The sequence below is a fragment of the Carcharhinus amblyrhynchos genome, chromosome 24, assembly GCF_965287045.1.
Source record: "Carcharhinus amblyrhynchos chromosome 24, sCarAmb.v2.hapA, whole genome shotgun sequence".
In the NCBI taxonomy this organism is placed as follows: Eukaryota; Metazoa; Chordata; class Chondrichthyes; order Carcharhiniformes; family Carcharhinidae; genus Carcharhinus; species Carcharhinus amblyrhynchos.
In genome coordinates this window covers 37,022,019-37,236,970 of record NC_137347.1, presented here as the reverse complement: position 1 = coordinate 37,236,970, position 214,952 = coordinate 37,022,019, and the positions used below count along the sequence as shown (strand labels likewise).

Sequence of the window (214,952 nt, the reverse complement as noted above, 5' to 3'; positions counted from 1 at the left end):
TGGTTTTAACATATGGAATGAGGGACCGTTTCTTTTGTTTCCCCGGTGAGTTATTCAGCACCAACTTGCAAAATGGAATGCACCGATTTTAAAACGTGCGCACATATCTTCTCGCCCACCTGACGAAGGAACAGCCAGTTCCAAAAGCTAGCGGTATTTGCTACAAATAAACCTGTTGGACTTTAACCTGGTGTTGTGAGACTTCTTACTGTGTTTACCCTAGTCTAACGCCAGCATCCCCGTAACATGTATTGGGTTACAGTGAAAAGTATTGTTTCCTGTGTGCTATACACACAAAGCATACCATTCATGGAGAAGGAAAGGAGAGAGTGCAGAATGTAGTGCTACAGTCATAGCTAGGGTGTAGAGAAAGATCAACTTCATATAAGGTAGGTCCACTCAAAAGTCTGATGGTTGAATGGACTATGTTTTTCAGTTCATTTTAAAGACAGCTGGCAAAATGGCATTTGTGCAATTGTCAGCATTAAAGTTTATACATTTATGTGACTATTTATTCCATTTTTTTAATGCAGAAGCTTATACCAGTGACCACTATTCAAATAATAACTTATTCTAATGCTGACTACAGAACCCCAATTCAGTTCCCAAATACATAGAAAATCAGTAAAGAACATTGAAGGTTTATTGAGGTGATAAAAGACTTAAGAACTGACTTATTTCCACTTCTAGTCCAATGTATTCTAGCAAATCAAATTTCAGAGGAAGACAAAAACTTGTGCTCATATAGTACCTTACAGGAAATTCCTCAAAGCTCTTCACATTTAATGAACATTTTGAAGTGAGCAGGAAAACACAGCACCTAATGTGCAGGTGGTAAGATTTCAGAAACAGCAGTCAAACAAATGACCAGTAAATCTCTTCTTGATAGAGTTCCCTGAGGAAAGAATGGTGGCCAGCACACAAGAGGATTTCCTGTTCAGCACGATGGGCCAAATGGCCTCCTTCCACATTGTAGGGGTTCTGTGATTCTATGAATAGCACCACTGGGCTCTGAATGCCCACCTGAACCTCAAGGCTTTAAATGTGGAGGGTTTCTACCTTGTGTGTGGAGAGCATTCATATGCTTGCACAAATGATAATTTATATAAGAATGAATGCACTGAATTCTGGTACATTTATAGAGGATTATAGAGAAAATTCCTGTTAATGCTCTCTCCATTCACATTGTCTGTACCTTTAAGACTTGATTAGCTGTAAAGACTCACATTCCAATCATTATTCTGTAAATTGGGTTTGTGTCTTTATATGCCCTGTTTGAGAACAGAACTCCCACTCACCTGAGCTCTAAAAGCTGGTGGCGTTTGCTACCAAATAAACCTGTTGGACTTTAACCTGGTGTTCTTACAACATTTACAGAGTACAGGCATTAGGCAATTTACAGGTAAATTTGAAACATAGTGAGTCGATTTTACTTTGTGGCTTCAAGTTAGGGATTTGCATTTTGACCTCTTGTTCTGGGAACAGTGGGTTATGATTGTGGAAAATTATTAGAAGCAAAGAAAGAAAACCTGGGTCAGATGGAGAGAAACTATTTTCTTGGAAAATTCCTGTTAGTTAAGATAAAGAAGTTAAGAATTCTTCTGGTTCCCCTGATGAGTACCTTGTCTGATTATTAATCCCAGTGGTCTTATTTGTAATACAATCCAAGAACTATGGTTCAAATTTGTGCACAGTTATCCCATCAGTAAAGAATTTCTTTACATCTTACTGCAGGATATAATTTATTTCAATAGATGTAAATGACTACAAAATTCTAACACGTTGAGGGCAAACAAACCATTTATTGGCATCTTGTGTTAATATGGTAACCAACTCTCATGACTTTTCTATAAGCCTCAAAGATCTGATTTACATTTCACAGCACTGTTTAAATGTGCTCTTGGCAATGAACACTATTTTGTCTAACATTGCACCAGAGGATTTTATCACAGTGCATTCTCAACAGCTCTCTGATGCAGGATTTTGTGCTCTACACATTGTACCCAGGAGCTCACAGTGGGATCAACACCATCTGAGGGTGGAGGATCATCAATTTGGTGACTGACACTCTTTAATCTGACAAAACTTGCTGGTCTTCCACTGGAAAGAGTGAGTGTTGCAGGCTGATACATTTCAAAACCCAGGATTATATACTGAAACTAAAGCTTGGAACAGCAAAGGTGCAATGGGTTCAGGTTGGTTTCTAAGACTTTTCAGTCATTGTGCACATGAGTCTGGAACATTTGTATAACTCCTTGGGCTGTGTGTCTGACATGGAATTTATGCAAGTCAGGAGTTTGCTGGAAATGCACTCCTCATGCCTGGATGAGTGCTGCACCAACAACATTCAAGAAGCTCATTACCATCCAGGAAAACTTAATTGCCAGCCCATCGACAAACATTCACTCCCTCCAAAGCACCAATGCTGTGTGCAGCATCTACACGATGCAAAGCAGAAACTCATCTAAGTGACTTAGACAGCCCTTTCCACACCCACAACCACTATCAGTTAGAAGGATAAAAGCAGTATTTGCGTGGGAACACCAGCACTTGGAAGTTCACCTCCGAGCAACTCATCATCCCGATTTGGAAATATTATGCCATTCCTTCATTGTCACTGGGTCAAAACCTTGAATCTCCCTCCCTGACAGTACTATGTGTGCATTTACACCACATGGACTGCAACGGTTCAAGAAGGCAACTCACCACCACCTCCTCAAAGGCAATTAAGAATAGACACCTACATCCCATGAGTGAATTAAAAAAAAATTAAGAGTATTGAAACTGTACTGAAGCACCTCAGAGTTGAACCCTCTGAATGGAGAAAAATTGGACTCAGCTGCACTTTCCGTAATTTGTCAATTTGAAATGTTTTGCATTCATGTTGTACACCTGACAGGGGGACATATATCGTGAATGTCAAGGGTATTACTGTTGTATAGAGGCACCTCAGAGTGGAACAAGCTGATTGAGACAAGTTAAATTTTATTGCACTTTCTGTAATTTTCAAATTGAGATGTTTCAGAATGTATTTTTATAAATGTTATGAAGTATATTTTTGGGAAAAATGATCAGGCTAAATTGAACTCTTTCTAAGCAATTGAACATTTGAAATGATTGGCAGAAGTCACATCTTAGATAACATTCACCAGTCTTGACATTCAAGGAAGGTGGTCTTTCTACTACCACTTTGGGTTGAATCCACACAAGTGGAAACATATTTTCTTTTTTGAGGTTCACTGCAGAACCAAGCAGCAACAATGAGGTGGTTTTTATGCGTCACTCACTGTGTACACTTTGGTTTTTCTAAATTAATATTCTGAAATCTGACATTTAAAGTTCAATCTATCAGCAAGTGAGCAAAATTTGTTTTGTGTGTGGGACTTTCTCCCCTGATGAATGAGCCTAGTGAATGATGTAATTTTAGTGTTTCTCATTTATTCCAAGTGCATATAAATACCAAGCTCTTGAATCTGTATCAATATTTCAAATATGGATGAAAATTGGAAATGAAGGCTATAATATGTTTAAAAAAAGTTGCATTCCCATATTCCAAACTTTCTCCCCATAACAAATCATTTTAGAGATTGACATTTGAAATTATATTGCATCTTAAAGTGGAAAGATGAAATGCTGAGCTTGCTGCTGGATTTATACTTTGTGTGTTCAGTGAATAAAGTGATAAACATTCATGGACCTAGATTGAGAAAAATATACCACCTGCATTTCATCTTTAAAAAAATGTCAGGGAAGCATGTCCACATTATTATCTTGTACAAAGCTGGGTGGCATGGTGGCCCAGTGGTTAGTTAGCACTGCTGCCTCACAGCACCAGGGACCCGGGTTTGATTCCCAACTTGGGTCATTGCCTGTGCGGAGTCTGCCCGTGTCTGCACGGGTTTCCTCCGGGTGCTCCAGTTTCCTTCCACAGTCCAAAAGATGTACTGGTTAGGTATGTTGGCCATGCTAAATTCTCCCTCAGTGTACCCGAGCAGGTGCTGGAGTGTGGCGACTAGTGCATTTTTCACCACAACTTCATTGCAGTGTTAATGTAATTGTGACACTAATAAATAAACTTAAAGCTATTCCTTTTGACTCTAAAATTGCTTAAAATCCAACAGTTGCCAGGTGCTCCAGCTTCAATAGGTCCCTAAATCATTGTAAATTTTGAACAGGCTATCTCACTTAATGATTGACAACTTTTTTATAAATCAATGCAAAAGTTTTGGGCACCATTGCAAAAATATTGGAGACTATAGATTCTGTGATAAAGAATTCAGGTGGTCTTGTAACATATTGGGTAGCATCCTGCTGCTGAGCCTGAAGCTCTGGGTTCCAGTTCCACACTCGATGGCCAAGGAAGATGAGATCATAATGTGGCCAAACAGGTTGAGTGTCAACTGGTGAATCCTTCCAACACATGCCAAGAGTGGGAGAGATCAGCCACAATGGGGAAAGAAACTGGAGCCTCTACCATCACAATCCAAAGCTCCAAGTGCAACATGCATGGAAAAGTATATGTTGTCACGGCAACTTGGACTCCTTGGTGGGGTGGGATGGTGGGGGCAGGGGTAGTGGGTGGGTATGGCGATGGTAGCAGTTGGTTGGACAGATGGTGTGGATCAGATTGGTGCCAACAATGCAAAATGCATTCCCTATTCCAAATGGGTTAGATTTGGAATCTGCCTCCTTGCCCTACCTGTGGCAAAGGTTGTGGCACTGTGGGTGGGGCAGAGAGCTAAAGAAGGAGGTAGAGAATCCACTTAATCGTGGAACAAAATATTAAATCAACAGGATTGGTACATATGCAGACTTCCCCTTGTAACTAGTTACGTAGGCACTTTCAGTGCTAAATATTGACATAAGAACTATGACTAAAATTAGTGATAACAGCATATAAACTTCCAGACAAGAAACGTGTATTTGTAAGACTTGCACCAGAGGTATAGAAAGAAAAGAAGGTAGGGTATAATTGGATCAAGGTGCACAATATAATTTGATCACCATTTAAAGTTACACCTGCTAGCCTTGTTTTTATAATTCCTTTACAAATTCTAAAATGAAAACATTTCGAGTCTGAATGAATTCTGATGAAGAGTCATCTAGACTCAAGGTGCTTGCTCTATTCTCTCCCCACAGATGCTTTCAGACCTGATGAGATTTTCCAGCATTTTCCGTTTTTGTTTCAGATACCACTATCTGCAGTATTTTGCTTTTACAAATTCTCCAATGTTCAATTCTAAAAAGTTAACTTTGCAAGTGTCCATTTGTTTTGGACTCGTCTACCCCAGGAAATGGCTTCGCTCTATCATCCCTATCAAGTATTTTAATCATTTTAAATATTTTAATTCGATCCCCCCTTAATCTTCTATGTTCAAGGCATGAATTATAAGAATAAAGGAGTCTGATTTTCCATGGAGCTACTCAATTTGTATAATATTGACTGGCAAACGGTGCTGGAACAGTAGAATCCCTACAGTGCAGAAGGAGGCCATTGACTTATCAAGTCTGCACTGACTCTCCGAAAGAGCACCTTAACCAAGCTCACCCTCTACCCTATCCCTGCAACCCCGGCTAATCTACCTAATCTACACATCTATGCACACTAAGAGCAGAATTTCCCCATCTCGCCAGCCACAGGAAACATAGTGGGTGGGACATGGACCATGCAAAGTCCATTGACCTCAGATGGGATTTTCTGATCTTAGGGGGGCAAATGCAGCTGGAAAATCTTGCCCTAAGGGTCAATTTAGCATGGCTAATCCATCTAACCTGCACAACTTTGGACACAGTGATGTTAACCATTGTGCCATTGTGGCACTGTAGGTAAATGGTAAATTACTTCACAACAACTTCAATACATAATGTTCCTCTTAACAAGACAGAAACAATCCATGCCAGAGAATTGCATCTTTTTTATTGGTAACAGAGAAAGTAAAATTGGTGATGTGATATTATGGATTAGTTAGAATTAGGAATCTTACACAATTGGTGTTGCTTGTCATATTATGTACATGACAAAACAATGTTGTTCCAAATATTACCCTTCTTATCTTTAACAGAACCAGCAACTGGACATTACTAACATTTAGTACCTTCATCCACTGTTTAGATGTTTGCATTCATTTCCCATTTTCCACCATGCAGAGTTTGTGGATACATCTGCTGACTCCCCCTTCCTGACACCAGGGCATCTCAGGGGCAGTAAGATGTAGAGGGTGTCATGGAAACATCCCTGACACCTGGAAGCTGGCCATGGTCCTCAAGGTCCACGGCCTTCAGAGAATGATCGCCAAGGGCATCACAGGCCACGGGGCACGGTAGACAGCTGGCCACCTCCACCTCCAATGTACATCCTGGGGAGACACTGAAACATAGCAGTTGGCCATGTAAAGTTAGGAAGTTGGAGTGGCACTGAGATGGCACTGGTGAAAGGCAACAAAAGGTAGACAGAATAGTTATGCACTTTAAATTCTCATGTTCAAATGTTATTAAAATATTATTACTTTTTTTGATTTTGATTTGAATTATTATTGTCACATGTATTAACATACCGTGAAAAGTATTGTTTCTTGTGCGCTACTGTTCATAGAGAAGGAAACTAGAGAGTGCTGAATGTAGTGTTACAGTCATAGCTATGGTGCAGAGAAAGATCAACTTAATGCAAGGTAAGCCCATTCAAAAATCTGACAGCTGTTTTTGAGTCGGTTGGTACATGACCTCAGACTTCTGTATCTTTGTCCCGATGGAAGAAGGTGGAAGAGAGAATGTCCGGGGTACATGGTTTCCTTAGTTATGCTGGCTGCTTTGTCGAGGCAACAGGAAGTGTTGACAGAGTTAATGGATGGGAGGCTGGTTATCATTAAGACACTTTTATTGGTTCAAATAAATGTCATTTCACCTCCCAACTGTGACTAATTTGTCTCAGATTTGTCTCCCACAGGAACGAACTTCCCAGCATGACCCTGCATGTTGATGTCAGGAGGGTAGCCCCCTGAACGTCTGTCACTGAGAAAATGAAGGCGCTTTAAGAAATTGCTGGCTACAGTGAGTGGCATGCATTGGCAGCAACTAGCACCATCTGCCATGGCATCCCCAGAACCCGCGAGATTCCCTCCCTTCTCCCACCCTACACCCTGCACGGGGGTTTAGTGCTCCCTCGCCCACTACCGAGAAGTGGGCCCAGGTGCCAGCGTGCATAGGGAGCACCGGTAAAAATCAAACTAGTTTGCACCAGGGCATTGTTGCAACTGTGCATAGTGAGTCGTCATCACCGTCCTGCCTGCCACAGAAACTCACTCATACAGTGTACACAGGACAACTACTCCAGTCTTACAATGTTGCTGGAGATTGTAGAACTCTGTGGGGTTGGGGGCGTGGGGATGGAATCCACATGTGGCAAACAGGCTCCTAGTGGCCAAACCGCGTGTTAATCAAGGCCGTCCTTGCTGCCACCAGCCCTCCAGCATCTGGGTGTGTTGCTCTTCATTGTCATCCTCCTCCACCTGCTGGGTGACCTCCTCCCCAGCAATACCAGCTGGTTGGCCTCCATGTCCTCCTCCTCCTTCAAAGTGTCTCCTCACTGCTGCGCCAGGTTACATAGATCACAACATGTCACCACAATGGGAGACGATATCAGGGGCCATATTAGAAGGCAGCTCCAGAATGGGTCAGGCACCTGAAACACATTTTGAGGGGCCCTATGCATCGTTCCACTATTGAAAGTGTGGCAATGTGGGCCTTGTTATATTGGGTCGCCGCCTCAGTCTCAGGCCTCCACACAGGTGCCATCAGTCAACTCTGAAGCAGATACCCCATGAGCCATCCCTGCACCCTGGGATCCTCCTCAAAGACCTCCGGGACATTGGAACTCCTCAATATGAAGCTGTCATGCAGGCTGCCAGGGTGTCTGGCACAGATGTGCACAAGTTGTTAGTAATGAGGCAAAAACAACATTGATAAATACTTTCAAAAGCAGGATACAATGTTGCATTGGCAACTTCTGGGGAAGCACAGATAGTCACAAGATTAAATAAAAAGTTGTACTTTGGAGATTTGGCACTATATAGCTGGTACATTAGTTAAAACCTGTAATAGATCGAGGGCGACTAAATGTATTATGAAACTACAAGGCTTTATTGCCAACAGAGTATTTATAAGCAGGACAAACAAGGTACAAATAAACTACAAGTGTGACTGCTTCTCTGGAACCCCAGGCTCCAACTCCCAATCATTCCTCAACCCGTGGTCTGCACCGTCCTATTGATGTGCTCAACTTCCCGCTGGAGTGATCCAAAGGGTCCTCACCAACGAATGGCCCGAGGAACTCAGCCCCCCTTCTAGGACCATGCTGCTATACTGCTTCCCCCCAAAACCTGAAGAACTCCTATGGAGAAACAAGCAATAACAATTTTTCTATTGGCACATCACAAACTCCCATGTGAAAAGGTTATCCAGAAAATCCTCTGGAAAACTCATCGAGGCTACAGGTACAGCAAGTGATGAGGAAAGCAAATTGAATGTTGACATTTATTGCAGGAAGAATGGAATGTATAAAATATAGTCAGAGGCTTTTTCCCAGGGTTGAAATGCTTGCCACAGGTCTAAGGTGCTGGGGAGTAGGCGCCGAGGAGATGTCGGGGGTAAGTTTTTCACTCGGAGAGTGGTGGGTGTGTGGAATGGGCTGCTGGCAATGGTGGTGGAGGCGGATACGATAGGGTCTTTTAAGAGACTTTTTGGTAAGTACATGGAACTTAGTAAGATAGAGAGGTATAGGTAAGCCTAGTAATCGCTAAGGTAGGGACATGATCTTATTGAATGGCGGGGCAGGCTCGAAGGGCTAGATGGCCTACTCCTGCTCCTATTTCTTATGTTCTTATGTTCAGCACAACTTTGTGGGCCGAAGGGCCTGTATTGTGCTGTAGTTTTTCTATGTTTCGATATAAAAGTAGGAAAAGTTTTACTACAACTGCACTTGAGTTTGGCGTGACTACATGTGAAGTACTCTGTGCAGCTTTGGTCTCTTTATTTGAAGATAAGAAGATATAATTTCAAGGAAAACGGTAAAGTTTTCTATAGGTATGTCAGGAATAAAAGAATGCCTAAGGTAAGATCAGGGCCAGTCAAGGACAATAGTGGAAAGTTGTACATGGTGTCTGAAGAGATAGGAGAGGCGCTAAATGAATATTTTTCATCAATATTCACACAGGAAAAAGACAATGTTGTTGAGAAGAATACTGACATACAGGCTATTAGACTAGATGGGATTAAGGTTCATAAGGAAGTGGTGTTAGCAATTCTGGAAAGTATGAAAATAGGTAAGTCCCCTGGGCCAGATGAAATTTATCCTAGGATTCTCTGGGAGGCTAGAGAGGAGATTACAGAGTCTCTGGCTTTGATCTTTAGGTCGTCATTGTCTACAGGAATAGTGCCAGAATAGCAAATGTTGTCCCTTTGTTCAAGAAGCTTATGGGGAGAGATTAAATAGACTGGGTCTGTACTTGTTGGAGTTTAGAAGGCTGAGGGGGTATATTATAGAGACTTACAAGATAATGAAGGGGCTAGATAGGGTAGAGGTAGAGAGATTCTTTCCGCTTAGAAAGGAAACCAGGACGAGAGGGCACAGCCTCAAAATAAAAGGGGGGGGACAGTTTAGAACAGAGTTGAGGAGGAACTTCTTCACTCAAAGGGTGGTGAATCTCTGGAATCCTCTGCCCATTGAAGTGGTGGAAGCTACCTCGTTGAATATATTTAAGTCACGGGTAGATAGATTTCTGATAGACAAGGGAATTAAGGGTTATGGGGAGAAAGCGGGAAAGTGGAACTGATCCACTTCAGATCAGCTATAATCTTATTGAATGGCGGGGCAGGCTCAAAGAACTAGATGGCCTACTCCTGCTCCTATTTCTTATGTCCTTAAGAAGGGGAGTAGAGACAACCCTGGTAATTATAGACCAGTGAGTCTTACTTCTGTTGTGGGCAAAGATTTGGAAAGGATTATGAGAGACAGAATTTATAATCATATAGAAAGGAATAATTTAATTAGGGATAGTCAGCATGGTTTTGTGAAGGGTAGGTGGTGCCTCACAAACCTTATTCAGTTCTTTGAGAAAGTGACCAAAGAAGTGGATGAGGGTAAAGCGGTTGATGTAGTGTACACGGATTTCAGTAAAGCATTTGATAATGTTCCCCATGGTAAGCTATTGCAGAAGATACGGAGGATTGGAATTGAGGGTGATTTAGCAGTTTGGATCAGAAATTGGCAAGCTGCGAGAAGACAGAGGGTGGTGGTCGATGGGAAATGTTCATCCAGGAGTTCAGTTACTAGTGGTGTACCGCAAGGATCTGTTTTGGGGCCACTGCTGTTGGTCATTTTTATAAATGACTTGGATGAGGATGTAGAAGGATGGGTTAGTAAATTTTGCAGATGACACTAATGTCAGTGAAGTTGTCGACAGTGTGGAAGGATGTTGCAGGTTACAGAGGGACATAGATAAGCTGCAGAGCTGGGCTGAGAGGTGGCAAATGGAGTTTAATGTGGAAAAGTGTGAAGTGATTCACTTTGGAAAGAGTAACAGGAATACAGAATACTGGTCTAATGGTAAGTTAGTTGGTAGTGTTGTTGAGCAGAGAGATCTTGGTGTCCATATACATAGACCCCTGAAAGTTGGCACCCAGGTTGATACAGTTGTTAAGAAGGCGTACGGTGTGTTAGCTTTAGGAGCCATGAGGTCATGTTGCAGCTGTACAAAACTCTGGTGTGGCTGCAGTTGGAGTATTACATACAGTTCTGGTCACCACATTATAGGAAGGATGTGGAAGCATTGGAAAGGGTGCAGAGATTTACCAGGATGTTGCCTGGTATGGTGGGAAGGTCTTATGGGGAAAGGCTGAGGGACTTGATGCTGTTTTTGTTAGAGAGAAGAAGGTTAAGAGGTGACTTAATAGAGGCATATAAGATGATCAGAGCATTAGGTAGGGTAGACAGTGTGAACATTTTTCCTCAGATGGAGATGGCTAGCACGAGGAGACATAGCTTTAAATTGACGGGTAACAGATATAGGACAGACGTTAGAGGTAGGTTCTTTACCCAGAGAGTAGTAAAGGTGTGGAATGCTCTGCCTGCAGCAGTAGTGGATTCACCAACATTAAGGGCATTTAAATGGTCATTGGATAAACTTATGGATGATATTGGAATAGTGTAGGTTAGAGGGGCTTTAGATTGGTTTCACAGGTCAGTGCAACATCGAGGGCCAAAGGGCCTGTACTGTAATGTTCTACGTTCTTACAAGCAATTCAGAGAAGGTTCACTGGACTCATTCATGGGATGAAAGGATAGTTTAATAAAGAAAGTTTGAACATGTTAGGCTTATGCTCATTGGAGTTTAGAAGAATGAGAAGTGATATAATTGAAACATTAAGATTCTGAGGGTTCTTGAGAGGCTGGATATGTGGAGGATGTTTCCTAAACTAGGGGACAAATATGTAAAAATAAGAGTTCTCCATTTTTAGACAGAGATGAGGAGAACTTATTCACCCAAAAGTTTCATGATGTGTGAAATTCTGTTCCCCAGAACATCTGGGAAAGACGTCACCAGCATTGCAGTGAGGCAGTCTGGGAAGAGTGTCCTCACAGTCAGCATTTCAATGAAGCAGTCATGATTTTTAGAAGTGTTTTTTTGGAAGAAGGAATCAACGCAAATAAGTGAACGTCAGGGTCATTATAATAGAGTAATATCAGTAAATAAAGTAGGATTAGGGAAGTAAAGTTAACATGAGAGGCAAGCATTTTTTGTTACAAAAGGGGCTTAAGATTAGTCATGGCAGGAGAGCTCACACCTGCCATATGCTCCTCCAATGTGGTAAATCATGGAAGTTTCTTTCAGTTGTCCCTGTGGCTATATGTGCAAGAAGTGTATCCAGCTGCAGTTATTTGGCTCCAGCTGAGGGTGGATTCACTGAGCAGCATCTGCCAAGCAGAACAAGGTGTGGATAGCATGTTCAGTGAGGTGGTCACATCACAAGTGAAGATTGAACCGGCAGAAAGGGCATGTGTGACCACCAGGCAGAGTAGAGAAAGGCAGGTAATGCAGGAGTCTCCTGTGGCCATTCCCCTTTCTAACAAGTATACCATTTGGGATATGTGGTGGAGCTGAATGTGCAGAGGAAATAGTGGCAGCCAACTTCATGGCACAAGAGAGGAGGAAGAAAAATGACAGGGCTATAGTTGTCAGAGATCCAACTGCAAGGGGAACAGCAGGCGTTCCTGCACCCCCAAAAGAGACTATAGGATAGTATGTTATCTCCTTGCTGCCAAGGTCAGGGATGTCACTGATCGGCTGCAGGTCATTCTGAAGGGGGAGGGCAGACAGATAAAGATTGTGGTACATTTTAGTACCAACAATCTAGATGGAAAAAGGGGTGAGGTTCTGTAAGCAGAATTGAGGGAGATAAGAAGTAGATTAAAAACCAGGACCCAGAAGGCAAGTAATAGAACATAGATCACTAAAGCACAAACAGGCCCTTCGGCCCACAAGTTGCGCTGATCATATCCATACTATCAAATAAATAGGTTGGACTAAAACCTGGTGTTGTCAGACTTTTTACCATATCCATACCTACCAGGCCATAGAACTATCTATAACTCCCAATCCCATTAGATCCCATGTACTCATCTTTGGATTACATCTGGTGCCACATGCTAGTGAGTGTAGAACTAGGTTAGCCTAGATGAATATGTAGCTGGAGATATGGGGCAGGAGGGAGGGCTTTTGACTTGTGGGGCATTGGGACTGTTTTTGGGGATGGTGGGACCTGAACAGGGCAGACAGGGTTGCACCTGAACCAAAATGGCTTCAGCATCCGAGCATGGAGGTTTGCGAGTGCTGTTATTGAGGGTTTAAACTAACTTGGCAGGGGAATGTGATCCCGAGAGAAGGTTCAGCCAAGGAAATGCACAAACAAAATTAAAGGAGACCACAAATAAGTCAGAAAGGCATCAAGATTATAGGCCAGTTAATGTATAAGGGAGTTTGGCAAGATTACATGGTATTTATTTTCATGCAAGGAGTCTGATGAATATGTTAGATGAGTTGAGGGCACAAGTTAAAACATTGAGGTTTGATGTCACTGAGACATTGCTGAGAGAGGGGCAGGATTGGCAGCTCAATACTCTAGGATATAGGATATTCAGGTAAGAGAGGGAAGGAGGTAAAAGAGGAGGGAGCATCATGGTTGTGATCAGGGAATCAATTAAGGGAGTAAGGAGGGGGCACATCTTAGAAGGCTCTTCAAATGATGCCATATGGTAGAGCTTAAAGAGCAAAAAGGAGCAATCACATTACTGGGAGTGTTCTATAGGACTCTAACAATCTGAGTGAAATAGAAAAGCAAATATCAAGGCAGATTGCAGAAAAATGTTAGAAGTAATAGGGTAGTGATAGTGGGGGATTTCAACTACCCAACAACAACTTGGGTAGTCGTAGTGTGAAATATTTAGCGGGAGCAGAATTCTTAAAATTTACCCAGGAGAACTTTTTAAACCATTAAAAGAGAGGCGACAGTCCTGGACATAATTTTAGGTAACAAAGTCGGGCAAGGGATAATATTCTATAGGGAATATTAGGGAGGGCTTCTTCACACAGAGTGGTGGGAGTGTGGAATGAGCTGCCTGCTGAGGTGGTGAATGTGGGCTCACTTTCAACATTTAAGAAAAACTTGGACAGGTACGTGGATGAGAGGGGTGTGGAGGGATATGGTCCAGGTGCAGGTCAGTGGGACTAGGCAGAAAAATGGTTTGGCACAGCCAAGAAGGGTCAAAAGGTCTGTTTCTGTGCTGTAAGACTCTATGGTTCCATGGTTCTAAGCGGTTGAAGTATCAGTGAGGAGCATTTTATAGACAGCAATCATAACTCTGTTAGACTCAAGATTGTTATGGAAAAGGACAAGAATGAGCCAGAAATCAAAGTGCTAAACTGGGGGAAGTTTGGCAATTTGGCAAAGGAAATTTTCAAATTGGATCTAGAATTGGCTGAGTGGCAGGAAGCAGACGGTGATGGTCAAGGAGTGTTTTTTGGGTGAGAAGACTGTGTCCAGTGAGGTCCTAGGGATCGGTGTTGGGGCTCTTTCTGTTCGTGGTTTATATAAATGATTTAGAGTTCAATGTAGGAGGGTTGATCAATAAATTCACGAATGATACGAAAATTGGTGGGTTGATAAATAGTGAGGAGGATAGCCTTAGATTACAGCGGGATATAGATGGACTGGTCAGGGGGGGCTAATCAGTGGCAAATAGAATTTAATCCTCCACTAAGTTTCAACCTGTACATCTCAGTTAACTCTAGAACTTGTTTTCAAATCCGGCTGTTACTTCTATTATTTTCTTAAGTATGTTTGTAGCTCAAAGCCTGCCCTCCTTATTTGGAATGGGTGAACAGACCTTACAATTAAGTCCTAATTTGATGTCAATTATTCAAAAGAGTTCACTGACATATAAAGGTGCTACTGGTGGCACTGGGTGTCGGTGGAGAATTGTGCGTGGAGTTGGATCAGAGAAATAAAGGTATTTTATGAAGAAGCAGAACTCACGTCTCCTTTACAGAACTACCACTGAGAGGCTCAAACAATGATACAAAAGATGGTTGTTAGTTCCAAGTAAAGAGCTGCAACTTACAGCTTTTTGGGGGAAAAAAAGGAAGACTTCACACAAATTCTCAATCAACAAAGAAGTGAGTAGGGGACAACAAAATAGCTGAACCCAGAGTCAAAGTGTCAGGATATGACTATCCACCATTATTCTCAGAAATTGAACCATATGACCATTGGAAAAGTGAAGTCAACATGTGGACTGTGGTAATTGCTTTGGGGAAAAAGAAATAAGGTTTGGCCTTGACTCTTTCTTTTTCAGATAAAGTAAAATGAGATACAAAGTGTTTTCTGAATTGGAATTGGAACATTTGAACTTGGGAGAAGGTCTTGATAATTTATTAAATTTCATTGATAAGCTTTATCAAAAGGATGGCTTATTAAGTGCGTATGAAGCCTTAATCAGAATTTGATAGCTTTTGGAAATCCGAGGATATTTCTATTGAAGAGTATGTGATGGAATTTAGTAGACTAAATAAAAGGCTGCAAAAACACTGCCTGGAATTTCCATAGTCCATACTGGCATTTAAATTACTGGACTGTGCCAGAGTGACCAATGTAGATAGGCTCCTGGTTTTGACAGGAGTTAAGTTGACAGATAATACCTTATTCGATCCAATGTCAGGGGCCTTAAACATTTTTTTAGGGAAACATTCTATTCCCGTGGCTTTTATCGCACAAATGGGTCAGTCAGCGATAAAACCAAATGTGGGAGATACACTGTTAACAGGATGGCAAGATTTTGAGAGCACAAGCAGGCTATGAGAGTTTGGCAGAAGATTGGGACAGAAATTACGAGTGCAGAAACCCCTTTAATACCTATAGCATGATGTGGAGTTGCTGGGTGTTGTGGGACTACATTCTATATCTATAGTAGGAGGAAGGATATGGAGAATGGTAATGAAAAATGAACCCCAGAAATGCCCAGAGTATGGTAAATCGGTGTTTTCTAAACTTCATTATGCTTTCAACTGTCCAAAAAGACCTAATAGAGAATTTGAAGCTACACTTGACTCAGAAGAGGAAAAAGATAGTGACCAAAGAAGCTGTTGTCCTATCAATAAGAAGTTTTACTCCTGTAATGAGAGTTTTGGTTGCAGAGTCCTTTAATTGTGTTGTATTGGACAGTGGTTATATATGTCTGCTGTGTGTGAAATTGACTAGTTGAAATGTTATCTGCGCTCTTTAAATGCTGAAAATCAGAACAAGGTTCAAGAATTTGAAAGTTCCACAAGTTTCAGGTTTGAGGATGATAATACTCTGACGTCACTGAAAAGAGTGGCGATCCCTTGCAATATTGCCCGAGTGAATCATTTCATTAGCACAGGTGTTGTGTCAAGTGAGATACCTTTGCCTCTGAGTAGACCGTAGATGAAGAAAGCACACATGAAATTGGATATAGAAAATGATAAGGCAACAGTTTTTGGAAAAACAGTGGACTTACAATTTGTACAGCTGGGATACTATTATATTCTGTTAATAAAAAATAAATTTTGGGTAAAGAGGTGACGGAAGTGTTATTAGCATCTGGAAATGGGACTTTAGATGATAAAAAGCTCATTGTGTTGAAGTTGCATCGGCAATTTGCGCATCCATCATCTTGGAGGCTGAAAAACTTATTAAAGGAGGCAAGGGTAAGAGTTGAAGCTGATAGAACAGGTCAGTGACCGGTGTGAGGTTTGTAGGAAGTACAGAAGGGCACCAATAGTAACTCTACCTTTGGCCAGAAATTTTAACCATGTGTGGCCATGGACCTTAAGATCAGGGATAAAGTAAACAATATATTTATACTTGAGCGACCAGATTTACTCAATCAACCATTGCACATAGTAAATAAGAGTAATTCTGGATCAGATCATGGAAAAATGGATAGGGGCAGAATAGGCTGGTAGGGTCACCAGCAAAAGTTCCTTACGGACAAGTGAGGGGAGAGGGGGGGAATTTACTAATGATCAGTTTAGGGATATGTGTGAAAACGTGAATATCATTGTCATGAATACGACCGTGGAAGGTCCATTGAGTAATGGGGTCCCTGAGAGCTATCATGCAGTAATAGATTGACGCACTCTGGGAAATTTTGGCAGTTAGACAAATTGCAAGTTAAGTTCAGCCTGGGCATGAGTGGAACATGCAAAGAATTTGTTGCAGATGGTTGGTGGCTTATAGTCCATTTCAATTAGTATTTGGTAGAAATTGTAAAATTCCGTCCATTTTGAATTTCAGCAGGGAAGGTCACTGGAAAGTATAAACACTGGCTGAATGTATAGAATACAGGGGAGGCTGTCAGGACCATAGATTAGGAACATGAAGTTCAAAAATGGAGGGCACAGAGACAAAGGGCCCAATTTTACCATTTTGATTCTAAGTGCTGGGTGTTCTTGAAACTGGGAATGTTTCAGATCCGACTTTTAGACCCATTCTCAAGCACCCCCATACATACTCTGCCTGAAAAAATATCAGTGATTCCGAATCGCACTGTAGAAGCCTGTGGGTGGGGCTTAACATGCCCGAAATCCTGCAGCTCCAATTGGAGCCTCCAACAGCGCATGCACAAAAAAAAATGATAGAATGCTGCTATCCTTCTGAGCTGGATATTACCTCTCCCTGGTCCCCACAGACATTTCCTCACCCCCACAGCATTACTGACCCCCTTATCCCCTGCCACCAGACCAATCGCAGGCCCCTCCCCACTGATCTCAGGCAGTATGATCCACCCCCCCCTCAGGATGTAAACCCAGGGGTTCTGATGGCAATGTGGCCTGGGAGGCAGTTGCCACCTCAGTCAGAGCCAGGGCTCTGGCCTCCAGAACAGGGAAGTAGTGCCACATGAAGGTCAATGATCTCATTCGGGCAGCGAGGGTGAATGCTTAACCCCATCAAGTATCTTCCCCCAAATCGCTTCCAGATTCTCCCATCCCCAGCACCCTGCATGCTTCCAGCCCCTGACCCCCAGGCACCTCCTTCCTCTCCCCCCTCTCCCCTCCCCCCATCCCCGCAAAAGTAGCACTGTGCTTGGCCTCTAAGGGCCACCACCTGATACCCTGCAGGAGTTATGCCATCATTTCTTTCATGGCTCCTTCCATCTCCACAGGAGGACCGACGATAACACCAGAGAGAGGGCGAAGGTGGGGTGGTGAGTCAGACATTCGGGTCCTCACTGCCTTTGAGGAGTGGGCGTTTGGGCTGCCCAGGGAAGAGGAGATGTGGGCTATCAGCAACAGTATGGTCAGGATGGGGTCAAGAAGTGAGTACCTGCCGATCCTCCAGTCAGTTTGAGGTAACTTCTCGGGGGCGTGAGTTTAGGGTGCAAAGGGCAAGGTTTAAAAGAATGTACAAGGATGTTTGTTTACGCAGAGCGTGATGGGTGCCTGGAACCCGTTGTCGGGTCACATCATGGAGGCAGATACGAGAATGATCTTTAAGGGGTGTCTTTACAGCTATGTGAATGGGCTGGGAATAGAGGCATATGGTCCCCAGGAGGGTAGGGGGTTTTAGTCAGGCAGCATGGTCGGTGCAAACCTGGAGGGCAAAAGGGCCTGTTTCTGTGATGCAATCTTTTTTGTGCTTTGTTATATATTCAGTGGAGAAATGTGAATGAAGTTTTTTGCATCACCGATTCCTCTCCCTCCCTTGCACTTAACTTTGTGTCCCCTGTTAAAGGGATGGATCTGGCATCATGACCCCCGCTGCAGCTCCCACCAATCCTGCTCCAGACAGCTTGGATGAGTCCTTGAAGGATATGGGTGAAAGGACCTCTGAGTGTGGCACCATTTTGGCGTCACCTTTTAAAATACTAATTTCTCTCATTCCATGAAAGTCACTTGGCTTTTAAGGCTGGTCTTCACCAGGACATGTACTTAATGGGCTTGAATTCAAATCCCAGGGTGCTTGTCACGAATTGCAATATGCTATCCTCAGCTAATTATGCACTCAGCCTGGATCTTAAATGAACAGTGGATAGAAATGGAGATGCCAGCTCAGAAAAAACACTGAAACATTGCCAGAAGCCAAAGAGCTCAAAAGGAGTTAATTATGGGGATCACATTTTTACTCATCATTTTACTCGTTGAGGCACATTGGCCAATTGTTCAATAAAATAAGAATTCCATGTTTCTTTTCTTCCCTTTGGATAAAACCGAGGTGAATTTCCTCACCATTTTCAGCAAATTGATATAACACAAGAAATTATTTGGGGGGCAAATTTGGGAGGGGTGGATGTTGGTGGTAGTGCTAAATAGAAAAGGGACTCAAGTGTTTCAGAAATGAACCTCTTTTGCAATCCAACAGTCTTCACCACCCCACGTTCCTCTTTTTAGTTCCCTGATTCTTTGCTACATCTGGGGAGATTTATCTGCATTGAAATATATCTACTAAACAAGCTTCTTTGCTAACACATTCAACTCTTTCTCAATCTGAATTCAGTGTTCCTAATTGTGCCTCCTGTTACTGAAGGGTGAGATTTAAGCATCGAATTGCTTTGCGTGACTCCTGTTGGTGTCAGCACAATGTACACAGGACTGAACAATAGAACTATTGGCAATTCAATTCTCAAACACTTTTGAATTAAGTGCATAAAAATGACAGAGGCTTGATGGACCTTTCATTTGATTACATAAAGCTTCATTTCTTTACCAGCCATGCAAAGGACCATAAATAAGGGAGTCAGGGGTTAATGGCTCTGATAATGAGTGGTTGATATATTTAAATGTGTTATTAATCATTCCTGGGCACTTGCATATCCTTACCATCCAATTTCGGTGTTGCAACTAGAGATAAAAAGAGCAGAGAAGTTATCCCTGGCGCCCTGGTCAGTATTTATTTCTCAGTAAACATCGTAAAAGCAGATTATCTGGTTATCGTCAGGCTGCTGTTTGTGGAGGTTTGCCATGCTTAAATTTCCTCCTGTGTTTTCTATATTATAACAGTGCTACAGCTGTTTCTAAAGCACTTTGTGACATCTTGTGATCACAAAAAGCACTATATAAATGTAAATCTGTCTTTCTTTTTAAATCCTGCTCCCTTATCACTTTGCCCTTGCCTACTTTATGGGTTTCTCATCATCCAATGCATTAATTTTGGTATCCTTGCCTTAATTTATAAGTTCACTGGCTCCTCATAACACTGTAGTGTGTGTTATATATTGGATGTTTTGACGAGACAGAAGATAATGAGATGCCACACTGGATTTTGAACCAACTCAATGGAGATTTATTTAAGAGCTGTTGCTAGATTGTGAAGTCCAACATGGAAGGAAGATAAAAACCGCAAATGCCTCTGGTGATGTTATAGCACATCATGTGACTAATCACAACAGATGCGTTGCTTTACAATACATAACATCCCTCCCCCTTTACTTCAGGTAGTATGAAAACAAATTTTTAAACTTGGATGATTACCCACTATGAACGTCATTTACATTGTCAAGTATTACTTACATGTACAATTAATATAAGAGCCTTTTTGGTAAGAGTAGCTTCCACTTTGATAAGAAACGCCATTTTGGAGTCTGATCTTTGATACCCTCACTAGCCTGTTCCTCACAAATATCAGATACTTCGTCTTGTGAAGCTGCTTTGTTGTCAGCTTCCAGAGAGGTTGATTGTTTTACTGGATTGGAATCTGAACTTGAATCGGCATTAATCCTTTGTTCAGGGGTTTCACAATCTTGGTGTCTGATGTAAGCCGTTCAGATATTATCTCTTCTAATTCACTTCTTGAGGTGAAGATTTGATCCGTGTGTCTCAGTCATATTCTCTCATCATCAGGTTGCACTGTATAAGACATCAGGCCTGTCTTAGCTAGAATGCTGGCAGGTACCCACTTGTAAAGTAGTTTCGTGCTAAAACTTTCTCCCTGCTTAAAATTCCTCAGTTTCAGTGTTTGTTCATGGTGAGTAACTTGTACTTGTTGTTGTTGCTCTCCTGTTGTAGTAATGTCAAGTGATGTGAGTAGATTGAATTTAGTTCTCAGTTTTCTTCTGAGGAACAACATTGCTGATACATTCTGATTTAATTTATTATTGTCACATGTATTAGTATAGTTGATTAACTAAATCTGGTCGCTAAATCTACAAAGAGCAAAATAAATATATCATTTGCTTTATCCCAGATCTTAAAGTCCATGGCCACAATGTTTTAAAATCTCTGGCCAAAGGGAGAGTTACTATCAGTTGCGATGGTGTCCTTTTGTACTTCCTACAAACCTCATACTGATCACTGACTTGTTCTATCAGCTTAGTGTAGTCTTCAACTCTTACCCCTGCCTCCTTTAATAAATTTTTCATCCTCCAAGGAGATGGACGTGCAAATTGCCAATGAGCTTTTTATCAGCTAAAGTCCCATTTCCAGATGCTAATAACACTTCCTTCATCTCTTTACCCAAAAAATTATTTTTCATTAATAGAATACAATAGTATTCCAACTGTGTAAATTGTAAGTCCACCGTTTTTCCAAAAACTGTTGCCTTATTTGCCATATCCAGTTTCATGTGTGCTTTCTTCATCAATGATCTATTCAGAAGGAAAGGTATCTCACTTGACACAATATCTGTGCTAATGAATATTGACAATATTGCAAGGGATCGCCACTCTGTTCAATGACTTCAGGGTATTATCATCCCCAAACCTGAAACTTGTGAAACTTGCAAGTTCTTTAACCATACTCCGATTTTCAGCATTTAAAGAGTCCAGGTAACATCTTGACCAGTCAATTCCACACACAGCAGACAAATAACTATCCAATCCGGCACATTTAAGGGACTTTGCAACCAAAACTCCCATTATGGGAGTAAAACTACTCATTAATAGGGCAATAGCTTCTTTTTGGTCACTACCTTTTCTCTCTTCCAATTTTTCCATCATTTGTGGCTTCAAACTCTCTATTAAATATTTTTGGACAGTTGAAAGCTTAACGAAATTTAGAGTCACACCAAAAACATCGATTTATTATACCCTGGGCATTTCTGGGGTTCATTTTCCTATTACTATTCTCTATATCCTTCCTCCTGTTATAGATATTAAAAGAGATCTGTCCTCGTAATTTCTGGGTCCTAATCTTCTGCCATACTCTCATAGCCTGCTTGTGCATGTGCAATCTCGCCTGTTAGCACTGTATCTTCCACATTCTGCTTTATCACTGACTGACCCATCTACATCAGTAGGGATATAATGTTTCCCTAAAAAAGTTCTGAAGGCCTCTGATATTTTAATCAAATTATGGACGGCACAGTGGTTAGCACTGCTGCCTCACTGCGCCAGGGACCAGGGTTCGATTCCCGGCTTGGGTCACTGTCTGTGTGGAGTTTGCACATTCTGTCCGTGTCTGCATAGGTTTTCTCTGGGTGCTCTGGTTTCCTCAACACAGGTCCAAAGGTTGTGGATTAGGTGAATTGGCCACGCTAAATTGACCCTTAATGTCAGGGGGACTCGCTATGATAAATCCATGGAGGTATGGGGATAGGGCCTGAGTGGGATTGTAGTCAGAGCAGACTCGATGGGCTAAACGGCCTCCTTCTACATTGTAGGATTTTATTATTCTAAGGTATTTTTATCTGTAAACTTAACCTTGGCCTTTATCACGAGGGGGCTAGAATATAAAAGCAAGGAGGTCTTGCTGCAACTGTACAAGGCACTGGTGAGGCAGCAACTGGAGTACTGTGTGCAGTTTTGGTCCCCTTGTTTGCGTAAGGATATATTGGCCTTGGAGGGAGTACCGAGAAGGTTCACCGAGAGGGGGTTAGCTTATGAGGAGAGATTGAATAGACTGGGCCTGTACTCATTAGAGTTTAGAAGGCTGAGGGGGGATGTTATAGAGACTTACAAGATAATGAAGGGGCTAGATAGGGTAGAGGTAGAGAGATTCTTTCCGCTTAGAAAGGAAAGCAGAACTAGAGGGCTGAGCCTCAAAATAAGAGGGGGGGGGCGCAGTTTAGAGTGGAGTTGAGGAAGAACTTCTTCACTCAAAGGGTGGTGAATCTCTGGAATTCTCTGCCCATTGAAGTGTGGAAGCTACCTTGTTGAATATAACTGTTTACCATTTACATAGATGATCTGGAGGAGGGGGTTGAGTTTAGGGTGATGAAATTTGCTGATGACACGAAGATGACTGGAAAAGGAAATTGCGTGGAGGGTGTGGAAAGTCTGCAGAGAGATCTGGATAGGCTGAGCAAGTGGGCGAGGACCTGGCAGATGGAGTATAATGTTAGCAAGTGTGAGGTTATCCACTTTGGTAGAAATAATAGTAGGAGGGATTATTATTTAAAACACAAAAAGCTGCAGCATGCTACGGTGCAGAGGGACCTGGGGGTCCTTGTGCACGATGCGCAAAAACCCAGTCTGCAGGTGCAGCAGGTGATCAAGAAGGCAAATGGAATGTTGGCCTTTATAGCGAGGGGGATAGAATATAAAAGCAGGGAGGTCTTGCTGCAACTGTAAAGGGTACTGGTGAGGCCGCAGCTGGAGTACTGTGTGCAGTTTTGGTTGCCACACTTGCGGAAGGATATATTGGCCTTGGAGGGAGTGCAGAGAAGGTTCACTAGCCTGATACCGGAGATGAGGGTGTTAGCCTATGAAGAGAGACTGAATAGACTGGGTCAGTACTCGATGGAGTTTAGAAGGGTGAGGGGGGACCTTATAGAGACATATAAGATAATGAAGGGGATGGATAGGGTAGAGGTAGAGAGATTCTTCCTGCTTAGAAAGGATAGCAGGACTAGAGGGCTCAGACTCAAGATAACGGGGGGAGTGGGGGGGGGTGCAGTTTAGATTGGAGTTGAGGAGGAACTTCTTCACTCAAAGGGTGGTGAATCTCTGGAATTCTCTGCCCGTTGAAGTGGTGGAGGCTACCTCACTGAATATATTTAAGTCACGGGTAGATAGGTTTCTGATAGACAGGGGAATTAAGGGTTATGGGGAGAAAGCGGGAAAGTGGAACTGATCCATTTCAGATCAGCCATGATCTTATTGTATGGCGGGGCAGGCTCGAAGGGCTAGATGGCCTACTCCTGCTCCTATTTCTTATGTTCTTAACTCCTGTCAAAACCAGGAGCTTATTCATATTTGTAACTTTACCACACTTTAGTAACTTAAATGCCAACACGGACTGTGAAAATTCCAGGCAGTGTTTTTGCAGCCTTTTATATAGTCTACTAAATTCCATCACATATTCTTCAATAGAAATATCTTCTGATTTTGCAAATCTGTCAAATTCTGACCAGGCTTCATATGCACTTAAGTCATCCTTTTGATAAACCTTATCCATGAAATTTAATAAATTATCCAGCGTTTTTTCCGAGTTCAAATGTTCCAATTCAGAAAATATTTTGCATTGGATTTTACTTCTATATGATAAAGAAAGAGCCAAGGCCATTCCTTGTTTCCTTTTCCCCAAAGCAGTTACCATAGTCCACATGATGACTTCACTTTTCCATTGGTCGTAAGGTTCAGTTTCTGAGAATAATGATTGATAATCATATCCTGACACTTTTGCTCTGGGTTCAGCCATTTTGTTGTCTCCTACTCACTCCATTGTTGATTTAGTATTTGAGTGAAGACTTCCTTCTTTGAAAATGTCATAACTTGCAGCTCTTTACTTGGAACCAACAACCATCCTTTGTATCATTGTTTGAGCCTCTTGGTTCAAGTTATGTTTCTTCATAAACCGCCTTTATTTCTTTGATCCAACTCCACACACAATTCTTCACCAGCACCCAGTGACATCTGTAGTACCTTTACATGTCAGTGACTTCTATTGAACAACTGACATCAAGTTACGACTGAACTAGAAGTTCTGTTAACCCATTCCTAACAGAAGAGAGACTATCTGGGGTGTGTGGGGTCTTTTATTATGCTGGCTGCTTTTCTGAAGTAACAGGAAGTCTGGACAGAGCCAATGGATGGGAGACTTGTTTACAGGATGGAGTGAGTTTTATCACAACCTTTGTAGTTTTTTTGCGGTCTTGGACAGTGCAGGAGCCATACCAAGCAGTTATACAACCAGGAAGAATGCTTTCCATCGTGCATCTGTAAAAGTTAGTAATACTTGTAGAGGGCATGCCAAATTTCCTTAGCCTCCTGAGAAAGTAGATGCGCTTTTGGGCTTTCTCAACAATAGCATCAGCATGGAGGGACCAGGACAGGATGTTGGTGATCCAGACACCTCAAAAGTTGAAGCTCCTGACCACTTCCACTTCATCCCTGTGGATGTAGATAGGATGTGGAGATGCCGGCGTTGGACTGGGTAAACACAGTAAGAAGTCTCACAACACCAGGTTAAAGTCCAACAGGTTTATTAGCCCTGTTTCTGATCAGAACTCTCCACTCACCTGATGAAGGAACAGCATTCCGAAAGCTTGTTGCTTTTACTATCAAATAAACCTGCTGGACTTTAACCTGGTGTTGTGAGACTTCTTACAATGTAGATAGGGGCATGCTGTCCAGCACGCTTGAATTCAATGACTATTTTCTTTGTTTTGTTGACATTGACGGAGAGATTATTGTTGTCGCATCAGTTTACCAGACTCTCTATCTCATTCCTGCACTCTGTCTCATCGTTGTTTGAGATCTCACCCACTGTGGTGGCGTCATCAAGTTGGAAGAGAATTTGTATAAGGAATCAGAGTTGTATTACGAGTATGGTAAGGGGCTGAGGACACAGTCTTGTTGGGCACCGGTGTTGACGATTTTCGTGGAGGAGGTGTTATGTCCTATCCTGACAAATTTAGTGCAGTGGCATGAGCCATGTTCTGATAGGACATGATAAAGTTGGTTACTCTCCCAGATAGTGAACCTTTATTTTCTAACATGCCAGCCAGTGTGAAATTGTGCTCTGGAGTCAACCATAGCTGAGAATGTGTTTCACTCCCACTTCCTGATCCATTGAGCGTGCACATCTGACGAGCGAAAAATTCAGGCCATGGAATCATATGGATAGGATGGGTCATTCAACCTCTCAAGCCTGTGTTACTACTAAATTAGAAAATTGTTGACCTGTATCTCACCACTTTGGTTACACAACCCTTAATCCCTTTGCCCAACAAAATCTATCAATTCCGGTTCTGAAACTTTCAATTGACCCCTGTGGCAGCCCTACATGAATTACATGAAACAGACCAGCAGAATGTTGGCCAATACACCACAGCATGCTGGGAACTCTCCAATATGAAGACATAAGGCACAGAATCAGTCCTACCCCCAATAGCCACTGTAGTGACTTGATAAAACAAAAGAAGCTGATGTCACAAAGATTGGCCAGGTGGTTAATAGTGAGGTTGAGTGCCTTGGGTTACAGAAAGATATAGACAAGACAGTCAAATGGGTGGATAAGTGGCAGATGGAATTTAACCCTGAATAATGTGAGGTGATACACTTGCAAAGGGTAATTTGACAAGGAAGTAAACAATGAAAGGTCTGACACTGGGAAGTTCCAAAGAACAAAGAGATCTTGGCATGTTTGTCCAGAAAGCTCTGAAGGCAGGTCAGGGCATTTCATGCATCGGTACAGACTCAATGGGCCGAAGAGCCTGTTCTGCATTGTAGTATTCTCTAATTAGCATTTGTTGTTTCAGGTAGGAAATGAAATGCACAGAGGGACGTGTATGCTGTATGTAAGAAATGATTTGCTCTTTCATACAAATTAATTAGTTCTCATTATTGAACTTTGCATCTAAATGCAAACTCAGTGAAATTAATTCCATTTGACAGAAACAGTAAATATCAGGCTTTGAGAATTAGCAAATCCCTGTTACAATGGATGAACTTGCAGAAGGTTAAATCTAATGAGTTTAATGGCGCTGACGTAATTTGTTCCTTTTTTATCCATGCTTTTATGCTTGTGATGTTCTTCATTCATTATATCAATTTGGCAATGATTGAACTTCCCTGGTTTTGTAAGAGGTCCTGTAATTTCTCTGTCTTTCTCCAGATGATTAAACGGCAAGTTGAATTCTGATTTGAAGATTCTCTTCTTCCATTTTTTACTTCTGTTTCTTTTCACACGACTTTCCCAAGCTCAGGTATAATTTTAGGAATCTAAATTTACTTTATTTTCTTCTATATAATTGGCATAATGACATTCCATTATTTGAGATAAAACCCCAGCTTTATGCCCAGCTTTTACATCTTTTCACCTGACTTTATTCTCTCTGGAAATGGCTTTACAATTGATGATTCATTTTAAAAAAGCTCTTTTTGGCTGAATTTTGAAATGATGTATAACTAAGTTTAACTCAACTAGTGTTATTTTACACTTTAAAATACAACAGAAAATATGGAAAAAATCTTAAAGTCTCAAACTTGACAACTGAGAAGTCATAAAATGTGAAATTTATATAAAGGAAGATGCAGCCATTTTACCCTGGATGAACTTTATATTAATTGTCGTAGAAAATTTGAAAAGCTGACCTACAGCTCAAAGTTTACATGCACCTGACAATCTACAAGTCTGTTTCACTAATTACAGCTGGCCTTTCATATTAGTATTTTGTGGCCTGAAAAGGCTAGATTAAGCCAACATCAGAATAATATTGAATCAGGAATGTCTGAGGTCTTTAGCCACTTTTTGTGAATGAGCATTTTAACTCAGGGGTTCTCAAACTGTGGGTCATGATCTTCAGTGGGATCATGGAATGAGCAATTGGGGCTGTGAGCTCTAAGGCAACAATGCCCTGGGATTGGTTGTGAGACCAATCCAATGAGCTCGACCATTGACACCAACAAAGTATAGCAACAAAGGAAATAAGGGTAGGAGTGGGCCATTTGGCCCTTCGAATCTGCTTCACCATTCAATAAGATCTTGGCTGATCTGGTTATGATCTCAGTTCCACTTTTATGTTTGCGCCCATATCACTTGATTCCCTTGCCTAACAAAAATCTGTCCAACTATGAATAAATTCAAATACATTGCCTAGTTTACTCAATCTCAACTCATAGCTAATACCCTCCACTCCAGGCAACATCCTGGTAAGCCTTTTCTGCACTCTCTCCAAAGCCTCCACGTCTTTCCGGTAGTGTGGTGATCAGAACAGGATGCAGTATTCCACATGTGGAAATACAAATACAAGGTTCTGTGTGGAACCTTCCACACACCTGACGAAGGAACACCGTTTCCAAAAGCTTGTGAGATTACTATCAGATAAACTGGTTGGACTCTAACCTGGTGTTGTGAGACTTCTTACTGTGTTGGCCATAGAAGACAGAGGTAGCAGTGGAGGGATCTTTTTCTGATTGGAGGTCTGTGACTAGTGGCATTCCACAGGGCTCTTTACCGGGACCTCTGCTGTTTGGGATATATACAAATTATTTGAAAGATGTAGCTGGTCTGATTAGTAAGTTTACGGATGACACAAAGATTGCTGGAGTTGCGGAGAGGTTTAAATATCAACAAAGCATGACGAAGAAGTTGATAAATAAGGGTGGGATAAACTATGAAGCTGGGCTAGCGCTAAATATGAAAAAGGATAGTAAGAGTTTTATAAATATATAAAAAGGAAGAGGCTGACTAGGGTGAACGTTGGACCCTTAGAGGATGAGAGGGGGGACTTAGTGGTAGGGGATGGGGAAATGGCTGAGGCCTTGAATAACTTTTTTGTTTCGGTCTTCATGGAGGAGGACGTGAATAGCTTGCCGGGTGTTAGCGATGGAAAGATGGTAGGAGTGGAGGGCCTAAATGACATTATTGTTACTAGAGAGGCAGTGCTCGACAGACTGGAGGGACTGATTGTGGACAAGTCCCCAGGACCGGATGGAATGCATCCAAGGGTTCTGAAAGAAATGGCGGAGGTGATAGTGGATGCCTTGATATTTATTTTCCAAACCTCGCTGGATTCCGGGGAAGTGCCGGAAGATTGGAAAACGGCTAATGTTACGCCGTTGTTTAAGAAGGGTAGCAGGCAAAAGGCAGGGAATTATAGGCCGGTTAGTTTAACGTCAGTTGTAGGTAAAATGCTCGAATCCGTAATCAAGGAGAAAATAGCGAGGCATCTTGAGGAGAATTATTTGATAGAGCAGACGCAGCACAGTTTCGTTAAAGGGGAGTCGTGTCTGACGAATTTATTGGAGTTCTATGAGGATGTGTTTACGGCAGTGGATAGAGGGGAGCCGGTAGATGTGGTGTTTCTTGATTTTCAGAAGGTGTTTGATAAGGTGCCGCACAAGAGGTTGTTACAGAAGGTTAGGGGGCATGGAGTTGGGGGTAGGGTGTTAGCGTGGATAGGGGATTGGCTGTCAAATAGGAGGCAGAGAGTGGGGGTCAATGGGTGCTATTCAGATTGGTGGTTGGTGACTAGTGGAGTGCCCCAGGGATCGGTGCTGGGGCCTCAGCTATTTACCATTTATATAGATGATCTGGAGGAGGGAACCGAGTGTATGGTGTTGAAATTTGCTGATGACACCAAGATTGGTGGAACGGCAAATTGTGCGGAGGGTGTGGAAAGTCTGCAGAGGGATCTAGATAGGCTGGGCAAATGGGCCAGGAACTGGCAAATGGAATTTAATGCTGACAAGTATGAGGTTGTCCACTTTGGTAGGAATAATGGTGGGAAGGACTATTACTTACATGGCAAAAAACTGCAGCATGCTACGGTGCAGAGGGACCTCGGGGCCCTTGTGCATGAGTCGCAAAAACCCAGCTTGCAGGTGCAGCAGGTGGTCAGGAAGGCGAATGGGATGCTGGCCTTCATAGCGAGGGGGATTGAATATAAAAGTAGGGAGGTCTTGCTGCAACTGTACAGGGCACTGGTGAGGCCACAGCTGGAGTACTGTGTGCAGTTTTGGTCGCCGCACTTACGCAAGGATATTTTTGGCCTTGGAGGGAGTGCAGAGGAGGTTTACTAGGCTGATACCGGAGTTGAGGGGGTTGAACTATGAGGAGAGGCTGAATAAACTAGGCTTGTACTTGTTAGAGTTTAGAAGAATGAGGGGAGATCTCATTGAGACGTATAAGATGATGAATGGGATGGATAGGATAGAGGTAGAGAGGCTCTTCCCGCTCAGAAAGGACAGTAGGACTAGAGGGCACAGCCTCAAGATAAAGGGGGGGGCAGTTTAGAACGGAGTTGAGGAGGAACTTCTTCACTCAAAGGGTGGTGAATCTCTGGAATTCTCTGCCCGTTGAAGTGGTGGAGGCTGCCTCGCTAAATATATTTAAGACGCGGGTAGATAGGTTTTTGATAGGCAAGGGGATTAAGGGTTATGGGGAGAAGGCAGGAAAGTAGAACTGAGCCACGACAGATCAGCCATGATCTTATTGAATGGCGGGGCAGGCTTGAAGGGCTGGATGGCCTACTCCTGCTCCTATTTCTTATGTTCTTATAGTGATGAACATTGTCAGAGAATACAGCAGGATATAGATAGGCTGGAAAATTGGGCAATGAAATGGCAGATGGAATTTAATCCAGATAAATGTGAAGTGATGCATTTTGGTAGCTCTAACGCAGGGGAGGAGCTGTACAATAAATGGCAGAACCATCAGGAGTATAGACACACAGAGGGATCTGGGTGTGCAAGTCCACAGATCCTTAAAGGTGGCAGCACAGGTGGAAAAGGTGGTGAAGAAGGCATATGACATGCTTACCTTTATTGGACAGGGCATAGAGTATAAAAGTTGGCATGTGATGTTGCAGTTATATAGAATGTTAGTTAGGCCACATCTGGAATACTGCATCCAGTTCTTGTCGCCACACTACGGGAAAGACATGGAGGTTTTGGACAGAGTGCAGAAAAGGCTTACCAGGATGTTGCCTGGTATGGAGGGTCTTAGCTATGAGGTGAGATTGAGTAAACTAGGGTTGTTCTCCCTGGAAAGATGGAAGTTGAGGAGCGACCTAATAGAAGTTTATAAAATCATGATGAAGGGCATAGATAGGGTGAACAGCTGGAAGTTTTTCCCACGTCAGAAGGGGCCACAAGTTCAAGGTTCAATACGGATATGCGGGGCACGTATTTTATACAGAGGGCGGTGGGGGCCTGGAATGCACTACCAAGCAAGGTGGTTGAAGCAGACACACTAGGATAATTTAAGACTTATCTAGATAGTCACATGAACAGACTGGGAATAGAGGGATACAAATGGATGGTCTGGTTGGGAACACATGGTCGGTGCAGGCTTGGGGGGCTGAAGGACCTGTTCCTGTGCTGTATTGTTCTTTGTTCTTCATAGAACATAACAGTGCAGTATAGGCCCTTCGGCCCTCGATATTGCACCGACCTGTGAAACCAATCTAAAGCCCCTCTAACCTACACTATTCCAAAATCATCCATATGTTTATCCAATGACCATTTAAATGCCTTTAATGTTGGCGAATCCACTACTGTTGCAGGCAGGGCATTCTACACTCTTACTACTCTCTGAGTAAAGAACCTACCTCTGACATCTGTTCTATATCTATCAACCCTCAACTTAAAGCTATGTCCCCTTGTTCTAGCCATCTCCATCTGAGGGAAAAGGTTCACACTGTCCACCCTATCTAATCCTCTGATCATCTTATATGCCTCTATTAAGTCACCTCTTAACCTTCTTCTCTCTAACAAAAACAGCCTCAAGTCCCTCAGCCTTTCCTCATAAGACCTTCCCACCATACCAGGCAACATCTGGTCAATCTCCTCTGCACCCTTTCCAATACTTCCACATCCTTCCTATAATGTGGCGACCAGAACTGTACCCAATACCCCAAGTGCAGCTGCACCAGAGTTTTGTACAACTGCAACATGACCTCATGGCTCCTAAACTCAATCCCACTACCAATAAAAGTTAACACACTATACGGCTTCTTAACCACCCTATCAACCTGGGTGCCAACTTTCTGGGATCTATGCACATGGACACTGAGATCTCTCTGCTCAGCCACACTATCAAGTAAATTACCATTAGCCCAGTACTCTGTGTTCCTGTCACTTCTTTCAAAGTGAATCACTTCGCACATTTTCACATTAAACTCCATTTGCCACCTCTCAGCCCAGTTCTGCAGCTGATCTATGTCCCTCTGTAACCTGTAACATCCTTCCGCATTGTCCACAACTCCACTGACTTTAGTGTCATCTGCAAATTTACTAACCCATCCTGCTCCGCCTTCATCCAGGTCATTTATAAAAATGACCAACAGCAGTGGCCCCAAAACAGATCCTTGCGGTACACCACTAGTAACTGAACTCCAGGATGAACATTGCCGATCAACCACCACCCTCTGTCTTCTTGCAGCTAGCCAATTTCTGATCCAAACTGCTAAATCACCCTCAGTCCCATGCCTCCATATCTTCCGCAATAGCTTACCGTGGGGAACCTTATCAAACGCTTTACTAAAATCCATGTACAACACATCAACTGCTTTACCCTCATCCAACTCTTTGGTCACCTTCTCAAAGAACTCAATAAGGTTTGTGAGACACAACCTACCCTTCACAAAACCATGCTGACTATCCCTAATCAAATTATTCCTTTCTAAATGATTATAAAGCCCATCTCTTATAATCCTTTCCAAAACTTTGCCCACAACAGAAGTAAGACTCACTGGTCTATAATTACCAGGGTTGTCTCTACTCCCCTGCTTGAACAAGTGGACAACATTTGCTATGCTCCAGTCTTCTAGCACTATCAATGATTGTTTTACTGACATTGAGGGAGAGATTATTGTCATCGCACCAGTTCACCAGATTCTGTCTCTCATTCCTGTATTCTGTCTCATCATTGTTTAGATCCGACCCACTATGGTGGCGTCTTCAGCAAACTCGAAAATTGCATTGGAGGGGAATTTGGCCATGTGGTCATAGGTGTATAAGTAGTATAGTCAGTGGCTGAGAGCACAGCTTTGTGGGGCACCGGTGTTGAGGATAATCATGGAGGAGATGTTGTTGCCTACCCTTATTGATTATGGTCCATGGATTAGGAAGTTCAGGATCCAGTCACAGAGGGAGGAGTCGAGGCCCAGGACATGGAGTTTGGAGATGAGTTTTGTAGGAATAACGGTGTTGAAAGCCGAGCAGTAGTCAATAAATAGGAGTCTGACATAGCTGTTATTGTTGTCTATGCATTCTAGGGTTGAGCATAGGGCCAGGTAAATGGCGTCTGCTGTGAACCTGTGTGGCGGTAGGAGAACTGTTGTGGATCTAGGCAATCTGGGAGGCCAGAATTGATCCATGACATGACTAACCTTTCAAAGAACTTTGTAATGATAGATGTCAGAGCCATCGGATTATAGTCATTAAGGCACACTGCCTGGCTTTTCTTTGGTACTGGGATGATGATCAGAAGGTCTGAAGTGGGGAGCTTCGCTAATGATTGCACAATATTCAGCACCATTCACAACTCCTCAGATTCTGAAGTAGTCCTTGTCCAAATGCAGCAAGACCTAGACAGCATTCAGGTTTGGCTGATAAGTGGCAAGTAACATTCACGCCACCAAAGTGCCACCAATGACTATCTTCAACAAGCAAAAAATTCACCATTTTCCCTGGACATTCAGTGGCATTACCATCTCCATTATCAACATTCTAGGTATTATCAGGAAACAGTTGTGTTGACCAGAAACAGAAATTGAATAGCCATATAAACATTGTGGTTACAAGAGCAGGTCAGACACTGTGGTGAGTAACTCATCTCCTGACTCCCCAAAGCCTGTCCGCCATCTACAGGTGAGAAGTGTAATGGACTATTCTTAATGGACTTGCTTGAATGAGCGCAGCTCCCATAATGCTCAAGAGGTTTGACACCATTCAGAACAAATCATCCCCCTTAATTAATACCCCATGCACCACCTTAAATATTTATTCCGTCCACCATACAGTTGGAAAAATGCTTGAATCCGTCATCAAAGAAGAAATAGCGAGGCACCTAGAAAAGAATGGTTTGAAAGAGCAGACGCAGTACGGATTCGTTAAGGGGAAGTTGTGTTTGACGAATTTATTGGATTTCTATGAGGATGTGACTAGTGCAGTAGACAGAGGGGAACCAGTGGATGTGGTGTTTCTCGATTTTCAAAAGGCGTTTGATAAGGTGCCGCACAAAAGGTTGCTTCAGAAGGTTAGGGTGCATGGAGTTGGGGGTAAGGTGTTAGCGTGGATAGAGGATTGGTTGTCTAATAGGAAGCCAAGAGTTGGTATCAGTGGGTGCTATTCTGGTTGGCGGTTGGTGACTAGTGGAGTGCCGCAGGGATCAGTGCTGGGGCCTCAGCTATTTACCATTTGTATAGATGATCTGGAGGAGGGGGCTGAGTGTAGGGTAACGAAATTTGTTGATGACACGAAGATGAGTGGAAAAGCAAATTGTGCGGAGGGTGTGGAAAGTCTGCAGAGGGATCTGGACAGGCTGAGCGAGTGGGCGAGGACCCGGCAGATGGAGTACAATGTTAGCAAGTGCGAGGTTATCCACTGTGGCAGAAATAATAGTAGGAGGGATTACTATTTAAAGGGCAAAAAGCTGCAGCATGCTATGGTGCAGAGGGACCTGGGGGTCCTTGTGCATGAGTCGCAAAAACCCAGTCTGCAGGTGCAGCAGGTGATCAAGAAGGCGAATGGAATGCTGGCATTTATAGCGAGGGGGATAGAATATAAAAGCAGGGAGGTCTTGCTGCAACTGTACAGGGCACTGGTGAGGCCGCAGCTGGAGTACTGTGTGCAGTTTTGGTCGCCGCACTTGCGCAAGGATATTTTGGCCTTGGAGGGAGTGCAGAGGAGGTTCACTAGGCTGACACCGGAGATGAGGGGGTTGGACTATGAAGAGAGACTAAATAGACTGGGTCTGTACTCGTTGGAGTTTAGAAGATGAGGGGGGATCTTATAGAGACGTACAAGATAATGAAAGGGATGGATAGGGTAGAGGTAGAGAGATTCTTCCCGCTCAGAAAGGACAGCAGGACTAGAGGGCACAGCCTCAAGATAAGGGGGGTGCAGTTTAGAACGGAGTTGAGGAGTAACTTCTTCACTCAAAGGGTGGTGAGTCTCTGGAATTCTCTGCCCGTTGAAGTGGTGGAGGCTGCCTCGCTAAATATATTTAAGTCACGGGTGGATAGGTTTTTGACAGACAAGGGAATTAAGGGTTATGGGGAGAAAGCGGGAAAGTGGAACTGATCCACTTCAGATCAGCCATGATCTTAATGAATGGCAGGGTAGGCTCGAAGGGCTAGATGGCCTACTCCTGCTCCTATTTCTTATGTTCTCATCAACAAATAGTGGCAGGGGTGTCTACCATCTACAAGATGCACTGCAACACATCACCAAGGCTCCTTCAACGGCACCTTCCAAAGCTATGACAAGGACCATCTAGAATTTGATTTTGATTCGATTTATTATTGTCACATGTATTCGTATACAGTAGAAAGTATTGTTTCTTGCATGCTGTATAGACAAAGCATACCATTCATAGAGAAGGAGCGAGTGCAGAATGTAGTGCTAGTCATAGCTAGGGTGTAATGAAAGATCAACTTAGTGTGAGGTAGGTCCACTCAAAAGTTTGACGGCAGAAGGGACAAAGGTGATCTTGAGTCGGTTGGTACATGACCACAGACTTTGGTATCTTTTCCCCGATGGAAGAAGGTGGACGAGAGAATGTTTGGATTGCGTCTGGTCCTCAATTATGCTGGCTGCTTTCTCGAAGCAGAGGGAAGTGTAGGGAGTCAATGGATGGGAGGCTGGTTTATGTGAGGGCAAAACTCAGCCGACGCTAGAGAACACCACCACCTGGAAGTTCTTCAAGCCACCCACCATCTTCATTGGGAAATGTATCGAAGTTCCTTCACTGCCACAGGACTAATGTACCTACATCACATGGACTGCAGCGATTCAAGAAGGCAACTCACCACCACCTTCTCACAGAGAATTAGGGATAGACAATAAATGCTGACACCGACATTCCATGAAAGAATAAAAATAAATAAATCCTACCTCCTATTAAAGAGATATTCTGAGAGCTGCAGTTTTTCCTTGGAATAACAACTGCATATGGCAATTGAACCATTTGCAATTAGATTAAATATTATGCAATATATTTGAACCATCAATTGTATAAATGATGTAAATAGCAATTCACGTCAAAAATAATAACATTTCCTTTGTATTAAATTAACTTAAGTATCTATTTACAACTCCAAACAGACTCACTCATTTGAACATCAAGTTACTGCTGTATCATTATAGCCCACATAATAAGGGTCTGCACATCAAAATGTAATTCATTGTATGAAGCTCTTTAAGGTAATAATTAGGCATTGTATATTTGCAAGTCTATTTTTATTAGACTGTAAAATGGATTATATGGCTTGGTTTTAGTTGCTCAACACAAACTGTGACAAGAGCTAGTGTGAGAATTGTGCTGGTTCAGAAATGGAGCTAAATTCTTCCCAAAATTGTTTCTCAGACTCTCCAACAGCCTGCACATTTGTGAAAGTCTTCCTATAGCCTTCCTAAAATTGCCTTTTATCCTCTTGTTCTTTGACAAGTTTTTGCCTGAAGTAGCATTCCAGGTTTACTGTATTTTTGACTAATGTGGCATCCCAACTTAAACCCTTCCCCTCCTTTGACTAACAGCATTCCAGCCTTCTCATAGTTCAGAAGAAGAGGGACAATGAGCTATGGTTAGACACACAGAGTGAAGGGCAAAGAAAATGCTGGTATGGAGGGTTTTTTCATCTCATTAAATACGCATGAATAGGAAGCATATTAGATCTCCAGGCAAAGTGGGTTATGATTCGTCTGCTTTGCTTTTTTTAAATTCATTTATGGGGCATGGGTGTCGCTGGCAGGCCATCATTTATTACTCATCCATAGTTTCCCTTGAAGAGAAGTTGATAATTAACCACACTGATCTTTGATTTGAATTGTTATTGTCACATATATTAACATACAGTGAAAGTATTGTATTTTGCATGCTATACAGACAAAGCATACCGTTCATTGAGAAGGAAGCAAGAGAGTGCAGAATGTACTGTTACAGTCATAGCTAGGGTGTGGAAAAAGATCAACTTAATGCAAGATAAGTCCATTCAAAAGTCTGACAGCAGCAGGGAAGAAGTTGCTCTTGAGTTGGTTGGTATGTGACCTCAGACTTTTGCATCTTTTTCCCAAAGGTGTAATAGAAAATGTCCAGGGTGCATGGGGTCCTTAATTATACTGGCTACTTTGCTGAGGCAGCGGGAAGTGTAGACAATGCTCTGGAGTCACATGTAGGCCAAACTAGGTAAGGACTGCAGATTTCCTTCCTTAGAGGACATTAGTAAACCAGATTGGTTTTTCTGACAATTGACAATGGATTCATGATCATCAGTAGATTCTTAATTCCAGATATTTTTTATTGAATTCAAATTCCACCATCTGCCATGGCAGGATTCGAACCTGGGTTCCCAGAACATCAGCTGAGTTTCTCGATTAATAGTCCAGCAATAATACCGCTAGGCCATCTGTCACAAATGTTATGACCTCATTGGACCATCTATTCAAGTGCCATATTTAAATGGAACCCACACATATCATTCATTGTCTACAGCCCAGGGATTGTGGAAGAGAGCAATAGTCCCCAAAGGAAAGAGATCAAGTGCCCCCAAGTTCAATGACGATGCAATATTGTGACTTTTAGATAAGGTGGAAGTGCACCGGCATATCCTTTTCCCCAGTGAAGGGAGGGGGGGGTCTACCAAACTGGGTAGCACAATGGTTAGCACCTTCTTCACAGCTCCAGGGACCTGGGTTCGATTCCCGGCTTGGGTCATGGTCTGTGTAGTTTGCACATTCTCCTCGTGTTTGTATGGGTTTCCTCTGGGTGCTCTGGTTTCCTCCCACGGTCCAAAGATGTGAGGGTTAGGTTAATTGGCTATGCTAAATTGACCATAGATGCATAGGTTAGTGGATTAGTGGGTACAATATGTACGGATATGGGGGTAGGGCTTGGGTGGGATTGTGGTTGGTGCACGCTCAATGGGTCGAATGGCCTCTTTCTGTACTGTGGGGTTTCTATGAGTAAACTCACCACTCCAGCTTGGGAGGAGATGGTCATTGTGGTCAATGCCAAATCTACATAGAACAGGTCTGCCATTCAGTGCAGAAAATTGAGGATAATCTCATTCATACAACCAGGGTACATTAGACTTCTCACTTTCAACTCTCCCATAAGCCCATCAGGCATTGGCAGTTTTACATTCCACAGGGTTCTCACACAATACCAGCACAAGAGACTGTCAATTTGACATCTTCATCTCTTCTCACGTCCTGAGTAGCCCATGCCCTTAGCCCTTCCACAGGTCTCCACAGCACCCACAGAAGGCAGGCTTGCTTGTCATCTACCGTGGCATGTATCCCGCTCAGTCTGTCCATGTATCTTTATGCAGTAGTAGCTTGCCCACAAAATGTTTCAGACCAGACAGCTCAGGCCCTTCACTCAGTTTGAAGAGTGTGGGACAGAGTGAGCTGGCAAGGATCAGGACCACGCCTGAACCAAAGGTGAGACTGGGTTCTCCAGAGCAGCTGAGGACCATCGCCAGCTCATTGTTCCCCCACAATTTGTAAGTAATTTGTAAATGTCAGCTACTGTGCAGCAAACACCAAATATTTCTTCTCTTCGACACAAGCAGAAAACCAACTGAGGTCGTTGTGCCTACATGCTGACACCCTGAGTTCAACAATGGTAGGATGGCAACTGCCATGGAGGTCTTGGTCCAGGACAGGGGGTGTGATGTGAGCCAGGAGTAGCACTCCATCAATGTAGGCAAAGGAAGCAACCATTAGTGGCCTTGACTCCATTCCAGGTATACCTTCTCCTCAATGAATCTGCCAGGGACGCTCAGGCACTCATACAATGAGGGCCAGCAACTGGACACCCAGGTGGCTCCAGCTGATTCCAATCCCTCCTGCCTGGAATCCATCAGCTGCAACTTCACAGGGTGAGGAAGATGCACCTGCCCAGGACATCCAAAGCAGGTTGGGGCCACCCAGTTCTTGGTACTTCAAAGGATGCCATCCACAGCTAATGGCCTCCACATTGGTTGTGGATGTCGCTAATGCATAAAGACATAGCATTAGGGTTAGAAAAATTAAGAAATACCCAGGGTACCAAGGATGCCCAGATGTTCACAGTTTGTATGGAGGCTGCACTGATGTAAATAGATTTCCATTTATCATATCGTATATGCCTCTTCTATGTGATATACTTATGTGGTCATTCAAGTGCAGCAGATTCCACCATGCGCCCTCCTCGCCAATGTCCTAAGGTGTGTAAAACCATCCCCTAACGGTCTCGGTCTGTTGTGTGCTCTGTACCAACATTTGTGGAATGTTAGTCTCAAAGAATTTTGTTAGGCAAGGGCTTCTGACCTCTCTGACACAAGCATCATAGGTTCATTGATGTTAACTCATGAGTTGAGAACATGAGACCATTATAGTCTCTGTATTGTAGAGTGCTCGATGTACCCTCAATGGTGAAATGTTGAGGTGCATGGAGGCACATCTTCCATTGTCCTGCATGTACTTTCCATCTGCCTTCAGGTTGTGGGGGAATTTTTTGGCCTCTGCATGGTGGGTTTCTCATGACGGGAAGCAGTGCGCCATTTGCCAGCAGCAGCATCTTCTGGACCCAGCTGACTCTACTCCACACTGCTGAGAAACTTATGGCATGGGTACGCCACTGGCAGGACCAGAAGGACCAAAGTGCTCCTGTCCTTCAGTGTTAATGTCCACATGTACATCTGTATATTACCCAAAGATTATGGAGCCCACTTTCTCATCTCCATGTTTGAGCTTTCAACCTCAAGACACATGTTGGTCCTTGTGTTTCTTGTCAGATGGTTAAATGTGTGCAATCAGGGATATGTGCGCAAAAGCCCCAGAGATAGCTGACAGACATGAGACGATGGTGCACTGGGCCATTAGAACTGACTAGTGCTCCTGATATTATCATTTTGAAAAGCCACCTGAAAACTGACAGAGGGCTAATGCGCAACTAACAATGGCATCGGTGAACCTGGTTCCTGTGCGAATATGTCAAATTGTTGGGGTGAAAATGTATAATCTTGAAATGGGATCAGAGCGAGGCTGCAATGCATCTGATGTGTTCTCTTTATTACTGATGATGTGATCCCTTAAGGGCTAGATAGAATGTCAGCATTTACAGGAGCACAAATGCCATGGTTAGACATCAGGGTAAATTGGGAAACTCCAGAGGCATGTTCATGACTGGCAGGCAGACATCAGAATATGCTGCTCATGAGATGTTTGAGGTCCATTGAAAAAAGTGAACTGAACTGCACTGCAGCCCTGCATCCTAGAGTAAGAGTTTCAAATGACTTATATCCTGAGTATGAAGAGGCATTAACACTTGCTTTGTATGAACAATGACTGTGCAAGAAAACCACACTGCAGAATCAGAATCATCTTCACAAATAAAGGAGATAGCCACTGACTGAAGATTGACTACCATGAGGCACCTTGTCACAATGCAGACATACTACCACAAATGCACTTAGGTTTGCAGTGCTGCCTCAGCCCCTTGTAGGAAGCATCTCAACTGCATTCACAAAATACTGTGTTGTGGTTATTCTCACTACATAAAGACCACGTTTCCGAGGCTGCCTTACCTTCCTGTTTTGAAGACAGTGTGATGCTAGAGTGTAGCTTACTAATTAAGAGCTTGAAGTGGTGCATGGGGATGAGAACAAAGGTGGACTGACAATGGAGGACACTGGCAAAAAGATCTTAGTGAGTCATCACCATTCTCCTGGAACCTGGTTGCTATTTGCATATCACATACACACTAGTGTTGCCTGACCTGTGCTATGGCCTCTTGTCTATGACTCTGTTCAACTTTGTCCATTTTTTTCCCAAACTGATTCCAGGTTTTTATACTGTGATCTGGTTTTGCTGAAGTGTTACATATTCAAGTGTATCTGTAAAATGTTAGTGAAACAAATACATTTAAATTGGTAGGCTGTTTACAAGGTGTTATGTCACCTTTTCTGGAATTTAAGCAGTTTATTTATACAGTCACCCATCTTGCTGCATCTACTCACCCAAAGACAATGAATCATGCCAACAATGGATTCCAGGCATTCATTTATTTGCATTTTATTGAACCAAACAAAAAAAAGCAACGCACGTTAGCCAGCTGAAAAAAATAAAAAGAGCAGAAACTCAGGCAAAGAGCTATATCTCTCTTCTCACAATGGAGGGAAAAATCTCTCTACATTCTGATTACACTGTATTGGCAAAACTTTACAATTTGCTTTATGTTTTGGCTATGAAGTCCACAACATCAGAAACGGATTTTTTTTTAATGATCAATACAGATGAATGTATTTTAAGACTTCATTATACATATCTGAAAACATCAGCACTGATGGGCACCATTACTCTGCACACAGCATACCTACCTAAGAGTCCTCCTGACAGTACAAGCCCATCATAAAATTTTAATTTAGCACTAAATACATCTTTTCTATTGTGAAAAATGTACAGCATTTCAGTATCTATTGTTTGGATTATCTGTGATACGGCTAACAACAGACCTGCCAGAAAAAAAAAATCCGTTAAAGTTTTCATAGAAAATGTAGAGAGAGGAAATTTAGGACTTTGAGCGCGACCTGGACCTGGAACGAGACACAGATCTCGACACCGACTGAGAAGGTGAACCTGACTTTGAACGTGATCTGGCTTTGGTGATTGATTTGGACCTGGAACGGGATTTAGATTTGGCCTTCGATCTGGACCTTGACCTAGAACGAGATGCAGGACTTGATTTTGACTGTTCATTAGAGATCGATTCCCCATCCACTTCTTCACCTTCATCCTTAGATTCTTTCTCAACATTTGTTTTCCTACCCTCTTCCTCCTTTTCTTTTGATTCTGACCTTGACCTAGATCTAGATTGTTCCTTCTCACCTTTTCTCTTCCTGCTCTTACTGGTACTTTTAGTCTTGCTTTCACGTTTGCTACACTTTTTGTTCTTCTCATTTTTGCTCCGACTCCTGCTCCGGCTTCTGCTTTCACTCCTGCTCCTCTTCCTGCCTTTTCTTTTTTCCTTGCTCTTGCTCCGACTTCTACTCTTACTCTTCTCTTTGCTCCTGCTCCTACTTTTGCTCTTATCTAACTCTTTGCTTCTACTTCTGCTAACACTTTTTTCTGCATCTTTACTCTTACTCCGACTTCTACTCTTTTCTTTACTAACACTCCTTTCTTTCTCCCCATTTTCATTTCTGTTCTCAGCTCTTTCTTCTCCATTGTTGTCTTTAATCTGTTCAACACTCCTGCTCCTACTTTTCCCCTCACTTCCACTTCTACTACTTGCTCTGATTTTCTTCTCTTTACTTCTGCTCCTGCTCTTGTTTTTGTTCTTGCTCTTGCTCACACTGCGACTTTTGCTTCTGCTTCCACTTTTGCTCCTAGAGTGTGTACCAGACCTGAAAAAAAAATGAATGAAAATGTTAATCATTTATCTGAAGAAATGCTCAAAAGACAAGTATGCACTGTAGTTAGAAACTAATGATCTACATAATGGATTTGTGGCATGATTTATCTGCCCTAGCAGGTGACTTTCCAAAAAGGTTTATTTGATAAAACGTACTTTACTCTTTCTCAGTCTCTGTATTTTTGATCAAGCTGCTCATATGATCTACATATATGATCAATGAAATGTTAAAACACCAGACCGATGCAAGGTCTTAGTAGGAGTCAAAACAGAAATAGCCATTCCACAATTTCAGTAGCTTAGACACACCATATAAATATAACTTACCATTTCAGCTTTCATATCTTATATTAATTTTTGAAAATTATGAATTTCCCCATCATCCTTACAACTGCCCTGTAATTTTCCACACTTTTGTAACAGTAAATCATTTGTTGTACACAATTTTTAAGAACATTTTTAAAATGTTGAGACTTTAGAAGTTGAAATGATCTAAAATTGTCAAATGCCTTTTTCCAAAATTATCTATTTACCCTTCTGCAGAAATTTCACATCCCTATCTCAAGTCAGTTTCAACAGCAAGATATTTTCTCCTTCCATGCCAAATGAAAAATCAAGATTGGTTCCTCAATCTCAAGTAAAGACAGCTCTGAAACAAGAAATTCTAACCCAATACTTTTGTCAGTATGTAAATTGAAATGGTTCCAAATGATTGAAGTGGTTTATACGCACCGGGATTGAGACTGGCTGCTCTTACTGCTTCCACTGTGGCTTCGACTCTTGTTACGAGAACGGGAACGATTTCTGCTTGGGGAACGAGACCTAGTTTGTTTCAAAAAAAAGGCAAAGAAGAAAAAGCATGTAACTGAAATTTACTAATACAATAACCTCCACTTACATAGCATCTTTGATGTGGTAACGTTTTCCATGATGCTTCATCAGACAAAAACAGATTCTGAGTCAAACAAGATATTAGAAGGGATCACTAAAAGCCTTGTCAAGGAGGCAGGCATTAAGGGTTGCCTTAGAGAGTGAGGAGTGTGTGGAAAAATTCTAAAACTTAGGACCAAGTTAATTGAAGACATTGCCACGAATGGTGGTGGGGCATGGCAGAGGCCAGAGAATAGCTAAACTCTTCAACCTGCATTTATATGGCGTCTTTAATGTAGCAAAATGTTGAGCGATCCTTCACAGAAATGCAATCAGAGAAAAGAAACTGACATCAAGCAAATGGAAGAATATTAGTATAAATACTGAAGGTATGCTCACCAATGATAGAGGAAAGGTACAGGGAGACACAAAAGCTAAAGTTGGTAGAATGTTTGGAAGGTCAAAGGCTGGGAAAAATTAGATACACAGGGGCAAACCCATTGAAGAATAAGAAGAATGAATTAAAACCTTAAAATTGAAGAGTCAATGTGAATCAGTGAGAACAGAGGTGATATGTGAACAGGACTTGATACAAATTAGGGAGGACATGGGCAGCAAAGTTTAGGATGAGCTCAGATTTATGGAGGTTGGAAGAAAATGGGAGACTGGCCAGACAACTATCAACATTTCAGTTTGCGTTGAGGTGGGGTGGAGACAGAAGGAAACCCACTCAGACGTGGAGAGAACGTGTAGGCTCCACATGGACAGAGACCCAAGCCAGGAATTGAACCCAGGTTCTTGGCACTGTGAGGAAGCAGTGCTAATCACTGTGCCACCATAAATTCCAAAACTAATGACAAGGCAATCAAAGCTTAATTAAAAATTAACAATGGTTAACCAAAGTGAGCAATAATTGTGAATGTTTGCTGCATTGTTCTTGGAATGTGTTTTAATTAATTAATCTATTTAAAAAAAAACCAAATAGAACTTGGGATAGTTTTGATATTTCAGTGGGAGATTTTTTCTTTAGAAGTTGAGCTTTTAATAAGACCAACAAACCAACGCCTCCCTCTGCAAAATTTGTCAACTTTGACAAATTATCTGCTGACCTTTAATGTCAATTTTAAATCACAGAATTACCGTGAGCGGCTTCGACTCCTTGAGTATGAGCGTCGTCGCCGTGATGAAGGCCTGTCTTCAACCAATCTGATTTTCCTGCCATTAACCTCTGTGCCATCCAGTTTTTCAAGCGCTCTTTTCATATCAGAGTAGGACTTAAATTCAATAACACCTTCATTCTTTCTTCCTTTGTGTGCATCTGCATATGTAACTTCACCTGCTTGACGCATATAATCCTAAAAAAGCACAGTGCAATTTCATGTTTTCTTTTACTTTTCATTCAACATTTCTTATTTCATTATGTTCAATAAATAGAACCATTGAGATTTACAACTATAAGCAACGCAGCTGAACATATTGCATACAAATATCTGAATTTTAGAATTACTAGTCAGCTGTATAAAAATAATCATTTGGTATACTGTACTTGTACTAATCATTCTGAACTAAGCCAAGCTTATTCACATAATACCCTCATAACAAAGCGCCAAATTTTCAAATATATTTTCTCATAATGCCAAGTCTCTGTGAAATGGCATGTGAACAAAAAAAAATGTGTATTGTCTTGCATTTACAGTATGGACGAGAAGTCTAATCCAATGTAATGGATTGCGATGTGAATATTGATTGTACCTATTTCAGAAGACGCACCCGGCTAAAAATTTAATTGCATGCCATAATTGCTCAAGTTGCATATTACTTTATCTGTTTTTAGTATTTCATATTTCTCATTAGAACCAGGAAGTAATCATATTTGAACCAGATTATAATACTCTTATCAAGATTTTTTGCCAGTTTGTATTCCGTCGGGCAGTGTATGCTTTTGCTTACTGCCTTCTGCCCTCCAGCAATCATCATCCCAGCTAAAACTGATGATCAATACTAAAAATATCAATACACACCTAAAATTTATAAACCATGTTCAATATTTTAAATGGCAAATTTATGTGCATCCGGCATTAATCCTGCTTCTAAACTTGAACCTTATAAACTATTCCAGTGGTTCTTATGTAGGCACTTTACCTTCAGAAAGGAAATCCACCTGATGTTCCACTGTCTACTTTTATGGCACCATCACCACAAGGATTGCAGTGGTTCAAGAAGGCAGCCACCCATCACCACCTCAAGGCAACTAGGAATGGGCAATAAATGAGGTCGTGCCATCATCACCAACATCCCGAGAACAAATAAAAATATTTTGGGTACTACAATTTCCATTTTTGCCACCCCCTTCAACTTCCTTAAATCTAGTGTAATTTTCATGTTAGTGCTTATATTATTCACATTTATTAATCATTTCAAACATAGCTTTAATTGTGTGCAGCCAACACTCAATCATCAACCTCAGTTCTACTTGATAGAGCTAAAAACGCGAATTGCAAACTTATGTTTAAATATTAGGATGTCATATGTTATTGTTGCAACCATAGATGATGCATTATAAATCAGGCATCCACATAAAACTACTTTTGCAAAACAATTAACTGAAATATTTAGCAAGGCATGGTTAATGTCGAAGTATTTAAAAAACCCAATTACCTCCCTATCCCTTTAAAAGGCATTAACTTTTCCAGGGATATGTTTGAAGGCAACCTGGCACTCTCTCAAATCTATCTCTTCACATGAGAACCTCAATGGCCAACACAACCGAACAGGACCCAGTTCTCATCCAAATACCACATGGGGGCACTTGACTGATCACTTAATAGTGATCAGAAGAAATCTGGATAATTGAACACTACCAAGTCCAATTATGTTTATGCCAATTCCAATATACTCATGTCACTGTTGCTGAGTTAGATAACACAACAGTGACTGGCATCAAACATGGGAATTTATGGTCTACATGGTTCAACTGCACACTTGTTATTTGCTTATTTAAATCAATTTCCAATATTCTATTCTTCAAGAATGAAGAGATAAAGTAATTATATTGTTAGGTTACACTTTACATTTTGAGCACCTAGATCATGTCTTGCTACATTGGAATGTTTTAAAACTAAATTAAACTAAATGTTACCTTTTTAACCATCCACAACTAAACTTTGACTCAGAACATTTACTTGCTTTATCTACAGCTATAAACTACTTAAAAATCTAAACCCAGATTACACGTGAAACTTTGAAAGCATCCTAACCCCAAAAGGAATCTTCACAATATATATTTTTGACAAATCTTTCAGTCATACAGATACAGAACAAACCTTTAAATCTTGCCAGCTGCACCGACTAGATAAATTTTCGACAATAAGTCTATATTCTGTACGAGTTGGAGGTCCATATCGGTCTCTTCCAGATCTTCTATAACCATAACCACCTTTAAGGTGACAGGTAAATACAACAAGAATATTTTAGTCACTGTATATGCATAGATTTTAATTCCCCACTAAAAATAGATTACATTGATAAAATTACAAATACATCTAAATATTAATACCTCGATCCAGTAATTTAAACTAAACTATCATCCCATTACAGCATAAAAATTAACATAACATTTCACCTTAAATTTCATAAATTAAAACTATTGAATTAGAGAATTAAACATTACAGAATTAATTTTATAGATACTGTATTACTTTTATAGATACTAAATACTATTTAAATTGAATCAGAAATATTTACACAAGCATGCATAATAAATTACATGAAAATGATAATGATTTGATAAAGTAACCAAACCACTAAACCAGTTACCATCTATACTTACGGTGAAATATGGTTTTCAGAATATCTGACATGAAAAAGATTTCAGGCACCTATTTTCAGTTTTATCACATCTGCCTCTAACCCTTGGGGTCCTCACCACCCAGGTCTAATGGCAAGAGTAGCAGTCGTCACATGGCTTCCTTAAGGTCAGCCAAAGGTCAATGGTCTTAGGTCTTAGAGCCACTCATGGAAAGGTAACCCAAGGCCAGCAAATGGAACAGGCAGTCATCTTAGCCTCAAAGGACTCTTTTAATTAAAACATTGAGGTCTTTGTTAAGACTATGGTATCAACAATCACAATGAAAACATCGATTCAATTATAATTTTAAATGACTTACTATAATAACTTGAGCAAAAATTGTCAAATAATGAACATTAAGTAAATGCGAATATTAAATACAAATTCCAATAACACAGATTTTAACATGCAAGTGCTTAAAGTTATTACAAATGTACATTGTTGCTAGTTATTCTATATCACCAATTCAGATTTTGTAGTTTGACTTATTTCATTGAATTACATTAAATATTTTCAAATTATAACTAAAAAAGTGAAAATGCTTACTACGCTGAGAGGTATAACCACCATCCCTTCGAGGACCTCTAGCATGTTCAACGATTACTCGTTCCCCACAAAGTTCTTTACCATTCAGCTCATAAACAGCATCATCTGCATCTCGAGGGTCATCAAATTCAACAAATCCATACCTATAAATGGAGAAACAAAAATTTAAAACATTTTTCACTACAGCCAACACTTTACAAGCATATACAAATAAACATAGTCCTAGAGTAGAAGCAGATAGTGGTAGCTAGCTCTCGTAGTCAAATTGCAGAAAAACAGAGCAAGCTACAGCATCGGCACAAACAGAACTAAAAGACTCCACACTAATTTAAAATGCCTGCGGTTATGATACAAGAAAATTCAAAATGATTTCTTCTGGACCCAAGGTCTTGCAGAAACTGAGCACAGCACATGGGAATCTGAAAGTTTCAGGATACTAGAGTATGAACATTTAGTTCACCTGTCAGAAATCCTTGTTTTAGCAAAGGAGTTAACCACTTGAATTAAATAGCTTAATTTTCAATAATAGCAGGAAGAGGACTTTCTGATGAATGCAGTTACTAGAGTTGCAAGCAATAACTAGATTTATGTTTTCAACAGTTTCATGAGATAAATAAAGTTTGACTTCCATTATTTCCTTTGGTATTTTTAATGCACTGTAAACATTCCATCGTAACCCAATACAACACATTCACAAATGATGTGACAGAGAAATGAAGGTAGTGAAGTAGATGATGTACACTTTGAAAGTATCTTGTACAGACTTATTCACAAAATAGCACAATTTATTAAGGCGACAGTGCTAACTTGAATTTGTATTGGAAAAAGGGATGGACTGCAGAAAACAGTTGTAAACAAACGTTATTCTGATTGAAGAGAAGTATGAAATACCTATCCTCTTAGGAGACAGTACTACCATTATTTTACACATTATACGCAGACTTGGGTATTGAGCATCCATCATTCAGTGAGTAACCATTGTGTTTCTATTCTATGATAGAAAACTAGACAACACAGTAAACTGAGCAAGAATGTTGCAGACTGCAGAAGGACATGGGTAGACTGATGAAATGGCAATTGCAGTATATTGATAAGATTATGTGAATGGGCAAAAATTTGGCAAATAGATTTCAATGTGGGATTTCAACCACTAAAGGTAATTTCTACATGATGAAAAATCAGAAATATTGGTGATTCAATGAGATTGGGGGGGGTGGGGGGGGGGCAAGTAAATACATTAAGATAGCATGTACATATACAGAAAAATCTAAAAGACTAATGGAATGCCGGTCTTGGTACCTACAGAACTAAAATAAAAATGGGGAGAAGTTATGCTAGAGTTATACAAAGTGCTGGTTAGGCATCTCGAGTGCAGTGAGTAGTTCTGGGTACCACACATTAGGAAGGGTATATTAACATAGGTATTCCAGAACGATATTTGTACTTCAAGGATTGAATTATGAAGCAAGACCATAAAGCTAGGGTGCTTTTCCTGGAATTTAGATTAAACATGATTTGATTGAAGTCTTCAAGAGGTTAAGGGGAACAGAGAGTTCATTCCGAGAAACTAATTCCACCAATTGGAAAATCTAGCACGAGGGGACATTGTTTTGTGTCTAACCAAATAAACAAAATCAAATTAACTAAGGCAGTCTAAAATTGAACCAGAAGTGAAATTAGAAAACACTGCTTCATATGTAGGGTGGTGGAATTTTGGAACTCTCTGCCCCAAAAAATGATTGATGTTAGATCAAACGCAAGGTATCAAGGAATTATGGAGTTAGATCACAGGATTAGCTATAATCTCATTGAATAGTGGAACGAGTCAGCCTTCCTTCTTTACCTGAATTGTGAAATGATGGATTTTTGAAGCAACAATATGGAAATGCTAAATAATCTAAGATATATCTTGAGGGTGTGCAAAAGCAGAGAGGCACAAGGATGCATTTTAGAATCTTAGAGGTTTACAGCACGGAAACACGCCTTTCGGCCCTACTTGTCCATGCTGCCCTGTTTTTAACCCCTAAGCTAGTCCCAATTGCCCGCATTTGGCATATCCCTCTGTACCCATCTTACCCATATAATAGTCTATACACTTTTTAAAAGACAAAATTGTACAGCTACCTCTATCAGCTTGTTCACCAAACTCTGTGTGAAAAACAATCGCCCGTCTGGACACTTTTGTATCTCTTCCCTCTCACCTTAAACTTATGCCCTCTAGTTTCAGACTCCCCTACCTTTGGAAAATGATATTGACTATCTAGCTAATCTACGTCCCTCATTATTTTATAGGCCTCTATAAAATCAGCCCAAAGCCTCCTATGCTCCAGGGAAGAGTACCTGTCTATCCAGCCTCTCCTTATAATACAAACCATCAAGTCCTGGTAGCTTCCTAGTAAATCTTTTCTGCACTTTCTAGTTTAATAATGTCCTTTCTATAACAGGGTGACGAGAACCGTCCAAAGTATTCCAAGTGTGGCCTTACCAATGTCTTGTACAACTTCAACAAGACATCCCAACTCCTGTATTCAATGTTCTGACCAATGAGACAAGCATGCTGAATGCCTTCTTCACCACCTATGGCTCCACTTTCAAGGAGTGATGAACCTGTACCCCTAGATCTCTTTGTTCTATTACTCTCCCCAACACCCTACGATTAGCTGAGTAAGTCCTGCTCTGGTTCGATCGACCGAAGTGCATCACCTCGCATTTATCCAAACTAAATTCCACTGCCATTTGTCAGCCCACTGGCCAATTGATCAAGATCCCTTTGTGATCCTAGATAATCTTCTTCACTGTCCTCTGTGACCAATCTTGATGTCATCTGTAAACTTACTAACCATGCCTCCTATATTCTCATCCAAATTATTAATATAAAATGATAAATAACAGTGGACCTAGCAACGATCCCTGAAACACACCACTGGTCACCGGCCTCCAGTTTGGAAAAACAATTCTCTACAAAACCCTGTCTTCTGTCATCAAGCCAATTTTGTATCCATTTGGCTACCTCACCCTGGATCCCATGAGATTAACCTTATGTAACAACCTAACATGTGGTACCTTGTCAATGGCCTTACTAAAGTCCACGTAGCCATCAACTGCACTACCCTCATCTACCTTCTTGATTACCCCTTCAAATTTTCTCAAATCCTGAACAAAGGAACACAAGTAGACTCAAGTCTGTTCGGCATCCACATCACTGCAGCGATTTAACTCCTTCAGGGCAGCAGACCAAGGTAAAGCATTTAAGAAAGTTCACAGCATAGTCAATTTCATAAATGGGGCACTTTTAATTTTAGTGATCAAAGGCGATTCAAAACCTTGGAAGTTTTTATGCTGTAATGCAGGATTCTGAACAATTATTCTGCATGTCTGTTTTGTCAGTAATGAGACACAAATAAAGTTACAGCTTAGATTGTTTCACATAAATGTATCAATAGGGAACGGTTGCGTTACTTGTCCAATATCCAGTGCTGGATGAGCAGAAGCTTTCTGCAATTTAATATTGAGACCGAAGTCACTGTATTTTGGCCTGAACCACTAACTCTATTCTGTTTGATCTAAGGCTGACTCACAACCTTGGCATTTGTTTGATCCCAGATGAGCTTATCACCAAACTTTGCACAATTACCAAGACTGTCTACTTCCATTTCTGTAACTGTGCCCATCTCCCACCCATGCCTCAGTTAACTTAGAGAAACCTTATACCATGGCTTTATTGACTATATATCTTACTATTCCAACATTCTCTAGTCAATGTTTTGTCCTCTATAAACTTAAGCTCATTCCAAACTTTGCTGTTCATGTCCGAACCTGCACCAAGTTTCATACTGCCACTACCTCTGTGGTAACAAGTTTAGCAAGATCTCAACTTTAAATATCTGATCCTTGCTTTGACAGTCTCTCCCCTCTCTATCTCCACAACATTTAGTCCTACAAGTCTCCAATTCTGGCCTTATGCACTTCCCCAATTTTAATCACTTCATTACTGGTGACTGTAATTCTAAATACCTGAGCCTCAAGACCCCTCCCTAAGACTCTTCTCCTCTCACTTTGTCCCCTCCTTTAAAAAAACTCTTCAACTTTTCCTTCTGTGCTAACATCTCATATGGCTTGATATTGAATTTCATTTGATAACCTTCCTGTGAACCATCATTTGAATGTCAGTTGTTAGGTTTCTGCTGTCTACCCATAGTTTGAATCATTTTAACGGTTTCCTGTTTGAGATCAATTTTATTTCATTAAAATAAAGAACTATTAGAGCATTACATTTCAATTTTCTCAAAGATTATATTAAGAGTTTGCCAGGAGTTGCAATCTTTGCTGTTCTATGTATTTCTCAGATGTGTAGGAGCCTGGATAAAGCAAGAAGCTGGGAGAGAAAGAGGTTATGATTAGTGTACAGTTACTTTAATATCTGATGCAGAATGAAGAGCACAATCAGAAACCTGATAAGTTTCTAATAAGTGAAGGGATGGGTTACGATGGCTGTGCTTCACTGCTTATTTAATTGTGAAAAAAAAAGTATGGATTCTGTTTCAGGACTTTCTTTTATGCAGAAAAACAATAAAAATAATACAAGTCCTTCAATGGATTAGATGGTACAAATCCCAGACAACTGGTAGGGAATAGTTGACTGCATTTAGTTTAGGCAAAAATAAAACTTTGTAGTTCCACAAACAAAAAGAAAAATCAGAGCAAGTTTAACCAAGTTCACAACAAGCTCATGGAATTTAAGAGATGTATGTGTACATTACACATGTAAAAACAATTATAACATATGCACTAGGTAGGCATACATCTACTCTTCGCAACAATTTTTATTAACGTTTATTTATTAGTTATACGTAAGTTTACATTCACACTATAATGAAGTTATTGTGAAAATTCCCTAGTCACTACACTCCAGCACTTGGTTGGGTACACTGAGGGAGAATTTAGCACAGCCAATCCACCTAACCAGCACGTCTTTCGGACTGTGGGAGGAAACTGGAGTACCCAAAAGAAACCCACGCAGACACAGTGAGAACTTGCAGACTCCACACAGACAGTGACCCAAGCCTAGAATTGAATCCGGGTTCCTGGCGCTGTGAGACAGCAGCCCTAATCACTATGCCATCTTGTCAATTGACTGCAAACAAGTTGGATGTCCGTTTTCTTTTTTTTAAAATTCATTTGTGGGACATGGGTGGCGCTGGCTGGCCAGCATTTATTGCCCATCCCTAGTTGCCCTTGAGAAGGTGATGATGAGCTGCCTTCTTGAAACGCTGCCGTCCACGTGCTGTGAGTTAATCCTCAATGCTGTTAGGGAGGGAATTCCAGGGTTTTGACGCAGTAACCACAAAGGAATGGCGATATATTTTCTACTCGTGATGATGAGTGGTTTGGAAGAGAACTTGCAGGTGGTGGCATTCTCAAGTATCTGCTGCCCTTGTCCTTCTAGGTGGAAATGGTCATGGGTTTGGAAGGTGCTGTCTAAGGATCTTTGGTGAATTGCTGCAGTGCATCTTTTAGATGGTACACACAGCTGCTACTGAATGTCTGAGGTAGAGGGAGTGGATGTTAGTGAGTGTGGTGCCAATCAAATGGGCTGCTTTGTTCTGGATGGTATCAAGCTTCAAGGGTTGGAGCTGTACCCATCCAGGCAAGTGGGGAGTATTCCATTACACTTCTGACTTGTGCCTTGTACATGGTTTGGGAAGTCAGGAGGTGAGCTACTCACTACGGTATTCCTATCCTCTGACCTGGTCTTGTTTATGTGGTGAGTCCGAGAGAGTTTCTGGTCGATGGTAACCCCTAGGATGTTGACATTATGCTATTGTGAAATATGTATCCCACAACAGTTGTACAAGAGTTCTGGGGCAATTAAGTCCTGGCATATATAGGAATATCCAGCTGGTTATCTGCATTTAACATATTCAGAATCTGCACTGAAATTTAACAATACAATATTGCCAGTCATTTCATAGAAATGAAAGGAATGGAGGTAAAAGAGCATGAAAGCAAATAGCAGCAAAGTAGTTAAAAGTCTTCAAGCTAAAACCAGCAACATATTTTTTTAAGATGCTGATCAACCTGCTTGTAATTGGCAACGTTTATTTCAGAAGTTTCCAGCATTGGTAATTTTGAACTTTCCCATTCTTATTAAAAATAGTGCCAGGGATCTTGTGTATCCACCTGAAAAGGCAGACGAAGCCCTGATTCCATCCAAAGGATGGCAACAGCATACACTCACTTATAACACTCTAACACGCTTGACTGGAGTGCAATTGAAGCCCATGACTTTTGACTCAAGGGGCAAAAGTGCTACGCACTGAGCAAGAGTAAAATACCAGAGTCCTTGGATGAGAGGATTGTCCAAAGAAAGTCTGAGTGGGTTAAGCTTATATTTCTTGGTATTTATAAGAATGGGAGATGTTATCACTGAGACATGTAGCCAAAAATTCAAGGACTTGAAGGGCGATACAGTGGCAAGTACTGCTGCCTCTCAGTGCCAGGGACCCAAGTTCAATTCCAGCCTTGTGTGTTTATGTGGAGTTTGCGCATTCTCCCTATGTCTGCATGGGTTTCCTCCAGATGCTCTGGTTTCCTCCCACAGTCCAAAGTTGTGTGAGTTAGATTGATTGGTGGTGGTAAATTGCCCTTTAGTGTCCGAAGATGGATTAGCCATGGTGAATGTTAATGTTAATTGTTGTGGGAATAGGGCAAGGGTAAGATGATCTTTCAGCGTCAATGCAGAATTGATGGGCTGAATAGCCTCCTTCTACACTGCAGGGATTCTATGATCCTAAATCACAACTTCAGAATATGGGGTCGTCCATTTAAGGCTAAGACTCCAAATGCCTTCACTTAAAGGACGCTTCATATTAGATTTCAGTTGCAAACCAAACATAATTAAAGGTTAATCAGTAATGGGGTGGGTAGAGACAAAAAGTGCCGCTTCTTATCCTCTAATGGGCAATCCAAGCCACAAACCTACCACGTTGCCAAGTCCCCCGCACAAAGGGCTGCAAGGCGCGTGCACGCGACTTGATCGAGCTCGGCGCAGTGCGCGCGGCGCGGGGACGCGCTGTCGTTGTTTTGGCGCGCGCGGGCGTGACGCAGCTGCAGCCCCAACAAAGAGCAGCAACGAGGAGAATGAAAATACACGAGGCCTCCTCCGGCACCAGGCTCGGGAAAATGCGGGTGCAGCTTCCCCACTCCGCGGGTAGTTTTGAGGAGGGAATGGGGATAATGAGCCCTTACGCGCGGCCCCCGGGAGGGAAACCCGGCGGCCCCGGAGGAGGGGGAGCACTCGCCGCTCGGGCGCCATTTTCTTTCTAACTGGTGTCTGACCGGCTCACCCATTCTTTATGTCCACCTCCAAGATCTTTCCGTAGCCCTTGAAGAAGCGCTCCACATCCCGCTCCCGGGCCTGGTAACTGAGCCTGCCGATGTAAACCCGCGGCATCTCTTTTCTGTCTCACACACGCTGTTAGGCCGCTGGCGCGCTTTCACAAAGTCACCGTTGCTCCAGCTCCCTCGCTGGCTACCGCCGCCGCCGTGCGTGAGCGCGGAGCCCCGCCCCCTCTCCCGTGCGTGATCGTAGCCCCGCCCACTCATCCATCGTGAGCGAGGCGGCGCCACGCCCCCACACTGTACGTGAGAGCGGAACCCCGCCCCCTCCACGGTGCGTGAGCACGGAGCCCTGCCCCCTTACGTCGCGGTTGTCAGGTACGTCGAGGCCCTCTCGCCAAAGAGGTTCAAAGGAAAGGATTTAAGCACGTTTTGCAAAACATCTTTCAGGACCGAGCACATGCCAAAGCTCTTTACGTGCAATGGATAGTCTTCAAAGCTTACAGCAATTATACATCCCTTCACGGTGCAAACCCACCCGAAAAAGAGCCAGCCGACGACGGCTGGCAAAGGAAGTTAAGGATTGTGTAAGAATCAGTTAAAGATGATAATAAAAATCTCAGCCTCACACTGCAGTGACTCCAGCTCACTCTCCAAAACCTGGAGCCAAAAGAAAAAAACATCTCAGCAGGTCTGACAGCATCTGCAAGGAGAGAGAAGAGTTGACGTTTCGGGTCCAGATGACCTTTTGTCAAAAAATGTCTTTTCCCTCCTTACAGATGCTGCCAGACCTGCTGAGATTTTCCAGCGTTTTCTCTTCTGGTTTATGATTCCAGCATCTGTAGTAATTTGCTTTTATCCAAAATTTGGCGCTTGAGATGCTGCAGATGATCACATTTGCTATACCCGTGCACGAGAGAAGTGCCTGGATAATATGGAGCAGGCCATGAAGTCCATGTGTCTGAGATATGCTGCCACGCCTCTATTTATTAGATAACTTATCTTGGCAACTTAAATAACTAAAGACTCACCAACTGCTTAACAATAAGCTGCTTCTCTTGCACTGATGTCATTTTATTTTGCAGATTTTAATTTTCTGAAAAGCCCAGAATTCTTTACTATACCTACCTATTTAATGTTAATTTTATTCCATTGGTTTGATTAAATAATTGAATACTGATTGCCAATGTTAAATTTGGTGTTAGTTGACTGCTAATCAATTGATAAAGTACTACAGTTATTAATGAAATATAATAATAAAAATTCAAATCTCACCTGTATGCTCACTACACATATATTCAAGGACTGTAACGTAGGATTGTTGGACAAATCTGGGAGATCTCCTGTTCTTTAAAATAGTGCTGTCAGATCATCTGTCATGTGAGTGTACCTTTAAGAAAGATTTTGTTTAAATCATGCAGTGTACAGCTTCAGTGATGTCATTTGGGGTGGAGCTAAGCTATAGTAGTCAGGTGATAGTGCTTTCAGTTTTGTTTGTGGCAGTCAGGTGATAGTGGTTTTTTTTTACTTTGGGCTTTCAGTCTTTTGGGAAGTGTGTTAGAAGCAGCTTAGTAACAAGCTAAAAAGCAGTCCCCCCACCCTGAAACTGGTATCAGGTAGTTGAAGGAGAGGCTTATTGCCAGCCTGCTTTAAAGAAACAGTGCTTTGGAAACACATTCAATTACAACCTCTTCTGAGTTCACAAGGGATTTTCAACATTTAACTCAGGAGGCTGGATTCCTGCAACAATTGGGTATTAACCTATGCTGTATTGCGCTTATTTAGAGGGTTTTGTATATTGGCTGTTGGCTTTGGTTGGAACACATTGGAGATATTTAAGAGTTATACATTATTGTGGTTGTTGTGTTCCTTGTTTGTAATTGTTAATACTTCTTGCTAATTATCTTACATACATGTCAACAATATTCTTAAACTTTGTTTTTGATAAAAGCTCCTTGTGGGTCAGTTGAATCACAACTGAAGTGAAACCTCTCTTGCTCATTCTAGCTAAATTCAACGTAAAATATTACAGTGAGGTGAGCTTCATAGAACACCTTTAAGTATCCAACCTTGACTTGTAACACACCTAACAGGGCAGACAAGGGTTCACTTTAGCATATTTGAAAGGCAGTACCTCTGATAGTGCAGCAAACCCTCAGTACCACATTGGAATGTTTACATTGTTATGGTTATGTCATGTGCCTGTAAAGCTTATTGGATGATGGAATGTGGACACTATCTTCACAAGTGGACTCCAAAAAGTCAAGGGACTTCTTTTATGGTTTCTGTACAAAGACATTAAACAGAAACTGGAATTGTCTTTGAGTGGATGTAAAGGATCCTACGGCACCATCTTGAAGAACAGCAGTGAAGTTCTCCTGTTATATGGCCCATTCTCACATTGCTGTCTGTGGGAGTTTGCTGTGTGAAAGTTGGCTGTCGTGTTTCCTACATTGCAACATTGACAACACTTCAAAAGTATTTCATTGGCTGTGAAGTGTTTTGAGATATCAGGTGGTCATGAAAATGCCAGTCTTTTAATTATTTTTCAAAAATTACATTGTTTTTAATTTCATGGGACTTGAGTGTCACTGGCTGGCTAGCATCTGTTGTCCATCCCAAATTACCTGAGGACAATTGAGGGTTAATCACTTTGATGTGGCTCTGGAGTCACATCTGGGCTGAACCAGGTAAGAACAGCAGATTTCCTTCCCCAAAGGGTATTAGTGAACCAGCTGGGTTTTTCCTGATAATTTCATGACCATCAGATTCTTAATACCAGATATTTTTTATTCCACCATCTGCCATAGTGGGATTTGAACCTAGGTCCCCAGGACATTAGCTGAGTTTTTGGATTAATAGTCTAGTGATTATGCCACTAGGCCATCTCCTCCCCAAACTACGAATATTTGTAGTTTCCTGACGAAATGTAATCTCTCTACTATGTTTCATTTATGTTCAGACTCACTGAATAATATTGCATTCTCATGGGTGATAGGTTTACCATCCATGTCCTGTGGAGAGCCTAGATTTTGAGGGCCTTAACCTGCTTCCAGGTGTCAGAGATGTACCCTCTTCATCCCGCAGTCCCTAGGATACCCCGGTGTCAAGAAAGGGGAGTGTAGCCACAGTTGCTGTCTCCTGACTGGAAGGCCCTGGCATAGGCTCAAGCCCTTCCTCCTCCCTGGGAGTTCCACTCCATGGGATGGCAGTGCTTCTGCAGTGAGCTCTGGCATCATCTGGCTTTGCCAGTCCTGGAGGACCACCTGTGTTTTTGCCATGTTGGTTGAGCCCTCTGCAATGTCTCTGAGTTGGGGGCCACCCGTCAATGGCAGCAGCCAGTGAGACTGGGCCACGCCCTGCAGCCCCCAGCCATGACCCTCTGTGGCTAGGTCACATTCTCAAAGGCTGCTACCGTAGCCCGCTGTGTCTCGGCATTGTCCCACTGGATCTCCTGCAAGTTCTGCAGCCTCTCAGCCATGGCTTTCTGTGATTCAGCCAAATTCTCAAGTGCTGCAGCCATAGCTTACTCTGTCTCAGCACTGTCCTGTTGGATCTCCTGCAAACTCTGGAGCCTCTCAAGCCATGACCTTCTGTGAGTGGGCCACATTCTCAAGGGCTTCAGCCATAACCTGCTGTGCCTTGGCACTGTTCCATTGGATCTCTTGCAAGCTCCAGAACCTTTCGATCATGGGCTTCAGAATCTGGAGAAGCCTGTTGAAGCCCTCTGCTGTGACTTGGCCATCACTTGGAGCCTGCCACTCATGGTGAGGATTCCCTGCCCCAGGCTTTCTACCATCGATGCCACCCTTGCAGTGTTGGCCTGGGAACCACGCAAGACAAGCAATAGCTGGTCCACCTGAAAGCTTTGGGACTCCTCTCAACAGCCTCGCAGTCAGTCCAGTGTGGGCGTCAGCCTCTCCTGTATTCCCTGGCCTTGTTGCTGCATCTCCAGCAGCTGGGGGAGAAGTAATCCCAGAAGCCCAGCATGTAGCCTGGGGCCAGCAGATTCCTCAGCTCCAACAGGCCCCCATATGCCAGAGGTCTCTGACGTCTCCGCCTTCATCCGATGTACATTAGCAGATGTGTGATGCACACCAGAGAGTGACGCAGATCTCTCATTACTAGCTTGACCCACTGATAGGAGAGGTTGTGAGATGGAAGCTGACACAAAACTGGTGCCGGCTTCGGTCCCTTTGTCCAGTTCCTCAGAGGAGCCATTCGAGCTACCAGGGGCAGGATGGGTGGAAGCAGCAGGGTGACCTGCGATGCCAGATGGCCCAGGCACATCAGGGTCCCTTCCTGCAACACAGGACACAAGGTTAAGTGCAAAAGAGGGAGCAAAATCTGGGCTGCGTGCAACTTACTGCAGATATCTCCAACAAGTGGAGGATTGGCAGTTGTTCACTTTTATGCTCCAGCCAGATCATGGTGTGGATCCCCTCCTCTCCCGCAAGTTCCTGTGCCTGCTGCTCAAAGGGGGTGAGGACCCAGATCTTAGGCACATCACCACCTGTCTTCACCCTCTCCTGGCAATTATAAGTATTCTTCAGCTGTGGGGATAGAAGGAGCCATGTAAAATCTGATGGCATGAGACATGGTGGCCCTCAGAGGGCAAGAGTTGTGACCTCCTTGGGGGGAGGAAGGGAGGGGCTGGAAGTATGCAGGGTGCTGTGGCTGGGGGTCATTTAGGGGTAAGATGCTAGAAAACACAGCCTTGCTGCCCCGAAGAGGTCATTCAGTTTCTTGCAGCACTGCTTCCCGATTCTCCTGGCCTATACCCTGGCACAAAAGCACGCTGCCACCACCTCCTAGACTGTATTTCCATCCTTTCCCCTGGAACAGTGTCCTGCTTGGGGAAGAGGGTGTTCTGCCTTGCCTCCACTGCCTCCAGCAACTTGGCAAGATCTGCATCTGAAAATCTGTCTCCCTGGAGGCCATTTCTTCCTGCACTGCCTGCCTGTCTATCTATCCTTGGGGGTTTTTATGGAGCTTTCCCTTGTTAGGGCAGGTCAGCTGCAGACAGTGTGGACAGGCCACACAGCCACTAGAGCATTCTAGTGAGTTTAATACAGTTTGCCTTGTTACCATGAAGGGGAAGCCAAGTCAGCACTTGCAGATGTGCTGATGGTGGGAAAGGAGGATTTGTGCCTCAGTGACGATCGGGAGCAGGGGAGAGACAGGGCCCTGTCACTCAGCAAATGGGGCCGGTGGAGGGGGGTGGGTGATGAGGGGCTATTTGCAAGGGGGAACCTGGGGATGGTGGTGTAGGGGGTCGGGAATGTCTGTGGAAGAAGGGGGTAGGCTGTATCTGGCCCAGGGCGTTTTGTCAGGAGAGCTGCTTTTTTTGTGTGTGATCTGTCTGCACATGTGCAGTTTGCAGCTACAATCTGCTGCAGGCATGCTGGAGAATAAAGCCCCGCCCACTGCCTCTAGTGGCTAGAAACCATCTAGCCCATGTTTTCAATGAATGAGTGCATAAGCTTGGGCATGAAACTCGCCCTAAAGACAGATCAGGAACTTTCACGCCAGCTGGATACTTAGAAAAACTCTCGTAAAATTCCACTCATTAAGTCTGAGCAGCATCTGCAGTGAGAGAAACAATCTGTTAAGTTTATCCAGCATTTTCTCTTTTTATGTCAAATAGTTTGATCAGATTTTGTCGCAGACACTATTTTCGATCAGATTCAGTGGCCAGAACTCTACCACCTCACCCGCCACAGAGTCAGAGTAGGCAAAAGTCCAACAATGGAAATCTCTGCTGACTCAGGTACTGACTCCAGCAAGGCTGTAAAATCCTGCCCGGTGTATACAATAGCTGCCTTATTATTATTTGCCTTGAGTTGACACATTTCTGATTTATATGCTTGCACATTTATAGAACAATGAGCAAGGATTTATAGGAGGGGATTTTCCAGTCGTATCTGCCCCGAAACCAGAATTTTAATAATTCTTCAAATTTTCTGTCCCATCCATGACAATTCCTGCAGCAGGCGCGACTGGAGAATTTACCCCATAACCTTGCGCTTTAATTAAATTGTCTCTTCAATCCAGGAGGAAACAGCCATTAAGACCCAGGCCAGAAACTCCAAGGCATTTTGTGAAGTTAGCTTAGACCCTAAGTTTTACATTTAATTTTGACATTGGTGTTTCACTCTCAGTATGATTCAAATGACCCATGAGAAAGCTTTTATCAAACAAAGTTTATTTAAGAACAGTTAGAATATAACAAAAAGAATTAGCATAACTTTTACCAAGATTTAAACATGCTACAATAAAACTCTTAACAGCTAGTTATCTCTGTTGTTTCAATGTAAAGAAATATCCCACAAACATATGCCATTCTATTCTGTTAGTTAATGCAAAAACAAGTATGATAATATGATGCCGGCTCACATGATGGTGGATTTCCAGCTTTTTTAACACTTTTGGACAGCTGTCCTCAGAGAAGGATATATCGTCCAAAAGGCACAACTTCAGAGAGGTAAACTCAGTCTCTGGTAGCTTCCAACACAGCAACACCTAAACAAAAACACCAACTCCAGAGAGAGGGGCAAAACACTGCTCTTTCTCTTAACTTCAAGCAGCTTCTGAAAGCAAAATTAAAACTAGAATGGTCTGTGAAAAATAGCTGTTCCTCAGTCACATGACATGACTGTCAATCACCCCCCCCCAATCAAATTCCATGCAGCAGTCCCAGGGAATGTTAAAACCACAGAACACTCCGTTAGTTCAGATTAAAATCAACATATTATCAATTATACTGCTTCAGTAACAATGAAGCTACAGTCAACAGTACCGATGAAACATGATTAAATTACATGTCTTAAAGGTACTGTGCCATTATACAGGATGAAACATTCTTTAAAATTGTTATTAGATGGACAGTGACTTTGGCAATTGAACTGTTATGAGAGTGCAAGCTCTTGCCACACAATCCTATGCTAATAGGATTGTCAAGATTTAATACCCAGTCCTGATTATAAGCTTCAGACACATGATTGTCATTCAGTATTATTCATTGGCTACAAAAGCTGATTTAATTTCAAAGCCACTGGTTATGATTTCAATTGATCCATTTTCCCCCTCATAGTTAACTCTGAAGATATATTTAATTTGTTTTCCAGTTCACACTTGCTTCACACTTTGTATCCTCTGACTAGAGTTCACACTTTTGTATGGTTCAGAACTGCGAATGTGTTAATTTGTCTGCAGTCATTAACTTAGTCTCAATTCTGCAAGATAGCAGAAGAAGCCAGCAGTTTACATTTGGAATCAGTAAAGTGGCTTTCTGGAGAGCTGAAAATTAGAAACAGTTTTCTGATCTATTGATAAAATGAATTACTCTGACTGCATCATAAGTGGACATTATAGGTTATTGTGACATCATGCTAGACCATTCTAAGCCTGTGTATTGTACCCTCATTACATGGCACACAATGAAGACAAAGGTATTTGAACTTGTTGAGTTTGTGAACTGAAAAGGGAAATGGAAATAATCAGCTTATTAGAGGCATGAGCAGAATCTCCTACAATTGAACTGAATTTGCAAGCAAGGGAGGATTTCACAGTAACCTAAGATACTGGAACATAGGTTTATAATTATTCAGAATTCTGGGAATGGAAGTATAAACTTTTACTTATTTTAATTACTTAGAAGAGAGGCACCAATGACGGGAGAAGACTCGGGTTGGGTGACCAAAGATAAGGACAAAGAAGCAGGTTTTAGGAGGCTTTTCTCGGAGGGGAGAGAGGCAGTGAGATAAAGAGGGTATTAACAATAGTATCTTGCATTTGTATAGCACTTTGGTGATAGACAAACATTCCTAAATGATGATGTGGAGATGCTGGTGTTGGACTGGAGTGAGCACAGTAAGAATTCTCACACCAGGTTAAAGTCTAAAAGGTTTATTTGGTAGCACGAGTCTTTAGAGTGTTGCTCCTTCACCAGGTGAGATTGCCTACTCCATCTGTGCCTCTCAGAATTCTACACATCTCAAATCGTGTCCTCTCTCAATCTCCTCTGCTCCAAGGAAAACAACCCCAATCTATTCAATCTTCATAACTAAAACTCTCCAGGCCAGGCAACACCCTGGCAAATCTCCTCTGTATCATTTCTAGTGCTATCACATCCCTCCTATAATGTTGACTCTGTAAAAATATTGCAAACAAAATGTTTAAGTTTATAGATGAGACTATTGAGTAGAAAAGGTCTTACAAGGAGATGCACAAGAACTTACAGCAACAGGACAGGCTCAAGGGAACAGGTGGCTTATTCCTGTTTCTTTGTTCCTGTGGAAAAATAAGTGGCGCATTACTTTTTTTAAAGTGGAAAATGTAAGGTGTCCAAGTAACAAAAGTAGATTCAGATCAGTGGGTAGATCATTCAGTAAGATGGAGCAATGGGAAGTGCCTTGGTTATGATAATTCATCAAATGTTGAATCATAACATTGTGTGTCAATTATTGCCAGGTTAAACTGAAAACAGAGATAGAATCACAGAGTCACAGTCCAAGGTAATGATATTGGCACTCTGTAAGACAAAGAATTCAGACGTGCAGCATCATACTATATTTTATCCACTGGGCTTACAAAAAAAAACACATTTGCTTTGTGATAAATTTGACAGGCGACAGAAACAAAACCAGACCTTAGAACAATGATGAGTAAAAATAAACAATGTTAACAGCATTTCTTGTAGTAAAAAGACTAAAATGACACAAGTTAGTGAACATTTTTTTAAAAAATCATAAAATGAATAGAGTCGCACCAACACAGAAGGAAGTAATTCAATCACTGAGCCCATGTAAAATGCATAAGTAATGTGAGCTTGTGTGGAAATGGGATTTGGACCCAGCCTGAGGGGAGAGAATTGGGAGCTATGATGATGTTTGGTTTGTTTCTTCCTCTCAGCAGAATATTTAAGGTTTATTAATTTGTGGATATGACTCATATCAAGTAGTTGGTTTTTCTTCATGTTTGGTACTTTTATAAGCTGCAGTACCCATGGAGCAGGGCATGCCAGGGCTGTATGAGGCATACCTAAAAACAGTGTTAACCTGGTGCAGTCAAACAACAGAAGAAGCATGCAGTAGAGCTAAATAATCCCATGACAAATAGATCAGAGCAAAACTCTGCAATCCTGCCACATCCAGTCATGAATGGTGGTAGAAAATTAAACAACTAACAGGAGGAAAATGCTCCACAAATATAATATGCCTGTTCTCAGTGATGGCGGAGCTCAGCACATCAGGGTAAAACATAAGGCTGAAGCATTTGCAACAATCTTCAGCCAGAATGTCGATTGGATGATCCATCTTGGCCTCCTCTTGAGGTCCCCAGCACTACAGGTGATAATTTTCAGCCAATTTGATTCACTCCATGTGACACCAAGAAACAGCTGAAGATACTGGATACTAGGTCTAGGCAACATACCGGCAATCATCCTGAAGACTTGCGCTTCAGAAGTAGCTCTTCCAGTGCAACTAAGGCACTGGATCTACACGGCAATATGGAAAATTGCCTTGGCATATTCTGTGTGCAAGAAGCATGACAAATGAAACCTGGCCAACTACTGCTCCATCAGTCAACTCTCATCAGTAAAGTGCTGGAAAGGGGTCATGCTTTCAAACAGCACTGACACAGCAATAACCTATTCATGGATGTTCATTTTGGATTCTGCCAGGATCACTCAGCTCCTGACCTCGGTACAGCCTTGATCCTAACATGGACAAAAGAGCTGAAATCCAAAGGTGAGGTGAGAGTGATTGCCCTTGGCATCAAGGCAGCAGTTGACCGATTGTGGCATCAAGGAGCCCCAGCAAAACTGGAGTCACTGGGAATCAGTTGGAAACTCTCCAATGGTTGAATTCATATCTTGCGTAAAGGAAGATGATTGTGATAGTTGGAGGCCAATCATCTCAGTGCAAGGACATTGTTGCAGGAGTTCCTCAGGTTAGTGTCCTAGGCTCAACCATCTTCAGCTGCTTCAGCAATGACCTTCCCTCCGTCATAGGATCAAAAGTGGGGATATTTTCTGATGATCACACAGTGTTCAATATCATTCCCTGCTTACGTACAGAAGTAGTCCCATATTCATAGGCAGAAAGATGTGGACAATATTTAGGGTTGAATTAATAAGTGGGGAGTCACATTTACAAGTGCCAGACAGTGACCATCACCAAGAAGAGAGAATTAAATCGTCTTCCCTTAACATTCAATGGCATTACCACCACTGAATCCCCAATTATTAACGTCCTGGAGGTTACCATTGACCAGAAATGACCAGAAACTGGTCTAGCCATATAAATATTGTGGGGACAAGAACAAGTCAAAGGCTAGGAATCCTGCAGTGAATAACTCAGCTCCTGACTCTCCAAAGCCTGTCTGCCATCTATAAGGCACAAGTCAGGAACGTGGTAGAATACTCTCCAGTTGTTTGGTTGAGTGCAGCTCCAAAAGCACTCTAGAAGCTTGACAGGGCAGGGTTTGCCATTGTTGTTTCCAGTGCTTATGTTGATCCTTGGTGGTCTGTCCAGTGTCATTTCTGTTTTTAGACTTTGTAGCAGTTTGATATGACAAAAGTAGCTTCCTAGAGCATTTCAAAGAGTGTTTAAGAGGCAACCAATCAGTTATGTTTGGAGTCACATGTAGACCAGACCAGATGAAATCACATTAATGAACCAGATGGGTTTTCAGGATAGTCTCAGGATAAAGGATTAGGACTGGGATGAAGAGAAATTTCTTCATTAAGGAACCTTTTGAATTTTCTATGGAGTTGTTGACTATGGTCAAGTCTGAGATTGGTAGAATTTTTGGACAGCGATAGAATCAATAGACAGAGTTTCTAGCCCTTCACACCAGTGGGATCTTCCAGTCCTGCTAATGTGAATGGAGATTTCAATGGCTCAATGGCCCCACTCTAGGTTTCTCTTGTGGCGGGGGTGCCTCGAAATTTCAAGCTAGTGTATTTATAAGATAAGCAAAGAAGATGGAGTTGATGTAGAAGATAACACAAGTTCTAACTGAATGGTGGAACACTCTTACGGGCCCACGTGGCTTACTCTAGCTACGGTGGCACAGTAGTTAGCACTGCTGCCTCACAGTGCCAGGGACCCTTGTTCAATTCTCGGCTTGGATCAATGTCTGTGTGGAGTCTACATGTTCTCACCGTGTCTGCATGGGTTTCCTCCGGGTGCTCCGGTTTCCTCCCACAGTTGGACAGACGTGCTGATTAGATGCCTTGATCATGCTAAATTCTCCCTCATTGAACCCAAAGTGTGGCGACTAGGGAATTTTCACAGTAACTTCATTGCTGTGTTAATGTGAGATTAGATGCAACACTAATGAATAAACTTAAACTTCCTCCGAGGTGTTGGTGGGGGTCCGGGAGTGGGTGGTCACTGGTTCCTGAGGACCCGGCCTCATTTGGTGCTGCTGTTGCTAGAGTAATCACATGGTTCAGTGCAAAGGAGGGACAAATATCTGGGCAGCTGGGAATTTACTTAAGAACATCTGAAGATTATGGATCCTCACTTCTGTGGCGCACGCTGACCTCAGTCACTCCGAGCTCCATCATGCACTCCTTGATGGCGATCAGGAGATGCATTTCGAGAATGTCCCCGCTGTCTTCTCCCACTCCCTTCTGTTATGGGCCATCCTCTCCTCTGAGGTCAAAAAGGAGGTGATTGGAAGACTGATAGCTGGCAGAATTGTAAAGCTATCAAATGAATATTGGTTATAATACAAAAGTTTATTTAGTTATTAGTCACAAGTAAGGCTTACATTTAACACTGCAATGAAGTGACTATGAAATGCCCCAGTCGCCATACTCCAGCCCCTGTTTGGGTCAGTGCACCTAATCAGCATGCCTTTTAGATTGTGGGAGGAAACCGGAGCACCCAGAGGAAACATACGCGCAGAACGGGGACAATGTGTAAACTCCACATAGACAGTGACCCAAGTCAACAAACAAACCCAAGTTCCTGGTGCTGTGAGACAGCAATGCTAACCACTGTGCCATCTCAAAAAAACATTTTTAAAAGCTTGTATGTGCCACAGTATTTGAACTATACTTATCTTTCATTAGCACTCAATGTCTCACCATGGTAGATGTTAGCTGCCCATTACTTCTGATTCCATTAAAATAAAAGCAATAAAAAATGGAACAAACTTAACTTTTCCATAGCATCAGAGTGTTTTTAAAGTCACATTTTAAACAATGGTTACCTTAGCAAAAGCAGCAATTGATTTTCTTGGGAAAGAGCAAAGAATAAAGGATTTGTTCATCTGGCTAGATGAGATTAATTGAGAATTTGTCTCTTTACAAGTTAATTCAGACCAAAATAATAAAAAAACAGCATCTCTGGTACCAGTGCCACAGCAGTCCCATTTTAGAATTAACAAAACTAATTCAGCACATGAAAACCTGAAAATGGAAAAACATGGCAGCCAGAATTTTACCGTCCCAACCACCACGGGAATCGGAGCAGGCGAGAGGCAGAGCATGGGAAGGTCTGTTGACCTCGGGCAGAATTTTATGGTTTTGGGACGAGTGAGGCTGTAAAATCCCACCCAGCAGGTCTGACATCAACTGTGTAAAAAGAAAACAAGAGTTGATGCTTTAAAATAATAAGTCTTTATTGGACTCAAAATATTGACCAGAATTTTCCAGCCTTTCACACCAGTGGGATCTTCTAGAACTTGCTTTTGGAGGCAAATACTGACTTGTCATTCTCATTGAGAAATCTTACTTAAACAACAAGTAATTAGGTAAGTCATGTTATGCTTGATTTCAGGGTTATTCCACCATACTCCAGTTGTGGTCTCACCTAGGTTCTGCACAATTCCAACAAGATTCCTTTACTCCTGAACTCAAATCATCTTGTAATAAGGGCCATTTGCTTTCCTAATTGCTCTTTTCTCCTGTATGTTAGATTTCAGTGATTTATGATGAAGGACACCAAGCTCCCTTTGGATATCTAAACTTCCCAATCTATCACCATTTAAGAAACACTCTGCAAATCTCTTCCTTTTACCAAAGTGGATAACTTTGTCCACATTATATTTCTTCTGCCGTGTTCTTACCCACTCGTTTAGCCTGTCTAAATCTCTTTGAAGCCTCTTTGTATCCTCCTCACAACTCACATTCACACCAGGTTTTGTGTCATTGGTAAATATTAGAAATATCACATTTGATTCCCACATCCACATCATTGATGTAGATTGTGAACAACTGGAGGCCAAGCACTGATCTTTGCAGTACCCCGCTAGTCACAGCCTACCAAACCAAGAATGATCGATTTATTCCTGCTTGCTGTTTTTTGTCATTAACCAACCCTAAATCAAAGTCAGTATATTGCCCCCAATTCTCAGAGCTCTAATTTTGCTCATTAATCTCCTGTGTGGGACTTTATCAAAAATCTAAAGAACCATATTAATATGAATCTGCCTTTTTTTTACGTGCTCACATTGATTCCCCCACAATTTTCGTATTCAGAATGATGGCCAAAATGGGAATTGGAGTGGACAAGGGGTGGACCATGGAAAGATCCATTGGTTTTGGGCGGGATTTTACAGCTTCAGTATGAGGGTGGCTGTAAAATCCTGCTGGATATATCCTCAGTCAAAACAGACAGCTAAATGAACAGAAGAACATGAGTCATGTGGACTTGAAACATTTTAACTCTGTTTCTGTCCACAGATGTTGCCAAAGCTGCTGGGTTTATCTAGCTTTTTCTGCTTTTCCTGGATGTCTATGATGTTAAACGAGGAATGGGATGAGATGGTTTTAGAAATGAGGTCCCTTTTCTTTTTGATCTGTGGTGGGCGCTGTTTTCCTCTTTGAGTTGAGCACATCCGTGGCAGACACACAGGAATCTGGAAGCAAAATGGAAAAGAATAACTGTGGGAAAGAATGATCCTGGGAGGAACGACCTAGGCTCTCCTAAATTAATATATACATTTACATGGCCTTTAAGGGCAGAATCGCTGGAACTCAGGTATGCATTTGGGATACGGATTATTTGCTGTTCAGGAGATCAGGATGAAGGGTGAAGCATAGACACTGATCCTATCTGTGGCGGAAGTAAATGTTTCACATTTCCTTGTCGGAACAAAACAGCTGAACAAATGCATAACCCGATTTCTCCCCACTGTGTGTCAGAGACACAGTTAACAACAATCACATCTTTAACAATCCCTACAATTTACGAAAATACAAGCAATATTATTTCCTAAATATATTGAGAGAAAGACGGCGTTGCAACACACTGCGTTAAATTCGCATGGTATAAACACCAAATACAGGGTTTTCGAACCAGTATTTGCCTCCTGAGATATTAACTAGAATTAATATTTTACATTAGTCACCCAGCACCCAGAAACAAAACAGTAGATGTTTGCAAAATCTAATTTTTATATTTCAAACGTGTAGAATTGCCTAGGCAGTAGGTTAAGATAATGTTCTGAGTAATAATGTGAGTTTGTGTCATTGTATTATTAACGTCAATATGTGCTCCAAGAGTTTCTTTACTAACTTTCTAGGGAGTCTAAACATTATTTCTCATTTCCATTGAAATTACAAACAGAGGAAATCTTCACTAAAGCATTCACAAAAACCTATAAAACCTAAATTAAAGAAAGAGAGAGTTTATTAATAGTTAACTTGCAAATGTAGTACAACTTCATTAGATGGTATATAAAGATATGCAAAAATATAGTGTGCCCAGAGAGGCTGTTGATATTTAACTTTTGGGGACAGTATGGGTGGTCAAGGGCATTCAGTTGCAACTCTGGTTAGTCCATAGAATCCCTACAGTGCAGAACGTGGCCATTCAGCCCATTGAACCTGCACCTACAACAATCCCACCCAAATCTTTTCCCTGTAACCTCACCTACTGACCTTGCTAATCCCCCTGACACTGAGGGGTAATTTAGCATGGCCAATCCACCTAACCCGCACATCTCACATTTATAAAATTTTAATGTAAGAAACAGACTATTTGAACCAATAGACCCAAGGTTGGCATGGTGGCACAGTGGTTAGTACTGCTGCCTCACAGTGCCAGGGTCCTGGATTCGATTCCTGGCTGGAGTCACTGTCGGTGTGGAGTTTGCATGTTCTCCCCATGTCCGCATGGGTTTCCTCTGGGTGCTCTGCTTTCCTCCCAAAGATATGCAGGTTAGGTGGATTGGCCATGCTAACTTGCCCCTTAGTGTCAGGGGAACTAGCTAGGATAAATGCATGTGGTTACAGGCATAGGGTCTGGGTGGGATTGTAGTCGGTGCAGACTCCAGTGGGCTGAATGGCCTCCTTCTGCAGTGTAGGGGTTCTATGATTCTACACCTGTGTTTATTCTCCTCACCCCAGTCTCCTCCTAACTCTTTTCATCGAATCCCATCAGCATATAACAACAGTGATTACACTTCAAAACTAAAATACTGTAGCTCAATGGCTGTAAAGCACTTTAAATTCTCCCAAGATTCTGAAAGGCACTTTGTACATGTAAATCCTTATTTTCCTGCCTTTGCCACATACTTATCTGGCTTTTCTTTAAATATTTCTGTTATTCACCTCAACTTCTCCTTGTGATAGCCTGTTACACACTGTAAAATCACCCTGAGTAAGTAAGTTTCTCCTGAATTCCTCATTAGATTTATTAGTGATTATCTTATTTTTAAGGTGTCTTGTTCTGGTTTCCTTCACAAGTCAAAAACATTTTTTCTTCATCTACCCTATCAAACGTTTCATAATCTTAAAGACTGCTATCAGTTCACTCTTTCCTAGCGATCCACCTCGGAAACTGAACATTTGTGTTGTTGGAGTATACCTATTTTAATTGACAGACTGTTCGCAATAGAATCACAATATTAGTTTAGTATTAATAATGCCAAATTATAGGATGTACGGTTTATCGTTCCTTCCCATTACTTGAACTCTGTGCAATTTTCCCAGTGAGGTACTGCCTCATTTTTCCTGTCAGGTGAAATTAAAACAGGTAGATAGCTGCTTGCACCCTGATTATTGCAGTATGTTCTTGGACTAAGATATCAGTTGTAGCTCAGTGTCAGTACTCTCTCTGAGTCAGGAGGTAAGATTTGAGCCCCACTGCAGAAACTTGAGTGCAGAACCTATTGTGATACTCTCAATACTGAGGGAGTGCTGCACTGGTTAAGGTACCATCTTGCAGATAAAACGTTCAATCAAGGCCATGTCTGCCCACTAAGGCAGATATAAAAGATCCCACGACACAATTCTGAAGAAGAGATGAGGAGTTCTTCCTGGTATCCTGGCCAGACTGAATTCTCCAGCCAACATTTAAAACTAATGATCTGGTTCTTTCTTTCACCACTGTTTGTGGGATCTTGCTATATAAAATTTGAGCTGTTATGCTTCCTACTTTATAAAATTGTCGGCCAAGGCCTGAAGTAGTGACAGGTGCTGCATAAATGCAAGATTTTTCATTCTGCTTGCCAGAAAGTGCATAGGAATGGTCTGATGGAGACTCTCTTCCTAGGTTTTCTTCCCTTCTTCCCAGGACCGTATTTAAGGGAAGTCAGTGTTAAACCCAATTTCCCTGAGCCTTTGTTCCAACATGCGGCAGTGCCTCACGATGCACATAAAGATATTATAATCATTCATCTGTCTCTCCATTCAAAATGTGGAGATGCTGGCATTGGACTGGCGTAAGCACAGTAAGAAGTCTCAAACACCAGGTTAAAGTCCAACAGGTTTATTTGGTAGCACAAGCTTTCAGAGTGTTGCTCCTTCTTCAGGTGAGTGAGGAGTTGTGTTCACAAACAGGTCATATATAGACACAAACTCAATTCCTCTCCCACCTGAAGGAGCGACACTCCAAAAGCTTGTGCTAACAAATAAACCTGTTGGGCTTTAACCTGGTGTTGTGAGACTTCTTATTCTGCTCTCCACTCAAACTCAGACAACACATGGTAAGGACAGTTTTGTTACTTTAGGTTACAAAAGAAAATGAAATGTCTCAGTGAGATAAAGTTATGCCAATATTGGTTACTATCATGTTTACTTATCCATGGAATTATGCTACAACATTTTCTGAGAGTGTTTCTTCATAGAATTAAACTAGACATTACAAATTGTTTACCCTGGCATTGTGATTCTATGCTTTCATTTTAACATTGCAAGATGAAATCTTACAAATTGCTTAAGGAAACAATTTGGTCCATTACTGGTGTTGTTTCTTTAACTGGAGCAGAGTGTTCTCGGCTCACTTTTCTGTTCTTCCCCGTATCCTCTTTGATTTTTGAACTATAAATAATTAAAGGTGGACATCTCGGATATTAAGGGGCAATTTAGCATGGCCAATCTACCTAACCTGCATGTTTTTGAACTCTGGGAGGAAACCAGAGCACCTGGAGGAAACCCACGCAGACATGGGGAGAACATGCAGACTCCGCACAGAGTCATAGAGGTGAAGAGGGCACTTGATGAAACTCATACCTCCACCATGCTGTGTTAGCTTATTGTTAATATAATTACAATTTTTTGAGCTTTTCCTCGCCTGGTTGATGCTGTGTAAAAAGATACATTTTTACTAAGAGCACTCAGGCGGGCATCAGGCCAATCCACATCCAAAACCTAATCTGAAAACCCTGATGATGTTTTGGCAACTGTGACGATTTGCACCACAACAGCTGAGACAATCCACAACATTCTAAAACAATCCACAAAACAATGCGCAGCTTTCTAAAAGGAAATGTCAATTTGCCCTACCTGCCAATGTTAACTGACCTTTTTAAAAAAAGTAGAGTAATAAGTCTCACAACACCAGGTTAAAGTCCAACAGGTTTATTTGGTAGCACAAGCCACAAGCTTTCAGGGCACTGCTCCTTCATCAGGTGAGCGGGAGTTCTATTCACAAACAGGGCATATATAGATACGAACTCAATTTACAAGATAATGGCTGGAATGTGAGACTTTACAGGTAATCAAGTCTTAAAGGTACAGACAATGTGAATAGTGTTGAGGAATGTTGATGACATTTTCTTTGGACTCACGGTGAACAATCTCTGAAACAACTATATGATGACATCAACAAGTTCCATCCCACCATCTGACTCACCATAGACTACTCTCCGGAATTGGTTGCATTCTTGGACACACGCACCTCCATCAAGGCGGTCACCTCAGCACTTCATTGTACCAAAGCCCATTGATAACCTCACAATGCTCCACTTCTCCAGCTTCCACCCTAAACACGTTAAAGAAGCCATCTTCTATGGACAAGCCCTTCGTATACACAGGATCTGCTCAGTTGAGGAGGATTGTAATAGACACCTCCAGATGTTGAAAGATGCCCTCATAAGAACAAGATATGGCGCTTGACTCATCGATCGACAGTTCCGATGCGCCACAGCGAGAAACCGCACCAATTGCTCAGAAAACAAACATGGGACACGGTGGACAGAGTACACTTTGTCGTCCAGTACTTCCTCAGAGCGGAGAAGGTACGACATCTTCTCCAGAGCCTTCAACATGTCATCGATGAAGAGGAGCATCTCGCCAAGGCCATCCCCACACCCCCACTTCTTGCCTTCAAACAATCGTACAACCTCAAACAGACCTTTGTCCGCAGCAAACTACCCAGCCTTCAGGAGAACAATAATCACAACATCACACAACCCTGCTACAGCAACTTCTGCAAGACATGCCGGATGATCGACACAGATGCCATGATCGCACCAGGTACACGGTACATACACTTGCAACTTGGCCAACATTGTCTACCTGATACGTTGCAGGAAAAGATGCCCCGAGGCATGGTACACTGGGGAGACCATGTAGAGGCTACAACAACGGATGAATGAACACCGTTGGACAATCACCCGGCAGGAATGTTCTCTTCCTGTTGGGGAACACTTCAGCGGTCTTGGGCATTCAGGAACGATCGCATGTCAAAATCACTAATGAGATCACAAACTGGGTGGCACCGGTTGCAAAACCGATTTTTAGGCCTGCACACTATTTTCCAGGATCGGTGTGACCTGAGCCAGGTACGGCGAGGTGGGAAAATCGCCTCACATTAGACAAAGCTGTCCATACATCACTAACGCAATGACGTTGTGCTTGGAAGTTAGCACTGCTGTCTCACAGTGCCAGGGACTTTGGTTCGATTCCCAGCTTGGGCCATTTTGTGGAATCTACATGCATATTCTCCCCATGTCTGCGTGGGTTTCCTCCAGGTACTCTGGTTTCTTCCCACAGTCTAAAAAGCGTGCAGGTTAGGTGCATTAGCCATGCTAAGTTCTCCTTCACTGTACCCGAACAAGCGCTAGAGTGTGGCGACTAGGAGATTTTCATAGTAACTTCATTGCAGTGTTAATGTAAGCCTACTTGTGACACTAATAAATAACCTTAAACTTAATCCTAATTCACTCAATCTCTCCTCTGTCCTACCATCCCAGGAATCAGTCTGGTAAACCTTCGCTGCACTCCCTCTGGAGCAAGAGCACTCTTCCACAGATAAGGAGATCAAATTGCACACAATATTCCAGATGTGGCCTCACCAAGGCCTGTATAATTGCATCAAGACATCCCTACTCCTGTACTCAATTCCTCTCACTATGAAGGCCAATGTACCATTTGTTTTTTTCTACTGCCTGCTGCACTTTGCATACTTATTTTCACTGACTGGTGTACGAGGGCACCCAGATCTCATTGCACGTTCCCCTCTCCTAATTTATGGCCATTCAGATGGTAATCTGCTTTCCCAAAGTAGATAACCTCACATTATCCAAATTACATTGCATCTGCCATTCATTTACTCACTCACTCAACTTGTCCAAATCCCATTAAAGGATCTCTGAATCCTCCTCGCAGCTCCTCCTCCAAGCCAATTTTTGTGCCATCCACAAATTTGGAGATATTACATTTAGTTCTCTCATGTAAATCACTAATATATATAGCGAATAGCTGGAGTCCCAGCACTGATCCCTGAGGTACCCCACTAGTCACTGCCTGCCATTTGGAAAAAAGACCCGTTTATTGCTACTCTTTGTTTTCTGTCTGCCAACCACTTTTCTAGCCACCTCAATACACTACCCCAATCCCCTGCTCTCTCCTTTGACACGCCAACCGTTTTTGTGGAACTTTGTCTTAAGCCTTCTGAAAGTCCAAATAAACCATATCCGCTGGCTCCCCCTCATCAACTCTACTAGTTATATCCTCAAAGAATTCCAGTAGATTTGTCAAGCATGATTTCCCTTTTATAAATCCATGCTGACTCTGTCCCATCCTGCACTGATTTCCAATTGTTTTGCTATAAAATTTTTGATAATGGAATCTAGAATTTTCCCCCCGACCGACATCAGGCTTATTGGTCTATAATTCCCTGTTTATTCTCTACAACCCTTTTTAAATACTGGGCTTACATTAGGTACCCTCCAATCTGTAGGAACTGTTTCACAGTCTAAGGAATCTTGGAAGATGACCTCCAATGCATTCACTATTTCTTGGGCCACTTTCTTAAGGTCTGTGTGATCTAGGTTATTAGGTCCAAGGGACTTATCGGACCTTCAATCCCATCAGTTTCCCCAGATCAATTTCTCTACTAATACCGATCCCCTTCAGTTCCTCCCTCTCTCTAAACCCTGTGTTCCCCAACATTCCTGGTATTTTATTTGTGTCCTTCTTTGTGAAGGCGGAACCAAAGTATATATTCAGTTTGTCAGCCTTTTCTTTGTTCCCCATCATAAATTCTTCTGTTTCTCACTAAGTTATATTCGCCAATCTTTGTCGCCTCACATTCCTTTGGAAACTTCTATAGTCAGTTTTTATGTTCGCGGCAAGCTTACTCACGTACTCGCTTTTCCCCTTCTTAATCAGTCCCTTGGACCTCCTTTGCTGAATTTTAAACTGCTCCCAATCCTTAGGTCTGTTGCTTTTCTTGGCCAATTGTATCCCCCTCCTTTGGATCTAAATCTGACGCTAATTTCCCTTGTAAGCATGGTTTGGCCACCTTTCCAGTTTTACTTTTGTGTCAGACAGGAATAAACAATTGTTGCAGTTCACCATGAGCTCCTTGAATGTTTGCCATTGCCTATCCACTTCCATCCCTTCATGTAACATTTCCCAATCTATCATAGTCAACTCGTGTCTCATATTGTAATTTCCTTTCCTTGTCTCAAAATCAGTTATGTTACTCTCCACCCTGATAAAAGATGCTTTCATGTTCTGGTTGCTCATCCCCAAGGGGTCTTGAATTGCCTGCTGTCTGGTTGGTTCCTCAATGTATTGGTCCAGAAAACCATACCATTCCAGAAATTCCTCCTCTACATGACTGATTTGATTTGCCTGGTCTATATGCAGATTAAAATCACCTTTAGCACATGCATGTCTAATTTCCTGTTTAATGTCATTCGCAATATCACCACTACAGCTTAGGGGTCTATATAAGAATCTCTGCTAAAGGTTTTTGCCCTTTGGTGTTTCTCAGGATCGGCTGAATGTATCTGGTGGCCTAACATGTAACTCCCTCTCTGTGATTATGGTGTAATACTCACCCGTTTGCAAGACACATTCGACCTTTGGTGTCCGATGACCCGTCCAGCCCCGTCATCAAATTAAAGTGGGGATTTTTCAAATGATGGACTGATTCCTTAGAAAAACGAAGTATTTTGAAAATTAAATCTCGCAGAGGCAAAGCCTTTCAATTTTTAAAGGCTACCAAGATTTATTTAAAAACATATAGAACTTACATAGACAGACAAGAACGTAAAACAACGGCCGAAGGGAGGTCCTCAGATTGCCAAGCAGCACAGAGTACCATTAAGCCTTCCAAAGATCTCAACTTTGTGCCAAAATTCAATACAACTATACCTTTTTTCTTATCTCAGTCTTTCCTACTAATTCGATTTCATTGCATATTGAATTATCAGTCTATATCATGTTAAATGTCTCAGTCAATTGCAATACGCCACCCAATATAGTGAAATTTTTACTGATGCATCCCAATACCTGATTTCCTACCTATTTGGCACAATCTGAAGATGCCGTTCCTTTCTTGTACTATCTGTGGCAATATCAAAGTATCTTGATAGCATAAAATTTCAAGCCTAGAGATTTGACACTTCCTCATGCTTTGTCAATGAATCCTATTGTACTCTATTATAATGTTACATTATTTGTTCTTTACGTGAAACATTTGTGTTACTGCTGATCAAGTCATGATCTATATTTGCAATGTTTGCATATTTGACTGAAATACAAAGATTTTAAAGTGTTTAAAATACATTACATTCTTTGTAATTTAAGAACATAAGAACATAAGAAATAGGAGCAGGAGTAGGCCATCTAGCCCTTCAAGCCTGCTCCGCCATTCAGTAAGATCATGGCTGATCTGAAGTGGCTCAGTTCCACTTTCCCGCTTTCTCCCCATAACCCTTAATTCCCTTGTCTGTCAAAAACCTATCTACCCATGACTTAAATATTTTTAGTGAGGTAGCCTCCACCACTTCAACGGGCAGACAATTCCAGAGATTTACCACCCTTTGAGTGAAGAAGTTCCTCCTCAACTCTGATCTAAACTGCAGCACCCCCCCCCCCCCCCCCCCAACTTACCTTGAGGCTGTGCCCTCTAGTCCTGCTATCCTTTCTAAGCGGGAAGAATCTCTCTACCTCTACCCTATCCATCCCTTTCATTATCTTATACGTCTCTATAAGATCCCCCCTCATCCTTCTAAACTCCAATAAGTACAGACCCAGTCTATTTAGTCTCTCTTCATAGTCCAACCCCCTCATCTCCGGTATCAGCCTAGTGAACCTCCTGTGCACTCCCTCCAAGGCCAAAATATCCTTGCGCAAGTGCGGTGACCAAAACTGCACACAGTACTCCAGCTGCGGCCTCACCAGTACCCTGTACAGTTGCAGCAAGACCCCCCTCGCTATAAAGGCCAGCAATCCATTTGCCTCCTTGATCACCTGCTGCACCTACAGACTGGGTTTTTGCGACTCATGCACAAGGACCCCCATGTCCCTCTGCACCGTAGCATGCTGCAGCTTTTCGCCCTTTAATAAGTAATCCCTCCAACTATCATTTCTGCCAAAGTGGATAACCTCACAGTTGTTAACATTATACTCCATCTGCCAGGTCCTTGCCCACTCGCTTAGCCTATCCAGATCCCTCTGCAGACTTTCCACACCCTCCATGCAATTTGCTTTACCACTCATCTTCATGTCATCAGCAAATTTCGTCACCCTACACTCAGCCCCCTCCTCCAGATCATCTATATAAATGGTAGACAGTTGAGGCCCTAGCACCGATCCCTGCGGCACTCCACTAGTCACCAACCGCCAACCAAAATAGCACCCATTGATACCAACTCTCTGCTTCCTATTAGACAACCAATCCTCTATCCATGCTAACATCTTACCCCCAACTCAGTGTACCCTAACCTTCTGTAGTGACCTTTTATGAGGCACCTTATCAAACGCCTTTTGAAAATCTAAAAACGCCACATCCACCAGTTCCCCTCTGTCTACCGCACTAGTCACATCCTCATAGAAATCCAATAAATTCGTCAAACACGACTTCCCCTTCATGAATCCGTGCTGTATCTGCTCTGTCAAACCATTCTTTTCATTCTTTAAACATAAAACCTTCCACATTTAAAATCATGATTCATTTAAAAATATTAAAACACATTATTATATTCCATAAAACTTTTCATTATCAGTTAATAGCATCCACACAAGATCAAAACCATTCAACACTTCTCTGTTGGGTAAAAATCATCTTAACCCTTTACTTACTATCCTGGCTAATTTCAAATCCCCCTCCACAACTGCCTTTTCGTTTTTGTTTGTCATTCCTAAATATTGAATACATCTGCATGCTTTGATGATGCTCATTTCCACCCTTTGGTCACCCTGCAGCCAGGTCTCCATAATCCCAACTATATCATACCCATTTACATCCATTTGTGTGATTTAATTCATCCACTTTATTCTGAATGTTCTGCACTTTAAGACACAGCATTTAGTCTCATCTTTCTAACATTACTGGTCCATTCCCACTATTTTCCACTGAGGCTTTGTTTGATTCTGGCTCTTGGTTTCTCTGCCTATCACTTTCCTTATTCCCCTTTCCATATTTTGATCATCTACTTGATCCTCCCTCCTCTAACTTCTTGCATAGGTTCCCATCCCCAACCATTTTAATTTAAACCCTTCCCAACCACTCTAGCAAATACACCCCCAGGACATCAGTTTCAGTCCTGCCCAGGCGTAACCTGTACAGTTTGTACTGGTCCCGCCTCCTCCAATGCGCCATGAATCTGAAACCCTTTCCCTCACACCACCTCTTCAGCCGCATGTTCATCCAATATATCCTGCTATTTCTACTCTGACTAATGTAGCACTGGTAACAATCCTGAGATGACTAACTTTTGAGGTCTGACCACTTAACTTTCTTTCTAACTCCCTATATTCTGCTTTTAGGACCTCATCCCTTTATTTTACCTATGTCATTGGTACAGATGCATACCTCCGCCTCTAGAATGTTCTGTAACTGCTCTGAGACATCCTTAACCCTAACACCAGGGAGTCAACATTCCATCCTGGAATCTCATTTGTGGCCACAGAAAAGCTTATCTGTTCTCCTTACAGTTGCATCCCCAATAACTATTGCATTCCCACATTTTTTACTCCTCCCCTCTGCAGCAGAGCCAACTGCGGTGCAAAAAATTTGGCTGTTGCTACTTACCCAGAGAAGTCATTCCTCTCAACAGTATCCAAAGCAGTATATCTGTTTTTCGGAGGAATAGGCACAGCAGATTCCTCACTGCTTGCCTTGCCTCTTGTGCTACCTGGTGGTCAACCATTCCCTTCCTGCCTGGGAATCTTAGCCTGAAGTGTGACCACCTTTCTATATGTGCTATCCATGATAATCACCTCGCAAAGAAATCAGCCTTGTTGGTTTTCTTGAAGAAGTTAGTTTCTTCTAATTTCTTTTTGATCCACATGGCCTGTTTATTGCACTGGAAAGGCTACATTCCAAATTGGCACCAATCACCCTGCTTCACACCCCATGGAGTACTACGTGTAGAATCATAGGATGGTGGTGGAACAGAAGGAGGCCATTTAGTCCACTATGTCACCTTTCTGCAAATAGCAACTCACCAGTCCTTCTTCCCCGCTGTTTCTCCGTAGCCCTATTTTTTTTCCTTCAGACAAACCCCCAGTACCATTTTGAAAGTCACAATTGACTCCACCTCCATACTCACAGACACTGTCTTTCAGATTCTAATCACACGTGGCATGAAAAAGGTTTTCCTCATGTTGCTTTTGGTTCCTTTGCCATTCACCTTAAATTAGTGTCCTCTGATTTTCATTCCTTAAGCCAATAGAAATGGTTTCTTCCTATCTACTCTATCCAGATCACTTTAGATTTTGAACATCTGCACCCTCTCCTTTCCTTCTTTATGAATGGTATTGCTTTGTCTGTATAGTGTGAAGGAAACAATACTTTTCACTGTATACCATTACAAGTGACAATAATAAATCAGATCAAATCAAATATCATTATCAAATCTCCTTTCAAATTTCTGTTCTTTAAATAGAACAACCACTGCTTCTCCAATTTACCCATGTAACTGAAGTTCCTTAGCCCTGTAACCATTCTTGTACATCTTTGTCCACCCTCTCCAATGACCTCACATTCTTCTCTAAAAAGAACTGGACAGAGTAGAACATTGAGACCAAACCGATATTTGATAAGGCTTAGCCACAACTTCACTTAATTTCTGCTGGCTTCAAAGTCAAGCATCATGTAAAATATCATTACATCTAAATCCATCCGTTCTCTGCCAGATTGGTGAGCACAGTAAAAAGTCTCATAACACCAGGTTAAAGTCTAACAGGTTAATTTGGCAGCGCAAGCTTTCGGAGTCCCAGGCTCCTTCAGGTGAGTGAGGAGTTGTGATCACAAACAGGGTGTATACAGACACAAACTCAATTCACAAGATAATGGTTGGAATGAGAGTCTTTACAGGTAATCAAGTCTTAAAGGTACAGACAGTGTGAGTAGAGAGAGGGTTAAGCACAGGTTAAAGTGGTGTGTATTGTCTCCAGCCAGGACAGTTCGTGAGATTTTGCAAGCTCAGGCAAGTCGTGGGGGTTACAGATAGTGTGACATGAACCCAAGATCCCGGTTGAGGCCGTCCTCGTGTGCGGAACTTGGCTATCAGTTTCTGCTCAGCGATTCTGCGTTATTATGTGTTGTGAAGGCCGTCTTGGAGAACACTTACCTGAGGATCAGAGGCTGAATGCCCATGACTGCTGAAGTGTTCCCCGACTGGGAGGGAATACTTCTGCCTGGAAGGGAAAACTCCTGGTTTAGATTAACATTGCTGCCACAGCCAAACACCAAACAAATCATAACAAACCTAATCAATCTGGATTTACATTATTTTTTTCAGACTGTCCTCTTAAATTTGCTGCAATGTTTATTGGTGTTCTACGCCCTGTACTACATGATTGGAAGCATCTGCTTTGGAGCATTCAGGTAAGATATACAAGAGAAGGTTTCATCTGGATCACTAATCCGACTGGAAAAGTGTCTGAAAATAATGTTTTAAAGTCGAGTATAAATCATTCAATGGAATCTGTTCTGATACATTTTAATAATTATGTTTGTGAGATGCATCAATGGGAAAAATTTCACATCATTATGAAACCATTTATGTTACGGGGCTAATGTTCTAACTTCTCATCTTGTATATGGAGCTGTGCAATGCTCAGTAAATCAAACACTGGGGTAAGGGTCCCAGTTGGACATGCAATGTCACAATGTACTCTTCAGTTATACACAGGAGTTTGGGACAAGATTTTCGGAATGTCCTAACTGTGCTAGGATTTATGGGTTTTAATAATAAAGACATGGGTGGGGAACTTCCCTGGGCTTGTTAGCCCTGATCGTGAATCACAATTGCCCGGAGAATTGGGAGTCGATGGGAAAGCAGGTTTTGTATCGGTTGCCAAACCCATTACGACCCTCCCAGGCTGCACTGCCAGCACCAATCAGATGCCCTGTCAGGGTGGGTATCCTGATGCATATTCAAATCCACACATTTAAATGTAATTAGTGGCCATGCAGCCTGGATCCAATAGCCCTCACTATTCACTGGCCTCTCCTGTAGTAGGTGAGCTTTCAAACAGGTCCTCACAAGCAAGCACCTGGAGTGTTGGAGCCTGAGGATTGAGGAAGCACCACCTACCCCTCAGCAATAAGGGGCATCCTCCCCCCAACATCATGCAGACATGAGGCTTATTCACTCACACCCCCTTTCCTCTCAGGCCCCCTTCGCTCTCAGACTCCCCACTCAGGCCCCTTCCCCCTCAGACACCACACTCAGACCCCTTCCCCCTCAGATCTTCCACTCAACCTGACTTCAGGCCAAGCACCTTGGCACTGACATCCTGGCACTGACACCCTGGCCTGGCACTTTGAGCCCCAAGAGGAGTTGGGAAGGTTGGCCCAGTGGCCATTTGCCCCTCTGCTGAGTGAAGGCGATGTGGCCGGACTGCCCCTGAAATGTATTTCAAAAAAGGAAGTGAAAGCACAGACTGTCCATCAGGATTACAGATGGACACCATAGAAAGCATTCTTTCTGGTTGTACCATAGCTTGGTATGGGCTCCTGCTCTGCCCACGACCACAAGGAACTGCAAAAAGTCGTGAATGTAGCCCAATCCAACACGCAAACCAGCCTCCCATCCATTGACTCTGCCTACACTTCCTGTTGCCTCGGAAAAGCAGTCAACATAATCAAGGACTCCAAACACCCTGGACATTTTCTCTTCCACCTTCTTCTGTCAGGAAAAAGATACCAAAGCCTGAGGTCACGTACAACTGACTCAAGAACAGCTTCTTCCCTGCTGCTGTCAGACTTTTTAATTGACCTACCTTACATTGAGTTCATCTTTCTCTACATCCTAGCTATGACTGTAACCCTTCATTCTGCCCTTTCTCCTGTCTTTCTCTATGAACGGTATGCTTGTTTGTATAGTGCAAAGAAACAATACTTTTCACTGTATGTTAATGCATGTGACAATAATAAATCAAATCAAAGATTACACTGAAATTGACATCTCCAGCCTGTCTGAGCACTTCAAAGAGCTCTGCTCACACCTACAGCTTCTGACAGGAAGAAAGGAAATCTCTGCTTCAGAATGGAGTAATGGAGTGCTGCAATGATTTAAAATCATGCCATGTGAGGGGAGGGGGTGTGATGACTGGCTGGAGATTAAAGTGACCTGGCCCCTTCAGGATTTGCAGGAAAATTATCACAAAGCTACCTGAAATCACCATGCCAACCCCCTGGACCCCTGAGAGGCTCTTTCTCTAGAGCCTGGCAGCAGCAGAGGGGCAAATGGTCGAGGCCTAAAGTGCCAGGCCCAGGGTGTCATTGCCAGGGACAGGGCACTGTTCGCAGCCAAGGTGCTTGTTCCGAAGGGAGGCTGAATTGGAGCTCTGAGAGGGGAGCTGGCCTCACTGGGGCAGGGGTGTGGTCAGGGGGTCATTCTCATGACTATGTGGTGTGAGGAAGGGTTATCTGGATGGGGGGACAGGCTGCCCCTCTTTGGTGAAGGGTTGCTGGTTCTCCCTGGTCAATTGGAGGGGGTACCACTTTCTTTTGGGGGAGGGGGACAATAAACAAGTGCGGAGATTGAGTCGTCTTTTAAACAGTGGGGCTGGCCCGCGATTGTTGTCGGGGTGAGAATCCCACTCAATAGATGCTGCTAATGCCAGCGGGACAGCACTTAGTTCCAATTCTAGAGAATTGTGGCTGTCGTTTTGCATACGTAGATTCAAAGTAACAATGCAATTAATTGAAGGAGCTGTTGCCTATATGGAGAACAAACTGAAACTAAAACAGAAACCTGTGCAACACCCTAGTGACATCAGCTTCAAATCATGTGATCAACTCTTAAAGGAATCATGCAACCAGTTAAATATATAACAATTTTTATCTCATAAGCTATTCATACATTAATTTAAGGAGAGCTCATACCTCATAAAGCGAGCGGAACATAAATGTTAGTGGCACATGTGCGATGTACTGACATAAGATGGTAGCCAATGCAATGTTAGCAACTCTCTTGATTTAATTACTGATTCACTAATTTTGCACAATCATTTTATCATATGCAATACATCAAGATAGAAAATAGAAGCAGAGGAGATCTTTATCTTGTTATCTTCTATTTTAAGTGGAATGCCAACCCTTCAGGATTGCCCTGGTATCTCTAGGAATTGACAACCAATTTCCAGAACTGTGTTATAAGCAACAGGCAAGAGACACACCTTGGGTGCATTAAAGATTGTGGGTTTCTTTGGTGGTTTTCTTTGAACACTTTTGTTTAATAATGGGAAAAACATTGAACTGAAGATGAGAGGCCCTTTGGCAATCAAAAATTATCCAATCAGGTGATGAAATGTCAGTTCATTTTCCAATTGGCTGGATACGATGAACATGGACATGATGGGCGGCCAATGGAAGGAGGGTGGGGATGGACCGACTGGACACAGGATGTCATGTGATGACACCTCCAAGTTTAGGACCAACTCTATTCCAATGAATCTTGTTCATTGGAATAGAGTTATATAGCCTGACAGTACAGCCATGGAAAGTTTAAATTTTCCAACATTGTTAATGTGTTTTCTAGTACATAAGTGGATCGTAAATTCCAGGAGTGAGGTGAAAAGGGTGTATAAGAGGTTACATTGCTATTGAAGGACGAGGATGGTGAGGAGAAGCGCTCAATGTAATGAGACTATACAGGACAGTGTTGATGGACCAGCTGGTCTTTTCTAATCCATCATTTTCATAGGTTCATATGTAATTTTAAACAGAACTTGTTGTTTGGAAAAACTTGCTAGGGGATAGGCTGTGTCTATTTGTTTACTTAGTTGTTGAAAACGCTGGTTTCTATCTTTTTTTTGCAGACTTGATTCATTCGATGGGTTGATTCCGTTTGACTTTAAAACACCAGCCGCAACGTCTAGCTCTAAGTACCTGGGTAAGTACCAAAGTAGATGCTGGAAATCTGAAACGAAAACTGAAAATGCCTGAAAATCTTAGCAGGTCAGTGTCCACGCAGAGAGCTTTTCAAACTGCGGACCTTTTAGTTAGAACTGTCTGCTTAAAGGTCATTGATCTGAAACATTGGCGTGGCTTTTCCAATGACAACGTGTTGAGACGTTCACCCGTATTGCCCATCAGGACCCTGGGGAAGTCCTGACCTGCACACGTGTGATGTTTACCCGGGATGGGCAGAATTCTGAAGCCAGAGCCCCTCCTAAAGTGCCTCTCACACTGACCTTGCCATCAGGTGTTTGAGCTTGATGCTGGTGATGATCAAGAAATTGACCCTAGGCTCTCCTGTTGTTGTTAATCACAATGTGGATATGCCGGCGTTGGACCTGACGAAGGGGCTAACCCGAAAGCTAGTGAATTTACTATCAAATAAATTGGTTGGACTGAAACCTGGTGTTGTCAGACTTTTTACTGTTGTTAATCACAGACATAGACCTGGATTAACAGTGATTTCTTCCCCCAAAATATTTTTAAAACTATATCTGAACGAGTATCCTCCACCCTGCCAACCCACAACTATTCCCCCATTAAATGCAGGAATACATTTACCTCTGTTCCATTTAAACTCTGTACTGTAGTTATTTTGAGGCTGATGGGTTAAATATTGAGGAATGAAAAAGTTGCGATTTTGTGATGGCAACTATTTACTTGCCGATGACTCTTATGGTGTTGCCATTGTTCACCCTGCCTTGTATGAATAATTTGTCCGTTTCAACAACAGAAAAATGCGCAGAAACATTTGTTTTGATAAATTATAGCACATTAAATGCTGTAGTTATTTTGAGACTGGTGGGTTAAGTACTGAGAATTGATTTTGTGTTAGCAACTATTTACCTGCTGACAGCTTTTATGTTCATCCTGCCCTGTATGAATAATTTGTCCATTTCAAGTACAGGAAAATGTCCTAGCCCACGACAACTCTAACAGCTTTTCTGAAAGTGTCGATTTAGGACCATTTTATCCTGTGATCTCATGATGATTTCGCAGCTGGATTTTTCACTTAGCTCGGAGAGGTCATGGTATAATTATTTAGGACGATGCTGAATAATTCTGTCCCACTGTGAGATGGGGAATAAGGGCTGGTTTAACCAGTGAGACTCACATCCCCACAATTGAATAAAAAATAATTGTGAACATTGCAAAATATTTTAAGCTTGATTTAACAATTTTTAAATTGGAAACAAGAAGAAAAATATCAGAAATAATAAAACAAAACTAGAAAATGTTGAAAACAGAGGTGGGTCCAATTATTAGCATCGGGAAAACGCTAGATGTAGATCCTTGTGAAATCTGGACACAATTTTCAAACTAGCCACTGGAAATGCTCAAACCACTAACTTTTCCATTTGAAAATGCTGACGGTATTGAGCATTAACAACAGTTTCTGTTCCTTTTTATGTTTGTACATGTAACTTTCTGTTTTGTTATCTCACAACAATGATGTGGAGATGCCGGTGTTGGACTGGGGTGGGCACAGTAAGAAATCTCACAACACCAGGTTAAAGTCCAACAGGTTTGTTTAGTAGCATGAGCTTCTGGAGCGTTGCCTGAAACACTATCCACCAGGTACACGGTACATATTCTTGTGACTCGGCCAACTTTGTCTACTTGATACGCTACAAGAAAGGATGTCCCAAGGCATGGTACATTGGTGAGACCATGCAGACGTTATGACAACTGATGAATGGACACCATGGATTATACAGAGCTTTCAGACATGGAGAGGGGAATATAGAGAACTTCAAGCGGGGAAGAAAGGACTGGGAGAGGTTCAAATAAAAGTCCAAGTAAGGGACAGAGTAAGGAGACAGAAGCAGATCCCAGTTAAGTTTAGTTAAAAGTTGGTGGTATTGGGGTTCTTGAGAAATATTAAGGTAGACATCTCCCCAGGGCCTGATGGGATGTACTCTAGAATACTGAGAGAGAGGCAAGGGAGGAAATTGCTGAGACCTTAAGAGAAATCTTTGTATCCTCATTGGCTACAGGGGAGTTATGATGTAGAGATGCCGGCATTGGACTTGGGTAAACACAGTTAGAAGTCTCTCAACACCAAGTTAGAGTCCAACCAGCTTATCTGATAGCAAACCCACAAGTTTGTGGGATTCAGAATAGCCAATGTTATTCCTTTGTTTAAGGAGGGTAGCAAGAATAATCCAGGTAATTACAGGCCAGTGAAATTATTGGAGAGGATTCTTTGAAACAGGATTTCCTCCCACTTGGAAATAAGTGGACATATTAGCAAGAGGCAACATGGTTTTGTGAAGGGATGGTCTTGTCTCACATGGGCTTCAGCAAGGTCTACAACCAAAGAATGTAAAGCTGCAGAACTGTGCATCTGCAGTCTGCTCCCTCCCTGCACGTGCATAGAAAGTCTGAGGTCTGTCCGCTGTTTTATGGAAGGAAGCATTCTTTCCAGTTATATTGCAGTTTGGTATGGCTCCTGCTCTGCCCAAGTCTGCAAGGAACTACAAAAGGTCATGAATGTAGCCCAATCCATCACGCAAACCAGCCTCTCATTCATTGATTCTGTCTACACTTCCCGCTGCCTCAGCAAAACAGCCAGCATAATTAAGGACTCCACGCACTCCGGACATTCTCTTTCACCTTCTTCCTTCATGAAAAAGATACAGAAGTCTGAGGTCACATATCAACCGACTCAAGAACAGCTTCTTCCCTGCTGCTATCAGACTTTTGAATGGACTTACCTTGCATTAAGTTGATCTTTCTCTACACCCTAGCTATGACTCTAACACTACATTCTGCACCCCCTCATTTCCTACTCTATGAACGGTATGTTTTGTCTGTATAGTGCGCAAGAAACAGTACTTTTCACTATATTAATTAATACATGTGACAATAATAAATCAAATAAAAAAAATCAAAATCAGTTGAAGTTCTTGGTCTCAAACCCAAAACAAGTTTGGGTTTTGTAGGATTTGTTGGGACTGACACTGCCGAGTATTTAACAGAAAATAAAATAAAGTGCAATGTAAGTTGAGAGGTGCAATGTGGGACACCAGTATTTCAACACTATCTGCATATCAGAACCGCAAAGTATCCAACTGTACAGTGTCGCATCTGTAGATACCCAACGCCAGCACTTTCAAAGCATGAAAATATTTCATTCCATAGCATTGCATTGACACAACAGCAACAACTTGCATTTTGTAGCACCTTTAATGTAGCCAGGAGTATTATCAAACAAATTTGACACTGGACTAGATAAAGAGATAGTAAGACAGTTTGGTCAAAGAGATAAGTTCCAAGGAGTGTCTTAAAGGAGGAGAGAAAGTAACAGAGCAAAGAATTTTAGGCAGGAAATTCCAGAGTCTCTGGTCTAGGCAGCTAAAGGCATGACCATCAGTGTAGGAGCACTTAAAATTGGGGATGTGCCTACAGCCAGAATTGGAGGAGTGGAATTGGAGATTGTCAAGTTGGAGGAGATTGCAGAGACAGGGAGCGAAGAGGCTAGGGAGGAAGTTGGAAAAATAAGGATGTGAATTTTAAAATTGAAATGTTGCAATCTCCGTCAGCAGGGAAGGACTGATGGAAGAACGGCACTTGTTAGAATGTGGCAGGAGAACTCTGCATGAGCTGAAATGTATGGAGACTGGGTTGGGAGGTGTCAGGGAGAGTGTTGGTTTAGTCAAGTCAACGGGTAACAAAGGCGTGGACGGAGCTTTCAGTATCAGTGAGCTGAGGACTTAAGTAAGTCTTTTTAAGAATTAAAATGTAAAAATATTGTAATGCATCCTGAGTTTCCACATTAGGAAAATAGGATATGTAAGAGTTTACTTATTTTGTTACATGCTAAATAGATTTAAGTATTAAGGTCTATATTTTTTGTCTGTTCTGATTCTTCTAGTGAATCTGCTGTCTATGGAACTTACATATTTTACCAATGGCTTGCTATTTGCAGCAATTGTTAAGAAGTGGGTATGGGATTATGCAATCACAGTCACACTCATCCACATCATGCTGAGCTCAGCAGGTAAGTGCTCTAACACCCTAGAGAGGTTTTCTTGATTAAAGTTACAGCTAACTGGAGTGCGCCAGTATACTTAGTCATGTCTAATAAGTTTTTATTTCTGAGTACATGTTACTGTTTCCTCACTTTCCTATTTGGTATCCCTGGACCACCAAGAAGGTAAGCAACAAACTTGTAGGCCTCCACACATGTCATTCAGGCATGGCTACAAAAGATATAGAGGATTGGGGAGACATGCACCAAAAACTCCAACGTTGTCTGTGGCTGGGATTCGCCGGTGCCAACGCAGTGAATGGAGTTTTGGCTGAGCGCCAAATTCTTCATTCTCGCTGGGAATGGGGTGGAAATGAACAAGATTGGAGAACCCTTCCATAATGCCAGGGTTTTGCCACTGGACTAATAATGCTTGGTCTATTTAGGCTCAAATCCCACTTTGGTAATTTCAGAACATGAAACCACTTTAAAAATATGAATGAAAATGTACATAAGAACATAAGAAATAGGAGCAGGAGTAGGCCATCTAGCCCTTCGAGCCTGCCCTGCCATTCAATAAGATCATGGCTGATCTGTCGTGGCTCAGTTAAACATTCCCGCCCTCTCCCCATAACTCTTAATCCCCTCTCTTATCAAAAACCCATCAACCCGCGTCTTAAAAATATTTAGTGAGGCAGCCTCCACCACTTCAACGGGCAGAGAATTCCAGAGATTCACCACCCTTTGAGTGAAGAAGTTCTTCCTCAACTCCGTTCTAAACCGCCCCCCCTTTATCTTGAGGCTGTGCCCCCTAGTCCTATTGTCCTTTCTGAGCGGGAAGAGTCTCTCCACCTCTATCCTATCCATCCCATTCATCATCTTATACATCTCAATGAGGTCTCCCCTCATTCTTCTAAACTCTAATGAATACAAGCCTAGTTTATTCAGCCTCTCCTCATAGCTCAACCCCTTTAATTCTGGCATCAGCCTAGTAAACCTCCTCTGCACTCCCTCCAAGGCCAAAATATCCTTGCATAAGTACGGCGCCCAAAACTGCACACAGTACTCCAGCTGCGGCCTCACCAATGCCCTATACAGCTGCAGCAAGACCTCCCTACTTTTATATTCAATCCCCCTCGCTATGAAGGCCAGCATCCCATTCGCCTTCCTGACCACCTGCTGCACCTGCAAGCTGGGTTTTTGCGACTCATGCACAAGGACCCCGAGGTCCCTCTGCACCGTCGCCTGCTGCAGTTTTTCGCCACATAAGTAATAATCCTTCCTACCATTATTCCTACCAAAGTGGACCACCTTGCACTTGCCAACATTAAATTCCATTTGCCAGTTCCTGGCCCATTCGCCCAGCCTATCTAGATCCTTCTGTAGACTCTCCACACCCTCCGTGCAATTTGCCGGATACTTTGGGATAGTTGGCTTGTTGTAAAAACCCAAATGGTTCGCTGATGTCTTTCAGAGAAGGAAACCAGCCATTCTTACCCATTGTTGCCTCCCTGCTTTTGGTTCTATCTACACGTGAACTCAAGTACCATGGAACTCAACATGTTTAACTCTTTCTTGTCCTCTTAAACTTCAAACAGGTTGTTGTATTGATGTGGAGATGCCAGCGATGGACTGGGGTGGGCATAGTAAGAAGTCTCACAACACAGGTGAAAGTCCAACAGGTTTATTTGGAATCACAAGCTTTCAGAACACTGCCTCTTCCTCATTTGGTATCCTAATCTGGTGTTGTGAGACTTCTTACAGTTCATACAGGTTAATAACTCAGACCAGCCTGCATTAGTAATTCTGTGATTTTTCTATATTACGTCCAGATCTGATGCCTATTGGATCTATTTTACACATTGGAAAGTTCCATCTTTTCAATAAATTCCAAATTTTATTTCATTTACAGTGATGGCTGACTTTCCTTTAATGTGGCAGTGGTGGTTGGCTTTGGGTAAGTCTAAGCAGATTTTTCTTAAAAACTTTACAAATATGTGGTGGATTCTAGCCAGATTTCCAACAGCTAAATCAGTCTCCTTGGGCCAAACAGTGGAGAGGATGTTTCCACTAGTAGAAAAAAAACTAGAACCAGAGGGCACAACCTCAGGCTAAGAGGATGATCCTTTAAAACAGAGATGAGGAGGAATTTCTTCAGCCAGAGAGTGGTGACTTTGTGGAACTCTATGCCGCAGAAGGCTGTGGAGGCCAGGTCACTGAGTGTCTTTAAGACAGAGATAGATAGATAGGTTCTTGATTAAAGGGATCAGGGATTATGGGGAAAAGGGAGGAGAATGGGGATGAGAAAAAAATCAGCCATGATTGAATGGTGGAGCAGACTTGATGGGCCAAGTGGCCTAATTCTGCTCCTATGTCTTATGGTCTTATGGAATACGCATCTAATTTCTCTTACAGCTTTAAAATGAACATTTTCCAATTGACCTGATGCTTTTTATAGTAAAAGTTTAAACAAAGTATGTTTAGAATAAGTTGTGTCAGGAATCGGCTTTTGGGGTGTCCAATTTTACCAATAATTCCACAGCAAACTTGAGTTAGGTGTAGCTTAAAAGTTTAGTTTATTTCATACATTCAAAACCCACAAAAAGGAGTGTTCACAACTTCCCACTCCACATTCATACAACAAAGGGAGGGATAAGCAAATGAGGTTTTATAGTACAAGCACCGCAAAAAAATTGCATATTGGTTCTCATGAGTTCCAGATTTGAAGGTCAGAGTCCAACATGGAAGGCTTTCACATAGGCATTCGGTGGTCAGTTGGCTGGAGATCGTTGTTCTAAGGTTCACTTTTTCAGGTTGATTCACAAGGTGAAAAAGGCATGCAGAGGTTGTGTCAGTTCTGTTGGCGATGATAATGACATCTTCCAGTAGACTCAGGTGAGATGGGCTGGTGGCTGAACACGGTCAAAGCTTGCTTCCACTGTGGCCTGCCAGTTGGATGTTAAACCACAGGCTGGCTACACAGCTTAGAAAGGAAATATTAAACTGTGTAAAAGGCCAGAGTCTTGGATCATGCAACTTTTATTCTCCACAGTGACTTCAACAAAGTATGTTTATTCAGCACAGGGAATTTCTTTTGTTTTTACAACTGACTATGTCTCAGCCATTATGGTTTGAAAAGAGTGCCACTTATGTTGATGGTTTGATATTTGAGAAGCCATTGTCCCAACATACACACCTAGCGAGGTTGACTTACCAAATGCAAGTTGCAAAGTTGTAGCTCATTTTGAAATTGGCCTATACAGTCCCAGGTTAGAAATTTTTTAGGCATAATGAGGTGTGACATTCCTGAAATTGAGAACTCCTTTTTGTTTTGGCAACTGTTTGGCCGGGGTGGCGGGGGGGGCGCATGCGTGGGCGGTACGGAGATTTTATTTCCAAACGGAGGGTCGACTATTTAATTGTTTTTATTCAGCAGACAAGTTCAATTTAAAAGTAAGAATTAGCATTAAGGATAAAGTTTTAAAACATGTACAAGATTGGGTTTCTGTTCCACAGTAGAAGGAACCAACACTAGCCAATAGCAATTTTCCCTCCCTCTTCACATAGGAATCAGTTTGCACTGATTATCAAGAATATGCCCTTCAGAATAATTGGTTTTGTGAGGTGTGACCATGAAATGTACTGAACTTGTAACTCGGTAATACCAAACTATTTGTGAATTAGTAAGATCGAACTTCTATAAAGAGAGCAGTGACAAGATTAAGTGCTTTAATAACTTTTTTTTGTTTATATCGATTCTGTCCAATCAAGGTCCAATTCAAAGTCTCAGCAAGTGAGACATTCCCGATCCTAGCTGAAAAGACAAGCTCACCACTTTCTGTCTTGGGTTTGATCTACATGAGCCAAGCTGATTGGAGCATATAACTCGTCAAACTTAAAGAACCATTTGAGAATGAAGGATTTCTTTAAAGATAATTTGGAAGACAAATTTTCTTTCTGCAAAAAATTGAAATTATGTGGATTGCAAATAATAAAAGGGTTTAAAAGTAACCTCCAAAATATCACCCAAGAATGTTAATTCACAGTATTCATAAAGTACAAAACTACAATCTGGTCATATTTTTCCACCAATACAGAAATATACTGTCCTCAAAAAGTTAACTTTTTTATTTGAGATGTTTAGCAAGGCTTGATCTCATTTGCATCTTAGCCAAAAGGCCTAGATGCCACTTTAAAGAATTGTTTCAAATGAAGCCTCAGTGTAACCTCATGACTTCAACCAAGTGCAGGACACAAAACTACACTTGATCTTGGCCAAAAGGCCGAGAAGCTTTAATGACTGTTATTTTTTGCTTGTTTTACAGGTGGTGGCTTATTGATGATGATCTGTAACGGTCAGCTAGTTGCACACTTCATTTGCCAGAATCATCATGGTTACCCTTCAAACAACCTCTGAGAGACAATAGATCAAACGTGGCAGAAGAGCTCAGAGTCAGGGGCACTCTCCTGGCTGCGCAGCCTGATAACAAATTGGCATTAATTATAGTGGGAAAAGAGATTGCACCCTTCAGAAATAATCAGTGTTGAATGCTTAAAATGCACAGCCTGCATTTTATAAGTGAGATGATTTACCAGAGAGTCTATTTTAGTACAAACGGTCAGTGAATCATGAGCAGCTGAGAAGAGAGACCAATACAATTCGAGAACCCAACCCTTCTTCATTTCCACAGCATCTTTTGAATTTTGATTGTTGTTGCTTTGCAAACACGGAAAGTGACAGGCAGGGAAATCATTTTGATTTTATCTCATTCTATGTGCAGTAGGTCTGGGGCTTGGAAAATGTGGCATCTAAGCTGCCCTGCACATTATCAGAATTGCCATAGCAGTATTAAGGGAGAAATTGAGACCCAACCTGTGCTCTGATCCAGTCTTTATATGTATGGTGTACAATATTATAGTAAAAGATATATATAACTTGTCAAACTTAAAGAACCATTTGAGAATGAAGGATTTCTTTAAAGATAATTCAGACGATAAATTTTCTTTCTGCAAAAAATTGAAATTATGTGGATAGCAAATAATAAAAGGATTTAAAAGTAGCCTCCAAGATATCACCCAAGAATGTTAATTCACAGTATTCATATAAATTATGAAACCACAATCTGGTCATACTTTTCCGCCAATGCAGAAATATACTGTCCTCAAAGTTAACTTTTTTATTTGAGATGTTTAACATTTGCCTTGGAAAAAGGCCATACATTTCAGCATTTATTATTTCTTTAGTTGTATTTGTTATATAAGTTAAGTTAGTCACTTAAGATTTCCTTCCATTTTAAAAATGTGTTATATAATGTTTTACTTGTCTGTTGGAACTCAAATTAATTCAGTTTTAATGCATAAAATTCCTCTTAAAACCAAAAAAATTATTAAATTAATCTTCAGTAAATCCCATTAGGTTTAATATGGTTGATTTATTGACTGTCAGAGATCTGCAAATCCACTGAGGTTTTCTATCTCATCAACATTGTACTTGGACTGATAATCTTACTTTTATCCATCCCAAAGAGAATTTTTTTGTTGACTTACACTCAAATATTGGAGAGCCACGGTGTTGTGGCAGGGGTTTGGGAGGGAAGGAGTGGAGGGGGAGGCTGTTGAACTAACGCTTAACAATTAGATAACTCTGTGCTTTACTGTTGGCATTTTTATAACAGAATTTCTAATGCAGACATACAGCACTCAAGACTGGACAATCAGCTTATTCACTGCTGAATTTCAGAGACATGTTGTAGCACAATCTATATGTATTAATGCAAATTAAAGAGGTCTTGAATTGCATAGCTCTTTTATTTCCTTTTGATCTTTGATTTAAATTACAAGTTTCCAGATTTATCAAAGAAGTAAAAATGGAAAATCTTAAAACTGCACAGCAGGTCAGTTCATATCTGAGTACAGGGTAACTATTTTCACAGTGTTCTACTATGTCAATTAGTCCTTGTTCATGTGGTTTCCAGAATGTTCTAAGGTATTTCAAGCTGTGATTGTGATCGAAATGTTATATTGCAGCCACATAAATCATTTTGGATTTAAAATACTGCTAAATAATAATTCTGAATTGTGCCCTTGACTTTTATGCAAGCTGATTGGAAACAATGTGCAATTAGGATCCCTCATTGGTTCCCAATGTGGCACAGTGGTTTAGTACTGCTGCCTCACAGCGCCAGAGACCTGGCTTCGATTCTCAGCTTGGGTCATTGTCTGTGTGGAGTTTGCACATTCTCCCCATGTCTGTGTGGGTTTCCTCTGGGTTCCTTCCACAGTCTGAAAGATGTGCTGGTTAGGTGCATTGACCTGAACAGCTGCCGGATTGTGGCGACTGGGGGAATTTCACAGTAACTTCATTACAGTGTTAATGTAAGCCTTACTTGTGAATAAACTTTAACATTTCAATTAGGAGAATATGTAGCTGCTTCCCCTGTGAGTTTAAACTCTAGATACAGAAAACTACTCACTTCTTAGCTCCAGTTGTCTTTGAAATTTAGTGAGCTGGCAGCTTTTGTTGCAGATTGGCAGTTCTCAAATTGGTACTCTGATGTGGTGGACATTAGAAATCCCAAGTTCTTATGGTCATTAACTTGACCCTATTCCGGCTACCTTTATTCTGTCCAATGCAAAAAAACCTAATTCCATAGCTAAGCTTGTACTTCCTGTGAACTGAAAACTTATACTTACTGGGTATAGCAGGTCAAAGATGAATAAACACTAGAGCTTTGAAAACACTTGAAAATTGCAAGTATTATTGATTTCACTATAGGGGCAAGTTTGCAGATGGCACCAAGATTGGTAGGGCGGTTAATAGTGAAAAAGAAGGCTGTAGATTACACAAAGATATAGATGGGTTGGTCAGATGGACGGAGCAGTGGCAGATGGTATTTAACCCTGATAAATGTGAGGTAATGCACTTTGGAAGAAGTAACAACACAAGGGAGTATTTAATGAATGGCAGGACACTAGGAAGCTCAGAGAAACAGCTGGATCTTGGGGGTACTTATTCACAGGTACTTGAAGGAGGCCGAGTAGGTGAATTGGACAGTTAAAAAGGCATATGGGACACTTGCTTTTTCAGTCATGGTATAGAGTATAACAGCAAGGAAATAAGGTTGCAGCTGTACCGAACATTGGGATTACTGTGTGCAGTTCTGGTCACCTCACTATCAGAAGAATATGCACTAGAGGGGGGTACAGAGGAGATTCACCAGGATGTTGCCTGGGATGGAGCATTTGAGCTATACTGAGAGAATGGATAGGCTTGGATTGTTTTCTGCTGAGCAGAGAAGGCTGAGGGGGACATGATTGAGGTGTATTAGATTATGAGGATTATGGTCAGGGTGAGTAGGAAACAGTTGTTTCTCTTGGTTGAGGGGTCAATCACAAGGGAAAATAGCTTTAGCGCAGGAGATTCGGAGGGGATTTGAGAAAAAAAAATTATCTGAGGGTGGTGGCAATTTGGAATACACTGGGAAAGTAGTGGAGGCCGGAAAACTTACAACCTTTTAAAAGTATTTGGATGAACACTTGAAACATGATAATATTCAAGGATATGGGACAAGTGCAGGAAAATGGGATTAGTGTGACTTTAGTGGAAGTTACTGTTGATGCAGGCTTGATGGGCCGAAGAGACTTTTCAGCGCTGTTTAATTGTACATAAATACCGTGTCTACCAGAGCAGGTCAAAGGCTAGGAACTCACCTCCTGACACCCTAAAGTCTGTCCACCGTCTACAAGGCACAAGTCAGGAGCGTAGTAGAATACTCTCCACTTGCCCGGATGAGTGGAGTTCCAACACCATTCAGGAAGTTTGACCATCCTGGAAAATGCAACCCTTTATTCCAACCCTTCTGGAAACGCTCAATTCCTCCATCACCATTGAACAGTAGCAGCAGTGTATACCATCTGCAAGATGCAGTGCAGGACCTCAGCAAGGTTCCTTAGGCTACACCTTCCAAACGCACGACTACTACCTTCTAGAAGGACAAGAGCAGCAGATACTTGGGAACACCACCACCTGGAGGTTCCCTCCAGATCACTCACCATCCTGACTAGCAGATATACCCCTGATCCTTCACTGCCAATGAGTCACAATCATGGAACCCCCATCCTAACAACACCTCACGGACTACAGCGGTTCAAGAAGGCAGCTCGCCACCACCTTCTCAAGCGCAACAAGGGATAGCTAATAAATGATGGGGGAGCCAGCAACCCCCAAATCCCATAAATAAATAAAATAATAAGTGGCAAATGGAATTCCACCTTGAGAATTGTGAGGTAGTTCATTTGAGGAGGAGAAACAAGCAACCCCAATAAATGGCAGGGTTCTGAGAAGTGTAGGGGAACAGTGGGAGCTTGGAGTGTATGTCTATAGATCTTTGAATGTAGCTGTAGAGTAGGAAGATATTTGAGATAGTTTCTTTTATTGGTCAATGCCCATACTGTAAAAGTAGGAAGATTATATTAGAACTGTGAAGCACTGTGAAGTTCGACTGCAGCCAGGTTGCTGCATTACAGGAAAGATGTGATCACATTAGAAGAGATTATAGACAAGACTTTCAAGGACGTTGGCAGCAATGGAGAATTTTAGCTGTTAGGGAAGATTGGTGGATAAGTCTCAGTTGTTTTGAACAGAGGAGATTGAGGGGAGATTTAACTGAACTATATAAAATCATGAGGGGTGAAGGAAGATCGGATCTATTTCCATAGAGGTCAATAACCAAAGGGCAGAAATTTACAGTACTCAGTGAAAAGAATAGACTGGAGTTCAGCAGTATTTTGTCACCCAGAAGGTGGTGAAAGTTTGGATCTTATTGCTTGAAAGGCTGGAAGCAGCAAACACCCCAATCAGATACAAAATATTTAGGCAAAGCACCTGAGGCAATATTCTCAAGTCACCTCTGGTTCTTTCAATAATCATCCTCTGTAAGCTATAAAACATATCTAAGTGTTTCAACAGTTCACCACCATCACTCCACGGGACGCAACATTTCTGTATTGTGAATCTTTTCATTTTATGTTTGCAAGACATTTAACTTTTTTTTGCAGAAATTAATAGTTGCCTCCAAGAGTTGTTAAATAGTCCAATGGTTGTGAGATTTTCAAATCAAGAGTTACATGTGAACACAGATAAAAATAAAAATGCCGGCAATAAACAACAGCAGCTGTGAACAGAACGTATACATTCATGTTCGGAGTCTTTTCCAAATACCACTGGAGCATTTTGTCACGTGTTAACAAAGAATCTGCATCTTACGTTAGCCAACTATTCAACAAGTGCTGATGTTCAGATCCATCATGTGAGCTTTATCCCAATTTTTACAATCAGGGTTAAGTTCAAACTGACAATTATTAAGCCGAAATACAAAGAACACAAATGGCACTATAACATCCTGAAAATTACATAGTTAGAAACCAAGCACTTTCATAACAAACCGCACTTACCGGTCCACTTCGAGGCACTTAAGCGCTTGTCACTCGTGTTTTGAGTCAAACTAAATCAACCCAAAAAAGGCAAGCTCTGTTTAAAGTTACCAACTAACTTAGAAGAATGACAGAGTGGAAAAGGTCAGATTGTCCATTCAGCCTATAGACTTTTTTTTAACTGTAGTGGGTACTTTTAACTGTTGATCAACCAGTCTTTGACCTATTCTTCAATACTTTTACCATTAATAAACAATAACGTTCAAGGAAAACTACTAAAAAGACCAGAACATTTAACACACGTAATTTTGCTGCTTATTTATACCCCAGATACTGCTTTCTCGTCTTTCACTGCGATATATATGTATATATATATATAAAGTTCTTGTAATGACTACTAAAGTTTATTTATTAGTCACAAGTAAGGCTTACATTAACAGAGCAATGAAGTTACAGTGAAATTCCCCTAGTCGCCACAGTCTGGTGCCTGTTTGGGACAAATGCACTTAACTGGCACATCTTTCAGACTGTGGGAGGAAACCGGAGTAACCGAGGAAACCCATGCAGACACGAGGAGAACGTGCAAACTCCACACAGCTAGTGACCCAAGCTGGGAATGGAACCCGGGTCCCTGGCGCTGTAAAGCAGCAGCGCTAACCACTGTGCCGCCGTGCTGCCCCCATGCAGGAGTAGGCTGTGCGCATAATTTCCCCCTAAACTATATATATTTAAAGAGTGAATTTGTGGCTCAAATGGGGAACCTTGTCTATCCAAATCGCAATTTCAGAATTCGATTGTATGACCCCCACAGACACTGGGCTGGAGTTTGCACAAAGTTCGCTCCGCTCCAGGGACAGAAAGCGGATCCTGAACGCGCAGCGGCACTCGGGGGAGGGGCATTCTTCCCGCTCCTGCCCTAACCATGGAGCTGGCAACACACCAGCCTCAACCATGGAGCTGGCAACACACCAGCCTCAATAATAATGACAGGAAAGACTTCTAAAAAAAATGAATGCCAGACAGGCGTCAGCAATCCGAGGGGAGAAGCTTCCAGTGTCAGAGCCGCGGGGGTTGGGCATCCGGAAAGGTCCCTCCATCCTGGGAAGCTGCCTCGATATACACGACAATCTCACTGCTTACACATCGAGAGGCAGATTCACGATGGGAAAGTGCTGGCGGGAGCAGAGATAGTTCATTGCTTTCCGCCGGCTGCCACTCCCTCTGTTGGCAATAGTCTGATGTGGAGATGCCGGTGTTGGACTGGGGTAAACACAGAAGTCTCACAACACCAGGTTAAATCCAACAGGTTTGGGCTTTAACCTGGTGTTGTGAGACTTCTTCCTGCGGCAATAGTCTGTGTCAGCGGGAAGATATCTGAATCCCTCCACTACCTCCCAGCTCGTCTCCACTACACAAGTAGTTATTAATGATGGAACTTACTCTGTTGCTGCAAATGGACAGTGAAAAACAAAGGCTGGAAGTCCCAGGCTACTTAGTTGCAGTTTTGAGACTATGTTGCATTATTGGATGTGCTGATTTCGTTAAAGCTTCATCCACACAATAATGGTAATTATTTAACAAAGAAGGGAGTAGGAGTTTTGGAGCAATTTTTATTGGTCGGAAAGGGTTAAATCCGATTCACTTTCCACAGCTGCCAGCTAAATTCTGCTCAGTTTATTTCCCAGTACTTTATTTAATTATTATAACGGGGAATTCTATCCAGAACATCTCTCTCTATAAACATCACCAGATGATCAGGACACCTGATTCTTAATCCTGTTGCTTTTTGTGAGTTTTTTTGTCACAAAAGCTTTATTTCTAAAGCACCCACAGCGGGAGGAAATACTGTCTGGGGAATGTAAGAACAGTAAAAAGTCTGACAACACCAGGTTTTAGTCCAACCTATTTATTTGATAATATAGTCACAAGCTTTCGAGGGACACCCTCTTCGTCAGCTTTCACCTGACGAAGAGGGTGTCCCTCGAAAGCTTGTGAGTATATTATCAAATAAATAGGTTGGACTAAAACCTGGTGTTGTCAGACTTTTTACTGTGTTTACGCCAGTCCAACGCCGGCATACCCACATCATGAATGTAAGAACGCCACGTCAATGCAACTTTTAAAAACACCTGAGTTTTAGGCGTGCTTCTTCTGTTAAGTAATCAAATTCATTTTATATTTTAAATTCTGCACTTGCCATTATAAATAAGAGCTCTCAGCTTTCAGTGCACTTAACTAAATTCAGCTTATAAAACACGACAAAACTCTGATTATGTTAGAAATAGCGCACGATTATAAAAATATTTGATTTGATTTATTACTGTCACGTATTAACATATAGTGAAAAGTATTGTTTCTTGAGTGCTTTTCAAAGCATATAGTTCATAGATAATGATAGCTATGTTCATAACATAGCTAGTTAATTACAAATTAAATGCAGTTACATCTAATTAATAAACGGAAGGAGGAGGAAGGTAATACTGAATAAAAGCACACTCTGCAATCCTGTTTCCCAGAATTGTAATGCGGTTTATGTAAAACAGGCGCAGTGCTCCTTCCTTTCATTCTGACATTACCTTATGGAGGTTGCAATGTCAGTGGATAGTTGATGCTGTCTATATTTGAAGACAATGCGAATTAGTGTTGAACTTATTGATCCTACTAGTTTAATTAGTGGCTTCTCCATGAAGAGGAGTGGTCAGATGCTGTGAGAAAGAAAAACAACAGGAAGAAAGAATCATCCTATCTGTTCTTCAGGATGTTGGGTGAGGGATAGATATTGGCCAGGAATGAATGCTCTCGCTCTTCTCTGAATAATGCCATGGGATTTTAAAAGGTTTAATCCTTCATTAGGGCGGAATTTACCGCACTACCCGCCGAGCGTTTTATGGCAGCGGGAGACAGCCCATCATTGCCGGCGGTGGAATCTTCTGGCCCCCGTCCTTGTCAACGGGTTTTTTTTTAACCATTGAACGTACCCACCTGCTGTCGGCAGGACCAGAAGATCCAGCTGGTATGAACAGCTGGAAAAGTTCCGGCTGATCACTGGCAGTGCAACACTGAAATACAATCTAGATTTTGTGCCTAGGTCACTACACTATCAAGGTAAAAATTCAGCAAGGGGAGTACAGCAAAATATAAGAAAGCATTTGGAACTGGGGTGTCTATATACAGCGCAGGTGGACAGTTCTGCTACTGCTGATGTGGCCCTGGTGTGTTTGCTGATATTCTACAGGGGGAAGGCAAAGAGTGAGAAGTTTTTGTCCATCAACAACACGGAAGAAAAGGATTGACTTCAAAAGAGAAAATGTGCAATATTAGGAGAAAGAGCTGACGTTTCGAGTCCAGATGACCCTTTGTCAGCTGTTTTCTCTTCTTACAGATTATGCCACACCTGCTGAGGTTTTCTAGCATTTTGTTTTGGTTTCAGATTCCAGCATCCGCAGTAATTTGCTTTGAAAAGGATTGTGTTATTGCAGTTAGAGTTTAAGCAACTAGGGAGGAAGTGAAAATGCAGGACTTAATAATAATGTCCTTAGTAATAACGTGGAGATTACTGCGAGTGCTATCCACTAGAATCATAGTATCATAGAATCCTACAATGCAGAAAGAGGCCATTTGGCCCATCGAGTCTGCACCAACTATAATCCCACCCAAGTCCTATCCCCATAGCCCCATGCATTTACCCTAGTTAGACCCCCGAAACCAATTTAGCATAGCCAATCAACCTAACCCGCACATCTTTGGACTGTGGGAGGAAACCGGAGAACACGGAGGAAACTCCACGCAGACACAGGGAGATCATGCAAACTCCACACAGACAGTGACCCAAGCCGGGAATCGAACCTGGGTCCCTGGTGTTGTGAGGCAACAGCGCTGACCACTGTGCCACCCTAAACTACTGAGAGTAGGCACAGGAAGCCATGGCAGGCTGACGTGTGATTAGAGACATGGTGCTGAAGGAAAGGATTCAGATTTCTGGGACATCGGGATCAATTCTGGGACCAGGAGAAACTTGTTTGAGATGATCAGGTTGCACCCGGCCAATCTCCTCATGGGCAGGATAATTCATGCTGGGAGGATTTGAACTCATATAGCACTGGGTAACAAAGGTGTATTAAAAAGTTAAAACAAGGTGCAAAAAGGACTGGGAGACACAATAAGAGTTAGAATTAATATATAATTAGATGGCAATCATAGAAAACACAAAGAGAACAAAGTTAATTTTGGAGTGTGTGTTTAAGTGTGTGTGATGCACAAAATGTGGTTAATAAGCTTGCTGAGCTGAAGGTGCAAGTAGCCACGTGAGAATATGATAATCTTGCAAAAAGAGAAATCTGGCTAAAAAAGGGGAGGAATGAATGTTTAATATTCCTGGGTACGAGGTAAATAATAATGATGGAGAAGGTAAAAATGGAGGGCAAACAGTTTTGATTAGGAAAAATATTACGGTTGTAATGAGAATGTTCCCAAAGGATCAAGCGCTGGAGTGATGGATACAGATTCAATCAGTCTTCAGAAAGGAATAAGATAAATAAGGGAAAAAAAATTGTAGGTATATGGAAGAAAGAATGGTTCTATAATAAAATGAATATAATGCAGACGCTGGAGACCTGAAATAAAAACAAAGGCCGGGATTCTCCCAAAGTAATCCTAACTCTAGCACTCCAGAGTGTTGGGCTGCCAGCTCCCATCAGTGGGGAGCCGTTGTAAATCTTGCCAGAATGAACAACTCTGTGCCAGTGGGGGGAGCGGCTAGCAAGCCTGGAAACTTCACTCCCAGGCCCGTTAATGACATTGAAATCAACTTCATGCCCAGAGCTGATAATTCCAGAAATCTGGGCCTCGGAGACATGCGGAGGCCATGCTGCCCAATGGGGAACCAGGTAGAGCAGTGGAGTGGGCTGGGAGAATCCTCCTCAGACAATGTTGATCGTACCTTTCCTGGGCCTTGAAAGGTATTATCAATGTGGATTGATTCACCTTGCCATGGCAGAGAGGCTTGAGCATCCCATTGACTCCAAGAGTGATGCCGACGGGAGTCTGAACTCCTGGCAGGATCATCCGTGATAGATGGAAGGGAGGAACTAGACAAAGTGCAATCCAAAACAAGTCCTCAATAGCTTATCAGGCGGAACATACTCATGCAACATCAATGGCTACAATGTGGATAAAGGCTTCAATAAGAAGATCTCCAGATGTTGGTGTTCTTTCTTTTGCTACTGGAATTGGACCCACCTTCTCTGAAGTATTGTGCAACAACGATCACACATTAAAAAGAAGTCCCGCACAAGGGGAGGCAATGGCATTATGGTATTGTCCGTGGACTAGTAATCCAGAGACCCAGGACAATGCTCAGGGGACCCAGGTTTAAATCACCATGACAGGTGGTAAAATTTGAATTCAATAAAAAAACTGGAATTAAAAAAGTGTCACGACGATAATTGTCGTAAAAACCCATCTGGTTCACTAATGTTCTTTTGGGAAGGAAATCTGCCGTCTTTACCTGGTCTGGCCCATATGTGACTGCAGATCCACAGCAATGTAGGTGACTCTTAAATACCCTCATGGATGGGCAATAAATGCTGGACCAACCCCCAACACCTCATCCCATGAACAAATAATGAAAAAAGTTGTCTACCTACAGGAAACCAATTAATTATTCTATAACTGAACAAACACCAATTTCAAACTCAAAACCATTCCATCTTTATTTTTGTTTTCAACTTATAGATTTATTTTTGAACACAAGATTTTAAAAAATTGATGGTGGTGGATTTAGTGCATTCTCCTCACACCCTCCCAGTAGCAAAGCTATTCCCCTAGATGTTTGTCACTGAGCTGTTGCCTCATGATAATTCCAAGAAAAGGAAGTGATGCAATTTGTACGTTAGTCACAATGTTTTAACATACCTGTTCACAGAGCTCCAGTTCATTTCAAACAATTAACAAAACACTTCCAGAGGTCTTTATGAAAACAAGATAGAGTGGGCAGGCCTTAATATTTTCACAAACTAGACTGGATAGAGATGCTGGAGAAAAGCTGTCTCTGTCTTTCTGAAGAGAGTATCATGATTTCAAATATTTTTAGTAGACTAATCACAGTTTTGAAAAAGTCACATGATTAAAATCTGCTTGCTGGATATAAATGGTGTTGCAGCTGCTGTGAGAGCAGTTTGATAATCCTGTAATTTAACCTTGCTGCAAACTGGCGCTGTTAGCACCCCTGCTTGAATGAAGTCACACAGCTTGGAAATCATTTCCTGCAACAAGTCTGACAAAATAAAAACAGATTTTAAAATCAAATAGAAGATAGTAGTTTTCTATACTTTGTTGGTTATTACATCAAGAAATAAGGATTGGAAGGCCATTTTTCTCATTACACTGGGAACACTTGGTTACAGCTGTGTTATGTAGAAGAGATGGAAACCCACCACAGTCACAACTCCCTCTGGACTTCTTCAGGAACTGGAACTCATCTTGTGAATATACTATATCCTAAGTTTCCACAGAATGAAGTGTTGATAGCTCTCCAGCCACATTTTATGCCCAATATACGAATGGGACACACTGAAATAGTGATGGACTCTTATCAGAGCAGTGATACGGTGGAAATGAGAAATGAGGTGGAATTTAATGAAAAAAATTAAATCTGCTGAAAGAGGGTGGAAGCAGAGAGTTTCAAACCCATTTTTCTGGCAAGTTTAGAAATTTGATCTTATGGCACTTTTTTAAAAAAAAGAGAAAAAAGAGACAGGACGCGATTGTCACCAGCAGGGAGAGAAGGCAGAGCCTGATTTCACCGGGGAAACCAACTGGTGGGCTCAAGTGGCATCACTACACATGCGCCCAATGTCCCAGTGTACTGGGCGACCACCCGCCAACAGCTATCTCCCCTATTGACATCGCCACACCCCCACAATGGACGTTAGCCTGCACCATTGGCATTGCACCCCTCCGCCGCCACTGACATTGTTCCCCCCCACAGACATTTATCTCCCCCTGCCCCACAGCCACTGACATTGCCCACCACCCCACCCCCACAGATATTGGCCATGGAGTCTAATGTGGATAAGTACGAGGAAATCCATTTTGGTAAGGAAAATAGAAAAGCAATTTATTATTTAAATGGAAAGAAATCTCAGAGTGCTTCAATGTTTGGGGTGTCCTCATGCATGAGTAGCAGAAAACTAGTATGCAGATGCAGTAGGTTATAAGGAAAATGCATGGAATTTTGGCATTTATTGCTAAAGGGATGGAGTATAAAAGTAGGGACTTGATGCTGCAACTGTACAAGGCAATTGTGAGACTGCAACTGGAGTATTGTGACAGTTTTGGTCCCCTTATGCAAGAAGGGATGTTGTTACATTAGAGGTAGTTCAGGGGATGTTCACTAAATTGATTCCAGAAATGAGGGATTTGTCTAATGGAGAGTGATTGAGCAGTTCAAGCCAATACTCTCTGGAAAGTCCAAAAGAAGCGCTGGTTAGCTGCATTGGCCATGTTAAAATTCTCCCTTAGTGTACCCGAACAGGTGCCAAAGTGTGTTGACTCGGGGATTTTTACAGTAACTTCACTGCAGTGTTAATGTAAGTCTACTTATGACACTAATAAATAAACCTAAACTTAAGAGTTTAGAAGAATGAGTGGAGATTTAATTAAGATATACAAGATGATAAAGGGGATTTACAGGTTAGACTTAGAGAAGATGTTTCCTCTTGTGTGGCAATCTAGAATGAGAGGTCATATTTTTATGATAATGGGTCGCAGATTTGAAACAGAGGTGAGGAGAAATTACTTCTCTCAAAGGATCATGAATCTGTGAACTTCACTACCCCAGAGCGCAATGGATGACGGGACATTTAGCAAATCTGACAAGATTTTGAATGAGTAATAGGTTGAAGGATAATGGAGAATGCACAAGAATGTAGAGGTTGCAGCTGAGATGAGATCAGCCATGATTGTTTTGAATGGCAAAGCAGGATCGAGGGATAAATGGCTACTCCTACTCATAGATTTTATGTTATTAGAAGAAAAGACAGATACACAATGAAAAGGACTAGAATTCTCTAAGACACTTAAGCACGTGAATAATTAAACACCAATACAGTTTGTGCAGAAATTACTTCTTGTTCCAAAATATATCTACAATCCCTGAACTTACTAAGACTTCCAAACAAATTACAAATTAAAAAGTCTATCAGTTAAATCCAGTTTATAACTACCACACAATGCACAGATAATGAACAAATCTGGGAAACATCCTTTCTTGTCCAGTGAAGTAAGATAAATTGCCTTTTGTTGCAAAAGATGCAAATGTTGCAAATAAAATGTTAGGATTTTATAGATGATATGTCATCAGGGGTATAAAAGACAGGGGGCACAAACTGGGAGAGCACTTGCCACCTGACACTGTTCCAACTCTGAGACAGAGAGAACTGCTGGCTCTCATAGCTTCATTTATGTCTTAAAAGAAAGCGTAATCTTGATAGTGAAGGTAGCAAAGAAGAAAGTAGACAGAATATTCTGGAAGACACCAAACTTGGTTGTAATTTAGAGAGTGACTAAAAATTCTATTTTTTTGATTAATAAATGGGAATTGTATTTATCTAAACAGCATTCCATTGGAATAGCGTTTTATTCAGTTTGTTAAGTGTTCATTGTTAGTTAAATAAATGAAGTGTTACTTGTTGATTTTACAGCGTCTCAGGCAGTTATTTTGATTTAACCACAAAAAGTTGCTGAAGAGCAGATCGTACTACTTCTCGCACATTTTTAACAGATTATGAGGTGGGGTACTTCTCTTACTTCTCAGAAATGGAGTCAACCTTGCCTGTCATAAAGACTGGGGGTTTGTCCGGGATTTGAACAATCCTAGATCTTTAAATAAACCTTAAGCGAGACGTGGACGATCTGTTAACCAACAACAAGCCGGTTAAATCAAAAGTGGGGAAATGGTTTTTTACATTGCTAAAGAGGTTCTGGGGGTTGAAGATGCTTCCCAAATTTGCCAAGGAAGCTTAGAAAGAAAGAAGAAGGTGACACTTGTAGAATTGGCAAACATGCTAAAATTGGGTTTAACCAGGGATAATAGGAAAGCTGAAATTGTAATGGAGATCACAAGTATTTAAGTATATCAGAGAAACAGTCAAGTGCAATGGAGTCAGAAAAAATTAAATTACAAATGAAGCAATTGGAGTTGGAAAGTGAACTTAAAAGGGTGGAGTTAGAAAAAGAGAGAGAAGAACGAGAGAGGAAGGCCCTAGCAGAAGAAAGGGAAATGAAAGTTTGGGGGCGTTTAAGAGATCCGTGGATAGGTTTATGGACGAAAAGGGATTGGTTTAGGTTAGTGGGTCATTGTTTTGTAACTGGTTGGTGCAACATCGTGGGCCGAAGGGCCTGTTCTGCGCTGTAATGTTCTATGTTCTATAAAGGGAAAGATTGTTTGAGTTGAAAAAGATGAAGTTGGAAGTTGAAGCAAAAAGACTTCAATGACAGAAGCAAAAGTACAAGATGGGAGTGATGGTGAGCAGGATCAGTGTAACCAACCACCTGATAAGGGTATAAATATGTCCAAACATTAACAAAATCTGATGAAAAAGATGCAGAAGCCTTTTTTCATTTCCTTTGAGAAACTGGCTACACAGATGAAATGGCCAGAGGAGATGTGGGTAATGTTAATTCAGGCCAAGTTGGTAGGCAGGGCTACTGAGGTGTTTACAGTGCTGTCAGTGGAGATGTCAGGAAAATATGAAAAAGGCGGCTGTTTTGAGTGCTTACGAATTGGTACCAGAAGCGTATAGACAGTGGTTCGGAAATGTAAGGAAGGACCCAGGTCAGACATATATCAAGTTTGAAAGAATTAAGCACAGCAACTTCGATAGATGAGAGGATTAAAAATAGAAAAGACATGGAGACGTATAAGATGATGAATGGGATGGATAGGATAGAGGTGGAGAGGCTCTTCCCGCTCAGAAAGGACAGTAGGACTAGGGGGCACAGCCTCAAGATAAAGGGGGGGCGGTTTAGAACGGAGTTGAGGAGGAACTTCTTCACTCAAAGGGTGGTGAATCTCTGGAATTCTCTGCCCGTTGAGGTGGTGGAGGCTGCCTCGCTAAATATTTTTAAGATGCGGGTTGATGGGTTTTTGATAAGAGAGGGGATTAAGGGTTATGGGGAGAGGGCGGGAATGTGGAACTGAGTCACAACAGATCAGCCATGATCTTATTGAATGGTGGGGCAGGCTCGAGGGGCCAGATGGCCTACTCCTGCTCCTACTTCTTATGTTCTTATGTTCTTATATGAAGCTATTACAGATATTATTCAGCTGGAGGAGTTTAAAAACTTCACTTCCAGAAGTGATAAGAACTCAAGTTGAGGAACAGAAAGAAGAGCTGTAGAGATGTCAGGTGAATACACATTTATGCATAAATTGAAATCTAGCTTCCGACAGCAATTTCATTCCATGTGGGATAGAAATTGGGAAAGGGGGAGATCCTTCAATGAAAAACCAAAAGTAGATCACACTGGGGACAGTTTACCACATGTGAAAAAAGACATCAAGAGGGTGGGAAAGAGGTGAAAGACCTCAGGTGTTTTCACTGTCATAAGGTGGGATACACAAATGCTTAAGAAAGGCACTGGGAAAAAGGATGTGGTAAAAGAGACTCATCCAATGGGGTGAGTTAAGGCAGTGAAAGTAATCCCGTGAGAAGTTGAGGAGCTGAAGGAGAATGCACAGCCTAATACAGGCTGGATGATAAGATAGTGCCCGATCTTTTCAAAGACTTCACCTGTGCAGGTAAGGCTTACTCAAGTAGAGCAGGGGGTGTAGATAGAGTCATAGAGGTTTACAGCATGGAAACAGGCCCCTCGGCTCAACTTGTCCATGCCGCTCTTTTTTTTGAAACGTCTAAACTAATCCCAACTGCCCGCATTTGGCCCATATCCATCTATACCCATCATACCCATCTAACTATCTAAATGCTTTTTAAAAGATAAAGTTGTACCTGCCTCTACTACTACCTCTGGCAGCTTGTTCCAGACACTCACCACCCTCTGTGTGAAAAAATTGCCCCTCTGGACACTCTTGTATGTCTTCCCTCTATACGTTAAACCTAAGCCCTCTAGTTTTAGACTCCCCTATCTTTGGGAAGATATTGACTATCTACCTTGTTCTATGCCCCTCATTATTTTATAGACCTCTTTAAGGTCACCCCTCGTTCTCTTACGCTCCCGAGAAAAAAGTCCTAGTCTAATCAGCCTTTCCTTATAACTCAATCCATCAAGTCCTGGTATATTCTAGTAAATCTTTTCTGCACTCTTTCTAGTTTAATAATATTCTTTCTATAATAGGGTGACCAGAATTCACAAGTATTCCAAGTGTGGCCTTACCAACGTCTTGTCCCAACTCCTGTATTCAATGTTCTGACCAATGAAATCAAGCGTGCCAAATGCCTTCTTCACCACTCTGTCCACCTGTGACTCCACTTTCAAGGTGCAATGGACATATACCCCTAGATCTCTTTGTTCTATATATTTGTAAGACTAATATTATTTCAGAATTAAAGATTTGAACTGTTCTTTGAGTTTTGAATTAGAAGCAACTTGATCCATATAAGCAAAATGCCTGAGAGAGTATTATCATTTTATATTCGTACTTGGACTTGCAACACAAACAGATGCAGCACAGTGTCAGGCATTATTGCTGCTTGTTTTTATGTTTGGTACTTTCCAGTTCTCTGGCACCACTCCTGAATGAAGCCTGAAAAATTAAGGCTAGCCCCTCTGCAATTTCCACTCTCTCTTCCCTCAGTATCACTGGGTGCATTTCATCCAGTCCTGTTTCCTTATCAACTCTAAGTACATATAGCCTATCCAATACTTCCTCCTTATCGATTGTAAACCCTTAGTATCTGTGTAACTTCCTCGTTCATCATGGCCTTAGCAGTACCTTCTTCCCTGGTAAAGACAGATGCAAAGTATTAACTTAAAACCTCAGCTATTCAGCCACCTCTATCTGTAAATCTCTTTTTTTTGGTGCCTAATTGGCTCCACTCCTCCTTTAACCACCTTTTTCCTATTTATATGCTTACAGAAGATTTGCTTTTCCTTTCATGTTTGCTGTCTGTTTCTTTTCATACTCCCCGTTTGGTCCTCTTATTTGCTTTTCACCTTTCCTATAAACTGAGTCTGGTTCTCAACTGTATTTTCTACCTGACATCTGTCATCCGCACACTTTTTCTTCTTTATTTTAATTTCTATCTCTTTTGTCATCGAGGAAGCTCTGGATTTGTTTGCCCTACCTATCCATTTGAGGGACATTACCTTAACTGTGTCTGATACATTTCTCTTTTGAAGGTGGCCCATTGTTCAGTTACAGTTTTTCCTACCAATCTTTCATTCCAGTCTATCACCCCAGTTCCATTCTTGCCCCATATAAGGCACCTCCCCCTCGTCAATTTTTCTTACTTTGGATTGCCTTATATCTTTTTCTACCATCATCATAAACATTACGATACAATGATTACTGTCTCCTAAATGTTTTTCCACTGACACTTGATCTACCTGGTTCATCTCACTCCTTGTTGAACTGGACACATTCTGTCATTGAAAATTCTCCTGAACACAATCTAGGAATGCTTGGCCTCTCTGCTCTTCACACTACCATTATCCCAATCTACATTCGGTCAGTTAAAACCATTATAATTGCTGTATAATATTTGCATCTCTCTGTATTTTCCCATTTTTTCCTCTTCACCCTTCTCAATACTCGGTGATCTACAGATTATGTTGAGCAATGCAATTACACCTTGTGGATGATGAGGGAGTGTGCGCAGGTGCACATGAAATCACACTATCCAGCTCATATAACAAATGGTGATATAAATAGTGTACAGAGAGATATTGATAGGTTAAGTGAGTGGGCAGAAAATTGGCAAATGGAATTTAATGTGGGAAAATGTAAGATTATTCATTATTCACAATGAAAAGGTGGATTATCATTTGAATGGAGAGGGGTTGCAGGAAGCTGTAGCACAAAGAGACTTGAGGGTCCTTGTTCATAAAGTCCAGAAAGCTAGCATGCAGGTGCAGAAGGTAATAGGGAAGGTAAATGAAATGCAGCATTTAATTTCAAAGGAACTGAATATAAAATAAAGAGGCGTTGCTGCAACTGTACAAGGCACTAGTGAGGCCACACTTAGACTGTCCTCTTATTTAAGGAAAGATATATCATTGGAGATAGTACAAAGGAGGTTTATTAGGATGATCCTGGGTATGGAGGAACTTTCATATGAAGTTTAAACAGGTTGGGTTTGTACTCCTTGAAGTTCAGAAGAATGAAAGCTGATATGATTAATACATAAGATTCTTAGGGGGTTAAAGCAGATTTGGTGGCACAGTGATTAGCACTGCTGTCTCACAGTACCAGGGACAGTCTTGGGTGACTGCCTGTGCAGAGTTTACACGTTGTCCCTGTGTCTGTGTGGGTTTCCTCCGGGTGCACCGGTTTCCTCCCACAGTCCAAAGATGTGCGGGTTAGGCTAATTGGCCATGATGAATTGCCCCTTAATGTCAGGGGAATTGACAGAGTAAGTACGTGGGGTTATGGGGATAGTGCCTGGGTGAGGATGTTGTGAATGCAGGCTTAATGCGTTGAATAGCCTCCTTCTGCATTATAGGGATTCAATGAAACGTTGGGAGGATGTTTCCACTCATGGGACAATGTAGAACCAGACATAATTGCAGAATAGAGGGATGCTCACTTAAGATGGATTTGGAAAAAAATTTATTCTCCCAAAGTATGGCAAATCTTTGGAATTTTTTACCGCAGAAAGCTGTGGAGGTCGGGTCCTTGAACATTTCCAAGGCTGACATTGCAAGGTTTTTAATCAGTAATCAGTAGGGGAATTAAGAGTTATGAAGCTAAGGAAGGAAAGTGAACTCTTGAGCGTTAGACCATGATTGCTTATTAAATGGTGGAGCAGGATTGAAGGGCTAAACGGGCTATTCCTTTTCCTGTTTCTTATGGTTATCACTGTTACAATTCCCTAACAACTTTACTATACAACTAGACACTGGGCAGTAAAACTAAACTCTCATTGTTAAGATACATGATCTACTTACAAAACTTGAGGGATATTTTGTTCAAATCTGAAATTTGCAACAGGCACAAAGACCCAAAGGTCCCAATCTTAATTCCCAATTTACACTGTTGACTCTACAGTGGAATAAAGCATTTGACTCATCTTGATTAGAACAGCAGATGACAGAGCTGCAGCTTATTACTGTTTAGAACTTCAGTCTTACTGCGTTTGTATGATGCTGGCATTACATATGTTTAAAATTAACTGCCGACCTCCATTGCACGAGGATTCCCTGATTGCTCTCAATTCTGCCCAGTAATCAAACCTGTGATCTCTAACTGCCATGCAGAAAACATGAAATTAGCTGGGGATCAGGAAAAAGGAACCTGGTTGTTTTCTTTCCCCATCTCCTTACCATTACAATACACTGGTTGTATTTTTCCTCTTTTAGAATAGCATTCGGGTGCCATGGATCCTTGCAATATTCCATCAGAATTTAAGACACCAACCTGCACAAAATCCTTAATACACATTTCAGCTTCAAAGTTACACTTACCACGTCCATGCTGTCGCTTCCACTGTGTTATCCAGAATCCACGGATCTTAACATTGTTAAAAATAAGTGCACTCTAGGAAAAAAAATAAGAAAAGTTAAAACTTAAATGTCAGGATGCTAACCATAGGAAGTTCTGATCAAACTAAATATGTTCTCTTGTAATGATGATATGGAATGAAGAATTTTGAACTGAGCACAGATGCAATAACTTGTCGGACAATGCAGTGGATTTTTACATTTTCATTCATGGAATGTGGGCATTGGAGGCATGGTCAACATTCATTGCCACTTTCTAATGGCACTAGAGAAAAGCTGATGGTGTTGGCCCAACACAGCGCTGTTAGGGAGGGAATTTCAGGATTATGGGGAAATGATCAAGAGGCAGTGTTATAATTCCAGGTTGACATGATGTATGACTGGGAAGGAAACTTGCAGGTCATGATGTTCTCAAGCTGCCTTTGTTTTCTGCATAGCAGTTAGAAATCACAAGTTGGATACTGGGCAGGATTGAGAACGATCAGGGAATTCTCATGCAATGGAAGTCGGCAGTTAATTTTAAACAAACCAGTAAGACTGAAGTTCTGAAATCTAAATCCTATTTGTGCTGAGTTGAGGTAAGAGTTGGTACATCACTTAGACGCTAGTGTCTCAGCTTGTGTTGGGCAAGAGCCTTGTTTCTACCAGTATCTACTGACCCCTGCTGGTGTGAGTAAGGAGATCGGGTGTAGGGCGCAATCTTAGGACCTTGTCTGCCCTTCGATCAGCATGGCGAGATGGTAAGATAGCATATTAAGCCGAAAATTAGTTTCACGCTGGTTCTGATCTTACCAACCACATTTTCCAGGCGTGAACAGCTTTGTGTCCATAACGGTGAGATGCACATTAGTATACATTTAAATGCGCTTCAATAGCTTTAGCAAGCGTGGCACGCAATCGTTCCATCTCACGTTAACCACCTTGTTCTTCAGATGTCTTGACAGTGAGAATTACAGCTCATAATCACAATCAAAGGGCAGAAATTACAGGCAGTGGACTAGTTCACTTATCTTGGCAGCACCCTATCCCAAGCAGTGACTATTGATGCAGAAGTTAACTGCAGAATAGCGAAGGCAAGTTCTGCTTTGGTAGACTGCGCTCCACTGTATGGGAACGTCGAGGAATCAACCATACATCCAATGAGGGGAAGAACATTTCAGCACTCTTTTTATATGAAACTGTTAAGTATAAATCCTTCCCCAATGCTGCTCAGTCTTTATTGTTCAAAGCAATGCTCTTGACGGTTCAGACATTGTAAAATGTTCTTCCCCTCATTGGATGTATGAAACATACGCTGCCTCAATTAAATTCACTCTGAAACAAATTCAGAGAATGTACCATAGAATCAAAGATCGATATAAGTCAATTACCGGAATGTCTTAATGCAATTTGGTGTCAAATGTTTTATAATATTCCTGTGAAGGACCCTGGAATGTTTCACTACCTTAAAGGCAGGAGATAAATACAAGAAACGTGATTACATTTGATGTTATAATTGGCCTTATTGCACCTTATCAGTTAGTTCAGAGTGGCACTGATGGAGGTCAGGAATCAGGTACTTGTTCTTTTCGCAAGAATGCTGCTTGATCTGAGGAGACTGGTTGGGATGATTTTTGTCTTGTGCTCCTGCAAACAATGGCTGGTACTTTGAGCAAAATCACCAAAAGAAAACCACGTTCGTTGTTTCACTGGTGAACAGAAGTCCTCCTGCATTTGTCAACCAAGTTCCAGCACAGAGACCAGAGGGACTTTATTCCTGATAACAAAAACTAGAAACTTACACTTAAAACAAATAAACTTCCTTACCACTGGAATTGTGACAGGTTGTTTTGCCATTCCACCATATGTTACTAGAGTCCCTCCTTTCCTAGATGAGAAAGACACAAAAGACAGTGCCTCCTGGTAACAAAGGTTATAGAAAAATATCTTTCAAAATCACCTTGTATTTAGAGTGTGGAGAACAATATTATGATTGATTCGTATGGAATTTACAATGTTTTCTGTCATTTATGAAATCCATTAGTACATTTTGTACCTTGCGCTCCACAAAGGTAACTTACATTTGAACAACGTAGAGCAATTCTAAGGGACAAAATTTGCTTCAATGGAGTTTCACAAATATCTGGATCAGTACCATTTGTACTGCCTCTTGCCACATAACCAGACACATCAACATGAGATGTTGAAAATAAAATCCATCAAGTAAATCCATTTGGGATTGGAGTCAAAGAGGGAAGTCTCTGCAGAGATTACAACATAACAAAGAGCTTCAGTCTCTTTGATTGTTTTGACTCATGAACATTATCTAGTATGACAAGATCATAGGCCAGATTTTACAGTTTGTTTCAGTGTACTTCATATTAAGACACAGCTTACTGATTATGGAATCATTTTAAATGCCAACAATTCTATAATGTTCTTGTGGAGCTGAATTCAACTAGGTTTTAGTCCAGAGTTAATTAAGTGTAACAAATGATGCATGCATTTTTTACAGATTCCCATTTACAATTTTATGAATGCGTCTTTTGACTTTCATTGTTTGTTGGGAAAAGGACCTTTGTGCTGACATCAAAACCTGATGTCAAAATTTTTAAGCCTTCTGCAGGCGCTGGCTGTTTGTCCTGCTGCTCCTACCCTGTCCTTGGAGATTCATTATTTCTATAAACACACTATGCCATTAGAGTACCTCTTTCATTGAAAGCCTCCTGCTAGGTAAATTAGATATTAGTCTTCAACACGTGATATAGGTATACTGTTAAATTCAGTTCACCAGTGGTCTGACCAAGTATAGCACTTTTGCTGCAATGTGTGATTAGCGACAGGCAATTGCTCTAACTAGTTTGTGAATCTGCAGCTTGACTGGATTACTAGAGGGGAGACTGGATTATTAGAGAGGAAAGAGTCCTATGTAAAGCAAAATGTGAGCATGAGAAACCACCAGAATGGGGAGGGAAGCTGTAAATTATGACTGTAGTAAGACAACCACAAACAATGAAACAAACAATACAAAGTTAAACTTCAATCAGTGTGGGCCAGTGAATACAAGATTCAATACAAAAAACTGTCAGGGTCACTGCTAGGATCCCATTCACAAATGCATGAGTAACTCTCCCCTTGTGCATTCCTATCAGGCTCATTCAAAAAGTACAGCCTTCAGATGAACCCATAGGTAATCCTTTTTGCTAAAACGCACAGCATTAATTTGATTTGGCAATGCCGTCTTACTGCAGTGCTGTCACTCACTCTAAATGCCGCAGCATCTCTGTAGCACTTTTGCCTCCAACACCATTTAGAGCGAGACGTGGTTTTGGGATTTCCTATTTGTAGGAAAAGCATAAAAAAATTACTTGTAATTTAATCAAGAAATTTTCTATGACAGTTCAACAGTCCAATTTAAATTTGTACATTGTTAATAGAAACATCTTTTTCCTACACACTAGCTGGTTCATGTTTAGATATGCACTTGAGTTCCTCCACACTACGAAAAGATGAAAACAAGAAGGGCAAACACAGTCAAGCGCTACATTAAATATAATTTGGCTTTGTAAATTATAATATTGCCGATCCTTCAAAATAAACTAATTCTATGTATTTTTTATGGCTGAACTCATCCACAAATATCAAAATCAGTTTGTTACAAATTGCTCTGATCAATGAAAATAACACCCCTTTTACAAGATAAAGGCCAAATACTGCAGATGCTGAAGCCTGAAATAAAAACAAAAAATGTTGTAAAATCTCAGCAGGTCTGACAGCATCCATGGCGGGAGAACAGAACCAACGTTTCAAGCTCTGATGGAGGGTCATCCATTCTCGAAATGTTAGCTCTATTCTCTCTCTCCACAGATGCTGTCAGACCTGCTGAGATGTTCCAGTATTTTCTGTTTTTGATTCTTTTGAAAAGGTTTAATGTGCTAAACGACAGGCACCTCTCCAGCAAATGGGACGTGTACTGAAATTGCTATCTACTACAAGGAAATTTAGACAAAAGTAGCGAACAAGAGTAGCCCTTCTCAGCCTCTGAGGGTACAAGTTCCTTCTTACATTCATATGCCAGTAATATTTGTCTAACCAGCTGGCAAACATCATTTATCCCTCACCACTCTCAGCTGTGCTCACTCTCCAAGTCAGGATTAGAGTTGAATCCTTAACTGTCAGGAGTTGAATGTTGGGTGCCAGGCATTTGCTAGTGCCTGACAGCAACAACCACCCAACTGCACAGGGGGCACCAGGGTTCCTCAAGGTTCACATGGGTGTCCATGTGCCACAACACATGATGGACCTCACTGCTACTGATATGAAGGGCCTGGGTTGGCAATGTCAGCGAGCCCCTTATCGAGGCAGGAGAGAAGTGATGAGGCACTGTGTGGAAACTGTGCTAGTTTTCAGGTTCTGCTCATGTCTGACTCCAATTTGTTTGCTGACTGCACACTGACTCCCAGACTCAGGTCTGAGTGAGGGGCAAGGACATATTTCTTTGTCCCGCTGCTCCAAAGGTGGAAAAAGGGCAAGACCAAGGGTTCAGTGAAAGATGAAACAGTCATTCCAGGATGTCTGTGGGTGTCATGGGGTTGAACTATTGGGATTGGATGGGGAGGTAAACCCCATGGGGGATACGGGTCAAACTCAGAGATGTTGCAGCTTTGAGGTGTGCAATTCTTTAATGTGATGAATTGTTACTGTACTACATTATCTACTCCCTGACTAATGGTGTCTGATTTCACCTGTGCCCTTAAAACCTTGTAATCTAATGAGGCCTACTGCTACATCTCGCTGTCGCCCCAGAATGCAGGTCAGAAGTGGATCCTGCACATGCTGTCTTCTGTCACCTGTAACCCAGGTGCCCACTTTGGGGTGTCACTGGTGTTGCCATGTCACCACGTTGTGCCCACTGCCCCTGAAATGCGCCTGTGTGAGGGGGGGAATTCAAAAAGGCTGCAGGCTGCCAGAGTCTCCTTGGTGGAAGACCACAGGGTGGGCCCCAGTGCTTCCTCCTCCCTCAGGTGCTTATGAGTCCTGGGTTATTCCATGGGTTGGAGGAGCAGCTGGAGTGAGCTCTAGAAACCTCCACATCACATGGCATTGCTAATATTGGAGGCCTGCCATTGTCTGCACTATGGTGTTGAAGCCCTCAACAATTGCCCTCTGCATCTGGACCATGCTCCTCCCTGGGCCATGCTTTTGAGGCCCTCAGCCATGGTCCTCAGACATTGCTCCATGCCTTGAGCTATCAGGAATAATTGCTCAGACAAAACCATTGTCAAAACCTTTTGACATTATCCAAACATACAACCATTGATTGGTTAGTAACAAAGAAATAAAAATTGAAATGTCTCCAAAAACTACCTTAAATAATTCCTTCATCTCTGGTTTCCTGAGCTCCTCCTCTGTGATTACATAGTCTGCTCCCATTGACATTAGGCTGTCTGTCAACTGCTGCAAGTCTGGTCTGGAAAGAAACAGCAAGAAATGAAAAAAGACTAAGAATTTACATCAGTAAAACTTTCAATTTTGTAATGCTTTTTGTAGGGATTAGCAAAATTAAACTTTTCAAATTAAATCTTGTTTCTAAATACTATTGCCCTAAGAAATGAAAACTCAATATGAGGACCGTGCATGTGATAAAGATCCAATAAAATGATTGGTAGCTTTAAACATAACACTCGTTCACAAATAGTGTATATTGAAAAATACACTAATGACATACACACTTTTAATATCCCTTCCTTGATTTAAATTCAAAGGCCCTATAGTGCTGAGGGCTGTAGGGGTCAGTCGGGGGTCGGGGGGGGGGTGTGTGTCAGCGGTCGAAGGATCAGGGAATGGGTGTGTGAGTCATGAGTGGCAGGGAAGTACTGGTGTGTAGTGGGAGATGAAATCGGAAAGGAGTCAGTGAATAGAAGGGAAGTGAGGGGGGTGTGTTGAGGAGTGGGGGATGAGTTGGGGAGAGTTGGTGAGTGTTCTGGCAGGGGGCAGATTGGATTGGCAGGGGGTAATCAGGTAGTATGGACATGAAACAAGAGATTTGGAGAGTGGTCAGGTGGTCGGGATTTGGAGGTAGTCGGGCTGTCACACAGGGATAGTTGGGGAGTGTGGGGATAATTGGGGTGATAGTCGGGGTGGGGATTGTTGGTAATCGGGTGGTAGTCAGGCGAGGTGGGATTGGGGTGGTGCAGTAAAATGGGTACCAAGAAGTTAGAACTGATTTTAATCCTTCTAACATTTTCTGGATAAATATTTTGCTAAGTGAATTCATTTGAAGTTTGACTTTAAATCTGAGTTTCAGAGTGTTCCGGACGCAGGTACCTGCCCAAGTGAAGATGCTGGGGCATTTTCCAGCACATCTTCTGGAATACCTCTGGGGTATGACCCTCAGTGGAAAGAAATACATAGATCATAGTAGTTTATTTTTCTCTGTGCTAAAGTGCCCTTGTCCCTCATCTGCTGATTCCATTCAGTTTCCCTAGAAATCTTCTTTGTTTTAGCATACGGGCAGCATGGTGGCACAGTGGTTAACACTGCCGCCTCAGTGCCAGGGACCTAGGTTTGATTCCCAGCTTAGGTCGCTGTCTGTGTGAAATTTGCACGTTCTTCTTGTGCCTGGGTTTCCTCCAGGTGCTCCAGTTTCCTCTCAGTCCGAAAGACGTGCTGGTTAGGTGTACTGGCCACGCTAAATTCTCCCTCAAAGGTACCTGAACAGGCAATGGAGTATGGCAAATAGAGGATTTTTACAGTAACTTCATTGCAGTATTAATGTAAACTTACTAATAAATACTGATAAATAAACTTAAAACAATATTTGGCAAGATATTTTCAATATCATTTCTCTTGCAGTTGTAGTGATTCAGCCAAGTGCCACTTTCCCATCACCAACACCTTTTATTGTGCACCAGAGGAAAGGACCGTGTCTGTGGCTTACAGAAAGGTAGGCTTCACCTCAGGATCTACAACAACGGTCCAGGTGGGGTAACAGGTTTAAAAACCCCTGCTGACCACTTCCCATTGGGTGAGCCTCCACTCACTCAATGAGGCAGCTCATGTGTAATGACTCTGAATTTTTTGGAGATCTTGCCAGTGTCACCAAGATAGAATAAAGCCTGAACCCAAAAAGATCCTGCCTTATCCACAATAAGGCAGCTTGTATTCCACGATGCCCACAGGGAGATCTATTGAAGATTCCCCCCTGGCCTCCATGGCCATCAAAACATCCCTCCCCCATTAGGTTTGTGTCTCTCCCATCACCCCCACTGCCAAGATATCCTTTCCTTTGCTTGATGCCTGTTGGAGGTCCATCGAAGGCGGGCTGGGTCAGGCAGTGCAGCCTTATCTTCCAGAAGCAGTATCGCAGAGTTACTGATGTGCATTCCTCCTCAATTCCGCTTCAGCCTCAAGGCCCACTTCTTCAACCTTCATCGTCCTTGAAATCCATCATATAGCATCACGTGCCTTATTGTGGATGAGGCTGGATCTTTTTGGGTTCAGCTTTAATTTACCTTGCTGACACTGGCAAGGTCTCCAAAAAATCCAGAGGCATTACAACATCCTCTTCCAATGATGGTAGAGGAGCCAGATTTGTGGGTAATGGAAGGCAACTCAGTGCATCAACATTAACTATCTGGGTTCCAGTATTCCAGAAGATTTCATAGGGCATCAATAACAAGGTCCAGTATTGTATCCAAATGGAGGTGATGAGAGGAACTGCCATGTCCTCTTTCAAGAGGCCCAATGTGAATTTATGATCAGAAACTATAAAAAAAACCTACAACCATATACATATTAATAGAACTTCTTTGCACCAAGTATGATCGCCAACCCTAATTAATTCCCCTAACCTACACATTTTGAGATACTAAGTAGCGATTTAACATGGTCAGTGCACCTCATCTGCACTCCTTTGGACTATGGGAGGAAATCGGAGCATCCGGAGGAAACCCACACAGACATGGGGAGAATGTGCAAACTCCACACAGACAGTAACCCAAGGCTGGAATCGAACCCAGGTCCCTGGCGCTGTGAGGCAGCAGTGCTAACCACTGTGCCATTATGCCACCCCAGTCCCAGGGATGATTTTAATTCTGAGGTGTTCATTGGGGTTACTGCTTTCTTGATAGTTTTCACTTTATCCTCTATTGGATGTAACCCATTGGAATCTACTTGGTAGCTTAAATAGATACTTTGGCCGCTTGGAAAACACATTTCTCCCTCTTCAAGCATCTTTTAAGTTGACTAGGTGTTCCTGGTCCCTCAACTGTACCTTGGTTGAGACAAAGCCTTGAAGAGGCGCTAGCAGCCCCGTGCATTTCCTCAGAGTGATGTTCACTGGCTTCAGGGGCAGATGACTCAACGTTTCCTTATATATTGATTCTGGGATCAATGACACTGTCACCCCCATGTCTACCTCCATCTTCACTAGTTTTCTTTCCACTTTGGGTATCACCCAGAATCGGTCTGCTTCATTCTGCACAGACAAAATGTTTAAATTGTGTCTGTTCAGTCTGCAGACTGTTTCATCTGCAGATCCCATAGACATCTTGTCCTCATCTAGAACAAAGAACAGCACAGGAACAGACAGGCCCTTTGGCCCTCGCCGATCATGATTTTTAGCAAGATAAAAATACAATTGTGGACAAAATTATGACTTATTGGATTGGAACAGGATTGCAGGCACTGTCTAAATTGTTGGTAGACAACGAGGTGGGTGGGTGGGGGTGAACTTGCAAATGATGAGTTCCAAGGTATGTGTGAAAAGTTAAATATTGTGGGGGTGCACACTGTAGCTGAAAGCCCATTCAACAATAGTCTCTGTGAATGGAATCATGCAGTAATAGATGACATGCTGCAAGAAGTTTTGGCCAATCAACAAAGCTGTAAATTGCAGATTGCATCAGTGTTGACAGTGTATGTGAAAATTCATGACAAATGGTAGGGGGCTATAGTCAATACCTATTGGTATACGAGAGGAATACAAAGTTACCATCAGTATTGACGGCCACTCCTCTGGCATTAGAAGGGACAAGGATTAGTTCCATTTTTTCCACCCATGTGAACGCCATTCATGCAGGGGTAAAGACATTCATTAAGGTTGAGGTTTCAGAAAGGATGTGACAAGCCCCAAGGCATTGCATAAAACCTTCGGGGTACATTTCTAAAAAAGGGGATATGGTAACTATAAAATAGAGGGCCTAACAGAGTGAAAAGGGCCTGGTATATTGGTAGGGATGGATGGCATGGTAGTTATACTACAATACGGTAACCAGACAGTGCGAATCCACTCTTCAAGAGTAATGGGAATTGATAATGAATTTGGAGCATCTGAATAAGATGTAGAAATGCAAAAATCACCCTGTATCTCATACGCATAATTGAGTAACTATGATGATCAGACAACTATAGACGAGGGGAATGTGATGACCAGCTAATCAGGCAGGAGATGAAACCATTATTTCAAAGACTCAGTTACCCAAAATGGGCACAATCATATTGTATATAACTGAAGTGTCAAGTGAATGAAGGGATGCCACTATAATCAGAAGAGCAGGAAAAGCCTCAGGAAAATATAAACACTGGCTCAACTTTCAAGAGCAAGGGCAAAAATGAAAGCTATAGATTGGAAAAATGGGATGGAAAGATGGAAGCCAAAAAAGTGTAACTTAAGTTCTGATGATGAGTCAGTGAGCACTTGTGAACAGTCTGCTTTGTCCCATTGGTGGGTTTGCACAAAGAAAGTTTTGCGAGATGAGGCTTATAAAGCAAAGACCAAATCAGTAGCACGTGGGTATGAGAGATACTTGGAGGCAAGAGACATTGGGGTTGATTCATCCACAATGGGGAAAGTGACACTGAAAATCTTTTTCGCTGTCCTAACTTTTTTGCTGTCTAATAATCGGAAATGTAAATTGACAGACATCAAAGAAGCATTTCTCCAGGACGAAGTATTTCAAAGAAAAGTTTTTCTGAAGCCACCCTAAGAAACAGATAATACACAGGGACAGTTGTGGAAACTAATGTGTATACAGATTGAGTGACACATCAAGGGTTTAGTATTTTTCTGTATGCTGTATTGCTGAAAACTGGCTGTGTCCAGCTAAAAGTGATCTTGCAATATTCTATTGGAAATCTGAAGTAAAATTGGCAGGCTTTCCATGATGCATGACGATGACTTCCTAAGGGATGGCATAGAAGAATTTGAAAAGAGGCTAATTAATAGGTCAAAGATGGAATTTAAAGTAGGGAGTCAAGTGGCTAGGGCTTTTCGATATCTTGTCTTGATGTACGACAAAACAAATCTGGGATAACAATGAATCAACAGGGACATCTAGACAGCATTGATCCTATTTCCATAACCAGGGAAAGGTCGATGAGAAAAAGAGGAATTGACCAATGAAAACGAACTGACTTGTTGAAGAGTATGACAGGACACTTAAATTGGCTATGCATGCAGACAAGACCTGATGGGATGTCCTAGAGCTAAGTAATATGTTGAGATGTACTTCAGTCAGAGAGATCTTGAAGTCAAATAAAATTTTAAAAAGCTGAAACCAGAGGAACGAGTAATTAAATTCCTGACATTGGGAGAACTGGAAGATATGAAGTCAGTTGTAATGTTTCACATGCCAATATACCAGATAGACATTTGAGCAGTGCCAGTTTCATAATATTCTTGGTAGGTAAGGAAGGAAAATGTTGTCCCTTGCCTGGGAAACAAAGAAAATAAAAAGGGTGGTCAAAAGTACATTGGCAGCCAAAACCCTAGCGTTAATGGAGGCAGTAGATATGGGGAGATGTCTGTCTAATACATTAACTGAATTATTTTTCAAGGGAATATCACAAAAGAAGGTACCAAATGAGTGTTATGTGGACAATGTTCACTCTACAAAAGTGTAACAGAAAAGTGACTGAGAATTGATTTAGCGAGCATTAAACAAGCGCTGAAAAATAAAGAGGTTTTGAAGCTAAACTGGATTGGTGCAAATCTACAACTATCCAATTGCCTTACTAAAAGGGGTGCAGGTACCAGTAAATTGTTAAGAATACTGGAAGATGGTTACCTAAATCTGTTACAATGTAACCAATGGAAACATGTGCTGGTGGTCAGCTGACCCAACAGACAATGTAACCAATGGCAATGTGCTGTGGTGATCAGCTGACCAGGTATAACTAGAAAGCAGTGGGAACTGGGGAGAGCACTTGTAGCTCAAGTGGTGTAATGAAGTTTCTTTATTAAACAATTACTTTGTAAAGTTGGCTTTTTTTATTGCTTTCTACTTGGGTATTCTTACTGCCAGATAAACACCTAATACCAGATACCAAGCTATCTCCTAACACTTTATTAAGAAGTGGTCCAAATTTGCAATATTCTGCTAATTTCTGCATTCTAGCCAAGAACTCAGTGATATATTCTCTGAGAATTCCCAGTCACGTTGAAATGATATCGCTGGGGAAATACAGGGAGCTTTGGATTGCAATGGTTTTTTACCAGGTCTATTAGCTCATTAAAAGTTTATAAGTTAGGGACATCAGACAGGTCAACCTTCTTATCACACTAAAAGCATGCTGTCAACAATATTTCTTTACTCATTTCTCATCTCCTTCAATGTTAGCATGGAAAAACTCAGGTATGTGCTCAGTATATTGGACCCAGTTGGTGTCACGGGGCTCAAGTCTCTCGAAAAGAGGCAAAAGGGCCTTTTCATACCAGAGAAGATTCTTGACTTACAGGAGTTGTCTGGAGGGAAAGATGGGGGTAAATAAATTTTCCTTGTCACCAATGTCGTAATTCAACCAAATGCCAGCCTCCTCTCACCAACTCTCTTTATTGTGCACCAAAGGTAAGGGCCGCACCTGTGACTTACAGAGAAGTAGCTTTCACCTCAGGATCTACAACAACAATCTGAATGGAGCAACAGGTTTTAAAATTCCTGCTGACCGCATCCCACTTCCCACTGGCCGAGCCTCTGCTCGTTCAATCAGGCAGTTTGTACTCTATGAAGCCCATGGGGAGATCCCTCCCCCCACCCACTGTGGCCTTCATAACAGAGGTTATGCTTCATTGGTACAGGATAATGGTGAGGTCACATCTGGTGTACTGTGTACAGTATTGCTTAAGGAAGGATGCAAATGCTTTAGAAGCAGTTCAGAGAAGATTTACTAAACTAATGCCAGGAATGGATGGGTTGTCTTATGAGGAAAGGGTTGACAGGCCAGGCTTCTATTCATTGGCATTTAGAACACTAATGTGTAACTTGATTGAAATATTATGACCCGGAGGAGTCGTGACAGGATGGATGTGGAGAGGATGTTTCCTCTTGTGACAGAACCTAGAATTAGGGATAAATGTTTAAAAATAACGGCGTCACTCATTTATGATAGAGATAAGGAGATTTTTTTCTTCTCAAAGGGCAGTGAGTCTTTGGAATCCTCTCAAAAGAAGTTTGAATATTTATAAGGCAGAGGTAGAGTGATTCTTGATTAGTAAAGGGGTGAAAGGTTATTGGAAAGAGGCAGGCAGTTGCAATCAGAGCAGCCATGATCTTATTGAATGGGAAGCAGGCTCAAGGGGGTGATGATCTGCTCCTGCTCCAAATTGATATAATTGTATGATACTAATCCATTTTGTAATCTTATCTGATTTGATGGGGGGGCGGGCGCGGAAATGTCTATAGAGTATGCGTTTAAAAACGCAATCTCATTTCTTCAAGTCCTTCTCACTAATGCAACAGATGCTGATTCTGGAGGAGGCAAATAAATTAAAATGCACTTAACGCTCAGTACTGAAATACCTGCATCTAGCTTCTGACCTACTAATACCACTATAACTTGGTGAGATGATGCTAAATAGACTGTTGTTTCCAACTGTAACTCCACTTGAGCAATCAGTCCAGTTTTCAGAGAATTAGAGGATCAGCCATGATCATATTGAATGGCGAAGCAAGTTTGAAGGGCTGAATGGCCTACTCCTGCTTGTATGTTTCTACAGGTGGAGGCAAACTTACCTATTTCTGATAACATTAATGGTCTTCAGTCCCATAGCTTTGGCTATCTGAATTGTTGCTTGGCCGACACCACTATTTGCAGCGTTCTGTATCACAGAGTCACCTGTAAAACACCGGAGTGTGACAAATCTCCACTCATTTTTCATATGTGATTCAAACAATGCATGCACAATCTGCACAAAATGTGCATTTTTAGATTTCAATTTCTAATCTGCTATACCCACAATATCTTAGATGGCAGAATCTGATAAAATATAACACCTTCTCTCCTACTAATGGCTAATTGATGTAGACATCAAATCTAGTAAAATGAAAAACCAACAGCATCAAATTTGTTAATAATTCTCTAACTGTGTTTGTATAAATTTCTATGAAATCCTCTCTTACTGTTCTAAATTCCAAGGAATATAATCCTAACTAACTTAGTCTCTCCTCATATGACAGACCTGCCATCCCAGGAATCAGCCTGGTAAACCTTAGCTGTACTCTCTCTGTAGCAAGGACAGCCTTCCTCAGATAAGGACATCAAAATTGCATACAACTCTCCAGGTGTGGCCTCATCAATGTCCTATACTATTGCAGCAAAACATCCCTATCCTCAAATTCTCTTGCGATGGGGGCCAACATACCATTTGCCTTCTTTACTGCCTGCTGTACCTGCATGCTTACTTTCAGCAACTGATGCACGAGATCTCCAAGGTCTCATTGAGTGTCTACCTCTCTCAATTTATACCCATTCAAGTAATAATCTGTCTTTCTATTATTGCTACCAAAGTAGATAACCTCACATTTATCCACATTGTACTGCATCTGCCATGCATATGGCTACACAGTCAGCCAAATCACACTAAAGCATCTCTGCATTCTTCTCACAGCTTACCCTCCCACCCAATTTGGAGATAATACATTCAGTGTTCTCTTCCAAACCAGTAGTATATAATGTGAACAGTTGGGGTCCTAGCACAGATTGCTGAGGAATCCCACTAGGCACTGACTACCAATCAAAAAATATCCATTTATGCCAACTCTTTGTTTCCTACCTACTAACCAGCTTTCTCTCCATCTCAAGACATTATCTGCAATCCCATGTGCTTTAACTTTGCATAGTAGTTTGTTATGGGAGACCTTGTTGAAAACCTTCTGAAAGTCTAAATCAGGGGTCTCCAAACTCTGGCCCACGGGCCACATTCGGCCTGCAGCAGGTTGCATCCGGATCGGAGTTTGGAGACCACTGGTCTAAATGAACCAAATCACTGATTCTCCTCAGTCAACTCTACGAGTTACATCCTCAAAAAATTCCAATAGACTTGTCAAGCATGATTTCCCTTTTGTAAATCCCTGCTGACTTTGTCTGATTATATCACTGCCTTCCAAATGCCAAGTTATGAAATCCTTGATAATAGACTCTAGCAACTTCCCCAGCATCAATGTTAGGCTCGCTGGTCTACAGTTCCCTGTTTTTCCTTTACCTTTCTTTTAAAATAACGGGCTTACATTAGCTACCCTCCAATCTGTAGGAACTATTCCAGCGTCCAAAGAATTTTGGAAAATAACCACCAATGGATCTACTATTTCCAAAGCCACTTCTTTAAGTGGGATGAAGATTATCAGGACCTTCAATCCCATCAATTTCCCCAAAACTATTTCTCTATAAATGCTGATTTCTTTCAACTCCTCACTAAAGCAAGTTTTGCCCAGCACTTCTTGTACATTGCTTCAGTCTTCACAAAGGAAAACATGAATAAAGTACAAATTTAATTCCTCAGCCAGTTCTTTATTCCCTGTTTTGAATTCTCCCATTTCTGATTCTAAGGGGCCTACATTTGTTTTTGTCAATTTTTTTTTCTTTACATATCAATAGAAACTTTTACAATCAGTTTTTAATGTTCCCTGCTAGCATACTTCCATACTCTATTTTTCCCTTCTTCATCAACCCCTTGGTCCTCCTTTGCTGAATTTTAAATTGTTCCCAATCCTCAGGCATTTTCTTGCCAATGTGTGTGCTTCTTCCTTGAATCTGATACTATTTCTAATTTTCCTTGTAAGCCATGGTTTGGCTAGAATTCCCTTACCACTCCTGTGCCAAACAGGAATAAACGACTTCTGGAGTTCACTTTTTTTTTAAATGCCTGCCATTGCCTGTCTGCTGTCTTTCCTTTCAGTAATGTTCCCCTGACAGTCATGGCCAATTCACGCCTCATATCATCATAGTTACTTTTGAGATTCAGGACCCTGGTCTCAGAATCAACTACATTATTACCCAACTTGACAAAGAATTCTACATATTATGGTCACTCATTTCCAAGGGTTCTTTTACAACTAGATTGCCAACTAATCCTTTCTCATTGCACAACACCGAGTCCAAGATGGCCTGTTCCCTTGTTGGTTCCTCAACATATTGCTCCGGAAAACCATCCTGTATGCACTCCAGAAATTCCTCCTGTATTGTATTGTGACTAATTTGACTCTCCCAATCTATATGCAGATTTAAGTTGCCCATAATCACAGATGCTCCTTTAATACATGCATCCCCGCCAACTCAGAAAGGCCCACTGCCATCCCACACTTAAATGAGTGTCAACTGATAGCACGTGGGACTTCTGTCCACACTTGTAAGGAAGTCCCGCTTTTCCAGCCCATGGAGGCACAGTAGGCATGGGAATGGCTAGATCCCAGACAGAATCCCATCCATGCTTTCTTACGTTGCCCTCCACCCACTTCAAAAACCACCAGGGGTGGGAGCATAAATTTCTGGCCCAAGAAGGAAATTTCACCAGGAGTTCAAGATAACTAACTCGGCGTGATGGTTCAAAGTTCATTGTGATCAATGGGCCATTTCTTGGTCAAATTAGAATGGCATTACACTTTACTTACCCAATGATGGTGACTTTTGAATGTTTTCACCTTCCATGTTCCCACTACTGATACATTTAGCTTCAGTTCACCAGATACAGAATCTGGTGCAATGGTGAGGCAACGATTACATCTTCCTCAATGTCAAGAAAGCGAAGGAAATATTTGACTTCAAGAAGCGTAGTAGAAAACATGCCCCTGTCTACATCAAGGGGAACGAATTAGAAAGGGTCGAGAGCTTCAAGATTTTAGGTGTCCGGATCACCAACAACCTGTCCTGGTCCTTCCATGCCAACACTATAATTAAGAAAGCCCACCAATGCCTCTACTTTCTTAGAAGACTAAGGAAATTCGGCATGTCAGCTGTCACTTTCACCAACCTTTTCAGATGCACCATAGAAAGCATTCTTTCTGGTTGTATCACAGCTTGGTATGGCTCCTGCTCTGCCCAAGACTGCAAGGAACTACAAAAGATCGATCCATCACGCAAACCAACCTCCCATCCATTGACTCTGTCTACACTTGCCGCTGCCTCAGCAAAGCAGCCAGCATAATTAAGGACCCCACACACCCTGGACATTCTCTCTGCCACTTTATTCTGTTGGGAAAAAGATACAAAAATCTGAAATCATGTACCAACTGACTCAAGAACAGCTTCTTCCCTGCTGTCAGACTTTTGAATGGACTTACCTTACATTAAATTGATCTTTCTCTAGCTATGACTGTAACAATATGCTCTGCACTCTCTCATTTCCTTCTCTATTTCTGTATAGCATGCAAGAAACAATACTTTTCACTGTATACTAATACATGTGACAATAATAAATCAAATCTTATAGTTCTTACAGAGGATAATTCAACTCATTGTTTCAGCACTCAAATTCTCACTTAATTTCTTAAATTATTTCAGTCCAATAAGTTCTCAGTGTTAATATCTTGACCTCATACGACAAACCACCGAACAAGGGGAAAAAACCATGGTGCTGACTGATACTGAGAAACTGAGAGAGAAGAGCAATCAATCTGTGACCCGCAGGAAGAAACACCAGGGCTGGGTAAACATGAGAAAGCTCAAGCAAGTCAAAAATCAATTCATCTGAGTTCAATTATCTGAACATGTGCTAACTTTATGAATAGACCGGAGGTATGAAAAGCAGTTAGTATGTTGATGTACAATCATCTCCTCATAAGCTCAACTTATAAATATGCATTCGTACAAATATTTTCTGTATATATGACATGGTAATTAATTAGGCTAAAATAATAATTTTCCACATGGACAACTTGAGGTTAAGGTTCCCATTCTAAGTAATCATACAACAGAATCCCTACAGTGCAGAAGGAGGCCATTTGGCCTAGCGAATCTACATTGACCACAATTTCACCCAGGCCCTATTCCCACAACCCCAAATACTTACCCTGTTAATCCGCTGACAATAGGATCAATTTAGCATGGCCAATCAACCTAACCAGCACATCTTTGTACTGTGGGAGAAAACTGGAGCACCCAGAGGAGATCCATGCAGACACGGGGAGAATGTGCAAACTCCATGCAGACAGTGATCCGAAGCCGGAATTGAACACAGGTACCTGGCGCTGTGAGGCAGCAGTGCTAACCACTGTACCACCCTTTAAGGCTACTCACAATACCAATCATATCTGAACAATTGGTTTACCGCAAATAAAAACATCAGAATTCATAGGCAACTAGAAGGGTCACTAAACTAAACTTAGTGACCAAGATGTGCTGACAGTTTAGAACTGAATGGGGATACATACCAGGTTTCAATGTCTCAAAGTCACACAACATTCTATAGGCTGTGCATGGGTTGACACCCAAGGTCGCTGCACACAGAAGAGGGATGTTATTTGGAACTTTAATAAAACAATTCATATTGCCCACTGCTTCTTTTCTCCAAGTTCCTGTAAAAATAACACACTTTAAAACACAGAATCTAGAACAAAATTGAGAAAGTTTCTAATTAATTTGCTAGCTTTAATAATTAATATGCATTCACGATTCATTTTTCTCTACTGCCTATTCGGATGCTGAGCAAAAAATATATATTTTCCAAATACTCAAACAAAGACTAGTGTTAGTGGAAATTCATTCTTCAAGGTTTTGTTGTGCACAGGAAAAGGAGGTGTTAGCAATTGAATATTTTAGGTTAGTGTAGATACCAAGCATTTCTGGGTCAAGTATAAACTGGGTAGGGCTCTGTAGAAATAAAGATACATCAACTCTGTTTCAGATAGTATTTTAATCCCAACTCAAAGTAATCACTCATCAATGCACCAGAGCAACACCAGCCACTCAAAGACTGTATGCCAAATGAAGTGTAAATCTGTACGTATTTTTGCACGGAAACTTTAAACTGAGGAACTGAGAAACTCAGGAACTTTATTGAGATTTCCTAAACTCATGTGATCTCATGTAGATAGTGAGCATGGAAAGATGATTATAGCCCGTCAATTAGAAATGGTACTATATCTTCTAGCTTACGCTTCTCCTCAGGCAGAGAGATGTTAAGTGTTTATACTGTCCTCCTGGTGCTGTTGTAGGATAGATGCAAAAAAAAAATCTGAACTGCAAAGGGGATTCAGTACTCAAAGTGTTAATTTGGCTAGAAAATTTCCTGTATAAACAGTCACGTCGCCTACAAATGCATTTCTAAAAACTGTTAAGGTAGTTTAAGGCAATTAATTATTTAAGTATCCAATGACGTATTTTCACAGATACCATCAAAAAGAAAGTAAATCAATAATTGCAAATTATGGGATTCTTACACTTTAAACTATCTTTGTATGCTAATACAGAAAAAAACTGCTCAATATCATTTGGAACAAATACACATTACGCTAATTAAAACTAGATTTTTACATGAGTAAATTTAACTTAAAACAAAACTATTTTTTTGATTCATTCGTGGGACATGGACATCACTGGCCAGCCAGCATTTATTTCCCATTCCTAGTTGCCCGAGAGCAGTTGAGAGTCAACCACATTGCTGTGGCTCTGGAGTCACTTGTAGGCCAGACCGGGTAGGGACGACAGATTTCCTTCCCTAAAGGACATAGTGAACAAGATGAGTTTTCCCAACAATTGAGAATGATTTCATGGTCTTCAGTAGACCCATAATTCCAGATATTGTTTATTGAATTCAAATTCCACCATCTGATGTGGCAGGATTCGAACCCAGGTCCCCAGAAAATTAGCTGAGTTTCTGGATTAACAGTCTAGGGATAATACTACTAAGCCGTCACCTCCCTCAAAGCTAGGTGAGTACATCAGAGAGAAAGAGTTTAGAAGGATAAGTTTGTTAGGTTTATAAGTATACCTATAAGTATTCCTGCATGCAGTTTTGGTCGCTGCACTTACGCAAGGATATTTTGGTCTTGGAGGGAGAGCAGAGGAGGTTTACTAGGCTGATTCCGGAGTTGAGGGGGTTGAACTATGAGGAGAGGCTGAATAAACTAGGCTTGTACTCGTTAGAGTTTAGAAGAATGAGGGGAGATCTCATTGAGACGTATAAGATGTTGAATGGGATGGATAGGATAGAGGTGGAGAAGCTCTTCCCGCTCAGAAAGGACAGTAGGACTAGAGGGCACAGCCTCAAGATAAAGGGGGGTGCGGTTTAGAATGGAGTTGAGGAGGAACTTCTTCACTCAAAGGGTGGTGAATCTCTGGAATTCTCTGCCCGTTGAAGTGGTGGAGGCTGCCTTGCTCAATATTTTTAAGACGTGGGTAGATAGGTTTTTGATAGGCAAGGGGATTAAGGGTTATGGGGAGAGGGCGGGAATGTGGAACTGAGCCACGACAGATCAGCTATGATCTTATTGAATGGCGGGGCAGGCTCGAGGGGCTAGATGGCCTACTCCTGCTCCTATTTCTTATGTTCTTATGTTATATGATGAAGTAAGAGGAGACTCAGGTCGAGCATAAACAGCATAAATCTTTTATGGATAGAAGGCCTTTAAGACTCTGGGCAATTGAATTAGAATCAAAGTGGGAGAAATGAACACTTGCTACACCTGATACAGACTGATACTATGCAATTTTGGTTTGGGTTCAAGTACCCGTATTTATAGGGAACAGTCAGACAACTTTCTGGAACCTTCTATTTTCAGTAGGCCTGCCAACCATGCCACCCACCCACATTAAGTTATGGGTCACGCAAGGTAGATTCTAAATGCATGGGAAGGTAAGCTTGTTGAGGGATAAGGATCACATATACATAAGTGCACACAACGCTTTGTCTGAGGCAGTGCAACTATTGTGCTTTATGCAGCCTTAGATATTTTTATTTATGTATTTTCTAATCAAAACTGGGAAAGGTTTCTATTTTATCAAACTTTACTCAATTCAGGAGCATAACTACAAACGGCATTTCATTAAAAACGTGAAACTGTTTGTTTGAATAATTACAGCACGCATTTAACTAATGGACTGCTATGCAGGCAGCGATTTTAAATGCTGTGGGAACAACCAAATTACATCTCCTTAGTTAAGATTGATGTTGAATATACCGCAGCACCATTTAGAAGGAGTGATTACTTGGTGCACTGGCCAACACTGCTCTCTCAACTAAAACCATAAAAGAACAGATTAACCTTGCATAATAATCATCCACTTGAATAATCTGCATGGAGGATTTAGTTTCCACATTTGCAAACAAAAGTAATCACCACTCCAGCAATTTCCCTTGATGCTGTTTTCATTCCACCCACCTGCACCACTCATGGTTCCACCTGTCGATAATGCTTTTTAATCCTATCTACAACATTTAATCCCTCAGAATAGCAACACATTTTCAGCGGGAATACCAAAGAGTATTGAGAGAATAAGCATGCAAGCATAAGCTGGGAAGAGTAGGGCAGAAGACAGGATGGCTTGGAGGTGGTTGGGGGTTGAAAGACAGGGAAAATTGCAGGAAAATTTCCAGTGTGATTTGTAGGAGAAGGAGGAATGGTGATAGATCCATGCATGCAATGGGGAGTAAGGACAGAAGACTGCCAAGTTGAACCAGGGATAGAAGGGGAGAGTGCAATCCATATAACTGTGAGAATCAGAGGGTTAAAAAACAATTATTGAGTTTCAAAGAAAAAAGCAAAGCACAAGTTCACAATAATTTCTAAATAATTCAAAGAATACATTATGTGAAATTAAATACTAATTGTTGCCACAGTCTTCCAATCTACAAGTCATAGAATACCTACAGCTCAAGTTGCGACAAGCTTTTTCTCCACAGGACCGTTATGGACACATATTCAGGGTTTTTTAAAGCTCTCAGCAATTTTGAAATTTATTTATTTGGCTAATTTTCCAAGTTGAAATGTATGGATTAATTAATCAGTCAAAGTTATAACAGCTGTCGGCAGGATCAGTGTTCAGAATGGCTGCTGTGTGTGCTTTTGTAAAAGGCACTGCAAAACAATTCATTGCCTTTTTAATGCTTCTGAGGGTCATAATAAAGTGTTATTTAAATGCAAACCTTCCTATTTCAACTCTTTTAAAATGACTTCCAATTAATTCTGTAAAGAAAACTGGGAGGGGAGGAGTAGCTACTTTAGTAGAGTATGTACATAAGTTTGTCATCGATTGTCTCTATGAGGGCAAAGAGAGTCAAACTCTGTTTTGATTGTGAAGGTTCTACCACACTCATTTGAGGAGTTGTCATGGCTAGAAAAATCACCCAGCACACAAGGAGAGTGGGAGGGAAGCCTGACCATTTTTATTACTAAGAGGGGATTTAGGGGAGGGATGTAAACAGGCAGGTCCCATTGGGGTGGTTGGGATTTAACCAGTGAAAATATTCTCAGCATGCTGAAATGCCACATAGGAGGTCAAACAAGCTGTTTATACATGAGCAGGAACAACAGACTTTCAGTGTCATTAGAGTTCACCTTTAGGATGGCTGAAACTCACTGATCATGAAAAAGATCCAAAGGAAATTCTAAGTTTGGGTTATTGAATGACAGGATTTATCCAGGGTCAGTAAGATTGGCAGACTCTTGCAGGCAGTTTCAAATTAGCCAACAGTCAAATCGTGTAAAAAGTTCCTGTGTATTTACATAATTAAGAACAGAATTTCTTGAGTATTTCAATGACACTGGTTTGATCAGAGTCCACTTGTCAAAAAATCAGCAGCCTTTTCCCACGCAGAATAAATTGTTACTCCCTTTGAAACTTGATGTTCTTGCATCTGTCTGGATGAGTGCAAGATGAAGAACTTTGAAAGCATGTCTCTTATTTCAGCAATATTTCAATAAATTAAGTTGCAAATCATTGACTGGAGAAACAGTGATTGATTTTAAGTCTATATACTTCAAACAGCAGCAGCATATTATTTCTCACATCATATTTGAAATGAAGTGAACAGAGAAACTTACCCAGTCCTGCATCAGATGGTATCACCCAGTCTCCTGGTTTCAAATTAGTTACTTTGCTGCCTACGTCCAGAACTTGTCCTACTCCTTCATTTCCTCCAACTGCTGGAAGATCAGGGAGAATAGGGTAGATACCTGCAAAAAGACACCCACATGATACAAGGTGTGAGTACACTGCATTCAACTATTACTATTGCTTTGTTAACTCATTAGCCCGCCCAGCTGTATTCTAATACAAGCAGAGGGAAAGTGAGTCACTTTCCGCTGTTTTTTCAAATTCATCTGTGGGACATGGGCGTTGCTGCCTGGCCAACATTTATTGCCCATCCCTAGTTACCCTAGTTGAGAGTCCACCATATTGCTGTGGCTCTGGAGTCACATGTAGGCCAGACCAGGTGAACATGGCAGATTTCCTTCCCTAAAGGACATTAGTGAACCTGAAGAATTTTTCCAACAGTCGACAATGATTTCATGGTGATCAGTAGATTCTTAATTTCAGATTTTTTTTTACTGAATTCAAATTCTACCATCTGTCATGGTGGGATTCAAACCCAGGTCCTCAGAATATTAGCTGAGTCCAATTCCACTTTCTGTTGAGAAATGGTATGCTCAAAATTATTTCCAGAGTCTCCAATTATATATCTTTCTGTTCCAATGTACTTTATTGATTCCTTTGCTTGGTTTGGATCTTCATCATCATTTTCTGCATATACTTTGGCAAAGATACATAGCAGATTGGCTTCTTTGGTGTCAGGATTTGTTGTAATTATGGCCTTAGGAATCATTATGGCAGTTATGCTGTGCAAAAGCTACCATAATTTACTCAAACATCAGCTGTGAACAGTACTGTTTCTCTGGGTATCCCTGTCTGTGCAAGCTATATAGATTCATTATACCCACAGTTCATTGGGAATGATGGTACAGTTTCAGCAAGCAGTCTTATTTCACATCATCATCCTTTACCTTTGTCTGCTCTTCAATCTCCACCTTGAGATCACATATAACTGCTGATTGATCCACATTTTTTTCTACCTTCACCGGTTTTACATTGTACTCATCTGCCTCCATTTGTCTCTTCATTAACTGAGATTTGCAACTATCCACCTGCCTTCGTAGTATTAAGACTTCCTGCTGCTGCATCTCAGGTTGAGCATCTGTCAACTTGAGTGGATTAAGCCTTTTCTTTTTGATTTCTCCTCCTGTCTCAACCTGTGGCTTTGTGATTTTTTTACTCCATTAAAGACTGACTTGCTCCCATACCTCTTACGCACTCCTCCTAGTACACAGGAGTAAAGCTTCCCTACACAAATAAATTCTCTAAAGAGATGTGGCATTCACTTTTTAACCAAGCCTTGACCAGGCTGCACGTTATTTTGCTCCTACAGCTACAGTCTCCTTTACTAGTATAACAAACCTCACTGGCTTATCCTGTTTTACCACAATAGTCTTCCAATTCCTTGCAAAACAGCAAAGCCAATGCTTCATGCGATTACACATTTTGCTTTTGAGGTTGAAACACTAAACGTAATCAATTTTCAATATAGATACTTATCTATAAATCAACTGGAACTGCTTTAAGCAACTTTGAGCAACAAACTTTACTTTTAAAACAACTTATTATAGGAAATCAAATAAAAGATCAAACTACTCAACAGGTCTGCTGTCAATTGAAAAAAAAATAGGCTAATCATTCCCTTTCAGATCTTGCTATATATTTCCAGCAGTTCCTTTTTAAGGTTCAGGAATAATGTTCTTTCCCAATATTTTAAACTTAATCTGTATTTGAAGATAATTGTGATTTACTGAATTCAGAAAACATATGTATCTTGTAAATCACAAATAGTTCAAGTGTATTGCTGAAAACACTCAAGCTCAGAAACAACTGGCGGGATTTTACGGCCTCGTCGGCCCAAAACCATAAAAACCTGCCCGAGGTCGACAGGCCTTTGCGCAGTCCATCCCTCACCCACTCAGATCCCCACGGCAGGCGGGAGTTAAAGTTCCAGCCAATGTCTCATATTACCTTGCACCATGTTGATATCTGATGGATTGATGGGTGCTGCTAACATTTGGGCCCTAATATCAGAATCATGAAGCTGAGGCACTTTGTAGGTTTCAAGCCTGCAAAAAGAGAACAGAACACTTCACTGATTACAAAGCACTGATCTACTGAAGAATCCCTACTCCAGCTTGAATAAACTATTTACAAGCCAGGATTTAAAAGGACAATCTAGGTTTTTGTAATTTATTTTTCTATAACGTGCAGACCAACATTAAACAGAACAGAGATGTAACCAAAAATGCCTAATCAATATAAAAGCAAAATACCGCAGATGCTGGAATCTAAAACAAAACTTGAAGATGCTGGAAAATCTCAGCAGGTCTGACAGCATCTGTGGAGAGAGAATAGAGCCAACATTTAAAGTCTGGATGACCCTCCATCACAGCTAAGGCGAAGGGTCATCCAGACTCGAAACCTTGGCTCTATTCTCTCTTCACAAATGCTTTCAGACCTGCTGAGATTTTCCAGCATTTTCTGTTTTGACTTGCCTGATCAATAAACTGACTGACATCACTCAATTATTGTTGAACATGTTATATGACCTTCATAACCTATATATTCAATAATCTTGGATTAAAGAGTCTCTTAATAGATTACATTTTTGGAAATTTAAATATGTATTACAGTATGAGATTTCACGAAACAAAGTTCTTTTTTCCCCAAGAGGAAGCAATAGACTTCATTATTTAATTTTTCCTGAAATAGGTATTTACAGGTGGCATGATGGAGTGGTGGTGGGGCAGACCAGGCTGATGGGAGCCAAGTACTGTTTCCGTCAAACCTTCTGAGGTTGCCTTACGTGTATGTTTTTAAAGCAGAGTGCTGAGAGCTTTATTCTGCACATAAATGAGCTATATCTGATTTAGCACTACAGTCAACAACGGATGTCCAAAACAGGAATTATTCCCACTGCCATCTTGCCTGATGGGCATCAAAAATTATAAAGCTGTCCTGTATATTGCTTTCAAATGTTTAATGCATTCCCATTCAATGAATCAAGTTTTTAAGCTTTTGTTTCAGATACTGTTATTTGTGTGGTTGAGCAGCAGTCGCTGAAACAAATGCGGACAAAACATGTACATATGTTAAATTTACTGCACAGAAAAAAATATCTGTGGAAGAGATAGACCCTATAATTTAAAGGAATAAAGAGTAAAGGAACCTGTGTATACGTGCAAATCATTGAAGATGGCAAGGCCGATTATAAAAGCTGTTAATATAGAATACAGGATCCTCAGCTTTGTACATTGTACCTATGGCATCTTTACGTAAGAACAACTGCCCTTGTCCCTGTAGCCCTGCAAATTTTTTCTCTTCCTGTCCAATTGGAGTACAAAAGGAAGTTATACTACACTTGTATTAAACACTGGCTTGGCCTCAAATGGAACTTTGGATCCAGTTCTGTGCACCACACATTAAGAAGGATATAAAGATATCAGAGAAGATGTAGAAAAAATCATGATATTGTTACGTGGATGAAGACCTTGAATTACTTGGATGGATTGGAAAAGCTGAGACTTCTTCTCAGAGAAGATTAAGAGTAGATTTGGGAGATGTCCAGAATTGTGAGGGATTTAGAGAGGGAGAACTTGCTCCCTTTAGTGCAAGGGTGAAGAAACCACAGGACCCACAATATAAGTTGACTGGCAAAAGAACCAGTGGTGGCATGAGGAAAAACTTTGTTTAGACAGCAAATGGTTAAGATCTGAAATGCTCTACCTAAAAGGCAGATTCAATCATGGGTTTCAACAGAAAATTGGACAGGAAGAGAAAACATTTGCAGGGCTACAGGGACAAGGGCAGTTGTTCTTACATAAAGCTGCCATAGGCACAATGAGCTGAATGGCCTCATTCTGTGCTATAACCACTCAATGGTTCTATAACATGCTATGCACAAACCATGAAACAAAGTCTGAACCAGAGTCAGATTATATAAAGACTAAATTACAATGTTAGAAGAAACATTTATGTCTGTTATACTGTACAATATGCAGCTTAGCAACATGATTGGTTTCTGTATTCTTTTCTCAGATGGGTTGTCCATCATACTGAATCAAAATGTTCTCTCTGCTGGGTTTTCTTACTATTTCTTAATTTGCCCAAGAATATGGAATCACACGTTTAGAGCAATAATATAAGGCCTCTTCTGGTTGGGGGAGGGAAATATCAAGGTTCTACACATGACTATTTCCCTTACATTTGTGCTGCAGAATACAAACAAGTATAATATTAGCAGAATTAGAATCAACCTCTAACCATTCAGCATAGAAGAATGTAAAAATAGAATAACATTTATGAGCACCTTGGATGCTCATGAGGGAAACTGCAATTTCTACTACTTTAATTGTTAAAAATCAACCACTCCACAGATTTTCCCTAAAGCATTAGAGTCAACTTGCCCTGTTTTTATTCAGCTCTGAAGGTAAATGCAAAAAGTGTAGGCATCTGAATAATCAAGCAATTGTCTCTGTTGCAACAGCTACGTGAGAGCTAGTTGGAAGCAGAGATCCGTTTAATGTAAACAGCAGTCACAGATACTCCAGGCAGTGATAATGTATCTCTCGCTTCATCCTGTAATGGACAGATATGACCTCAATATTCCAAATCTCTGGTGGAGGTAAAAAGTAAATTGCTCAGCATGTAATACTCTTTAAATGTCTCAAATGTACGTTTGGTACTAGCAATACATGTCTGTCTGTTTGATTACCAAATGATATATTTTTGTCCAAAGTTATGTTACTATCTCTCAAAATAGGCAGTGTCACCATCAGATTTTTACACTATTTTGTGGTGGGTATGGCAATGCTGAATGATTTGGTTGTATCATTTAGAGATCAAAGTGAAATTGTGGAATCAATTTTACATTATTAAATACAACTGACATTTGAAGCATGTTATTTTGTTCTTCCAGCACATTAATGATGCTGCTGTGAATTGGAATGTTGCGTAAGACCATGGAACAGAATTACGCCACTCGACCCATCAAGCTTGCTCCGCCATTCAATCATGGCTGATATTTTTCTCATCCCCATTCTCCTGCCTTTTCCCCAAAACCCCAATCCCCTTATTAATCAATAACCTATCTAACACTGTCTTAAAGACACTCAATGACCTGGTCTCCACAACCTTCTGTGGAAAAGAGTTCCAGAGATTCACCACTCTCTGGCTGAAGAAGTTCTTTCTCATCTCTATTTTAAAAGATTGTCCCTTTTACCTGAGGTTGTACCGTCTGGGTCTAGTTTTGACTACTAGTGGAAACATCCTCTCCATATCCATTCTATCCAGGCCTCGTAGTATCCTGTAAGTTTCAATAAGATTCCTACTCCCACATTCCTTCTAAACTCCAACATTCCTGATACAACAAGCTCTTCATTCCAGGGATCATTCTTGTGAACCTTCTCTGAACCCTTTCCAAGGCCAGCACATCCTTCCTTAGATATGGGACCCAAAGCTGCTCACAGTACTCCAAATGGAGTCTGACTAGAGCCTTATACAGCCTCAGAAGTACACCCTTGCTCTTGTATTCTAGACCTCTCAAGCTGCATTCTAACATTATATTTGCCTTCCTAACAGCCGGCTGAACCTGCACATTAACTTTAAGAGAATCTTGAACAATGATTCATAAGTACCTTTGTGTTTCTGATTTCCTAAGCATTTTCCCAGTTAGAAAGTAGTCGATGCCTCCATTCCTTCTTCCAAAGTGCATATCCTCACACTTTTCCACGTTGCATTCCATCTGTCACTTCTTAGCCCACTTTCCTAACCCCTGTTTCCTCAATACTACATATTATCAAACAGGTTACTACATATGTATGATTGAATTTGGCCTTGATCCATCAAATTTAGAAATGGAGCATCCCATCAACCAATTGATGAACATTTTATACTGTGAAATTTAACCTTGTAACTGTGAGCAAAAAATGTGGGTTTAAACCCATAATCAGGATTTGAGCACATAATCAAGCTTGACATGTTAGTGCAGTACTACAGGGGTGGGGATAGTGCTGCCTTTCGGATAGATCAAGTCAGAATAGCGAGTTTCCTTCCCTAAAGGGCATTAGTATCAACAGGCTTTTGGGACAATCTGACAACATCATAATTTCCCACTCAAGCTACCAGGATGTGATTTGAACTCGATGTTACTTCTTCAGTGATCTAACCACTCTATCAGTGCACCTGTCTTTCCAGTTCAATGGGTGCCAGCTGTCACTGGCATCATGCACTTGTAATCATTCTAGACAGCACAGTGGTTAGCACTGCTGCCTCACAGTGCCTGGGACCCAGGTTCGACTCCCAGCTTGCTTCACTGTCCGTTCAGAGTCTGCACATTCTCCCCATGTCTGTGTGGGTTTCCTCCAGGTTCTCTGGTTTCCTCCCACAGTCTGAAAGACATGCTGCTTAGCTGCACTGGCCACGCTAAATTCTTCTTCAGTGTACCCAAACAGGCACCAGAGTGTGGCAACAAGGGGATTTTCACAGTAATTTCTTTGCAGTGGTAAAGTGAGCCTACTTGTAAAACTAATAAGTAATAAATAAACTAATGTGCTGGCCAGTGAGGCCTGGCCTAGGTTCTTTCAGTAAGAAGTCTCACAACACCAGGTTGGAGTCATGACTAGGTTCTTTCCCCAGCAGAATTACTGTGATCCTAGCTTGTGCCTCAGAATTAAGTCTCCCTTACTGGAATCTGAAGAGAAAACGCTGCAAAATTTCAGCGGGTCTGATAGCAGCTGTAAGGAGAGAAAAGGAGCTGAGATTTCGAGTCCAGATGACCCTTTGTCAAATCCCTTACTGGATCACGCGGAGCGGCTCCCCGTGTTTGTGGTAAACCAGAGCTTCGCACCGACCCCGTGCCGCTGCTGAGCTGGCCAAAGTGCGGCTCTGCAATGGGCACAAAACCCCCCGGCTGAAGGAGGCCCGTACCCGCTCACAGAGCCGCCGAAACGCCATGGCGCCGTTACTCAGGCAACGACCGGGCAGCGCCTTCTGATGACGACACTGACAACGGCGGGCGCGGTGTTATGATGTTTCAGACACCTGAGAGGATTTAATTTTTTTTTAGAAACATACAGGATATATATCAATACTTTTCAAATAAAAATTCTGTTTTCACTTACAGTTTTCATTTTTTTTTACTGCTGTGAAAAGCCAGCAATTTACAACAACAACTTTCAAAAGCTCCCCGGATGGTGATAACGGTCATCTCCCAAACTCCTGAACCAGATGTCGAGCCGTAGGAGGAGATACTCGGAATTACTGGGTTAATAGGGAGATTTTTTGAGGAAGAGGTGTTGAGTTTTATGGGGGGAATCTCAGAGCTCAGTCTTAGAATTTGGAAGGCATGACCAAAAGTGGCATAGCAATTAAAGTCGAGGGATGCTAAGAAGTCGAGAGATTCTGCAGGGCGAGAACTGGATATAAGAGGTTATAGAGATAGGGAGTAGCTTTAAAAAGCTCAAATTTTAAAATTGCAGCTGAAATGGCATACAATATAACACCACTGTGTAGTCTCACCATGTATTTGATTTATTATTGTCATATAGAGTCACAGAAATTTACAGCATGGAAATGTGCCCTTCAGTCTATGCCACCTTTTTTTAAAAACCTCTAAACTAATTCCAACTGTCCACATTTGGCCCATATCCCTCTATACCCATCTTACCCGTGTAACTGTCGAAACACTTTTTAAAAGACAAAATTGTACTCGCCTCTGCTACTACCTCTGGCAGCTTGTTCTAGGCACTCATCACCCTTTAATTGCCTCTCTGGACACTGTCATATCTCTTCCCTCTCACCTTAAACCTATGCCGTCTAGTTTTAGACTGCTCTATCTTTGGGAAAAGATGTATTGGGATACAGTGAAAAGTATTATTTCTTGTGCACTACCCAGACAAAACATACTGTTTATGGAGTATATGGGGGAGAGGGAAAGGAGAGGGTGCAAAATGTAGTGTTATAATCATAGCTAAGGTGTAGAGAAAAGTCAGCTTAATATAAAGTAGGCCCATTCATGTGTTTGTGTAGGTTAATGTTTTCAATTTTCATCTTTTGCACGAAAAAAATCTCCAGACACTTCAAAAAATTGGAAAAAAAAGGACGCTGAACCCAACAATGAGCAATTACAAGTAGTAACCAAAAGTCTGATCAGAATGAGTTTTAAAGGAGATGAAGATTTTAAAAAAAGCTTTAGGGATTAAATGCCAGATTTTGGGGCCCAACAACTGAAGGCATGGTCTTCAATTGCGGACAGGGTTGGGGGTGGGAGTAATGTGCAGTAAGTCAACAAATCAGAAAGTTTGAGAAAGTTGCTATTTAGGGTTGTGGAAAATTATAGAGATGAGGGAGGCATGAAGGGGCTTGAATAGAAAGATGAGAATTTTAAGTACATTATGTGAGACCAAGAGCAAATATAGGTCTGTAAGCACAGGGTTAAATGATATAAGAAAAGATACAATATGTGAATTTTGGATGAGTTGAATTTTATAGGCTCCTAAGTTTATTGAGGAAGGAGACTAAACAGCTATAGGCAATTAGGCTCTTTGAAGTAGCAATGGAGTTGTACTTTTTTTCCAGGGGAATTTCTGAGGGGCTGTGGATATTGAGGGGTACAATTAAGTAGTTGAAGATGACCTTGTCAATGATTAAGTGAGAAGCGCAACTATGGGTGATGGCATGGCTGAGGTGATGGCATGAACATAGAAAGGAATGTTTATGGAGAGAGAGATTTAGGAGTTAACAGAAGGAAAGGTGAATAGAGATGAATTTTTGAATCATTAAGGGTACAGAACTATTCAGTGCAAAGGCGTAAGAAAATATGGGGTGATTATATTTTAAAGAGAAACTCAGATTGGAATTTAGGGGAGTTGTAGATATTGAATATTTTTAGGGAGAAATGAGAGATGGAGCAATGTGAGGTGTTGAAAGCAGAAAAAGTGCCTGAGGAATATGAGTAGGACTTGTGGAAAGTGTGACTTAATCATAATGAAACAGTGCTAGACCAACTGTTTGGGCAAGGCCATTGGTGGAACATACAGCCAGGGAGGGAGGCTTCAGTAATCAGCATGGTGTTAGCACCAATGAGCCGATTTTCAGTCAATGCCACCCAGCTCAAAGTTATAGCTGGCGAGGATCTTACTTGTGTGGGAATAGGCATTCTTGAGGGAAATGCAGAGAGGGATAGTGATTGTTGAGCCCAAGAGAACAATGGTGGGTTAGATTAATTAGGTTAATCTCAGGCAGGCAAGCTGGGCAGAGAAGTTGGCAAGAAAGGTTGATACAGTTGAGATGTTGATCAAAACCAAACAACAGCATTACCTTGTTGACAGAGAATGGCAAGCTAGGTACAAGGGTAACTAGGTTTATTGAAGGGATATTCAAGCCTGGGACAGTGGCAGTAGAGTGGAAAGGCAGAGGAGTAGGGATGGTTTGCATTGAGATGAAGGAAGAAAATGACATGGCTGAATGACAGGAAGCAGATGAGATAAGAGATAAGGGGCCATATGATGGGATGGAGTCAGTTTGGAATATGAAAAAAACAGTATCCAGGTTCAAACGTAGTTTGTAGGATTATAGAATCTACAGTGCAGGAGGAGGCCATTTGGCCCATCAAGCCTACACCAACAACAATCCAACCCATGTAACCTATCCTATCCCTGTAACCCTCCTAATCCCCCGACACTAAGGGACAATTTAGCATGGCTAATCAACCTAACCTGCACATCTTTGGACTGTGGGAGGAGACTGGAGAACCCGGAGGAAACCTACACAGACATGAGGAGAACGTCACCTGAGGAATTGAACCCAGGTCCCTGGCACTGTGAGGCAGCAACTGTGCCTCCGTGCCACCCATAGTTGTTGAGATGAAGGCCTGAAGGAATTCAACAACTCCTTTAATGTTACCTTTAAACATACCAAGATGATTCACAAGGAAATTATAAAACAAAACCCGAGCCACTCAAGGAAATATTAGGGCACTTCACCAAAAACATGGTCAAAGGGGTGTATTTAGGCAATGTCTTGAAGCCGAAAAGTGAGGTAGAAAGGCAGAGAGATCTAGGGAGGGTAATTCCATGGCTCAAGTTTCAGGCAGCTGAAGGATGGCAGCCAATGGGGGAATGATTAAAATTGAGGATGCTGAAGAAGACAGAATTAGGGGAGTGCTGATGTTTCCATAGAATCCCTACAGTGCAGAAGGAGGCCATTTGGCCCATTGCATATGCACCAGCTTTCCAAAAGAGCATCCATTCCCCTGCCCCCCACCCACTACCTATCCCCATAACCTGTGCATGAACTTACACATCTTTGGACACGAAGGGGCAATTTATCATGGCCAATCCACCTAACCTGGACATCTTTAGACTGTGGAAAGAATCTGGAGCACTCAGAGGAAACACACGCAGACATGGGGCGAAAGTGTAAACTCCAGACAGACAGTCACCCAATGCTGGAATCGAACACGGATGCCTGGCGTTGTGAGGCAGCAGCGCTGCCTACTGTGCGACCATGCCATGCGATGCATTAGTTGCATGGTGGAAGAGATTACAGTGAAAAGGGGGGAGAACTTGTTCTCTTTGACGTGTCCTGTTTCTACCTTTTAAAATTTTTCAATTTAAAATTGGAATTAACAGCTGGCCCTTCATTGTAGGGCAGCCCTTGACCACAGCTATGACAGATGAGGGCCTCACATCCTCCCTAGAGGACCAGACTCCAAGCAACTCGCCTAGTCCTTACAGCCTTGGGAGCTCAGAAGGTCAGCTTATTTTAACAGTAAGCCTGATGTGACCATTTTATGCCCTTTACTAGTTACCCACAGCTTGCAGGCGAGAATCTCGATACCAATCATCTAGAAAATGACTGGCAGGTGGAATAGTGCTGGTCTGCTGGCTGATTTTCACCCCTCCATAATCACTCCCATATAAGGCTAAAAATTGTGCTCTGGTTCAGCCTCAGACTGTTGTCAGAGGGAATAATAGAGTTAGTGGTTTGGGAACAGAATTTGAGGCAAGGAGTGAAGAAAATGGCATCAGCTTTCCCAATATTATTTGGAGGAAATTTCTGCCCATTAGTAGTGGATAGTGGACAAGCAGTCTGACAGTTCAGATATATAAGGGTTGAGGTGGTAGTGAGGTAGAGCTGGATGTTGAGAAGTAGAAGGGCTTCAAGCTTAGGTGACAAGTTCAAAGGGCATACATGCAGTTCAAGATTGTCCAATGAATTAGAGGGCTGAGGAGGGATGTGGCATTCACCACAAGCCAGTAGTGGTTGTCCTAGTGTGCAGCTGAAGTGTGTAGTAGTATCAACAGTGGACTCCATATATTACCAGCAGTGGGAGAAAGAACCGTAGCATTAAAACCCAAAGGAAAAAGCGCAGTGAAGACTGGAAAACTGGGAAGGCTTGAATGGTGAATCCATGTTATTAATGCAGATGAGATAGCTGGGCTGAGAGGTGTACCAGATTAGGAGCCAACAGAAGCTTGAGGATACAGCCAATGGATAGAGTTCTATATAGTGAGTGTAGCAAAACAGAGTCGACAGCAACAGGAAGCAGACAAAGCATTGATTATTCAATAGAATGGGAGCAGAATCTAGAATATGATGGAATTCAGAAGGAACGGAGTGTGTTGTCCCAAGGAGGAGCATAAAGGAAAAAACAGTTTGGACCAGTGTTATTTCTACCTGTTTAGCTGGTGTGCCATATTAAAGTGTACAAGACCGGTTCAGATCCGTACTATTTCCCATTTTGCTTTTTTTCATATGGGATTCAGCAGAGAATACTGTCTCACTAGAAGACAAATATTACACTAAAGGCAAGAAACCAGCATGAAAGTGGAATTCAGCCTAGAAGACAGCATTTTATTGCCCAGAACTAACAGCAGCAAAGTAAAACTGGATAACAGAATGGAAGCCCAATAGGTAAGAGAAGCCAGTGGGGGATAAATGGTAGAGCTAAGAAATACCAAGAGGTAAAGAACATTATAAGGGGTTGTATATAGACCCCTAAATTGTAGTGATGTTGAGAATGATATTAAACAATACATTAGATATGCATTAGATATTCATGTGATAAAGGACATGTAGTTATGGGTGATTTTAATCTGCATATAGATTGGGCAAATCAAATCAGAGGAGGAATTCCTGGAGTGTATACAGGATGGTTTTCTGGACGAATATGTTGAGGAACCAACCAGAGAGCAAGCATTATAGACTGGATGTTGTGTACTGAGAAAGGAATAATTGGCAATCTAGTTGTGCAAGATTCCTTAAGGTGAGAGACCATAACGTGATAGAATTTTTCATCAAGAGTGACGTAGTTGATTCTGAAACTAGTGTCCTGAATTTTAATAAAGGAAGCTACAAGGATATGACAGATTGGAAAATGTTATATAAAAGGATGGCGGTGGATAGGCAAAGGCAAACATTCAAGGAGCTCACGGGTGAACTGCAACAATTGTTTATTCCTGTCTGGCATAAAAGCAAAACTGGAAATGTGGCCAAACCATGCTTACAAGGAAGATAAGTGACTGTATTAAAACCAAGCGAGAAGCATGCAGATTGGCAAAGAGAAACAACAGACCTGAGGATTGGGAGCAGTTTAGATTTTAGCAAAGGAGGACCAAGGGACTGATTAAGAAGGGGAATATACAGTATGAGAGTAAGCTTGCAGGGAACGTAACAACTGACTGTAAAAGTTTCTACAGGTAGGTGAGGTGAAAAAGATTGGCAAAGACAAAGGTAATCAAAAACAGGGAAATTTATAATGGGGAACAAAGAAATAGCTGATCAACTGAATACATACATTGGTCCTTTCTTCACAAAGGACGACACAAGTAAGTTACTAGAATTGTTGGGGGACACAGGATTTAGTGAGAGGGAGGAATCAAAGGAGATCAGTATTAGAGAAATGGTGTTGGAAAAACTGATAGGATAAAAGGCCAATAAATCCCCGGGGCCTGATAATCTACATTCCAGAATATTTAAGGAAATGGCCTGAGAGATAGCAAATGTAGTAGTGGTCACCTTCAAAGATTCCATAGATTCTGGAACAAGTCCTACAAATTGGAGGGTAGCTAATATAACCCCACTATTTAAAAAGGGAAGTGGAGAGAAGTGGAATTATAAACCAGTAAACCTCATGTCGGTAGTGGAAAAAATTCTAGAATCCGTTGTCAAAGATTTTACAGCAAAATATTTGGAAAACTGGCAGTTTTGGACAGAGTGAGCATGGATTTATTAAAGGAAAATCATTCTTGACAAATCTGCTGTAATTCTTCAAAGATGTAACTAGTAGAGTTGCTGAGGGGGAGCTAGTGGATGTGGTACATTTGGATTTTCAGAAGGCTTTCGACTAAGTTCTACATAAGAGATTAATATGTAAAATTAAAGTACTTGGGATTGGGGTAGTATATTGCGATGGATAGAAAACTGGTTGGCAGACAGCAATAAACGGGTCTTTTTCCAAATGGTAGGCAGTTACTAGTGGGGTACCACTGAGATCGGTGCTGGGACCTCAGCTATATTTTAATGATTTATATGAGGGAACTAAATGTAATGTTTCCAAATTTGCAGATGACATAAAGTTGGGTAGGAGGATGAGGCAAACGCAGAGATGCTTCAGTGTGGTTTGGACAAGTTGAGTGAATGGGCAAATGAATGGCAGATACACTATAATTTGGATAAATGTGAGGTTATCCACTTGAGTGGCAAAAAGGGGAAGGCAAATTACTTTCTCAATGGCCATAAATTAGGAGAGGGAAATGTGCAATGAGACCTGCGTGCCCTCATACACTAGTCACTGAAGGTAAGCATGCAGGTGCAGCAGGCAATAAAAAAAGGCAGATTGTATGTTGGCCTACATAGCGCAAGGATTTGAGTACAGGAATAAGGATGTCTTGATGCAATTATGATGTGGAGGTGCGGGCATTGGACTGGGGTAAAACAGAAAGAAATCCCACAACACCAGTTTAAAGTCCAAACAGGTTTATTTGCAGCAAAAATTTGAATGACCAGCGAACAGACTTCAACTTCACATTGAGGATATCCTCCATTGGAGGATATTCCCTTCTGGATGTGGTGAAGGAGAGGTAGGGCATCCCTTACCCCTGTGTTGGTTGGAGATCTCAAAGTAACATGACCAATCCTGCCTGGGAGAAGGTGGCAACTGTAGCCAGTGTCAGCAGCATGACAAGATGGACAGGAGTTCAACCAAACCAAAATGAACAACCTCCTATGAACTGCAAGGGTGGGTTCTCACCTGTCTCCTCCTGGCATCTGTCCCATCTATCACCCCTGGAATTCATTTACTCACTGCCACCTCACAGCCTCCCAACACCCAATTGCCCAACACTCAACCTCCCAGCGTCTTCTTCAGAAAACCCCTGGTACACCATCACAATCCCTGCCTAGGTGTGATATCTGCATATAGCTTACTGTAGACCACCCACTCTCCAGGTGTCTGGCTCACAGTGTCCTTTTTCTGTCCCCGCAGAAGAAGATAGCCCAGAAAGGGAGAAGATGACCAGGGGATGCCTGATATGACTCCTCATCTCCTATGAGGAAAGGATGATGGAGATCACAGGGAAGGGTCAGGAGCATTCCTGCGCCGACAGTGCAATAGGCCTGTGCCAGGGAAGTTAAGATCCACTGCACCTTCATTCAGGTGACCTATCTTAAGTGAACTGGAAGTTGCCCAGACCCTGTCCTTCCCATTTACTGAACCATGTCCCTTATGTTGCAGGATCACCATCTGAGGAGGTCAGCCCATCTGGAGTCTCAGCCCACTTGCAGCTATCAAAAGCATCTCAGGAGAGCTCCAAGAAATACACCAAAGAGACGTCACATCCATCGTCTGTATCTTCCCTCAGTGCAGACACATACCTCAGTGGGCAATGTTAGCTGAAAGGCTTCTGAGTGACTATCTGCTAAGCAGCACACAGCTGCTGATGGATATCAGGTGGCTTTGTGATTCCAACAGTTGGGTGCTTTAAAGGAATGTATCTAACATAAGTTTGGCATCAAAGGGGCACTCTGTAATTGCGCACCAAAATTTTGTTGTTTAATTTCTAAAAATGTATAGAAATATATATGTATGGACTAATTACATGTACCTTTAAAACTATAAAATATATAAAACACCTCATTACAATTACTAGCAAACTTGCTCCCCATTGATTTAAAGTGAATCCTACATCTATGTTGATTAAACAAAAACCCTAGCAGAGTCTGCCAGTCTTACAGTAGCCCTTTTTTCTATCTTTCTACAGTATGGCTCCGGCTCCGCCCAAGACTGAAGAAACTCCAAAGGGTCGTGAATGAAGCCAGTCCATCACGCAAACCAGTCTCCCATCCGTTGACTCTGTCTATACTTCCCTCTGCCTTGAAAAAGCAGCCAACATAACTAAGGACCCCACGCATTCCAGACATACACTCTTCCACATTCTTCCGTCGGGAAAAGGGTACAAAAGTCTGAGGTTACATACCAACCAACTGAAGAACAGCTTCTTCCCTGCTGCCATCAGACTTTTGAAGGGACCTACTCGCGCTAAGTTGATTTTTCTCTACACCCTAACTATGACTAACACTCCATTCTGCACCCTCTTCTTTCCTTCCCTATGAATGGTATGCATTGTCTGTAGCATGCATGAAACAATACTTTTTACTGTATACTAATATATATATGACAATAATAAATCAAAGCAAATCAAAATCATCCCTATACAAGGAAGAGAACTGCTCCTTGTAGAGTTACACAGTACCATCTGGGTGTGTCCTGCTGCAGTGCCTTTACACCCTTTGGAATGGCCTGATCGACCATGGATGTGAGTAGCCATGGACTATGTGGTACTATCTTTTTGGCACAGTGTTCCTGTTATCAGTTGATGCCTGCTCTAAATGGATGGAAGTACATGAGATACATCTACGACTACACATGCCATCAGCGAGAAGCACCTTACCATCCCTCTTCCAATGGGCTCAAAGAACAAAGAATATCACAGCACAGGAACAGGCCCTTCAGCTCTCCAAGCCTGCACCAACCATCTTGCCTGACTTAACTAAAACTCTCTACCCTTCTGGGGACCATATCCCTCTATTTGCATCCTATTCATGTATTTGTCAAGACGCCCCTTAAAAGTCACTAGTGTATCCGCTTCCACTACCTCCCCTGGCAGCAAGTTCTAGGCTCCCACCACCCTTTGTGTCAAAAAATCTGTCTTGTACATCTCCTTTAAATCTTGAACCTCGCACCTTAAACCTGTGCAGCCTAGTAATTGACTCTTCCACTCTGGGAAAAAGCTTCTGACTATCCACTCTGTCCATGCCCCTCATAATCTTGTAGACTTCTATCAGGTCACCAAGAGCATGGCCCAGTCTTTCAAAGCCAGATTAAAGGAACATCCAACATCATCCTTGGAAACAAAAGTAGCTTGATTCCTTTCAGCTTACAGCACCACCCTGCAGTTGACCACTGGTATTTATTCAGCAGAGTTGCTGATGGGTCTTGTCTAAGGACCAGGTTAAGCTTGATATTTCCAAGTTTGGCAGGGAGGGTAGAGGGAAGACGGTGTAAACAGAAGAGGGTGGCACGGTAGCACAGTGGTTAGCACTGCTGCTTTACAGCTTCAGGGTCCTGGGTTCGATTCCCGGCTCGGGTCACTGTCTATGTGGAGTTTGCACATTATCCTCGTGTCTGCGTGGGTTTCCTCCGGGTACTCCGGTTACCTCCCACAGTCCAAAGATGTGCGGGTTAGGTTGATTGGCCATGCTAAGAAATTGCCCCTTAGTGTCCAGGGATGCGTAGCTTAGAGGGATTAGTGGGTAAAGTATGTAGGGATACGGGGATATGGGGCTAGGGCCTGGTTGGGATTGTGTTCACTGCAGACTCGATGGGCCGAAGGGCCTCTTTCTGCACTGTAGGATTCTATGAAATCATGATTCAACAGAGGATGCCAGCTCACCCTTCAAGGAAGCAGAAGCAATCAGGGATTAGAGGCGGAATTTTACCAAATAAATTCTAAGTGCTGAACAAGCAGGAAAATGGGAGTTTCCCTGACTGAGTTTGACAATGCATTCCAATGGCATTCAACGCAAAGAAAGTGCCAGGATGCGATTCTACTAGGGGGTGAGTGGAGCCTGAACTAACTGGGGAAGCCAGCTGCTGATCTGTAGGATCGCCATTGTGCAGGCACCCCAATCTCCCAGTATATTGGGAGATCCCCGGCCTCCATGGACATCAGGACCCATCCAGCATGGACATTGGGAATCTCCCCCACATGTATGTCATGTGTGTGACATAGGGATCCCGCTCCATGGACATGGGGAGCCACCACATGGATATAGGAACCTGCCCTGCAGGGACTTCATCACACCCCACAGCCAGTCACCTCCCCTCAGCAGAGTTCCCTCCCTCCCTGATCACCATTTCCAGCAGAATTCCCCTACCCGCAATCACCTCCCTGGCAGTGTTACCTTCCATTCCACCCTGGCAGAATTTACCTCCCTCCCAACTTGGCAGAGTCCCCCCTTCCCTTCCACTCCAGCAGAGTTTCTCCTTCACTCTGACCCCTACGGACCTCCCCCCTTGTTTTCCCTTGTCATAGCTCCACCCCTCTCTGGATCTACCTCAACTCTGGTTCCCCCCTTGGCACTGTCCCTGGCAGAGAGTGGGCAGTGCCAGGGTAACCAGTGGGCACTGCCAGAGTGCCAGGTGGGCAGGGCCAGGGAGCCACATGGGTTCTGCCTGGCCTTACCCCCAACCACCCAGGACTTCAGTGGCCAACGATCTCACTGGCGAGGCCATCATTGCCTGGTCCCCTTTTGGTGAGGACCATACGTGATTCCGCCAGGGAGAACCTCAGCCATTGAGGTGATAAACAGGTGATAGCGTCTGGGACTTGTTTTTGACATGTAAATATTTAAATCAACTTTGTGCCCTTACGTACAAAACTGTGGCAATATAATTGGGGGAGGTGAAAAACTGATCTTACCGTCTCACCTTGCCAAAGTTGGTCAGGACGATGTCAGAAGAATGCGCCCTGTGTTTCTGATTAAAGTCATTTATTATTCATGAGGATCTGTATAATTTACTATCATGCCGTGTATTAAGAGACTTGGAGAGAGAGAGTTGTAGTAGCTGGCCCCTTTTGGAAGGTCATCTGACCAGCTCAACCAAGGGGGAATAAATGCTAGTGTGGACTTTTGCCTTAGAGTGGTCCTGTGAACTGTGAACTTCTATCTGCATAGTTTACTACAGTTAATAAATGTTTTTGCCTACTAATTACTGGAACAAAGTACTACACACAGCTTGCCACTTCATCTCCAAACATCCCTTATACCTGGTAGCCTGCTGATTTTGTTTTGCAAACGTATCCAATCACTTTCCCACTTCAGTTTTCCTTCTTAAGAAATAATTGGGACATTTGATTCACACAACTCAATGGTTGATAGTTTTTCAGCACAGCCAAGATAATTAAATGTTACTTTGCCAGCAAATGCATTTGTTGTTAAATTTACAAATTCTCTATGTTTAATTCCATGCCATTCAGAAATGGGAAAGCAAGGCAACACAGAGAAGGTATCAGCAATAATAGTCTGTTTCTTAATGTAATGTCTCACATTATACGGTGAACACTAATCAGGATTTTAATCACAAAAACAATTTTTCCACATATTGTGGGACCTTCTTGACTGCATTCCTATTGAGTTTACGGTTATTTGTTTTCCCCTAAAACGGGCCTTGGTGTTTCATAATGAATTTAGCAATTGTTTCGATGAGTTGCAACTCAATATTATCTACGATTATAACCCTTAGAGAGTGTTTCCATATCAACAATTACTGTTTGTTATTACTGTGTCTCTGGTTCAAAAAACAGTCTTAAGGGGTGATTGTATCAAAAAAACTTCCAAGGATAGGTGGGAAAACAGAACAATAAGTTCAAATTGTGCATTAAAAAATGAAGTAAACAGTTCCTCCCCTGTAGGAGAAGAGTGCAGGGCTTAAATACCAGCCAGTCTCTGACAGCAGAGGGTGCCATTGCACATGCTATCATGGGGGCTGCAACTGATCATGAAATATCGCCCCCACACCTGGCACCCCGGCTGATCACCCCCCCCCTCATCAATTGCCTACAGAATGACAGCCAGGCCCGCCTCCCTCCTCCATCAGTGCCCTGCAAACTGGTAGTGAGGTCCTCCTCCCCCACCAACGCCCTGCACAGTGGCGACAGTGGCCCCCCCCTCCCTTCACTACCAATGGCCTGCAGAGTGACAGTGGGGCCACCCCTCCCTTCCCCACCGATTAAAACTGCAGACTGCACAGTGATCCTCCTCCTTCCGACCTGCCACCAGGAGACCCCTCCCTCAGAAGGCCCTATTCTGTCAGGTCTCACTCCTTCAGCGCTAACTGCTGCCTGGTGGGCAGGGCCAGGGTGCCAGGCTGGCAGTACCAGCCTGGCACTGCCCAAGGGGGCACCACCTCTTGCCCCTTACCTCCCCGGGGGGCCTCAATTGCCACTAGTTCTACTGATGGGCCTTCACGATTCGTCCCCATTTTTGGAGCCCAGCTTTTTTCCTTGTTGGAGAGAACCTCTCCTGGAGGGGCCACAAAGGCAAGTGAGCCCGAACGATTGAGTCCTAGGCTCACTAATTTAATTTAAATTATATTTAAATTTGGTTTAAATAATTAACTCAGCCTTGCACAGGAAATGTGCATGAGGCTGACATTGCCGGATACCTGGTGCTGTGAAGATCGCGAGAGAGTTGGGCATGAACCTGATTTCTTGGCCCTCGTGCAATCTTACTGGCTCGTCCCACCATCGACCAGCAGGGCATGATGCTAAGATTTCCCCCTAGCTTTGATTATATCGTTGTCTGTTATTCAATGTTTTTCTTGTTTAAACCAGTTCTGTGCTTTGTACAGCAACAAGTTATAGGGCGGAATTTTACCACCCCACCTGCTATGGGAATCGGAGCAGGTGAGGAGTGGACCGCGGAAAGATTCGTTGACTGGGCGGGACTTTACGGTTTCGCGATGAACGAGGCCATAAAATCCTGCCCATAATCTTACAGCACAGAAGGAGCCTAGTTGGCCTATTGCGCATGTGCTGGTTGGTTGATAAAAATCCAATTAGTCCCAATAAGCTCTGGCCTTTGAAGAGATTCCACATTAATTCTTAACTTATCTTAGTCCTGTGCACTGCATGTTAAATTTGGGGTTGATTTTCCAGCCCTGTTAGCCCCTGGCCCAAATCCCTGTTATGGACGAAAGAACATAAGAACATAAGAAATAGGAGCAGGAGTAGGCCATCTAGCCCCTCAAGCCTGCCCTGCCATTCAATAAGATCATGGCTGATCTGTCTCAGTTCCACATTCCCGCCCTCTCCCCATAACCCTTAATCCCCTTGCCTATCAAAAACCTATCAACCAGAGGCCTAAAATGGGAGATGCATGATCTTCTAGGGCCCTTCCAGAAAGGCAAGAACTTGATTTTAATTAATTTGAATACTTTGTCATCTCATTAGCAAGATTAATGTCAGATTTCCTAGCCTCACGGAATCTTTCCGCCCTCCAGCAGGATGACAATTGGGTGCCAATTAATATGGGTCCTTAAAAAGAGAACCAGGTGCAATGGACTCCAAGAGGGAGGAAAGTGGTGGGTTCTACAGTGCATTTAGTGCCAAGGTGCAGCTGCTGACAAGATGACATTGGGTGTCCTTCAAGGGTTGCTGGGAGTTGGGAGGCTCCTGCTGGGATGAGAGGGGCCAGATCAGGGGTACCCGGGATAGTGATCACGATGTGTCTGTGTAGTCTTGAAGCCTGCTTTCTTTCTGGTTTAACAAACCCGGCACATTGCACAGCACTGCTGCAGCCTGTCCATCCTAAAATCCTCTCACTAGACAAGCCATTCTGTAGCTTGTCTGTTGCGGAAGCTTTTCATACCCCATGAAGTTTCAAAAGGCTGTGTAGATTTAATGTTTAGTCTACCTATTTTTATCCCTACAGTGCACAGGGAGGTCATTTGGCCCATTAAGTCTGCACCAACAATACACAATTTAGCATGACTAAGCCAACTAACTGCACATCTTTGGACTGTAGGATGAAACTGGCGTACTCGGAGAGATCCCACACAGACACAGGGAGAATTTGCAATCTCCACACTGTCACCCAAGGCTGGAATTGAACCGGGATGCCTGGTGCTGTGAGGCAACAGTGCTAACTATTGTGCCACCATGCTAACTCCATTGTACCACCGTGCCGCCCATCATTTATCCCTTTGTAGTTACTTGTTTATATTCAGTTTTACACCCCATTATCTTTTACAAGCCTCTGCTGTTTAGCCTGCTGTTGTCTGCTTCATAGGACCTATTGAGATTGTTTGTTTACACAACATTTCATACCCCATTTACTCTCAAGAACTATCTCAATTGCACACCTGGGGTCTGACTGAACTCAGTTTTCTTTCCACAGTTTTTTTTCAATCCCGATGATGTAAAATCTCTGTGGCTTTCTTGAGAGGTTTTTTTCCATCCAAGAGCTGGCTCCACTCAGACAGTAGAGCACAAGGGTTCTTGAGTGATGACCTTCTCATAAGCATGGTTGAATTTTCAGACTGAGCGTCAGTTGAGCAGAATCTCCCAGATTTTGGCTGCCAATGGTCTGGGGGATTGGGACTCCTGATTTGAGCATAAGGGGATAATAAGACTGAAGTTTGCCAGCCTAAGGGGCTGGCGGCATGTTATCCAGAGAGAAGACGGGACAATATTGTTCAGGATGATTTGGGGGGGTGGGGCACAATATGGAATGTGCTGTCGGACTGTAACTCATACGTCTTCCAGCGGTTGCCCAGGTGCACTAGGTTAAAGGAATGACAATGAAACATCACAGGATGCCCAACCTTGAATATCCATGGTGCCAAATAGTTTTGCCCTTCTCAGCCTCTGAGGTTTCAAGTCCCTTCTTACGTTCATGCCTATACTATTCGTCCAACCAATTGGCCAACATCATTTATCCTTTACCACTCTCGGCTGCGCTCATTGTCCAAGTCAGAATTGAATCCTTAACTGTCAGGGGTTGAATGTTGGGTGCCAGGCATTGGGGGGATATGCTAGCACCTAGCAGCAACAATCCAACTGCACTGGGGGCACCAGGGTTCCTTAAGGTTCACATGGGCATTCATGTGCCACAACACATGATGGTGTTGTGGCACATGAATGCTGCTGATGTGAAGAGCCTGGGTTGGCAATGTCAGTGAGCCCCTTGTCAAGGCAGGAGAGAGATGAAGAGGCGCTGTGAGGAAAGCTATGCTGCTTTTCAGGTTCTGCTCATGTCTGATTCCAATCTGTCTGGTGACTGCACACTGACTCCCAGGCTCATTTTTGAATGAGGATGGCGGAACATATTTCTTTGTCCCACTCCTCCAAGGGGCAAGGTCAAGAGTTCAGTAAGCAATGAAGCAGTCATTCCAGAATGTCTGTGGGTCTCCTGGGATCTAACTATAGGGATTGCTTGGAAAGTCTGCAGGAGGAGTTCAGATGGGGTGATAAATCCTTGTGGGATAAGAGCCAAAGACTGTGAAGTTGCAGTTTTGAGGTGCAGAATTCTTTAATGTGATGAATTGCTACAGTACTACATTATCTACTCCCTGACTAATGGTGTCACCTGTGCCCACTCTGTGCTCCGACAACGTCTTAATCTTACAAGGCTTACCGCTACATCCAGGTGTCCCCCCAGGATGCTGATCAGAACTGGAGGCAGCCCATTGCCTTCTGAGGCTGATTGCCTGAGATGCCCTTGGCAGGTGTTCCCTGGAGGTCGTGGTCCTGGAGGGACCCAACTGATTTTCCCAACTAATGTTGCCTTGGCACCCTGCTCTGCCCTGATGCTTCTGATATGTGCCAGTGTCAGGAAGGGGAGAATCAGAAGGGCTGCACACTGCTAGAGTCTTGTTGGTGGAAGTCCTTGGGATGGGTTCCAGCACTTTGTCTCCCTTGGAGTGTTCATGGGCTCCTGGACGTCTCCCTGGTGTTGGCAGCTGGATTAAACTGTCAGTATCCTCTGTGACTGGGCCATGCTTCTCTGTAACTGGGCCATGCTTCTCTGTGACTGGGCCAAGCTTCTCTGTACCTGGACCATGCTCTTGAGGCCCTCAATCTATACCTCTTCCGTTGCTCCATGCCTCCTCAGTCTCTGAGAGTATAAGTACATTCTTGCATTTATGTGAGTAATATTCATCCAACCAATTGGCCATCATCATTTATCCCTCACCACCCTTAGCAGCTCTCATTCTCCAAGTCAGGAGTGGGTTGAATTCTTAACTCTCAGGCTTTCCAATGTGTTCTCCCTCCTTGCAGTGTTGGCCTGGGTGCCCACAATTCTGGAACTATCTCCTGTGACTGAAGGCTTTGTCCTCCAATTAGCCTTGCAGTTGCAGGAATGTTGCTCACAATGCTCCCCCCCCACCCCTGGATTTTCTGGTTCTGACTTTGCATCTCCAACATCTCAGTGAGAAACCTTTCCAGAGGCATTGCATCTGGCTGTGGGCCAGCTGTTTCATGGGATTCAGCAGACCCCTGATTGCCTGATCCTTGGGATGTTCCTGTCTCACCTGATATGCATCAGCAGCTGTGTGCTACTTAGCAGGTAGTCACCCAGAAATCTGTCTGTAACATCACCCACTGAGATTGTCTCTCTGCGCTGGTGGATGGTGCGGGTGATGGATGTGATACCTATTCAGGCGCTATCGAGGGTTGCGGGGCGCTGTGACTTCAGATGGCTTGGCCTCATCAGACTGTGATCCTACAACAGAAGGGATGTGGTTCAGCAAATGGGAACCAGAATGGTCTGGGTAACTTCCAGCTCACTTGAGACAGGTCACCTGCATGAAGGTGCGGTGGATCCTCATCTTTCATGCAGACCTATTTCACTGTCCATCATGCTTTATTCCTGGCCCTCCCCAGCGAGTTCCATCACCCTTTCTTCAAAGGGATTGTAGCTGGGGATCCACTAGCAAGTTGGAAGAGTGCAATAGTATAGTTATCCAGGATTCTGCTTTTAATGGTTTTAACTTTTCTTGGATGGTGAATGAGTGGGACTCTGACTTTAAAATCAGAGTCTCGGTAGCTTTCAATACAGAAGTTGGAACTTCCCGGGCAATTTCTATGCAGTCATTGTGTGGGATCTTCTGAGAGGTCTCACAGCGCATCTTCTGGAGTTCCTCTGTAATCATAAAGTCATAGAAGTTTACGTGGAAACAGGCCATTCAGCCCAATTTGTCCATGCCATCCTTTTTATAAAAACCCCTAAGCTAATCCCAATTGCCCACATTTAACCCATATCCCTCTATACCCATCATACCCATGTAATTATCTAAATGCTTTTTAAAAGACAAAATTGTACCCGTCTCTACTACTCTCTTTGGCAGCTTCTTCCAGACACTCACCACCCTTTGTGTGAAAAAAATTCTACTCTGGACACTTCTGTATCTCTCCCCTCTCACCTTAAACTTATGCCCTCTAGTTTTAGACTCCCCTACCTTTGGGAAAAGATATTGACAATCTAGCTGATCTATGCCCCTCATGATTTTATAGACCTCTATAAGATCACCCCTCAGCCTCCTACGCTCCAGAGAAAAAAATCCCAGTCTATCCAGCCTCTCTTTTTCACTCAATCCATGTTGTCCCTCTTTCTAGTTTAATAATTCCCTTTCTATAAGAGGGTGACCAGAATTGCACACAATAGTCCAACTGTGGCTTTACCAATGTCTTGTACAACTTCAACAAGACATTCCAACTCCTGCATTCAATGTTCTGACCGATGAAATCAAGCATGCCGAATGCCTTCTTCACTATTCTGTTCACCTGTGACTCCACTTTCAATGAGCTATGAACATGTACCCCTAGATCTCATTGTTCTGTAACTCTCCCCAGTGCCCTACAGTTAACTTAGTAAGTCCTGTCCTGGTTCAATCTACCAAAATGCATCACCTCGCATTTGTCTAAATGAAACTCCATCTGCCATTCATCAGCCCACTGGCCCAATTGATCAAGATACCGCTACAATTGGAGATAACTTTCTTCACTGTCCACTATGTCACTAATCTTAGTGTCATCTGCAAACTTACTAACCATGCCTCCTATATCTTCTGGAGTTCCTCTGTAGTATATTCTTCCAGAAAACAGAAGACCTCTGCTTCTGTTTGATTGAGTCAGTGTAAATGTGTCATACTTCTGCATAAATCTTTAAGTTTTGGGAGGGTTTGATAGCCTGGACACAGAAAAGATATTTCCACTTGCAGAGGCATCGAATCCAGGGACCATAAATATAAGACAGTGAAAAATAAATCTATTGGGGGATTCAAGAGAAACATCTTTACATAAAGAGTGGGAAGAATGTGAAAATTGTAGAAATAGAAAGGCAAATAGTGTAGATGAATTTAAAGGGAAGCTAGATAGTTGCATGGGGGAGAAAGAAATAGAAGGATATTCTCATAAAGTTATATAAAAAAAGGTGGGAGGAGGCTTTTGTGAAACATAGACACCACCACAGACCAGTTGGGCCAAATGGTCCATTTTTGGTGCTGTAGATTCTAAGTAATCCTCTGTATTGTGACAGCTTCCATGTTTATTGACACCTTATAATGTATATCAGTAATGTAACATGCAATGGTTTTCTTCTTTCCCAGTATCTGGTGGAATTCCAACAGAGTCCATCAGTGCAGTGTCCCTGCAGAAGAAGATATTATTGAAATGGGTGAGCCACTGGGGTTTAATTGTGTCATCACACACCATGAGGTAACTTTTGTGACAAATAAAATGTGACAATGAGATCTGAAAGTTAATGGTCACAGGCAGGATGATTGAATCAATTCGACTTTACACGGTCAATCAAGGATTCTCGCCACTAAACCCAATGAATGAGTGTTGGGGCATGTGGATGGTTTGTATTTCTTTCTCAGCATTTCCAGATCACACATCTCCAGCTGGTATCCAAATTCTCTCGAAGTTTCAGGTGGAGAGTAACCATGTCCATAACCAATAGCTCTTTGGTTCTGGTCTTCTAATGTTGTCCAGTCATCTCTCTACAACAGTACAAGTGTGATGGATTGTGCATCTGAACCCACTAGTTGCAAATGGTGCTGCCCATTTAATGTCCCATTGACCGAGAAAACTAGATGCTTATTTATTTCTGTCACAAGCTCCAGCATTCAAACGTTGGTTAGGATTCACCAATTAAATATTATGAATTCCCTGGGGTATACATTAGCATGAGATTTCTTCTTTCAGTGAAAAGTGTCGATTTCTCGAAGTTAATGACTGTCATTGCTTCACTTTCTCTTCCTTTTCTCTCCTCTCTTCCCCTTTTCTAGTGATAGTAGGGTTCTGCAGGGATCTGTGCTAAATGCTGCAACTTTATAAGACCCTTGTCAGACCCCACTTGGAGTACTGTGCGCAGTTCTGGTCGCCTCACTACAGGAAGGATGTGGAAGCTATTGAGAGGGTGCAGAGGAGATTTACAAGGATGTTGCCTGGATTGGGAGGCATGCCTTATGAAGGTAGGATGAGGGAGCTAGGTCTCTTCTCCCTGGAGAGACGAAGGTTGAGAGGTGACCTGACAGAGGTTTATAAAATGTTGAGAGGAATAGATAGGGTGGATTCTCGGAAGCTCTTTCCCAGGGCTGAAATGGTTGCTACGAGAGGACACAGGTTTAAGGTGCTGGGAAGCAAGTACAGAGGAGATGTTAGGGGTAAGATTTTCACTCAGAGGGTGGCGAGTGAGTGGAATCGGCTGCCGTCGGTGGTGGTAGAGGTGAACTCGCTGGGGTCTTTTAAGACTTCTGGATGAGTACATGGGATCTAATGGGATTGGGAGTTACAGATAGTTCTATGGCTTGGTAGGTATAGATGTGATTGGCGCAACTTGTGGGCCTAAGGGCCTGTTTGTGCTGTAGTGTTCTATGTTCTATGATCCCAACAGTTTACAATTTTACATTAATGATTTGGAAGAGGGAATTGAATGTATTATCTCCAAATTTGCAGATGATACAAAGTTGGATGGGAGGGTGAGCTGTGATGTGAATGCAGAGATGCTTCAGCGTGATTTGGACAGGCTGAGTGAGTGGGCATGTCTGTGGGAGATGCAGTATAATGTGGATAAATAGAACAAAGAACAACCCAGCACGGGAAACTATATAAAATACATTCCATTGAGATGACGAGACGATGCCAGATTGCATAATGCAGTCATATTTACTACACCCTTTCACAGGTTTTGAACAGCCTTCACTGTGTGTCCACATTCTTCGCAATAGCCACTGTCGGGACAGCCCTGGGAACAAGGCGATAACAGTCCTGACAGACAGCGCCCTTCGGCCCAACGAGCCCGCGCCGCCGCATCCTCCTACACCTACCCTGCCCTGCGTGTATGCGAGTGGAACCCCTAACTTAGCCAGATTCAAGGGAGAATAGTGTCAATTTGGTAAACCAATCAGCCTAAGAGCACATCTTTGGGGTGTGGGAAGAAACCGGAGTGACCGGAGGAAACACACGCAACCACAGGGAGAATGCGCAAACTCCCACAGACACAGGCCCAAATCCATGTATTTGCACAGCTAGCAGTGCTAGTCATTGAGCTGTTGCGGCGCCCGTCTACCGGTCCAGGATCAAGCACACACACCGACACGAAGTACTAGGCCACTCCCGGAACCTCCAAGAACAGCCCACGCACGACCCACCGTGTGCATGCCCCTTGTTTGACAACAAGGTGGACCGCCACCTGCGGAATAAAAAGACAAAAACGTTAACATGTAAGTCTGCATTTCTGGTGTCTCCCAAGGCTCTGACCCTATTTAATACCCCCTACTATAACCCTCCATCCTTGTTTCGCTCATGTGTCTATCTAAGTAAACCTTAAACAAGTCCAACGTTCCTGCCTCCACCACCCTACTCGGTAGCGTGTTCCATACCCCCACGACCCTCTGCGTGAAGAACCTTCCTCTCATATCCAAATTATACTTCTCCCCCCTCACCCTTAGATCATGACCTCTCGTAATTGTACCCAATCTAGGGAGCAGCCTATCACTATTGACTCTATCTATTCCCTTCAGTATCTTATATACCTCTATCATGTCTCCCCTTAATCTCCGTCTTTCCAAGGAGAAAAGTCCCAGTTTCTCCAACCTTTCCTCGTAACTCAGTCCTTCCATGCCAGGCAACATCCTGGTAAAATGTGAGGTTATTCACTTTCGTAGTAATAATTGGAAGACAGATTATTACTTGAATGGGTGTAAATTGAGAAGGGTGGATACTCAATGAAACCTTGGTGTCCTCGTGCATCAGTCACCAAAAATAAGCACACAAGTATATGGGGATATTTTGCTGCAATTGTATAGGGTATTAGGCCATCTGAAAGAAATGGTGGAGGTGATAGTGGATGCCTTGGTGGTTATTTTCCAGACGTCGCTGGATTCCGGGGAAGTGCCGGAGGATTGGAAAACGGCTAATGTTACGCCGTTGTTTAAGAAGGGTGCCAGGCAAAAGGCAGGGAATTATAGGCCGGTTAGTTTAACGTCTGTTGTAGGTAAAATGTTAGAATCCGTCATCAAGGAGGAAATAGCGAGGCATCTTGAGGGGAATTGCTTGATAGAGCAGACGCAGCACGGTTTCGTTAAAGGGAAGTCGTGTCTGACAAATTTACTGGAGTTCTATGAAGATGTGTCTAGGGCGGTGGATAGAGGAAAGCTGGTGGATGTGGTCTTTCTTGATTTTCAGAAGACGTTTGACAAGGTATCTCACAAGAGGTTATTGCAGAAGGTCAGGGGACATGGAGTTGGGGGTAGGGTGTTAGTGTGGATAGAGGATTGGTTGTCAAATAGGAGGCAGAGAGTGGGGGTCAATGGGTGCTATTCGGATTGGCGGTTGGTGACTAGTGGAGTGCCCCAGGGGTCGGTGCTGGGGCCTCAGCTATTTAGCATTTATATAGATGATCTGGAGGAGGGAACCGAGTGTATGGTGTCGAAATTTGCTGATGACACCAAGATTGGTGAAATGGCAAATTGTGCGGAGGGTGTGGAGAGTCTACAGAAGGATCTAGATAGACTGGGCGAATGGGCCAGGAAATGGCAAATGGAATTTAATGTTGGCAAGTGTGAGGTGGTCCACTTTGGTAGGAATAATGGTAGGAAGGATTATTACTTACGTGGCGAAAAACTGCAGCATGCGACGGTGCAGAGGGACCTCGGGTCCTTGTGCATGAGTCGCAAAAACCCAGCTTGCAGGTGCAGCAGGTGGTCAGGAAGGCGAATGGGATGCTGGCCTTCATAGCGAGGGGGATTGAATATAAAAGTAGGGAGGTCTTGCTGCGGCTGTATAGGGCATTGGTGAGGCTGCAGCTGGAGTACTGTGTGCAGTTTTGGGCGCCGTACTTACGCAAGGATATTTTGGCCTTGGAGGGAGTGCAGAGGAGGTTTACTAGGCTGATGCCGGAGTTGAGGGGGTTGAGCTATGAGGAGAGGCTGAATAAACTAGGCTTGTACTCGTTAGAGTTTAGAAGAATGAGGGGAGATCTCATTGAGACGTATAAGATGATGAATGGGATGGATAGGATAGAGGTGGAGAGACTCTTTCCGCTCAGAAAGGACAGTAGGACTAGGGGGCACAGCCTCAAGATAAAGGGGGGGCGGTTTAGAATGGAGTTGAGGAAGAATTTCTTCACTCAAAGAGTGGTGAATCTCTGGAATTCTCTGCCCGTTGAAGTGGTGGAGGCTACCTCACTAAATATTTTTAAGAAGCGGGTTGATGGGTTTTTGATAAGAGAGGGGATTAAGGGTTATGGGGAGAGGGCGGGAATGTGGAACTGAGCCACGACAGATCAGCCATGATCTTATTGAATGGCGGGGCAGGCTCGAAGGGCTAGATGGCCTACTCCTGCTCCTATTTCTTATGTTCTTATACCTGGAGCATTGTGTACAGTTTTGGTGTCTTTATCTGAGGAAGGAATTTTCTTGCTACAGTAGAAGAAACCAGGCTGATTCCTGGGATGGCAGGTCTGTCATATGAGGAGAAACTACGTTGGTTAGGATTATATTCACTGGAGTTATGAAGGGTGAGAGGGGATATTGGAGGCTTTGGAGAGGGTGCAGAGGAGGTTTACCAGGATGTTGCCTGGTATGGAGGGGAGGTCCTATGAGGAGAGACTGAGGGATTTGGGGTTGTTTTCACTAGAAAGAAGGCGGCTAAGAGGGGATCTTATTGAAACATATAAGATGATTAGAGGTTTAGATAGGGTGGATAGTGATAGCCTTTTTCCTCGGATGGAGAAAGCTAGCATGAGGGGGCATGGCTTTAAATTAAGGGGGGGTAGTTATAGGACGGATGTCAGGGGTAGGTTCTTTACCCAGAGGGTGGTGAGGGATTGGAATGCCCTGCCTGCTGCAGTTGTAAATGCGCCTAGCTTGGGGGCGTTTAAGAGATCCGTGGATAGGTTTATGGACGAAAAGGGATTGGTTTAGGTTAGTGGGTCATTGTTTTTTAACTGGTCGGCGCAACATCGTGGGCCGAAAGGCCTGTTCTGCGCTGTAGTGTTCCATGTTCTATGTTCTATGTTCTATATCATAGAAACTCATAAAATTCTAACAAGATTAGACAGGGTAGATTCAGGAAGAATGTTCCCAATGGTCGGGAAGTCCAGAACTAGGGGTCATAGTTTGAGAATAAGGAATAAACTTTAAGAATTGAGGTGAGGAGAAATCTCTTCACCCAGAGGGTGATGAATGTGTGGAATTCACTACCACAGAATGTAATTGAGACCAAAACAGTGTGTAATTTCAAGAGGAAATTAGATATAGCTCAAAGGGCTAAAGTAATCAAGGGATATGGGGCAGGTGGGGGATGAAGGATCAGGATATTGAATTTGATGATCAGCCATGATCAAAATGAATAGTAGAGCAGACTCAAAGGCCCAGATGGCTTATTCCTGCTTGTAGTTTCTGTGTTTCTTTTTCTCTCTCTCTCTCTGTCTTAGCCCATTTACTTCTGATTCTGCACAGCTGGCTGCTGACCTTGTCCTGGAATCTTACAGAAAATAGCACTAATGACAGTTACACATTGGGAGTATTGCTTCATGTTACATTGAAACATAGAAAACCACAACCACATTATTAGATGTTTATTATAGACCCCCAGATAGTCAGAGGTACAGTGAGGAACAGTGCGGGTGTGGAGGGGTGGGGTGGGGTGGGGTGGGGTGGGGGGTGGGGTGGTTGGCACGGCGGCACAGTGCTGAGCACGGCTGCCTCACAGCACTAGGGACCCAGGTTCAATTCCCGGCTTGGATCACTGTCTGTGTGGAGTTTGCACGTCCTACCAGTGTCTGTGTGGGTTTCCTCCAGATTCTCCAGTTTCCTCCCACAGTCCAAAGATGTGCGGGTGAGGTGGATTGGTTGTGCTAAATTGCCCCTTAGTGTCAGGGGGACTAACTAGGGTAAATGCATGGAGTTATGGGGATAGGGCTTGGGTGGGATTGTGGTCGGTGCAGACTTGAAGGGCCGCAAGGCCTCCTTCTGCACTGTAGGATTCTATGAATGATCTATAAACGTATGCTCAGTTTGTGGAAGTGTGTAAAAACAATAACTATCGGGTTAATATATTAAGTGATTTCAACTTTCCCAATATTAACTGGGACATTCATCGTGTTAAGGGCTTGGATGAGGTAGATTTGTGAAATATGGACAGGAGAATTTTTTGAGTCAACATGTGGAGGGTTCAAGAAGGGAGGGAGCTGTGCCTGACCTGATTCAGGGGAATAAAGCCAGACAGGTGGTGGGGGGGAGCATAGTGATGACAACATAATACAATTTAAGCTTGTTATGGACAAGCTGCCAAAAAAGTTTTGGATTGGGGGAGAGTGGATTTTAGTAAAATAAGACAGGATCTGGCCAAGGTAGACTGGGAAAAGCTACTAATGGGAAAACCTATAGAAGAGCAACAGGGGGATTCAAAAAAGAAATGGCGAGAATACAAGCCCAGCATTCCCACTTGAGTGACAGGTAGGAATAACAAGCCCAGAGAACCAGGGATGATTAGAGATATTCAGGATACAATGAGAAGGAAAAGAAAAGCTTTTAAATAGTACAATGGGGGCAAATCAATGGAGGCACTAGCGAGGCATAGAAAGAGCAGGGTGGAGGTTAAGAAATCAATTAGGAATGCAAAGAGGGGATATGAGAAAGTTCTGACTACTGAAAGTAGGGAAAATCCAAGATATTCTATAAGTATATCAATGGGAAGAGGATAACCAGGAAAAGAGTAGAGTCCATTAGGGATCAAGGGGGCAATCTGTGGGTGGAGCCAGAGGACGTTGATAGAGTATTGAATGAATACTTCACATCCGTCTCCACCCAAGAGAATGAGGACAATGATATAGAAGAATTCAGGAATAGAGACTGTGAGGTTCTTGAGCAAAGTGACATAGGCACAAAGAAGGTATTGGAGGTATTGGCAGCCTTAAAATTAAATAAATCTCTAGGTCCCTTTAAAATAGCCTTGGACGCTGTTATAGAGTGTTACAGTAAGCATCTTTCTATTTGAATGTTTGTACAGATGTCTTTTGCGGGTATGAGCATGCATAAATGACTTCATTGGGAGCGCGAGCTTTTGTGGGTTTAGTCTTACTATGAGGAACCTATGTAACTGGTTGCCTCCAGTTCTGAGTTCATACTGTTATAAAGTTACTGTTGTGAAGAAGACTGAATACGACGATGTGTTTGACTATCATTTGTCTCCAAGTTACCACATTATTTTTGGCGTTGAGGAGATGAAAACAGCAAAATAAAAGGAAAATTTGTGACTCAGCATGGCACTACAAAGATTTGCACAGTGGTTAGTTGGTTCCCATTGTGAGGGCTGTGATCAGCAGTTTAGTGAGTTTACCAGTGAAAACAAGTTAACATCATCGTGATTATGTTTGGGACCATCAGTGAGTTTATGGAAGAGAACGGGGACAGGACTGAATACATGGAAAGGTTGGAGTATTTTCTCTTGAAAAATGCAATTGCAGCTGAGGCTAAAAAGTGCTCAATTCTATTGAGTGTTTGGAGTGAAGAGTTAAAAGCTAATGAGGAATTTAGCAATGCCAATAAATCCTATTTGAGGATTTAATTGCATTCGTTCAGACTCACCATAATCCAAAGCCCTCAGTGATTGTCCAGCAATTCAAGTTACATTCTCATTTTTGGAAGGTGGGACAGTCTGTAATTAACTTTGTTACTGAATTAAGCCAGCTCTCTGAACAGTAAGAGTTTGGAGCAGAATGGAAGGACCAGCTCCGGGACATACTGATCTGTGGCACTAATGCGAATAGCATACAGTAGTGTTTGTTAGAAGAAGTCAGTGACTTTCAATAAGGCTCTAGAAATTTCTAGGGCATGGAAATGGCTACCAGCAATGTAAAAGACATTTGGAAGGGCGATGGTGGTGCACAGGTAGCGTAGTGCATCAAGTTAAGAAAGTGCTGCAAGCAAAAAGGAATGGAATGTTTCTGATATGGAGGGACACGCCATGCAAATCATTGCAAATTTGTAGATGCTGTTTGTCACAGTTGCAACGAAAAGTTTAAAGTTTATTTATTAGTGTCACAAGTAAGCTTACATTAACACTGCAATGAAGTTACTGTGAAAATCCCCTAGTCACCACACTCCGGCACCTGTTGAGGTACACTGAGGGAGAATTTAACAAAGAGCAAAGAACAGTACAACAGAAGAACAGGCCTTTTGGCCCTTCAAGCCTACACCAATCATCATGCCTGCCGAAACTAAAACCAAATGCACTTACAGAGTCCTTTTCCTTCCCTTCCCATCCTATTCATGTATTCATCTAGATGCCCCTCAAATGCTGCTATCGTACCTGCTCTCACCACCTCCCCAGACAGCGCATTCCAGATATTCACCACCCTCTGTATAAAAAACTTGCCTCATACATCTCCGATAAACTTCTCCCCATGCACCTTAAACTTACGTCCCCTAGCACTTGACTTTTCCACCTCAGGTTATTGATTCTGTCCATGCCCTCACAATCTTGTAGGCTTCTATCAGGTCGCCCCTCAACCTCCGACGTTCCAGTGAGAACAAACTGAGTTTATCCAACGACTCCCCATAGCTAATACCCTCCTGACCAGGCAACATACTGGTAAACCTCTTCTGCACCCTCTCCAAAGCATTTAGCATGGCCAATGTCTCTAGCCAGCATGTTTTTCAATCTGGGGAGGAAACCAGAGCACCTGAAGGAAACCCATGCATACATGGGTAAAATGTGTAGATTCCACACAGACAGTGACTCAAGGTGGCACTATGAGGCAGCAGAGTTAACCATGTGTCAAAAGGATCAGTTAGCTAAGAATTGTAGGGGTACTAAAAACATGTCAAAGACCGAGTAGGGAAATTCAAATTTGAAAAAGCCTCAAAATCAAAAAAACACATCACCTGGAAAGTTCAGAGCAGGCAGAGGAGAATTCTTACAGTATGTTTAATGTGGGTGAGGGGCGCACGGAGCCTATTTATGCAATGTTGAAAGTTAATGATAAACAAACTAAGGTGGGGGTGGACATGGGAGCCTTTGCATCTATAATTAGTGAGGAGACCTACAGGAAGACTTGGGGCTCTTAGCAGGCACAGTCCTTACTAGGGCAGGGATCCAACTTCAGACATACATTGAAGAGGGTATACCATTACTTGGGGCATTAGAGGTGGACATTGCATATGACAGCCAAGAAGCAAGAGCACATCTCCAAGCTGTAAAAGGGAAAGGGCCTATTTTATTAGGTTCAGTACCAGGCTTACAAAGAACAAAGAAAATTACAGCACAGGAACAGGGCCTTCGGACCTCCAACCCTGTACCGACTATGCTGCCCGACTAAACTAAAACTCCCTATCCTTCCAGGGACCATATCCCTCTATTCCCATTCTATTCATGTACTTGTCAAGAAGCCTCTTAAAAGTCACTACCTACTTCCACTACCACCCCCGGCAACGAGTTCCAGGCACCCACTACACCCTGAGTAATAAGTCTGCCTTGTACATCTCCTTTAAGCCTTGCCCCTTGCACCTTAAACCTATGCCCTTCGCCTCTTAAACCTAGGCCAAAGCTTAGTAGGCATGATTGGTTCTGTAAAATTCTGTTGGACTGTCATGAAATAAAGCACACACAGGTCAAAGAGAATGTCATTCAGAAATATCCTGAGGTTTTAAAGGATGAACTCGGTACTTTGCATGGCACTGCAGTTAAGTTGTTCATAGATCCGCAAGCTACTCCTCCCTTTTTCAAACCCAGAACAGTGCCGTACGCCACGAAAGTTAAAGTGGGGAAGGTGTTGGAATGGCTGCAAAGGCGTGGAATCATTGAACCCATTCAGTTCTTACGTTACACAGCTCCAATTGTTCCTGTTCTTAAAAGTGATGGTACTGCGTGCATATGTGGACATTATGAATCCACCATCAATCAGACCTCCAAGCTGAATGCTTATCCGTTGCAGGAGGTGGAAGATCTGATCAGGAGGAAAGAATTCTCAAAACTTGGCATGAGGCAGACCTACCAGCAGCTTTTGTTTGAGGAGGTCTTAAAACACTATAGAGGTTTCTGATTGTGCTTACCCCAAAACCGGAAAATCCCACCTGTGGTCAACGGATCTTTCCATGGTCCTCCCTTGCTGCTGCAATTCCCCTGGCAGGCAGACGAGAAAAATTCACCCTATGTCATAATCAACACTTGCAAGTGTTTGTTCAAATACAACCATATGCTTTTTGGGGTGTCCTCCAGTCCAGACAATGTATAATATGATGCTGGGGATTCCTCATGTAGCAGTTTACTTAGATAACATTCTGATCACAGGGAAAACTGGGAAGGAGCATCTCAGGAACCTAGCTCAAGTGTTAAGTAGTTTTGCAGATGCAGGACTGTGCCTGAAGCAGAGCAAGTCATCTTCCAGGTGCAGAATGTGTAATATTTGGATCACAAATCACAGTGTAGGGTTTGTCCCCAGTGGAAGACAATGTCAGTGCTATTAAGGAAGCTCTTGAAGAGTGCCGGGACTCAGGTCATTTCTGGGCTTGGTAAATTACAATGGGAAGTTTCTGCCAGACCTTTCAATAGTGTTGGCGCCACTGTACCTACCACTTCACAAAGAAACAAAATGCAAGTGGGAGGCCAGCACAAAAGAACAGTTTCAAGGACGTGAAAGCACTGCTACAATCAGCTAATCTGTTGGTTCACCTTGATCGCAGAAAACAGAAAACTCATTCTGCCATGTGATGCCGTTACTCTCTCATTTGATGGAGGACAGCTCAGAACAATCATTTGTTTTGTGTCATGTACGCTGGCAACAGCTGAGAAGGGATATTCTAGAAAATAGAACATAGAACAGTACAGCACAGTACAGGCCCTTCGACCCTTGATGTTGTGTTGGGCTATGTCCGAACCCAAGATCAAGCTATCCCACTCCCTATCATTCTGATGTGCTCCATGTACCTATCCAGTAACCACTTGAATGTTCCTAAAGTGTCCGACTCCACTATCACAGCAGGCAGTGAATTCCACACTCCAACCACTCTCTGCGAAAAGAATCTACCTCGGACATCCCTCCGATATCTCCCACCATGAACCTTAAAGTTACGCCCTCTAGTAACAGCTACATCCATCTGAGGAAATAGTCTCTGCATGTCCACTTTATCTATCCCCCTCATCATCTTACAAACCTCTATTAAGTTGCCCCTCATCCTCCTCCACTCTAAAGAGAAAAGCCCCAGCTCCCTCAATCTTTCCTTGTAAGATCTACACTGCAAACCAGGAACCATCCTGGTAAATCTCCTCTGCGCTCTCTCCAATGCTTCCACATCCTCCTTATAATGAGATGACCAGAACTGCACACAATGTTCCAAATGTGGTCTCACCGAGGTCCCGGTATAGTTGCAGCATAACCCCAAGGCTCTTAAACTTAAATGCCTTGTTAATAAATGCAAACACACTATAGGCCTTCTTCACGGTTCTATCCACTTGAGTGGCAACCTTCAGAGATCTGTGGATATGAACCCCAAGATCTCTCTGTTCCTCCACATTCTTCAGAACCCCTGCTGTTGACCCTGTAATCTGCATTCAAGTTTGTACTACCAAAATGAATTACCTCGCACTTATCTGGGTTAAACTCCATCTGCTACTTTTCTGCCCAGCTCTGCATCCTATCAATGTCTCTTTGCAGCCTACAAGAGCCCTCCAACTCACCCACTTCTCCACCAATCTTAATGTCATCGGCAAATTTACGAACCCACCCTTCAGCCCCCTCTTCCAAGTCATTGATAAAAATCACAAATAGCAGAGGACCACGACTGATCCCTGTGGTACATCACTGGTAACTGGCCTCCAGTCTGAAAACTTTCCCTCTACCACCACCCTCTGTCTTCTATGAGACAGTAAGAAGTCTGACAACACCAGGTTTAAGTCCAACCAATTTGGTGTTGTCAGACTTCTTACTGTGTTTACCCCAGTCCAACGCCAGCATCTCCACATCATGACTTCTATGAGACAGCCAGTTACTTATCCAATCGGCCAAATTTCCTTCTATCCCACACCTTCTTACTTTCTTCATGAGCCTATCCCACTCGCAGAGCCCCCACTGACCCGAGAAAGTAAATGGCCGCAATGAAAGGACCCCCGTAAGCAGTAGAGAGCCATTGGACAAGAAGCACTTATGTCCTCACTAACCCTCACCATTGGAGCATCCAAATCGGACTTTTATGGAGCATGTCTGTTTCGCACCAATTCCAGGTGGGCGAACGCCGTGGTAAAGGGGGAAGTGCTAGTAAAGTTGGCATCCAGCCCGTTAAATCAATGGAAATGTATGTAAATGCATTTAAATGGCCGTTGTGCCCATCTTGGGCGTGGTCCGAATCATGGCCATTTTTGGGCCTTGGCAAAGGGGGAACCGGCACGGAGGTGGGCGCAGATCGCATTACTCACCTCACACTCAACTTTACCATGTCTTTGTGCCCAAAAACGGGCACAATCTGATGTTAAAATTGACTTGTCATCTCCCTCTTGGCTCTAACTAGTTGCCTGGTAATGGCAGATTCTACCGTAAGGTCAAAATGGATGTGCCCACTGGCTCTGTGCCAAGTTAAATAGACGTATGTTCCTGCATCCAGGGCTATATCTATCCTTGTATCTGGGCAGTGAATGCATTTGTTCATTATATTGCAGCAGACGTTCCCTCTTAGGAATTGCCACGATAAGACTATTGCTGACAATCCTATTCCCAGACCTTTGCCTTTAAACTATGACTTTTACCACCATGCCTTTTAGTAACCTTGCTTGACCAAAGTGAACGATACATTTAAAATATCAGCATATGTGTTTTAAAATCATAACTATTTGTTTTGATTTCATTATTACGTTCACATATGTGTAAAACTATTTGTGTTCCTGACCTAAGAATCATTTAATTCTTTACAGATTTCTTCTCCTCTGAAAGACTACATTCTGCCTATGAACCTTATTAGCTGGTTAGAAATCCTCTTCTTCACCATAATAAATAAAATCACATGATTCTTTCAACAATAAGCTTTATTGGTCAGTAACATTCATGTAAAGAAAAGTTTGCATTTATATAGTGCCTTTCACAATTCTAGGATGTCCTAAAGTGCTTCACAGCCAATTAAGTAATTTCGAAGTATACTCACTAGTGTAATGTAAGAAAACACAACCAATATATGATTCATATTAGAACAATAGCTTCTTGGAGTATCTTGTTGGAACAACGTAAGTGAAAAATAACCTGTCATTGATCCAGGGGGACAGCTGCTGATTGGTCATCTGTAACTTAGACGTAGTGGGTCCCACTTCTAGAGACTCATGGGGCAGACAAAACAGTCCATTTTCTCCACAGCCAATGTTTTTGCATTATTCCAGCATCTGTTGACCAGTTGGAGATCAGCCTGATGCCAGATCATTTTGGGTTGCTCCCTTCTATATACAGTAGGAACCCACTGCATGACACAATGGGCAGGACATGATAATGCAAATTGGGTAACATGGCCATGCCAAGTAGCTATCTTTTGCAGATAATGGATGAAATGGCGTCAACATGGACTGACTTTCAAGAGAATCCCTTCAAAAATGGTTACCATGTTTGTAGATAGGAGGGAAGGGTTCAACAACTTAATCCCATTATAAAATTTGTAGTGTAGTGGTATTGTCACTGGATTAGTAATGCTCTGGGGACCAGGCTTCAAATCCCACCACAGCAGATGTTGAAATTTGAACTCAGTAAAAATCTGAAATTTAAAGTCTAATGATGACCATGAAACCATCGTTGATTGTTGTAAATACCCATCTAATTCATTAATGTCTTTTTGGGAAAGAAATCTGCCATCCTTACCTGGTCCAATATGCGACTCCAGGTCCACAGCAATGTGTGGTTGACCATTAAGTGCCCTCTGAGATGACCTAGCTCAGTTCATGTGTAAGAAATGCTGGCTCAGCCAGTAATGTGCACATCCTATGAATGAATAAAAAAAATTAGAAATTTAGTATCAAGAACAGCATAAATACATATTATTGGTTTAACACCTTTTGACTGCAGGAGATTAGCAATTATACTTTCACATGTCCCATTATGAAAATAGAACCATTTGAACACTTAAGTTGATTTCTTCAGGCTCTGATAACTATTAACATTCTCAATTAATGTTTCTTATTTTCCTGGCTGTACAATGTGTCATAATCAGGATCCATGGCATCAGCTCCTACTCTTCAATATTTCTTGAGCTTCTTGAAACAGTGGATCTCTAGTTCCCTCAGTCTCCACTTTGAATACCATTTAGATATCTTTTCGGATACCTTGCAATTTATTCTGGATTGGGAAGGTTTCTCACTACTTGAGTGACTTAGGTCTAACTCGTATATACTTCTTAAACTCCTTTATTTACACTATATATATTCTAAGTTTCTAGGTATGTATATCTTTCTCCTGCGCAGACTATTCTATCTTAGTCTCCTGCACATGACTGTTGATATTACTGTTTCGCCATTGTAAACATCACTACTGTGATTGTAACTATTAATCCATTATTCTACATCTCCTTCCCAACTATAATCTCAACTTTTGTAATAACATTTTAAGCTATTTTCTTAAACTGCTTACTTTACATTTTCAAACTTCTGCCAAATTTGTGTATTGTGACAGATTCTATGCAACTCCTACCCTTATCCCGATGTACCAAGGTCACTGCCTTTAAGGGCTTTAATCTCTCCCAGTGTTCTCCTGATTCAGTTCTGGGAATTGGTTCCATTGTTGATGATATTGTAGTTTTACCTTCTTATGTTGATACTATCATTCTATGACCTACAGCAGAACAGCTGAATGTCTCCCCTGTGTAATGCTTTGTAATTGTCTCATCTATCATATATTACCCTTTTCCTGGCATGGGTTAATCTCCATACAGAATTCATCATAACAAACATCTGACGGAAGCATAGATACAAGTTCATTGTAATGTCACAGTAGATGTTTAGTTGTTGAAGCAATTTCCTTGTGGCTTGATGAAGAAACATTTCAGACTTCTGCTGATTAGCTTGGAGGCTGGTTATTTCAAATGGCTGGGTGGTTGGTGTGTGGCTCAGAATAATGCCTGAAGCATGCATTCTTGTTCTGGTAGGCATGGAACCTGTGTCAATGTGAATACAAAGATTTCTGTGAAGGCCCCAGCAATTTTCTCCCTTGCTTCTCTCAATATTCTGGGGTAGATCCCATTAGGTCCTGGGGACTTATCTACTTTAATGCTTTTTAAGATGCCCAACACCATCTTCTTTTTGAAATCGACATGACCCAGATTATCTAAACACCCTACCCTAGACTCCTCATCCATCAGTCCTTCTCTTTGGTGAATACTGAGGCAAAGTATTCATTTAGTATATCACCTACTTCCTCTGTTTTCATGCATAGATTCCCTCCGCTCCCCTTGAGTGGACCTATCCTTTCCCTGGCTACCCTCCTGCTCTTTACATATGTATAAAATGCTTTAGGATTTTCCATAACCCTGTTTGCCACGGACTTTTCATGACCCCTTTAAGCCCTCCCATCTCCTTCCGTAAGTTCCTTCCTACTGTCTTTATATTCTCCAAAGACTTCATCTGCCCTAAACCTTTTATACCTTACAAATGCTTCCTTCTTTCTGACAAGTCTCATAATATCCCTTGTGTTCCAGGGTTCCCGATGCTTGCCACTTTTATCCTTCATCCTCACGGTTACATGCTGCTCCTGAATTCCAATCAACTGACATTTGAAAGACTTTCAGGTTCACGCCCAAATTCTCACCTCTCGCCATCTTAGTGGCACCAAATATCTGGCGCATTCAGCCTCCCACCCATTTCCAGCAAGAGGCTGAATAAATTATTTAAATATATTTAAAGCCTAATTTAAATGAAATTAGTGAGCTCAGGAAGCAATTGTCTGGGCTAACTTGCCTTTGTGGCCACGTCGGAAGAGGTTCTCTCTGGTTAGGATCACACATGGGTCCCATGAATGGGGAACAGTTGGTCCCACTGGTACTCTGAGGTGATCGGTGGGTGGGAGAGAAGGGGCAGTGACTCTGCTTGCAATTGGTGGGGGGAAAGGGGGGCAATCAGTCTGGGCAGTAGGGGGGCACAATTGGTCTGGGCAGAAGAGGTGGGTGGGGGCAATATTTCTGGACAGGGGGCCCGTTTCATAATCGACCGTAGGCCCTGGGATAGCTTTGTTGAGGCCATTTGCAGCAGTGGGGAGCTGACAGATCCCTCAGATCTGTCAGCTCTTTGCTGGTCGCCATTGTGCATCTGCAACCAAAGATTTGCACATGCGCAATAGTGTCCTCTGCTGCTGCAGTAGCCTTCCTGGTGAGTTAAGCCCTGCCCACTCCATCTAGTGGCTAGAAACTGTCTGGTCTATCTTCTCCTTCTTTAAGTGCAAGATACTGGCTGGAACTCCACCACCTCATTTGCCTCAGAATCAGCACGGGCAAGAATCCAACAACAGAAATCTTCGTTGACCTCAGGCAGGAATTTCTGGCCTTGCATGAGTGAGACCGTAAAGTCCCACCCATTGAATTTGAACTCGCCCAAAAAATGGATCTGAAACTCTCCCATTTTCACGCTAGCTAGTCACTTAGAGTTTTTCCCATAAAGTCGCCACTGTGTGTGAAGCACTCTGAGTTAGTTTTGAACAATGTGAGGAGCTGTCATTATAGGTGAAATGATGTGTGGATATGTATGTTTGTATCTATCTTACATTTAAGGGTGCAAAGAGTAAGAGAACTCTGCAACTATCTCAACCTAAAAAGCTGTTGAAGCTAGATGAATTGCAACTTTAAAAACTGGGACCACTAGTTTAATACGAGAGTGTAGGATACTTAGGATATCCTTCCCTGAGGATGCTGGGGAAAGTTCCTGGGGGGGCTACATAGCCCCCTGCCACTCCAGCAGGGTGGGGCCACCAGTTCCCTGCTAGTGAGGAAGTGGGGTGCTGTTGTAAACCTCACTGGAGTGAAACACTCCTGGTGTGGCGGGGGGGGGTGGAGACACTAGCAGGCCTGGAGACTTCAGTCCTCGACCCACTAATCAGATGTAAATCTCAATTGAAATAATTTATTCAGTGCCACACCAATTTCTGGCATGGAGCTGGAAATCTGGCAGCCAGAGATGCCTGAAGGACTTGGTGACCAGTGGGAAGCTCACTACACAGCCTTTGCTGATGCCTCCCAGTCTGCTGTGGAATCACCCCCATCCATTAACACTACTTTCTTCTTTCTGTCATTCAGCTAATTTCATATTCATATTGCTATATTCCCTTCTTTTTCATGAGCTATTTATTCACAAGTAAATACTATATCACATACCTTTTGGAAGTCATTGTTCACCATATTGACCCTCTTTGACAGCAAGTTAATAAAACACGATTTTCCCTTAAGAAATCCATGCTGGCTTTCTTTACTTATGTCTCCACTCACCTGAGAAGGAACAGCATTCTGAAAGCTTGTGGTGTTTACTATCAAATAAACCTGTTGAACTTTAACTTCGTGCTGTGAGCCTTCTTACTTGGTCCATGTGACCACTTATTTTATCCCAAATTATTATTTCAAGAAGCTTTCTCACCACTGAGGTTAAATTCACTGGCCTGTATTTGTTGAGCTTTATGCACTTTTTTAACTCTCCAAAAACAAACATAATTCCTCAGATAAGGAGACCAAAACTGCACACACTATTCCAGGTATGGTCTCACCAAGGCCTGCAAAACTGCAACAAGACCTCTCTGCTCCTGTACTCAAATCCTCTCGCTATAAGGTCCAACATACCATTTGCATTCTGTGCTGCCTGCTGCATCTGGATGCTTACTTCAGTGGCTGGTGTACAAGGACACCCAGATCTTGCTGCATATTTCCCTCTCTCAATTTACAGCCATTCAGATAATAATCTGATTTCCTGATTTTGTTTCCAAAGTGGTTAACCTCACATTTATCCACATTATACTGCATCTGTCTTGTATTTGCCCTCACTCAACTTGTCTAACCTTCTCTGCATCCTCCTCAGAGCTCGCTCTCCCAGACAGCGTTGTGTCATCGGCAAATTTGAAGACATTACGTTTCCTTTTCTCATCTAAATTATACAGATAATGTGAATAGCTGGGGTCCTAGCACTGAGCCTTGCAGTTCCCCACTAGTTACTGCCTGCCATTCAAGAAAGGACCCATTAATTCCTACTCTTTGTTTCTTATCTACCAACCAGTTTTCTATCCATCTCAATGCACTACCCCAAGCCCGTGTGCTTTCACTTTACACACTAATCTCTTATGTAGGACTTTGTCGAAAGCCTTCTGAAAATCCAGATAAACCACATCCAATGGCTCCCCTTCATCAACTCTACCAGTTACAGCCTCAAAGAATTCCAGGAGAATTGTCAAGTATGGTTTCCCTTTTGTAAATGCATAATGACTTTGTCTAATCTGCCACTGTCTACCAAGTGCTCTGCTATTAAATCTTTTATAATAGACTCTAGCATTTTCCCCAGTATTGATATCAAGCTGACTGGTCTATAAGTCCATTTTCTCTCTACCACCCTTTTTAAATAGTGGACTTAAATTAGCTACCCTCCAATCTGTAGGAACTGTTCCAGAGTCAATAGAATCTTGGAAGATGATCACCAATGCATCCAGTATTTCCTTAAAAACTCTGGAATAGACATTATCAGGCCCTGGGAATTATTAGCCTTCAATCCCATCAATTTCCAACACCATTTCCTGCTTGCTCTCATACTTTAATTTCCTCTTCTTAATCACTCCCTTTGTCCTCTGCTGAATTCCAAACTGTTCCCAATCCTCAGGTCTGTTGTTCTTTCCTGGCCAATTTGTATGCCTCTCCTTTGCCATTGCCTGGGAACATTAACATACAGAGGGATTTGGCCATGCACGTCCCTAGTTCCCTAAAAGTGGCAACACTGATGGATAGTTTGATCCTTAGGAGAGAAGAGGACTGGAACTGAGCAGCTTCTGTGTAGATCTGGACAACTAAGTTGAGAGTGACATATTAAAGAGTGGAGGATGAGAAGAGGGCTAAATAGAGAAGTGGGGGGGGGCACAGTAAACAGAGTTGGGGGCCAATTTTAGAGAGACCAGGAGGAACATTTAGAGAACAAAATAAATAAATAACTTATATTTTTATGGTGCTTTCATGAGTCCATTATACCCAAAAGTATTTTACAACCAATGAACTACCTTTACAGTGCAGTCAGTGTTGTAATATGCAACAGCCAATTTATGTGTCACAAGGTCCTGTATGCAACAATATGATAATGATCAGATAATTTGTTTTGATTATGCTGGTTCAGGTACAAATATTGGCCACGACACCAGGGGAATTCTGGTATTCTTCTTTGAATGATGCCCTGGAACTTGTTACATCCACCTGAGAAGGTAGTCATGAACCTTGGTTCAATATCTGATCGGAACTACAGCATATGCATTGTATTCCCTCAGTACTTCATTAGACTCTCAGCCTCAGTTATCTGCCCACATCTCTGAAGTGAGGCTTGAAACTATGACCTTCTGATTCAGTTGAGAATGCTATTGAATGAGCTATCCCTGAGAAAGTTCGCTCTTTAGAGCAGGCAGTACCACATCATAATCAGAGGTTAGGGCCCAGTAATTATTTTGATTAAATTTTCCCAGCTCAAAAATACTGACTGATGTCAATCATCATTGTGTATTGTCACTGATACACATCTACTATAGCCTAAACTGAATGAGAAATTGCAAGGAATACCCTGCCAATATTCCACTGGAAAGTAGAATGCTTGCTGAATATTAAAAGACTGCATTGATAAACGTTGTTATTAAAGTTAAATAGTATTTATTTGGAGTCATGGCAGAGTGCCTTTTTACGAAAATTATAACATAGAACTAGCAGTTACCAGTAAAATCCTGGTCATCATTATTTGAAATAGCACAAGACAGAATATAAGTATTTAATTTGTCTCAAGTTGTGCAAACTATAGTTTTCAAAGGAACATGATGGTTGGAGTTTCTGTACATAGGATGTGTCCTGTGCAGTCAGTTAGTTTTAGGCACTGGGAGCTAGGTATCAAATATTTGCAGAAAGTCATCACCATGCTCAGCACTCCTTCTAAAATAAATGATTGACAAATTCAACTAATTCAGAGTTTCTATTTGCTTCTTATGTTGTACAGTCTCTCCCCTACAGAGGTTGTTTATCAATTGAGTATTTTTTCCAAGAACATTCAAGATCCCAGATTCCTAATTAAGTCATCTTTAAGATTATGAAAGGTTTTGATCGAGTAGATACTGAGGGAATTGTGGGAACAAGCACATTCTAGAGGCCATCAATACAAGGAAATCCAACAGGAATTCAGAAGAAATCTCTTCACACAAAGTATGATGAGAATGTGCAACTCGTTACCACAGGGTTTGGTTGAAGAAAATATTATAGATGAACTTATAGGGGAGCTAAATAAGCATTCTAAGTAGAAGACAATGGAGGTTACAATAATAGATTTAGATGAGACAAGAAGGCGCACGGCTTAAGCGGCATATAAACACCCCAATGTGTAATGATAGGTCAAATGGCCTGTTTCTGTGCCATAAATCCTCTATAAGCCGGAGCAATTTTATAGAAATGTGCAGAAGTGAAGAAAGTCATTCACCCCATTGTGTCTGCGCTAGCTCTTTGAAAAAGGCATCCAATTAGCTCTACTTCCCTGGTCTTTCCCCATTGTCACATAAATTTCTCCTTTTTGAAATTCCTTTTTTGAAAGTTATTATTGCATCTTCTTTTTGCCACCCTTTCATGCCCCACCACTGCTGCCAGTGAGGACAGAGAATTTAGTGCTCAGTCAAATCTTCATTCGCTGCAGCAGGACCAAAGAATCCCTTTGGAGTGAACGACCAGAAAATTCCAGCCTCTATTAGTGCTGGGTTTGTACCAAGTCATTACTGTGCAATCTGAAAAGGCCTGATGTTTTTGTTTCAGTGATAGAATCAGTTAAATTTCTGTAAGGTGCTGGATTTGTACCTGTGGAATTGTTGAACATGTGAACTAAAGTAAATCAAACCATTTGGAATAATTGAAAACCCATTTTACGGTGGATGTTCCTCATTTAATAAAAAAAAACATCTGAAAGACCTTGAGTTCTGGGGTTAAATGAACATTGAAGTTGTAGGGAATGTTACAAATTCAGTTGGGATCTTCTCTTTCCCCCTTCCCTTTCCCCTGACCCTGCTTGTTTATGACACAGTCAGTTCAATGCAGCTTACAGTAATGCATGATGCATATCAAATCACATTCTTGGCAGTAAAGGAGATCAATGTACATTGTTAAAATGATCCAGTTTGTTGGTTGTATTAATTTTACAATAGTGGGATTTATCCGTCACCCTGTTAGGTATTTGCAGTGCCAGCTGAGAAAAGAATGGAAGATACCTACAGTAACAGTTTCATAAATCCCTCTTGCCAAAATGCGTAAGAGGATGAAGAAGGCCCTTTGGTTCATTTGACCTCATCCTTCCAAGATTCCACCCCTAACATATCCACATTGTGTATCTAGTTACATCTTAAACAAGTCCAATGCCTTTGCCTCATGGACAATTTCCAACAACTCACTCTGACTGCATCACAGTACTTCCGGGTGCTTATTTTAAACTTGCCTTTCAGAACTTTGAATCTCTGTCCGCTTGTGCATTATATTATTTCAGATTTTCGCTCTGTCTCGTTGAGCATAAGTGTGCATAACGCACATTCTCAAACATCTCTTTTCATATGCATGGACTAAATTTGTGATAAACAACAAAATATGCAAATATTACATTATATCCTGCCGATTCATGCGTTTACTGAGATGTCTGACGACAGGCTTTACACTGAAATGACAAATAAAGAGTTCCCAGTAATGGTGAAAGATCCAACAGACCACTTGACTCTATCTTTCTGTTGCAGATGATTAGTAATTTTGTTGCACAGTCACAACATTATTTTGTTTCATTCTAGAACCAGGGACCTGTGCTCAAATTTTCTGGAGAATATTCCATAATTAATTTGATTTGATTTATCATTGTCACATGTATTAGTATTCAATGAAAAGTATTGATTCTTGGGTGCTACACAGACAAAAAGTACCGTTCATAGAGAAGGAAAGTGCAGAATGTAGTGTTACAGTCATAGCTAGAGAAAAATCAACTTAGTGTGAGGTAGATCCGCTCAAAAGTCTGACAACAGCAGGGAACAAGCTGTTCTTGAGTCAGTTGGTAGGTGACCTCAGATGTTTTATCTTTTTCCCGACGGAGGAAGGTAGAAGAGAGAATGTCCGGGGTGTGTGGGGTCCTTAATTATGCTGGCTGTTTTTCCGAGGCAGCAGTAAGTGTATACAGAGTCAATGGATTGGAGGCTGGTTTGCGTGATGGATTGGGCGACACTCAAAGTAAAGTAAAATGAAGTTTATTTATTAGTTTCAAGAAAGGCTTACATTAACACTGCAATGAAGTTACTGTGAAATTCCTCCAATTGCCACTCTCCAGTGCCTGTTCGGGTCAATGCACCTTACCAGCACATCTTTCAAAATGTGGGAGGAAGCCAGAGCACCCGGAGGAAACCCTTTGCAGAAACAGGGAGAACATGCAAATTCCACACAGGCAATGACCCAAGCCGGATATCAAACCCAGGTCCCTCATGCTGTGAAGCAGCAGTGCTAACCACTATGCTACCATGCCGCCCATGACCTTTCTTGTGTCATGGGCAGAGCAGGAGCCATATCAAGCTGTGATACAACCAGAAAGAATGTTTTCAATGGTGCATCTGTAAAGGTTGGTGAGAGTTGTGATTGATATGCCAAATTTCCTTAGCCTTCTGAGAAAATAGAGGCATTGATAGACTATCTTAACTATAGTCTTGGCATGGAGGGACCAGGACAGGTTGTTGGTGGTCTGGACAGCTAAAAACTTGAAGCTCTCAAACATTTCTTCATTGTCGCCATTGATGTAGACAGGGGCACATTCTCCACTAAGCTTCCTGAAGTTGATGACTATCTCCTTTGTTTTATTGACATTGAAGGAGAGATTATGATCGTCATATCAGTTCACCAAATTCTTTATCTCATTCCTATACTCTGTCTTGTCATTGTCTGAGATCTGACCCAATACGGTGGTGTCATCAGCAAAATTGAAAATCAAGTGGAGGGGAATTTGGTCACATAGTCATAGATGTATAAAGAGTATAGTAGAGAGCTGAGGACACAGCCTTGTGAGGCACCAATGTTGAGGATGATTGTGGAGGAGGTGTTGCTTATCTTTACTGATTGTGGTCTGATAAGCACATGGCTTTCTGCAAGAGAAACAGAAAAAGATGGAAATACTCATTCCATTAATATTTGTCAGACAGGCTGGGCAGCATTCCTGGAGGGGCCTGGAGTGGAAAGGCAGCTAACAGGGATTGGTTTGGGGTTGGGAGTGGTAGGGAGAGGATGTTGGTGAAGTTCCTTTGATTAATGTGACCTGCCATAGTCCTATGATCTCTGATGCTATCCTCAATATATAACTACATGAGGGCAAAAGCCATTCCATGCACCAGATGGAACATGTGGACATGGTGTCAGGGCTGTAGTGGAAATTGAGTGGATTTTGATAGCTGTAAGAGAGTCAGCAGCTGTCAAAAACAGCAGAGAATAATTCAAACTTTAGCCTGCAACTTTGTACAGATCATTTATTACTGGGTGCATCAGCATGGTTTGGTGTATTCCAGTTCCGGCTCTATGAAGACAGATTCAAAAATAAATGTGAAGTTTTTCCATTCACAATGGCAAAATTATGAAACAAGAAACCTGAACAGTTGTTAATGAGTGTAATTGCCCATTCAATTGTCAGCAGGCACACTTCTAACTCTCATGCAAGCCCTACAACTGTGATGTTGTGCAACGCTGTGTGCCCAATGTCTTCTCACACCACCTTGGGTCAGATACGTGACTGATTAAACAATGTGAAGTATTAGCCATAAGATCGAGCTAGATATCTCAGCAAAATCACATGTAGACAATATTATCCCCCTTCCCCTGAGCTCTAGTGTTGAACAGTTGGGATGAGATCTGTTTGACTCACTGCGCTGGTTGATTACACAGTGAGCCAGGAAAAAAGCGCACAAGGCATTCACGCCAGGTGCAAACTGGTCTCACAGCAAAAGCCATTCTCGCAGTCCTGATTTGTCGGTGTGAAGCTGATTTAAATACTAATGACATGATCTGCATCCAGCACGGCTATTTCCGGCCTCACAGATGATTCACATCCCTCATCAGCAAGTGCTGTTGTCAACGAGAATCACTCAAAGTCTCCACCAACAAAGACCGGACATGATGACTGTGCCGTGGTGATTGGAGGCCATTGAAACTCCTGGGTGGTTGGAGGCATTGCTGGACAGTGATCATGAAGCAGTACTACCCTGGCACTGTCCAATGGGCACCCTGGCACTGTCTGCCAGGTGCCAACGGGGTGGGACCTGAGTGGGATTTGGGGCCTGAGTGGGGGGGGGGGGTGCGCAATGTCAGGGGGGTAAGTGGAGCAAGGGGTGAGGTTCATGGGGAGGAAGAAGCTTAGCAAATGGGTGTGGCAAGGCAGAGAGTTCTGCAGGAGTTTGATTGGTAGGGAGGCAAACTCTGCAGATGAGGGATGATTAGCAGGGAAACTCCACAGATGGGAGAGTGCCGTATGATTATGACTCACGGCTCACCAATAAAACCAGCAACATTCCCTCCTGTTTTCCTGGTCATTCAGCACCCTAGAAATTTTTTTGTAAGTTTGAGCCGGAAGCATTCATAAATAACATTAATAGAGAGTTTAAAGTGGGTTTGCAAGGCCTCCAAAATTTCACAAGAGCAGCAGCTCTTATCAGTGGTGGGGAAAGAGTGCTACAAACTGTATTGCACCCAGAGCTCACTGAGGGACAGAAAAGCCAGTCTTATCATTGCAGTCATCACATAAAGTGTAAGAGTAGTGAGGCTATGTTGAAACTGTACAAAACTGTGGGTAGAGATTGGAGTACTGTATGCAGTTCTAGTTGCCTGATTAAGGGAAGGATGTGATTGCACTGGAGAGGGTGCAGAGGAGATTCTTCAAGATGTTGCTTGGGATGAAACATCTGAGCTATGAAGAAAGGCTAGACAGGCTTGGGTTGTTTTCTTTAAAGCAGAGAAGACTGAGGGGGGACAAGATTGGGCTGTATAAAATTATGAGGGGTATGGATAGGAAGTAACTGTTCCCCTTAGTTGGAGTGTCAATAACAAGAGGGCATAATTTTAAGATGAGGGGCCGGAGGTTTAGAGGGGATTTATGAAAAAACGTTTCACCTGGAGAGTGGTGGGATTATGGAATACACTGCCTGGGAGGGTAGCAGAGGCAGCAAAATATGTGGATGAGCACATAAAATGTCACAGCATTAAAGACTATAGGGTGAGATCTTAAATAAAAAAATTCTAAGTGCCGACCAAGTGAGAAAACAGGAATCATGCTGGTTTTTTGGATGAGCTGTAAGTCACAATCTTATGACAGTTAATGCAAACAAACCGCCAGGTTGCAATTCTTGCCAATGGAGGGGGGTGGGGTGGCGGCATCAAACCAGTGGTCACTGAGGAAATTGTTTGCTGAGTTCTTGGGGTACCTTTGCGCTAGTACCCTGATAAACTAGTGGATTGGGAGATCTCCTGCCCCTCCCCTCTCCTCACACCCACCCTATGAACCCCCACCCCCATGTCAATCACCTCCTTTGCTAACCTACCCCTCCGCACGCCCCACGAACATCGCCACCCCTCCCCATGCCGATCGCCTCATCTGCAGAGTTCACTCTTTCCCCTCACCGATTGCCCGCCCATCTGCAGTGTTTCCTCACTCCCACCCCAATTGCTACACTGGCAGAGTTCACGTCCCTCCCTCTCACCCAGATTGCCACCCTGGCAGAGTTCCTTTCCCTATCTGCCACCCTGTAGATGGAGAGAGAATGACTACAACAATGATTTAACAACAATAATGGCAACATTGGCTTTAAAATGGCTATTCTGGCTGAGGGCTGGGATTTTTGGTCAACTTATAATCAAAACTGGTAAAGTTACTCTGAATCAGGATCTGGTCTGGGAACTGTGACCTGAAGCTTCCTGTGTTGATTAAATAAGGCAAGTTGTTTACTGTCCAGTAAATGTGATAGCACCACTCATTATCTGAGCACAATAATGTCATTTATAAGCAATTTCATTGGATGTTTGAGCCATGTGATTGGTTCCTGGTTACACAGTTGGCTGAATGACAGTGAATCTTCTGGAAGCAAGTGGAGAATTTGTAGATAAAATAAATTGCAGTTCTTTGTTTGCCAACAACGTTAGCCGTTGTAAGAAGAGTGCCCTGAAGGACTCTTCAGAGAGAAGATATATTCTGTATCAGGATTATTCCTTGGCCAAGGCTTTCCCTAAATTTGATGGTATCCAATTTTAGTTGAACAATTAAAGCTAATGTTAAGTAATAGTTGATGTTCATTTAAATGTTAAAGTTCAGTGAAGTTGGTGTTCAGCTAAGCGTTATAGTTCAGCAAAAGAGTTAATGAGTTGCAACTGTTAAAGTTTGTGTTGGTACCTAAAGTGTTAAATAAAGAAAGAAATTATTGGGTTAATTAAAGGTCAGCTCCGGTTCTTGTTTATTTCATGAAACTGGAATACTTGGAAGATTTCAGATTAATAGCCAAATGATCACCCCGGCAGAGTTCCCTTCCCTCCCTCCCACCCTGATCACCAGCCCTGCAGGGCTCTCCTTCCCTACCCCCATCTTTGCTCCACCCCTGCACAGGCTATGCCCTGCCTCAGACCCCACCCCCTTTGGCATTGCCCCTGGCAGTTATGATGCCTGGTGAGCGGTGCCAGATGCTGAGCAGGCAGTGCCAGGGTGTCAGACAGGTACTGCCAGGCAGGCACTACCCTTTGGGCACTCCCCAGCCACATCCCCAGCCATCCAGGGGATTTCAATGGCCTCTGATCCACCTGGCGATGCCATCATGTCTGGTCTCCACTGGTGGAGATCATCTGTGATTCTCCCCAGAGAGGATCTCGACTGCTGAAGCAGTTGAGGTAAGTGAGCCAGGACGGTAGCTTTAGGGATTCATTAATGACATGTTAAGCATACCCCAGAAAGGATGCCATGCCAATTTCGCAGGTAAAAGATGGCCGGTACGATCGGGAGGGGCAAAAAAACTGGGCACTTTTTTTTGACTCTCACCCGATCTTACCACCTCACCTTGCTGAAAGTTGGTTGAGACAAGGTCGCAAGATAGTGCTGTTGGGATTAGTGTAAATTAGGTGTAGGTTTTTCAGTCCAGACTTTAAGGGCCAAAGGGCTTCTTCCCTATTGTATGACTCTATTACAGTTGTAGGGCTTGCATGAGAATCAGAAGTGTGTCTGCTGACAACTGAACATGCAATTATGCCCCTTAATAATCTAATTGAATCAATTTTACTTTGCCCACATGATTGGCGCTCGGTGAATGCGCAAGTAGTCAATCCAATTTTTCTCGCTTCTCATTCAAGGATAGGTTAAAAGGGCATCTGGAGCATTGGTCTTGGGAGTGTTAGGTATCAGATGATGGTTTGCTGCTATTGCTGAGATGTCACACATTTTTCTGTGGTATTTTCTGAGATATTTCCTTTGCTAGCTTTGTTTTGCGGGCTTTTTTTGTTTTGTCAACTTTCTGAGAGCATTTCTGTCCTTTGCAGACTTCAGTGCACGGGGAAGTAGCAGCTGCATTTCAGCAGATGGGGATTGTGTACTCTGCTGGAGGGACCGCCTCTGAGGAGGAGGAGGAAGTGAGGGTCAGAAAACAGAGGAGGCCAGATGTCTACAAGCAGTTTTACAGGGAGAGACCCATAAGAAGAGAGGAACAATGCAGGGGTGCAGGGAGAACAAAGCTGAAGAGACTGCAGAAGATGCCACTATCCTTCTGCCAAAGTGTCCAGACAGTGATTATCTCAACATGTCCAAGGTCCAGTGCTGCAGGTGGCTCTGCCTCTTTAGGGATACCATGACATCACTCTGCTAAATGATTGGGTCAGAGATCACTTCCAACGGTGTGAGAGGGATCCCAATGCCAATGGCTCTGACGGTCACAATAGCCCTCTATTTTTTTGTGTCCAGATCTTTCCATGGTTCAGTAGGGGATCTATGTGGAGTGTCCCAATCAGCTGAACACAGTTGTGTCAAGCCCGTGACTGACGTGCTGTTCAGACAGATCCTCACATTCATTCATTACCAGATGGGCTAAGCCAGCAGGCTTCACAGCAAAAGGGAGCAGGCAATCTTGTACTGGGAGTTGTGCAGCGAGAAGGGAACTGGTCTCACAGCAAAAGCCATCTTCCCAGCCCTGTTTTGCCAGTGTGAAGCCGATTTAATATTAATACAAGATTTGCATGTCATTAATGCATCTGGCACTCCCAGATGGTTCTCGTCCCACATCAGCGAGAGGTCTCGTTGACGAGAATCACTGATGGTCCTCACCAACAAGGACCAGGCATGATGGCTATGCCGTGGGGAATGGAGGACATTGAAGCTCCTCTGTGGTCAGAGAGATGGCTGGACAGTGACCATGGGGCAGTGCCAGCCTGATACTCCCCACTGGGCACCCTTATAATGCCCATTGAGCACCTTTGCACTGCCCCTTAAGCACCAGGCACCATAACAATGCCAGGGAAGTACCAAGGGGGTGGGACCTGAGGCAGGGGGGGTTTGGGACCTGAGTGGGGGTTGGGGCTGACAGGGGAGCAAGGGAGGAGGTTCATGGGGGGTCAAAGAAACTTAGCAAATGGGGAACTCTGTAGGGGTTTGATTGGTTGGGGAGAACCCTGCAGATGTGGGATGATCAGCAGGAGGGAAACTCCGCAGATGGGAGAGTGCTGCATGACTGTGACCAAAAAAACCAACACCATTCTCTCCTGTTTTCCAGCTCATTCAGCACCCTAGAATTTTTTTTCAGAAGATCGAGCCTGTAGCATTCATAAATAACATTAGTAGAGAGTTTAAAGTAGGTTTGTAAGGCCTCCAAAATTTCATAAGAGCAGCAACTCTTTATCAGTGGTGGGGACAGAGTGCTACAAACTGTACTGCACCCAGACCACACTGAGGAACAGAAAAACAGTCCTAATATAGCAGTCATCACGTAAAGTATAAGAGTAGCAAGGCTGTGTTGAAGCTGTACAAAACTGTGGTTAGAGGTTGCAGTACTGTGTGAAGTTCTGGATACCTCACTGAGGGAAGGATTGCACTGGAGGGGGTGCAGAGGAGATTCTTCAAGATGTTGCCTGGGATGGAACATTTGAGCTTTGAAGAGAGGCTAGACAGGCTTGGGTTGTTTTCTTTAGAGCAGAGAAGGTTGAATGGGAGACAAGATTGAGGTGTAAAAAACTATGACGGGTATGGATAGGATGTAATTGTTCCCCTTAGTTAAGGCGTCAACAACAAGAGGGCATAATTTTAAGATGAGGGGCAGGAGGTTTAGAGGGGATTTGTGAAAAAATGTTTCATCTGGAGAGGGGTGGGAGTATGGAATGCACTGCCTGGGAGAGTAGCAGAGGCAGAAAAATATGTGGATGAGCACATAAAATGTCATAACATTAAAGCGTGAGATCTTACAAAAAAAAATTCTAGGTGCTGACCAAGCGAGAAAACAAGAATCATGCTAGTTTTTTGAATGAGTCGCAAGTTGCAATCTTATGACATTTAGTGCAAAAAAAGGGCCAGGATGCAAATCTTGCCAATGGAGGGGGGAGAGTGTGGAACCTGAGATCGCTGGGGAAACCAGTTGCTGAGCTCTTGGGGTACCTTTGCACAGGTGCCCTGATAAGCTAGTGTATCGGGAGATCGCCTACTCCCACCCCTCCCCATACCCGCCCCATGAAGCACTCCCCCCACAGTGTCAATCACCTTTGCTGGTCTACCCCTCCACCGTCCACAGACACCGCCATCTCCCATGCCGATTGCTTCATCTGCAGAATTCCCTCTTCCCCTTCCTGATCATCTCTGCCTGCAGAGTTCCCCCTTCCCCTCACCAATCGCCTCCAGCTACAGAGTTGCCCCTTTCCCCTCACTGATCGCCTGTCCATTTGCAGATTTCCCTCATTCCCACCCCAATTGCTATACTGGCAGAATTCCTTTCCCTATCTGCCAACCTGTAGATGGAGAAAGAATGACTCCTATAATGATTTAACAACAATAATGGCATCATTGGCTTTAAAATGGCCATTTTGGCTGAGAGCGAAGCATGCTGGAATTTTTGGACAACTTAGCCTATAATTAAAACCGATGCAAGTCGTAAAGTTACTCCAAGTCAGGATCTGGTCTGGGAACTGTGACCTGAAGCCTCCTGTGTTGACTAAATAAGGTAAGTTGTTTACTGTAAATGTGATAGCACCACTCATCGTCTGAGCATAATAGTGTCATTTATAAGCAATTTCATTGGTTGTTTGAGCCATGTGATTGGTTCCTGGTTACGTAATTGGCTGGATGACAGAGAATCTTCTGGAAGCAAGTGAAGAATTTGTCGATAAAACAAATTGCAGTTCTTTGTTTGCCAACATTAGCTATTGTAAGAAGAGTGCCCTGAAGGACTCTACAGAGAGAAGGTAGATTCTGTATCAGAATTACTCCTTGGCCAAGGCTTTCCCTAAATTCAGTAGTATCCAATTTCAGTTGAATAATTAAAGTTAATGTTCAGTGATAGTTAATGTTCATTTAAATGTTAAAGTTCAGTAAAGCTGGTATTCAGTTAAGCGGTATAGTTCAGTAAAAGAGTTAATGAGTTGCAACTGTTGAAGTTTGTCCTGTTCTTGTTTGTATCATGAAACTGGAACACTTGGAAGGTGTTAAGATTAGTAGCCGAATAGTAACCTTGGTCGCCACCCTGGCAAAATTCCCTTCCCTCCTTCCCAACCTGATCACCACCCCTGCAGAGCTTTCCTTCCCTACCCCTATCATTGCTGCATCCCCCCACAGGCTATGCTTCTCCTCAGACCCCACCCACCTTGGCATTGCCCCTGGCTGTTATGATGTCTGGTGAGCAATGCCTGGATGCCGAGCAGACAGTGCCAGGGTGCCAGGCAAATACTGCGAGGCAGGCACTACCCCTTTGGCACTCCCCAGCCATGTCCCCAGCCATCCATAGATTTCAATGGCCTCTGATCCACCTGGCGATGCCATCATGTCTGGTCTGCAGTAGTGAAGACCATCTGTGATTCTCGCCAGAGAGAATCTCGACTGGTGAGGTGGTTGAGATAAGTGAGCCCAGACGATAGCGAGAGGGACTCATTAACGACATGTTAAGCATGCCCCAGAAAGGATCCATGCCAATTTCGCAGACAAAACAGGGCTGGTATGATCGGGGGAGCCAAAAAAACTGGGCATGTTTCCCTTTTTTGCCTCTCATCTGATCTTACCACCTTGCCTCACTGAAGGTGGCTGGGGTGAGGCTGTAAGATAGTCTCTTGGCAGCCAAGTGGTGGAAAACGGGATTAGTGTAGATTTGGGTAGTTTTGTCGTTGCAGACGTTATAGGCCAAAGGGCTTCTTCTCTACTGTATGCCTATTATAATTGTAGGGCTTGCATGAGACTCAGAAGTGTGTCCGCTGACAACTGAACATGCAATTATGCCCATTAACAACCTAATTGAATCAATTTTACTTTGCCCACATTATTTGGCACTTGTTGCATGCACAGGTAGTCTGTCCAATTTTTCTCACTTCTCATTCAAGGACAGGTCTGAAGCATTGGCTGTGGGAATTGTTAGCTGTCAGGTGATGGTTTGCTGCTGTTTTATTGCTGAGATTTCACACATGATACATTCTGTTGTAGTTTCCTTTGTTAGCTTTGACCTACAGGCTCTTTTTGTTTTGTCAACTTTCCGAGAGCATTTCTGTCTTTTGCAGCCTTCAGACCCTTGTGCCTTCTTGCGTGAGTCATGGCAGCTGCTTGTGTGGTGCAGATGTTAATGCATGCAGCTTCTTCTGAAGAAGCTAAACTGGTGCCACAGGCTAAAGATTACTGATATTCAGAGGTGTGTGCTTTTGCTTTACAGCATTGAGTGCTGTAGCCAGTACTTAAACTGAGAGTCCTATCATAATGCTATTGAGATCTCTCGGGAGAGTCAGTGATTATAAATGTGATCCAGTGGGTTGAAGATGAGGGCAGAGCCACCAGCTGTGGGGCTGAGTGAGAGTGCATAAGTCATCATGGAGCATTGACTGATTGTATCAACAGTGAACTCTAACTTGGGCTGTCTGTTACTGGTGCACCTGATCCTTGTGTCTAGTAACCTCAGTTATGCCCCTCGCTCACCTGTTGTGGGGCTGTCAATGAAGGGCGATCGAAGAGATGCCAGCAGCATGTGTTCAGTGAAACCTGAAAGAGAGAGACGGCCCTAGTGAAAGTGACACATCCTGAAGGAGAAACAGGTTCAGAGTGGATTGTGAATGGATTGTTGTATGAACCATACTGGATTGAGTGCATTGCTAATATTTAACTGCACCATGAAGTTCAGCCATGGCACCCCTGTCCTGGATGGGACTCTCCCCGATGTTTTCACCAATATGAACCCCCCTTCCACCCACCCCCTCCCAGATGATTAGCACAACCCTGTGTATACTCCAGAATAAAGTCGAGAGTGGCCCTTATTAACTTGCTCCCCCTGCAAGTCCATGGCACCAGGTCCCCGATTTTCAGGACCTTCACCAAATCACACCCACATGACTTTCAGGTGAGGAGATGGGCGCATTACGGGAGAATCGGGCTCCAGCCTGATAATCACATGTATATTAGGATTTTTGAATATGCCTCGGGTTCTCCCCCCTGTTCTGGGAGGGAATCTCAATGGGACCGGCAAGGTGGAGTGGGGAATCGTTTATCACCCAGTGGGAATCCCATTTTGGCCCAGTTCAACGAGCCGTTGGGATTCTCACCAGGGGCTAGCGGTTCAGGTGAACCCTGAGGAATATACCTTCTTGTGGCGAAGATCAGAAGTAGAGGCCATCAATATATCAATAAGATAATTACCAAGAAATCCAGCAGATATTCTGAAAAAACCTTTTTACCCAGACAGTGGTGAGAATGTGGAACTCACTGCCACTGGGAGTGATTGAAGTGTGTAATATAGATGCATTCAAGGGAAAAGATAAGATAGGAAGGAGAAAAGAATAGAGCATTCACTGATACTTCTAGATGGGGAAAGATGGGGCAGAGTCAAGTGGAGAATAAACACTGAGATGAACCATTTGAGCTGAATGCTCTGTATTTTGCCATATACTCTATGAAATAATATGTAATATATACTTCCATTCCCAAACCGGCACATTATTGCAACTTAAAATTCAGTTCTAAATCTTACATCAATAACCAGAACCAAATGTATGTGAAATGAGCAAATTCCATGGGCCAAATGGCCAACTTCTGCTCCTATATGTTAGGGGTTCATAGGTGTTTTGTAGTAAGTTGCTGTAAGCAAGACAGAAAAGATGTACATTTTAAATTGAAACTGCAGTGAAAATTTCATGTAGGTAGAGCATGTGGTAAACATAAACTATTCTTGTCTCTAGTATCCTAGTGATGGGGAGGAAGGAAACCATATCTTGTTACTGTGTGGTAAATTTTCAGTTTTTCTTCGAACTCAGAGGCTTTATGTTTAGTGTTTACAGGTTTTAACACTTGAAACAAGTTATTTCTATCCATATGGTATACAGCCATATCACTAAGTGACACAGCACAGAAAGAGGAGTTTTTAAAAGAACTATTTAATTAATCCATTCCCCTATTCCTTCCCTATGGCTCTGCAAACGTTTTCCTTTTCAACAAATGTCCAATTTCCATTTGAATGTTAATATTGAATCTGTCTCCACCAATCTTTCAGGCATTGCATTCCAGATCAAAACGATGTGCTGCAAAAATATTTTGACCTTACTCCTTGGGTGGGATTCTCCATCCGTGCTCACCCCAAGGCCAGAAAAATCCCACAAGAGGTCAATGGTCTTTTTATGGTCCATGTCCCTGTGGAGGATGGGATGGAAAAATTCTGCCCCTTGCTTCTTTTGCCTGTTGTCTAAAATCTGTGTCCATTGGTTATTGATCCCTTTGTCATCAGTGGAAGCAGTTTCTTCCCATCCACTCTCCCAAAATCCTTGAACACCTCAATCCTTTTAACTTTCTTTGTTTTAAGGAGACAATCCAAGTTTCTCTAATCTCTCCATGTAAGTCAGGTTTTTCCATCCCTGAAACAATTTTAGTGCATCACCTGCACAACCTCTCCAGCCTCTCTAAAGATTGTTGCCAACAATTGGAGACAATAATCGAGCTAAGGCTTAACCAAAATTTTATTCTTAAAGGTTTAAAATAATCTTTTCTTTTAAGACCCAATATATCTATTTAGAAGGTTCGTAAACATTTTTATTGCAATGTGTTATTTGATTTTGGGAAAGTGCTGTTTGAGAAGAAACTTCCTTCCTAACAGCATTGTATGTGTACCTGGACTTCAGGGACTGCAGGGTGCAGCTCGCTACCACCTTCTCAAGGGCAATAAGGGGTGGGCAATAAATGTCAGCCTAACTAGCAATACCCACATCCCTTAAATTAATTTAAAAATATATATTTTTCCTCCAATCTTCTATCCTCTGGGAATGTTCCTGCTCCTTGCAAACCCAAGCAGAAAACCGTCTGCTTGTCTCTGTAAGCCTAGCTCCTCCCATTAATACATGTTTCAACCTCTGTCAATCAACTAATCAAGTTCTACCCTGAAACCCCAGGGGAAAACCTAAAAAAAATCAAAACTGCGTTATCTCAGACTAAAATGAACACCCCAATAACTAGGATAAATTATTCTGCATTTTCAGCATGTGGACTGTCTGGAGCAGATAGATCAGCACCAATTAAACAGAGTGGGTCCTTAAACATATCCTTCACAAGAACCATAATATTAGTACATTTCTTAAAGGCACAGTATTGTCACACATTGATAACCTGGTGTTTCTTACAAGTGACTGTTCTTGGCATGTGGGCCTTGACAGTGATGTCTGTTACTATCTGACTACAGAAGCAGCACAACTGAGCTCAATTTTGTCCTCAAATGACATCCACTTTCCACTTTGGATCACTGCATAGCTTTCAGGAGCAAGAATCTAAACAAGTTCTCAGTAATCACTGAAAGTGTAAGGAATCAAATGAGTTTCACCTCAATTAATAATTTTGTTGTGTAACACCTTTTTATTACGTTCAAAATATTGGTGGTCATTCTACACATGGCAAGATTCTGGAAACAAGAGATAAATGACGGAGGAATGTTTGCCGCGATAGCAGTGCAAAGTTCCTGTGTTTCACTGATTAATGGCTTGGGATCACTAATATTACCTAAATCGTTGGAATAGAGAGATTTGTTTCTGAGGCAAACTTCTACTTTGTGATACTCCAATCCTGTCATATGGAATGTGAATGCCTCTTCTGATTGTCACAAACATGTATACTGTGTTCAGGAAATTAGGGTCTGAAATTGTTGCCTTTGTAAATTTTTGCTACAAATAAATGGGAGTAAATGAGACTTCATGCATAAACTGGATATCACAATAAAGGAAGGACAATGGAATGTGACTTCCAATATAATTACAAGATTACTAAAAAGCCTTTGAGCCCCTTGACTTTATTAATAGAGGAACAGAGTGCAAAAGCAAGGACTTCATGCTAAATCTTTATAAAATGCTGGTTAGGCCTAAGTATGTTATACAACTCTGGGCATCGCACTTAGGAGGATATCAAAGGCTTAGAGATGGTGAATCAAAAATTTACTACAAGAGTACTGAGGAGAGAGTGGACAACATGAGGATTGGTCTCCTTCAAACATAGAAGGTTAAAAGGCAATTTGATAAGAGGAACTCAAAACTGTGAATGGTTTTACAAATTAAATAAGAGAAACTACTCCTAGTATAAAGAGTCAATCACCAAAGGGCATATGTTTAAGTGGAATGGCAAGAGAACCAGAAAAGCTTGTGGAAATTTTGAATTTCCATAAAGGGTGATGGAAGCAAAATCAGCAGCAAATTTCAAAAGGAAACTGCAAAATATCTGAAGATGGAAAAATTGCAGGACTATGCAAAAAGAGCAGGAGTGAAAATAATTGGATAATTAGTTCTCCCAAAAAGCCAGAATACACACAAGGGGATGAATGGCCTTTTTCTGTGCTGTACCATTCTTTGGTTCTATGATTATAAGGGTTTCTGAAGCTCCCGTTATACTAAATTTAGAAATCCATGCCATTAACTATTATTTTAGATGAGTTTCCTAGATATGTTCCTAAGTTTTACTTCAGAGATTTATGCACTGGTGGCGTTGCAAGTGACCTGCCTCTGTTCTGCTAAATACACAAATGGCAAATCAGCAATTCATTTTGCACTGTATCAATTCAATGGAAAATTGACTGATTATTCACTAAGAACCTATCTTACCTTACTGCTGTAGCCCAATTTCACCCCCAGTATTATTGCATAGAACAATTTTCCTAGCTAACCTAATATATTTCTGAAGGTAGAAAGCAACATACTTAATATAGTACCACTACAATACAGCTCAATAAACTTGAATAGAAAGGAACACTTGACAACTTGTCCGTACTTCACTGACTAGCACATGCTTTACATTCAAACAGCTTCAAAGCTTCTCCGTGGGGAGAATCCCACTTCGCACAATTAGTTATGTGAAGACAAAGTGAAGAAGTATTTCAATGACTCTGGAACAAATCAGGGAACTGTCTCTTATTGAGAAGAGAATCAGAGTTATCAGCTATGTTGAATTTATTTTTTGACTCATGTTAATCATAGAATCCCTGCAGAGCAGAAGGAGGCCATTCAGCCCATTGAGCCTACACCAATAACAATCCCACCCAGGCCCTATCCCTGTAACCCCATGTATTTATTCTGCCAATCCCACTGACACTAAGGAGCAATTTAATATGGCCAATCAACCTAACCCGTACATCTTTAGAGTGTGGGAGGAAACTGGAGCACCCAGAGGAAACCTATGCACACATAAGGGGAATATGCAAACTCCACACAGACAGTAACCCAAGGCCGGAATTGAACTTGGGTCCCTGACACTGTGAGGCAGCAGTGCTAACCACTGTGCCAATCTATGCCTTTAGAACATAGAACATAGAACACTACAGCACAAACAGGCCCTTCGGCCCACGAGTTGCGCCAATCACATCAACACCTATCTATAACCCCCAATCCCATAAAACCCCATATACTCATCCAGAAGTCTTTTAAAAGACCCCAGCGAGTTCGCCTCCACCACCACTGACGGCAGCCGATTCCACTCACTCACCACCCTCTGAGTGAAAAACTTACCCCTAACATCACTTCTGTACTTTCCTCCCCACACCTTAAATCTGTGTCCTCTCGTAGCGACCATTTCAACCCGGGGAAATAGCCTCTGAGAATCCACCCTATCCATTCCTCTCAACATTTTATAAACCTCTATCAGGTCGCCTCTCAACCTTCGTCTCTCCAGGGAAAAGAGACCCAGCTCCCTCAACCTAACTTCATAAGGCATGCCTCCCAGTCCAGGCAACATCCTTGTAAATCTCCTCTGTACCCTTTCAATAGCTTCTACGTCTTTCCTAAAGTGAGGCGACCAGAACTGCGCACAGTACTCCAAATGAGGCCTGACAAGGGTCTTATAAAGTTGCAGCATTACCTCCCGACTCCTAAACTCAATCCCTTGATTTATGAAGGCCAGTACACCATACGCCTTCTTGACCACCTCTTCCATCTGCGAGGCCAATTTAAGAGTCCTGTGGACCCGGACCCCAAGATCCTTCTGCTCTTCTACTACTGCCCAATGACGTCTGAAATGACGTCTGAAAATGGATTTAGCAGCAGGGTGAAGTCCTGCTATTCATTTGCTTCTCTTACATGGCCAATTGGCCATGCTATATTGATCCTTAGTGTCAGGGGACTAGCAGGGTAAGTATGTAGGGTTACTGGAATAGGGCCTGGGTGAGATTGTGGTCAGTGCAGACGCGATAGACCGAATGGACTCCTTCTGCACTGTAGGATTCTATGAACAGTAGCAATTCTTGACAATGTTTTTCCTCCCTTCTTGAGAGAAAGTGCAACCTCCAACATGAATCCCAGTGAAACTGGTAGTTTGACAAAATTATTTTTAATTTTATTTGATGTAATGTATTTAATTTTGCTTGGTATTTGGGAAATAATGAAAAGGCAATATTTATTACTCATACTTTGTTGTCCACAGCAATGAGTCAACCGACTCAGACACAAAATCAGTCACAGGTTGATGCCAGTTTACAACTTTGCATGTCTTCCATGATTTTTCTGGTGTGAACCAGCCAGGGATTGAACATTTCTTCAGCAGCATTTTGCCATGGCTGTTTTGGTGTATAATGCTACCACTGTATCCCATTGGCCAATTTACTAAGTTTTTTTGGTTGGCATATTTAACTTCTTTAACTCGACAATATTTTTATTAGAGGGGACAAACCTTCCTGTAACAGAACAGTGATAGTAGTAACAATGCAGTTTGAAGGTTTTGCTTTTAAATGGTCCGCAGTTGTATTACTTGTGTATCTGTCGGCCCTATTGCATTACTTAAAGGGCAGGGAGATGCCATCCATTTAAATTAATGGAAGGAATATTAGGTGTGGTCTGCAACTATGCTGCTTGTTTCTTTTCTCTCTCTCTGAGCTCCACATCAGGTAAGTTTAGTGCCCAGGAAGTTAAAATGAAAATTATCCCATTATCTCTGAAGAAACTCTGGAATTTATTGGCATACAATAGTGCCAGCATAGTGGATCAGAATCCACGTGCAGAGTTCTTGGTTTCAATCACTCTCGGGAAGTAGGAGGGAATGGGAAGCTTCATAGCAAAATTCTGGCCACCCTATTATAGAAAGGATATTGTTAAACTAGAAAGAGTGTAGAAAAGTTTTACTACGATGCTACCAGGATTTGATGGATTGAGCTATAAGAAGAGGCTGAATAGACTGGGACGTTTTTCTCTGGAGCGTAAGAGGCTGAGGAGGTGATCTTATAGAGGTCTATAAAATAATGAGAGATACAAATCAGCTAGACAGTCAATATCTCTTCCCAAAGGTAGGGGAGTCTGAAACTAGAGGGCATAGGTTTAAGGTGAGACGGGAGAGATACAGAAGTGTCCAGAGGGGCACTTTTTCCACAGAGGGTGGTGAGTGTCTGGAACAAGCTGCCAGAGGCAGTAGGAGAGACGGGTACAATTTTATCTTCTAAAAAGCATTTAGATAGTTATGTGGGTACAGTGGGTATAGAGGGATATGGGTCAAGTGTGGGCAATTGGGATTAGCTTTAGGGGTTTTTTAAAAAAAAGGCTGGCGTGGACAAGTTGGGCCGAAGAGCCTGTTTCCATGCTGTAAACCTATATATGACTCTACATTATCTTAAATCTCATACAAATCTGAAACAAAAGTTTCAGAATAATATTGAGACTGACATTATACAGTCAATAAATGGCACACAATGATGTTGAGATATGGTTACATTGAATTTCAACATGTCACTATGCCACAGCGAAAGTATTTTTGGCAAAGCTCTGTAATTTTTCTTTTCCTTTCATGGGAATAAGCGTCATTGACAAGACCAGAATTTGTTGCCACCCCAAAATGCCCTTGAACTGAGTGGCTTATTGGGCGATTTCAGAGAACAGTAACAATGCTGTGGGACTGGAATCACATGTAGGCAAGACCAAGTAAGGAAGGTAGATTTTCTTTCCTAATGGGCCTTAACGAACCAGATGTGTTTTTACAACACTCCACGACAAGACCATAAGACGTAGGAGAGAAGTAGGCTATTTGGTCCACCAAGCCTGCTCCACCATTCAAAGAGATCTTGACTGATCTGACCTGATAATCCTCAACTCCACTTTCCCATCTTATCCCCATAACCCTCGATTCCCTTACTACTTAAAAATCTATCTCAGCCATGAACATATTTAATGACCCAGCCTCTACAGCCCTCTACAATACTTCATTACCTTCTGAGAGAAGAAATTCCTCCTCATCTCTGCCTTAAATGGGCAATCCCCCACTCTGAGATTATGGCCTCTGGTTTTAGAGGTCGGAATTTTATTGTTCCATCCATCACAGGAATCGGAGCGGGCAAGGGATGGTCCATGGAAAGGTCTGTTGACCTCAGGAGGGATTTTATGGTTTCGGGATGAGTAAGTCCATAAAATCCCGCCTACACCATCCCACAAGAGTAAATATTCTCTCAACATCTACCCTTAGTAGTTAGAGTACCTTTAAGAAACTGATGTTTTCAATCCTTTTCTCTGCAGCTATCACAGCTTCAGTTTTTTTCATTGTTGCCAGATTGTCTGGAGAAGTTCTTTTATTGCTGCTTCAATGGCTTAAATGGGATTTTGTGTATTTTTACTCTGGGACTTCAGGTACTTTCTGGAATTTTTTATGACCTTGCATTGTGAGAAGGATGTTTGATCTGACAAGTCAAAGCCAGGTAGTTCGTCCCCAGGAAAAAAAATCTAAGGATTTATTTTCAGTTTTGATTTAGAAACATGCCCTTCCACTGCCACCCTCTGGACCTGATTTTACCATTGTGTCGTGCCCGTTTTTGGGCGTGAATACTTGGTAAAGTCTAGCATGAGATAATTAGCGTAATCCATGCCTGCATCCGCGTAGATGCCCACTTTACCAAGGTCCAAAAACAGTTGCAATCCGAACCACACTCAATACGGGTGCAACAGCAATTTAAATGTATTTGCATGCATTTAAATTGAATTAATGGGTTGCCCACCCAATTCTACCAGCATTTCCCCCCTTACCATCATATTCACCCATCCAGAAACAAACATGCTCGGCAAAGGTCTGTTTTGGGCGTCCCAGCTTCTGAAGAGGTAAGTTCAGACCTTCCAATGGCTCTGTAACTCAGATCGGTGTTGCGGGGGGGAAGGAGCCCGGCCCGATCATTCTCTGGTGGGGTTGGGGGAGGAGGGGGAAGGGAAGAGGCACGCCTGATCATTCTCTGGTCGGGGACAAGAGGGAGGCTTGATCATTCTCTGGTGGGGGATGAGGAGGGAGGCCAGATGGATCTCTGGAGGGGTGGTTAGGGTCAGGGGAAATCGGTGAGAGGGGAAGTGGGGCAGAGGTTCATGATTCAGTCTGAGTAGCGGGGAGTGTGGGTGGATAATGGGGACAGTTATGTTGTGGAGGTGGGGTAATATCTATGGGGGTCTTTGCTCCTGCTGTTTGCTCCCATCTTTATCCCCCTTTTGCGGCCCTGGAGCAACGTGACAGGTGCGATTTTCAAATTTTTTCTCCACTGCGCATGCGCAGTTGAAGGTTGTGGTCAGAGCAGCAGCATTTCAGGCACGATAAGCCCTGCCCACAGCACTATTTAGTCTTGCGATTTTTTTCTGGCTGAGTGCATATAGGGGCGCCTGAGAGCAGATTTCCAAGTGTGATCTGAATTTTGCTCAGATTTAGCACTTAGAATCAAAATGGTAAAATTCGGCCCTCAATCTTCTTTGACTGAGCCAGTTCTGTATCCATCTTGCCAGCTCACCTCTGATCCCATTCGTCTTCATCTTCTGCACCAGTCTGCCATGAGGGACCTTGTCAAAGGCCTCACTGAAGTCCATGTAGATAACATCCACTGCCCTACCTTCATCAATCATCTTCATCACTTCCTTGAAAAATTTGATCATGTTAGTGAGGCATGACCTCCCCTTTGCAAAACCATATTGCCTCTCGCTAATACGTCCACTTATTTCCAAGTGGAAATAAATCCTACCTCGAAGAATCCTCTTCAATAATTTCCCTACCACTGATATAAGGCTTACTGGCCTGTAACTACCTGGATTATCCTTGCTACCCTACTTAAACCAAAGGAACAACATTGGCTAGTCTCCAAACCTCTGGCACCTCCCCTGTAGCTAGTGAGAATACAAAGACTTCTCCCAAGGCCCCAACAATTTCAGCCCTTGCCTCTCTCAGTATTCTGGGCTATATCCCATCAGGCCCTGGGAACTTATCTACCTTAATGTTTCTCAAAGACCTCAATACCTCCTCCTTTTAGATCTCAACATGACTCAAACTATCTGCACACACTTTCCCAGATTCATCATCCATCATGTCCTTCTGTTTGGTGAATACTGATGCAAAGTACTCATATAATACCTCGCCCATTTCCTCTGGCTCCACGCATAGATTCCCTCCCCTGTCCTTGAGTGGGCCAACCCTCTCCCTAGCTACCCTCTCGCTCTTTATGTATGTCCAAAAAGCCTTGGGATTTCCCTTAATCATGCTGGCCAATGACTTTTCATGACCCCTTTTAGCCTTCCTTACTCCTTGTTTCAGTTTCTTTCTACTTTTGTCTACTTGCTTTGACAAATGCTTCCTCTTTCTCTTTGACTAGACTCACAATGTCTCTAGTTATCCAAGGTTCCCAAAACTTGCCATACTTATCTTTCATCCTTACAGGAATGAGCTGGTCCTGAGTCCCTATCAACTTGCACTTGAAAGCCTCCCACATGCCAGATGTTTGCCTGCAAACATTGCCCCAATCTATATTCTTCAGTTCCTGCTGAATATTGTTGTAATTAACCTTCTTCCAATTTAGACCTTAACTTGAGGACTACACTTATCTTTATCCATCAGTCCCTTAAAGCTTACTGAATTGTGGTCACTGTTCCCCTCCTGAAACATTGGCCTCCTGGCCAGGCTCATTCCCCAATACCAGGTCCAGTATGGCCACTTCCCTAGTTGGACTATCTATATATTGTTTCAAGATGCCCTCCTGGATGCTCCTTACAAACTCTGCCCCATCCATGCCCCGAGCACTAAGTGACCCCCAGTCAACATAGGAGAACTTAAAATCTCCCTCCACAGCAACCCTTTTATACTTGCTAAAGATCTGCCTGCATATCACTTCCTCTATTTCCCGCTGGCTGTTGGGCAGTCTATAGCAAAATCCCAACATTGTGACTACACCCTTCCTTTTCCTGAGCTCTACCAATATTGCCTCATTGTATGAGCCCTCTGAGATGTCCTTCTGCAGTACAACTGTGATATTCTCCTTAACCAATAGTGCAACTCCCCCACCCCTTTTACATCCCCTTCTATCCCACCTGAAACATGTATGTCCTGGAACATTAAGCTGCCAATCCTGTCCTTCCCTGAACCAAGACTCATAATAGCAACAACATTAACCCAAGCTCTAAATTCATCTGCTTGACCTGTTAGACTTCTCACATTGAAACAAATTCACATCAGTCCATCAGTTTAATATTATAGAACATAAGAGCACTACAGCACAAACAGGCCCTTCAGCCCGCAAGTTGCGCCGATCACTTCCATACCTACCAGGTCATAGAACTACCTGTGACTCCTAATCCCATTAAATCCCATGTACTCATCCAGAAGTCTTTTAAAAGACCCCAGCAAATTCACCTCTACCACCACCGACGGCAGCCGATTCCACTCACTCGTCACCCTCTGAGTGAAAATCTTACCCCTAACATCTCCTCTGTACTTGCTTCCCAACACCTTAAACCTGTGTCCTCTCATAGCAACCATTTCAGCCCTGGGGAAGAGCCTCCGAGAATCCACCCTATCTATTCCTCTCAACATTTTATAAACCTCTATCAGGTCGCCTCTCAACCTTCGTCTCTCCAGGGAGCCAAGCTCCCTCAACCTACCTTCATAAGGCATGCCTCCCAATCCAGGCAACACCCTTGTAAATCTCCTCTGCACCCTCTCAATAGCTTCCACATCCTTCCTGTAGTGAGGCGACCAGAACTGCGCACAGTACTCCAAGTGGGGTCTGACAAGGGTCTTATAAAGTTGCAGCATTACCTCCCGACTCCTAAACTCAATCCCTCAGTTAATGAAGGCCAGTACACCATATGCCTTCTTGACCACATCCTCCACCTGTGATGCTGATTTAAGGGTCATGGGAACATAAGAACATAAGAAATAGGAGCAGGAGTAGGCCATCTAGCCCTTCGAGCCTGCCCTGCCATTCAATAAGATCATGGCTGATCTGAAGTGGCTCAGTTCCACTTTCCCACTTTCTCCCCATAACCCTTAATTCCCTTGTCTGCCAAAAACCTATCTGCCCGTGTCTTAAATATATGTGGTGAGGTAGCCTCCACCACTTCAACGGGCAGAGAATTCCAGAGATTCACCACCCTTTGAGTGAAGAAGTTCCTCCTCAACTCTGTGCCCTCTAGTCCTATAGAACCGGACCCCAAGGTCCTTCTGCTCCTCAACACTGCTAAGACTCCTACCCTTGATATTGTACTCCTTCATCCCATTGGTCCTGCCAAAATGGACCACTACACATTTATCTGCATTGAAGTCCATCTGCCATTTCTCCGCCCAGTCTTGCATCCTATTTATGTCACGCTGCAACTTCTGACATCCCTCCAGACTATCCACAACACCACCAACCTTCGTATCGTTGGTGAACTTACTAAACTACCCCTCCACTTCCTCATCCAGGTCATTTATGAAAATGACAAACAGCAAGGGTCCTAGAATGATCCCTGGGGCACTCCACTGGTGACTGACCTCCATGCAGAAAAAGACTCATCCACAACCACTCTCCGTCTTCTGCAGGCAAGCCAGTTCTGAATTCACAAGGCCAAAGCCCCTTGGATCCCATGCCCTCTCACCTTCTCAAGAAGTCTTGCATGGGGGACCTTATCAAATGCCTTGTTGAAGTCCATGTAAACCACATCCGCTGCTCTTCCTTTGTCAATGTGTTCAGTCACATTTTCAAAGAAAATTATCTTTTGCTTCCTTGGTTAACCTTGGTGGATTCATCCCCTTCCTAGAATCCTTCTTCCTCACTGGGCTATATCTTTGTTGTGAGTCATGAGCTATTTTCATAAATGTCTGCCATTGCTGTCTTTTCTGCTACATTTCTTTCCTGGTCCATTCAATCCAACTCTGCCTATTCCTTTGTAATTATCCTTATTTAAGTTTTGCAAAGTTGTTTCTGACTGAAGTTTCTCAATCTCAGACTGAATGCCAAATTCTATCATGTTATGGTCACTGTTTCTTGGGGGATCTTTTACTCTGAGATTGTCACTGAACCTGCCTCATTACCAGATCCAAAATAACCTTATCCCTGGTTGGATCCACAACATATTGTTCTAGGAAACTGTCTTAGAAGATTTCACATTGTCTTCCAGCAGAGCATGATGACTGGTTTATCATATTTCAGTGGTTTATAATCAAACATCAACAAAAGAATGGTTCTAGATGGGCCTGCATTGGGAATATTGATGAAACTCCCATCAATTTTGACATGTCAGCCTGGCAAACAGCAAGAAACTTTGGAGAGAAAACTGTTAGCGAAGACAAGAGGCCAAAAAAGAGGCTGTTGTGCTGTCATGTATGTCATGTATGTCTGATAGGAGAAAGATTACACCAATGGTGATGTTCAGGAGAAAAACCTTCCCGAAATAGCAATTCCTAGAAGAGTAGTTATCTAAAGATGTGCTGGCTAGGTTGATTAGCCATGCTAAATTGACCCTAGTGTCAGGAAATTAGCAGGGTAAACATGTGGGGTTGCAGGAATAGGGCCAGGGTGGGATTGTGGTCGGTGTGGATTCAGTGAGTCAAATGGCTTCCTTCTGCATTGTAGGGATTCTGTGATTCGACTTTCATGATAAGAGATGAAAGGTGGCTTGAAAATATGGCTAGTTGTGTCTGACCAGGAGTATTAATAAAAGCCTATTACATCTGGAACATGTTCAGATCACGCTTTGTTCATGATGTTGGGGGCATTTTTTCCCACCCACTACGCTTGTTGACTAGCGTAGCAGAGTGGGACATGTTAGCAGGAGGCTAATAACAGGAATCGCAACTAACATTTGGCTGGTCACGATGTTCCCAGGCCATTATTTATGACATGATTGGCCTTGCCTATCATTTACATCTGTTTAGTGATGCAATTGTCTGGGGTCACTTATGTTTCTGACCTTGTCAGTGGAGGTCTATATCAGCGGCGATCACAGATGGCCTCCAGCAATCAGGATCTGATGTGCCGGCTTCGCTGATAGAACCTGAAGCCATTGAAGTCCCACAGGTGGTCGAAAGCAGGGGAGGACAGTGTTCCTAAGACAGTGCCAGCCTGGCACTTCCAGCTTTGCACCCTTGCAGTGCCAGCCTGACGCCCTGGCACTGCCCACTGGGCACGCTGGCACTGCTAGTCTGGCACACTGGCAGAGCTCACCAAGCAATGTGCAGTCCATGGGCACACATGAGGTGGATTGGGGGGAGGGTAGGAGGGAAGGGAAGGGGAGGGGAAAGCTCTGCATCAGTGGGTGGGGCTGATGTGGGACTGGCAATCGGAGGCCAGGGCTGGCCATCGGGAGGGTGGGGCCTGACAGCCTCTGTAGTATACAGAATGCTGTAAATTATCAACAGTCAGCTGGCCCAAAAAATGGTAAGGAAAACTTCCCGCTGGACACTTAAAATTTTGTTTGGGAAATTTGCATCCATTGTTGCTAAGGTCAGATCACAAAACAGTGACACTGCAGTTATTTATCTGGTCTAACCCCACAACTCACCATCTCAGATCTCACATTGTGGGTCCAGTTAGTGGTGAGGCATCTGGGTCACTCTCTGTTGAGCATGACACATCTGATAATGTACATCGAGTGGAGGGGGGAATGTCTGAGGGCTCTGGCAGGCAGTGGCCGGCCAGAAGAAAGAATTCAGCTGGCCCCAGGCTATATCCTGGGCCTCTGAGATCACTTTTCCCTCAGCTGCTGAAGATGCAGCAACAGAGCAAGGGAATGCAGGAGCGGCTGGATAGACTGGGACCTTTCTCCTCTGGAGCATAGGAGGCTGAGGGGTGACCTTATAGAAGTCTATAAAATAATGAGGGGCATAGACAAGGTAGACAGTCAATATCTTTTCCCAAAGGGAGGGTAGTCTAAAACTATAGGGCATAAGTTTAAGGTGAGAGGGAAGAGATACAAAAGTGTCCAAAGGGGCAATTTTTTCAGAGGGTGGTGAGTGTCTGGAACAAGCTGCCAGAGGTAATAGTAGAGGCAGGTACAATTTTATCTTTTAAAAAGCATTTAGATCGTTACATGGGTATGATGGGTAAAGAGGGATATGGGCCAAATGCGGGCAATTGGGATTAGCTTAGAGGTTTTAAAAAGAAAGGACGGCATGGACAAGTTGGGCCGAAAGTCCTGTTTCCGTGCTGTAAACCTCAATGACTCTATGACTCTGCTGCACCAGGTTGTGAAGGGCACAGCACACCACTATACTGCGGGAAGAAATCAGGGGGCTATATTGTAGTGCCCTGCCAGAGTGATCCAGGCACCGGGACTGTGTTTTCAGGGGCCCTCTGCATCTCTCCACTACTGAGCATGTGGCTACATCGGCCTCATTATGCCGGGTCTCCGCACCGCTCTCAGGCCTCCACACAGGCATCATCAGCCAAATCCAAAGCGGGAAGCCCATGTTACCCACGAGCCGTTCCTGCAGCCTGGGCTCTTCCTCAAAGGCCTCTGTTATTTCTGAGCTCCTCAGTACAAAACTGTCACACGTGCCGCTGGGGTGTCTGGCGCAGATGTACAAGATGTTCATCTTATGGTCACAAATCAGTTGAACATTTTGGGAATGGAGCCCCTTTCTATTCAAGAATCTTCGCGGATTCTGAAGTGGGGCCTTCAGGGTGACATGGGTGCACTGTATAGCCCCCTGCTCATTTGGCATCTCCACAAGTCTGTGAATCTTGCAGCCCAGACTTTCTGCTAGGCCTGGTCCGGGTCAAATTTGATATACTGGCCAGTCCGGGCACATAGGGCATCCGTGACCTCCTTCACACAGGAGTGGACAGCTGACTGGTAATTACCTCATATATCTCCACTGGGGGTCTAGAAGGAACCAGTGGCATAAAAGTTTAAAATCAATTTGACAGCCACTGAGAATGGGTTTAAACTTTAAACCCCCACACAGGCCCCCCTCAGCAAAACAACCCCCCATTCTCCCCCTCAGCAACACTAGCCCCCTACATTCTTCCCATTTGTCCCTTCTACAAAACAGCTCCCCATCCCCCCCAACAGGCCCCCCCAACAACACAGTCCTTCCATTCTCCCCCCCCTCTCACAGGCCGTCCCAGCAATACAAACCTCCATCCTCCACCCAGTAACACACACCCAGAACCCATGCAGTAGTGACCACAGACAATGCTGCTTGAAAAGTTCTGAGGCTGCAGCACTGCCATTTCAAAGGGTTTCCAACACATCCCCCACCTGCAACAGTGCTGGGTGCACTAGGAACCAGCAGCACCCCAAAACCTGAGGTCAGTGCTGACACTTGGACATCAGACCGTGTGATCAGCAATAGCGCTCCCCACCGCCCTCCCCATACACACTTGCAGAGCCCTCCCGACCCAAAACACAACATGACTGCCACAAAATGATCCCCTCTGAACAGCATGGGGCTGTCCAAAGGTAGGCACTTACCTTCTCACTGACCCTCACTGATGGAGCGCCAGAATCTGACTCTTTTAGAGCATATATGTTCCAGGCCAAACTGGCTGGGGCAGACGCGGCGGTAAAGGCAGGCATGCTGGTAACTTGGGATGTGAAGCTCACTAATTGGATTGAAATGCTTGCAAAAATATTTAATTGACATCGCGCCCATTTTGGGTGGGTTCCTAATCTCGCCGACTTTTTGGCCTTGGTAAAGTGGGAACTGGCGCAAAAACGGGTGCAGATCACACTGACCACCTCACATCCAACTTTACCAATTTTTTGTGCCCAAAAACAGGCGATGGTAAAGTACCAGCCAATGTGTCGCCTCAGGTCACTTTCATGTGTATTCCAGGGATAAGAATGTTTAGAAATGCTTTAGATGTAGGCTTGGATTCATTGGCCTGCAAATTGGTTGATGCCACTATCATAAAATGGGTGTCAAAATATCCTACTGATTGCTTTGAGTCAGTGGACTGGTCAATATTCAAGAACTCAGCGGCCAACCTAAATAAGTACATCACTACAGTAACAGACTTCATTAGTAAGTGTATAGAAGACTGTGCCAAAGAAGCAAATCCAAATGTTTCCATCCAGAAACTGTGGATGAATAGGGATATCCACTGCCTGCTGAAGCCCAGGTCTGAGGCTTTTAAGTCAGGCAACCCAGACCCGTACATGATATTCAGATATGATCTACAGAGATCCATCAGAGATGTTAAGAGATAGCACCAGACAGACCAAGCTAGAGTCCCAGGCTAGCCACATGAACACTCATCAATTGTGACAAGGCCTACACGATATAACAGGCTGCAAGGTGCAACAATTCACACCTCCCCAGTGAGCTCAACTTGTTTTGAGCAGGGGATCAGTGAAAGGATGTTATTTGTCCTGACAGGCTCGGTCGCACCAATATCTGAGGTCACGATTGCAAATGCCAGATCAGCCTTCTTGAAAGTTAACCCATGGAAAGCAACTGGCTCATATGTGGTTGCTGGCCAAGCACTTAGATCCTGCGTGGACCAGCTGGCAGACATTTTTAATCTCTCTTTCCTCCGATCTGAGGTTCCTAAGCCAGACAGTGTGCCTTAATGACTACCAACTGGTGGCTCTGACATCCATCACTATGAAGTGCTGCGAAAGGTTAGTTATGGCATGAATCAACTCCAGTCCCCAAGATTGCCTGGATCACTACAGTTCGCCTATCGATGCAACAGGTCCACAGCAGATGCCATTTCCCTGGCCCTGCACTCAACCCTGCAACACCTAGATAATAAGGACATTTATGTCAGACTCCTATTTATTGACTACAGCTCAGATGCCATAATTCCAATAAAACTCATCTCCAAGCTCTGTGGCTTGGGGTTCAGCTCCTCCCTCTGTTGTTGATCCTGAAATTCCTAATCCACAGACCGCAATCACTAAGGATTGGCAACATCCCCTCTACGATTATCCTCAACACCAGTGCCTTGCAAGGCTGTGTACTCAGCCCCTCACTATACCTCTTACATACTTATGACTATGCGGCCAAATTTTGCTCCAACTCCATTTTCAAGTTTGCTGATGACACCACTGACGTGAGTCAGATCTCAAATAATGAGGAAGCAGAGTACAGGAAAGAGGCAGAGAATTTGGTGAAATCGTGTGACAACAGGAACCTCTCTTTCAATGTTAGTAATATAAGGTAGCTTGTCATTGATTTCAGGAAACGTAGTGGAGAACATGCCCCTGTCTACATCAATGGTACTGAAGTGGAGGTAGTCAAGTTTTTCAAGTTTCTAGGTGCTCAGAACGCCAACAATCTGTCTGGCACTCTCCACACCGACGCCATAGTTAAGCAAATTCACCAATACCTCTACTTTCTCAGAAGACTAAGGAAATTTGGCATGTCCACTGCAACTCTTACCAATTTTTACAGATGCACCAGAGAAAGCATTCTATCCGGATGTATCACAGCTTGGAATGGCTTCTGCTCTGACCAAGACCACAAGCAATTACAAAGGGTTGTGAATGTAGTCCAGTCCATCACGCAAACCATCCTCACATCTGCAGATTCCATCTACACTTTCCTCTACCTCGAGAAAGCAGCCAGCATAATTAAGGACCCCACACACCCTGGACGTATTCTCTTCCACCTTCTTCGGTTGGGAAAAGAGACAGACGTCTAAAAACATGTATCAACAGATTCAGGAGCAGCTTCTTCCCTGCTGTCATCAGACTTTTTAATGGACCTGTCACATATTAAGCTAATCTTTCTCTTCACCCTACTTTTAAAAGTAATAAGTGAGCATTCATTGACTCTACATTGCAGAAGGAGGCCACTCAGCCCATTGAATCTGCACTGACCACCCAGGCCCTATCCCCATGCATTTACTCTAGCTAGTCCTTCTGACACTGAGGCACAATTTAGCATGGCCAATCCACTTTTGAACTATGGGAGGAAACTGGAGCTCCCAGAGGAAATCCATGCCAACACGAGAAGAATATGCAAACTCCACACAGACAGAGACCCAAAACCAGGAACTGAACCTGGGTGCCTGATGCTGTGAGGCAGCAATGCTAACCACTGAGCCTCTGTGCCGCCCCTCTCCTCATTGCAGCAATCCTTTTGCTTTCATCTTGCAACAAAAGCAGAAGCTTACAGTGAAACAAGAAATAATCGTTTCAACTGGAAGCTTTAAGTAAAAGGAAGTTTTGTCATAGTCCAAAAAAATGTGCATGATCTCAGCTTGGTGGCTTGTGGTTTAGCTGAGAGCTGGGATAGAGTTGCCTTGGTGCTATATAACTTTCACCTAGTAAAAGGAAATGATCAGAAACCTTGACTGGAAATACAGAAGTTCCTGCAAATCTACAGCCTCCAAGAATGAGTTTTCCACAAGTCACTTTGGAGCAACTGGAGGATTCACACACTTCAGTGATGGAGATGAAAACAGAGGAGGGAAAGGAGCCAATGCAGGGATTAGATGTTGTAGTGTGTGAATTAGTCTTTGAGCACAGGGATGATGAGTGAACAATACCTAATGCCTCTTAGAATGAGGGCTAAGAGGTTTTGGATGAGCTCTAGATTGTGAAAGTTGAAGGTAAAGAACTGACCAGGAGAACCACTTTTGTATAGTCAAGTTTAAAGATAGCAACGACATGAATGAGGGTTTCAGCAGCAAGTTGGGGCGGAGACTGAGTCAGTTAAAATTACAGATATGGGAATAGGCATTCTTGATGAATCAGCTAAAATGCTAAGGTTGTAAACAGATTGGTTGCCAGGGACAAGAATGGAGTTAGTGGCTAAGGAACAAAGGGACTGAAGACAATGTTAGGATCTGACTGAAATCCGGGTATGTATCTCTCCAGAGAAACAGGGGAGCTGCAGGTTTTGTCTCCAAAGTTTATGAAGTCTCAGATGCTCCACCCCTTCCCCAATCAATGATGGCATCTGCTCATCAACTCCCCAACCCCCCACCTCCTCTGCCCTGATAGCAGGCAGCATCCCCCACACTATCGTAGCCGGCATCACCCACCATCAGTCATCACCAGCATTTCCCTCTCTCTCCCCTTCCCACCACCAACAGACACCTTCCTCTCATTGAGTTGAGGTGGAGAGGCTCTTCCCGCTCAGGAGGTGGAGAGGCTCTTCCCGCTCAGAAAGGACAGTAGGACTAGAGGGCACAGCCTCAAGATAAAGGGAGGGCGGTTTAGAACGGAGTTGAGGAGGAACTTCTTCACTCAAAGGGTGGTGAATCTCTGGAATTCTCTGCCCATTGAAGTGGTGGAGGCTGCCTCGCTAAATATTTTTAAGACGCGGGTTGATAGGTTTTTGATAGGCAAGGGGATTAAGGGTTATGGGGAGAGGGCGGGAATGTGGAACTGAGCCACGACAGATCAGCCATGATCTTATTGAATGGCGGGGCAGGCTCGAGGGGCTAGATGGCCTACTCCTGCTCCTATTTCTTATGTTCTTATGCTGGGGAAATAGCTGTCATCTTCCCAAAGCCTCCTCCAATCACAAGGAGGTGGAACAATCAGGAAACTGTCCACATAGTTTTTCTCCAAATCTCTTGACTTCTTACATCTCCTTCAACCCCACTCCACACCGGCATCCCTCCTCTCCACCCCAGCCTCCAAAGCTGCCCCTACAGGGCTGGGAAAATTCTGTCCATGTATTATTTACTTGAGCAGCATGGCGAAAATGTTTATCTTCATAAATGCAGGTCATCCACTGAGTTTAGGGGAGATGCCCATTTACACCGAGATGAGGAGGATTTTCTTCTCTCAGAGGATAGTGAATCTGTGGAAATCTTTATCACAGAGGGCTGCAGAGGCTGGATCCTTAAATGTGATCAAGGCTGAGGTAGACAGATTTTTATCACTTGGAGTGTGTTGACTCAGGGATTTTCACAGTAGCTTCATTGCAGTTTTCATGTAAGCCTACTTGTGACACTAATAAATAAACTTTAAAAATTAAAACCACAATTATTTTCAGATCAAACTGTTTGAGTAATATCTGTGGGATACTCGTCGATCAGAATACCAGAGAGATGAGTTTTACTGCAGCATTAATGTCTCAAAGCAGAGAATGCTCACAGGCTCTGCGTACGCACTCGCTGATAAGAACAGGCCCCAGACAAATAGTCAATTCCTTCCACAGCTCACAACAAAGTGAATGCACAGAATTGAAAGAAGCAAACTGGGTCTAATCCTTCACCATCCTCTGCCACTTAAATTAACATCCTATTTCATTCCAGTTTGTCACCTTATTTTAAACCATTAAATGCAGAAACAAGCAGGGAATCTGGAAGACAGAGAGGGACAGGACGATGGAGAGAGATAATGGAATATAGAAACGAAAGAGAAAGAACTAAAGTGACAGAGACAGATATGGAGGGGAGAAGACATAGGGTGGAATTTTACGACATTTTTTCTAAGTGTCCAGCTAGCGTAAAAATGGGAGAGTTGCTGATCTGTTTTTTGGGCAAGTTTTCACGCCCAATCGGATGCACTCTTTCCCACCCCCCCTCCCCTCCTCCCCCACACCCCATGTCTGCATGGTTTCCTCTGGGCGCTCTGGTTTCCTCCCACAGTCTAAAAGACGTGCTGGTTAGGTGTATTGGCCATGCTAAATTCTCCCTCAGTGTACTCAAACAAGCATCAGGGTGTGGCAACTGGGGCTTTTCACAGCAATTTCATGACACTGTTAATGTAAGCCTACTTGTGACACTAATTATAAATAGACTTATAGACATGGCGGCACAGCAGTTGGCACTGTTGCCTCACATCGCCAGGGACCTGGGTTCAATTCCTGGCTTGGGTCATTGTCTGTGTAGAGTTTGCACATTCTCCCCGTGTCTGCATGGGTTTCCTCCAGGTGCTCCGGTTTCCTCCCACACTCCAAAGATGTGTGGGTTAGGTTGATTGGACATGTTAAATTGCCCCATAGTGTCCCAGGGTGCGTAGGTTAGAGGGATTAGTGGGGTAAGTATGTGGAGTGATGGGGATAGAGCATGGGTGGGACTGTTGTCGGTGCAGACTCGATGGGCCAAATGGCCTCCTTCTGCTTGTAGGGATTCTATGAATCTCACATTTGCGCATGCGTTCCTGCTGCGTGCGCATCTCCCAGCACTGGATTTATGGCGCTGTCAGATCCGCACTGGAAACTGGCGGGCCAGGTAAGTAATTTACACCTACTTTTAATATCATTTTAATGTGATTAACGGGCCTGGAAAATTCAGTCTCAGGTCTGCTA

General features: G+C 42.6%; 3 protein-coding genes across 8 annotated transcripts; 1 reads left to right on the top strand and 2 right to left on the bottom strand.

Annotated features, from left to right (window-relative positions):
• Positions 1-40,643: 40,643 nt before the first annotated feature.
• LOC145357725 (uncharacterized) lies at positions 40,644-54,836 on the bottom strand. Of its 2 annotated transcripts, XM_080211149.1 has the most exons (6): positions 54,621-54,836; positions 47,275-47,417; positions 46,205-46,317; positions 44,022-44,236; positions 42,744-42,833; positions 40,644-42,003 (listed from the first exon to the last, which is right to left on the bottom strand). In XM_080211149.1, exons 1-6 carry the CDS (start codon positions 54,725-54,727, stop codon positions 41,169-41,171), a joined length of 1,503 nt encoding a protein of 500 aa, XP_080067275.1. In that variant the 5' UTR covers positions 54,728-54,836; the 3' UTR covers positions 40,644-41,168. The 2 variants fall into 2 exon arrangements, with proteins under 2 accessions (XP_080067275.1, XP_080067277.1); XM_080211151.1 differs by lacking the exons at positions 47,275-47,417; positions 54,621-54,836 and adding an exon at positions 46,711-47,268.
• A 12,565-nt stretch (positions 54,837-67,401) lies between these two features.
• On the top strand, positions 67,402-96,100 carry LOC145357963 (putative transmembrane protein 244). Its single transcript, XM_080211594.1, has 6 exons — positions 67,402-68,612; positions 81,064-81,149; positions 84,593-84,666; positions 88,609-88,734; positions 90,617-90,661; positions 93,030-96,100. The coding sequence occupies exons 1-6, from the start codon at positions 68,580-68,582 to the stop codon at positions 93,119-93,121; spliced, it is 456 nt and encodes a 151-aa protein (XP_080067720.1). The 5' UTR covers positions 67,402-68,579; the 3' UTR covers positions 93,122-96,100.
• Positions 96,101-100,565: 4,465 nt separating this feature from the next.
• mecr (mitochondrial trans-2-enoyl-CoA reductase) lies at positions 100,566-153,187 on the bottom strand. 5 transcript variants are annotated; one of them, XM_080211473.1, is made up of 10 exons: positions 141,899-142,073; positions 137,071-137,168; positions 135,051-135,182; positions 130,440-130,583; positions 125,808-125,910; positions 118,162-118,264; positions 116,059-116,132; positions 114,622-114,682; positions 112,780-112,852; positions 100,566-100,841 (listed from the first exon to the last, which is right to left on the bottom strand). In XM_080211473.1, the coding sequence occupies exons 1-10, from the start codon at positions 142,054-142,056 to the stop codon at positions 100,807-100,809; spliced, it is 981 nt and encodes a 326-aa protein (XP_080067599.1). In that variant the 5' UTR covers positions 142,057-142,073; the 3' UTR covers positions 100,566-100,806. The 5 variants fall into 5 exon arrangements, with proteins under 5 accessions (XP_080067599.1, XP_080067600.1, XP_080067601.1 ...); XM_080211474.1 differs by lacking the exons at positions 100,566-100,841; positions 141,899-142,073 and adding exons at positions 103,580-104,410; positions 153,095-153,187; XM_080211475.1 differs by lacking the exons at positions 100,566-100,841; positions 141,899-142,073 and adding exons at positions 103,580-104,410; positions 141,788-141,862.
• Positions 153,188-214,952: the final 61,765 nt, after the last annotated feature.

Excerpts from the sequence above, each read along its gene's own strand:
- LOC145357725 (XM_080211149.1), bottom strand. The coding sequence starts at position 54,727 with ATGCCGCGGGTTTACATCGGCAGGCTCAGTTACCAGGCCCGGGAGCGG. Across the intron at positions 46,318-47,274 it reads TGGTTATACCTCTCAGCGTA|GTGGTTATGGTTATAGAAGA; the intron begins GTAAGCATTTTC and ends GTCACCTTAAAG. Across the intron at positions 44,237-46,204 it reads GCAGCTGGCAAGATTTAAAG|GATTATATGCGTCAAGCAGG; the intron begins GTTTGTTCTGTA and ends GTGCTTTTTTAG.
- LOC145357963 (XM_080211594.1), top strand. The coding sequence starts at position 68,580 with ATGGCCTTTAAGGGCAGAATCGCTGGAACTCAG. Across the intron at positions 68,613-81,063 it reads GCAGAATCGCTGGAACTCAG|ACTGTCCTCTTAAATTTGCT; the intron begins GTATGCATTTGG and ends TATTTTTTTCAG. Across the intron at positions 88,735-90,616 it reads CATCATGCTGAGCTCAGCAG|TGATGGCTGACTTTCCTTTA; the intron begins GTAAGTGCTCTA and ends TTTCATTTACAG.
- mecr (XM_080211471.1), bottom strand. The coding sequence starts at position 142,056 with ATGGCGTTTCGGCGGCTCTGTGAGCGGGTACGGGCCTCCTTCAGCCGG. Across the intron at positions 125,911-130,439 it reads CTTTGAGACATTGAAACCTG|GTGACTCTGTGATACAGAAC; the intron begins GTATGTATCCCC and ends GGTGTTTTACAG. Across the intron at positions 114,683-116,058 it reads GAGATGCTGCGGCATTTAGA|GAAAGGAGGGACTCTAGTAA; the intron begins GTGAGTGACAGC and ends TTTCTCATCTAG.